We start from the raw sequence: 288,358 nt of genomic DNA, 5'->3' as shown, positions 1-288,358 counted from the left end.
TGATGGGCTGAGGGTCAATCTTCTTTTCAGCAGAGTCAAACTGTCATGACAGGGCATTTGCCATGGCATTTTTGGAGCCAGGTCAGTATGAGATGGTAAAGTTGAACTGCTCAAAGAAGAGGGCCCAGCAAGCCTGACATGGGTTGAATTGGTGGGTCTGTTTTATTGATTTGAGATTCTGGTGATCAGTCCAGATCAGGAAGGGCTTAGTGCTTCCCATTAGCCAATTTCTCCAGTCCTTTAAGACCCACTTTATGGTGACTAGCTCCCGATCTCTTACTCCCATGAGGAACAGCAATTTGTCTGTAGTTTCTAATGAAACGGCAGTAGAAGTTGGAGAAGAAGAAGAAGCAATGTTGCTGTTGAGGGAGTGCAGTTGGGCCATTCAATGATGACGTGTACTCTCAGGGTCCATGGTTATGCCTGAGGGAAAGAATGTAACTCCGGAAGTAAGTGACTGAGGTGTGGAACTGGCATTTTTCTAACTTGCAGTATAGTTGATTTTCAAGTAAACACTGAAGGACTAAACAGATGACAGACATAGCCTTGAGAGTCTTAGGAGAAGATGAAGATGTCATTATGATAGAAAATTATGTCCTGTTCCTGCATAGCATGCCTTGAAGGATCTTGTGAATGAAGTCTTGGAAGATGGATGGACTGTTGGAAAATCTGAATGACACCTCCAAATTCATAGTGGCCGGTGGATGTTATGACCACTGTCTTCCCTGGCATGCAGGTCAGGTTGTATGCACTCTGTAGATCCAGTATGGTGATGATCTGGGCCCTACAAAGTGTTTCGAATGCACTATCCATCAAGGGAGAGGATAGCAGTTCTAAATGGTGATTTTGTTGAGTCATCAACGCAGGGATGAAGATCCCCTGCATCCGCGTTTTGGACAAGAATCCTGCACTGGCTGGGGACTAGTATGCCCAAATGAAGCTGTGCTGTAACACTTCTGCAATGTAATCATTCATGGCCTGGGTCTCACCAACTTCTCAAAACACTTCATCACTATGGGTGTAAGTTCTTCTAGACGTTAGTTATTGAGGCAGGTTGCCATGTTCTTCTGAGGTATCAGTATAATTGAAGTCTGCTTGAAGCAGGCAGGTACTTTAGCCTGCAGCTGCATGAAGTTCAAAATCTCAGTGAACGCTCCAGCCATTTGATCAACACAGATCATTAGTACTTGTCCAGGTACTCTGATTGGGCTGGATGGTTTTTGTGCGTTCACCCTGTTGTTGCGTGAATGAAGTCACCAGAGAAAATTACTGGTAGATACAAAACAGCTTCTTTATTTGACAAAACAAGGTCCAGCTGGCATCAAATGGAGATGTTTTTGGTCAAAAGGTCTCACTGGCCCAACGTTGGGCTCGATACTTTATCTGCCAAACATCAAGGGACAACTCCATATTTACAATGTGGTTCTTTGGAACCACATACAACCTTCACACATCCCGATTCGTATCTACACCACAGACATCCAAATGAATTTTAATCAGCATTGTTTGAACTGGGACTCACAGCTTTTACAAACCCATTGTTCAAACTGCACTCCAAATGAAATCCACAATACACTTTCCAGGTGTGATGAAAGTCAATCGCTAAATGTAAATGTCCTAACCCCAAAAATCACTCTAACAATTCTCCTGAAGGATGCTTACATGTTGGCCTCAGAGACTGCAATCACAAGTTCACCAGGGGTTGTGGGAGTTCTTGATGGTTCCTCCATGTTTTGATGGTCAAAGTGAGCATAGAAGTCATTGAGCCAATCTGGAAGTGAAGCTCTGTTGTTGCCTATGTCACTTGCTTTTACTTTCTAAGAGGTGATAGCATTCAAGGCCTGCTACAACTGCTGAGCATCCTTCATTGATTCAAGTTTAGTTCAGAATTGCCACTTCACCTGTGCAATCGCTTTCTGGAGATTGTATCTAGACCTCTTGTAGCTTTCTTGGTCACCAGACTTGAATGCCTCTGATCTGGTACTCAGCCAATTGTGGATCTCATGGTTCATCCAGGGCTCCTAGTTGGGGAAGACTCTGATTTTGTGGGGACACACTCATCTACAACTGTTTTTATAAAGTCTGTACTCTCTACCCTGAGTAAACACTGCAGGAGAATTGGGATGATGAAGTGAATAACCATTTGCCTAGCCACAGAATTGACATGACTAATTCTAATATGCTTCCATTGAATTTCTAACAGCTTGAAATAAGGTTTTATATGGAAATACTAAATGGAAGTTCTCAAATCAAATCTCAGGTTTTAATGAAGTGGAAGGAAAGGCATAAATGTACATAATTCCAGAGAACGCGTGGCTGTCCCAACTATTATGAGTAAGTTAATCCTTTTACTTCAGGAGTTAGTATTTATCTATTTATGACTAGTTAAAATCACAAGCTAAAGCTATACATTGGCATGTTTATTTGTCTGTGATCTGATTGTAAATCCAATAGAAGCATTAAGAAAAGATCAATATGCCATATTCAAGTTTGCTGATGACACTTGTAGGCTGAATCAGAAGTGATGACAAATCAGCATATAGGAGGGAGATTGAAAATCTGGCTAGGTGGTGCCACAACAACAACAACCTCTCACTCAATATCAGCAAGACCAAGGAGCTAATTATTGACTTCAGGAAGAGGAAACCAGAGGCCCGTGAGCCAGTCCTCATCGGAGGATCAGAGGTGGAGCAGGTCAGCAGCATTAAATTCCTCACTGCTCTTATTTCGAAGGACCTGTTATAGGCCCAGCATGTAAGTGCAATGATGAAGAAAGCATGGCAACACCTCTACTTCCTTAGCAGCTTGCAAAGATTTGGCATGACATCTAAATCTTTGACAAACTTCTATAGATATATGGTGGAGTGTATATTGACTAGCTGCTTCATAGTCTGATATGGAAACACCAAAGTCATTGAATGGAAAATCCTACAAAAAGTAGTGGATATGGGCCAGTCCATCACGGATAAATCCCTCCTCACCATTTAGTGCATCTACATGAAGCACTGTCACAAGAAAGCAGCCTCCATTATTAGGGACCCCCATCACCTAGGACATACTCTCTTCTTGCTGCTGCCATCAGGAAGAAGGTACACAAACCTTAAGACTCACACAACCAGGTTCAGGAACAGTTATTACCTCTCAACCATCAGTTTCTTGAACTAAAGGAGATAAATGCACTCAACTTCACTTGCCCCATCATTGAAATGTTCCCACAACCTATGGACTCACTTTCAAGGACTCTTCATCTCATGATCTCAATATTTATTGTTTGTTTTTTAATTATTATTCTTTCTTCTTGCATTTGTACAGTTTGTTGTTTATTGCACACTGGTTGGACACCCATGTAGATGTGGTCCATTGATTATATTATGGTTATTATTCTATAATGGATAATTATTGAGTATGCCCACAAGAAAATAAATCTCAGGGTTGTATATGATGACATATGTGTACTTCGATAATAAATTTACTTTGATCTTTGAACTTTGAATTTTGCTAGTCAATGTAATACCACCTGAGGGCAGTGTAACAGAATAAATGACGAAATGCTGACTGTTCATTGTTAAAATTAAGTTTTAAGCCATTTAAAATGTTTTGTTAATTAATGCTTTATGTATGTTAACGGCCTCTGCTTTACTTTTTCATGAATCAAGAAAATTATTTACATTGGTCTTATTTTTAAGTCGTTACTGTTTGACCAAAATCCACCTCATTTTTAATATTTATATAAGTAAGGCAGAGTTGTGGTAAAATTTGACCTCTTGGGTGAACAACCAGTAACTATCATCAAGGAAAATTTAATTAAGGAACAACTTCTGGAACAATTTGTGACATGGGCCTTTTTAAGATGTACCATAAACTTATCTTTTGTCTGAGCCACATAACTTCTCATGTTAGAAGGAAAAGTACAAGAGCCAGCTGTTTCAGTAGGTACCTGCCATGCCAAACTTGTTTCCTTTCAGTGATATTTTCAGCCCAGTAGCTGCACAACTTACATCATGATTTCCTGTGTGGTTGATGCTGGCATGCCGTGACACAGCACAGGAGACCCCGTAGCAGAAGAATGGCATCCAGCATCTGGTGTCAACTGAATCTTCACTAATGTCATGCTCTCCTGTCAAGATTTGTCTTACACTGTATTTTCTAATGGTTTTTGATTTATTGCCAGTCTCTGTAAAATCAACCTGGACTGTTGTGGTCTCCATAATGAAGTGATGGCTCAAAATGAATCACGTTACCCATTCTGGGACAGAAGCTTATTGTAAATGGGTACTGCTAACCAAATATAACCTTGAGCTCTATGATCTGCACCTCATCACCAAACTTGTTGCTCAGCTTGGACAATCAGAATGATACATAATGCCACCCCCTTCCCTTAATTCCTTGTCTCTGCCACATCTGCTCTTAGTTTCATTCCAGAACTAAGGAGATGGCCTCATTCTTCAAAGAAAGGGGCTTCCCTTCCTCCACTATCAATGCTGCCCTCAACCACATCTCTTCCATTTTGCGCACATCTACCCTCATCCCATCCTACCGCCACCCCATCAGGGATAGGGTTCATTTTGTCCTCACCTACCACCCCAGCAGCCACCACATAATTCTCTGGAACTTCTGCCATCTCCAACAGGATACCACCCCCAAGCACACCTTTCCCTCCTAATTTTCTGCTTTCCGCAGGGATCACTCCCTATGTGACTCCCTTATCCATTCATCCCTCCCCATCGATCTCCCTCCTGGCACTTACCCTTGCAAGCAGAATAAGTGCTACACCTGCCCCTACACCTCCTCCCTCACTACCATTCAGAGCCCCAAACAGTCCTTCCAGGTGAGATGACACTTAACCTGTAAGTCTGTTGGAGTCAAATACTGTGGTGCTCCCAGTGTGGCCTCCTGTATATCGGTGAGATATGACACAGATTGGGAGACCGATTCACTGAGCACCTACACTCTGTCTGCCAGAAAAAGCAGGATCTCCCCGTTGCCATCCATTTTAATTCTACTTCCCATTCCCATTCCATCATGGTAGTATTGTCGCAATGAGGCTACACTCAGGTTGGAGGAACAACACCTCACATTCCATTTGGGTAGCCTCCAACCTGATGGCATGACCATTAATTTCTCAGACTTCCAGTAATGCCCCCAACTCCTTTACCGTTCTCCATCCCCTTTTCCCTCTCTCAACTTATCTCCTTACCTGCCCATTACTTCCCTCTGGTGAACCTCCCCCCTTTTGTTTCTTCCGTTGTCTTCTGTCCTCTCCTATCAGAATCCTCCTTCTCCAGCCCCATATCTCTTTCGCCAATCAACTTCCCAGCTCTTTACTTCACCCCTCCCCTTCCCAGTTTCACCTATCACCTTGTGTTTCTTCCTCCCTTCCCCCCTACTTTCTAACTCTGACTCCTCATCTTTTTCTCTCCAGTCCTGAGGGTCTTGGCCCAAAACATCGACAATATTCTTTTCCTAGATGCTGCCTGGCCTGCTGAGTTCCTCCAGCATTTTGTGTGTGTTGTTTGGATTTCCAGCATCTGCAGATTTTCTCTGGTTTGTGAAATATGAATAAATTAACTTTGAATGTCTTCTTTTCTATGCATAGGTGAACCTAATGGCAACTTCACCATGTTTCCTTCATCTTTGTGCTATTTATTTACAGCTGTGCTTCAGACATGCCATGCCAATTTGTCAAGTAGCTGCTGGGCATGTAACAATGTTTTCAGCATGAGGTTCCAAGAAGCAATATTCTCCAGAGGGATTGTTTTCACTAAAGGCATTTAAACATCCCTATTGGGAGAGAGATTACTGTATTTTGGGAACAAATGGATGCAAGTGATTCGGTTCTTTATGGATTCCCAGCATCAGCTAAAATGAAAATAAAATTCACTGAGTGTATTGATTTTCTTTCACTTTTTTCTTCTTCATATTTCCTCCAGTCATTTCACACAAAGGTACTGCTCCAAGTTAGCAGCTACACCTTTATGTGTAACTCTAGTTTATGTGGAAAGACTGCCCAATAGGGAAGCTGTAGTGACTAAATATGCCTTTACCCTTACTCAAATTTCAAAAATACATGTCGCTAAATAACAGCCAGAAATGAGAAATTGAGCAGAACATTTTCTGTAAAACCTTGGCCAAAAAAGACCGAGAAAGTTTGTATTTCCTCACAGCCACTTGGAGAAAATAAAGTAATTTACCTTAAATTTTGTTGGAATTTAGGCAAATTTGGCTTTTTTATGTAACACAAGGCATAGTGTAATGTGTTTGATGTGTAAGTGCAATTCAAAAGCACTCTGCTGGACTGAAATGCAGTGAGAAATTATATAACCCATTACTTTGGACACTAAAGAATCATTTTGGTCACTTGGCATTATGGAATTAAGTTATACAGAGAGGGTGTATCCAACCCAGTTCATTCTATAAAATGCTCTCCACAAGTATTCAAGGCCTTGAGCTAAAAGTGAGAGATCTAACCCGCAGACTTGGTACATAATTACCTGACATCATCTCACTGAATCATACCTTTCCTTCCATATCCCAAACTCCCCCATTACCATTCCTCATCTATATCCTGGAGCAACGCCAAGATCTTTGTCCCAAGAGAGCAGCCATAACGATGTTCATTCAAGGTGTGGCCTCCATAGCAATTTAAGATCTGTTGATCATGGGTTAGGAAGACAGTTAGTGAATTTCTTCAAGCTAATAAATTAGTATTCTTCAATGTTGAACACAACTTCAAAGAACATTGAGGGTGGGAAAAATACTCGGTGTAGTAATTTTTAATGTACATCACCAGTTAGAGTTCTACTACTGATTTCATGGATAGGTCCTTAAGAAGTAGCCTTGTAAGACCATATGACATAGGAGCAGAATTAGACCATTCAGCCTATCGCGCCTGCTCTGCCACTCCATCATGACTGATCCTGGATCCCATTTAACCTCATACACCTGCCTTCTTGCCATATCCTTTGATGCCCTGACCAATCAGGAAATAATCAATTTTTGCCTTAAATATACCCATGGACTTAGCCTCCACTGCAGTCCATGGCAGAGCATTCCACAGATTCACTACTCCCTGGCTAAAAAAATTCCTCCTTACCTCTGTTTTAAAAAGTTGCCCTGAACTTTGAGGCTGTGCCCTTTAGTTCTGGATACCCCCACCATAGGAAACATCCTCTCCACCTCCACCTTATCTAGTCGGTAGGTTTCAATGGAATTCCCCTGCATTCTTCTAAATTCCAGTGAGTACAGGCCCAAAACTGCCAAACGTTCTTCATATGTTAATCCGTTCACTTCTGGTATCATCTTTGTGAACCTCCTCTGGAATCTCTCTAATAACAACACATCCTTTCTGAGATATGGAGCCCAAAACTGTTGATAATACTCCAAGTGTGGCCTGACTAGTGTCTTTTAAAGCTTCAGCATTAGTGGATAGTAAAAGAATGAACACAAGGGGAAAAACTATTCATCCACTGTTAAAATGCACCTGCCCATGACAGAATAAATAAGAATGGCCAATGTATGCTCCGTTCAAGGTTTGTGACACAAAATGCTAATTGGAATGAGTGTCAACAGTTCTCGCAGCCCAAAATTGACACGTGTAAAGCACTGTGAACACTGAGCAGTAGTCAGATGGTACTTCACAATATACCTGTATGTATAATCTCATGAATCAACAAATTCCTCATTGTACCAGTGCTAAAGAGTTAGGAGGAAAACACTGGTTCATTTCAAAGTATAGAAGAAAACGCCAAGAACAGAAAAACCTTAAAATGAGATACCAACATTGTCACATTCCAACCTAGCACTGGGTTTAGACCAATCTGTGGAAATGATATCCCTCAACTAAGGGATTAAATTGGAAAGCTGAAGTCCTACTCATTCCAGTTGTAAATAGTATTTTGCAATTAAACAGCAAAGTAAGGTTGAACCTCCTTTGACAATGATGGTGAAGTTCAAGGAATGAGTGAACAAGATAAGGATAAAGTATGTCTAATCACATTTGATTGTAAGTGCTAAGTAGATGATTTATTTTAACCATCTGCTTCAGCAATAAAATAACTTGATTCCACTCAATTCAATTCATTGTAGTATCAAGATTTGGCTGAGAGCAAAAGTCCTTTCAAAGGCTGTCAGCTTGAAGAGCATCCCAGCTGCAGTATAAAAGCCTTGTGCCACAGAGATAGCTGTACCTCCATCTAAACTGTTCAACTCTAAGAAGTTCCAAAAGCTAAGTCCAGTGCACAGAAAGAAGGACAAATACAATTCAAACAATTGCTGTCTCATCTATTTGCTGTCATTCAACAGTAATACTAAGTTCTGAAACTCATTGAAGCCTTTGCACAATCACCAATAAAGGTTTGATTTCAGAAATAAGTTTGAAGTGACACCAAGGTAGTATTTAGTTGTGACGTTAAGCAGTCCTGATATAAGCAAATTCTTTGGAAATTGAACAACAGCCAGAGTAAAGCTCATGACCTTTTAAGTCATACTTACCACAGTAGAAGGCGGAAGTGGTGTTGGAGCCAATTTTCTCAGCCCAGTTGAAAAATCTTTTCAGGGCACTGTCTTTAGTCCATCTTCAGTTGTTTCATCAATGACTTTCTGACTGAAATGTCAGAAGTTGGATATCCTCGATCATGGTGTCTCAGTCTTATGTATATTCACTCATTAACATAGCAGTATGTGCTTACATGCAATGAGATCTGGACAATACCAGTTCAGGATTGTTAAATGGAAGCAATATTTGTGCATCTCAAGTGCAAGGAAATTACTATCTCTGACAAGAGTATAACCATGTCTGCTTAACACTCAGTGTTATTACATTGTGGAGTAAGCCATTGGTCAAGAAGTTAATGGGACAAACCACATTAATACAGTGGCCACAAGAGAAAGTCAGGGGCTAAGTTTTCTGTTGCTGACAAATCTCTTGACTTCCTAAAGCCTTTGAACCACTTACCACATACATATCAAGAGCCTGGTGGAGTTGTTTACATTTCCTGTAATGGGTGCAGCCTCAAAAATTTAAAATAGATTTTCAGCATCCAAAGCAGCCTGTCTGATTAAGAAAACAACCCTTCACTACTTTAGGTATATCACTCAGGCATAATTGGTACAAAAAGAAGCCCTGCAGCAATTTTCCAAAGATCTTTTGATAGCACTCTTAAAAGCAGAACCTTTATACTCAGCCAGAATGCCAATGATAACAGACAGATGCAAGTTCTCCCTCCAAGTTTTACTTCACCCTTGCCTAGAAATACCTGTCTTTTTTTATTTGGATTTTGTCAAAATCTTCACTCTCTCCTTCAAAAGCATTTCACTACATTCATCGACTTAGCACTTACAGTCATCAATTGTAAGACATTGCACAACGTTCATGAACACTGATTTTTGAGGTGGAGAATAAATGCTAGCTTTATCAAAATAGTTTGATTCTATCCTCCGCTCATGACCTAAAGGGAGCAGTCAAGCATATACTTCACAGATAAACAAGATGATTTCTTAATTATTTATTCAAGAAACAGTTTTGACTAAATTTTATTGGTAAGTTGTTTAAGCGCAATTAAAAGACCAATTGTTTTCTGGAATAATTGCTAAGCCTGAACTTATTTGCCTGGAATGAATCAGGACAGATCGTAGCCTGTTTATGGTGGACATACCTACACACAACATAATTCATCTATCTTTTTAAAGTAACATTGTGTAGAAAGTTCATCGCAGAGCATTTGTTGTGCTATATGATTTAAGGTTTCTGTTTTAATTTGTAAATAACAAAAATTCAGTCATTATACATAAATAGCTAGTGAAATTTGACCAGTATTTTTTATCATGTGGCATACCTATGCATATTAGACATTTTGATACTTTAAATGGACACAGAGTAATGTCATTCACAGTACAAGGCTGATTCAGAATGACATGGGGTGAATATTCAGTCATGCTTTTCAGGTTTGAATAAATATCGGCCAACAATAGGGATGCATATTTGCATGGCACTCCATTCACTTCCAACCATGCAATTTAAAGAATGGTCCTCTCTTTGGATATCTGCTGCTGGAGGCTGACTGTTCGTTCAAGAGCCTCCAGCTTTTTAACACATTGACTTTGATTGAGGTACCTACTGTTTCTGTACCTCTTATCTCCTTGCCATAGGCCCTTGAATCGTAGTCCTGCAGTATATACTGCTGGAACTGCAAACAGTAAAGGACTGAGAAAAATAAAATTTGGAGATAAATATGAGATAGAGGTTGACACAGAAAATGCAAAAACTTCACAGAATGAAATATTGGTTACACTTAAGAATTTAAAGTGCCTCATTTGAGGAACTGTAAATGCAGTCTAATAAAAATATGCAAAAACGTAACATTTTCAGGTTATTTTAGAGTGAAAATAGTTCATAAACATAAGGATTTCTTAAGTTTACTGGTTTGTGCAGATTTTACTTGAGAAAGCTGCAAATTGTACACCCTGTGGAGAGGCAGGGGATCATTAAAACAAACTTCGGGCCTTCTGTAATCATGTATGTGTATTCCAGAAATTGTTGCCAGATTTTCATCATTTTCATGCTGACCAATGTTAGCTCCATCATTATTCTCATCTCAAATTTATGGCCATTTTATAGAATATGGAACCTAGAACATAGAACAAAGTAAATTTTAACTCATAAGTTCATAGGAAATTTATTATCTAAGTACATATATGTCACCTTATACTACTCTGAGATAGATTTTCTTGTGGGCATTTGTAGTGAATACAAAGAAATACAATGGAATCAAGGAAACCTTCACAAAACAAAATGGACAATCAATGTGCAAAAAAGAACAAACTGCAAATACAAAAAGGAAAAAACAAACAAAATAACAATAATCAACTAAGCAATAAATATAGAGAATATGAGATGAAGAATCTTTGAAAGTGAGTCCATAAGTTGTGGGAACAGTTCACTGGTGGGGTGAGTTAAGTTTTCTCCTCTGGTTCAAGAGCCTGATGGTTGAGGGGTAATAACTGTTCCTGAACCTGGTTGCATGAGTATCGAGGCTCCTGTACCTCCTTCTTTTTTTATTATTTTTTTTAATTAGTTTTTCAAAACATTTTACAAAATTAAAAACCCCAAATCCCAATGAGGAGCATTAATACAGTGCAAGATTAAGCATACAATAACAATATGCTACAAAGGAAGAGAATTTAACAAAAAAGCACCTAAATTAAAGACAAGTGAGCTTAGTGTCCTCCCCAAGCCCCACAACACAAGAAAAAAACAACAACAACTCCAGACCAACCACCACACAATATAAAGAGTATAAGTCCGGACAGTCAAATTCCCAGACTGTGAACACACTTAGCAACAGAGGATAATAATGCCTACTACCAGAAAAAAAAGGGAGCTGAAAGCAAGGGACCGAAAAGAAGAGAAAAAAAAGAAAAAAAAACCCTAGTCAAGAGGAAGGTTATGAAAGTACTCGATAAAAGGTCCCCAGACATTATGGAACTTTAGATCCGAATTAAGAACTGAATAATGAATTTTTTTGAGGTCCAAGCAGGCCATAATGTCGTTAAGCCATTGCGCATGAGTGGGCGGGGCAACATCTCTCCATCTAAGGAGGATCAAGCGTCTCGCCAGGAGAGAGGCAAAGGATAGTATTCGGCATTTGGTCGGACCCAGACATAAATCTGTCTCGCCCCAAAAACCGAACAGAGCAATTAAGGGGTTAGGTTCTAGGTGCTGATTCAGAATACCCAATAATGTAGTGAAGACATCTTTCCAGAATTTCTCCAAGCTAGGACAGAACCAGTACATATGGATGAGAGAGGCCATGCCCCTCTTGCATTTATCACAGAGCGGACTAATGCCAGGGTAGAATCGAGATAGTTTAGATTTAGACATATGGGCTCTATGAACAATCTTAAACTGTAAGAGGCAATGACGAGCACAAAGAGAGGTTGAGTTAACCGATTTGAGAACTCAGTCCCAGCTCTCCTCAGATAAGGAGGTATTTAAATCCTGCTCCCAGGCCATTTTAATTTTATCCACAGGGGCCCGTCGTAAGGCTGCTAGTTTATCTCGGATAATTGATATTAAACCTTTACCTAGTGGATTAGTGGAAAGAAATAGGTCCATAGCATTTTTTGCAGGCATTTCAGGAAAGTTAGGAATTAAAGGAGTAGTAAAGTGTCAGATTTGGAGATATCTGAAAAAGTGAGCGTCAGGCAGGTTGAACCTAACAGAGAGCTGCTGAAAAGAAGCAAAGCGATTATCAATGAAGAGATCTTCAAAATGTCTAATGCCCTTCCTGTACCAAATATGGAATGCTGAATCGTACGTAGTAGGTAAAAAAAGGTGATTATGTGCGACAGGGCCAGAAACAGAAAACCCCTGGAAACCATAGCATTTCCTGAACTGAGCCCATATACGCAAAGTGTGTCTAACCAGAGGATTAGCTATTGATCTGGGCAGACTGCTAGGGAGTGCAGAGCCAAGAAGTGCAGATATAGATAATTCTTTAGTGGAGCTCAACTCCATTGCCACCCAGTTAGGGCACTCGGGTTGACCGTGGAAGAAAGACCAGAAGGCAGCACAACGTATATTAGCTGCCCAGTAATGTAAGCGAAAGTTAGGTAAAGCCATGCCACCCTCTTTTTTAGATTTTTGGAGGTGGATTTTATTATTTCTAGAGCGCTTATTCTGCCACAGATATGACAAAATAATAGTCTAAGGAATCAAAAAAAGATTTAGGAATAAAAATTGGGATAGATTGAAATAAGTATAAAAATTTGGGGAGAACATACATTTTAACAACATTAATACGACCTACCAAGGACATAGATAGAAGTGACCATTGTACCAGACTCTGTTTTATAGCATATGAAAGATTGACAAAGTTTTCACGAAAGAGAACTTTAAACTTCCTTGTGACTGTAATTCCAAGATAAGTAAATTGATTATGGACTACTTTAAAAGGGAGATCACGAAATATTAATTCTTGTGCTTCTTTATTAATTGGGAAAAGTTCACTCTTATGCTGTACCTCCTTCTTGATGACAGCAGTGAGAGGAAAGCATGGCCTGGATGTTGGATGTCCTTCATGATGGATGCTGCTTTCCTGCAGACACTGCACCATGTAGATAAGACCATAAGGCTATAAGATATAGGAGCAGAAGTCAGCCATTCAGCCCATCGAGTCTGCTCCGCTATTCAATCATAGGCTGATTGAATTATTCCAGTCATCCCCACTCCCCTGCCTTCTCCCCATGCCCTTTGATGCCCTGGCTAATCAAGGACCTATCTATCTCTCCCTTAAATACACCCAACGACTTGGCCTCCACAGCCGCTCGCAGCAACAAATTCCACAGATTTACCACCATCTAACTAAAGTAATTTCTCTTCATCTCTGTTCTAAATGGACATCTTTCAATCTTGCAGTTGTGCCCTCTTTTCCTAGACTCCCCTACCATGGGAAATAACTTTGCCATATCTAATCTGTTCAGGCCTTTTAACATTCAGAATGTTTCCATGAGATCCCCGTCATTCTACTGAAAAGGGAATACAGCCCAAGATCTGCCAGACGTTCCTTATATGGTAATGCTTTCATTCCTGGAATCATCCTTGTGAATCTTCTCTGAACCCTCTCCAAAGTCAGTATATCCTTTGTAAAGTAAGGAGCCCAAAACTGCACAAAATACTTCAAGTGTGGTCTCTTGAGTGTCTTATAGAGTCTCAACATCACATCCCTACTCTTATATTCTGTACCTCTAGAAATGAATGCCAACATTGCATTCACCTTCTTCACCACTGACTCAACCTGGAGGTTAACCTTTAAGGTATCCTGCACAAGGACTCCCAAGTCCCCTTGCATCTCTGCATTTTGAATTCTCTCCCCATTTAAATAATAGTCTTCCTGTTTATTTCTTCCACCAAAGTGCATGACCATGCACTTTCCAACATGGTATTTCATTTCCCATTTCTTTGCCCATTCTTCTAAATGATCTACAGTAAGTCTCTCTGCAGGCTCTCTGTTTCCTCAACACTACCTGCTCCCCCACCTATCTTGGTATCATCAGCAAATTTAGCCACAAATCCATTAATCCCATAGTCCAAATCATTGACACACATCGTAAAAAGCAGCGGTCCCAATACTGACCCCTTTGGAACTCCACTGGTAGCTGGCAGCCAGCCAGAATAGGATCCCTTTATTTCCACTCTCTGTTTTCTGCTGATCAGCCAATGCTCCACCCATGCTAGTAACTTCCCTGTAATTCCGTGGGCTCTTATCTTGACAAGCAGCCTCATGTGTGACATCTTGTCAAAGGCCTTCTGAAAATCCAAGTATATCACATCTACTATATCATCTTTGTCCACCCTGCTTGTAATTTCCTTAAAAAATTGCAGTAGGTTTGTCAAGCAGGATTTTCCTTTCAGGAAACCATGCTGGCTTTGGCCTATCTTGTCATGTGCCTCCAGGTACTCCATAATCTCATCCCTAACAATCGATTCCAACAATTTCCCAACCACTGATGTCGGGCTAACAGGTCTATAGTTTCCTTTCAGCTTCCTCCCACCCTTCTTAAATAGCAGAGTAACAGTTGCAATTTTCCAGTCATCTGGTACAACACTAGAATCTATGAATTCTTGAAAGATCATTGTTAATGCCTCCGCAATCTCTCCAGCTATTTCCTTCAGAACTCGAGGGTGCATTTCATCAGGCACAGGAGATTTATCCACCTCAGATCATTAAGCTTCCTGAGCACCTTCTCAGTCGTAATTTTCACTGCACATACTTCACTTCTCTGACACTCTTGAATGTCCGGTGTGCTCAGATGTCTTTCACAGTGAAGACTGATGCAAAATATGCATTCAGTTCCTCTGACATCTCTGCATCTCTCATTACAATATCTCCAGCGTCATTTTCTATTGCTCCTATATCTACCCTTAACTCTTTTACACCCTTTATATACTTAAAAAAGCTTTTAGTATCTTATTTGATATTAGTCGCCAACTTCCTTTCATAATTCATCTTTTCCTTCCTAATGACCTTTTTAGTTTCCTTCTGCACGTTTCTTAAAGCTTCCCAATCTTCTATCTTCCTACTAGCTTTGGCTTCCTTGTATGCCCTCTCTTTACTTTGGTTCTGACTTCACTTGTCAGCCACGGTAGTGTCCTTTTTCCAATTGAATATGTCTTCTTATTTCTGTCTTGACTTCCCTCATTTTTCGCAGAAACTCCAGTCATTGGTGCTCTGCTGTTCTTCCTATTAGTGTCCATTTCCAGTCAACTTTGGCCAGTTCCCCTGTCATGCTATTGTAATTTCCTTTATTTCTCTGAAATACCAACTCATTGGAATTTAGTTTCTCTTTCTCAAATTTCGAAGTGAACTCGTTCAAATTGTGATCACTGTTCCCTAAGGGTTCCTTAACCTTAAGCTCTCTTATCACCTCCGGATCATTGCACAACACCCAATCCAGCACAGCCGATCCCCTAGTGGGCTCAACAACAAGCTGTTAGACATTCTACAAATTCTCTCTCTTGAGGTCTAGTGCTGGCCTAGTTTTCCCAATCCACTTTCATGTTAAAATCCCCAACAATTATCATAAAATTGCCTTTCTGACATGCCTTTTCTATCTCCTGCTGTAATTTGTAATCCACATCCCGGCTGCTGTTTAGAGGTCTGTATACAACTGCTATTAGGGTCCTTTTACTCTTGCCATTTCTTAATTCAACCCATAGAGACTCTGCACCTTCTGATCCTATGTCATCCCTTTCTAATGATTTAATATTATTTTTTACACACAGGGCCACACCCCCCCCCCCCCCCCCACCTACTAAGCTATCTTTCTGGTACAGCGTATATCCTTGGACATTCAGCTCCGAATGGCAGCCATCCTTTTGCCAAGTTTCAGAGATGACCACAACGTCATACTTACCAATCAGTAGCTGAATGTCAAGATCATCCATTTTATTTCTTTTGCTGTGTGCATTCAAATATACCACTTTCAGTCCAGTATTTGTTGCTTTCTGTTTTAACTGCACCTCGCCTCTATTGTCCTGTAACTCATCCCACTGGCTGTGATTATGCCTCATCTCCTGCCTGTCCTTTCTATCATCTCTGTTGCATGCTACCTTTGATTTATTTCTGTTTTCCCCTTCCTCAGCCCTATCACTCCGGTTCCCATCCCCTTGCCAAATTAGGTTAAACCCTCCCTCACAACTCCATTAAACCTGTCTGCTAGGATATTGGACCTCTTTGGGTTCAGGTGTAACCCATCCTTTTTGTACAGGTTGTACCTCACACAGAAGAGGCCCCAATGATCCAGGAATCCAAAGCCCTGCACCTACACCAGTCTCTCAGCCACATATTAATATGCCTGGTCATGCTATTCTTATTAACGAGCGTAAGATGTCCTCAGTGGTTGAGAGGGCTTTCCCCAGGATGGGCTGGGCTTTTGTAGGTTTTTCCATTCAAGAGCATTGGCATTTCCATACTAGGCTGTGATGCAACCAGTCGGTGCACGCTCCACTACACCTCTAGAGAAGTTTGTCAAGGTTTTGGATGTCAATCCAAATGTTTGCAAACTTCTAAAATAAAAGCAGAGGTGCTGCCGTGCTTTCTTTGTAATGGCACTTACATGCTGGATCCAGGACAGATCCTCTGAAATGATAATGCCAAGGAATTTCAACACAAGAGATTCTGCAAATCCTTGAAATCCAGAACAACATAGACAAAATGCTGGAGGAACTCAATTGGGCAGGCAGCATCTATGGAAATGAATAGCAGTCAATGTTTCAGGCTGAGATCTTTCATTAGGCTGGCAAAGGAAGGGGAAGATGCCTAAATGATTGAATGAATGACATATTTAAAGTTGCTGACCTGTCCACATCAATTCCTCTGATGACGTTGGTTCGTGGACCTCCAATTTTGTTCGTCCTGTAGTCAATAATCAACTCTCTGGTTTTTCTAACATTGAGTGAAAGGCTGTTGTGTCGCCAATCAGCCAGATTTTCAATCTCTCTCCAAAATGCTGATTTGACACCAACATTGATTTGAACAATGACAGCAAATTTAAATATGGCATTAGAGCTGTGCTTAGCTACATAGTCATAAGCATAAAGTGAGCAGACTACAGTACAGTACAGATCAGTACAGACTATTTGGCCTACAATGTTTTGCCGCCTATTTTACTTACCTTAAGATCACTCTAAACCTTCCTTCCTCCATAGCATTCCATTTTTTTTTATCATCTATATGCCTAACTAAGTTTTTCTTAAATGTCCTCAATACATCTGGGGATATTTACCACTACTCTGCCTCCATTTCCTGCACTCACCACTCACTGTGTAAAAAACTAACCTCAGATATTTTCCCTCCGCCCCATACTTTTCTCCCATTATCTTAAAACTACATACTCTGGTATGAGCAATTTCCGCCCAAGGAAAAAGTCGCAAGTTAACTACTGAATCTATGCCTCTTATCATCTTGTACACCTCTTCAAGTTGCCTCTTACCCTCTTTCACTCCAAAGAAAAAAACCCTAGGTTTCCTTTCATTCAATTATTCTCCTTGTTTACTGGTCTCATCCTTGTGTACCATATATTTCAACTTAATGTCATATTTTATATTGTGTTTTATCTACTAGGTAAGCTTCTCTGAATTTCCCTGCTTTTTCATTAAAGTACTCATCCAATTAAGACATCAATATTCTAAATCTTATTTAAAGCTGACTCATTGCTTCTAGAGCCAGTTAATTGCTATTTATGACCGAGGTTTCATGAGTTGAACTAAGTAAGTTACCAGACAAATGAATTTTGATCTTGAAATTCTAGCATGTCTTAATGGACAAAAGTACTACCCTTTGTGTGATTCATTTTCTCATGTTCTAAAATATACAACCCAGAGTGGAGACCAGGTCCAGAGAATTAGGGAGAGCAAGGCCCAGTGGCTATGGACCAAATTGGGGAGCAGGATAGGATCAATACTTGGGAAGGACGTAGGAGGGTGAAAGGGGCATTGTTGATGTTCAAGATCGAGGCTAATGGTGGGTGGAAATTGTAAGCAAGGTTATGGTTGGAGTCAACTGAATGTAGCTATCAATAATTATGGGTGTTGGGGTCATGGAGAAAGGGGCTTTGGGGGAATTTTTGGTTCTGGGTTCTAGAAATTCTAGGATTCAGGGCAGATCATAAAATGTTGTTTCCATAATTACCTGTTTCGATTAACTAGATATGTTCATAAATTAATGTTGAATGCATCACCCTGTAGAAACTGTGACAAATATGCAAAGGTGAATCTCAATTAAAAGTGGTCATCTGTATTTCTGGAATATTGCAATTTGACCAAAAATAGTTGGAATTACAAGCTACTCCTGTTAAGCTGTAGCTTTCATAGAGTCAAGAATTCAGACCCTTTGGCCATTGAGTCCATATCGACCATCAAACATAGGTTTAGACTAATCCTACAATAATTTAATATCCACACTTGTGTTCCATTGAGAAGGTAGTGGTATAACATCAATACAAGTATCCATGTAACAATATTGCTGTTTGCTCATGTGTACTTATATAATTTTGTGGTTAGTGCATGAATGAGTATGAACTTGAAATAAGAGATTGCTGAAAGAAGAATGCACCTTCAGCATTGATGTTCAATTGATAATTTTGACAGCCTAAACTGTCATCCTTAGAATATAAAGAAAAACATGTTTTTAAATAGAGGAAATAGAGAAGCGAAAAGCTTTTGAAAGTTGAAGGACATATGAGGCACCAGAAGGCATTCCTCCCACATCTGCTACCTAATTCAATGTAGCTACACAGTTAGAACATTTCAGAATGAACCTTTTAAAGTTGTTTCTGGTGGAAATATTGTTAACATTTTTCCGTAGTTGTCACTGCAACTGTCAAGATGTCTTGGTGTTTTTTTTTCATCAAAACTCAGGTTCATCGTTGAACATAAAGTGCTTGATGTTTATAAAATTCTGTTTATACAAAATCTTCTAATTACTGAATCCTCCGGCCTTGTGATAAATACTGTATAGAAAAAAAAGAATGTATTTTAGGTAATAGCAAACAGCCTTTTTCATCTTGGCTGCTAACAATTTTTCCTCAAAAGTAATTTACTGTTTTCTCTTAAGTGAACAGTAATCACTTTGAAAGTTGATTGCCCTCTGTGGATCAAAAGATAACAATTAATAACTGTTGAGAAATATAAATTAGGGGAATAATACCTTTAATCTTTTCAACCAATGCTTTTAATAAATTGGTTACTTGTAATCTGATGCCACTGACATGAAATATTTTTCACTGAAACTGCCCTTTTATTTACTTTGCAACTGTGAAGTAACTTTTGCACCTGGCACAGATGTTATAATGAGGCCATATGGTGTGTAATCCCAATAAAACTGAAGTTTTAATTAACATCTCTGCCTTTTCATGCTACATCTAAGTCCTTTTGTAGTATTAATGTTTTCAACAACCTGCTTCTAAAATAGAATACAGCAGTGACTACCTTTTTTTGATTCATCAGCCGCATCAATCACATATCTAAGGCCATAGAATCATAGAAATAACAGCCTAGCTAGAAAAAGCTGATCCATCAAATCGGCTCTTCTGCTACTGACTCTGAAACTATTAAGCTAACTTTTCTGTTCCTTCTCTGAATACTTTTATATTCTTTGCCTCCCAATGGTTCTCAAGTTATTTTCTAAACAAGCATTGGGTCTTAATTTTTAATGTGACTCAGGCAACGATCAAGTATCTCAAAGAAGACATCCCCCTCAGTACTCTGAGCGTCACTGACATCTAATGATTTTAATAGTTTTGATGTAATGAACTTTTGTAATGTTTGGGAAGCCACACACAATGGCTTCCTAAACATTCTAAAAGTTAATTACCTCAAGACTGTGTAGGAATATGAAACGATGGTTGGTAAATCAGACTGAGGTCTGAATCAGATGATCAAATTGAATGGTCAAACAGGCTTGAGGGCAAAATTAACTACTCCTTTTTCTTCAGTTCCTAAATCCTGCTTTGTATATATAAAAGTGTGCTTATAAATTTGAGGTGTTCCAAGTTCTTGCATTTTAAGTAGGATAGTCATTCACATTCATAATAATTTAACCAGTTTTGTATCTTCTATATTAATTGTCCATTATTAGTAAGGAGTAACTGGACAAGCATTTAATTTTAAGCAGATTTAATGTGTAATTAAACAAGATGTTTGAAAAAGGAGAAGTCTCTTTTTTCGGTTACAAACACTATGCACATCCTGGAGCACATCTGGTAACAATTGAAAACTGTAATTTACTGAGCTCAGCTTGGGCTGGGCTACACCTGGACCATATTCCTTTGCATTGATTTGCAGTTTTAACTTAAAGACACTGTAGGCAATTAAAGCAAAACTTGGGGAAACTCTTTGTTTCTTTCCTGAACAGAAACCTTTTCTTACTTGTATTGTTTCTGTTGGATCTACACAAATGTGCTAGCATTATTTTCTTAACCAACTGACAGATCATTTCAGACTTTGATAAATTATTGCAACACATTTTTATATGTTTCACACATTTAGTTTCTTTGTGTAAGTTCATTCTACTTCTATCAACTGTCGAACATATATATTTTTCAACAGGATGGATCACATTCCCAGATCTTCACCAGTACTGCTCAATGTAACTTGCTGAGGAGGGGAACTCAATATAAATGGTCTTGATTTTGTAGCAAACTCGGACACTCAATTGCTGAGAAATAATGCGGCATGCAGATTGGAACACTGAGTATTTTCATGCATCTGACTTCCTGGAAGTTGTTTCTATAAAAATTGTCCTGTGTATTTTTCTGCATTTAGCTGTCAAAAAATAACCTATAGAACTTAGCATAGAAATACAACTCAATTTTCTGTACTTTCAAATTATTAAGTGAAGGCATTATTTTTCCATGCAGTTTCCTCTCGGTTGCTGAGATCTCCTTAAATAGTGGAAAATAATGATTGAGTTTTTTTTATCAGTCATGATCTGAGGCTAGTTAACTTACAATGCCGAAGTGGAACTTGAAGTGAAACCTACACCAAAATACCCCTTCCTGCTGGCTAAGCAGGGAACCTCTTCTCAGTCTTGTGTTTGAAACTTGCTAAGTTGGAGATATTTTCATTTCCAAATAGAGTCTAAGCACTTCTCTTTCAATGTTAATACCATTGCCATGTCCCTCCAAATCAATAACCAGGGTGCCACTAATAGCACAGGTCAGCAAAGATTTTGCTTCTTGAATACTTTTGGGTGTACCTTATAGATTTTGGGCTGCTGATCATGAAAATCACCATGAAATTTCCCTTTCACTTGTTTTTTTTGAAATTGTCTGTATTTGTTATTTCAATTCATTATTCAAGTCAGAATAACTGATGCCAAAATTAAGGAAGGTATTTCTGTGGGTCCAGAATTCAAACAGGTCATCAATGACAGACAATTCAGAGAACTTCCATGGGGACCGGAGAAAATCACGTGGAAGAAATTCAAAGATATTGTTGAAAAATTTCTTGGCAACAACAGAGCACCAAATTACATGCAGCTGGTTGACAACATACTTCAGGTATACAAAACCATGAAGTGCAACATGTCATTAAAGATTCATCTTCTGCATTCCCATTTAGACTCCTTCCTTGCAGATCTTAATGCTCTTAGTGATGAGCACGGTGAAAGGTTATCACCAGGATATTGCAGTCATGAGAAACAGTATCAGGTCAACTGGAATCCATCAATGTTGGCTGAATATTGTTGGACACTTAGTGAGAATCCTCAGACACTGAATACAAATGAAAATCATCAACAAAACACTTTTCGTTCACTTGAACTATTGCAAAGCAACAGCACCATTATTCAAAAAAAAGTTAATTTCTTGTTTCTCCAAATACCCACGTGATACAAGTAGTCTGAAATTATATTTGTGTTCAAGCTGTCTATCATAAACAAAAATAATTTTGAGGAACATAAGAACATAAGAAAGAGGAGCAGGAGTAGGCCATCTGGGCCATCGAGCCTGCCCCGCCATTCAACAAGATCATGGCTGATCTGTCCGTAACTCAGATCCATCTACCTGCCTTTTCCCCATAACCCTTAATCGCCCTACTATGTAAAAATCTAACTGTATCGTAAACATATTTAGTGAAGAAGCCGCAACGGCTTCCCTGGGCAGAGAATTCCACAGATTCACCACTCTCTGGGAAAAACAGTTTCTCCTCATCTCTGTCCTAAATCTTCTCCCCTGAATCTTGAGGCAATGTCCCCTAGTTCTAGTCTCACTTACCTATGGAAACAACTTTCCTACTTCTATCTTATCTATCCCTTTCAAAATTTTGTATGTTTCTGTAAGATCCCCTCTCATTCTTCTGAATTCCAGAGAGTATAGTCCCAGGCGACTCAATCACTCCTCATAGGTTAACCTCTTCATCTCTGGAATCAACCTGGTGAACCTCCTCTGCACTGCCTCCAAAGCCAGTATATCCTTCCTCAAGTATGGAGACCAGAACTGCACACAGTACTCCAGGTGCAGCCTCACCAGTACCCTGTATAGTTGCAGCATGACCTCCCTACTCTTGAATTCAATTCCTCTAGCAGTGAAGGCCAACATTTTGTTTGCCTTCTTAATAACCTATTGCACCTGCAAGCCAACTTTTTGCAATTCATGCACAAGCACTCCCAAGTCCCTCTGCACAACAGCATGCTGCAATCTTTCACCATTTAAATAATAATCTGCTTTTCTATTATTCTTTCCAAAGTGGATGATCTCGCATTTAACAATGTTGTATTCCATCTGCCAGCCCTTGCCCCACTCACTTAACCTATCTATATCCCTCTGCAGACTCTCCACATCCTCTGTACAATTTGCTTTTCCACTCAGTTTAGTGTCATCAGCAAATATTGCTATGCTATACTCAGTCCCCTCTTCCAAATCATCAATGTAAATGGTAAACAGCTGCGGGCCCAGCACCAACCCCTGCGGCACTCCACTCACCACTGGCTGCCAACTGGAGAAACACCCATTTATACCAACTCTCTGTGTTCTGTTCGTTAACCAATCCACTATCTATGCCAATACACTTCCTCCGACTCCATGAATCCATATATTATTTATAAGTCTCTTGTGCGGCACCTTATCAAACGCCTTCTGGAAATCCAAGTATATGACATCCACCTGTTCCCCTCTTTCCACTGCACTCATTATGTCCTCAAAGAACTCCAGGAAGAAACACTTTTGAAAAAGGTTGTTGTCCACTGTAACTGGAAACATAACGAGATTAACCATAGAGATATTGCAGGTTCACGGGCAGGTCAGGGTCTGGGTATCTGATGGTGAAGGACTCTTTCTAAGCACCATCAAGCTGTCCAGTATCTTCTTAGGCAGTCCCTCAAAATTGAGGATGACTTGCTTCCACTCTAGTTTATTGTGTTCTAAGGTGGCTAATTATATTAATATGGGAACCTTAGACTCTTCCACAGACGGGGCAGGTAATAACAAACTAGCTGCTGGGTAGATAGTTTGTCAGGTGGGGGCACTGGTACCTTAGGCATTTCATGCAGTGCTTCTCTGTGCATACCATCCCAAATGCTTTTCCTTCATCTTGAGCAGTCATGGGCAGAGTTCCCAGTGGTCCATGATGATTATTTAACGAAGCTTTAAGTATATACTTAAAACTCTTTTTCCACCTGCCAGGTAATATCCACCAATTGAACTCATAAAAGAGTAACTGTTTCAGAAGACTGCTGTAGAGCATGCAAATGGTACAGCCTTTACAATATAACTGACTGATTCAGGCCTCCATGCTCGATTTATTTTGAACTGGGAGAGTATGCGGATTGTGCAATTCAAGGATTTTGCCAAGTTCATGTTGCTGGAACTTTTCCAGGAGTTTCAGATGCCTGCCATTGATAGATCAGATCTTAAAAGTATATAAGAAGGCAGGGATGCCCAGTAAACTGAAACTGTTGTTCCAGCTCTGAATCCTTTATTATAAATCATCCTTTTCTCAATAAGCCAAAGGTGGGTGGTGAGTTTTATCATTAATGAGGTTTCAGCTAAGATAAGTATGTAATATGGCCCATGTTTTCCAGAGTCTCAAGGTGACTTTTTTAATTGTTGCAGGATTGTATGTTGTTGAGTGCAAGGCTTTCTCCTTACACAAGCTTTGGCAAATGGGTTGTTAATGGCTTAGAGCTTGGCCTCTGATGTGCCAGGCAAGAGGTCAATGGCAAAATCATATGGACAATGAGGCAGCAGGGAAGTGGCCCGGGACTAGCTGAACACAGCCTTGAGGTTCATGTATTCAGGAGGGATGGCACTAAAAGTCCAGAAATTCCTCAGGGAGATCTGGGTTTGGAGACAAGGGGATCTGAGCATGGTGGAGGCAGTGGGAGTGAGAATGGGCTCCCACCTACAATCTTGCGACTGAGCTAGTCAATGTGGGGTTGTAAACACAGAGTACACTGCAGATTCTATGGTCAAATAAACATATACAAACAAGCTGGATGAACTCAGCAGGTCAGGCAGCATCCATTGAAAGGAGCAGTCAACATTTCAGGCTGAGACCCTTAGTCAGATCTGTCCTTTCAATGGATGCTGCCTGACCTGCTGAGTTCATCCAGCTTGCTTGTACGTGTTTAATGTGGGGTTGTGTCTGACTAACCAGTGATGGCCCAGGACAATGGGACCTTGAGGAGAGTCAATAACATAAAGGGTTAACTGTTCACAATGGTTGCCGGATAAACTGAGACTCACTGGGGCTGTGACATGGGTGATGTTAGCCAGTCTCTGACCGTTCAAGGCATTGGCCATCAATGGCAACTGGAGAGCAGACATGGGTAACCCCCACTGGGCTGCCAAGCCAGAATCGATAAAACTCCTCTCCACATCAGAATCAACCAAGGCGGAGACTGCTCGCCATTGGACACCCCACTCCAGAGAAGCAGGTATGAGAGTGAGTGGTGTTGAGGAGGACAGGAGAGGGGTCACACTCACCAGAACTCCTTGTCTTACTGGTGAGGGCTGGTGGAGATGAAGTGGCCTGGTTGGCCACAGTACAGACAGGAATGAGTGCTGATTCTCCTTTGTCTTTCAGTCAGTGTCAGGCGGGTACAGTCAACCTGCATAGCTCTGGGCTCTGGAACAGGAATTGTAGATGAAGGCAAACAGCAGGGCAATATAGACTGATGAGGAGCTTGGAACTCACCCAGTGCCCCCAGGGACCCTCTGGAACTCCTCCCTCTGCGGCTCTGCTGCAGGCAAACATCAATACGATGGCCAAATCCACCAAGGCTTCAAAGGTGGCAGGAACATTCTGGGTGACCAGCCCATGTCTGATGTATTTGGAGAGGCCATTCAGGAAGGTGTCGTACTGTGCCTCCAAGTTTCAGCCGCTGGAGGTGGCGAGGGTCCGGAACTCTATGGCGTAATCTGACACAGATCTGCGCCCCAGTGCACGTGCAGCATTTCACAGGCAGACTCTCTCCAATGTTTGGAGGAATCAAACACTTTCCTCATCTCCTCAGAAAATAACTGAAAACTACTGCAGAAAGGGGAGCATGCCTCCCAGACGGCTGTTCCACTTTCTATCACCCGACCGGACAGTTGGGTGATGACATAGGCCACTTTGGCTCAAGCATTTGGAAATGTTGTTGGTTGTAATTCAAAAATGAGGGTGCACTGGGAAGAAAAAAGCGGCAGGTACCAGGTCCACCTGAGTATTTCTCTGGAGGAGACAGACAGGGCTCTTGGACAGGAGGAGCATGCGAGAACGCGGCGAGCAGGGTGGAAGATGCAGTCGCAGACTGTTGATGGGTGCTCTGGGACAGCTGGAGTGACTGAGTCTGGGCCACAAGATCAGTTACATTGTCAGAAAGCGACTCCACTGCCCTGAACACAGAGTCCAGCTGGTTCTGGTGTCTCCCCAGCATCATTCCCTGTTGTTCCAGGATAACTCTCAAACAACCAGGGTCTGCTGGATCCATTCGGGCCAGATTGCACTGTCAGGATGCTGGAGCAGGGATCCAATCGCAGACCTAGTACTGTGCACACAGTGATATTAATTGAGTAACAAAGCCCGAGCTGCAAACAAATTTGGCGTCAAAGTTCAGGCAGAGATCAAAACATCCAAAGAAATCCAAAAACCAGAACCAGGAAACAGGCAGAGTCAATATTCAGACAGACCGAATACAGATACGATGGAAAGGCTCAGGAAAATTGACTGGCACAATCTGGCAACAAACAGGTGAAAACACAGGACTGAAATACACTGAGCAATAAACAGAGAGGCAGGTGGAGCACAGTGAGACACAGGTGGCAGCAATACAGGTAATGATAAGTAACAGGTGAGAGGCAGAGTACTCAGTAATACAGGGCCCGAGTACAGCAGGAGCGGGGACAGGAGTACATGGCAATACGAAACCACAGACTGACAGCTGGGGAAACACAAAAAGACAGAGTTCAACTGGAGGTACTGACAAGGGGATGCAGTGGATGTTGTATATTTGGACTTTCAGGAGGCCTCTGAAAAGGTGCCACACATGAGGCTGCTTACCAAGTTAAGAGCCCATGGTATTACAGGAACGTTACTAACGTGGTTAGAACATTGGCTGATTGGTAGGAGGCAGCGAGTGGGAATAAAAGGATCCTTTCCTGGTTGACTGCCAGTGACTAGTGATGTTCTGCAGGGGTTGGTGTTGGGACCACTTCTTTTTATGCTATACAAAATGATTTAGATGATGAAGTAGAAAGTAGAAATATAGGAACATAGAAAACCTACAGCACAATACAGGCCCTTCGGCCCCTAATGCTGTGCCAAACATGTACTTACTTTAGAAATTACCTCTGGTTACCCACAGCCCTCTATTTTTCTGAGCTCCATGTACTTATCCAGGAGCCTCTTAAAAAACCCTATCATATCACTTTACACCGCACGCTGTCAGAGCAGTGCTGCCAGGGTAATCAAGATCACGACACTTTTTGTCCCTCTTCCCTCCAGGAGTAGGTTCAGGAGCATGAAGATTCATACAGCCAGATTTGGGTACAGCTTCTTTCCAACTGTAATAAGACTACTGAACAGATCCTGACCCGGATCTGGGCTGTACCTTCCAAATATCCGGACCTGACTTGTACTACCTTACTTTCCCTTTACTATTTTCTAATTATGATTTATAGTTTAAATTTTTATTATAGTTACTTCGATTTGTACTTCAGGGAGCACAAAGCGCAGAATCAAATATCGCTGTGATGATTGTACGCTCTAGTATCAATTGTTTAGTGACAATAAAGTAAAGTATCTGCCTCCACCACCATTGCTGGCAGTCCATTCCATGCACTCACCACTCTCTGTGTAAAAAACTTAACCCTGACTTCTCCTCTGTACCTACTTACAAGCATGTTAAAACTGTGTCCTGTCGTGTTAGCCATGATGGCTTTGTTGCCAAGTTTGCAGATGATATGAAGATTGGTGGAGGGGCAGGCAGTATTGAGGAAACAGGTAGGATGCAGAAGGACTTAGACAGATTAGGAGAATGGGCAAGGAAGTGGCAATGAAATACAATGTTGGAAAATGCATGGTCATGCACTTTGGTAGTAGAAATAAATGCATGGACTATTTCCTAAATGGGAAGAAAATCCAGGAATCTGGGATGCAGAGGGAATTGGAAGTTCTTGTGCAGAACATCCTAAAAGTTAACTTGCAGACTGAGTTGGTGGTGTGGAAGGCAAATGCCATGTTGACATTCATTTCAAGAGGTCTAGAATACAAGAGCAAGGATGTGATGCTGAGGCTTTATAAGGCCTCACCTTGAATATTGTGAACAGTTTCGGGCTCCTCATCTTAGAAAAGATATGCTGGCATTGGAGAGGGTCCAGAGGAGGATCACAAGAATGACTTCCAGGAATGATAGGGTTATCATACGAGGAACGTCTAATGACTGTGGGTCTGTACTCGCAGGAATTCAGAAGGATGAGGGGGGATCTCATTGAAACCTTTCAAATGTTGAAAGGCCTAGACAGAGTAGATGTGGAAAGGATGCTTCCCATGGTGGGAGAGTCTAGGACAAGAGGGCACAGCCTCAGGAGAGAGGGCCTCCCTTTCAACACAGAGAGTTGGAGATACTTCTTCAGCCAAAGGGTGGTGAATGTGAAATTTGTTGCCACATGCAGCTGTGGAGGCCAGGTGATTGTGTGTACTTAAGGCAGAGATTGATAGGTTCTTGATTGGACATGGCATCAAAGGTTATGGGGGAAAGACTGGGAACTGCAGTTGAGGAGGAGATAGAAAAAAGGATCAGCCATGATTGGGCCAGATGGCCTAATTCTGCTTCTATGTCTTATGGTCTTAACATCATCTGCTTACCAAAGCTCAGTTGCTGAAGTGCAGGCGTATCATTCTCATCTAAGAGGATGGGAGAGATACTAGAAGAACCCAGGAATACAGCAATCATGACCATCTTTGAGAAAGGAAACGATTTCAGAAGTGTCTCCCTGCGGTTTGTTGCATAGAAAGTCATCGCCAGGATCCTCTTCAATCACCTCATTGCAGAGGCTGAAGAACAATGCTCCAAATCATGGTATGGACTCCATCTATCCAGAGGCACAGTTGACATGATCTTCACTGAATGTCACTTCCAAGAAAAATGCAGCACTATGATCCTCTTAGACCTCACTGAATCTTGAGAGGGCCTGTGGATACCCCCTTCAAATGCAGTTGCACACAGAAATTGGTGCTCATCTTCCATGTGCTCAACAATGGTGTTCTAGTCACTGGCATCAAATATTAACTAATGAGTCTACAACAGAGCTAATCAAAATAAAGTCTATTGTCAAACCAAGTTGCATCATTGGCCCCAAAACTGTACACACCATTTCTTGCAGCAACTATTGCCTTTCACTTCCAAAATATTTTGCGTGACTGTGCTACTGATCTTCAGAACTAATGGAAAACTTTACAATGTGCAGTGACATGACCTTGAAAGATTTTAAGTCAGGACAATGATACTTTGAATACTTTCAACTAGCCTATTAACCATATAACCATATAACAATTACAGCACGGAAACAGGCCATCTCGGCCCTTCTAGTCAGTGCCGAACGCTTACTCTCACCTAGTCCCACTGACCTGCACACAGCCCATAACCCTCCATTCCTTTCCTGTCCATATACCTATCCAATTTTTTTAAAATGACAAAATCGAACCTGCCTCTACCACTTCTACTGGAAGCTTGTTCCACACAGCTACCACTCTCCGAGTAAAGAAGTTCCCCCTCGTGTTACCCCTAAACTTTTGCCCCTTAACTCTCAACTCATGCCCTCTTGTTTGAATCTCCCCTACTCTCAATGGAAAAAGCCTATCCACGTCAACTCTATCTATCCCCGATTCACGATTCACGTCAGTTTGAGTTTACCCGAAGTAAATTTTCAAAGTTCCAAGTAAATTTATTCTCAAAGAACATATATGTCACCATTGCAGGCATACACATTAAATCCAAAAAACTCAGTGGAATCAATGAAAGCCTGCACACAACAGGATGGACAAACAACCAATATGCAAAAGACAACAAACTGTGCAAAACAGAAGAAAGCATAACTATCAAGAATTTGTGATGAGAAGTGCTTGAAAGTGAGTCCGTAGTTTGTGTAAACAGTTCAGTGATGGTACGACTGAAGTCATTCCCGTCTGGTTCAAGAGACTGATGGTTGAGGGGTAATAACTGTTTCTGAACCTGGTGTTGTGAGTCCTGAGGTTCTTGCACCTTCTTCCTGATGGCAGCAGTGGGAAGAGAGCTTGGCCTGGCTGGTGAGGGTCTGGGGATAATGGATGCTGTTTTCCTGCAGCAGCACTCCACATAGGTGTATTCATTGATGGGGAGGGTTTTACCTGTGCTGCACTGGGCCATATCTAGTACATTTTGCCAGATTTTCCATTCAAGGGCATTGGTGTTTTCATAGCACACCATGATGCAACCAGCCAATATACTCTCCACCACACACATATAGAAGTTTGTCAAAGTCTTAGATGTCATGCCGTATCTTCGCAAACTCCTAAGGAAGTCGAGGTGCTGCTCTGCTTTCTTTGCAAAGGCACTTAAATGCTGGTATCAAGAACGACCCTCTGCAATGATAACATTGAGGAATGTAAATTTGTTTACCCTTTTCATCCCTGATGCCCTGATGAAGACTGCTTCATGGACCACTGGTTTCCTCATCCTGAAGTCAATAATCAGCTCCCTGGTCTTGCTGACATTGCGTGAGAGGTTGTTGTTGTGTCACCATTCAGGCAGATTTTGAATCTCTCTCCTATATGCTGATTTGTCACTACCTTAGATTCAACCAACAACAGTCGTGTCATCAGCAAACTTAAATATGGCATTGGAGGGGTGCTTAGTCTCACAGTCATTAAGTATGAAGTGAGTAGAGCAGGGGCTAAGCATGCAGACTTGTGGTGTACTTGTACTGATGGAGATTGTGAAGGAGATGTTGTCAATCAAAACTGACTGGGGTCTGCAAATGAATTGCACAAGGTCTTGCGGCTTTTTGATTAGTTTTGTAGGGATGATAGTATTGAATGCCGAGCTGTAGTTGCTGAAAAGCATCCTGCTGTATGCATCTTTGCTGTCCAGCTGTTCCAGAGTTGAGCAAAGAGCTAATGAAATGATATCTGTTGTGGACCTGTTGTGATGGTTGCAAAATTGGAGCAGATCCAAGTTGCTTCTCAGGCAGGAATTGGTATGTTTCATCACCAACCTCTCAAAACACGTCATCACACTGGATGTAAACACTACTGGATGATAGTCATTGAGGCACATTCTTTTTGGGCACCGGTATAACTGAAGCCTGCATGAAGTAGGTGGGTACCTCAGACTGCCAAAGCAAGAGGTTAAATATATCGGTGAGCCTTCCATCCAACTGATCAGCATAGATCTTTAGTACCTGGGCAGGTACCCCTCTGGGCCAGATGCTTTTCATGGGTTCACCCTCTTGAAGAATGCTCGCAAGCCTGCCTCAGAGATTGAGGCTGTGGAAGTCCGCAATGGTTCCTCCTTGTTTTGATGGTCAAAGCGAGCACAAAAGGTATTGAGTTCACCGTTTAGTTTCACTTTGTAAGAGGTGATAGCTTTCAAACCCTGCCTCAGCTGTCCAGCATCTTTCAGTGACTGAAGTTTGGTCTGGGATTACCAGCAGTTCATGTTAGGTGGCTTTCCGGAGATTGTACCTGGACCTCTTGTATCTTACTTGGTCGCCAGACCTGAATGCCACTGATTTGGTCCTTAGCAGATTGCAGATCTCATAGTTCATCCAGGACTTCCGGTTGAGGAAAGCTGAATGGTTTTGTGGGGACACACTCGTTTACGACCGTTTTTATTAAGTTTGTGCCAACCTTGGTGTGTTCATTCAGATCCTCTGATGAGTTCTTCAATATGGCCCAGTCCACTGACTTGAAGCTATCCCCTAGCCACTCCTCTGCTTCCTGTGATCATCTCTTTGTTGTCCTTACCTCTGGAGACGTGCTCTTTAGCCTCTGCCTGTCTGCAGGCAGGAGAAGGATAGCCAAGTGATCAGATTTCCCGAAATGTAGTCTAAGCATGGAACAGTAGCCATTCCTAATCATAGTCTAGGTGTGTTTGAGTATGTTGGGACCAATGGTGCTACAGGTTATATGCTGATGATAATTGGGCAGACATTTCTTCAAACAAACCTGACTGAAGTTCCTGACTATGATTTGAAATGCATCAGGTTGGGTCGTTTCTTGTTTGGTGATGGCTGCATTCAATATCTCAGATACCTGATTATCATTTGCTTTCAGCAGAGGAGAACTCTCTTAGTAAGTGAAGCAATTGGCACCTAATCATTAAATGTTCTAGGTCAGGAGAACTATAGTGTGACAAGACTGCTACATCCAAGCATAACAAAGAGTTTATCATGATACACAGACCCCCACCTTTAGCCTTCTCTGAATCAGCAGTCCAGTCCATCCTGTGTATCAAGAAGTCTCTGGGTCTTACTGGCATATCGGCATATCTGGAGCCAGCCATGTCTCCATGAGCAATTCCTCATTTCTCTCTGATTCAGCAATCTTGCCCTTCGGTCCTCAGTCTTGTTCTCCAGCAACTGGTCATTTTATAATGATGCTGGGTAGAGGAACTTGAATTTCTTGCCATTTCAGCCTGGCCTGCAGCCCTCCTTTCCTCCCTCTCTTCTGGCCATGGTGACGTACATTTGACTGCTTAAAGGTGTATTCCTTCATACTTGAGAGTTGTCCACTGAGCCCTTCATAAAGATCATGAAATCATTAAGATGGTTCAAAAGCACAAAAATTGAACAAAATGGATCAGGCACATTGACCCGCAAATCCCCTCCCCCCACACAAAACAAAACGAGAAGATTGGGCAAAAAACACAGGATATAAAGGGAAAATACAAGCTGCAGATTGCAGTGAGAGTCATTACAGAAGAGGTATATCTACAAGTTTTAAAAGCCACCTGCAACACGTCACTGTGGTTCATTGGTGCCATCCTGTAATTTCACATGTATGGGGGTACAATGAAAAACTTGCTTTCAGTAGCATGATAGGCATGTAAATTCAGACACTACACAGAACAAAAATTATACATAGATTCGACGAGAGAGTGAAGAGCAAGGCTGTACAAAACAAGGCATGAGTGCAATAAAAAACGTAATCTGGGACAAGTCTATACTCACACAAAAGATGGTCCATACTGTTCCATAGCATTGTTGCTTTATACTTAATATTTAGGAAACTTTGTGTCATGATAGACAAAGCAACCAACTTGATTAGCACTCCAATCACTCCCCTAAATATTTGCTTGCTTCACCGCTGACTCATCTGGGCAAAATATGCATCATCTACAATAAGTATTCTCCAAGGTTTCTTGAACACCTCTCCAACCTCAAATTCTACCATCAGAAGGACAAGGGCAGTAAGTACCAATGATGGCCCATCCAACATCAGTGTAAATATACCTTCACTAAAATATTTCAGTGGCACAAGGAGAAAGATCACTACTATCACCTTCTCCCGAGGGATTAAGGATGGGGGCAATAAATGCTGTACTGGACACTGACCTCAGTATCCCACATATGATTGAAAAATATATGCATTAATTGTGGCTCAGTTATGATTCTGAGTTACCTAATTTATTTTGCAACTCATCTAGACTCCTAATGACATGAATTTGTCAGAATCTTGATCAATTTGACCTCCGGTACAGATAAAACAAGTACTGCAACAACAGTTACATTGGATTGCTGAAGGGTTGTGTCTAAATGGTAAATTTCTTTGCATGAACACGCAGCAAACTAAAATATTTACAAATCAATAATTAGATAAACTGATTTTGAGATATTTTCAGAATACGTTTAAGGTGCTTGGAAGTAGCTACAGAGGAAATGTCAGGGGTAAGTTTTTTATGCAGAGTGGTGAGTGCATGGAATGGGCTGCTGGCAACAGTGGTGGAGGTGGATATGATAGGGTCTTTAAAGAGACTTCTGGATAGGTACATGGACCATAGAAAAATAGAGGGCTATGGGTATCCCTAGGTAGTTTCTATAGTAAAGGACATGGTCAGCAGAGCGTTGTGGCTGAAGGGCCTGTATTATGCTGTAGGCTTTCTATGTTCTATAGTCTAATATTAAAATAACATTTTTATTTAAAGAAGCACCCATTAAAGCTCCTTTTCTTATTCTAATTCAACACTGTAAAAATGGCATTTTTCTTTTTAGTAATCCCATGTAAGAAAGTTCAATGATAAACATTGCATTTTGCAGTAAATACCTTTTTAGATGAGAAAATGTTACAATAAATAGAGCCACTTTAACAAAGAACCTACATTCAATTTTACTCTGATACTGCCTTGACGTGCCATGCATGCTTAACGAATAAGGACACAATGCATGAATAGAATCAGAATCAGGTTTAATAACCCTTTAGCAATCCAATGTAACTGTTGTTGTCGTAATTGCTTTATCTGAACCGAAGGTAAAGTTGATCAAGATTCTGGCAAATTCGTGTCATTAGGAGTCTAAATGAGTTGCAAAATGAATTAGGCAACTGGCACTTGTTGTGAAATTTGTTCTTTTGCAGCAGCAGTGCATTGCAATGTATCACAAAAAAACTATAAATTACAAAAAAAAAATATACAGTATATTAAAAACAAAGTAAGTATTTAATTACATGCCGCTGCATGTAAGGAATTCGTATGTTCTCCCCATGACCATGTGGGTTTCCTCCGGGTGCTCTAGTTTCCTACCACAGTTCAAAAATGTAGCAGTTGTTAGATTAATTGGTTTTAGTAAATTGTCCTGTGATCAGGCGAGGATTAAATCAGGGGATTGCTGGGCAGCATGGCTCGAAGGGCTGAAAGGGGCTTTTTGGTGCTGTATCCTAATAAATAAATAAATAAATAAATAGTTAGATAGCAACTAGTGCAAAAAGAGAGCAAAATTAAATGCTGATGTAGTGTTCATTTAGAAATCTGATGGCAGAGGCAAAGAAGATGTTTCTGAAACATTGAGGGTGTGTCTTCAGGCTCCTCTGTCTCCCCCTTGATGGGAGCAATGAGTAGAGGGCATATCCTGGGTGACGGGGGTGCTTAATGATGGAAACCGCCTTCATGAGCCTTTTAAAGGTGTCCTTGATGCTGGGGAGACACGTGCCCAAGATGGAGGTGGCTGAGTTTTTCCAATCCTGTGCAGTAGTCCCTCCATACCAGACGGTGATCCAACCGATTAGAATGCTCTCCACGGTATACTTGTAGAAATTTGCGAGAGTCTTTGGTGACATACAAAGCCTCCTCAAACTTCTAATGAAATACAGCCACTGCGTGCCTTCTTTGTAATTGCAGCAATATGTTGGACCACCAGGAACTTGAAACTGTTCATCTTTTCCACTAACTGTATGATCCCTCTGTAACGATGGTGGGTGTATCATGTGGATAGTCAGAGGCTTTTTCCCAGGGCTGAAATGGTTGCCACAAGAGGACACAGGTTTAAGGTGCTGGGGAGTAGGTACAGAGGAGATGTCAGGGGTAAGTGTTTTACTCAGAGAGTGGTGAGTGTGTGGAATGGGCTGCCGGCAATGGTGGTGGAGGCGGATATGATAGGGTCTTTTAAAAGACTTTTGGATAGGTATATGGAGCTTTGTAAAATAGAGGGCTGTAGGTAAGCCTAGTAATTTCTAAGGTAGGGACATGTTCGGCACAACTTTGTGGGCCGAACGGCCTGTATTGTGCCGTAAGTTTTCTATCCTTGACTTCCCCTTCCTGAAGTCAGCCATCAATTCCTTGATCTTATTGATGTTGTGCAAGGTTGTTGTTGCAATACCACTCAACCAGCTGATTTATCTCACTCCCAAACACCTCCTCATCACCGTCTAACATTCTGCCAATAATAGTTGTGTCATCGGGAAAATTATAGATGATGCTCGAGCTGTGCCCAGCCACACGTCTGTGAATGTAGAGAGAGTAGAGCAGTGGGCGAAGCATGCATTCTTGAGGTGCATCAATGTAGACTGTCAGCAAACAGGAGTTGTCATTTCCAATCCCCACTGACTGTGGTCTCCCAGTGAGGATCTCAAGGATCCGGTTGCAGAGGGAGGTACAGAGGCTCAGGGTTTGGAGATTGTTGATTAGAACTAAGGGTATGATTGTGTTGAACACTGAGCTGTAATCAATAAACAGCAGCCTGATGTGCGTATTGCTATCTTCCAGGTGATCCAAGTCCGAGGGGAGAACCAGTGAGATTGCATCTGCTGTAGACCTATTGTGGTGACAGGTAAATAGCAGCCGGTATGGGTCCTTACCGAGGTAAGAACTGATTCTAGCTATGACCAACCTCTCAAACCACTTCATCACAGTAGTTGTGAGTGCAACTGGGTGATAGTTGTTGAGGCAGTTCACCCTGCTCTTCTTGTGTACTGGTATGGCTGTTATGCTTTTGAAGAGGTGGGAAGCTTCAACGGCAGCAGTGAGAGATTTAAGATGTTCTTGAACACTCCTGTCAGTTGGTTGGCACAGGTTTTCAGAGCCCTAACAGGTACACCATCAGGGTCTGAATCCTTGCAAGGGTTCATACTCTTGAAAGATGTTCTGACGTCGGCTTCTGAGAGAGGTCTCAGGGTCACTAGATGCTGCAGGGATTTGCACTGGTGGAGTTTTATTCTCCCTTTCAAAACATGTATAAAAGGCATTGAGCTCATCTGGGAGTAAAACATCACAGCCATCCATGATGTTAGGCTTCACCTTGTAGGAAGTAATGGCTTGCAAACCCTTCCAGAGCTGACATGCATTCAATTTTGTCTCTGACCTCACTCAGCATATTTTATCACTCTTAAAATAGCCTTCTGTTGGTTGTACCTGGCTTTCTTGTATAGCAGTAAATTACCCGTCTTGGATGCCACTGATCTAGTCTTCAGCAGACCTCAAACCTCCTGGTTCATCCATGGCTTCTGGTTTGGGTACGTCTGGTATGTTCTCAAAGGCACACTCTCACTCACACAGATCTTGATGAAGCTGGTGAAAATTGAGAAGTATTCATTCAGTTTCGAAAATGAATCCCTGAATATTGTCCAATCCACTGACTCAAAGGAGGGCAGTAAGCACCCCTCTGCCTCTCTTGAACTTACATTTAACAAGCCTAAACTTAACATGCAGGGACTGCTGGGTTAGTGTGCCGATTTTGGGTACATAATTAGAATTAAAAATTCAAGCATGTGATACATCTCAATCATCAGAATTGGAGGAGGATAGGGTTGGCAACTAATACTGTGTCATTTAGATATGTTGATGAAACTATACCATGCTTTTAACAATAAATGGATTCATAACCACAGTTAGGCAAATTTTCCTTGACTGGCTAAGTATAACAATAAGAATGATAAAGAAAAAATCTGAATCCATGAGTTAATAGCCTTTATAACACTGCTCATGGACAAGGAGAAGTGAAATTTGCTTCAGGCCCAGTCACCTTCCTAGGACTCATGCCCACCATCCATCCCATGTCTGCCACATTCATTTGCTCCAGCATTTGTTGTGGTCCAGTCTTGTTAAAAATAATGGATTCTGTCTTCATGGTCAATATCAAAAAACTGATTCTTACTTTCTCTACTGTGCATTGGAAGGCACTTTTGGCATACTGCATCTACTTATTTCAAGACCTACAGATTATAGTTGGGGCATTACTAATCTTAATTTCTTCTTTGAAAATGGTGTCATGCAGAGACACAATATTGTCCCTGGCTCCCAATAATAGAGCTAGTTTTAAATCCTTAGATAATGTTTCAAAGTTTCTAGCCAGGGATTTCAGTCAACCAAAGCTCAGCGAACCCAGCACTACTGGACTGTTAGACAAAGTTTCTTTTAATCTGCTGGTTAACAGTGGTCCTCAACAGACCAGGGAACAGGCCTGGCAGTAGTGACCTGGCCTAGGTGGTTCAGCCGAGGGAGCGGCAAGTGAGAGGAAGCAGAAACATGGGAATGGAGTTGGAGCACTAGCTAGGCTGAGAGCTAACCTGACCAGACCAGTTGTGCCATTACTTTTCCCGGCCAATATTCATTCGCTAGAAAATGAAATGGTCTCACTGAAACTGGCAATGAATGTACACAAAGAGATGAGAGGTTGCTAAAGTCTGGCTTTCACTGAAACTTGGCTAAACAAGCACATGTCCGACTCAATGTTTCAACTCGACAGGATGACTCTGTTCCACGTGGATAGGACCTCCCTGTTGGAGAAATCCAAAGGAGGTGGATTCCTTTCTTTCTCAATCTTTTTTATTGAGTTTTGAGTAGATAAACATAACAATGACAATGACACAAAGAGATTGGGATTACATTAATAATGGTTAACGTATACAGAAACAGACTCTGAGTAACATATGTAATCTAAGCTTCCCAATCTCTTAGTAACTAAACATGAAAAAGTTTCAAGGAGGTGGATTCCTTTGTGTACTTTAACAAAGGTTGGTGAATAAACTCATGTGTAGTTAGCAGTCACTGTTCTATGGCAATTGAACATCTTACAATTAAATGCCAGCGACATTCCTACTAATGAAGTTGACTGTTGCGTTCATTATCATTGCTTATACCCAGCGCCTCCCTCTGAGTGCTAATGCCAAGATCAAGCTTTACAGTCTCATCAGCTCTCTACCAAGCAAACATCCAGACAGTCTCTTCATAATTGAAGGAGACTTCAATCATGTTAACCTGCAGGACATTGTACCCTAATTCCTCCAATGCATTACCATGACTACTGGGGGAACAAACAGACTGGACCATGTTTATATGAACAGACAAGGTACTTACAAAGTCACCCCATGCTCTCATTTTGGCCTCTCCCTCTACATCTCCGTAATGTTCATCCCAGCATATGTCTGCTGCTGAAAAAAGAGAAGCCATTCAAGAGGACCATCATTGTATGGCCTAATGAGGCACGTTCTGTACTTCAGGACTGTTTTAAACTGAGTAACTGGCAGATTTTCAGGGAGGCTGCCACAAATGGAGAAGACACAGACCTCGAGGAATATGCCGCATCTGTCACCAGCTACATCTGTAAGTACATAGGTGACATTGGTTCCTCAAGTATGGCCATCTCACTGCCTAACCAGGAGCCCTGGCTGAATACAGAGATGCATTCCCTACTAAAAGCCGGAAAGCTTCCTTCAAGTCGGCTGGCAGAACAGCTCTCGGAGCAGCCAGGAGAACCCTCATCTTACGCATCAAGAGGGCAAAGGCCGCCTACACACAAAAAATTCAGGAACATCTGTCCGATAATGATCCCCGGAATACGTTATTGGGCATTAAAGGCATTACTGACTAGGCAAGGAAAAATAGTGTTTACAGTATCAGAGATGACTCCCTCCCCAACACGCTAAACAACTTTTATGCACGATTTGAAGCATGCAACACAATACCAGCCACCAAAGCTATTCTCCTTCCAGGTGAGTCACATCTGTAACAGCAGCAGACATGAGAAGGACTCTGCAGAGAGTCAACCCCTGTAAGACTGCTGGGCCAGACAAAATCCCAGGCTGAGTACTCAGGGAGTGTGCTCAGCTGACTGACATCTTCACAGACACTCATCCAGGCTACTGAACCTGCATGCTCCAAACCAGTCACTATCATCTCTGTACCAGCGAACTCTACACATTCAGAACTAATTGTTTCTGCCTGGTGACACTGACACCAATCACCATGAAGTACTTTGAATGGCTGATAATAACACATATCAAAAACTCCATTCCCACCACAGTGAATTTCACCAATATGCTTACTAACAGAACTGCTCTACAACAATCCCATAGCAACTTCCGTGCACCAGGCCCTGACACATCTAGAAAACAAGGACACTTATGTCAGAATGCTGTTTCTGGATTTCAGTTTGGTATTCAACACTATTGTCCCAGTGACCTTGGTGAACAAACTCCTACTCCTCGGTCTAAATACACCACTGTGCATCTGAATGTTGGCCTTCTTAACCAGTCTTCAGATAGTCAGGAAACACACCCGTTCCTCCCTCCCCATCAACCTCATATGGGTGCCCCCCCCACCCCAGGGCCGTGTGCAGAGCCCATTGCTCCACATTCTGCTCACACGTGACTGCACAGTCAAACACTCGAGTAATAACACCGACACAACAGTGGTGAGGCTCATCACCAACAGCAATGAGACGGCCTACAGAGAGGAGGTCGAAGAGCTCGAGGCTTGGTGCCAGGCAAATAGCATTTTCCTCAATGCCAACATGACAAAGGAGATGGTTAACAATTTCAGGGGAACTCCCTCTGTACATTTGCGGCAGTTTCAAACTCCCAGGACTGCACATCTTGCACAACCTCTTATGGTCTCAGAGTGCATCCTGCAAGAAGTTCACCAATGCCTCTACTTTCGGAAGTGGCTAAAGATAGCTGGACTATGTGCATCAGTACTCACAACCTTCCATAGATGTGCAGTAGAGAGCATCCTAATGTGATGCATCACTGCATGGTATAGAAGCTGCACTGCGATGTGCAGGAAGGCTCAACAACTGGTCATCAAACTGCCCAATACATCACTGGTAACAGCCTATCCACCGTTAAGGATATATATGCAGAAAGTGTGGGAAAAAGACCAGCAATATTAAAAAAGGATTCCACTCTCTCTTCTCATGGACTGTTTGTCTAGCTCCCATCAGGTATGAGGCTACAAAGCATACATGCCAGGACAACCAGACTCAAACACAGTTACTTTCACCAAGCAGTAAGGCTGATCAACAGCTCCACCCACTAATCCAACCCACCAAATCAATACTTTATCATTTCCTGTCAAAGTTACCTTATGTATAGACACTCTTGTACCCAGCATCACTTTATGTACATACAATCAATCTCCCTATATAAGAAATCTTATGTATTTTTATTTATTGTGTGTTTAATTCTGCTTTTTTTGGTGCTGCACCAGCTCAAAATAACAATTGTTTCGTCCTCCTTTACACTTATGTAATCCAAATGACATTAAACACTTTTGAATCTTGAATTTTTGAATCCTGAGCTCTAGAATTCCATTGTTATGTCTCTCCAATTTTCTCTCTGTCTCCCTTCTTTAAGATGCTTGCTTAAACAGAGCTTGTACTTTACAACTCCAGCGACTTGAGTTCAATTTTCATCTCCACTGCTGTCATTATGGATTTTGCTCAGTCTCCCTCTGAACCCAATGGATTTCCTCTGGGTGCTCTTGTTTCTGTAGGTTGTTACCTGAACTGTCGGCTGTAACTTTCCCCTAGAGTGTCAGTCAGTGATAGAATCTGAGGAGGTAGGGGCACGGGAAGAAGATAAGAATGAAATTGGGAATAGCGTAAATGAGTGCTTAGACATCTTGAGGCCAAGGGCCCGTTTCTATGCTGTATATGTCTATGTCCTCATGTACTTGTTCTCAGTTATCATTCCTTGCTTAGGGTCAAAATTTATTTAATAACTATCCCCTGCAGCACCTTGGGTTGGTACATAATATTGAAAGCACTATAAGAATGCAAATGTTCAATAATAAATTAATAATAGTCTGCCTAGAAAGAAGATTACACAGACAATTCAGAATTGCATTCCAACTATCCATTCTATTACTCTCCATGCTGCAGATCTTACCTGCCCTCTCTCATTCCACCTTTGAACCAGCCTACCTCTCCCTTGTTCCAGTATAGCATGGATATTCTCTCTTCATTTAACATACATGTGAAACTGCTTAAAATCGCTATTTTTTTTTTGCCAATAGTTTGTTAGTGCTGCAGGTCATTCGCTAACATCTTATTTTTCTTAAAGTGCAGTTATTTTACCCACAGGGATGAATTCCATGGAAACAGGAAGAACTATTCCAGGAAGTTGATTTGAAACTTCCTATATACAAGTTAAAACCAGCCTTTCAATTAATATTTAAGCCAGTAGTATGGCTCGTCGTAATAGTATGGCTCACAATAGTATGGCTCATCTTCAATATACTGATTACTGTTTTTAGTTTCAGTGTCCGCACTCACCAACGATCCTCTGCCTTTCTATCATGGTGAATCCATGGAGAGCATTCTAATTGGCTGCACTGTCATCTGGTATGGGGGCAGAGGGGGGCATTGCACAGGATCAAAATAAGCTGTAGAGAGTTGTAAACTCAGTCAGCTCCATCACAGGCACTAGCATCCCCAGCATCCAGTACATCTTCAAAGAGCAATGCCTCAAAAAGGTGTCATCCATCATTAAGGACCTCCATCACTCAGGGTATGCCCTCTTCTCGTTGGTACCATCAGGGAGGAGGTACAGAAGCCTGAAGACACTCACACAGTGATTCAAGAATAGCTTCTTTCCCTTAGCTGTTAGATTCCTAAATGGACCTATGAGGCACCACCTCACTATTTTTATTCTCTTTTTGAACTATTTACTTAATTTAATTTTTTACATATATATACTTCTTACTGTAATTTACAGATTTTATTATTATGGATTGCAATGTACTGCTGCCACAATCAGTAACAACAGATTTCATGACATATACCATTGATTCTGATTCAGTTATTCCTTAGATAAATAAAATAACAATGTTCAAAAACAATTCAGCTGAAGATTACTTATCAAAGAGCGGTAATTTAAAACAAATATGGAACAAGAGATTCCCCAGTCCAAATACTAGAGAAATACCTGGAGATAGAGCAAATGTGGTAGTTTGCTAATAGAGCTCATCCCCTAAGATTAGCACTTCTGCAGTTGTGTAATGCTGAACTTGTTAGCTTTTACACCAGGCAATGATAGCAATCTCTATGGAACTGCTAGCAAAGCTATGCAAAATTTAGATTAGTAACTTCATTCCATTTGATATTTGTCTTGGAACTTTGTATTGTTGGATTGGGCTGTAGAATTGTTATTTTTCTTGTAGTTTAACTTTGTTATGCTTGATTGTATTTTTATATAATTACCTATATCTATGTGATTTCTCAGTGAGATTTCCAGTAGTTGCAGTTGACTCTGTATTTTTCTGGAAACCTCTTGGTTTCAATGACAGGTGTTGCTGTACTTGAATCTGGGTATTTATAGACAATAGACAATAGATAATAGACAGTAGGTGCAGGAGTAGGCCATTCGACCCTGCTAGCCAGCACCGCCATTCACTGTGATCATGGCTGATCATACACAATCAGTACCTCGTTCCTGCCCTCTCTCCATATCCCTTGACCCCGCTATCTATAAGAGCTTTATCTAAATCTCTCTTGAATGCATCCAGAGACTTGGCCTCCACTGCCTTCTGGGGCAGAGCATTCCACATATCCACCACTCTCTGGGTGAAAAAGTTTTTCTGCATCTCTGTTCTAAATGGCCTACCCCTTATTCTTAAACTGTGGCCTCTAGTTCTGGACTCACCCATCAGCAGGAACATGCTTCCTGCCTCCAGTGTGTCCAATCCCTTAATAATCTTATATGTTTCAATCAGATCCCCTCTCATCCTTCTAAATTCCAGTGTATACAAGCTCAGTCGCTCCAATCTTTCAACATATGACAGTCTCGCCACTCTGGGAATTAACCTTGTGAACCAACGCTGCACTCCCTCAATAGCAAGAATGTCCTTCCTCAAATTTGGAGACCAAAACTGCAAACAATACTCCAGGTGGGGTCTCACCAGGGCCCTGTACAGCTGCAGAAGGACCTCTTCACTGCTATACTCAATTCCTCTTGTTATAAGAGCCAGCATGCCATTAGCCTTCTTCACTGCCTGCTGTACCTGCATACTTGCTTTCATTGACTGATGTACAAGAACACCTAGATCTTGTTGTACTTCCCCTTTTCCTAACTTGACTCCATTTAGATAGTAATCTGCCTTCCTGTTCTTGCCACCAAAGTGGATAACCTCACATTTATCCACATTAAACTGCATCTGCCATACATTTGCCCACTCACCCAACCTGTCCAAGTCACCCTGCATTCTCATAACATCCTCCTGACATTTCACACTGCCATCCAGCTTTGTGTCATCAGCAAACTTGCCAAAGTTACTTGTAATCCCTTCATCTAAATCATTAATGTATATTGTAAACAGCTGCGGTCCCAGCACCGAACCTTGCGGTACCCCACTGGTCACAGCCTGCCATTCCGAAAGGGACCTGTTAATCACTACTCTTTGTTTCCTGTCAGCCAGCCAATTTTCAATCCATGCCAGTACTCTGCCCTCAATACCATGTGCCCTAATTTTGCCCACTAATCTCCTATGTGGGACTTTATCAAAAGCTTTCTGCAAGTCCAGGTACACTACATCCACTGGCTCTCCCTTGTCCATTTTCATTGTTACATCCTCAAAAAACTCCAGAAGATTAGTTAAGCATGATTTTCCCTTCATAAATCCATGCTGACTTGGACTGATCCTTCTACTGCTATCCAAATGTGTCGTAATTTCCTCTTTTGTAATTGACTCCAGCATCTTTCCCACCACTGACGTCAGGCTAACCGGTCTATAATTCCCTGTTTTCTCTCTGCCTCCTTTCTTGAAAAGTGGGACAACATTAGCCACCCTCCAATCAGCGGGAACTGTTCCTGAATCTATAGAACATTGGAAAATGATTACCAATGCGTCCACGATTTCTAGAGCAACCTCTTTAAGTACCCTGGGATGCAGACCATCAGGTCCCAGGGACTTATCAGCCTTCAGACTCAACAGTCTCCAACACCGTTTCTTTAATTGGCTAATTGTTAACTGTTGGAATTTCAGTGGTATCACTAGTCTCACAGGGCCAGAATTTCATTACCTCCTACAAAACAAAACTAAGTGAGATAAACGACAATGTTTCACTTCCAGATGATCTCAATGACTTTTATGCTCACTTGGACTGACAAAACATAGAGGCACCTACACAAACTCCCAAAGCCCCTGATGACCCTGTAATTTCAGTCTCTGAGGCTGACAGCATCCTTCAAGAGGGTGTAACTTTCAGAAACATCTGACCCAAACAGTGTACCTGGCTGAATACCAAAGATGTGTGCTAATCAACTGGCAGGAGTGTTTACTGACATTTTTAACCTCTTGCTTCGGCAGTATGAGGTACCTATCTGCTTCAAGCAGGCTTCAATTATACCTGTGCTGTAAAAGAATGTGGTGTTCTCTTTCTATGACTATTGTCCACTGTGATGAAGTGCTTTGAGAGGCAGGTGATGAAACATATCAACTCCTGCCTGAGAAGTGATTTGGATCTGCTCCAATTTGTCTACCAGCACAACAGGTCAACAGCAGATGCCATTTCATTGGCTCTTCACTCAGTCCTGGAACATCTGGACAGTGAAGATGCATACATAAGGATGCTCTTCACTGAAGTTTGCACAGATTCAGTATGTCATCGAAAACTCTAACAAACTTCTATAGATGCATAGTGGAGAGTATCCTGACTGCTTGCACCTCAGTCTGGTAAAGAAACACCAGTGCCCAAAAACAGAAAAGCTGTCAGAAAGTTCATCACAGGAAAAACCCTCTCAACCATAGAGCTCATCTACAAAGAGCACTGTGACAAGAAAGCAGCATCCATCATCAAGGGACACCACCATCCTGGCCATGCTCTCTTCTCATTACTATCAGCAGGAAGAACGTATAAAAGCCCTAGTTCCCAGACTACCAGGTCTAAGAACAGTTATTACCCTTCAACCATCAGGCTCCTGAACCAGTGTGGCCATCTTCACTCACCACAGCACTGAACTACTTATTGAACATAACCTCTGGACTCACTTTCAAGGACTCTACTACACATGTTCTCAGATTTATTTTTCTACGTATATTTCTAGATATACACAGTCTCGTATGTATTTATTTAATTTTATTATTACTTGTATAATGTATCATACTCCTTGTGTAATTTTTCATTGATTTTATTGTACTTCTTTGTTCGACTGTGAATCCCTGAAAGAAAATGAATCTCCGGGTAGTATTTGGTGACATATATGGACTTTGATAACCATCTTACTTTGATATTTGGTATAAGAAAATCAATTGTTTGCTCTCTTTTTCCTTAGACGCTTTTCCTTCAGCTCTCTTCCTCTGCTCTTTCTCTGCTGGCTCTCTCGTTCCCTCTTTAATTCTCACCTTGCTTCTTCCTTCGTCTTTGTACTTGTAATGCTTAATAAAATGATTGTAAGCAACAAGTTTTATGACTTTTCTTAGCTTCCGAACAACCCTTGGATCACAAAAGAATCAGGATAAAGCAGTACCAATCTTTCCACTATTTCAAAATGACCTAACTTACAATGTGACTTGTACAATAAAAGAAAATAACTGCATTGCATATTGCTCTGTTATTGTGGGTCAGGATTTAAACCAGCTTCCCACTGAGCCTCATGGTAGTTCTGAACTTACCTCTTGTAGATCTATCGTTGTTTACTTGCTCTATTAAGCCAGGCAAGGCCTAATGTGATATAATAACACCACATGGACTGGAACAACTCTGCCCCAAAAGAGATGCAATGAGCTTTGACAGACATGTAACATGTAACCCACACCTCTGTAATCTAAGCCATCAAGCCCTTCAAAAATTCTGAATATTTCCCATGCCTCAAATACTCTAAAGCAAATATAAATCAATTAAAATATTTAATTAAACAACTAACTCAAAGCATTGTTTACTAGAACAACTTTTTTGAGACTTTAAAGCTGTTTATCTCTAAGTAAATGCTGGCATTGCTTTTCTTGTGTAGATGTGGGAATCACATTCCTCAGCCTAAGTATTGGTGAAAATTTGGTAAATTTGCACGCTCTCTCTCGACACTCGCAGGTATCCAATAGTTTTTTCTGAAAAACTTGATCCAACACTTTATGTCATGGAATTCCAATAACAGTTCATTCAGACAGAAATAGGGGCCCAATTGTAAAAGCAGCATCTTACTGGAGATGTTCTTCTTTTTTCTTAAGTTAACAATGAATATTTCCACTCCAGTTCTCTGGGTTCTGAGATAGCTGATGAGTCTGTGTAGAATCTGCAGATTCTGCTGTAGGTATTGTAGGTGCTGTTTTATGGGGCACATGGTGGTCTCTGATGTATGCTTCTATTGTGTAGAATTGAGGAGTTCACAGTAGTCCTTGTCCGTTGGCATTGACAAACTCCTATACATTGGCTAGTGACATAATGTGCTCTCATTGGGAAAGTAAATTCAAAGTTCAAAGGCAAGGTGTCCCGAGTTCGAATACAGCCAGCTCCTAGCATCCTTGCTGGGTTGAGCATAGAGCTAGCAACTTGACCTAATTAAAAACAGACACAAAATACGAAAGAAATGGCATGGTTGCTGCCCAATGCACCACAAGGCAGAAAGAGGAAAAATACCATATATGTTACCATATACAATGCTGAGATTCATTTTCTATGGGCATTCACTATAAGTACAAGAAACACAATAAATGAAAGACTTCACCCAACAGGACAGACAACAATAAATATACAAAAAGAAACAAAAACTGTGCAAACACAAAAAAGAGAGAAAAAATGTATAATAATAATAATAAATAAATATGCAATAAATATTGAGGACATGAAATGAAGAGTCCTTAAAGATGAGTGCATATGTTGTGGGAACACTTCAGTGATGAGGCAAATGAAGCTATCCCCTCTGATGGGTGAGGGATAATAACTGTTCCTGCAACTGGTGGTTTGGGCCCTGCGACTCCTGTACCTTCTACCTGATGGCAGCGTGATAAGAGATCACAGCCTGGATGGTGGAGGCCCTTTATGATGGATGCTGCTTTCTTGCGACTGTGCTCCATACAGATGCGTTCAATGGTGGAAAGGGCTTTACCCATGATGGACTGGACCATATTCACTACTTTTTGTTGGCTTCTCCATACAAGGGCATTGGTGTTTCCATACCAGGCTGTGATGCAACCAGTCAATATACTCTTCACCACACATCTATAGAAATTTGTCAAAGTTTTAGATGACATGCCAAATTTTCACAAACTTCTAAGGAAAAAGACTTCTATGAACTGCTACCATGCTTTCTTTATAATGGCACCTACATGCTGGACACAGAACAGATCCTCTGTAATGATAACCCTAAGGAATTCAAAGTTGCTGACCCTTCCACGTCTGATCCCCTGAAGAGGATGGGCTCAGGGATCTCTGGTTTCCTCCTCCTGAAGTCAATAATCACCTCCTTGGTCTTGCTGACATTAAGTGTAAGGTTTATTGCTGTGGCACCACTCATCCAAATAAATGCAAACAAGGCCCATTTGGCAAGCTAGTCAGCTGGTAAGCTGGTAAGATATTTTACTTCTTTCCATTATGATTTATTGGCAAAAATACTTTTCCCTTGGACCAAGAATGCTGTAATTTATCAACAATCTGTGGAAAGTGCTGAGGAGGTCCAAGTGCTCCCCATCTGGAGCTGCATGAGTATGCCCTAATATCTTAGTCAAGGGTGTTGGCCTGGGAAAGGAAACTGAATTAGGTTCACTCATCCTGCCTATCCTGTGATGTTCTTCTAGGATTGCTGTGTATTCAACTCTCTGTGACTCCAAAGTGCACAGGTGAGCAAAGATCACTGCAACTCTTTAGATCGTAAGTTTGGTGTCAGGTTGAAGTCCTGGTCTTTGAATACTTTTTGCTCAGTCAGCAGAACAGCTGGTGCACTGGGGATGCCAGTGAGTTTCGTCCTTGAAGTCTGCCACTACTGCGACATAGCTACTATTTAACTATTTAAAGTTTCCAGTCTCCAGCTCTGGATCTTTATTTTGAGGTGTTTGTGGTGGGTACATTTTCTCCTGGATGTTTAAATTGAAGCCCAGCCTTTTGTATATTTCAATGAAGGAATCAGTGATGATTCACCTCAGTGTCTAAGTGTGCACATATGCAGCTGCCACCTGTGTATTTCGGGGTGATCTTGTTTTGGAGTGGAAACATTAATTTTGTATAACTCAATTTCATCTGGAATCTTGTTTGAGTATTACTGAGGAAGACTGGAAAAGGATTGGTACTTTGACACAATCTTGCTTAAGCCCATTCAGCATTGGGATTTGGTCTATTTTGGACTAATTGATCAGGATTATGGTTTGTATTGTTCAGATAGCAGACAGGTAACAGTAATGAATTACATGGGAAAGCCAAATTTGAGAATGCTTCTCCACAATTCCTTATACTTAATGATGTCAAAGGCTCTTGTGGGAATGGAGAGGAAATGTATGATAGTGTTTCATTTTTAGATGCTGATGATCAGGTCTTCAATCCCTTTTAATGAATGGAATCTACATTTGGAATCTGAATGGACTATTTGGCCTCTGGGAGGAGATGCCTAGGGAAAATCCTTGTGATGATTTTCTCTCAAATATGTAGACTTCCTTGATGTTGGTCATGATCATACTGACTCTGTCATTCTCAGGCATGCTTCCTTCTTTTCAGAAGGAGATGAAATAAAGAATTCACCAGAATTAATGCTCCACCATATTTTAGTAGTTAGACATGAATTGCATCTGTTCCAGAATACTGTTGCCTTTCAACTGTTGTATGGTCTTCTTACCTTCTTGTCCAGCTCAAGTAATACCAAGTCTGTGAAAATTGGTACATTGTCAGATGATGAGATCTTCAAAATGCTCCTTCTTTCGAGTATTCACTGCTTTTCTATCTGTGGTCAGCTCATGGCTGTTCTTGGCTCCAGTTGTGATAGATCCTTGTATGCTTGGACAATTGTTGCTTTTGTTATTTCCATAGAATACAAGTGTGTGTGGTTACTGCATCTATGCATTCTTTGCACCCATCATCTGTTCTTTAGACTTTTGTTTGTTGGACTTCAGTTTATAAATGTGTGTAGATGTTTTAATGTCCTTGATAAATGACTGCCTTCTGAGTCTATGAATGCCTTGTAGACAGCTATGGATACCCTCACTAGAGGGAGGTAACTACCCAATCTTCAAAGACTAGTTCACTTCCCGGTTTATTCATCATGGGGAGTTCAGCTGCCAATACCCACTATTTGAGAGGTGGGTCCCCTCTCATTAGTAAGGAAAAGATACTTCCAGTTAACAAAGTAATTGAAACACAGTTCATTTATTTTTAGTGTTACATGTTTAAATTTAAACAACGTTCATACATTGTGGCTATGATTAAAGTCACCAGAGAGATATTGAAGCTGGTGATGTAAAAGTCTTTATTCATCACAAAAAAAAGATATTCTCCTGGAGACACTCTTGATAGAGTCTCACAAACAAAAAAATGTTTCACATTTATCAGATAAGATCTAAGTTAACAATAGGTGATGCAATACTATTTTGAGAGTTACAGAGATATTGCTTATTCAATACTTTCGGTTGACAAATGGTTCCTTTGAGGAACATATTCACCTCCTGCTGGCCGAATTCTACATGAGGACATGACTATGGCTGGGTATTCACTATGTGTGCATGTATTTCAGTACAAGGTGCGTCTGCAGTTTTAAATAAGCCTCCTGAAAAATATTCCTAATACATATGAAGGGCCTACATTCATATCTTACACATCTGTGTAGATTCAGAAACTGATTTGATTTATTGTGTGCAGATGTATCAGTGTATTTAATAGCCTGCCTTTAATTTTAATCTTTGGTTTGATTCCAATTTCTGCACTGAGAGATGGCTGAGCCACCTTGATTATAGACATGACTGTTGAGAAAATACTTCAAAGTCAATTTTTTTTATTAACATATGGTTTTGTGATAGACAAGGTATAAAGGTGGATTTGAAGAGAGAAGAAATTCTTGGGATAACATACTGTATTGCCTATAATAAGTTTATTTGAAATATGCAGTCTTTGCATCATATATGCAAATATGCAGTCACTATCTGACTATCTGCAGTCAGATAGTGCCCAAGGTTCATTATCTGGTCATAGCACTGAAATTTGGAAGCATTCGGATCTGTGACCTTTCATGACAGTTACTGGAAACATGAATGCCAAAGGAGGGGCATCAAGGAAAATCAATGTTACCGCAAGACAGCTACAGATGAAAACTGTACAAAGGATGATGGTAAAAATGAGTGATGGAACTAGGGTCATGGTGATATTGAGGGCAGGAATGAAATAACTGTCTTTGACTGAGAAGACTAAATGGATTGCAAGAGTATCAACCTTCATTGTATTCTCCGGTAGACGTATGGTTTCTTTCAAGAATTGAGTATCAAGGATTGGTGTTGGTGTCAGTTTAGAACAGTGACAAGACAACATGTCATAAAGAAAAGTATATTTAGTGAAGAAAAGCTCAATATTTGAGGTATAGCTGAGAGTTTTTTGAACTGAAAGAATCATTAAACTGTAACAAGTACAGAGATAATTTATGAAAATGCTGCCAGGACTTGAGGGCCCGAGTTACAGAGAGAAGTCGTGTAGGCTAGGACTTTATTCCTTGGAATGTAGGAAATTGAGAAGTGACTCCTTAAAATCATGAGAGGTATAAATAGGGTAAATGCATATAGTCTTTTTCCCAGGGAAGGTGAACTTAAAACTGAAGGATATAGGTTAAAGAGGTTTTCTTCACGCAAAACCTGGTGCATTTATGGAAATAAGTTACCAGAGGATGTGGTTGAGACAGGGTACAATAACAACATTTAAAAGACATCTAGATAAGTAAATCGATTGGAGGGTTTTATAAAGAGGCAAACACTGACAAAGGTGTTAACTCTACGACTTCCTCTGACAGCCAATCCAAATAACATCTATTTTTCTGTGTGAAAAGCTTACCCCTTAAATCTCCTTTAAATTTACCCCCTCACCTTAAAACTATATTTCAGTCTTAGACTCCCTTGCCCGAGGAAAAACACTCCATCTATCCTTTTTATACCCCTTGTAATTTCGTAAACCTCTATAAGATCATCACTCAACCTTCCACATTCCAGCGAGAATAAACACAACATATCTAGTCTCTCCTTCTAATTACAGATCCCCATTCCGGGCAGCATCCTGATGAATCTCTTCTGCAATCTTTCCATCGTCACGATAGGATCCTGCAGAGTGCTGCTTTCATTGAATTGAGAATTGGATTAGTTTCAATCACATTGTTGCATCAGAGTAAAATATATCCTTGTCTTAAATTAATGCAGTTCCTGCTTAAATACTCATTGAAGGAAAATAAAGCTACTTATTTTCAGTCTTCTCAGATGAGTTTTGTAGAGATCTCGAGCAAGTCGAATCTACCAAATGCATTTGTAAAGATTGCCCTCTAGAGTAAAAAAAGGGACAAATCTAACGAATATTAGTTAATTCGTATTTTTATTTTCTTTCTGTAAATAATGGTCGCCCTTGTGAAAACAAGTAAAATTTCTTCAATTTATCTTAACACATACCTCCACGTTAATAAAATTACTGTGCTGCAGTCGAAGAGAATAGCGGAATTCTAGCCAACGCGAAGGCCAAAAGTAAGGGACCATCTCTAAGATTGCAATTTAAAAAACTTGAGTTACTGAAAAATACTTGCATTTTTCAGGAATTCAAGTTATTATTTAAAATAAATCTCCAAACAGTATAATGTTGTATTTTAACATAATTACTGTAAAACGAAATTACTCTTTTAAGCCAAATAATTCTGTGCTTTTCATCAAGCAGGCAACATTGCACTTTGGACATGTTTAGCAATTAAACAAAAGTTCAACTTTGCCATGGTGAGATCCACTGTCTTGAATCTTCGTAATGTTGAAAAAAGTTATTGGCAAAAAAGTAACAATTTTAGTTGTGAACGGGTTTGGTTTTAACAGTTGCTTTTTGGCGCCCAGTAGGCAGAGCTGTCGGAGTTTAAGTGAGATTTTGGAGACGGTCCCTTTACGTGGTTTCTGAGCATGTGCCTGTTGTCTCATTGGCAAAAAGCGGAATCCTGCTGGACGGTAGCATTTGCTGCAGATTTTGGCAATTTGTAACTCAGTCCCATTCTCTTTATCTCAGCCTGTGTTATGGTGCTTGTTTTATTTTGGCCTTCTTCCTCTAGCTTTAAGTAAGTTCGGCAGAAGTTTGAGAACAAATGCGCTATAAGTCATCCGTTTCACGTTGCGAAGAGTCTTCTAACGGAGTTGTGACTTCTCCAAGGAGCCGTAAAACCGAACCCTTCAGTCTCGTATTATCGGATAGAACGGAATAGGGAAGCCAGCAAAATGCTAGTGGATCCGAACCAAATTGATTCTCAACTCTTTTAAAGAAGCCGCCTATTGTGAAGTGATAGAAATTTATCTTCACGTGTATTTTTTTGTTTTGCCTTTGAACTGTCTTGTTTACTTATAACAGCACAGGAACATGGACGAAGAAAGACACCAAGAAAATGGAGTGGAGAGTGGAAAAGACACCGATCGGCAGCTTCGCTTACGTGTGTGTGTGATGAATGAGATTTTAAAAACAGAGAGGGACTACGTGGGGTCCTTGAAATTTCTGAAGTCTGTAAGTTTTCTTTTCCCCTGCTAGAGTCTCTGTGTAGTTTGTTTTGTCTTTCTGGGATGTGAAATCACTCTCTCAGATCGATGTGTTAGCCCGTTGGATGCATCAACACAATGTTAGCAATGTGTAAATTTCACGTGGAAGGGCTTTGTGGTTCTTTTTTCGATCACTAGTCTGTTAGCTCCGAAAATACTGCACTCGTTGTCATTTGAAACTGTGTGTCGAGTCAGATTTCCCTTCTGGGGCCGAGGTGCACGTTGTTGGATCTAAGGTTCACACTAAGCGATTCTGTTTAAAGGGCTTCGAAAATGCAATTTGTGGAAGTTCTCGTTTGACTAATCTTACATTCGCGGTGGTGCACCAGTAGCCCGGTTAACTCGCACAATACGGGGAGTCGTTCTATCGGATTTATGGAGACTGAAATAATTGTGATAATGAATGCTCCTCTTTGTGGCTTTTCTCAATAAAACGTCCACGGAGATGGGTAAACCCCTCTTTTAGAAAGTACTGAACATGAATCATGCAAGAATGCTTCCAGTTTATTTTAAAACTGGTTTAACCGCCCCATTGATGTTTTTGTTTCTACTTGGTCCATGATTCTGAAATTAATTCGAGGCTTATTTTTTTGGGACAGTAATTAAGTTTGCTGTTTCGGTGGTTTCCTGTTGAGGCAGAAGGTTTGCTTGCTGCCGATAAGCCTTCTTGGGCTGAAAGGTGTGCCATATGGTTTGTGTAAAGTCAAATCCCCGTTTTCCAGACACAATGAGAGAGAGAGAGAAAGAGGAAAGGCTCAGTAAATCAGTTTGCCCTCTCCCCATTGAACATCTGAGCATTTGGCGGAAGCCCCTCGAGCGGTCCCATGGGACCTGAAACAACCTGCCATTATTTATAACATCTCTGAACAAACGGACAAGATCGACTAAGTCAGATCGAAAATGGTGATTATGTGTCAGGTAGAGCTAGGTTAAGGTTTCGGTTAGATTCTGGTTATTGTTGTGGAAGTCATCCAGTCAAAGATTTTCTCCCCATTTGTTGCTAGCCATCCACCCACTACACCAGACAGCATTTCGCACTAAAGGTTGTAATAAAGTACAGTATTTTTCTTGAAGATGGGGTCTTTGGCTTTTATTAATCTTGATTTCAATAATTGGTTAGACTGATGAGCGGGATTTGCACCACTCCATTGCTAAGCTACAGATGTTAACTGATTGATTTTGTATCGATGTACTGCTTCAGTGCCGAAAGGTTCACTGAATTTAGGAAGCGAGCTGAAGATGGGCTGCCCACTTTCTCTGTTTTCGTATCTTCACTGATGATGTTTTGAAGAATGGGCTTGTGAATACCAAATAATTTGCATTTGTTGGTGGGATCATTTGAAATTCGAATGTGCCTGAAATCTTGAACAGTGAAACATTTGGTATCGTCGGTCTAGTGCTGAGTATGGCGATTTGTGTTAAAGACTTTCTCCTGTCCTAGCAGGCTTTAAGAACCTTGGGAGGGAGAGGAGGGGCAGGGTGACACCTCACTCAGTTGCTGAGTGACTAAATGTACTTTCTAATTTCATCAAACACAGGTTGAGATTCTTGATTAGATAGTCAAATGGCTGTTCTTACTGCTTTTGAAGTTGGAAGCTATGCACTCAAGTAAGAGTTGCACGTGGCATGTGTGTCGAGTCCAAGCTCCAGAGGAGAAACCAATCATTACTGAGAAAGCTCTCCAGCCTTCCTGAGCTGATCACTTGGCATCCTTCAGGATGCAAAAGCCTCAAAGTTGGCATGTGACTTCAGCAAAGTTTGTTGTACAAGAACTTGTCTTTCACACTTGCATATTAGTAACTTGGCACATAACTTGATGCACTTGAGGATATCTTGAATATCAAAGTACTTGCATGTTATGATCACTTATCTTAACCATGTAATTTTGGGGATATAGGGCAGATCAAAGTTCTTACTGTATGTCACCATAGATTCATTTTCTTGTGGGCATTTGCAGTAAATACAAAGAAATACAATAGAATCGATCAAAAAACAGATACAAGAAGATGAATAAACAGCCAATGTGCAAAATACAACAAGCTGGAAATGCAAAAAGAAATAAAACAAACAAACAAACAATGTTCCCTCTAATTTTTTTTAAAGCTGCCTGAGCCAATTGTTGCTCTGAACAGGAATTTTTTTACCTGGCCTGAAAACTGCACGACCCTTTAATTTTTTTTGTAATATGGATATTGAGAGTGAAAATTGAAAAATCACATACTTTTTTATTTATTAATTGAAGGGTATAATGAAATCCAGTACATCAAAGAAAATTTTGCTTCGTAAACCTTTTCTCATCTTTATTACAAATCTGCTGTCTATAAACACCGTCTGGATGAATTTTGCATCCAGATGAAAGACATATCTTAATCCTCATTAGATCATCCAAATGTTTAATTCTGGTCTGTTTCTGGATTTACGTTTGATTGAATTCATAATATGTTCATAGTCAGCACTGGAACCTTGCAATGTTCCAATGATGTCAACAAGAATTGACAGTTCTTCAAATTATTTGTTTCTAAGCACATAGTTCAACATATCTGGACCAGCTGGAAAAATGGGCTGAAAAATGTCAGATGGAATTTCATGCAGACAAGTGTGAGGTGTTGCACTTTGGGAGGACCAACCAGGGCAGGTCTTACACAGTGAATGGTAGGGCAATGTAGCGTATGGTAGGACAAAAAGATCTGGGAATACATCTGTAATTCATTGAAAGTGGTGTTGCAGGTAGATAAGATAGTAAAGAAAGCTTTTGGCACATTGGCCTTCATAAATCAAAGGATTAAGTACATTTGATAGAAGTATACAGAATTATGAGGGTTATAGATAGGGTAAATGCAAGCAGCCCTTTTCCAATTGAGGTTAGGTGGGACTTGGACGAGGTCGTGGGTTAAGGGTGAAAGGTGAGATGTTTAAGGGGAACATGAGGGGAGACTTCTTCACGTAGAGGGTGACGAGAATATGAAATGAGCTGCCTGCACAAATGGTGGATGCAATTTTGATTTCATTGTTTAAGATAAGTTTGGATAGGTAAATGGAGGACTATGTTCCTGGTGCAGGTCGATGGGACTAGGCAGTTTAAATGGTTCGGCACAGACTAGATGGGCCAAAGGGCCTGTACCTTTACAGCAGTTTTCTATGACTTTACATCAGTGAATGTCCTAATTGAACCAGTCTTAACTTTCTCAGAAATGAAAAATTTGAAATCAGTATTGCTGCAGTATTTTTGAGGTGATGCTTTCACTGTAGTTATAATAGTAACTGAGTATTTTTTTGTCAGTCAAATAACATTCTCTTTTCCCAAGTCCAAATTGGCTGCGCTTGCATTAGCAGCAGGTTCAAAAGCTTAACATTCTCTTAACCCATCTTCGAAAAATCTATTATCCTAGTGATTACACACATATTGAAGGTGCAATATCCACATCAGACCTTACTGTTACAAGCAGATCTTTCACTTTGTCACTTCAATAAACGGTATTGCTAAGCACTACCGACTTCAATTTTTTGTTTATTGTTACCATTTGCAACAGTTTTGTAACTTGAAACACTGGCAATGTAAATACATTGAAGCTCCAAAATGTTTCAAATTAAAGGTGGCATGTTTATTTAGAAAATTTATTAATTATTACAGGGTCTTTCACAATTACATTAACAGATCTCAAAATTATATTAGCATAATTTCAAAATTATATTAACATTATGTTTTTAAATTCCAGCTGCATGGCAACAAAGGCTAAGTGTGTGGGAGCATTTCAGTTACTGCACAGCTTCTCACCCATGCAGCTTAGAAGGAACATTGTGCAGTAAATAAATAAGCAATAACTATTGAGAACATGAGATGGAGTCCTTGAAAGTGAGTCCATAGGCTGTGGGAACAGTTCAGTGTTTGAGTGAGTGAAGTTATACCCTCTGGTTCAATAGCCGGATAGATGAAGGGTAATAACTGGAGATGTGGGTTCAGGAAGCATCTACCTGACCTGATGAGTACTTCCTGTATTTTCTGTTATATTTCTAATTTCCAGCATCTGCAGAATATTCTGTGTCATAGAGCAAATGGGAAAATTCTAGGCAGTGATATAGCAGGTGCTCAATGATGCTCATTTGATTCATGGGGTTTGTATGTGAAGATTGGATTGTGGAAATGAACCACTTACGGTATGACTATTTGTATACTTGTGGTTTGAGGTATGCCTGAGAGTTCAATGAAATAAGCTATCTTTCAAATGGATCACTTAATCTCCTATACAGAATTTCTCTGTTGATGAACTGGTGAATACTTTGATGGGACACTTTGATGTTAGTTAATGGAATAGATGGCTTTGTTGCCAAGTTTCCAGGTGATACGAAGATTGGTGGAGTGGCAGGTAGTGTTGAGGAAACAGGTAGGCTGCAGAAGGACTTAGGTTAAGAGAGTAAGCAAGAGAGTGGGAAATGAAATACAATGTTGGAAAATGGATGGTCATGCACTTTGGTAGTAGAAATAAATGCAGAGCATTTTCTAAACTGGGAGGAAATCCAAAAATCTGAGATGCAAAGGGACTTAGGAATCCTTGTGCAGAACACCCTAAAGGTTAATTTGCAGGTGGATTTGGTGGTGAGGAAGGCAAATGCAATGTTAGCATTCATTTCAAGAGGTCTAGAATACAAGAGCAGGGATATGATGCTTAGGCTTGATAAGGCACTGGTGAGGCCTCATCTTGAGTATTGTGAATAGTTTTGAACTCCTCGTCTAAGAAAAGAAGTGCTGGCATTGGAGAGGGTTCAGAGGAGGTTCATAAAGATGGTTTCGGGAATGAAAGGGTTATCGTATGAGGAACATTTGATAGCTCTAGGTTTGTACTTGCTGGAATTTAGAAAGACAAGAAAGGATCTCTGTGAAACCTTTTGAATGTTGAAAGGCCAAGACACAGTAGATGTGGAAAGGATGTTTCCCATGGTGGGGAAGTCTAGAACAAGAGGGCACAGACTCGGAATAGTTGGGCATCCTTTTAAAACAGCATTGTGGAGAAATTTCTTTGAGGGTGGTGAATTTGTAGAATTTATTACCACACGCAGCTGTGGAGGCCAGTCATTGGGTGTATTTAAGGCAGAGCTTGATAGGTTCTTGATTGAACATGGCATCAAAGGTTAATGGGGAGAAGGCTGGGGAGTGGGGTTGAAGGGGGTGGGGGGAGAGAAGGATCAGTCATGATTAAATGGCAGAGCAGAATCAGTGGGCCAAATGGCCTAATTCTGCTCCTATATCTTATGGAATAATGAGAAAGATCATGAACTCCAAGCAGTGACATTGTTGGGTCTCTTTATAACCACTTTGCTTTTGTTGAATTACATTGAAAACTTGAAAGCAGATGCCAGAGGATGATTCAATATGCAATGTTGAAGCTGAGTTTATTGTCATATGTGCATATGTACAGGTGTAATGTAAAATTTATTGCATGTGCATCACAGAAATAGCATCATATTGCACCATATAATTAGCATTCACAACAAAATCATAAAGTAAATGTAAATCATACCTGTATTTTATAAGAAAGTCAACATTTAGAACAAAAAGTCCATTTTAGTGCAGTGATTGATATGCTTATAGTAACTGTGGTGATCAGGATTTTGCTCAAGAACAAACATTGAAGGGAAGTAGCTATACTTGATCCCAGAGGTCTGGGACTTAAGGCTTCTGTACCTTCTGCTTGACGGTCATGGCAAGAAGATTTCTTGGCCTGGATGGTTGGGCTCTATGGATGCTGTCTTAGACCATAAAACAAAGGAACAGAATTAGGCCATTTGGCCCATCAAGTCCGTTCCATCATTCCATCATGGCTGATTTATTATCCCTCAATTCCTTCCTGTAGTCTTTGAAACCCTTACTAATCAAAAACCTATCAACCTCCTCTTTAAATATACTGAATGACTTGGCCTCCACAACCACTTACGGCAATTAATTCCACAGATTCACCTCCTGCTGGCTGAAGAAATTCCTCCTCATTCCTGTTCAAAGCAGATATCCCTCTGTTTTGAGGCTGTGCACTGTGGTACCATTCTCCCCCACTATAGGAAACATCCTCTCCATGTCCACTCTGTCTAGGTTTTTCAATATTTGATAGGTTTTAAAGAGATCCAGTTCATTCTTCTACACTCCAGCAAGTACAAGTATGCAATCATCAAATGCTTCTCATACGTTAACTCTTTCATTCATGAATCATTTTTGTGAACCTGCTCTGGACACTCTCAGTGATAATGTCTCCTGTAGATACTAGCCGTTGTGAAGAGGGATGTGCTGGTGATAATTGGACACGTTCCTATCCACGTTTTTTAACACTAGAGCACATCTGATGAATGCTCAGAATGGAGCCACGTTTGATGGTCTGACCCAGAAAGGCTGATTTGACATGAGGGACAGATCTGCATGGGAATGCAAATGTAGGGATTGCTCGCTCCAATTGTATAGAGCTTAGATGCACAATACCTGGAATATTGTGCATCGGCCTAGACTTCCAAAGATAGGAAATGCATGTGGTAGTAGAAATATAGTTTAGCAGATTGATTCTGGGATTATGAGATCGTGACTTTGTGAGGTAGGAGATTGAAACATGATTCCATTGAAATGTTTAAAATCCTCAGGGATTGACAGGCTAGTTGTTGATTTCATGACTTCAAGATTCCTGTAACTAGTGTATCTAGAGTCTTGGTCTTAAAACGATGAGCCAGTGAGATTATAAATGCCTTTATTTTGGAGTAATGAGTTACTGAAATTGTCTGGCCAAGAGAATTCTGGCTGGTTGTGGGAATTGAAGAATGAGTCAGTTAAAAGGTGCTGAGGTAAAAGTTCAGTCAAGATCACCCTGAATTGCTGAATAATTCCTGGGGTTTTACTCCAGGTTTGACTTCTTTGTTCCTGAGTGTTTTTTTTAACTTATTGCCAGGACTATTTTGTAAGTATTAAGATCCCCAAGATTAGGCTACTTAACAACTTTGTCCAAGCACTGGAGTTGGTGTGACGGAGAGAGAATGGCATTGATGAATGGATCTGTAACTCTGAAAAAATTTTTAGGGTTTGGTATGGAGGATTTTAAGTACAAAATTTTGGTGTGTATTTGAATCCTACAGTGGGCTAAAAGTGAAGTTTTGTGTACAGGTACTAGTCTCCATTCTTCATCTGATATTTTGTCTAGTGTTTTGCAGTGTGTTGGATCTGAAACTCGTGACTAACTGGATGTAAAATTAGAAAGTGTCATTTATTTGACTTGTATAAATGAAGTTATTGATAGGGCAGAGCTTTGCTTCCAGTGTGCATTTTGTGCAAAAGCTGCAGGGGAAAGTTTGCTCTTGCAAAATTTCTTAAATTGGAGTACAGGGAAGACTTAATTTAGAATATATGCTGCTTGAAGTCAAAAGTAGTTTTTAAACTTGGCATATTGGATGTTGCCCAAGTGCAATTAAGATGAGTTTATATACATAGGTGATGTGCCCAGAATGCAAAGTGTCACTGGTGATTGTGCAATCACAGTAGAAAACAAACATAGAGTTGGTCAGAAAGTACAACAGCGGTTTTTGATTTAGTGAGATAAACTCATTTATAGTATCATGAAATGATGGGCTGGTTTAAGAAAACCTGTTGGCTATGTGCTTCTTGATTTCTGTTTGGACTCAATCAGCAAATGACAAGCTGTTTGAACTTATCTGGTGACTTACAATTGGCTATTACTTGTTTTCAAATTAGGGTTAAAAATACTGATTGTGTTTCTTTCAGCTTTTTGTTTTCTTCAGCAAATGCAAGATTCCTCCAATTCCTGAACTGTCTATAATCTGTATTTTTTTTGAAGGAGAAGTGGTAGTAGTTTAAAAAAAAAACAATTTCAGTATCAGAGCTGCAATTTGGTCACCTTGAAATTTCGCCATACTCGTTCCAAGGTTATGTTCATTTGATCTTTATATCTGCTGCTAAAAATTTATATCAGAAACACACCAGATGTCGTCCTCCTCATCTCATCTAATAGATCAAAAAATTCTTCAGATCCAAATCAATCATTCTTCTGATTTCACTGTCATTCTGTCTTTTCTGCTGAAGTGTTGAATAGGTCCATTTTTACCCTTTGTTTCCTTGGTTTTAAATGTCAATTGATTTTTTTTTGTTTGATAGCTTAACCATATATTATTTAGGAAGTTCTTAAATTAATTAAGAGCATGGCCATGGGCCAATATACTTTTGCCTCTAAGTGAATGATGACAAATATGTATCCTTATTTTCTTTACAGGGAGGTTTAATTCTAATAGAGATGTTGCAATTTAAACAGTTCTGAAGTTTGCTGCAGGCTCTTTGCAAGTGTTGTAGTTTATGTTTTCCAAATGTTACCAACATTGATACTGAAGGATGTGGTTGGTATGTAAAAGCCCTTTGAAATTCTAAATTCCAGTTAAAGGAAATTCATATTCTCCCCAAACAGCACTTAACCTATTACTCATTTCTGAATAGGTTTCAATAATGCAGATTTTCAGCATTCAAGGATTGAGATGGCAAAAGGTCAATATGAAATCTTCAGTAATAATATTTGATCCTGCGGCAAAAGTGATATGACATATTAAGTTGTTTTGTACCTAGTTTTTAAATTAGACACATTCTGATCTCTCAGTTCTTGAATGAATGATTGCTATTGTGGTGAGGCTTTGGATGGCTAAAATTGTTTGGAAAACATGCATCATTCATTATCATCAGCAGGTGTGTGTTACAGCTGAATGAATAAAGGGAACATTCGGTAAAGTGGCAAAGATGGTGATTTTTAAAAAATAGTTCATTTTCTTTGTGACTTTCTTTTTTAACTTCACATTTTAGTAAGCTCTCTGCAGTTTTGTTCAGTATTGACAGACTCAAACCGATTGAACTGTACAAGTCCGTGACATTGAGTAATGATCAAAAGCTGTTTTAAACATGCCCTCTTTATAAATGTCTTTTCCCATCATTTATGATTGGTGCTTTTTGCCGTAGTAAAACAGGCAATATTCAGAGCTCTTAACTATTGTACTTATCCCAGATTTTAAAATGTATTTAATTGACAGTTTGGCCAGTTTATCAAACTGCAAGTGAAAGGTTCAGAATACTTTTCTTCAGATTTACTTAACTATTGTTCAGTTACAGATAGGTATTAGTTGGACTCCGTAAATTTAGTGTGTCACAGGGTCTTTTTGGTACTTCATGACTCTACTTCTAATACTTGTAGATTTTAGACATGACTAGTGTGGTTGCCCATGTCAGTATTCATTCTTACAAGGTGTATGCTTTGAGGGAATTTCATTGAGGAATTTACCTCATAATTATTTGTGGGGAATATTCCACCATAATAATAATAAGTACCTTTTTGATCCCGAGTGGGAAATTGAAAGCATACTCTTAACTTTAGAATTGCAGATGGTGGGAAGTATTTGGGGATGCAGAAGCTGAGAAACTTGATGAGTAATGATCATTTATCTGTTCTTGCAACCACATTTATTCAACTGGGATTAGTTCAATACCCGCTTAATGGCACTTATTTCACTGTAATAAAGATTGGGGGCTGAGAGATGTTAAATGCCATTGACTATTTAGTGCAGTTGATTAGATTCCATCATTTTGAAGTGATCATTATCTGGTACTTGTGTGGTGGGAATGCTTTGTTTCCACAAATCAGCCAGTGCCTTAATGTTTATACAGGCAAGCACTGATTAATTTTTTGAGCTGAAAATGGAATGCTACACTATGTATGTATGCTCTTCGAACCTGATCTGGTGATGATTGATGAAGCACCTGAAGATTTCTGTATTTATGACTAAACGCGAGATGATTACTGTTCAACTATCATGCTTAAGGCATGATCCCAACCATTGAGTTCTTTTTCTTTGGCTTAAACTGCTTCTTGTTGCCAGATTCTTGTCAAATACTCCCTTGCTTTTAAGGATATTCACTTTTTACTTCAAGCCAACAATTTGGTTCTTTGGTTCATGTTGGGTTCAAGGTTGCTCTGAGATCTCAGATGAAGTCATCCTAGCGTGACCTGGCTGAGCTTTGTTAAAAAGGTTATTAAGTCAGAGCCACTTGATGGCATTGTTGATGATACTTTCCATTACTTTGAGAATAGAAGGATTAGTTAGTAACCAGATGGATTGGTTTTGTCCTCCTGTTGAGAAACCATTTTGTACATTGTTCACTAGATGACAGTGATGTAACAGCAATAGAATAACTTGACTAGAATTGCTCCTAATTCTGTAAAATAAGTCAATTGTGTCGCAGGAATGCCATCAAATCTCATTGCCTTTGTTGTATCAAGTGCTTTTAGCCATTATTTGGCATTGTGGTGTGAACCAAATTACCTGAAGATTGCCATGTTGTGAGGGTGCAACAATAATGGATTATTGAATTGACAATGCCCAGTGAGTATAATTTCGTAGTGTTTCTACTTGTGTGTGGTGCTTGCATGATGAGTCCCACCATGGAAGTCAACTTTTTGGAGCTAGCTCCTGTCATTAACTATTAAGTTGTTCACCACTGTTCATGAAAAGATATAGCAGGACTGCAGAGTGCTGATCAGATATGTTGGTTGTGGGAGTTCCCATCATTCTCAAATGTAGAACCTTTTTCCTTTGGCTGCTATAAAATACCCAGCAGAGGTTTGCTCTGAGCACTTGATGTTGTGCATTGGTTAACCTTTCTTGCTCAGCAGGTCAGTATTCATACAAAATAGCCCAACATTCATGTGCAAAGGCAGCAGAATGCTGACTTTTTGCAACAGTTCTGATCAGAGCCACTTTTGTTCAGCTGTTTTAGATGATAGTTATTGTGGACCTTGGCCGGGTCTCTATCGATCAGAACTCAGGGGTCTGCATGTTGAATCTGTCAGTTTGATCTGTAACTCCGCTCCTTTAGAGCCCTGTCTGAAAGGGATTTATTCCATTATGAAGGAAGGATCTGAGCCTCTGGTGATTTCACTGGAGTTAGCTCTGTGAATTTGGAAAAAAAGTTTCTTTAAATTATTTTGATTGTTTTAATATCATTTTTACTTCAATTTTTGATTTTAACTAAACTGTAAAATGTTGAAATATTTTACGAACAATGCATACCTTTTAAACTTTTTCCATTTTGTTATGATGTGGCAGCTGTTAATTTATGGCCCATCACTAATTGCTCTTGAGATAAGTTGACATCTTGAATGTGCACTTATTTTATGGTGAAGGGATGCCCATGATGTCATTAGGCAAGAAATCCCAGTGATATCGATGGAACAGGAAAACAACCAGTTCTAAGTTCTTTATTGTCCTTGTTGATGGTTAATTCTGTTGATTTCTGAATTGCTTTTGGAGCAGCCACAAGTCAGTCATATTTTAAAACAAATAATTCCTTAGCTAGCAGAGCTTCAACATGCTGGCAGTGCCTGTCACAGGTTGTCTTGGTGTTTGGGCTCATGCCAGAGGCCCACCTGGCATGTTCATCCTTTAGCTGGATTCCAGCACGTAACCCAACTAGGTGATGGGAACAGGCAGCAGACCCAGTCTGGCACAAAAGAATCACTCTTGGATGTTAAGATGAGTAATGCACAAAATGCTGGAGTAACTCAGCAAGTCAATCAGCATCTATGAAGCGGAATAAACAATGACATCGGGGCCATCTATTCCATCCTCTGTTCCCGAAGCGGCTTCCTCTACCAACTCAATGGTGGTACTGCTTTGTCGAGCTCCTTCACTCTGTCCGCTGTAAACAGGTAGAATCTCCCTGCGGCTGCCCATTTCAATTCAAATTCCTATGTTCATTTCAGTTTTTGACACGCCTTGTTTTGGGCCTGCTCTACTGTCATGAAGCAACCACACTCAGGTTGAAGAAGCATCACCTCAACTTCCATCTGGGTAGCCTCCAACCTAATGACATAAACATGGCTTTCTCTGACTTCTGCTAACTGATTCCCCTTCCTTCCTATTTTTCTATTCATAATTTCATGTTACCCTCTGATCCCCTCTTCTCATCTGCCCATCACCTCCCTTTGGTTTCTCCTTACCTTTCTTCCATTGTCCATTGTTATTTACTATCAGATTCCTCCAACCCTTTACCTGTCCCAGCTATCCCCTCTCTGCTTCTTTCTTCACCCCTTCCCCCACACCTGACCTCGCGTATCACCTACCAGTTTGTTTTCCGTCCCCTCCCTCATCTTATTTTTGGCTTCTTCTCCCTTTACGATCAAAGGGTCATGGCTCAAAACGTTGAGTCTTTATTCCTTCCTATTGATGTTGCCTAAGCTGATTTCCTCCAGTATTTTGTATGTTTTCTCAAGATTTTCAGCATCTGCTGAATGTCTTGTGATTTGAATGTAAAGCTTCACTGTTTGACTCTGGATGCACAGTTGATATTCAATAATAAAAAATGCCCCCTTTTCTCAGTCCAAGTTCACTTGCTTATTGGCAACTGTTTAATTAGATGGAAGGACATAAATTCACTGGGAAAAGTCATCAGGGCTGTTAACTTGAATCTTAAAATTTATTGTGAAGAATTTGGAGAGGAAACTTAATGAATGAACGTAATACAAGTTCGATTTGTAACAGGAAAACTATTTCAACCATGTGCCAGTTTAGGCTCAATCCACGTATTGAAGTTTGACAGTCGAATTAAATGGTTTATTGAAGCTGAGAGAATAAAGTCAATGACAAAATACATGTGATTTAAGTATGCACATGATCTGATATTACCCCTGGTTTAACCAGACCACCAAATAAACATAATTCTAATCAAAAGGTTCTCATTGCTTGGTTGAATCAGTCAGACTACAATTACCATGGGATATGCTGTAAAGCAATGTAAGTACAGTTTATGGCAGTTTGCTGAACAGAAATTCACAATTGGGAATTCACAATTCAGTAACAAAAATTCTGGGAAGTGGAATAAAAATTTGCTTAGGAAAATTATGAGGGAGAAAATATTATATTTTTTTCAACCTGCATTTCTTGACACCCTGCCACCCTGCCACCCATCTCCGAGAAATGTTAAGATCGCCTTGATGGAATTTGGGAAGTGTAAAAGAGGATAGCTATCATGCTTATTGAAGATCGAGCTAGGGGATGATGAGGCACACTGTTTATCGATGGAAGAATTAAGCACTAGTGTACAGCGTGAAATACCAATTAGACCACGAATGGATGAATAGGCACAGATGTGGTAGGACTGACGTCATTGCTTGGGAAGAGTACAAAAGAAATTTTTAAAATGTATTTTTGTGGTTGGTGATTACATTTAAGCAGAGACTGGCTGAACTTGGTATGAGGAGATAATGCAGTTAATGAGGGGAGGAAGCAGATATTGGTTGGGGAAACAAGGAAATTAGTGCTGGGATCTTGTGCTAGTATGTAATTGCAGAAAGCTAACATACAGGTTGATGGGTAGTTTGAAGGCCAATGATCTGTTGGCTTAGAGAGCAAGTGAATTGGAGGGCAAATATAAACATGTCACGAAGCACTTGCACCGGGCTTTGGGCAAACATCTGTAGTAGCTTAGAGACTGGATTTCTGTCCTGAAGGAAGGCTGTACCTCCTTCAGCAGTTTTCTAGATTGATTGTGTGATTGGGATGTAGTGCAAAAATGGTGTTGGTGGAATTGAGAAAAACAAGAGTTTAACTGGATGGATGCTGAAAGGTTGTGTGTTCAGGCTGGAGAACTGAGAATGTGGGACATAATCATTAAATTGTAACAGTTTGTGGGCATATAGGATGAACAGATATCTCTTTAAATAGGATGTTGTCATTCTTTGAATCTCTTTCAGAGGGACATGGAAACTTTGAATGCATTAAGGATATTTTTGACAAAGACAATTAAGTGTGATGGAGATTGGAAAGGAAAGGAGTGTTTTTAGTTGTGAATATAAAACACTGTACAAAAATAGCATTATATTTTCATTTACCATATCAGTTTAACATTAAATATTACTCAGTGAAATGCTAACTGTCTGGGGTATATTCAGCTTTTAAAACAATGAAAATTATGCCAATATCACATTAATCTTTCCAAATTTAGAACCATCTCATGAAGATAATGCTTTTACTTTGGAATTGGAGAGGACTCCATCCTTGTTTGAAGCCTCTCCGTGAAATAAATGTGTCATGCATCTCAATAAAGAAGTGCCACCTTATTTTTTCCACAGCACATTCATTTTCCCTCAAAAAGAGTAAAGTGTGTAACAACTTCTAACTGTTCAAAACCTGAGTCATGAATAAATACTGAGCTTTCCGGTATTTGCCAAGGAGCACTAGTTATGGGAGCGAAAAGGGTAAAGTTGGCTGTCATTCACAAACACCCTGCAGAAACTGTGCCTTTGTCTAAGAGCCCAGGCGAATAGGACAATGGGGGTTTTATTTCATTTCAGGCCAAAGAGCAGACAGACGTCTTTACAAGAGATGAGTTTCAGTAATGAGCCAAAAATGGACTCTGTGAAGATAATGATTTTATTGGTGGATGATTTTCTGACTGACTTGTTTAAATTGAATAGATTTAAATTTTGTGCATGCCTTCAAACGTGATGCCAAATACCCGTATAAAAATGGGACATTTTAATAAGCTGTTCTGAACAACATTTCAAATTATGAGTACTTCAATGATCCATGGCCTGGTTATTGAATTGTCAATTGCAAACATTTGAATCAGTGATGTGTGAAGAATCTGATAGGAGATGACAGTGAAGAAAGCGAAGGAGGAGGGGAACCAGATGGAAGTGATGGGCTGGGAAGGAGAAGAGAAGGGGTGTGAGGGTAACCAGAGTGGGAAATGGAAAAAAAAAGAGGGAAGGAAATTGTATGTTATTTAGTAACATAAATCTATTAAAAATTTCGTTGTCATCTCAGCACAGGCTGCCAATATGCATTTCTTAAAGAATTAAATTTTCTTGCCTTGAAGTATTCAACCCCTACAACTATTTTCACATTTTACCATCTCATTTTCTAAAATTAAGATACATTGAAGCAGGGATTTTTGTGCTAATCTACAAAACATTGTGCACCTTGTCAAATCAAAAGAAAAAATCCAAAACCTGTCAACAATTTACTGAAAATTAAAAACCAAAATTGAGGCTGGAAAAAGTATTCATCCCCTTTGTAATTATTACTCTAATATTCCTCATGTGCAATACTGTATTTTACCTTAACGCACCAATTCGTTGATGTAGGAAATTGGAGGATCACCTGTTTACAATGAATTCATAAGAATAAATACCCCCTTTCTCTGTAAGGTCCAACAGTATGGTAGATTTTCAACAGACCAAATCAAAATTATGCCTAAAGAGCATTCAAGACAAATCAGGGAAATGATAATAGGGGAGCACAAATCTGGGGAAGGTTACAAGACCATCTCAAGGCACTGAATATACCTTGGAGCTCAGTGCAGTCCTTTGTGGAAAAGTATGAAACCATAGCCATATTGCTTAGGTCAGGCCACCCCTCTAAACTTATACTTGTGCGTATGGGCTATGCTGCAGCCTACGCCGTAACCCTGATTTTCACTTCTGTGTCGCTCTACACTGTAGCGAGCAAGTGTTGGTGTGTGCCAAAATGATAGTTGACTGTGGGGTTTCTGTGCCACTGTGTTGAGTTTCTTCGTGAGAGACATGGACGAGGAAATGTATTTCAAACATTTTCACATGTTGGCAGGTAGTTTTGACAATTTGGTTATCTATTTCATGTCAGTGTACGCACAGCCTACAAATGTGGTGGAGAAGAAGCAACCGGAAATGCGTAGGAGCAAATGCGATGCTACCAAGCAGACCAATCACAGTTGTTGCGGGCTGTGATGCATGAGTAACTTTTCTGGAGAGGTGCACGTCACTCTACGGCATAGGCCATGGCATAGGTATGGTGTAGGGTATGCATTACCTATGGCATAGATGCGACACACAAGTGTAAAATCTTAGTTGTGGTCGAAAAATGGCGCTTCTAAGAGAGGCTACTGTGACACCAGCAGTCACTCTGAGTGAGCTGCACAAGTCAGTGGCTGAAACTAGAGATGAGGTTAATGGCTGCATGATCTCTAAGGCGTTGCACAAAAAGTAACACTATCCCTGCTGTGAAGTACGGTGGAGTTAGCGTCATGCTATATGGATGCTTTTCAGCAGCAGGGACTAGAAATCTGGTCAGGGTTGATGGGAAGATGTATGCTGCTAAATACAGAGAAAGTCTACATTTAAAAACTTCCTAGCCTCAGCCAAGAAGTTTAAACCTAGGAGGAAGTCCATCTTTCAGCAGGACAACAACCCAAAGCACATTTCCAGAACAACTATGAAGAAAATTGATGTCCTTGAGTGGCCCAGTCAGAGTCCTGACCTTAAGCCAACTGAACATCTCTGGCAAGACCTCAAGATTGCTGTCCACTGCTGCTCCCCAACAAAACTGGCACAGCTTGAGCAATCTTGCGAGGAGGAATGTCCAAATCTTGCTCCATCAGATTATGCAAAGCTAATAGAGACTTATCCAAAAAGACTACTGACTGTAATAGCTGCAAGAGGTGGTTCAACTAAGTACTGAGCAAAGGGGGATGAATACTTTTGAACTTTCATTTCTTGATTTAAAATTTTTTTTTCATTCTTTATAATTTTCCCTTTGGGGCTCTGCTTTGAAAAAAGGCGCATGTGATTAACAAATAACAATTCTTGTTATATTAATCAAAATCCATGGTTGTGATACTCATTTATCTGAACAAAGGATTGGGGACTGAATGCTTTTTCAAGGCATTGCGACAGGGAGATTCCAAAGCTGAATATTGCCTGCAAATTTAGATTTCAGGGGATTTTTGTGAATAGCAGATATGAAATGGGTTTTCCACTAAGATCTGGACATGACATCCCCACGTTTCTTCTCTGTAATCTTGTTAAAATAAACTTGACTCATAAATTTACATTTTAAATCTAACATTTGTAATTTAAATAAGGTCTAGCTCCCTTCATTTGGAGTCTGACTTAAATTGCTATCATTTTAGATTGAAATCTTAAGTAGTATGTGTATCTGGCATTGTCTTGCATATTTCCATGTGGTAACTCAACTCTCTGTTACATCTGTCCTTGATGTAATGGCAGAGATTAATTTGTGAAGTATCTTGATTCAAAGGGTGCGTAAGTGTATTTTGAATAATTCTGATTATGAAGCCTTTAAGATATTGGAATAATTTGTTTTGGCAAGGTTAGTATACAACTTTCTTGCTTTAAAGGGTAATTGAATACATTCTCAATAAACAGTTTAACATTATATTTTTATCTGTTGTTGCTCTTTGTTTTTGTTTTTTTAGTGTTGTGTAGCAAACTTGTTTTGTCCCTAACCATTTTAACTATACTTTTTAGTATTGAAAATAAAGAGCAGTACGTAATGTAGTTGGTCTGGACAACCAGAGGCAGCTGAATTTTATTCAGTTGGAAGGGTCTGACTGACAGCAATCTCATTATACTGAGTGCTCCTTTGTAGACCCTGCCGAATGTGCCCGGTAACAAAGGGGCCCCTCTGTTACTAATGTTTAGAAAAAATACTTTCAGCTGGTAAGATAAGACTCTACATGAAAGCAGAAAAATGTATGTTATTCACCAGTCTACTGGGAAAGTGATAAATTTGTCCAAATACAAGTCTGTCACCCCAAATTCATGCTTTTTTAAAGCCTTAATATCTATTAATTCAGGTTTTAAAAAAAGCCCAAATTTACTGTATGTATATCTAGATTCATCTTGAAATGACTACAATTATAGTTGAAGTAAATAACTACATGAAAGATTCATTGTTGACATGACCAAAAATTTTATTTAATATCTGCAATTCAGTCACTGTTTGCTTGATCAAATTTGTTGAAAGCCATGCAGATGCAATTCCCTATTTCAAGATAAGGTACAGCTAGCTGATGAATGTGATATTTACTTGATTGTAGTCATGTTGCTGGCTTTCCACCTGTTTCTTATTTCCTCCAATGGAGTTGTACCACGCACCCTTCATAATCAACAACAACACAATTGCTTATATCTGCACCATCAACATGCTGTTTAAAACACAGTGACTCCAAGAGTAGGTCAGGAATGGTGAATCTTTGCTGAGTTACTTCTGAAACCCAAAAACTTCCTGCACTTAGAATTAGAGCTAGTAATCCCATTGGCCATAAAACATTAATCTTATCAAAGTTTATCTTAATCTCTTTGCTCCATTGGGATGGCAAATATTGTGGTTTTTTTAAACCAACCCGACCTTCCACTGGAAAGCAATCCTATTTGTACCTATTAAATCCATTTGTCTTTGGTTCCTTTAAAATTTTGCAGTCTAGTTTACATTGCCTCTTTTTTTCCATAAAGATAAATAAATAACACCTACATTGCACAGTTTGTTATATTTAATCTGGCTATTCTTTCAGCCTGTCTATGTTTATTAAATCTATTACAAAACAATCCACTACACCTCTCAACTTCTGTAAACTGTATATGTTGTACTTGTGACCTGTTTATTGAAGACCAAGTAATATGGTTATTTTACTAAAGGGGATAACTTCACTCAATTTCATTTGCCACATTACTGAAATATTCCCACAGACTTTGGACTCTTCATCTCATGTTCTCGATATTTATGCTTATTTATTTATGTCGTTTCTTTCTTTTGGTATTTGCACAGTTTGTTGTCTTTTGCACACTGGTTGAACACCCAGTTGGTGTGGTCTTTCATTGATTCCATTATGGTTATTTTTGATTTAATGAGTATGCCCTCCAGAAAATGAATCTCAAGTTTGGATATAGTGACATACTGTATGTGTACCTTCATAATAAATTTACTTTGATCTTTCAGATATTGAACTACTTCTCCTTCCCATCTGGGGAAAAAAAATCACCATCTTTTCAAGACTATTCTGTTTTCTGTTGCCAGTTTTCTACCCATTCTGTGAAAATAACTTGCTTTTCATGGTCTTCAACCTTAGTATGTATCTGGTATCTATTAATCTGTTATCTGGTATTTTATAAAGAGGTTTTTAGAAGTTAACATTTATCACGTTAACTGCAACTACCAAAGTTGAACCAACAAGTTTGTAGTTACTAGATTTTCCCTAAGTTCTTGAGCAACAGTGTAAAATTAGGAATTATCCAGTCCCCAGGCTTCAACCATTTTTCCTAGCAATTTCCTACCTTTTTTAATAAATGTCTTATCTTCAGTGTTTATCCACTCTTAAATTGAGTTAGCCTTGCTCGTTATTTCCTTTTTTCCTAGCCTACACAAAATCTTAAATAACTGAGGATATGGACATTGTGTAGACATAAGGGATTAGTTTAGTTGGCCAGTTGATTACTATTGTGTTTGATTCAGCATGGCATTGTTGGTCAACAGGCCTGTTCTTGTGCTGTGTTGTACTATGTTCTATGTTCCATGTTTATGTCTTCATTGAAGGAAAATACTCATTCAGTATATCAGGGAAGTCTTCTGCCATCAGAATTAGATTCCTTCTTAGTTTCTGATTGAACCTACCCTTCTATTTGCAGTCGTTTATCTGCTCATATTCCTGTAGAATATTTTTATGTTTCCCTTTATTTTTGCTTCCAGTCTGTAATATTTCTATTTACTCTTCTCTTGTGTTACCTTCTTCGCTTGTTCCTTGAGCTTCTTATAAACAGCCTGTTTCTTACTAGTGTTAGCAACTTGGCATCTGTGAAATGCTGGTTCTTCTATTGCACTATCATTTCTTTTGGTTATCCAGAGAGCTCTGGATTTAGTTTCACTACATTTCTCTCTTTTGAAGTTTATCTAGACTGTAGCTGTCACCTTAATATCCTTCATTTGCTGTTGTAATTGCTAAGCTTTGATTTCAGCAAGATGGGCATCATCTGTGGGCAGAGAATCAGTTTTCTAAGTGTGGTTGTACATTTCCGTAACCGTATTGGCACTTCCTAACCACAGGATTTCACATATGTCCCTGTTACCTTCATAAACTGAACCTTTTTCCAGAAAATGGGTTATCCGATATTTTGCAATTTTCTTTTTTTCCCTTTCTGAGTAATAGCTAAATTTACATATGAAGTTCCTGTTTAAACCTTGCTTACAACTTTCAAGCTATATTTTTTGTATTCGTTGTTGCATTGGGAAAAAAGAAGTTTAAAACCTGTTCATTGATTCTCAAATTCTCATTCCTACCTTAGTGTTTCCAGAAATGGATGTATTTTTTTGGACAGATAGATGAGGTAATTTGAGTGATTAGAGGGTTTGATCTCTGAGAATACTGGTGAAAGTGGATGCACTGCACATTATCGATGTTGTTGTGCAAAAATTGGGTTCCTTCTGAATAAATGTAAGTATTGATAGCTGCAAAAGAGTGCAATGTAGGTCACATCATTCTGCTTGAAACTAAGAAAGGAAATAAAATATTTGAATAAACACAAGAAAATCTGCTGATTTTGGAAATCTAAAGCAACACATACAAAATATTGGAGGAACTCAGCAGGTGTAAACAGTCGACATTTCAGGCTGAGACACTTCATCAGGACTTGTAAATGCTGCCTGATCTGCTGAGTTCCTCCAGCATTTTGTGTGTGTTGCAGAGTATTTCAATAAATGGATATATTTAAAATACAAACATTGTGCTAATTTTTCCAGGTGATATACTGTATTTTGACTTTTATTGAAAGTTCTTCTGTGCTTAGGAGGAAGATTTTTCAGAGCTTAAGAATATTTGTATGTTTACAGAATCTACGAGGAAGTTGGTATGCAAGAAAAGCAGGTGATTAGGAGAACAAATAAGTCTAGTGGTCTTGTTCTGGAGAATTTAAGTACATGTGTAAAGACATATAAAATACATATCAAGAATTATTTTGTATCCCAGTGCATCAAAAGCTTGGAAGCCTGATGTCCCTCTGTAAGGAGTTCTTGCAGTGGAAGGACCGTAATAAGTGGACACCATATTGATTCCAGGAGTGGCAGATCTGTTGTACAGTATATGGAAAGGTTAAGTTGACTGAGCCAGTTTTCTCTTGGTTAAGGAATAAATGAAGCATCTGCAATTCATGACGTTCTTAACAGGGTGGATGTGGGGATGGCTTACCCATAACTACTATGTTAAAAACCAAAAGTTGAAGTCTTTTTTTAAAAAAAAAGTAGCTGGTCAGCTGTTCAGCAGAGAGTAGATAAAAATTCTACCTGAGAGTAAATCAGTCTTTGAACTTTTCTATCCATATGGACAATGTAGGCTCACTCATCTGGATATTCAAGATGGAGAATAATATATTTTAAGCATTGTGCGAAAACGTAAGAATAACTGGTTTGTTTACAAAATAATTGACCTGGAGTTGTGGGGTACTACAGTGATTTTGACGTTTTGGTTGAAATTATTTGAAAAATAAACTCACAGAATGCTGAGGAAATTAAATATTCTTTTACCGGTTGTTCAGATGACATAGATAAATCAGGACATGAGGAATGATGCAGATGAAAAGGTGCATTATGTGTATTGAGTTGAGCTCAGTGTGTTTGCAACAACATAAAAGATGAGACATAATGTGGACGGGTGTCAAGTTAGACACTTTTAAAGGGGAATAAATGCTGAATACCTCGATTAAATAAAGAGTATGAAATGTTGATGTTCAAAAGGACCTGGATGTCATTGGAAATAAATTGCTGAAAATCACAGCCTGGTATGGTAACACCAATGCACAGGAGTGGACAAAAGGTGGTGGATACATCTCAGTCCATCACAGGCAAAGCCCTTCCCATCATTGAGCACATTTACATGGAGTTAAACAGCATCCATCGTCGAGGACCCGCACCATCCAGGCCATGCTCTTTTCTCACGTACTACCATGGAGCAGGAGGTACAGGGGCCTCCCACACCACCAGGTTCAGGAACAGTTACTACCCTACAAACATCAGACTCTCGAATCAGCATGAATAATGTCACTCATCTCAGTTCTGAACTGACTCCACAACCTATAGATTCACTTTCAGGGACTCTGTGATTCAAGTTCTCAGTATTATTTATTTACTTTTTTAAAGCAATATCTGCACAATTTGTCATCTTTTGCACATTGATTGTTTGTCCATCAGCCTACGTACAGTTTTTCAAAAGTTCCATTCTATTTCTTTATTTTCCTGTAAGTGCCTGCAAGGAAATAAATCTCAGAGTACTATATGGTCACGTACGCACTTTGAAAATAAATTTACTTTAAACTTTGTACCTACATGTGAAATTTCCAGTGAGCAATCAGGAAGGCAAGTTTTACATCTGTCTCAATTGCTGGAGGATTTGCATACAAGTATAATGTTCAGCTGAAGTAAATAGGAACAAAGTGGGACCACATCCGGATTATGTGCTATTTTGATTTTCTTCCTTGAAACAGAATTTGCTTGTTATAGAACAGTGAAGTTTCACCATTCTGGCTCATGGGATGTTTGCCTTGTCACAGGAAGAGAGATCTGAGTATGTTGGGCCTGCTTTCTCTCCAGTTCAGAGTAATCGAGGATAATCTAGCTGAAATGTACAAAATCCTTCAAGGGCAAAACAGGTAGCTCTGGAGAGGACGTTTCCCCTAGCTGAAGAATTCAAAACTAGAGGTTACGGTTTCAAAAATCAGGATCAGGCAGTTTTGGGCAAAAAGCATAAAGGCATTTTGAATTTGGAGCAGCAGTTAATCTTAGTAATTGCCATCTGCAGAGGTCTGTAGCAGCTCAGTCACTGTGCTTTAAACATATAGATTGATTTCCAGATTATTGAGGAGTGTGGCTTTGTCAGAAAGTGGCATTGAAGCAGTTCAATTTTGATATAATTAAGCAGGCATGAGGGGATGAATAATCTATTTAAGCTTCTGTTTGTGTTATTTTTTACTGTTTTGTGTAATATTAGATATGCACTGCTTCAAAAATTATCATGTGCCCAACTGCTTTCTGTGCACATACTACACATGTTTAGAGATCGTTCCGGTAACTGTGCTTTCCTCTGGGAAGAAGCAGTCATCCTGTGCACCAACAGAGAAATGCTCTTTGCTATTTAGGTTTTGTTTCAGTAATTAAAGAACATTTTGTTCAACTAGCTGGCATTTCTCCAGTGGTTTTGTGAATGAGAGAGAAGAAATGAGAGGGCTTCTTTGAAGATGAGTTAAATTGAAGGTGTTCAATTAAACATGATTTTTTTTTTGGTTATTGCTGGGAAGTCAAATAGTAGTGTATTCATTCACACTGGCATCAATGTCATTTTACCTGATGATGCCAACAAGAATACATTTAATATTAAGGGTTATTAATAAGGCTATAATAATATCCTAGAATATAACCAAGTTCTTTGCTGGAATGGATAATTTGGAGGCGTATTAAATGGGCAATAAATTGAAATCCCAATGTCTGTTGTTTTTGATAGTGATGATCTCAATTTGCATTTAATTATCATGTGTAAACTAATTATGTAGAATCTTTTTCTTTCATGCTCTCAGTCAATGACCACATTTGGAATCTGGATAAATCAAATGATACTTCCAGTCCTTTATGCCTTTGCCATTCCTTCATCGTGCCAGGAGCTTCCTCGTTGCTTTCACTACTGTCAGCTGTGCAAGTGTGGTCCGGGTGGAGACTCAGGAATACCGTTGCACACAGATATAGAAGGATTTTTCATCGCTGTTTCCGTAACAGTTTTGTTTGACCAGTCAGGATTGGTGGACCACTCTTGGTCTGGCCTTTACCCTTTGACCTGTGTGGCATGGGTGACTTTAACAGGATTCAAGGCATAAGGCTCTGACTTCAGTGAGCATAGGTCTCCAGGTCTCCAAAAAAGATAAGGTTGTGATCTTCTGGGAGGAAATCATATGATAGTTTTGGGAAAACCGAATGATTTTGGAGGAAATTCTTTTGGAGGAACTCACATCATAGTTTGGGCAAAAAAGTTTCAAAAGACCAATTCACTTGCAGATTTAAATTATGAAATTCAGATCAATAAGATCCATCTAGTCTCATCTAGGAAATGAAGATCTAAATAGAAAAATTTCTTGGAAATCCTTATCTGTATATTTCCTTACTATTGTATCAGCAATAACAGTAGCACTTCTGAAAAAGAGCACTCAGCACTGACCAGGCAGATCAGTAACCTGGGAAAAGTAGCTGGAACCTGGTCAGAGGTGTGGGCTTTAAGGCGGGAACAAGGAAGAGAAAAAGAGGGAGCTGAAATGGAACTTCACAATGAGGATTTGGATGAGTGCTGCCAGGGGAAGTAGTGGGAGAGATACAATAGTAATGCTTAAGAAGTATTAAGATACAGAAGATAACTAAAAAGGCAATATGGGAAAAGATGAGGCACGAAGATAATGTAGCCAAGAATATAAAGGAGGATAGTAAAAGCTTCTTTAGGTATGTGAAGAGGCAAAAATTAGTTAAGACTGAAGTTGGGCCCTTTAAGACAGAAATGGGTGAATTTATTATGGGGAACAAGGAAATGGCAGACGAGTTGAACAGGTACTTTGGATCTGTCTTCACTAGGGAGGACACAGACAATCTCCCAGATGTAATAGTGACCAGAGGACCTAGGGTAATGGAGGAATTGAAGGAAATTCACATTCGGCAAAAAAATGGTGTTGGATAGACTGATGGGACTGAAGGCCGATAAATCCCCAGGGCCTGATGGTCTGCATCCCAGGGTACTTAAGGAGGTGGCTCTAGAAATCGTGGACGCATTGGTAATCATTTTCCAATGTTGTATAGATTCAGTATCAGTTCCCGAGGATTGGAGGGTAGCTAATGTTATCTCACTTTTTAAGAAAGGAGGGAGAGAGAAAACAGGGAATTATAGACCAGTTAGCCTGACATCAGTGGTGGGGAAGATGCTGGAGTCAATGATAAAAGATGAAATAGCGGCACATTTGGATAACAGTAACAGGATCGGTCCGAGTCAGCATGGATTTACGAAGGGGACATCATGCTTGACTAATATTCTGGAATTTTTTGAGGATGTAACTATGAAAATGGACAAGGGAGAGCCAATGGATGTAGTGTACCTGGACATTCAGAAAGCCTTTGATAAGGTCCCGCATAGGAGATTAGTGGGCAAAATTAGAGCACATGGTATTGGGGGTAGCATACTCACATTGATAGAAAATTGGTTTGCAGACAGGAAACAAAGAGTAGGGAGTAACGGGTCCTTTTCAGAATGGCAGGCAGTGACTAGTGGGGTACCACAAGGCTCGGTGCTGGGACTGCAGCTATTTACAATATACGTTAATGATTTAGATGAAGAGATTAAAAGTAACGTTAGCAAATTTGCCGATGACACAAAGCTGGGTGGCAGTGTGAAATATGAGGAGGATGTTAGGAGAATGCAGAGTGACTTGGACAGATTGGCTGAGTGGGCAGATGCATCACAGATGCAGTTTAATGTGGATAAATGTGAGGTTATTCACTTTGATGGCAAGAACAGGAAGGCAGATTACGATCTGAATAGTGTCAAGTTTGGAAAAGAGGAAGTACAACGAGATCTCTGTGTCCTTGTTCATCAGTCACTGAAAGTAAGCATGCAGATACAGCAGGCAGTGAAGAAAGCTAATGGCATGTTGGCCTTCATAACAAGGGGAGTTGAGTATAGGAGCAAAGAGGTCCTTCTCCAGTTGTACAGGGCCCTGGTGAGACCACACCTGGAGTATTGTGTTCAGTTTTGGTCTCCAAGTTTGAGGAAGGACATTCTTGCTATTGAGGGAGTGCAGCGTAGGTTCACGAGGTTAATTCCCAGGATGGCGGGACTGTCATATGTTGAAAGATTGGAGCGGCTGGGCTTGTATACACTTGAATTTAGAATTTAGAAGGATGAAAGGGGATCTGATTGAAACATATAAGATTATTAAGGGATTGGACACACTAGAGGCAGGAAACATATTCCCGATGTTAGGGGGTGGGGGGGTCCAGAACCAGAGGCCACAGTTTAAGAATAAGGGGTAGGCCATTTAGAATGGAGTTGAGGAAAAACTTTTTCACCCAGAGAGTTGTGGATCTATGGAATGCTCTGCCTCAGAAGGCAGTGGAGGTCAATTCTCTGGATGTTTTTAAGAAAGAGTTAGATAGAGCTCTTAAAGATAGCAGAGTCAAGGGATATGGGGAAGAACAGGAATAGAGTACTGATTGTGGATGATCAGCCATGATCACAGTGAATGGTGGTGCTGGCTTGAAGGGTCGAATGGCCTACTCCTGAACCTATTGTCTATTGTATTTGGACAGGCAGAGAATAAGGAATCATGTGCAGGCAGGGGAGATTATTTTGAATTTACATTGCCGTCATTGCAGAAAGTGGTGGAAACAGCCCAGTCCATGACAGGCAAAGCCCTTCCGCTGTTGAGCACGTTTACATGGAGCACTGCCACAAGAAAGCAGCATCCATCATCAAAGACCTCTACCATCCAGGCAATGCTCTCTTCTCGCTGCTGCCATCATACAGGAGATGTAGAAGTCTGAGGTCCCACATCACCAGGTTCAGGAATAATTATTACTCTACAACCCTCAGACTGCTGAACAGGCATGGATAACTTCACTCACTACGAGTCTGACCTACAGACTCACTCTCTTCCTCTGTTATGATTGGGCCACACCTTATACCTTCCAGGTCGCCTCCAACCTGATGGCATGAACATCGATTTCTCCAACTTCCAGCAATCCTCCTCCCCCTCCACATTCACCATTCCTTTTTTTCCCCGCACTCACTTTATCTCTATACCTGCCAATCACCTACTAGTGTTCCTCCCCCTTTTCTTTCTTACATGACCTGTTCTTTCCTGTCAATATCCCCTTCCCCAGCCCTCTATCTCTTTGACCAATCAACTTCCCAGCTTTTTACTTCATCCCTGACCCTCTCCTGGTTTCACCTATCACCTTGTGTTTCTCCCTTCCCCAGCTCCCCCTTCTAACTCTGACTCCTCATCTTTTTCTTCTCCTGACCTGGTGAAGCATTTTGTCCGGAACGTTGACTGTACTCTTTTTCATAGATGCTGCCTGGCCTTCTGAGTTCCTCAAGCATTATGTGTGCTGCTTGGATTTCCAGCATCTGCAGATTTTCTCTTGCTTGAGACTCACTTTCAAGGACACTTTACAAATCATTTTCTCAGTATTATTTTTTTGTTTGCACGAATTGTCTTCTTGTCATCATTACTTGTTTATCTTTGTGTGCAGTTTTTCAGAAAGAAGTACAATAGAATTTATTTTCCTGTTAATGCCTGCAATAAAATAAACCTCAAGGTAGTATATGGCAACTTGTATATACCTGGAGGATAAAATTTACTTTGAACTTTCACAGCCATTACCCAAGAACTCCTTCAGAAATACTGTACTAAGTTCTCTGCCCAAATAAAATGCTTAAAATTATACTATTGTGTGATTCCATATCATTTAACTGATTATCAAAGATGTTGATTAGCTAAAAATGAGCATGGTTCTACTTTTGGATATAATCAAAGACATTTCTTTGCTAGAGAGAACTTAATTATCACTTGAAACCTGACAGTACTTGCTTTCCCTTGATTGTAACAGAGAACCCATAAGCAGTCTGCCTTCAGTGATGCACAGAATTACTGGTGGTAATTTCTGTATTTACATTTGGTTATGCAAATTTGGAGATTCCAAAGTTTTTTCAGATTTGTGAAGTAATCATGACAAACAGCGAAAGCTTGATCATGGTCACAACTACAAAGCTCAAGGCAGAGATGATCAAGTCCTTATACAGGTATACTGATTGAGACATATATTTTGCTGAGGATTCTGGCTGGGTCATGTAATGCAATAATTTTGAACTATATTGGTGTTGAATTGTATGTACATTAAAATTCTTAAGTGTTTCAATTTTCTGTTGCATTTCCACTGAAACTTTATTGCCTGAAAAAGAGAATTCATGTTTGAAATTGAGGAATTAATATGGCATATTCAAGTGCATCATTATTTGTAGGGCTTCAAATCAAATTGAAGACATGAATTAAACTATGTGCTGCAAATGAAATGTCTTTTGTATTAAAACAATTTCCTGCGTCCTTTGTGGGCTCTCTATGTAGGTCACATTGATAGGAAGAAACTGCATCAAATGTCAAAAATGAGGTTAAGTTGCATATTATGAAAGAAACAGAACTGACATTTTCAACTATCAGTCAGTACCTTCATGTATTTTAATTATTAATGAGCCAAAAACAAACTGAGACTAAAATAAATTAATATCATTGCTTAAAAATTGAGAAATGTGAAAGGCAGCTGAATTTATGAGTTTAGAATTTCAAGTGCCAAATTTCCCACTCGTCTCCAAGTGTTGCTAAAACTACTGAAGTCTGTCTGAGAGATCAAACAAGTCATAACTGCAGTGTTTTTAAAGCAAGATTGAAATTTAAGTGCATCTTGATGAGTTTCGGGTAGTGACAGATGCTTGATTGAGCATTAAAACTGTTGAATAATTAGCCTTTCCTAAATAAAGCGTGCAGTTTATTAAACTGGTATTTTCTCAAAATGCAAAGTCAACCATAGCAGCTGATGTGTGTATAAAAGGGTGCTTACAGCAATATTTTTGAGTAGAAACACACTGAAGTCTTCTTGCCAGGATGATTCTAAACATTGTACAGCTATCAGAGGGTTATAATTGTTCTTTCTAGTTTTCTGTTGCTCTGCCTATTTTTAACAGCACGAAAGTGTTTGCTGAAGCCTGTTTCAGGTGGATGTTGTTTAACACATTTGTTAACCATTCTTTTCAGCAATTAAGTTGAGTTGATTAGTATGAGGAAAATTGTGTTTGAAGCTGGTTTGACATACAAGAATTACAGAAAGCAATTTTTGTAATATTAATTTTTCAAAGGTTCATTCCTCTATTGTTTCTTTATTAGTGTTGAAATAGTGTGATATTTTGCAAAAAGCTGATTTTTCTTCAGAAAAGTTTGATAAATCTGAAGAACAAAATGAAATATCTCTATTAGCTAAGTGTAGTTTTAAATATTTCTTGGGCATTTTTGCATCCTTAAGACAGATCAGTACATTTTCAGTGACGTATCAAAAGAACGGTATTTGGTGGCAGCAGTTAAAAAAACTCTGAGGTAATTTAAGACTTCTTATATGTGTCTCCTTCATTTGAGATAAGTATCTCCAGTGCGTTCATATTGCCCATTTCTTTCATTAAGAATTTTTGTCTTGGAAGTCAGATTATCTTCATGTTTTTGGACTGGTAGTTTTGTTAACTCTTGAATGTTACTGCTTCCCCAATCGTGGCTCTTGGACACAAGATTTTGTAGATGTTGGAAATCTTGAGCAACGTGCATAAAATGCTGGAGGAATTCAACTAGTCATGCAGCACCTATGGAAGGGAGTAAACAGCTGACTCGACACTTCATCAGGACAGGAAAGGAGGGGGGCAGAAGCCAGATTAAGAAGATGGGGGAAGTGTTGGGTAAAACCAGGTGGGGGAGTGGGGATGAAGTAAGAGGCTGGGAGGTAATAGTGTAAGAGGTAAAGGGCTGAAGAAGGAGAATTTAGTAGGGGAGGACAGTGGTAGGACGAGAAGGAGAAGTGACAGTAGAGGGAGGAGTTGGGCACGTGGGGAGAAGAGATAAGGTAGAAATAGTAGGTGATTTTTGATTTCCCACATAGTGACTGGAAAGTGCTGGGAAGAAGTTTGTCAAATGTGTTCAAGAAAGTTTCCTTAATTGGTACATAGAAGCCCCAGTTAGAGAGAGTGTGAAACAAGGTCTCCTATTAGAGAATAAGTTTGGGCAGGTGACACAAATTTGTTTAAGGAAACACTCTGCATCTAGTCATCATAGTGTCATTAGTTTTAAGGTAATTATGGTCTTCAGGTTGAGACTTCAAATTGGAAAATGGCCAGTTTTGATGGTATCAGGAAGTATCTGGCAAGTGTGGATTACAACAGGTTGTTTTCTGGAAAAGGTGTTCTTGGTTAGTGGGAGACCTTCAAACATGAAATTTTGAGAGTACAGAGTTTGTATGTTCTTGTCAGAATAAAAGGCAAGGATGATGGGTGTAGAGCTGTTTGGCTTCTGAGAGATAGGGGCCTTTATTAAGAAAAAGGAATAGGCAGGCAGGAACAAATGAGGTATTTAAGTAGAAAAAAAAATGCAAGAGAACACAACGAAGAAATCAGGAGGGTTCAAAAAAGACATGAGATTGCTTTAGCAGACAAGGTGAAGGAGAATCCTAAGGGCTTCTACAGATATGTAGAATGGACAAAAGGATTGCAAGGAGGGTGGGAACCAGAGTGATAGGGCTGAGGATGGGGTTATTAGTCTTCTGATGGTGGCAGTGTGGAGTAAGACTGCTAGCAAGGAGTGGCCACTAAGAGGCAAAATTGCAGACAATGAGATGAAAGGAGTGATGAATATAGGACTGAAGGTGTTAAATTTGAATGCATGCAGTATACAGAATAAGGACGATTAACTTGTAGCACAATTGCAGATTGGCATATATGGCGTTGTGGGCATCACTGTATTGTGGCTGAAAGAGGATTATAGCTGGGAGCTTAATATCCAAGGGTATGCATTGTATCCAAGGAACAGGCAGGGAGGCAGAGGGGATGGGCTAGCTCTGTTGGTTTAAAAAAAATCAAATCATTAGAAAGATGTGATATAGGATCAGAAAGTGTAGAATCGTTGTGGGTAGAGCTATGAAATTGCAAGGGTATATAGACCTTGCTGGGAGTTATATACAGACCTCTAAACAGTAGCAAAAATGTGTTGTCTCAATTTACAACAGGAGATAGAAAATCCATGTCAAAAAGGCAATGTTATGTTAGTCATGGGGATTTCAGTATGCAGGTCGATTGGGGAACACCAGGTTGGTGCTGCAGCCCAAAAAAAGTAATTTATAGAATTTTCTTTTCAGGGCAACTTGTAGATGAGTCACTACAAGATCAGCAATTTTGGATTGGGTGTTGTGCAATGAGCCAGGATTGATTAGAGAACTTAAGGTAATTAGAGGCTGTCCCTTAGGGGACGGTGATCATGGTATGATAGAATTCACCCTGCAATTTGGGAAGGAGAAGCTAAAGTCAGATATATCAGTATTACAGTGCAGTAAAATGAAGCATGAGAGAGGAGCTGGCAAAATTGATTGGAAGCAAACACTAGCAGGGATGATGGCAGAGCAGCAATGGCTAGAGTTTCTGGCAACAACTCCGAAGGTGCAGGATAAATACATCCCAAAGAAGTAGTATTCTGATGGCAGGCTAATGCAACCATGGCTGATGAGAAGTGAAAGCCAATAGAAAAGCCAGAGAGAGGGCATATAAAAAGAAAAATTAGTGAGAAGTTAGAAGATTGGGAAGCTTTTAAAACCAACAGAAGGCAACTAAAATAGCCTTTAAGAAGGAAAAGATGGAATATGAAGGTAAGCTAGCCAATACTATTAAAGAGGATACCAAAAGTTTCTTCAGATATATGAAGTGTAAAGGAGTGGCAAGAATAGATATTGGACTGCTGGAAAATGATGCTGAAGAGATTATAATGGTAGACAAGGAAATGGTGGACAAACTGAATGAGTATTTTGCATCAGTCTTCACTATGGAAGACACTAGCAGTATGCCAGAAGTTCGAGGGTGTCAGGAGGCAGAAGTGAGTGAAGTTGCCATTACTAGGGAGAAGGTGTTTGGGAAGTGGAATGTTTGAAGGTAGGTAAGTCATCTGGACTAGATGGTTTACACCCCAGGGCACTGAAGGAGGTGGCTGAAGAGATTGTAGAGTTGTTAGTAATGATCTTTCAAGAATAACTGGATTTTGGCATGGCTCTGGAGGACTGGAAAATTGCAAATGTCACTCCATTTTTCAAGAATGGAGAGAGGCAGAAGAAATTTGGTTAGTCTGGCCTCTGGTTGAGAAGATGTTGGGATAGATTGTTAAGGATGTGGTTTTAGGGTACTTGAAGCCATATGATGAAATAGACCTAAGTCAGCATGGTTTCCTTCAGGGAAAATCTTACCTGACACGTCTGTTGGAATTCTGTGAAGAAATAACAAGGAAAATAGACAAAATGATGTAAATAAGATCAAAAGAGAGCAGACACAATTGATGAGGCTGCTGCTGGGACTTGAGGACCTGAGTTATAGGGAAAGGTTGAATAGGTTAGGACTTTAATCCTTGACGTAGAAGATTGAGAGGAGATTTGATAGGGTTATACAAAATTGAGGAGCATAGATAGAGAAAATGCAAGCAAGCCTTTTCCACTGAGGTTGTGTGAGACTAGAAGTAGAGGTCATGAGTTAAGGATGAAAGATGAAGTGTTTAAGGGGAGCTTCTTTACTCAGAGGGGGTGGTGAGAATGTGGAACAAGCTGCCAGTTCATGTGGGTTGGATGCGATGTCGATTTCACAATTTAAGAGGAATTTGGATAAATACGTGGATGGGAGGAGGAGCATAGAGAGCTATGGTCTGGGTGCAGGTTGATGGGACTACGAGGCACATCAACAGTTTGGCATAGACTAGATGGGCCAAAGGGTCTGGTTCTATGACTAAGGGGATCTAGTGTGTAGTCTGCCTGTATAATTAAATTCTCACATCCTTGGTATGTATGATCCTTTTCCAAGCTGTCCTGAAATGTGTTTGGAACTGTCCTCAGCACCATTTGATTTTTTTTAACATATATAGGTTTGGCATAAAGTCATTGTCTGGTACTTGTAGTTGCCTGGACTCTTCTATTTAATTCAAATCTGAGCAAAGAGTACAATGAATTAGTAAAGAGACAAGGAGAGCTGCAAGAAAACATGCAGCTGGTTTATTCAGAGCTTGACTAATTCTGCCAATTTTAATTGCAAGTACAGTTTTAGCATTGCTGAATGATTTTCAATATAACTCATGCCAGCAATCAAATGAAAGAGTCTGTTCCCACATGTGCAGGGTATGATCCTGCCCATAACGCTACCAATCAGCTATGATGCAATCTTGAAGCCTTCACAAAAAAAGTCAGATTTGACATGTTTCTCTTTCTCCCCATACCCCTACTTTGTTTGTACTATCTTAATCTTTTCTTTACTCTGTCTGAAATGGTACTTCCTTGATATTGTTAGTGAATTAGTCTATTGACTTATCAAGGGACCATCATCACCTTGCGCTGTTTTGATAGGAGTTCTTGGTTAATCAGCAGTTTCACTCAAGCAATAAATTGAGGATTAGCATTTCCAAAGTGATTTGCGGACTAACTAGATATGAGGAATAAGGTTTCTACTTATCTATGGATAGCTAGACCACAGCATTTCAGAGTTCATTTCCTTCAGCTCACAGCCTCCCTTTGATTTTTTGTGAATGCCATGATGGAAATTTTGGGTCTTTTTTTTTGTCAGCATTGGTTTACTGGGAATTCAATGTGTTTGGACTTTGGCTGAGATTGCTATGTCTTTGCTGTTGCTTAAATCTTAGGTGTGCAATGCAGTTCGCATCTACTTGAATACAGTGTTTAAAAAATACTCTGGACAATTGCACATCTTTCCTTTGAGCTTTATATTCTGGCTAGTTAAACACTATTAATATTTGAAAAAAATTAGTGTTTGTTGGCACTAATGCAAAATTTAGGTTGCATGGTCATGATGATGCCTTTGAGTCTATAATAATTTGAAAGATCTTTGAAGATGATTTTTCACCATGAGTTAACACTGCCTGGAGGCTAACACTCTTGCATGCATTAATCATCAAACTTTGCACACTCTCCTTTTGTAGGTTCAACTTAGCATATCCGTATGCAGCATTTCGTTTAATGATATGAGTTCTTGATGACTCTGAGCATAAATCCTGTTCAGTTTTGTTTTGTGCAGGCAATTTCATTTCCCATTGTTACCTACAACAGGATATTTCCATGTTCTCCATGTATAAACGATCATGCTCATTAACAAATGTAAAGACTAAGCCTTTTACAATCTCATGTCCATTAATTACATTTTTTTTAAATGTCATTATCCATACATTAAAATCCTGATTGACACATCAGATGTTACGTGTTCTACACTCAACAGGCATCTCCTGAAATCAAAGAACTCCAAAACGACAAAACATGTGATTTGCCTTTAACAGATCTTAACTTCCATAAGTTCATATTTTTCATTAAAAAAAATCTGTTGTTATTTAATGATAATCTCGATTATTTGTCCTAGATTACTATATTGCAAAGAAATCCTTGACCATCATCATCAGGCTGACTGGCTAAAAGATGCTCTGATCATCCCTCTTCCAATAGAATACTTGGATTCTTCCAGTTTTATGTCATTATTCCACTCCCTCAGAACTCCACATTTTGTGGCCAGTGTCTGTGCAATTGCCCCCATTGGCTTGCTCAATTATTGCAATGACGTTCCATCTGCACCCAGTGTTTGGTTTGAGCAGATGTCTTTTTAGGGATTGGGAAACTGAAAAACCACGCTTGCATTTGAATAACTAACCTGGAGAAGTTGTCAAAATATTTTCACAATATTTGTTGCTATGAAAAATGACATTGCTTTGTGAGTAATGATTTTGTTTTTCTTGTATAACAATATGAGGAAATGGTACAAAAGCCAGCAATTGAGAGAATCTGTCTGGAACTTGGAGGTATTTCCTAAAAAGATGTTTCTGACTTAACATTGCTCTTTTACCAGTAAATATCAGCAAAATGTTTTATAGTTAGGTTTCAATGGCTATGTTTATCTAAATTTAGTCTTAACACTGGCTACTTGAAAACAATATCAAGGCAGTTTTATTTGCTGTCCTTTTTAAAAAAAAATGTGAGTCAGAACATTTCTTTGCAGAATAATTGTTCCATAAACATGGCATTGTGAAATCTTATTCACTGTTTTAAAAGACCAGAAGAGCTAATGCAGACCTTTTGTCTCATTGCAACATTCCGCCATTTGATAGGATCATGGATAATCTGTGATCATTTCAAATCCTGTTGGATCTATTAGTCAGCAAGGATGTATCCATTGCAGATACAGAATAACCAATTACCATTGTGCCATTCCTTATTTTCTCTGCAAAGTTGCAAACTTATTCCATCCTCTGCAAAAAGATGTCTCCTGATGTTGGTTATGATATTTCATGCTCTGACATTTTGAATTTCAACACTTTGACTCTCAAAAATCATATGAATCTTTTTCTCTTTTCTTCATTACTTCCCTACAAATTGAAAACTTAAATTAAACTTTGAATTTGAAGAAGTAAAATTAGTTGGTGGAAGCATTATTTGTCACCTGGTTTATAAGGATTAAATTGATATCTGATGAATCTATTCTGTAGTCCTAGAAGGCTGTAGTATACTTGGGTGTGGTGAAGATATTACTCAGATAATGTAGGTGTGGTTTAACCAAACCTTCAATACAGAACTTGGTTATGCTTTGTAACTTCAGAAACGAATCAAAAGACCACACAGGAGCCAAAATACTTGCCTTAGTTTTTCTGTAGTGAGGCGCTGACATATGACATGGTGCCATAATGGATATAAGCAAAGAATGCATAATCAAACAATATTTTTCCCTCCCCACCCCCATGGGTGGTGTTATGTGTATTTTCCCCTCAATCTTGGGTCCTCTGCCAGAAGCTTATGAATTTGAGGATTCAGTGCAGTATCCTTGCTGTTCCTACTACTCCGCTGTTCTGGACTGAGATCTCAGATGTCGTTCCTGGGATTTATTGGAACCACTGTCCCAGTCCAGATGTCACAGCTCCAAAAGCTCCTTTCACCACCGGGATTACTCTTTTCTATCAGCTCTTTCAAACCTTGGTATTTCTGCAGCTTCACGTATTCTTTCTTCCTGATGTTACTGTCATTTGGGATTGCCACATCTATTATTATTGCTTTCTTTTCTTCCTTGTTCGGTATTACTATATCTGATTGGTTAACCAGTACCTGCTTAACAGTCTGTATTTGGAAGTCTCACAGAATCTTGGCTCTGTCATTCTCCACTACCTTCTTGGGCATTTGCCATTTGTACTTGGGAGTGTCCAATCCATATTCAGCGCAGATCTACCTGTGCACAATTTCTGCAGCGTGGTTGTGCCGTTCAGTGTATGCTGTCCCTGCCTGCATCTTACACCCTGCTAGTACGTGCTGGATGGTTTCAGCAGATTCCTTGCACGGTCTGCGATTGGGTCTTGTCTGGTGTGATAGACCCTGCTTCTATTTTTCACATGCTCAGCACCTCTGTAGTGTCCCTCATCCTTGCCATTTCTAGCCATTGGTTGGGCTTTCTTATGTCAGCCACATCTGATATCTGGCGATGGTACATCCTGTGCAGTGGCTTGTCCTGCCACGGCCTCTGGTCCTCTCTGGTTCTCCTTCACCCATTTCCATTTCTATATTCACTGCCTGCTCTCTGAGGTATTCTCCTAGTAGGTTGTCCTTAAGGGCCACATTCCAGACGTTCTTATGGATGTTTCGCATTTCTACCGAGATTCTGCCCTTGACACTTCCAAAACCCCATCCTCTTTTATTCTGCTGGTTGTACAGTTGCTCGATGTTGGACTTTGGATGGAATCCTCCATGTATTGTTAGTAGTTTCTGGGTCTTGATGTCACTGGCTTCCAGTTTGTTTCTTGGTCAGCACACTATTGTGGCTGGGTATCCGGTGACTGGTAGGGCGAATGTGTCAATGGCTCTGATCTTGTTCTTCCCATTCAGCTGGCTTTTGAGGACCTGTCTCACGCATTGGATGTACTTGGATGTTGCAGCCTTCCTTGTGTCCTCATTGTGCCTCCTGTTTTCTGAGATTGGGTGTGAGGGGATCCAATCATGAGTGCAAGGGACAACCCAGGAATGGCTTAGCTGGTGAGTTGCTGGCTGTGGAGTGTGCTTGCATTGTGATATGCACAGAGGAAATTGGTGAGCTTCTGTCACTGTATTAGTGTAGTGTGTTTGCTGACCTTGCGTTCTTTAGGTTCTGGATTTTTCCTTCTGCTAAGCCATTTGAAGCAGGGTGGTATGGTACAGATGTAATATGTCTTATTGCATTCATTTTTAGGAATGACTGAAACTCTTTCATAACAAACTGTGGTCCATTGTCAGTGACTAAATTTTCTGGAACCCTTATCCAAAAGAAAAGGCTTCCCAACATATCAACAGTGTGTGAGGCTGTAGTGGAGGCTATTGGAAACACTTCTGGCCTCTTGTAGCTGTATCCATTACTACCAAAAAATTGTGCCCATGAATAGTCTGACAGAATCCACAAGCCTCCTCTGTCTGGGCAATGCAGGCCATTCCCAGGTATAGAGGGGCACAGCTCTTGATGTCATCTAGATGTGTTAGCATCTCTACTAGTGCAAGGGAGGCTCCTCGATCTGCTGGTCTATCCCAGGCACCAGAGAGAGGTTCATGCCAACAACGTCATTCTGACCACGCCTAAATGACTGACATGTAGGTCCTCCGACACGTTATCTGTTGGATGGTACAACAGCTGTCAATCCCTACCTACGGCAACCCCTGTCAAGGGCAAGTTCATCCTGATGCTGATAAAGATGGGGGAACTGGAATTTCTGCTGCACACTCCAGCCAGCCATTTTGCTTGGCCACGTAGACCTGAGAGAGTGTCGGGTCTTTTCTGGTTTCCTTTGGATCATCTCTGTAATAATAGGGAGACTTTTGACTTGCATTTTGGGGAATACATCAAGAGGAGTGTCCTCTTTTGTAAATTTTTCAGTTATTTTCTTTTCCAAGGGTAAACGGGATGATCCATCAGCATTTCCATGATTAGTTGTCCTCTTGAATTTGATCTGGTAATTGTGTCCTCCAAAAAACAGAACTAATTTCTGCACTCATGCTGTTGCTGTTAGTGGAACACTCTTCTGTTGATTGAAAATAAACACCAGTGGTTGATGACAGTAATGAGGGTAAATGCTCTCCCATACAGGTACTGGTTGAAACATTTTACACCCCAAACCAGACTGAAGGCCTCTCTGTCAATCTGTGCATAAGTTTTCTCTGCAGCAGTAAGGGAGTGTGAGGCAAAGGCAATGGGGCATTAACTTCCGTCACTCACAACATGACATGACTACTCCTATACCATAAATCAAGGCGTCACAGCTAAGCTTGACTGGATGAGGTGCATCTTAATGTGTGAGTACAGTGCCTGATGTCACCATTTCCTTTGCCTTTTGGAAAGCCACCTCACACTGCTTTTCACACTGTTCATTGCCATTTCTTCCCAATCTGTAGTCATGATTTCGAGCGTCATCCACCACTGCTTGAAATTTCTTAGCACGCTTGTGTAATACTTGTGCGTCAGTGGTGTGACCACAATAAGTGATGCTTGGTTTAAAGAATTCATATTGTTGCATGGTGCTCTGGGCCTATAATTTTCTAATCTTTTTAACTGTCTTGAGATTTTAGAGATGATCCTTGTCATCCTCACCGGTAACAAGGATGTCATCCTGTTAACACTGAGTGCCTGGGCAGCCTCGTACCACCTGGCCCTTCACTCTCTGCCAGAGTGCTTGTGCAGATGCTACTCATAAAAAAGCCTATTATAGTGATAAGGCCCTTTGTGAGTGATCATAATGAGAAACACTTTGGACTTTTCTTCTTCCTCCATCTGTAGGTAGACCTCAGCTAAGTCCACTTTGCTGAAGAGTTTCCTTCCATAAAGGTTTGCAAAGACATCCTCTATACTGGGCAGAGGGTATTGATCTATGTTCAGTACTAGGTTGGTGGTAACCTTAAAATCACTGCAAATCCTGACAGATCCATCCTCCTTAGTTACTGGGACCACTGGCATTGCTCATGGGCTCCGCTCAACTTTGGAAAGAATTCCTTCAACCTCCATATAATTTAGCTCACTGGCTACTTTGTCACGAATGGTATAAGGAACTGGACAGGCTTTGTAAAACTTGGATGTGGTATTTCACCCTTGATGTGTTTGAGTTTTCCAATGCTGTCTTTGAACACTGCTGTGGCAGCATCCAGTACCTTTCATAATTCGATTTCAGTTGGCTTAATTGTTGCGGATGTGGCATGCAGATTGTGGATAAATCTCCGATCAAGTTCTAGTTGTCTCAGACAATCATGGCTGGTTTGGTTGGAGCAGTTAAACTTCTAAGCAATCTATATTTTTCTACCCATTGCACTCGTTTTTCAATGGCTCTTTCACTTGCTTCAAAATGCTGCTCAGTTTGTTCTGTATATATATGTCATCCAGTTATCTGTTGTGCAATTGAACGCATCTATCTTTCTGATGTAGCGAACCATTTTTGCATTTTTTAAAACATTATTATTATTATTATTAGCACCCAGTACTTGCTGCTTATCAACCTGTGGCAAATGATGTCAATTTTTCTGTTTTCTACCTTTTTTTTGAAACTCAAACTTCTCTCTCCTGAAGAAAAACACACTGTGCTTCAACAGGTAGGTAGTCAACTCAAGGTTTGTTTTAAAACTACTTCATATCCTTGCAAAGTATTCACATCTTCAAAGCATCACCAGGGTTGGGCTGCTGGTTGGGCAGATGTAGACTTGCACGAGCATCCAGCGTTGTTGAATCTATTGAAAGGTACAATAAAATTCCAATAATCTGCCCTCCAACGTGGAAATGTGGATGGCTCCATATTGATTAGACCATACTTGGAATATTATGAGCATTTTTGGGCTGCCTATCTAAGAAAAGATATGCTGGCATTGGAGATGGTCCAGAGGAGGTTCATGGGAATGATTCTAGGAATTGAAGTGGTTAACATGTCAAGGGCGTTTGATGGCTCTGGTCCTGTGCTTGCTGGAGTTTGGAAGAATGATGGGGGTCTCGTTGAAACATATCAAATAATGAAAGGAGGTGGAGAGGATGCTTACAATAGTGGGAGAGTCTGGGAGCAGAAGGCACAGCTTCAGAATAGAGGGATGTCCATTTAGAACAGAGATGGGGAGGAGTTTCTTTAGCCAGAGGGTGGTGAATCTGTGGAATTCATTGCCACGGATGGCTGTGAAGGCCAAGTCATTGAGGATATTTAAAGTGGAGGTTGATGGGTTCTTGATTTAGTCCAGGTGTGAAAGGATATGGGGAAAAGGCAGGAGAACAGGGTTAGAAGGGATAATAAATTGGCTAGGATGGAATGGTAGAGCAGACTCAATGGGCTGTGTGGCCTAATTCTGCTCCTATGTCTTCTACTCACTATAATGTTTTGTATCTCCAGAAACTAATCGAAAGGAAAACCAGGAGCTAGGATACTTGTCTACTTAATTTTGTTTTAGTGAGGCACTCAGATGTGACATGGTGGCACAATGATGTATGCTATTCACATATTTACATATAATCCACAATCAATTATGTAAACAAACAAAGAATGCTTAATCAAACAATATTTACAGCATTACTCAAATATTACTGAAATATTGAATACACTACAAGCTCCTAACCTCCTTTACTCTTGATATGCTGTCAGATATATTGGCAAAAATTTAATTAAAGTTTGATGTCATGTCCATACACAAGTTTTATTAATACTTGTCTATGGGACCCTCCCTACACACCCTCCTCCTTGCCCTCATGCACTCTATTCTCCTTGGATCTCCACTGTTTTCATATTTTAACAGTTATTAATACTTGGTTCCATTTTGGAAAGAAAATGCAAACTCACGTTTGCCTTGATTGAATCCATTTGCTATATATATGGCCATGCCCCAATCTATTAATGTCTCATTATAATTAAATGCTTCTGTTTTGCACTCTGTGCATTGTACCATATCTTTTTGTTGCATTTGCAAACATAGATTGTAGTTATAAAAATCCAACTCACTTATAAATGCATTGAACAGATTTGTCTCCAGCATAAATTCTTTCAGGACACAACTTTTTCCACGTGCAGTCACTGTGTGTCCGTGTCAATTAGGCTGCCTGCCCATTGTCTTCAATATGTTTTGCAACCAATTGTTAAGTTGGTCAGTAAGCTCCATATATTGCACCTCAGTTATCGTTCACTCAGTAAGAATTCTTGACACTGCTGACTGTTGTATCCTTTTTACCCTGGGTTAACGTTTGATGCTTTAATGTTTATTTTTCTCTTGCTTTGGAACTGTGGCCCATTTCTCCTTAGTCCTTCAATATGTTCCACATACCTTGGTTAACCATAGTGAAGATAGATAGTTTCTGAGCAGGATGTTGTACATAAGTGTGTGCCCACAATTGCATGCTACTATAAATTTCTCTAAAGATAAGATGTACTGTATTATTGTAGCAACACACACAGAATGCTGGAGGATCACAGCAGGTTAGGAAGCATCTATGGAAAGAAGTACAGTAGATGTTTCAGTTTCAGCCTGAAATGTCGACTGTATTTTTTTTCCATAGATGCTGCCTGGTCTGCTAAGTTCCTCCAGCATTTTGTGTGTATTGGTTGGATTTCCAGCTTCTGTAGATTTTCTCATGTTTGTGCACTGTATTATCATATCGTTTCAACCTGGACTAGTCTTGTTGTAGTTAAGTCAACTTCAGTTGCTCTGCTGTCGGACAGTTTCCATTGTGTCTGTTGGGGAGAGGATCTGTTCAATCTGAATTCCTCTAATTATTGAGGTCTGATTTTGCTTCTGATGAACCGAGCTGTATCATGTTAAATTATTCTGGTCATGCTGCACATGATCATATGAAAAGATTAAATGGCTGCAGCAGAGGGTATTACTGGAAAGTCCAACAACTTGATTTGCAATAAATGTCCATAAGACCATTAGATATAGGAGCAGAATTAGGCCATTTGACCCATCAAGTCTGCTCTGCCATTTCGTCATGGCTGCTGACCCATTTTTTTCTCTCAGCCCCAATCTCCTGCCATCTTTCTGTATCCCTTCATGTCCTGACTAATCAAGAATCCATCTTCTGAAACCTCATCCTCTCACAGGTATCTGGGCTATATTTCGTCCTCTCACAGCTGCCTGGATTATACCTTGTCCTACACTGCTACTAGTAAAAACGCCATCCCCTACTCTCAATCTCTCAATTCCTTTGTCTCTGCCCCATCTGCTCTCAGGATGAGGCGTTTCATTCTAGAACGAAGGAGATGTCCCCCTTTTTCAAAGAAAGGGGCTTCCCTTCCTCCACCACCAACGCTGCCCTCGACTGCATCTCTTCCATTTCACCCGCATCTTCCTGCCACGCTACCAGTAATAGGGTTCCTCTTGTCCTCACCTACCACCCCACCAGCCTCCCACGTCCAGCACATAATTCTCCGAAACTTCCATCTCCAACTGTATTCCACCACCAAGCACATCTGTCCCTCCCCCACTTTCTGTTTTCCGTAGGGATAGCCCCCTGCGCAACTCCCTTGTCCATTCGTCCCTCCCCACTTAGCTCCATCTTGACACTTATCCTTGCAAGCAGAGCAGGTGCTTCACCTGCCGCTACACCTCCTACCTCACTACCATTCAGGGCCCCAAACAGTCCTTCCAGGTGAGGCAACACTTCACATGTGAGTCTTTTGAGGTCATATACTGTGTTTGGTGCTCTCGGTGTGGCCTCCTGTTTATCAGTGAGACCTGATGTAGATTGGGAGATCACTTCGCTGAGCATCTATGCTCCGTCCGCCAGAACAAGTGGTATCTCCCAGTGGCCAGCCATTTTTAATTCCACTTCCCATTCCCATTCCAATACATCCATCCATGGCCTCCTCCACTGTCGGGACAAGGTAGAAGGAAAAACTCCTTGTACTCTGTTTGGGTAGCCTCCAACCTGAACATCGCTTTCTCAAACTTCCAGTAATGCCCCCCGCCCCCTCCCCTTCACCATTTCCCATCCACTTGCCCCTCCCTCATGTTATCTCCTTGTCTGCCCATTGCCTCCCTCTGCTGTTTCTCCCCCCTCCACCTTCTTCTTTCTTTCATGGCCTTCTGTCCCTTTCACCAATCAACTTTCAAGCTCTTTGCTTCATCTCCACCCCTCCCCCCCCCCCCCCGAAGTTTCACCTCTCGCCTTGGTGTTTGTCTCTCCCCTCCCCCACCTTTCAAATCTACTTCTCAGCCTTTTTTCTACAGTCCTGCCGAAGGGTTTTGGCCGGAAATGTCAACTGTACTTTTTTCCGTAGATGTAGCCTGGCCTGCTGAGTTTCTCCAACACTTTGTGGGTGTTGCAAGAAACCTCTGCCTTAAATATGCACAAAGACTAGGCCTCCACAGCAGTCATTGGCAACAAATTCCACACATTCACCACTCTCTAGCTAAAGAAATTCCTCCTCCTCCTCCTCCTCCTCCTCCTCCTCCTCCTCCTCCTCCAAGTTGTAAAAGGAAGGCCTAGTATGCAGTGCTACCATTTCATTTTCAAAATTGAAAGTCCCTTGGGTAATCTGAATATTAAATCAAAATAAACTAAAAGACTAAAGGATTAAAAAGACTAAAAGACTGAGTTTCAGTGCCTCCACAATCCCTTAAATACAGGTATGCAATTTGTACTTCAGTTGTGTTATAGCTGTTAATTTGTTAAGTGCATTGTGATAACTTGCAGTTATAAACCACAAGAACAAATGGAATTGCTGGTTTTTCCCCTGCCCTAATGTTTGCTTTTAGTTATTGTTAGCTACATTGTTAGATATTTGAAAATGAGCATTTATGTAAAAAGCATTGAAGTATATTTGATCTACAAAGTTAAATTGGTATCATAATTAATGGTTTTTGGTACTGAAAATTAATCCATACTGGTTGAGATGTATTCGATAAATCCTGTACATCAATAGGAATTCAAGCTGTTATCCACTGAAATAATCAGCTCCTAAACAACAAGATTGAAGAGTCCTATCTGTTGACCCTTAATTTACTTGTATCTTTGCTATGATTAATGGTATGAATACTTTTTAATTAAAAATTAAAATAAAAAACTCTATCTAAATATACTTAATTTACCATGATCTCTGCAGTTTAATTTACACTATGTCTATAAGCATAATGCAGGGTTGACTGCTGATTCTCCTCCATAGATGCTGTCTGACTTACAGGGTTCCTCCAGCATTTTGTGTGTATTGCCGAAACTCGAGTTCGAGTAGCAACACCTCATAATCTGTCTGGGTCACTTCTAACCTGAGGCAACGAACATTGATTTCTTTTATTTTTGGTTATTACTCCCCTTCTCCCATTCCCTCTTCCATTCCCCATTCAGGTTACTCTCTGCTCCTCATCTGCCCTTCATCCCCCTCTTGTTCCCCTCTTCCTTCCCTTTCTTCCATTGTTCACCGTCCTCTCCTGTCAGATTTCTCCTTCAGCCCTTTACCTCTTCCATATATCACCTCACAGCATTTCACTTCATACCTCCTCCCCCCACCCATCCATTCTACTCCTCACCTATGAACTGCCATCTTGTACTCCTTCCCCTCTCCTAACCACCTTATTCTGGCTTGGACCTCTTTCTCTCCAGTGCTGATGAAGAGTCTTGACCTGAAATGTTGACTGTTTATTCCTCTCCATAGATGCTGATTGATTTGCTGAGTTGTTTTAGCACTTTATATGTTTTGGTCAAAATATCCAGCATCTACAGAATCTCAAAGTCAAAGGATCCTAGAAAAGCACAGCTCTGAAACAGGTCCTTTGGCCCAGTCTGTGCCGAACCATTTAGATTGCATACTTCCACCAATCAACCTGCACTGAGACCTCACCATCCATATATCTATCCAAATTTCTTGGGAACAAAGAAACAAAACAATAACTTGATTTTTTAGAATTTTAACCAGCATAATTTAATAAAATTGTACCACTGAACATTGTTTCATAGGTTCCATTTCTCAGCTAGCCAAATGATTGAGATGTCACTTGACAAGAGGATGTGAAAGTTGTGAAAGCCGTTTCAAACGTTGTCAGTATTGTGTGGTTTGTTCATGTTATTCCATTTTTTTTTTTTACAAATCCTGGACAATTGGAAGTAACTCTGATGACCAATGTTAGGTGTGATTAGGTTATGAAATCTGAAGAAACTTATAATGGGACTGAAGTTGAATAGTCTCTGTAAAATGTTGAAATGAAGTTATGTTGACCCACCAGTTAAGTTCTTTGGAGAAGCAATGGGAAGTATTGATTAGCTCATGGTTATAGGTACAATGTACACAGAAATTCCCAAGGCCTCCATAAGGTACAGCATTGTAGCTTATTCGCTGAATTAAGGTGGAATGGATTTGGAGGAAAAGTAGGAGGGCAGCTAGGAAGCAATAAATAGAATAGGTTTACAATTCTTTGATGATTGCAATATGAGGAATGCACCAGATGAAAAAAGCCTTTTAAAATCATTTTGCTAACTGTAGTGTTGGGGGATGATTTCAAAGTCTGCAGCAGTGCATAATTAGAGAGGTTATTTAATCCTGCAACAAAATGCAAGATGATGAAGGGCATGCAAATAGAAAGTAAAATATTCAGACAAGTGCATGGGGGGGTAGATACTAATGCTGGTTAGTTATTTAAAAGACTGTGTATTTATAAAGTCTAAAAACCACCAGAGTTTCCTTAGCAAGGAGAGAATCACCTAAATGCACAGTAATACTTAATTAGAAAGGAAGGTGCTTTTGATAGGTTAATGTGAGTACAGTTTTAGTCTGGACAAAACGAAAATGATTTTTGCTGTTTTTAATGCAAAACATGTAGAGAAAATTTGTAAGGACAACTAAAATCAAAAGAGATGATAAACATGAAGGAAGTTTGTTCAGACTGGGGATGCGCTGATCTCATAACAAGGCTGATGGTTTCATTATTACTACAGTGTTTCTCTGCATGAGTTTAAAAGAAGCATAATTGGGTGCGTGTGGAAATGTTATTTATATCTGTTGCTATACAGCAAAACAGGACAGCCAGTAGAAACCGCAGCAGAAATTTTACCAACTATAGTATAAAAGTTGATAGAGAAGAGTGCAGTTGACTTGAATCATTAGTGTTATCGACATATATTAAGTATGAAATAGAGTGGAAGGAGTTTAGTATCGAACATTAACATCAGGATAGTATTTGGTCAGTAGTTTGTTTGCTGTATATTCGATGTATTCCATTCATATACTGTTCATCAGCTGGCACTTTTTTTTTCCTTCCTGGAATCTTTGGACAGATGCAAAATACTGCCATTTATTCCAATGGAATGGTGCATTGTCAGCAATTGGAACTCGTAGTTTAACTATTTCCAGATAATTACCTTGCAAGCTTTGACTTATCAATACTGTTCGTTTTGAATTAAAATTGCTTGGACCCTGCAATGTGATGCACAAATTTGCTTCTGAGGGAATGATACATGTGTTCACTGTTTTACATTCATCCTTGTAATTTTTGAAAAGGGATCGCTAGCAACCCCTGTATGTGGTGGCCATCTCTAATTGTCCTTGAAGATGATGGTGGGCTGCTCCCTTAACCAATTTCAATTTGTCAGAAGGAAATAAGACAACTTCAGGATTTTGACTCTGATAATGAAGGAATGGGGAATTATTTGCAAGTCAGAATGCTGTGTGACTTGTCTGGGAACCTGAAGATGGCTGCTGTGCCACTGAGTTTTGTATCTCATATCTGTGCCATTGTAAGACTACCTAACTCCACCATCTTCACTTTGCTTGATCACTTCCCTGCTTCAGTTGACCTCGTAAATCTTCCACCCTACCTTAACTTTCTCCATTGCATTTCTGACTGGTTACCTGCTTTCACTCTCAGTTAACTCTACTTCCGGTGCCCAAGCTTGCATCAACTTTCTGCGGTCCAATACTCCGTGCTTGCTAACCTCTGACTCCTGACTAAGTGATGCCTCATTCAGCTGTATTTTCCCTCCATCATTCCTTTGAAATCTCTTCCAGCCCTGTTGGCTTTAAATATACCTGCACCAATATAAACTTCCAGCAAGCCCACATGCGATCATTACACTGCTGGTGTCTCTGCCTTCAGCTGCTAAAGACCCAGGTGTGAGCTTCCAACTCCTTTCCTCTTTCCTCCTTTTTAAAAGTCTTCCTTCTTGATCATAGTTCTGGTTATGCATTACAATATGTTCTGTGATTTGATGTCCGTTTTTTTGAATTGGTCATACTTCTGAGAAACACTTTGTTATCTTAAATGCATCATTTAAATTAAAGTTGTTTTCTATTTCATGTAAATGAAATTCCTGCTGTTGAATTTTAGAAACTTGAAAATTGGGAGAGTGCTGTACTGCTTCATTGCTGGATAAATTCCAAATTGTAGTCTCAATTTTTGATGTCAACAGCTCGATGTATGCAATCTGTTATCAATTTAAATTTAATATAGACGACAATGAACTGGCTCTCAAGAGATGAACTTATTGAATGTGAAATCAGAAGTGAATTTGTCAGTTTAAGACAAAGAATAGCATAAATGGGGTCAAAGTGGAGGCAGATTGGAATTGTTTCGATCCTGTTTCAAAATAGCAAGTTCAATTTGGTCTGTGATTCAGGTGATCCAGATTTGAATCACGTTTGGTAGCTCTTGTCCAGTAATGAAACTATTGTCAGCAGCTGAACATTAAATTTAGAATTTAGTGCAGTTAGGTAAGGCAATTCATTTGTCTAGTTCATCTCGTGTGTGTTATGTGCAGTGCAATTCTGCCCAAGATAGGCATCTGTTTACATGCTGTATTGTGTATACTAAATTGAGTACAGTAATTGCAAGGAAGTCGTGTAATATGAATGTAATTTTCCTTTTAAATGTTGAACAATAGCCATTGTTAATAGTTGTCTGCATCTAAAAATAAATTAGTCTGCCAAATGCTGAGCAGGCAAGGAAGCCCGCTATACAGGTCTGTGGCACTCAGTTACTCCCTTCAGCTGATTCTGTGGACAAAGTCTATGTTGTCAAACTGCCTTTTGAAGTGACTTTTGTCATTTTGTTGTTTTACTCAGACGGCATCAAATACATATTGTTTGCAGCTGTATTTTATCTCTGCCATGTGCTCAGATTTTTTCTTAAGCATTTCCTGCAGAATTTGTATCTGCAGTGTAAACAAATGCTATTCTGAATGAATTTTAAGTTGTTTTTAATAAATATTGTGCTGCAGCAGAAAGCTAAAAGTAAGAGCCGGAAGAGTGCTGTATTTCAATAAATAAATAATACCCATTGCATTTGCAAATGCAAAAACAAACATAAATTAGAGAAAACTATTTTATAGTTGTCACGCAACAGATAGATCATCAAATAATAATTAGTTGTGGGATTTATATTTAAATTATTCCCCTAACCCCACCACATTATTCTGGCTTCTTCCCTTTCCTTTCTAGTCCTGATGAAGGATCTTGGCTTGTTCATTCCTCTGGATGGATGCTGCCTGACCTGCTGAGTTCCTGCATTGTTTTGTGTTGGTTTCTGTGGATTTCTAGCATCTGCAGAATCCCTTGTGTTTCTGATCTGCTGCTTTATCTATGCCTTCCTGAGTTTTATGTTCATCTATCAGCTTGCCCCTCAAAAAAAATCTAAGTCAGTTTAACATTTCATTTTCTTGATTTGACCCAATGTGGACAACAATCTGGTGAATATCTTCTGAACCACCTTCAAAATAACTACATCCTTCCCATAATACAGCAAGCAAAACTACACCCAGTACTGCAAATGTAGCTTTCACCAAGTTTTATACATCTGCAAATAACTTAAATCTCAACCCCTGGCTTTGTCTCCCTCTGTTGCCTGTTACTGGAGTTGGAGACTTGTATCTTAAGATTCCTCTGAACTTCTTAATGTTACTGCCATTTATTGGATCATATCCTTATGCATTTAACCTCTTAAAGTGCAAGACCTTGCACTTGTCATATTCAACTCCACCTGCCATTTCTCTGCTCATATTCCCAGCTGGTCCATATCCTGCTGATCCTCTGTCATCCTTCCTCGTTGTCAGCAAATCTGTGCTATCTACAAACTTGGTCATCAGTCCACCTATATTTTCTCTCTTGGTACTTATGATTGTGAGGCTAAGTACAGCTCCAATGTCTTGTTCAGATTTGCTGATGACACCACTGTTAGCAGAATCAAAGGTGGTGATGAATTGGCATATTGGAGTGAGATTGAAAATCTATTTGAATAGTGCCACAACAACGACCTCTCACTCAACAAAAGCAAAGAGCTGATTATTGACTACAGGAGGAGAAAACTGGAGGTCTATGAGTCAATCCTCATTAGCAGATCAGAAGTTGAAAGAATTCCTTGGTGTTATCATATCAGAGCATTTGTCCTTGGACCAGCAGCTAAGTGCCATTACAAAGAAGGCACGTCAAGGCCTCTAGTTTAGAAGAAGTCTACGCAGATTTGGCATGCCATCTAAAATTTTGACAAAGATCAATGGATGCATGGTGGAGATAATCCTGATTGGTTATATCACGGCCTGGTTTGGAAAAGTCTTCGAAAAGCAAAGAATATCACTCAGTCTTATGACAGGAAAAGTCCATCCCACCATTGAGAACATCTACAAGCAACTCTGTCGCAGGAAAGCAGTATCCAACATCAAGCACCCCCACTATAGAAGCCATTCTCTCATCTCACAGCTGCCATCAGAAAGGAGGTTCAGGAGCCTTAGGTCCCACACCACTAGTTTCAGGAGCCATTATTACTCTTCAACCATCAGGCTTCTGAACCAGTATGGATGACTTGACTCATTTTAACACTGAGCTGTTTCACAGCCTATGGTCTCACTTTCAAGGACTCTAAAATTCATGCTTTCAATTTTATTTATGTATTATTTTTCTCTAATTGCACAGTTTGCCTTCTTGTGTCCATTGGTTGTTAATCTGTTATTGTGTGTAGATTTTCACTGATTCCGTTGTGCTTCTTTGCATCTATTGTGAGTGCCTGCAAGAAAACAAATCTCACGGTTGCATGTGGTGACATGTACGTACTTTGATAATAAATTGACTTTGAACTTTGAAAAATATAAACAATAGCGGTCCCAGTATTCATCCAGTAAATAACCACTGGTTTGAGACCTCTATTCATAACAGCACACCTCCTCCACTGGTTTCTGTCTTTGGCCAAGCCAGTTTTGAATCCAGTTTATAAGTTTTCCCATGTGGTTAATCTTCTTGATTATCTTCCCCAGTTAATACTCCACCAATCTCCTGATAGATCCAGGATATCTGGATCTAGGATAGATCTCATCAGACCCTTGGAACTTAATCACATAATGTTTTTCAAAAGTTACAAAGGCACTACTACTTGATATCAACATGCTTTCATCTTGCTCTCCTCCATCTCCTTCTCTTTGGTGATTATCGATGAAGAATCTTTAGATATGAAAGAGCGTTTTGTACCTGATATTCTGATGTAATTCCCAATAGCAGTTGTTGAGACGTTTTAGTTGCATTTTGAATTTGATGTTGGAATATGTTCATACTGTTTTCCTCAGTTGAAGAGATTTGAACAAACAGGATGTGGTAGAAATTGGGTGTCTTTGAATGCCTGTGTCTGCTTTAATATGTTGTATCACAGACCTTGTTACCCCATTGTGTGGCTTACTCTGATCATTGTGTTTTCTGCATCACAAAAGTTATCATCCTCCCTGTAACTGCAGGTATTTCACAACTACTATGATCCCATCCTGTTCACCAGAATTAGCTTCCTTCATTTCAAGTTGGCTGAAAAATAGGGTGGTAATTTAAAAATTATATCAATGTGGTTTAGCCTTGACACCAAAAAAATCTATACTGATGTGTACATAGTGGTATGCAAAAAGCAGAGGTATTGAACAACAAGATTCCTGTGCACTGTCAGTTGAGGTGCCTGATTAAAGATATTGCTAGGGCAATTCAAGTTGTTTCTCACCATGGAAATGATTTCATGTGCTTCGAGGGAAGATTAGTACAAAATATTTGCTAAACACATTTATATTGGTATGATGAATCAGAATATGAAAACACATTTTTTGGCCATGCTTGGCTTTTTGGTCCAATGATGTTATAAACAGGAGTTCATCATGAGTTTATGTTGATATTCTCTTTAAGAGCCAAGTTTTATTTTTAGCTTAAAAAAGGAATATTATTTTCAAAATTATATGATTGCTTTGGTTACAATTTGGTTTATTAAATCGAAAATCACTGGAATAGATTTAATATGTTAAGTCCTGAGGATTGACATGTGACAAGCCAGAAGATGCAAAGCTGTTTTTTTTTAAGAACTTCACTGCTATAATGTAGGAGATTAAGGATGGTATTCAGTCAATTGTTGAATCTTTATCTCCTGGGTGCATTTTCCCCCCACTTGCTTCCTTGACACCTCTGAAGCTTTCCACCAGTTTGATCATTTGCAGTTCTCTAGTCATAACTCCATGTTTACCATGGGGACAAGAGACTGCAGATGCTGGAATCTGGAACAACACACAAGAAGCTGAAGGAACTCGATATTTCTGGCAGCAGAGTAATGGATAGTCGACCCTTCATGTGCATTTCTGCAGCTTAGCTGTCAAAGAGTTGGCGCAACTGGCAAGGATAATATTGCAGTTTGTCAAAGGAGTAAATGTCTGTAAAATTACAGTTGTTTCTTTTATGTTCAATTGAACAGGCAATTGTGTTTTTTTTTCAGAGTGCATACAAAACTGACTGAGGTGGACCCAGATGCACTTATTTTACTCTTTCTGGTTTCCATTCCTGAATTTGATCACTTGCCTGTTTCCTCTGGTAAATGGGCAAAGATGAGTATTAGTCAATGGACTTAACTGAAGTTGCCCTTTGAGAAAGGAAATTCCAAGCAAAGTAAAAATAATACATTTAAAATAACCAGTATCTAAAGTAGAAACAATTTGGGCGCACACACACACACACATGCGCGCGCTAAGAAATTGAGCAACAAATGTATCTCCAAAATAAGTAACTTCTTCAAACCATTCATGCTCCATTTAAATGTAACAAATTATAGATAATTTCAGAAAAGCAACTTAATTTCCGTTGTGAAGTAGAATTACCTTTTTAACCCCTGCTGCTTGTTTTTCCTTGTCAAAATATTAAATGGCTTAAAATGCAGTGCAGATATGCCCTAAAATTGCTGATGCTGAAAATGTTTACTAGCATATGCTATCACTTCAACTGAGAAGCTAAAATATATATCTTCAGATTTATTGATCTCCTGGAGGTAGCTGATGGACCATCCCATTTGAAAATTTTGCTGAAAAGTATTATTCCAACTAAGAGCCATAATCAATCACATTTGCGTGCTCCCACGCCAATCGCATGTACTGATACTTGCAAAATCTAGTTGTTGACAAGTGAACAATTGGACATTGAATACTTAAGAAGGGACCTGAGAAATAAATGGAAGAAAAGGAAGAAGTTAACAGTACTCCAAAATTCAAATCCGAGTCCAAGGATTTCAATTACGTAGTTCACAGGGCAATCTGTGGTTTATGATGTTTTGTGATCAACATAAATTAGTTTTCAGAGATGTCACTGTGGCTTTTGATGTAATGGTCCACTTCTCCATTTCTCTGTTTCATGATTATTGTGTAACATCCTTTGCCAGGTGGTGGTTATTGAGTCTGTCTTGCTTTCCTTCTTATTCAAGTTGTTTATGCACTTTTTAAGTTCCTGTCCATCTGATAGAAATCAAGTTCCAGTAGAATCCTGGCTAAGTATGCTACAGTTGTTACCAACTTCATTAAAACCTGTGTGGATGAGTGTTACCTACAAAGACTTACTATACATTCCCAAACCAAAATCTGTGGTGGAACCAAGAGATACGTCATCTGCTGAAGGATAGATCTGTGGCATTCAAGTCTGGCTACCCAGGCCTGTACCAGAAACCCAGGAGGGTTTGTGGAGGGCTATTTCAAGGGCGAAGAGATAATTTTGAACGAGGTTGAAGGTGACATTAGATGTATAACAACTCTGGCAGGGTTTGGAAGACATTACTTCTTACAAAGCGAAACCCAATAACATGAATGGCAGCAATGCTTCACTACCAGATGAACTCAACGCCTTCTATGCACGCTTTGAAAGGGAGAACACAGCTACAGCTGTGAAGATCCCTGCTGCACCTGATGACCCTGTGATCTCTGTCTCAGAGGCAGATGCTAGCCTGTCTTTAAAGAGAGTGAACCCTCACCAGGCAGAAGGTCCAGATGGAGTACCTGGTAAGGCTCTGAAAACCTGTGCCAGCCAACTGGCGGAAGTATTCAAGGATATTTTCAACCTCTCACTGCTGCAGGTGGAAGTTCCCACTTGCTTCAAAAAGGCAACAATTATACCAGTGCTGAAGAAGAATAAAGTGAGCTGCCTTAATGATTATCACCCAGTAGTACTTACATCTACAGTGATGAAATGCTTTGAGAGGTTGGTCATGACTAGACTAAACTCCTGCCTCAGCAAGAAGCTGGACCCATTGTAACTTGCCTATCACCACAACAGGTCAATGGCAGATGCAATTGCAGTGGCTCTCCACACTGCTTTAAACTACTTGGACAACACGAACACCTACCTGTACGTCAGGATGCTGTTCATCAGCTATAGCTCAGCATTTAATACCATCATTCCCACAGCCCTGATTGAGAAGTTACAGAACCTGGGCCTCTGTACCTCCCTCTGCAATTGGATCCTTGACTTCCTAACTGGAAGACCACAATCTGTGCGAATTGGTGCTAACTTATCCTCCTTGCTGACAATCAACTTAGCTAACTGCTCTACTCTGTGTATACACATGACTGTGTGGCTAAGCATAGCTCAAATACCGTCTATAAATTTGCTGACGATACAAGTATTGTTGGTAGAATCTCAGGTGGTGACGAGTGGGCGTACAGGAGTGAGATATACCAACCTGGCGCTCAATGTCAGTAAGACAAAAGAGCTGATTGTGGACTTTCAGGAAGGGCAAGATGAAGGAGCTCATACCAATCCTTATAGAGGGAGCAAAAGTGGAAAGAGTCAGCAGTGGAAAGTTCTTGGGTGTGAAGATCTCTGAAGATATAATTTGGTCCCAACATATCATAAAGAAGGCAAGACAGCAGCTATACTTTATTAGGAGTTTGAAGAGGTTTGGTATGTCAACAAATACACTCAAAAACTTCTATAGATGTACTGTAGAGAGCTTTCTGACAGGTTGCATCACTGTCTAGTATCGGGGGTGGGGGCTACTGCACAGGACCGAAAGAAGCTGCAGAAGGTTGTAAGTCTAGTCAGCTCCATCTTGAGCACTAGCCTACAAAGTACCCTGGTTGTCTTTAGGGAGTGGTGTCTCAGAAAGGCAGCGACCATTATTAAAGACCTCCAGCACCCAGGGCATGCCCTTTTCTCACTGTTACCATCAGGTAGGAGGTACAGAAGCCTGAAGGCACACACTCTGATTCAGGAACAGCTTCTTCCCCTCTGCCATCCAATTCCTAAATGAACATTGAACCCTTGGACACTACCTCACTTTTTAAAATAATACAGTATTTCTGCTTTTTGCATGTTTTTATTCCATATATGTATACTGTAATTGATTTACTTATTATTATTATTTTTATTTTTTTCTTCCTCTTCTATATGAGGTATTGCATTGAACTGCTGCTGCTAAATTAATAAATTTCACATCACATGCCGGTGATAATAAACCTGATTCCGATTCTGATTACTAAGTTAAATTCTACCTTGACTACATGGGTATTGCTGCATACTTCAGCTTTCGGTTGTGGCTATAGGGGTTGCACATAATTCCAATATTGGCAAAACACAGCAAATCTCTTCTATTCCTTTCAAGAATATTCTATTCCTGCTGCTATCTGTAAGGAGTTTGCATGTTCTTCCTATGACCACGCGGGTTTGCTTCAGTAGCTCTGGTTTCCTCCCACTGTCCAAAGATGTACCGGTTGGTAGATTAATCAGTAATTGTAATTTGTCCTGTGTTTAGGCTAGGGTTAAATTGAGAGTTGCTGGGTGGCACAGCGTGAAGGTTTGGAAGGTCCTATTTCACGTTGCAGCTCAGTAAATAAATCGCCTTTCATTCAAATTTATGCTTGTACTGAAGATGAAATCAAATGGCCATCTCAGAGTTCCCTGAAAACTCATGCATACTTAAAGATTTTAAGTTTGTCCTGTCAAAATGTAGCAATCGTGGTGCCATTGATTCTGCTACAAATCCAAATAAATAAAAGAACGCTTTTCAGCTTCTGCCCACCCTGTCATTCACTAAGATTATTGCAGCTCATTTACTTCAGTGACACCTGCTATATTAAATTAATATCCATTGATTTGTTTAATATCCAAAAAAAGTATTGAGCTCTGATATATAGCAATTGAACTTCTCAAATCCTTGACTGGAAAACTGCCCAAATTACCGGTACACTGTTGTTGGGATGAAGCAAGTTTTTCTTTTTTCTTTTTATTCTGAGACTGTGACCACTGGCTACAGAGGACCCCGGCCAGGGGAAATATCATCCTGCATCTATCACGTCAAGCCCAATTTCTGATGATTCGATGAGAAGCTTCTCATTCTTCTCAACTGATCAGCATGTAAAGCCAGTCAGCTCATTCAGACAACCCTTATTCCAGAAATCAATCCACAGATAGTTTGCTGTATTCCCTCCATCATTGGCAAATCTTTTCTTTGATAAGCAAACAAGACCTCCTTCTTCAGATTCCAGCTGTAGTATCACCATAGTCTTTTAAAGGGTGCCTATTAGTAGGTCCTGACAGCTTACCATTTTGCAATCAGTTCTATTAATTTATCCAGCGTCAATGTTTGACAAATAATAATTATTTGAGTTTATGAAATAAAATTAATTTGGAATGTTATCAATAGCATTGCATATATCAGAGGAAGTGACTCTCCCATGGAAGTGCTGATGTTTCATGCAACAATGTATCACTTCGTACAATGTAATGCACAAAGTTCTTAAGTCTGTTTAAACTTATTTATACAGGCCATCCCCGATAACAAATTAATTCCAATTTTGTAGTAGCCTGTAGGTTGATTTTTGTCTTTAAGCTAGAAAATAAACAAGAATCACACAATATGGTACAGTACAGTACTGCAATGAATGCCATTAAAATCACACAAGACTGGTAGAGAGAAGTCTTTCATTCAAAAAGTGATGAGAAAGGGAAGAAACTAGTTCTATCTTTCATAGGACAAATATATGTGCATGTTAGACTTCTGAATTAAATTAAGGCTGTAAGGAAAGAGTTAAATTTGACTCCTTGGTATACCTAACAAGATGGAAGTTTGTAGGACAAAATGGTATTAGTCTGGGATGTGGGAATGTTTTGAATAAGTACAGCCATGTTTTGAGAACTTAATGTGAGTTTGAGCCTGCAGCCTTGAGAGTAGATAATGGTGAAAAATAGTATTGTCTGGGAAAATATTAGAGTAAGGTGTCTTGAATGGGTTATATAAAAAAAAAATTCTTTGTGCTTGGAGGGTTATCTTCTGTTTGGCTGGGACACAACTAGCACTAAGACTTGGAGGTAGAGACAAAGATATTGAGAGAGAGACTGGAAAAGCTGTTGGACATTTGAGGTATATTGTGTAGTGTGGTTTAGTGCCTGGTATTATTTTGAATCTTTTAGCATTTTATTAATTATTTTTGTTCTTTCTGTATTTTATTCTTTATATTATTCTAGAGCAATTTCTTACAACGTTAACCTGTGTACACGATCTCCCGTGTTTGTGGATACCTTTTGCTGCTGAATTAGAAAGAAAAAGTAACAAATTTTAATATTTTCATGACAGGGGCATTATCTTGTCCCATGAAGCATGGACTGATTTGGAATGATTGACCACTTTTAAACCTAGATCTTGATTATCCAATAAAGTTCTATCCATTGAAGCAGTATGTGTTGATGTTCCCTGGTTACACTTGGTGTCCAAAACTCTCAGGCGGATTTGTTCTCTGAACTGATTTCAGGTACTTGTGGAGCTACTTCAGTTATTCTTAGCAATGCTTAATAGCCAAGAATTTGCCAAATTGATGGACAGAACAGGATCAAATGCTCACAAAAAGTTGAGCTTTTACGTACTTAAAGTATATTTTTTCTTTGTCAGTAAACGAAAGGATAAATGTATGCAAGGGAATTATTTAGGACTTTTGAATCTGACATTTTCAATTAAATGGTGATGTGATTCAGCTAGTTCATGGACTTTACATTTAATGTCTTAGAATCACAATGCTGTTTGCAATCTCTAAGCATAAACTTAACATGGGGGTCACACCTAATATTTTGGTTTTAGAAATCTGGCTATTCTCTTTTTTTTTCAGAATCAGGTTTATTATTCCCGGTACATGTTGTGAAATTTATTAACTTAAGCAGCAGTATCAGCAGTACAATAATAATATAGAAAGGGAAAAATAAATAAATCAATTACAGTAAGTATATATATGTATATTGAATAGATTTAAAACAGTGTAAAAGTATAAATAATATATAAAATAAAATGAGGTAGTGTTTATGGGTTCAATGTCCATTTAGAAATCATATGATAGAGGGGAAGAGGCTGTTCCTGAATTACTGAGTTTAGCCCTTCAGGTTTCTGTACCTGCTTCCTGACAGTAACAATGAGAAAGAGGCATGTCCGCGGTGATGTGGGTCCTCAGTAATGGATGTTGCCATTATTTTGTTGGAGTAAGTAAACAATGAAGTACATCTGTAAGTTCTAAGATATCCTTAATGATTTAGTTTAGAACTGAGGTTAGTGTTGTTTTGACACTGGAGCAGAATTTTGTGAAACGCTCTGAACTGGGTCAGCTCAGGATTACAGTATGAGCTACGTTTGTTAAATCCTGAAAGTTTCTGTTGATAGTTGGGTTGGCCTAAGTGAGTGCCCATGGCTACATGTTTGCTTTGGAGAAAGAAATTGTTGTAGAAAAGAACCAAGTCCTCCAGCCGCAAGAGAGTGTGGTGGAGGCAAACTGGCAAGGTTTATTGTCCAAAAAGAAGCAGAGAGCGTTAAGGCTTTGCGGGTGGGGGGGGGGGGGGGTGGGTTGGGATGGAAGTGTCTCAGGACTGGCTGTTGATTGTGAAAATAAGTGATTTAAGTGAAGAGAATGATTTTTTTGTTATTCCTTGAAAGATTTTTTTCTGTTAGTTTGCTCAGAATTGATTCTCACCCCCTTCCCCCCACCTGCTGTTCTGACTTTTGCACACTATTACTTAAGGAAAGAAGCAGTAATCAATTGCTAATTGTAAGAGGACTGGAGTTATTTTTCTCTTGGAATCTCTGCATTCTGAACATCATTGACTATAAAGAACCTTTTCATGTTCATTCACCTTGATCACTCCTTCCAGTACACGGGAGAAGCAATCTGTGTTATCCCTTATAAGAATTTAATTAAAATGATATTCTGCATCAAGACATGTTCAAAAGGTGATGCCTCAAAAATGCAGTATCCATTATCAAGGGCCCCCTTCACCCTGGATATATCCTCTTCTCATTGCTACCATCAAGGAGGAGATACAGGAACTGAAGACACACATCCAATGTTTTATGTACAGCTTCTTCCCCTCTGCCATCAGATTTCTGAATGGATGATGAATTGACAAACACTGCCTCACTTTTTGTTTGGTCTCTCTTTGCACAAATTTAATGTAAATTTTTAATAATACTTATTGTAATATGTAGGTTTTTAAATGATTGTACTGTAATGTACTGCCGCTGTAATACAACAAATTTCATGATGTGCTAGCGATATTTAACCTGATTCTGATTCCTGCCGGTAGAAAAATGTTGACAAAATAATTTTTGCTTCAGGTGAGACTGTGTACATATGAAATTTGAGATATTTTGCTAAAATACAATTAAACTCATTTGTTTTCAACAAACTCCTGGTCTGAATGGAAGTTAGAATGCAGAGAAAAACAATGAGGGAGGGGCCAGGTCTCAGTGATTACAAGAGTTGCAAAAGCTTTTCTATTTGCTTTGGTGTTTGGTCTTTCAGTTAGACAGGCGTGGTTGAAACCGCAGTCAAGACTGATTCTGGAGTATGTGATTTTGAGATTAAATGCAACGAAGGTCATGTTTTTACTTAGTAATTATGGAGCTGTTTTTAAATCCAAGTTATTTTGGGCACTATCTTTGAAATTTAAATTGACAGTTTTAAACCCCTAAGCATTCTTCTCAGAACACTGTTGAAATTTCCCAGTATTGAAATTGTGAAGTAAAAAAGTGAATTGGTATCAAAGAAATTGGCGAAGTACTTTAAACGCAGTGATTTTTGACTTGTGAAGAAATGATATTCCTTTCTGGGCTGCTTTAACTATTTGGGCTCTTGAAATCCTAAATATTGGATGAGCTAAAATCATAATTGGGACTATTATGGAGATCAGTCTTTTTGATGGAATTAATAAGCATTTGACCTTTTTGGTATTGGAAGTTCACTTTGCACTGATGTCATGCCAAATATTGCCACCAGATGTTTCAAAAAGTACTTGATGTGCATTTGCCCATTCAATATACAATATGTGGTGGGGGGGGGGGGTGTGAGGAAAGACAAAATAGCATTTTGCTTGTAATCTTTTCTCATTTCTGTAACAGGTCATGTATTTTGCACTTCTGAAGTGAAAGAACTGTGCATATTGGCTTTTTAGCGTGTATTTTTCTGTTTCCTTTTTGTTTTGAAAAAATAACTATAATGGATGTTAATCACTAGTTTACGAATGAAGCATCTTTCAAAACCTTTGGGCTCCACCTGAAGCCTGTGGTTGCTAAGCAATCCCAGCAAGGGAATGTCTTTATATGCTTAAAAAAATTGGTGATGGAAGTTGTGATTCTATTGTAATAGGTATACGTAAATGGGGTGTAAATACTGTGGAGATTAGCCTTTTGCAGCAATACTGTACATTGCAAATCTGAGGGCATAAATTAAATTATGCATTCATGTGCCTAAAAATAAACAATGCTAACATCTGTTGAACTTTTAAGTGTGCATCTTCGGACACCCTGCACCTCTTGCCTGATGGCATCATTGAAAGGAGGGCATAGTCCAGGAGGTGTGGACACTGATGACAGACATTACTTTCCTGAGACGTTGACTCTTGTAGATCTCTGGTACACGCTTGTGGGTTCTGTTGACTTTACAGGAAATTGCATAAGAATAAATTCAGACAGCAATGTTTCTAAACTCCTATGCCTCAGTAACTGAACTTCAGTTGATACCTTTGATTGTCAAATCTCTTAATCCTGTGCTTTCTGATTGTCAGTACTTCATTAAAAAATTGGTTGGTGGAGATAAAGCCTTTAATAGTTTGACTTAAATTGCACAAAGAACAAATTACCATTGTTCCTAGAATACAGTAGTATCTATAGACAGTAAAAAATAAGTTTGATGCAAATTATTTTAAATTTACAAACTTAATTGTTTAGGTGCAGAAATGCTCTCAAGTAATGCAGCCAAGGAAGGTGGTGCCCCTGCATGTAATTCTGTCAAGCCTTCTAAACAGTTACTATGTAATTAAACTTGTATTGGTCTTTAATTTGCATCTCAGTCTGTTAATACTCAGCTGGTCAGAGCCAAACTTTGTCAGGTCAAGTCTTCAAAGTCAAAGTAAATGTATTATCAAAGTACCTATTTATCACCATATGCTACCTTGTGATTCATTTTCTTGCAGGCATTTATAGGAAAATAAAGAAATACAATAACATTTATGAAAAAATATAAATAACAGACTGACAAACAATGTGCAAAACAAGACAAATCATGCAAATAATAAAAAAAATTCTATTGAGAACATGAATTGTGGAGTCATTGAAAGTGGGTCTATAGATTGTAGAGTCAGTTCAGTTTTGAAGTAAGTTATCCATGCTGATTCAGGAGCCCGATAGTTGTAGGTTAATAACTGTTACTGAACCTGATGGTTTGGGACCTAAGGCTCTTGTACCTCTTGTTACTAATAGCAATCTGTCCAAATGATTGCTGTCCACTGGAAGGCAATATGGAGATAGTGCAGCAGAGAAGCACTTGTGTTTGTTCTCCAATAAGCTTGGTAGTTTAATTGTAATTTTCACATGCATGTTGTTCTATATTACCAATTACAAAATTAATAATATAAGAAATAGGAGCAAAACAAATATTGTGACAAACCTCAAGCAATTTGCCTCTGCAATCAACTTCTGCTGCACCTTGCTAGTTATTGTTGTTTTTATTCTGCTTGTCTCTTGATTGTCTTGCTACCTGTGGCATTTGTATTGCATGTCATCGTCTCTGTGCAAACTGCGGTAGGGAATTCCGAAAACTCAGCTTTGCACGTGAAGAGGTTTCTTCCCGTGAGCCATAAACTGCAATTATTATTTTGAGGCACCATCCCCTCAATTTGTATTGTTGAGTGTGAGGATCTAGCCACCTACTGATAATTACATATTTAAGTAGGATCACTGAGAATGTACTGAAAGTATTAACCTTCTAAATTCAAATATCGATGGATTCTGCTTGATAAAGGATGCATTTATACCTGGAATTAATTAAATGCATCTCGGCTAAGTGGGCAAATTTGTCCTTGGCTATGGCGATCAAAGATTTGGCTGTGCACCATCTGCATCTAACAGGCTCAGAGTGAACATATTGATTAGGATGATGGCTTGTGTGGTCCTCGCATAGTGATTTCTTGTCCTTGAGATGCAAGAAATCTCAAGGTTTTTGAGAGGTTGCTGGAAACCAATTCATGGTGGTTGGTGCTGCCTTGTACAATTTTTCCACCTTACAAGAGTCATGACTACTATTGATAGACTGAGTTTACATAGTTTTTTGTATTGAACTGTATCAATAGAAATTGCAATCAAACTATATAAACAGAATATAAATCAGTAAGCCCTTTAACTGATATTATCATTGCCATCTGGGTAGGATTAAATTTGAAAGCAGTCACTGAAAACATTTTATCTTCAAAGCTTGCACTTCCTGTTTTTCCTTGAACGCTGATCCTTGGTGATAACAAATTCGGTGAATTTTAAAAAGTGTGAAGTGCAAGGTATTTTTGAAGTGTTTTGTGACAGTTTTTTTAAAATGTAAATTTCCATAAATCTACACCTTGCACAAATATAATTAATCTTTTCTCCCTCCTTGTGTTTAGTCATTCCTACATAGAAATCATCAGAACGATGGAGGGAAGTCAGAGAAACAGATCACTGATGAAGATCTCAAGGTAAGACTTCAATATGGATAAATTTTAGTATTAACTAGTAATTGCCCTTTGGACTTAGTCTGGAATAATTAACAAAAGAACACATTTATTATTTATTGAATACTTTAATATTACATTTCAAAGCTGGTATGTATTTAAAAGTATTCAGCCAGTGGTTTTCACCTTTTTCCTTTGCCTCATTACACTTTCAAGTTGCCAATGGGAGCTGGAGACCTGCTTGAATTTTTAAAAAAGCTCAGACCAATGCTTGACCTGACCACCATCATACTGGGATGAATGAGGTTATTCCTTAGCAGTCCTGGGCTTGCTGTTTGCCTGTATTGATGCTGGGTGTGTCAAAGTCGTGAATAGCAAGTTCAGTGAGTTGGCCACACCGCAGGTAAAGGCTACACAGGCAGAAAGGGAAGGGGTGGCCATTAGACAGTGTAGCAGTAGGCAGGTAGTGCAGGAGTCCCCTGAGGTCATCTCCCTCCTAAACAGATATACTGTTTTGGATACTGTTGGGGGAGATGTCTCATCAGGGGAAGGTAGCAGCAGCCGAGTTCATTGTACCATGGGTGGCTCTGTGGCACAGGAGGGAAGGAAAAGGAGTGGGAGAGCTATAGTGATAGGGGATTCGATTGTAAGGGGAATAGATAGGCGTTTCTGCGGCCGCAAATGAGACTCCAGGATGGTATGTTGCCTCCCTGGTGCAAGGGTCAAGGATGTCTCTGAGCGGCTGCAGGACATTCTGGAATGGGAGGGTGAACAGCCAGTGGTCGTGGTGCACGTAGGTACCAACGATGTAGGTAAAAAAACGGGATGAGGTCCTACAAGGTGAATTTAGGGAGTTAGGAGATAAACTAAAAGTAGGACCACAAAGGTAATAATCTCTGGATTACTGCCAGTGCCATGTGCTAGAGTAGAAATAGGAGGATATTTCAGATGAATATGTGGCTTGAAAAATGGTGCAAGGGGGAGGGATTCAAATTTCTGGGGCATTGGAACCAGTTCTGGCGGAGGTAGGACCGGTATAAACAGGACGGTCTGCACCTGGGCTGGACTGGAACCAATGTCCTAGGGGGAGCGTTTGCTACTGCTGTTCAGGAGGCTTTTAACTAATGTGGCAGGGGGATGGGAACAAGTGCAGAGAGACAGGGGTGTAAAATGAGGGTAGAAGCAAAAAGTAGTAAGGTGAAAAGTAAAAGTGGCAGGCAGACAAATCCAGGGCAAAAAGCAAAATGAGCCACTTTTCAACATAATTGTATAAGGGCTAAGAGTGTTGTGAAAACAAGCCTGAAGGCTTTGTGTGTCAATGCGAGGAGCATTTGTAACAAGGTGGATGAATTGAATGTGCAGATAGTTATTAATGAATATGATATAGTTGGGATCACAGAGACATGGCTCCAGGGTGACCAAGGATGGGAGCTCAACATCCAGGGATATTCAGTATTCAGGAGGGATAGACAGGAAAGAAAAGGAGGTGGGGTAGCATTGCTGGTTAGAGAGGAGATTAACGCAATAGAAAGGAAGGACATTAGCCTGGAGGATGTGGAATCGATATGGGTAGAGCTGCATCCTCTAAGGGGCAGAAAACGCTGGTGGGAGTTGTGTACAGGCCACCTAACAGTAGTAGTGAGGTTGGGGCTGGCATTAAACAGGAAATTAGAAATGCGTGCAATAAAGGAACAGTAGTTATAATGTGTGACTTCAATCTACATATAGATTGGGTGAACCAAATTGGTAAGGGTGTTGAGGAAGAGGATTTCTTGGTTCCTCGACATGTTGGTTCAGAAAACCATCCCGCATACATTCCAACTAGAGAGCAGGCCATTCTAGATTGGGTATTGAGCAATGAGGAAGGGTTAGTTAGCAATCTTGTCGTGCGAGGCCCCTTGGGTAAGAGTGACAATAATATGGTGGAATTCTTCATTAAGATGGAGAGTGACATAGTTAATTCAGAAACAGAGGTTCTGAACTTAAAGAAGGGTAACTTTGAAGGTATGAGATGTGAATTAGCTAAGATAGACTGGCAAATGATACTTAAAGGGTTGACGGTAGATATGCAATGGCAAGCATTTAAAGATCACATGGATGAACTACAACAATTGTTCACCCCAGTTTGGCAAAAGAATAAACCAGGGAAGGTAGTGCACCCGTGGCTGACAAGGGAAATTAGGGATAGTATCAAGTCCAAAGAAGAAACATATAAATTAGCAAAAAAAGGTGGCACACCTGAGGACTGGGAGAAATTCAGAGACCAGCAGAGGAGGACAAAGGGCTTAATTAGGAAAGGGAAAAAAGATTATGAGAGAAAGCTGGCAGGGAACATAAAAACTGACTGTAAAAGCTTTTATAGATACGTGAAAAGAAAAAGATTGGTCAAGACAAGTGTAGGTCCCTTACAGTCAGAAACAGGTGAATTGATCATAGGGAACAAAGACATGGCAGACCAATTGAATAACTACTTTGGCTCTGTCTTCACTAAAGAGGACATAAATAATCTTCCGGAAATAGTAAGGGACCGAGGGTCTAGTGAGATGGAGGAACTGAGGGAAATACATGTTAGTAGGGAAGTGGTGTTGGGTAAATTGAAGGGATTAAAGGCAGATAAATCCCCAGGGCCAGATGGTCTGCATCCCAGAGTGCCTAAGGAAGAAGCCCAAGAAATAGTGGATGCATTAGTGATAATTTTTCAGAACTCCTTAGATTCTGGATTAGTTCCTGAGGATTGGAGGGTGGCTAATGTAACCCCACTTTTTAAAAAAGGAGGGAGAGAGCAACCGGGGAAAGTTAGTCTGACATCGGTGGTGGGGAAAATGCTAGAGTTGGTTATCAAAGATGTGATAACAGCACATTTGGAAAGAGGTGAAATCATCGGACAAAGTCAGCATGGATTTGTGAAAGGAAAATCATGTCTAACGAATCTTATAGAATTTTTTGAAGGTGTAACTAGTAGAGTGGATAGGGGAGAGCCAGTGGATGTGGTATATTTAGATTTTCAAAAGGCTTTTGACAAGGTCCCACACAGGAGATTAGTGTGCAAACTTAAAGCACACGGTATTGGGGGTATGGTATTGATGTGGATAGAGAATTGGTTGGCAGACAGGAAGCAAAGGGGACCTTTTCAGAATGGCAGGCAGTGACTAGTGGGGTACCACAAGGCTCAGTGCTGGGACCCCAGTTGTTTACAATATATATTAATGGTTTAGACGAGGGAATTAAATGCAGCATTTCCAAGTTTGCGGATGACACAAAGCTGGGCGGCAGTGTTAGCTGTGAGGAGGATGCTAAGAGGATGCAGGGTGACTTGGATGGGTTAGGTGAGTGGGCAAATTCATGGCAGATGCAATGTAATGTGGATAATGTGGATAAACTCGGAGTCCTGCCATGTGCAGAAGTTCGCTGATGACACGGCCATAGTGGGGTGTGTCAGGAATGGACAGGAGGAGGAGTATAGGAAACTGATACAGGACTTTGTGATATGGTGCAACTCAAACTACCTGCGTCTCAATATCACCAAGACCAAGGAGATGGTGGTGGACTTTAGGAGATCTAGGTCTCCTATGGAGCCAGTGATCATTAATGGAGAATGTGTGGAGCAGGTTAAGACCTACAAGTATCTGGGAGTACAGTTAGACGAGAAGCTAGACTGGACTGCCAACACAGATGCCTTGTGCAGGAAGGCACAGAGTCGACTGTACTTCCTAAGAAGGTTGGTGTCATTCAATGTCTGTAGTGAGATGCTGAAGATGTTCTGTAGGTCAGTTGTGGAGAGCGCCCTCTTCTTTGTGGTGGCGTGTTGGGGAGGAAGCATTAAGAAGAGGGACGCCTCACGTCTTAATAAGCTGGTAAGGAAGGCGGGCTCTGTCGTGGGCAAAGTACTGGAGAGTTTAACATCGGTAGCTGAGCAAAGGGCGCTGAGTAGGTTACGGTCAATTATGGATAACTCTGAACATCCTCTACATAGCACCATCCAGAGACAGAGAAGCAGTTTCAGCGACAGGTTACTATCGATGCAATGCTCCTCAGACAGGATGAAGAGGTCAATACTCCCCAATGCCATTAGGCTTTACAATTCTACCGCCAGGACTTAAGAACTTTTTAAAAGCTATTATTAATGCTTTTTGAGATAGTGATTTAGATGCATATCATATTTTTTACTGAGTTAAGTATTGTATGTAATTAGTTTTGCTACAACAAGTGTATGGGACATTGGAAAAAAGTTGAATTTCCCCATGGGGATGAATAAAGTATCTATCTATCTATCAAATGTGAGGTTATCCACTTTGGTTGCAAGAACAGGAAAACAGATTATTATCTGAACGGTGGCTGATTAGGAAAAGGGGAGATGCAACGAGACCTGGGTGTCATTGTAGGTGGGCATGCAGGTACAGCAGGCGGTGAAAAAGGCAAATGGTATGTTGGCATTCATAGCAAAAGGATTTGAGTACAGGAGCAGGGAGGTTCTACTGCAGTTGTACAAGGCCTTGGTGAGACTGCACCTAGAGTAGTGTGTGCAGTTTTGGTCCCCTAATCTGAGGAAAGACATTCTTGCCATAGAGGGAGTACAGAGAAGGTTCACCAGATTGATTCCTGGGATGGCAGGACTTTCATATGAAGAAAGACTGGATCGACTAGGCTTATACTCACTGGAATTTAGAACATTGAGGGGGGATCTTATTGAAACGTATAAAATTCTAAAGGGATTGGACAGGCTAGATGCAGGAAGATTGTTTCCGATGTTGGGGAAGTCCAGAACGAGGGGTCACAGTTTAAGGATAAAGGGGAAGCCTTTTTGGACCGAGATGAGGAAAAACTTCTTCATGCAGAGAGTGGTGAATCTGTGGAATTCTCTGCCACAGGAAACAGTTGAGGCCAGTTCATTGGCTATATTTAAGAGGAAGTTAGATATGGCTCTTGTGGCTAAAGGGATCAGGGGGTATGGAGAGAAAGCAGTTACAGGGTTCTGAGTTGGATGATCAGCCATGATCATACTGAATGGTGGTGCAGGCTCGAAGGGCTGAAGGGCCTACTCCTGCACCTATTTTCTATGTTTCTATTCTGACCTTATTCAAGGCCCAGGCTGACCCTGGCACGTGGATGTTCTCTGAACAATCAGCAACGTCCTGAATTCTTGATAAACAAAAGGGTGAAAGGTTACCTGGTGTAGGCAGGAATGCAGCATTAGAGTTACAGACAATTCTGCTGTGAGTTTATTCGGTGACAAAGCAAGTCTGCCTACAGATTGCAATGCAGAAGGTCCCTGGGTCATGGAAGAACTGACTTGTGAAGAACTGACCACACAATTCTACCAAATTCTGCTCTTAGGTAATGCTTTTGACCAGTAAGCAATTCAGAGAACACATACGGAAAAAGCCAATGTTCTCGTGAAACTCTCCTGCAGATAAATTAAAACATTACCAAACCCAGCCACTTCTCATTAACATACAACCTTATTTTAGTAATTTACGGATCCTTTTCACTTCCCTCCACAACCCCCCCCCCCCACCCCCAACCACCACTGTTGCACTTGAATTGCACTCAAACATTTTTCACAGTTTTTTTTTGCTGGTATAACTCCTGTCGCCTATGCTGATATTTTTTTCCCCCCAGTGTACTCTTTGTAAATCATTCCTTGAGAACTGTCAAGGCTTTATATAATGATTGTGGGCAAAATTGCTCATTTTCAACTTAAATAAAATTCTGTCTCCAGGAACCGGACACTAAGGTAACTTTGTGACCCCCTTGTATTTGGTGCATATTATGTCTTGCTTTTTTTTGCTTCAGTGTTCAGTTAAAGGAATTATCAGTTATTCTCCCCATGCCTATCTCTGTCTTTCCCTCTTTGCTCCCCATGGAGGGGTGTGAAATTTCCTGAGACATTTGCCAGAGTGGTTGGAGGTAATATTGATTACATGCAACCAATGTTGTCATGAGCTCTTCTTTAGTACAATATTAAAGTTCCAATTATAATGAAATGTGACAATGATGATAGGTTTTTTCTTACAAAAAAAATCATATTTTGTATCCTTTGGAGCAGACTTGAATTATGGTTGTAGCTGCTTCATCGCTCAGTGTGATGAGGGTTTCCCCCAGTATATGCAGCAGTTTCCAATGGTCGTCTAATATAGAAAGTGGGATGGACACTGTACTTTGATGCTTTTCTCATGGAAATAAACCCTCCTGAATGATCCTGAGAGCAGATTGATAAGTTTAATGTGAAGATTTATATTCTGGATGTGGTTCTGCTGTTTTTTTTTTTAGGTTTTGTTTTCTAATATTGAGGAGATACTTGATGTCCACATGTTGTTCCTTGAAGCTCTTGAATGCCGTTTACAACCAGAACCACAACCTCAACATGAACTTGGGAATATCTTCCTTCAGTTTGTGAGTAGAGTTTGTCAGTGTTTTATCTTTTTTCCTTTAATTTAATCAGTTCTATAGATGTGGCAGCTCTTAATTCTTGCTCTCAGTTTAGAATTTGGGATATGCAAATGGTGAAAATGAAAGGTCTCTGCCATTTCAACATAAATGTTGTAACATCTTGAAAATCCAAGATGTTACAGAACATCTACCAAGCATTCAAGATGCCTGAGACTGCAACCATCTGCAGCCTTTTCTGATCTTCTGCATTGGTGCTTCCATAGCAGTTGGTGATACAGTCACTTAGAATATTTTTTATGGTAATCTGTGGAAATTTGTGAGCCTTTGGTGCCATACCAAATTTCCTCAAACTCCTAATGAATATAGCTCTTGGTGTGCCTTCTTTTTAATTGGAACAGTATGTTGGGACCAAGGTAGATCTTCCAGAAATGTTAATACCCAAGAACTCGAAAGCTGCTCACCCTTTCCACTGCCAACCCCTCGATGATAACTGTGTTTTTTCTATTTCCACTCCCTGAGTCCATAATCAATTCTTTGTACTTACTGACGTTGAATGCAAGGTTGTTGTCGCGACTCCATTTAACCAGCTGATCTGTCTCACACCTGTATGCTTCCTTTGCACCTTCTGAGATTCTGCTGACAACAGTTATGTCATCGGCAAATTAAAAGATGAATTTTGAGCTGTGCTTAGCCACATAGTATTGAGTGTAGAGAGAACAGATCCTAGCCAGCCTCCAGTAACCATACCAAACCATGATACTTAATCAACATTCACATTATTAGTTTGAACCAGGACTCCAGTAACTAATTTCGTGAGATTATGCCTTCCCTAAAGAGGAAATGCATTAAAACGGAAGCCCTTTCAAGTGTTTGTTAATGATCCCATAGATGTGTTCAACTAATAGTTGTTCTCCATTAATTCAGCCAATATGTACCTTTTTTTTGGAAGCTAGTTTGTGTACTTTCCATTTGTGACTTGAACTGCAAATTGCTTTGAAATATTTTGATTTTACAAAAGCCTAACGTGCAAGCTACGAGTTGTTTCTGAAATGCTGTCACTTTTGTTGAGTCAGTTGCACAAAGCAATGAGCTAAGTGTTGGTGGTTGGTCCACGGGTGGGATGAGTAATAAGAAAACAGCTGCTTTTTATATTGATTTTGTGGATCATTCTGAAGTCACCTGAAAAGGCATATCTTGCCTTTAGCAGTTTATCTCAAAGATTGAGCCTCAAGCAGTGAATCTTTTCCTACCAAATAGATTGAAATTTCAGCATATTTGTGCTCTGATCTCCAGAGTGGGGCAAGTCCCTGTAGTCCTCTTGACACAGAGACTACAAACCAATGGTGCTGTCCCAGAAACACCTAGTTTCATCATGCTTTGCTGGGATCAATTGAGATGGTTACCAGTCATTTAGTAATTGAGTGGAATATTGTTTTGAAGAGTAAATGCTTGAGTGCGAAAAAGGCTGAAAAACTAAACAATATTTCCCATTTATCCCTGATGTGAAATGTGTTAGTGGTCTATCTGATACCATCTCTCAGACTTGTCAAGTTATCTAACTGAAGTATTATTTTAACTTCACACACGGAAGTGCATGGTGACAATATTCTGCAGTTTACATTGAAAATGTTTGTTGAGGAGTTAGACGCCTACATGTAATGTTAGATGTTACAGGTTGGGAAAACTAGAGTGCTTCAAGACCAAAACTGCTGTGTACAAGCACCACAGAAAGTTTATCAGGAAACGCAGACCCCCACATTTTGCCTTCCCTGAATCAGCTGTTTGGTCCATCCTGTGTATCAAGAAACCCTCTGACCTGATCGCCAAATCTACCATGTTCGAAGTGAGCCATATCTTCGTGAAACACAGAACACAGCAATTCCTCATTTCCCTCCAATACAGCAATCTACCCCTTGCATCCTCAGTCTTGTTCTCCAGTGACCGTACATTTGCTAACAGAATGCTGGGTAGAGAAACTTTCAGTGCTTGGTGTTTCAGCCTGGCTTGGTCTTCTCCCCTCCTCCCTCTCTTTCTGCAATGGCAAAATACTTCGCCCACTTAAAAGGTGCTGTTCCTTCATACTTGAGAGTTAAGTCGACTGAGTCCTTCAGAAGATTGGGAAATCGCTAGTTCATTAAGATGGTTCACAAGTATGTTGCTTAAAGGGAAATTACAGGCTCCAGATTGCAGTGAGTAATTCAGTAGAGGCATATTTAGAAGTTTTGTAAGCAACCCACAACACATCGCCGTGGTTAATTGTGGTCATCTTGCTGAGATGGTTATCCAGGTTATCCCTCCTGCCTTTCTTGAATAAAGGAACCACATTTATGGTTTACCATTTTTGTAGCACCTCACTTGTGGCCAGTTAAGATGTAAATATCTATCCAAATTATCTCCAGCAATTTTCTCCCCTGCCTTTTATAGCAGGCTAGGATAAGTATAATTCAGCACTGAGAATTTATTTACTTCTATTGTTGCTAAGACATCTCATAATTTTTAGGCTTAATATGAATGAAAAAAATTAGACATCATTATCATTAGGTTGATTACTGGTGGGTCCATCCACTTGTTTTTGCACATGAACTACTAATACCTTTACAGCTAATTTGCAAGTAGGCTTGGATATCCTGAGGAAAGGAGTTACAATTAAATCCTTTCTATGTGAAGCTCAGCCAAGAATGTAAGGAACACACTTTGCATTTTTTTGCATTAGTTGTTTGTATTAATGCTTAGTTCCCAACCTTGCCCCCATTTTAAACTGCTTGAAAGATTGTCTGTCTTATTACAATATTCTGATCTATTTTAGTTTCAATGTACTTCAGGTTTTGAGGAAGATTTTTGACTTGCTTGCCATTGATAAATAATTTATTAACCCCCTCCCCCCATTCCAGTGCAAGGTAAAAATATTTCTTGTAATAGTGTTATAATGCAAAATAATTGAAATTGAATTGGTAGAAATGTTTATTTATTCTCATAAAAATTAAGTTAATATTAATTCTGGATAAGAACTGACACCTTTTTTTTCCCTGTGTTCAATACCTTTTCTCATGCAGATAGAAATTCATTTCATGGCCTTACCAAGAATAATCAATGATAGCAATTGATTTGTCATTGAGAAACCTCTAGGATTTAATGGAGAAGTTGAAAAGTGAAATTCATTTAAAAATTGAGATGTTAAAGTAGGCTCGGATCCATTCACATGGTTGTTTTTCATAAAATCATATTTTCCTTGGCCAGGGAGTCAAGGATTTAGCTTTGTGAATTTTGAAAGCTCTGAAGTACAAGTAATACTGGTACTTCAAAAGCTATGGTCGCTCAGTAGGCGAAGATAATTACTTTGCCTCCAAGAAAGAGTTGGCTAATTGAGCCAATTGTAAATTGAACAAGGTTTTAAAATTGCTTTATTGCACACAAGGCTTTTTTTTTCTTTTTCACTAACTTTGATCGTATTTGCTTACTTAATATTTTCTTTGGAGGGAAAATACATTCAATGAGTTCAAATGTTTGTTGAAATTATGAAACCGATTCTTAACTAATACAGATTCCCAATACTAAGTCACAGGTAGACATGTACTTTGAGGTTATGCTTTTAAGCATACAATTCATGTTATCTTGAATATTGACAAAACTTTTGTGTAACTTGGGTTACAGTTCCATGTTAAATCTTGATTACACAGATTTATTCTTATTGTTGCACTATGAATTTCCTACAGAAAACCTAATAGATTTTGACTGTATAACTGTGTCATGTAAAGAAAATTCAGGGGCTCCGCACCCACTAAGCCCACTATTTTGTATGAAAAATAGGAGTCAAATTTGATCCACATTTTCTAGGTGCACCCAAGTAATACATAGAAACATAGAAAACCTACAGCACAATATAGCCCCTTTGGCTCACAAAGCTGTGCTGAACATGTTCTTACGTTAGAAATTACCTAGGGTTAGCCATAGCCCTCTATTTTTCTGAGCTGCATATATCTATCCAGGAGTCTCTTAAAAGACCTTATTGTATCCGCCTCCACCACCGTCACCGGCAGCCCATTCCACGCACTCACCACTCTCTGCGTTTTAAAAAAAAACAAAAAAAAACTTATCCCTGACATTTCCTCTGTGCCTACTTCCAAGCACCTTAAAACTGTGCTCGCCATTTCAGCCATATCTGACTGTCCACGTGATCAATGCCTCTCATCATCTTATATACATCTATCAGGTCACCTCTGATCCTCCATCACTCCAAGGAGAAAAGGCTGAGTTCACTCAACCTATTCTCATAAGGCATGCACCCCAATCCAGGCAACATCCTTGTAAATCTCCTCTGCACCCTGTTTATGGTTTCCACATCCTCCTTGTAGTGAGACAACCAGAACTGAGCACAGTACTCCAAGTAAGGTCTGACCAGGGTCCTATATAGCTGCAACATTACCTATCAGCTCCTAAACTCAATCCCATGATTGATGAAGGCCAATGCATTGCATGTCTTCTTAACCACATAGTTAACCTGCGTAGCAACTTTGAGTATACTATGGACTCTGATGCCAAGATCCCTCTGATCGTTCACACTGCCAAGAGTCTTACCATTAATACTATATTCTGCCATCATATTTGACCTACCAAAATGAACCACCTCACACTTATCTGGGTTGAACTCCATCTACCACTTCTTAGCCCAGTTTTGCATCCTATCAATATCCCACTAATAGGAGAATACTTTTTAGGCTCCAGAACAGAGCAGCAATACAAGCAAAAAAATTCCTTCATTTAAAAAAAAATTCAATGTGAGATACTTAAAATAGAACCCAAAGTGTATGGATAAAAAGTCCGTGTATATTTTGTCAGTTGCCAAATATGAGTTGAATTTAAAGATATTGTTATTTAACTAAACTCTCTTAATCCTTGATCAATGGTCTCGTTAACTGCCCATTGTCTTTACTTGTTAAATAATTGCTTCCGCATATGTTTGTCTTCCACCAAATCTACTTCAACCAAAGCTAACCTTAACATAATGCAGTACTTATGTATGTTTATTATCATTGTAACATCAGTAATATCTTTGTATTGTAGAAAGATCGATTTTGTGTCTATCAAGAATATTGTAGCAACCATGAAAAGGCTTTGAGACTTCTAATGGAATTGAACAAAATACCTGAAGTGCGGACTATGATTTTGGTAAGCATGTGTGGTCACACTAGAATTAAGCTGTATGTGTTTGTTGAAAAATATTTGCAATGTGTGGTCAAGTAGACTGGTTTTGATTCTATTGCCTTTCCAGTAGATCTCATTAAGTTGATAAATTAAATTAGCAAGTAAAATTGAAATTGCTACCTTTATTTTACTACAGATTTTTGAAAACTTGGTTAAAGGCATTATTAAAAAATATATTTTATGTAGTTCTTCAATTGTATGTCCAAGGCCAGTATTTGATTAATAATAACTTTAAATAAAGTCACCTTTATTAAGCAAATAAAGATTTTCTGTAACCAAGAGATTTACTTCCTTTCTTTAAGGGAGTTTGATTTAAATGCTTGCAAATGAAGATGGTGTAATCAATACATGTTAATTGAGATCTTTTCTATAGTCTTTTGAAATGCTATTTATAGAAAATGTATTAGTCCTAACAATTTTTCTTTGTTTTAGAATTGCATGGTATTGGGAGGAATGAAGACCACTGATATTCCACTGGAAGGCTACTTGCTCACTCCAATACAGAGAATCTGTAAATATCCTCTACTGCTGAAGGTACAAAACCTATGGAATTCAACAAAATTAATGAACTCTTCATTACCTTATTATTTGTCCACATATTGGTTAATATGTGAAGTCAGATCTGCCTTATCTGCAGTTTATTCTGGTTGGATTAATAGAAGAAAATAGAGTAAATTGAATAATATTGTATAATAATTATTATTCAGAGGCTTATCTTTGATTTTTTTTAAGACTGTCAGTCATTTGGATGAAACTCATTTTTTTTTAACTACCATGATTCTGTTGGTTCATCAGAATTTCTGGTGTAAATGAACCCATGTTTATCAAGTTAGGCTGACTGTATCTTTTCATTATCTTTTGTCTTAAGCCAAAAACGCCCAGAGGTTAAAAAAAAGCATTCATTGCTTGATCTTCCATAGCCTTGCTGGGGCCTCAGAGCTAAGTATGGTATTTGAGTTGAGCACACTTAGAAGGCAGTGGTAAAATTGGATTTGGACGGGGAATGAGGTGAATCAAACAGTAGAAAATAAATGAAATGAATAAGGAGTGGATTGAGTTTTCTCCTTTTATTTTATTGTGCTTTGTGGTGATTATTTGATGATCATATCTTCTTCCCCTGAGTAGGGGAATTTAAAAACTAGAGAACATAGATTTAAAGCGAGAGGGAAAGATTTAAAAGGGATCTGAGGAACAAAACTTTTACACAGGATGGTGGGTATATGGAAGGAACTGCAGAGAAAAATGTGGAAGTACCAACTTTTTGTAATTGTACCAACAATTACAGTGTTTGGTGATATAGCTAGACAGAGTGGTGAAGAAGGTCTTGGGTTTGCTTGCCTTAATCAGTCAGGATCTTAAGTACAGGGGTAGACCAGCATGTTACAGCTGTACTAGACATTGGTCGGGCCTCCTTTAAAAGTGGGAGGGAAGAGATTTAAACTGGACCTGAGAGGCAATGTTTTCCTTCAGAGGGTGGACGCACTGTCAACGTTCATAGTAGAGGCAGGGACAATTAAGACTTTCAAGAGACATTTGGGTAGGCACATAGATAGGGAAAATTTAGTGGGCTATGAGACTAATTCAGTTAGCAGCATGGACAAATTTTGCCAAAGGGCTTGTTTCTATGATCCAGACATTTTTCCTTTCCCTCATCTTGAAGTTGGTGTGATGAGCAAGTAAAATTGAAATTACTACCTTTATTTTACTGCAGATTTTTTGAAAACTTGGTTAAAGGCATAATTAAAAAATATATTTTATGTAGTTCTTCACTTGTATGTCCAAGGCCAGTATTTGATTAATAATAACTTTAAACAAAGTCACCTTTATGAAGCGAATATAGTTTCAGCATGACCTCTTCTGATTTGGCAATAAAATGTGGCACTTCAATTTAATCTTATTAGATGTATAGTTCCATTAATAGATAGGTTATTAGTAAATAATATCCAGAAAGCATTTTCAATATTTTTTTCTGCAATTTCTCTTGGATAAGAATACATGGTAGATGGTTAGATAAAATTAATCTGGCATTACTGAATTTCACAGTTCCTGTGGATTATAAACCACTTTTAAAGCAGAGTTCTTTCTTATTTGACTTTCTGCGCAAAGGTGAGTATTTATACTTGATCTGTAATTTGGCCATGATTTACCATTGTTGCTGGAATCTGTTACCCATGGTTGCTTGCATTTTACTTTCCAGGTAACTTGCAACAATTCAGAACTTAAAGTTAATGACAAATTTCACCTCTCAGAGAGAATGAGAAAGTCTGTTTTATAAATTAGTGCATTTTTCCCACCAGAGAACAACTTTTTCTTTGTCACCAAAAATGTACATTTCCTGTAGCAATTAAATTAAATGGAGATACTTCATGTCATAATGAGGAGGGGGAAATGGAAATGATCGTGTGATAATAATCTGATACAATGCTGACTGTATATTTTTCCTCTTTCCCCAAGAGGATTATTATATGGATGGATATCTGGTCCATAGGTAACAATTGGTGCAGTTAATGCAACAATAGATCCTTGCTCCAAGAAATTAGCATTAAATGCTTCCATTATATTACAGTGTTTGAAAGTTACCTTGTCATATGCTACATTTTACTAGAAAGTTTCTGTTGACATTGAAAATGTTCTTCTCCCTGAATCGAGAATCATGCCATAAAAATAAAACAAAAATTGACAAATTTGATCTCATCTCCCCTCCTGGCCTTACAGAGACAGCTTATTCACTTCTCTGCGTGTTTGTGAAATGTTAAATACTTAATGAGGCATTTATTTATAACCTTCACCTTCAATGTGATGCTCTTGGAAGGTCAAATTGTTTTATGAGGCTCTCAATGATATGTAGACAACTTTATGCTATGCACCAAGCATTTCTATAATTCATTGTTAATGCTGCCTGTGCATTTTTGTTTCATTATTAAGTGCAAAAATCATGTTTCAAATGGGAATTCTAATTCACCAAATAGCAACCATCTGTTTATTTTGATGAGGTTATCAGCTTTCTATGGTATTTCTTCATGCAGAAACATTTGGGGATTATGTTCAAATTAAGCTTGGTTTCATTCAGCTGAACTATACAAAGTGCTAATGTCCAGGAAGTGGATATGTCTTCAGAAAGTAGCTTTACTTAACTAACTGGTTTGATTTTCTCCTCCCCTGATTGGATGACTAGTCAGTATCGGTCTTGATAACAATGTCTTACTAATGCAAAATAATGTTACAGTGCATAGAAAAGTACTTGCAGGAAAAGGCTCTTTGGCCCACAATATTTCCTAAGACCATCACCCTTACTGGGGCGTAGACCACTATCTTATTCGATCCTTACTCTCTCAGTGATGAGGTCTTTGGAGCATCTGTTAGCACTCCACTTCTCTAGCTCTGGGTTTTTACGGGATGGTTTTGCTAGCCCCATGCCCATCCCTCCTCCTTTTTGCAGCCTGGCTTGGGACTGTCCATGGTGGAGTTCCTCAACGTTTATGTCAACCTTGATGACAATCTAGCCTAATGCCATTTGCCTGTGCAAGGTTTTGTGTTTGCCTTGGTGTTTCATAATAGTTGTTATTTATCTTCCACCTCTCTCTTGAAAGTGTGTTTCTGACACCTACCAAGTTCTATGAGTGTTTAATAAAAAAACAAAAAGATGTACATCTTCTGTGTCCTCAACTAAAACTCTCTTATAGTTGACATTTGTATCCTGAGAAAAGAAGACTCTGACCGACTATACTATCTATGTATTAATTTTACATTATTCTGTCAGGTTTTCAAGCTGCACTTGAGGGAAAGCTATCTATGTCTGTCTAAAGATTAGATTTGTCACATGTGCATTGAAACATACGTGAAATGCGTCATTTGCATCAAATCAAATCAGTGAGAAATGTGCTGGGCAGCCCACAAGTGATGCTACACTTCTGGCACCAACATAACGTGCCCACAGGTCACTCACTCTAGCTGTACATTTTTTGGAATGTGGGAGGAAACAGAAGCACCCAGAGGAAACCCATGCTCTTATATGGAGAAAGTACAAATTCCTTACAGACAGCGGCAAGAATTGAACTCCAATCTTGCAGCTGACACTGGTGCTAACTACTTTGCTGCCATGTTGCCATAAACTCTCCTTATAGTTACTGCTCTCTATTCTAGGCAACAAATGATGTATCTCTTCGGCATTCTCTGCAAAGCTTCCAAATCTTTCTTGTAATGCAGTGGCCAGAACTACAGACTTTCTCCAAATGTAGCCAAGCAGAAGTTTTTGTTTATATATAAACTGCAGCATTAATTTTTAAATTTGATATTCAGAGCTCTGACCAATGAAGTGTATCATACTCATTAATTTACAAACATTGAAGAATGAAATATTTGGAAACATTTCTTCAAAATGTTTGATGCTCGATAGTTGTGGCAGGGTTTGAGTACTATCACCTCTTATAAAGTTAAATCAAATGAGACAACAACAGGACTTCATTTCCTGGTAAGCTCAATGCCTTCTATGATCGCATTGACCATTAAAACATGGAGGAATCATCACAAACTCCACAACCCCTGATGATCCTGTTATCTCTATCTCTGTGAGCAGCCTTCAGGAGGGTGAACCCATGAAAAGCATCTGGCCCAGACAGCTTACGTGGCCAAGTACTAAAAACCTGTGCTGATCAACTGTCTGGGGAGTTCATGGAGGTCTTTAACCTCCTGCTTTGGCAGTCTGCGGTACCCAACTGCTTAAACAGGCTTTAGTTATACTGGTGCCTAGGAAGAACATGGTAATGTGACTGTCATCCAGCAACACTTCGATCCACAGTGAAGAAATGTTTTCAGAGGTTGCTGATGAAGCATATCAAGTCCTGCCTGAGAAATGACTTGGGTCCACTCAAAATTGCTTACTGGACCAACAGGTCCACAGCAGATGGCTCTACATTCAACCTTGGAACATCTCGACAGCAAAGATGCATAGGTCAAAATGTTCTCTATCAACTACAGCTAGGCATTCAATGCCATCATCTGCTCAAAACTAGTCAAAAGCTTCAAGAACTTGACCTCAATGCTTTCTTCTATAATAGGATCCTCGATTTCCTCACTTGCAGACTCGGGTCAGTTCAGATTGGCAAGAGCATCTCCTCCAATGTCTCCATCAGCAAGGGTGCACCCAAAGCTGTGTGCTTCGCCCCTGCTCTACTTGCTTTACACTTATGACTGTGGCTAAACATGGCTCCAATGCCATATTCAAATTTGCAGACAACACCACTGTCGTAGGCCAAATTAAAGGTGGTGATGAATCAGCATATAGGAGAGAGATTGAAAATCTGGCTGAGTGGTGCCACAACAAGTACTTCATAATTTGACAAGATGAAGGACCTAATTATTGACTTAGGAGGAGGAAACCAGAGGTCCATGAACTTGTCCTCATTGGAGGATCAAAGGTGGAAAGGTCAGCAACTTTAAATAATTCGGTGTTAACATGTTGGAGGACCTGTCCTGTGCCCATCACGTCAGTGCAATTATGAAGAAGGCACTGCAGCCCCTCTACTTCCTTAGGAGTTTGTGATGATTTGGCATGACATCTAAAACTTTGACAGATACTGTTAGATGTGTAGGGAGAGTGTATTGGCCAGGTGCATCACAGCCTAGCATGGAAACACCAAAGCCCTTGAAAGGAAAGTCCTACGGCCTAGTCCATCATGGATAAAGCCATCCCCACCATTGAGCACATTGGCACCAAATGTTGTTGCAGGAAAGCAGCATCCATCATTGGGACCCTCACCATCCAGAACATGCTCTCCTCTCTCTCCTGCCATCAGGAAGAAGGTACAGGACTTACACCACCACGTTCAGGTATAGTTATTGCCTATCAAGCATCATCAAGCTCTTGAACCTAAGGGGATAACTTCACACAGCTTCACTTTCCCCATTGTTGAAATGTTCTCACAACATATGGACTCATTTTTAAGGACACATCATCCCAGGTTCTCGATTTTTATTATTTATTTATTATTATTGTTTTTTCTTTTCGTATTTGCAGATTGTTGTCTTTTGTACACAAGTTGAATACCCAAAATGGTGCTGACATTCAGTGAGTTGGTTGTTGCTCTGTTAAGGATTTATGAGTATGCTCACAAGAAAATGAATCTCAGGGTTGTATATGGTGACGTTTATGTACTCTTACTTTCAACTTTGTTACTATTGAAGAAGGTATATGATACCAGCACCTACCTTATATTTATTGAAATATCAGAATTAGAATCAGGTTTATTATCACCGGCATATGACGCGAAATTTGTTAACTTAGCAGCAGCAGTTCAATGCAATACATAATCTAGAAGAGAGAAAAAATAATAATAAATAAAATAAAACATAATAAATAAACAAGTAAATCAATTACATATAATTGAATAGATTTTTTTAAATGTATAAAAATAGAAATACTGTATATATTTTTTAAAAATGAGAGTGTCCAAGGCTTCAATGTCCATTTAGGAATAGGGTGGCAGAGGGGAAGAAGCTGTTTCTGAATTGCTGAGTGTGTGCCTTCAGGCTTCTGTATCTCCTACCTGATGGTTACCGTGAGAAAAGGTCATGCCCTGGGTGCTGGAGGTCCTTAATAATAGACGCTGCCTTTCTGAGACACTGCTCACTAAAGATGTCCTGGGTACTTTGTAGGCTAGTGCCCAAGATGGAGCTGACTAAATTTACAACCTCCTGCAGCTTCTTTCAGCCCTATGCAGTTGCCCCTCCATACCAGACAGTGATGCAGTCTGTCAGAATACTCTGCACGGTACAACTTTAGAAGTTCTTGAATGTATTTGTGATATGCCAAATCTCTTCAAACTCTTAATAAATTATAGCCGCTGTCTTGCTTTCTTTATAACTACATCGATATGTTGGGACCAGGTCAGATCCTCAGAGATCTTGACACTGAGAAACTTGAAGTAGTTCACTCTCTCCACTTCTGATCCCTCTATGAGGACTGGTATGTGTTCCTTCGTCTTAACCTTCCTGAAGTCCACAATCAGCTCTTTTGTCTTACTGACATTGAGTGCCAGGTTGCTGCTGTGGCACCACTCCACTAGTTGGCATATCTCACTCCTGTATGCCCTCTCGTCACCACCCAAGATTCTACCAACAATGCCAGCAAATTTATAGATGGTATTTGAGCTATGCCTAGCCACACAGTCATGTGTGTCTAGAGAGTCAAACAGTGGGCTAAGCACACACCCTTGAGGTGTGCCAGTGTTGATCGTCAGTGAGGAGGATATGTTATAACCAATCCACACAGACTGTGGTCTTCCAGTTAGGAAGTCGAGGATCCAATTGCAGAGGGAGGTACAGAGGCCCAGGTGTTGCAACTTCTCAATCAGGATTGTGGGAATGATGGTATTAAATGCTGAGTAATAGTCGATGAACTGCATTCTGACGTAGGTGTTTGTGTTGTCCAGGTGGTCTAAAGCCGTGTGGAGAGCCATTGAGATTGTGTCTGCCGTTGACCTATTGTGGCGATAGGCAAATTGCAATGGGTCCAGATCCTTGCTGAGGCAGGAGTTCAATCTAGTCATAACCAACCTCTCAAAGCATTTATAGTTTACAGTTTATCTTTTAAACTTGCAGCATCTGTACTGGAGCGTGATACTTGCATGCTACGAGAGGCCTGAAGCAGGCACAGTTATTATGCATTAACTTGGACTGAGTTTCAAGTTAGTTGCTACTGAGAATATGGTATTAATCCTTGTGGTTTGTTCTTCTGTCTTGTGCAGTACTGTAAGTAGTGTTAGCATAATGGAAATGAACCACTTGACTGCTTGAAAATGAACTAATATTAATTATGTAATACTTTCAAGTTGCGAACATTAGTAGGAACAGTAAAATATAATTTTGTGCTAAGCTTTGTCTCCATCATCAAACACCCAGACCCCGTTTGGGGTACTAATGCAGTCTTTGTTTAATTGAAATATCCAAAGAAAGCTGCTGATCAGTATTCATTTGAAGCCTTTGGATTACTTGCCAGTTAGCTCTCATTTCTAATGGGTTAAGCAATATTTTTCCCTCTTTGAAGTCTTTGTGCATTCAGTGCAACTTATTAAGAAAACTAAGGCAGAAATGTAATTCTCAAAGTGTAACAAATCTCTTTCAGAAGCTTCATGGTATTATGTTTATAATTGTAAGAGTATCTATTGTTTCTGCAAACATTTTAAGTGTTGTACAAATAAAACAACTCCCTGGCTTTAATATTGTGTTTGAATTCAGTTGTTGCTGAGTTCCTTTAACTGTAGTTAAGCGTAATACCTTGAGTTTGATTTGGAACTGGGAAGAGGCACTCCGTTGATGATGATGACAGCATTCATTAGCTTCCCAAAATAAGATGTCCCAGGGCCAGCAATAGCTGGCTCCTTTTAAATACTTAACCCTGTACTGCAGTGCCAGGTTTTGCTGAATGTTATATGATTAGTCTTTAGTAATTTTCACAGAAGAGAGAATGCTTTCATTTCACAGCTGGTGGCCATTAAAATCTACAGAGCTATTGTAAGCTCTACTGGACATAATTAATACTTTAATGTTCATAAACTAACATTTTACTGAAAAAAATAATTGCCAAAGCTGTTGAGTTGGTTCCAGTGTTGTGTGTTTTTTTTTGACAACTCTGCTTCCCCGTCCTCAAATATAGACATCTGCATCTGAAGCATTGCCCCAGTTTTGTACTGAATGTTTCTGCTGATCTGTATTTACCTCTATTTTGAAAATTCTGAATTCAAGTTTATTGTCATTTACCGTAACTATATACATATATATAATGTATATAGAAATGAGACAACATTTCTCTGAAACAGGGCGTAAAGTACACATAACACACGATAACCTCTGAAATGTAAGGATGAAATCTACAGATGAATCATGCATAAATAACAACTGAAAGTGCCTAAATTAAATATCGTAATGTACCGATTGGCTTAACCAGTGACACTTTGAATGTGATGTGGCAGGGAGTTCAGAAGCCTAATGGCCTGAGAGAAGAAACTGTTTCCCATCCTGACTGCTTTTTTTAATGGATTGGAGTCTCCTGCCTGATGGTAGAAAGTCTAAAAGGATGGTGGATGACGAGTGGGATCCTAGCTCTAGGATGAAGGAACTTCAGACAGGTCGAGGGAAAGCTTTCAGTGTGGTAGCTCTCAAACCATCGTTCATGCACATCATCTTTTAACACGTAGATCTAGTTTCCCTTTGTCTCAAGGGGTAGTAGTTAATATTGAGTGTGCATTCAATCCTCTGATTACTGTTTCAGGAATGCAGATGGTTCAATTTTTCCCTGATCAATTGAACAAATAGGTGGCAACTAAATTCAGGAATATAAATACTGGAGAGCTGTTTGATTTGTACATAAAATTTATGAAAGTCCCTAGAGTGTATCTATTCTGAGATAATCTCTGCCCACCCTATTGATTTTTGCTTTGTTTTGTTTGGAAAAACGTTTCTGTACATTGCTACGATGCATTCCACGAAAAGTATCACAGTGGAATGTGCAAATTCTTGCCCATGTCCCCCAACCCATGATCTAAATCTGGAATTTATTTTGAGATTACTAATTTAGGATTATCTGTCTGATTACCTGAACTGTCATCCATTAACATCTCAAAAGACCATGGAGATGATTGTTTGTTCCTTCCAATATGAGGGCACATTGAGAAATTTGCATTGCCTCTTCCAAGCATGGCTTGCTTTTTCTAGAAGGATCCTAAAGTTATTCTGTGTTAGTTGTTTTGAACTTGGAAATTTAAGAATTTTGAGGCTGGGGTCAGAATGTCAACTATAAATTTAATACCAAAGAAAAACAAAACTTGAATGAAAAATAAAATTGCAAAGCAGAGGCAGAACAAAAAGGACCAACTGCGAATGTGACATGATCAGTGGGTGACACCTAATTACAACAAATGGAAGCTAATAATTGGAGGAACAAGGTGTTTAGCTAAAAGGCAGAAAGTTGATGTATGTTGGTGAACATTTGAAGCCTAGACGAGAGGGGTATAACCAATCACAATCAAATTGAATGAAGGAGGCTTAAAGAATTCAGGTGGCCCATTTGTGTTCTGATTTTTCTTGTGTGTTCTTGACCATCTGTAAAACCTTGTCCTTATTTGTGGACACAATATCATGAGAAGCCTATCAAGCTTTATATTAAAAGAAAATAAGCAGAGATGCCAAATGAAGCTTCTAAATGGTAACAATGTAAAACTGAAGAACCTTATGTTTGATGACTTTGGAGAAGAAACAGCTGGTCTAAACATTGAGTGTTCTTGGATTATTGAAAAATGAGCCCTGAAAATTGTTTCAAATTCCAAAGATACTCGAACCTGTTTATGTAAACTACTTCCTGCAAAATATGAGGGGGAAACAGAAGGAGGAGGTAAAAAATGTTAATGACACTTATATTGTTGCAAGTGGATGTTGCTTTAGGACTGAACAATTAACTGCACGACTTTATATATGATTCTACATTCTTCATCAAGACAATGTACAAGGAATCTCACAATAGAAATAGATGTAGCAATCCAGATTGTGAGATTGTCTTGATCAGGGACTTCCATGTTGATGCCTGGATGATTACTCTGCAGGCTAGTTTTTACTTTGTACTCTGTCTAAATTGTAAATTTTGATAGAATGTTCTTTGATCTTGGTGACTGTAAGCATATGGGAATGTGCTAAAATATATATTTCTTAACAAACAGACCTCAAGTTGATCTGATTGGGAAGAAAAGAAATAGGGAATTGTTGGAACCTGTGGGAAATGTGGCTCTTGATCAAAATTGTTAATGAAATTGACTTTTGTCTTTTAAGCCAACAATGATCTATCAAAATGTATCTTTCTCCAAAGCAGTTGTCAATATTTTTTTTTAAGATCTGATGGTTGAGACTCTTGGTCTATGATTGAAGTATGATTTATATTTTTGTAGGAGCTGTTGAAAAGGACTCCCAAAAAACATGGTGATAGCGCAGCAGTAGCGGAGGCCTTGCAGGCAATGAAGACGGTGTGTACAAATATTAACGAAACAAAGAGGCAGATGGAGAAGCTTGAAGCTTTGGAGCACTTGCAGTCGTCAATTGAAGGATGGGAGGTATGATCTGCAAGGCCGAGGATATAACAGTACCTTTTTAATGGATTTAACGCCATTTTCCAAGTTGTCCTTATGTGCAGAATGAAATGTCTACTTCTTGGAATTGTAAAGACATATTCACATATGTAGTAATTTTAGAAATTACTGGGTACCCCACTTGAAGGGCGAGATGGATGGGCATATTCTGCGCTGTATCTCAATAAAATAAAAAAAAATAAGCAAATTGCTAGAGGAACCCAATGGGTTAGGTAGCATCTGTGGAGAAAAGGAATGGTTGACATTTTAGTTTGAGATCCTGTATTAGGATCTGAAATGTTGACTCTTCCTTTGCCTCCACAGATGCTGCCTGACACATTGAATTCGAAGATTCAAAGGTTCAGAGGGTTAATTTATTATCGAAGTATACAACCCTGAAATTCTTCTTCTCCGGTTAGCCATGAAACCAGAGAAAGAAAACAACGGCAGCACAATCATCAACCCCCGACTACTACCTCCCCACTCAAAAATGGAACAAAAAGAGAATAGACACATCAATCCCCAAATCTCCTCCCCGCACAAATAAAATGTGAAAGAGCAGGAGAAAAACACAGAATTGGGTAAAAAAAAACTATAAGACTAAAGAAAAGTCTATAGTCGAAGGCCATATCCAAAATGCAGAAAATCTGGGTAACATTCTCCGGGCATAGAAGCAGGCTCTCCCCTGTCTGGTAGCAGAGCGATCTCCAGCAATCAAACGGCAGGCAGCTGACGCTCATCTTCCACATTCGCCTTGATATTTCAATCTTCCTCATTGCTGTAATCAGTGCACAATGAAAGATTTAATTGGTGAAATGGAGTGAAACATTGGCTCATGCCCTGTGCCACAACCTACCCGCCATGAAGTTCGCACACACTGCCTTTACCTTCTGGAATCCTCTTGGAGACTGCAGAGCACTGAAACACACGAACAATCTCCAAACTGCAAATCACAGGCTCCAGCGGTTCCAGAATCACATCCAAGATGAAAAATAAGTATAAAAGGCATAAAAAAGAAGTGAAATGTATGGTTTCATGATCTATCCTGAAGATATCAACTGAAGGAGCATTGTACCTAGATGTCATCTTAACTGGCAGTTGGCCTTTGAGCAGTTTTCATTAATGCTGTAGGTTAGAGCATCTGCAGTCTTTGAAGTCTCTGTAGGGTTCATGTCAGCTCCCCTATGTCTAACTGGACACCATCCACTACCCCTGGCCAATGTCTTTTTAATTCAAATGATCTTTGGAAACAAATAATTTGCAGCACATTGATTTTGTGTTATATATTAAGATTTATGAACTTGGCTATATATTACTGTCAATTTAATAATCAATTCAGTTATTCTCTATCATCCTGAGACGCAGCTCTGTCATAGGCTAATGTGGTGTTAATATTTAGTCTTAAAATAGCAAGGTGCAAGGTGAGTGCACTTGTATCTCTTTGCAAAGGTTATTTCTGAAAAGCTGTTAATGCTTTTTATGGCCTATTGTTAACAAAAAAATGAAATCCTTTGTTTCAACTTATTCCTTTACTTGGCAGCATCTGGAGAGATGATGTAATTGTCTGCCAGGAAGAAGTATCTCCTGTCTTGAAAAAAATAGGCTGCTGAGTGTTTTAAGGCTGACCAGATTCACATAGTCATGCATTGAAATGTATCTAAACAGGGAGCTTATTTCTCAAGAAAAATGATGTATAAGGAAATGGAGAAGTGATGAGATGTATTAATCAAGATAACATTGACACATGCTTATCATAAAACACTTCAGAGTCCCTTGTGCATTGTCATCTCTGTGAAGCATATGGTAATGAAGAGGTACTAAGAGAGGGGTTTCAGGTATTATTTTAAAGATGTAGAGCAAGTTGGGGAAGTGGTGTTTGTAGGACAGGGCATTAAGCTTAGGTGTCAGGAACACCAGTAATTTGCCTGTCACGGAGTGGCATAGACCAGAAGCCGGTCCTTTGACTCATCAGCTGAACTGTCCTTCAAGTTACATTTTATTTTTCCCATGTTCCTGCCAGCTCTTCCCAGAATCCTTCACTTGCATACTAGGTGCAATTTACTGAGGCTAATTAATGCACAAATCTGCATGGTTTTGAAATGTGGGAGGGAACCAGAGCAGCTTGAGGAAATTCTGCGCATTTCATAGTACATGCAAACTTGAGAGCACTAGCTGGAACCCACCTTTTTAGCAAGTTTATAATGTCATTAGCTTGATGTTTCACGATTGAAAATTGGAAGTTAGCAAGACAAATGGAAAATGATACAACCTGATGGTTTATATGTTAATGCAGACCACTCACAGCATGCTGCATGGTTTAATAGATCATGTATGATCTATGCATTCAGGCTATTGTCATTATCTTAAACACATATGGTATGCAATATGGCCCTGTGATTCTTTATGTTCCTGTGGAACTGGAGAATACAATGTTGTCTTGGCCATCTGTTTATCTTTTTCTCCAGAAAGATTTCAGGTTTGATAACAAGATTATTTGAAGGGGTACATGTTTTGTTAATTCTGCAATTAGTTGTACCATTTGCAGGGTTTACATAGAGGAATTGAAGGTTTTGCAACTTACATTCTTCCCTATCTTTCAATTATAAAAATTGTAACCTGGTGTCTAGATGAGGATTATGTTTGAAAAAATTCAACTGTAAACTTCCTCTTAAAAATTTCTTTCAGTTGCCATTAACATAAGAAAAGCAAACAAGTCAATGAGGCAATTCTATTTCCTCCAGTTTTTTTCCACAATGTAGATATTGATAACTGCACATAAGCTGTTGTGAGATGAATATCATTAGGTTTTCCTCATTTTATTTTTGGCCAGGGTTCAAATCTGACGGATATTTGTACTGAACTACTGCAACAAGGTCCATTGTTGAAAATCTCAGCTGGAAATATTCAGGAGCGTGTTTTCTTTTTGTTTGATAACTTACTAGTGTACTGCAAAAGGAAGTCCAGGTAAGGTATGATTAGGAACTGTCAAATGACAACCTGAAATGCACCAGAAATTGCTAACTTTTGACCTCGGGATGAAATTAATTCTGTTCACCTTTCATAATCAGAAACACAATTCTATAGTTTGGGTTTCATTATTTTGTACATTTGCTGTCCTATTTGAGAGTGACATCCATCTGTGCAGCCCCTCAGCCCCGGTCAGTTCATAACTGGAAATTAGGGAACTGAATGAACCCTGGAAGGATTTATCAGCCTGGTGAAATGCAAAATACACTTGAAGTGATGCTAGGACTCCACATATTGAGGGAAGATTACGCGAATTGCATCTATATATCTTGAAATTTAGCTGATTTGTTTTTCTCATTGTCATGTATTTTGAATCAAATCTCAGTAAAGTGTCTCACTGTTTTAAGTATTTTGACCAAGGTTTTAGGCTGGGAATCACTTGAATGTGTAAAGGGTTACAGGAGCTTGGGACCCTTTACTCCAATGACAATTGATGGCAATTCCATTAATTTTAAATCCCTTTTAGATGTATATTAAGTAAATTTATGTGACAAAGGTGAGTGTAGTTCATCCACTATATAAATAAATAATACAGGCTTGAGGATATAAATAATTCATTTTTCCAAGGTACTAATGGTGACATATGATCATGAATGTGTCCTTCACTGAATGTCATCACTGAAATTGTTGTTTGCCTCCAGTCTGGGGATGCTGATTCTGGGGATAGAACTCCAGTTGTGGGATAAGTTACCACAAATTGCATTTGTTTAGGTAAATTAACGGATTTGTCCAGTGAAAGGTAGTTGTACTTTTGTTTCTGGTGAAGGCACTGTGAGTCATAACAGGAGGAAGGAAACGTAGTTTCAAATTGCATCAGCATTTACAGGATTTGGAAATGAAAATTGGTAACTTCCCTACATTTTCAGCTGTGTTGATGTGGCTTTTGTTTCTAAATCTATGCAGGATCAGCTGATCATTCCATATTTCTTCATGACATATTGCCAGCAGAAATCATTGATGCCTCAAGCTGAAGTCCACGTTATTTATTGAAATGTTTGATACTTCTGAGCAGTTTTTTTTCGGAAGTGCTTGAGCATTGTCCAGTTGTTAAATTAACAATTTTATTTAATTATGTGTTTGAAGTCATAAAATTGTAAAGAACCACACATTTTCCGAGCTCTGCTTTAAAATTGCACCTGCATGCCCTATAATAAGAAATGGTGATACAGGTGTGTTAGAAAATTGTAGGTGAGCATCAAAGTACAATTTATGAGCAAGATCTGCATACTCTAGTTAAGATTTTTTTATGCACAAATATCAGGGAGGTGGTGCTTGAATGACTTTATATCGTCAAATTCTAGACTTGATGGTAATGCCATTCAATGATATTTTTGTTTGAGCCTTAACGGAGATGAGAAATCATGCTTGTGAACTGGAACACTTGCATGAAGTCTGAGTTCTGATTTCCATTTGCTTAACTTGTGGTATAACTTCAAGCTACTTGGAAACAACATCAAAGTAGGCGGTTTGCCAGCTGAAGCTCTGTATCCTTCCTGTCCCTCATGCTGAAGCACTTCAGTTCACCACATATTTATTTAATTTCAGGCCTGTTGATTGAAATGAATTATTATTTCTGGAAATGCACATTTCTTTTCTTGTTTTAGAGTTTCTGGTAAAAAATCAACTAAGCGCACCAAATCTATGAATGGAGCCCAATATATTTTTCGTGGAAGAATCAATACAGAGGTTATGGAAGTGGAGCATGTTGAAGATGGAACAGGTATCATTGTGTCTTGTAGTTGACTGTTGAGTTACCCCTTTCTCTTCACAATCCTGTTTAAAGTGATCAGTGCTTGCTTGAATTTCCTCCCTGTCACTTACTGAATCTTTTATTAAATGCAAGCCTTCACAGAATGCCTTCTGATGACCTCCAATTCTATACAATTCAGTTGAGCTTGAGCAAGGGACTGTAATATCTACTGGATGCAGAAAATTGAACAACAAAATTGGTTGTTGTCTCATTGACCACCATTGATGCTGCCCTTACCAACATCTCCTTTATTTCCTGAGATGCTCACCCGATCTTTCCGCTGTCTTAACAGTGAGAGAGTTCCTCTTGCCCTTACCTACCACCCCGTGAGCCTCCACATCACTCTCTTCAACTTCTGCCATCTCCAAAGGGATCATATGGCTAGCCATATCTTTACCTCTGCCCCCCCCCCCACTTTCCACAGGGATCACTCCCCCCATAATTCCCTTGTCCATTCACCCCACTAATCTCCCTCCCAGCACTTATCCCTGCAAGTGGCCAAAGTGCTATACCTGCCTATTCACCTCCTCACTCACTTCCAGTCAGGGCCCAAACAGTCCTTCCAGGTGAATCAGTACTCCACCTGCAAATCTGCTGTGCCCAGTGCTCCTGATACATTGATGAGACCTGTCATAAATTGGGGGCCTGCTTTGTCGAGCATTTCCACTCCATCTGCCAAAACCGGAACTTTCTGTTGGCCAAGCATTTTAATTCTGATTCCTATTCCTGTTCCAACATGTCGGTCCATGGCCTCCTCTTGTGCCACGGTGAGGCTACCCTTGGAGTGAAGCAGCAACATCTTGTATTCCATTTGGGTAACCTCCAAACTCGTGGCATGAATATTGATTTCTCTTTCTGGTTTAAAAAAAAATCCCTCCCCCTCTTCTATTCCCCAATCTGGACCCTTACTCTTCTCACCTGCCTATCACCTCCCCCCTCAGACGCATCCTCCTTCCCTTTCTTTTGTGGTCCACCCTCCCCTCCTTTCAGATTCTATCTTTCCAGCCCTTGACCTTTCCCACCCACCTGACTTCATCTATCCCCTTCCAGCTAGCCTATTTTTCCTCCATCCACCTTTTTATTCCGGCATCGTTCCTCGTCTTTCATAGTCCTGAGGAAGGGTCTCAGCCCAAAACATCAATTGTTTATTCATTTCCCTAGATGCTGCCTGATTTGCTGAGTTCCTCTAGCATTTTGTGTGTGTTGTTTTGGATTTCCAGAATCTGCAAAATTTCTTGTGTTTATTGATTAGATTTTTTTCACACAGTGATTAATAAAAGGGATATAGCTGGTGGAATTTTCTTTTGCTATTGATTACTTTCAAGCTTTTAACCTGCATTGAGCCTTCAGATCACTAGCTGTCAAAGTTAATAAAGTTGCAACTTTCCATACAGCATTAATGCATCAAAATTTCCAACCATGAAAGGTTCTGTAATTTAAAGTCCTGTGCCAATGTGCGGAATTTCTTCGGCACATCAGCATTTAGTTCAGTAACATCTAAGTATTGGCAGAATGAAATGATACTCTTAAGATAATGCAATTTGCAGGCGTTAATGATCCCTTTTTTAAACAAAAATTTCTGCTCATATTTGGAGGAAGGTGGACAAAGTTGTCATCAATTTCAAGTTTAAAGGTTTATTTTGAATCATTTTCTTGGTATGTTCTGCCTTGAATACTTGAATCCCTATGAATATAATGTTTAATAGCAGTGCTAAAATTACTGCTAATATAATTTGGATTATTTCTATTATTCTACCTTTTTCACAGATACTCTGCTCCAAGGAGCAAGAAACTTCATTACCATCTGAACATAAACGACTGAACTATTTTAATTATCACTGTGCTGATGGATGAAGCAAATTTTAGAAACTTAGAGAGTTAAGAAATTGAGGAAGTTTTAGTTTGTGCAATTTTACTGTCTACCCTTTAAAGGTTTCCTGTTCTCTAAACAATGTTGGCTACTGAGAATCTAATCTTTCTATTGTGCAGCTTTTAAGACCTTTGTGTGTTGGCTTATTTCCTGCTTAACAGGCAGCTCTGCTGTGTGGCTGATCAAAGCATTACATCTTATGAACTTACTGTCTGCATCCATTAATCACAGTGATTTAAGGATCTAAATACTGCACTCTTTATATCCCACTGAATTGGACTGCAATGTTTGTGTTTATGTGATATCATACTGGAGAAACATTGTATCATTTCTTAATGCATGCATTACTAAATGACAATAAACGAGGACTGAGTGTCCTCACAATCTAAACTAATCTAATCTAATGTCAAAATTGGGGCTCAGTACAGTCTAAGTCGAGGTGTGAAATATGATCAGTTGAATTTGTACTGGAGATTGTATCTTTTATTTGATTCATTTGCCAGATAATTAATTGCAGGTTGTTTCTCTGCTTGTACCTAGTACTGTTTACTTAGAAAATAATTTAAGTTCTGATGGTTATCTTCATAACTTATCCCAACTTTGCATTAAACCTGAAGCAAAAAATGGTTTGGATTTTGCTCAGCTTGGATGGTAGTTCCATGTGGATTGCTGAAGTGCCAGTAGGTTCAGGACTTCAGCCCATACCCGTAATTTCCTTACTAGCCAAATATTCCTACAGACGTGGAGCCTAATGGTGGTGCAAAAATCTGTTAAGGGTTATTCACTGTATACACCAAGACAACTTGCTTATGTACTGAAGCAGGATCCACAAGACAAGTAATGTCCTTGGCTGTGAAAGAAAGAAAATGTATGAGATGAGAGGGTATGTTATAAGTGAGAGAAGAGGATTGCATATTTGAACAGGAGGAATAGGATGCAAGGCCTCACTCATTGAAACCTGAGATAATTGGGATTTTTCTGCCTCAGTCACATGTGCCTTAGAAAATATGGAATTTTTTACCTGCTTAGCCACATTCTGCTCACAAGAAAACACCATGAGCTCAAGTTGTTCCTCCTTTTGCTTTATGGAGAACGAGATCAGTCAAAATGGCTAGAGCAAATTGTCGTTATTGCAAAAGTCTATCACAGTGCCGCATTATACGTGTGCACTTTCATGTCTCTTGAGAGTCCCAATCCATTGACCAATGTCACTCACTGCCCTGCTGTTTGTGTAATATAATAAACATCCACAACAACGAGTAAAATCAAGTTTATTGTCATAAGCGCAAGTACATGTATTCATAGATACAGTGAAAAAAACTTACTGGTGGCAGTATCACAGGCAAATGCTGTGTATAACCCTATAACTATCAAAGTTCAAAGTAAATGTTACTATCAAAGTATATCTATGTCACCATCTATTACCCTGAGAATCATTTTCTTGTGGACATTGATATACAAAGAAACATGATAGGATCAATGAAAAGCTGCATGCAAACACGGACAAACAACTAATGTGCAAAATACAACAAATTGTGCAAATATAAAAGAAAAAAAACAAAATAGTGGTAATAAGTAAGTAATAAATATTGAGCACCTGAGTTGTAGATGCTCCTGAACTGGGGTGGGGGATAACTTTATTCTCCTCAGTTCTGAGCTAACTCCGTACCCTACTGTATAGACTCATTTGCAAGGACTCTACAAGTCATTATTTACTTTTTAAAAATTATTATTTGCACAATTTATCCTCTTCTGCACATTGGATGTTTGTTAGTCTTTGTTAAGTATGATCATTTTTTCCTATAAATTTTACCGTTTATTTACTGTCCTCTAAATGTCTGAGAGAAAATGAATCTTGAGGTAGAATATGGTGATATAAATTAACTTGGATAATAAATTTATTTTGAGTGTTGAACTTTGAGATAGCATCATTAGCAATAGGAAGATCACACCATTACACGTGGTTAGGGCCTGGCATATGGCTGCTTCAGTAAATCTAGATAATTGGCAAGAAAATCAGTGTGTGTTAAATTTTAGTTCGCGAGCACATTTTAACATTCCTAACTTGCCTGTGTTGTATTTATAGCTGATTACCACAGCAATGGCTATACTGTGACAAATGGCTGGAAGATCCACAACACGGCCAAAAACAAGTGGTTTGTTTTAATGGCCAAAACGGCTGATGAGAAACAGAAGTGGCTGGATGCAATTCTGAAGGAACGGGAACAGAGGGAGAGTGAGTAATTTGTAATCAGTGTTATTATATTTTATTAAAGTAAAAGGTCTTTTAACAATTCTTATGGTTAATAACATGCAAAAGCAGTTTTACTTCGTTGTCTTTCGCTGCTTTCAAAGTTTATGCAACAAGGTTGCAATTAGTTCAAGTATCGAAGGCCATTGCAAAGAAAGTCCCTCAAATTATTTTCAATCTATGTATTTCAGGATTTGCAGTGTAACTGAAAATAAAGTTGCTGTATGTGGATACTAACTTGCATGTTGTGACAAAGCAAAGTCTATTAATATGCCAGCGGTTGGCCCAAATATCGAAGGCTAGAATCACTTTGGAGCAGCAGCTCATCAGGTGTAAAGAAAACTAAGCAGTCCTACTCAAGAAAATCTTCTAATTTTTAAGGATGAGTGTATAAAATTATGAAGGGTATAGGTAAGGTGGACGATCACAGTCTTGTCCCCGGGAAGTCTAAAATGAGAGGATATAAATTTACGGTGATAGGTGGAAGGCTTTAAAAGGGACTGGATCGGCAAGTTTTTCACATAAGCAGTGTCGGCTATGTGGGTTGAACTGTCAGAGGAAGCTGTAGTCAAACGTTTACATGGTTAAAAGCCATTTGGATTGCTACATGGATATCTTGGTATGCATGGGTGAGTGAACTGAAGGCCCTGTTTCCTGTATAATGTTATGGCTCTTTGCCTTTTGAAATTCCTCTAGAGCACTTCTGTAATCTCTTTGAAGCCCACACTGACATCTGGAATTGCATTGTTGTATATATTGCATCTGCTCCCACCATCAAAATGAGTTTCGTAATATTTATTTATTATTTAGATTTACAGAGGGAGCAGGCCCTTCTGGCCCGATGAGCTGCACGCCCAGCAACCCACATATTTAACACTAGCCTAATCACAGGACAATTTGCAATAACCAATTAACCTGCTAACCAGTACGTCTTTAGACTGTGAGAGGAGAGCAGAGCAGGGCACACACTCCTGGGAAGAAACATAGAAACTCCTTACTGATAGCGTAATAGTGTTGCTTATGTTTGAAGAGCTTGGGAATAGCTGTGCCCCTTCAACTGGTGAAAAGCCTTATAGATTTATTGAAAATATTAATAATCTTTGTTCTATTTTATTTGGTCAACAGTTGAATGCTTTTAGGCAGTGCATTTTAGACCTGAGTGGCGTCCAGAGTCTATTGACAACAAATTGATGCAATATATTATTTCAGGGATTGTAATGAATATATTCACTTTGCAAGATCCTGAAGGAAAACAAGGTTACGATACAAATACCTTGTTTTGGTATTCACTAAACATTGATCATTTTCTTTACAAGATTATGAAGGGAAAGGGGCAACTAAACAGTTAACTGCATTATTGCTGTTTTAAAGAGAATTGGGTTGAGCACAGAGAAATCAAAAGTAAAACTGGAGTCTCCTTCACTTGGTTGTAACCTTAGAGAAACTGCACCTGCATGTTTAACAATTTACATATTACTCCAATAAATTTCAATCAAAACCATTATAATATATATATATCTCCTTAATATTTTTTATTTTAATTTTCAAGCATGCTATATGCCGTAGTGAATATTTGTTGAATTGTGTAATGAGGAAACAAATGACAGTGAATGGTCCGCAGGTACTTCAGAACTATTGGAACCAGATGGAGATGTGAATGTACGGTATTTGCCATGTAATCTATTTCTTTATCTTACCATTACCGTCAGCACCCTCAGTGCACTCAGTCCCCCCAACTTCACTGAGTACTTGCAAATTTAAAAGACATGCAAATTTTCAAAGCTAAACCATGAAATTGGTAATGTAGATTATGTATTGTCCTGACATTAGGCATTAGTTTACCAACTTGATATGGTCAGAGGTAGAAAATAATACCCAGGAAAATTAAGTCAAAAGTTTGATGTGTATTACATCAGGGACTATTTTTGATACAGGGGAACTATCCTGATAGAAGTTAACCTTAGTAGAGAGTGTCTGAAATTCTGCATTTATAAGTGGACGAAGTACAGTGCATTGCAAATTTGTCAATAGTTCCTGAAATAGTTGAGCTTACACAGCTTTCCATTTGAGTAATGTGTGAACCTTAGTTGATTTTTCAAAATGAAGTTGCATTTTCTTGATAGCCTTGTATTTTATTTTGCATCAGTGACTGCTTAAATGTATTTAGAGTTGTGAATATGTTATCGGACTACCTAGCTGGGCATGTGTATGTTGAAAGAAAATAAGCTTGGTGAAGTTATCAATAATGTATTAACAGGAAGTAACAGGTTTTGTGAACATGCACCAAATGGTAACTTGGATTTAATTTGCAACTTTTTCAATATAATGGAGATCTTGAGCTGCTGCATGTGGCAGTGAATAAAGCCTTCATAAGACATAGGAGCAGAATTAGGCCACCCTGTCTGTCTACTTTCCTACCCTCCAATGTAATGTGTAACCTTGGACATTCAGCTACCAACTACAACCATCCTTCAGCCATCATTCACTGATGCCACAACATCATACCTGACATCTGTAATAGTGCAACTAGATCATCCACCTTATTTCTTATACTTCATGCATTGAAATATATCGTTTTGAGTAGTGTATTTGCTACCCCTTTTGATTCTGCATCCCCACTGCACTGGTACTCACCCTGCTGGCTACAATTTTATCTTACCATCAGCCTACCCTTCCTGACAGTCTGACTGCATGCTGACTTTTTTTTTTACCATCCATCTTACCTTGAGTCCCTTCATTCTGGTTCCTACCCCCCTGCCAAATTAGTTCAAATCCTTCCCAACAGATTTAACAAACCTGCCCACGAGAATATTGGTCCCCTTGTGTTCAGGTGCAACCAGTCCCTTTTGTATTGGTCATATCTCCCCCTGAAAAGATCCCAATGATCCAACAGCCTGAAGCCCTGCCCCCTGCACCAGCTTCTCAGCCATGCATTAATCTGGAATATCATCCTGTTTCTACCCTCACTGGTGTGTGGCATAGGCAGCAGTCCAGAAATTACTACCCTGGAAGTCTGCTTCTCAGCTTTCTGCCTAGCTCTCTAAATTCTGTTTTCAGGACCTTTTTGCTTTTCCTTCCTGTGTCATTGGTAACAATATGTGCCAAGACATCTGGCTGCTCTCCCTTTCCTTCTAAAATGCTGTGGACATGAACCGAGACATCCCTGACCTTGGCAATGATGGGTCACTGATGGCTCAGTGTGAACAAGACAACTGAGAAATGAAATTCTGGAGAAGCTGTCCAAATCCAGGAGGAATGTGGGAAGTTGGAAATCAAAGATGGATTCATGAAGCAGAGGTTTTTATCGCAGTGATTTACAGGTATTGGGACAAAATCAGAAGCTTAATGCTCACAGCTTTGCTGAAAGCCTTTTTAAGTTTGCAGAAATGTAATGAGTGTGAAATGATATACAAGACTGAACACAGAGTTAAGGATAAACACGAGTTCCTGCAAATGCTGGTAATCCAGAGTAACGTAGAATGCTGGAGCAAGTCAGCAGGTCAGGCAGCATCTATGTAAAGGAAAAGGGTTGATATTTTGGGCTGAGGCCTTTTATCAAGACAGGTCTTGGTCCAAAATAACTTTATTCCTTTCCATAGTTGCTGCCTGACCTGCTGAGTTCTTCCAGGATTTTGTTTGTCTTAGTACAGAGTTGAGGAGTAGGGATGGCATTGAGAAAGACATCTACAAAATGCTTCAGTGAATATTCAATCTGATGCCAGTGCAATAGTTCATATCAGCTTAAAGTTTGCTGCAATATCTGAAGATTTACCAGAAGCTTGGGGTGAGGTTCACTGAAATTTATTCAGCAATAGTGAGTTGGGGACTAAGACTGGCTGCTAGCATGGACTTTCCGGCAAAATTGTCCCTGCTGTGTTGTAATAAGTTCCAAAGTGATGTGTTGCAAAGTAATGTGTGAAGTGTGGCAACCTTACTTCTGCAAAGCTAGTTGGTACTTTGCTAAGTCAAATATAATTCAGAGTTGCACTCTCAGGATCAGCCTACAGAAGCAATAGGACAGTTAAGCTCGTGTCCTCATTGGGAAGCTGCTGAATTCCATTGTTCAGACGATAACAGTAAGACCTACACAAAATCAGTAGACAATTAAGCAGAGTCAACATGGTTTTGGGGAAGAAAATATTGTTTGACAATTTTTTTTGTTCTTTTGAAAATATACCCACATGTATAAAAGTGAATCAGTAGGTGTACTAGGATTTCTGTAAGGCATAAAAAGTAATTTCACAAAATAAAAGAATGGGATAATCTATTAACTTGGATAGAGGAATGATGAATGGACACCAACCAGAAAATCAGGACAAATGGATTATTTTTGGTTGACAATTGGCGACTAGTTTGGCTCCACAGTGTTCAGTGCTTGGCTCTGAACTATTTATTATTTTCATAAATGACTTGAATGAAGGGCACAAGTGTACTGCAGCAAAGCTGGTGAATGATACAAGCCAAATCAGGTTTAATATCACTGGCATATATTGTGAAATGTGTTGTTTTGTTGTAGCAGTACATTGCAATACATAATGATTAAAAACTATACTACAATAAGAATTATGTTTTTAAAAATTGTGGTGCAGAAAGAGAGAAAAAGCATATAGTGTACATGAGTTCATTGACTCTTCAGAAATCTGATTCTGGAGGTTAAGAGGCTGTTCCTAAGGTATTGAGTATGTGTCCTCAGGCTCCCATACCTCCTTCATGGTAGCAATGAGAACAGGGCATGTCCTGGGTGATGGGGGTCCTTAATGAAGGATGCCAACTTATTGAGGCATTGTATTTTGAAGATACCCTCTATGATGGGGAGGCTCGTGCCAATGATGGAGCTGGGTGAAGTTCTGGTTGAGGGGAAAGAATGTGGCATGTTGCAGGAAGGAGTGGTCAGGTGGAGTATCAAGTGGGAAAATCTACTTTGGAAGGAAAAAGGAAAGAGCAACTGTTATGAATATGTAGTGAGACTACAGTTTAAAGGGATGTGGGGTCCTGGTTCTTAAAAAGCAAAAGCTTGGCAAAAATTAATTAGAACTACAAATGGTATATTGACCTAATGCAAAATGTTAATAAGACCATAAAACAGAGGAGTATTATTAGATCACTCAACCCGCTGACTCTGCTGCACCATCATGGCTGATATATTATCCTCTCACTCCATTTTCTTGCCTTCTCCCCTTAACCTTTTGATGTCCTGACTAACCAAAAATCTATCAATCTCCAGACTATCAATAATCTGTGAATTTCCATTTTAAATATGCTCAGTGATGACCTCCACAACCATCCGTGGCAGTGACTTCCACGGTTCCACAACCCACTGGCTAAAGAAAATTCCTTCTCACCTATGTTTCAGATGGACACTCCTCTACTCTGAAGCTGTTTGTCTGGTCTTAGACTCACCCACTATAGGAAACATTCTCTCCACATCCACTCTGTGTAGGCCTTTCAATATTTGATAGGATTGAATATGATCCTTCCTCATTCTTCTAAACTTCAGAGAGTACAGGCCCAGAGCCATTAAGCACTCCTCATACCCTAACCCTTTCATTCCCATGATAATTCTTGTGGACCTCCTGTGGACCCTCTCCAATGCCAGCACGTTTTTTTCCGATAAGGGGCCCAATGCTACTGACGATGCTCGAAGTGCGGTTTGACCAACACCTCATAAAGCCTGAGCATCATATCCTTGGTCTTGTAATCTAGTCTTCTCACAATGAATGTTAACATTGCATTTGCCTTCCTTACACTGATTCAAACAGCAAGTTAACCTTTGGGGAATCCTGCACAAGGACTCCTTTGCACCTTTGATTTTTGAATTTTCTCCCTGTTTAGAAAATAGTCTACGCCTTTTTTCCTTCTATCAAAGTGCATGACATACACTTCCCTCCCCTTCCAAGTCCTCCTGCAGACTCCCTGCTTCCTCAGCACTACCTGCTTCTCCATCTAACTTTGCATCATCTGCAAACTCGACCACATAGCCATTAATTCCATCATCCAAATCATTGACGTATAAGATGAAAAGAAGTGGTCTTAGTACCGATCAGTGTGGAATACCACTTGTCACTGGCAGCCGATCAGAATAGGTCCCCATTATTCTGACTCTTCTATCCATGCTTTCCTGTAATAGCATGGGTTCTTATCTTGTTAAGCAGCCTCATGTACTGCATCTTGACAAAGACCTTCTTAAATTCCAAGTAAATAACATCCACTGACACTCCTTTGCCTATCCTATCTGCTATTTCCTCAAAGAATTCCAACAAATTTATCAAGCACGATTTCTCTTGATGGAAACCAGCCTGACTTTAGCCTGCTTTATCATGCACCTTCAAGTACCCTGCAACCTCATCCTTAATAATGGACACCAAAATCTTCCCAACCATTGAGGTCAGGCTAATTGGCATATGAATTCCTTTCGTCTACCTCACTCCCTTCTTGAACAGTGGAGTGACATTTGCAATTTTCCAGCCCTCTGGACCATTCCTGAAAGATCATTGCTAATGCTTCCACTATCTCTTCAGCTACCTCTTTCAGAACCCTGGGTTATAATCTGTCTGGCCCAGTTAATTACCTATCTTCAGACTTTTCAGCTTCCCAAGCACCTCCTCCTTAGTAATAGCAATTACACTCACTTCTGTCCCCTGATATTCTCAAATTCTGGTACACTGCTGTGTCTTCCACAGTGAAGACTGATGCAAAATACTTACTGAGTTCGAATAAACTCTTCTCTGCTTTCAAGCTGGTACAGGTATCAATTATAACTGAAGTGAAGAAGATAGCTGAGTTTGTCATCAAAATGTTGATTATAATTGATGCCTGTACCTGGATTGAAGCCCAGAAAGAGTTTATCCATCATATGTGCCGGGCAAGCATTAGATCCTTTGTCACTTATTAAGCTCATCTGCCATTTCTTTATCCTGATTTAGACCATAAGACATTGGGAGCAGAATTAGACTATTTGGCCCATTGATTCTGCTCTGCCATTCAATCATGGCTGATCTTTTTCTTTACTCCTCCTCAACCTCATTCCCTAGTCTCCCACCCCACTCCCATAACCTTTGATGCCAAATCAAAAATCTATTAATCTCTGCCTTAAATAAACCCAACGACCTGGCCTCCACAGCTGCATGTGGTAACAAATTCCATAAATTCACCGCCCCCTGGCTAAAGAAATTTCTGCACTTGTTCTAGACTCCCCCACCATGGGAAACATCCTTTCGACATCTACTCTTTCTCAGCCTTTCAACATTTGAAAGGTTTCATAGAGATTCCCCCCCCCCCCCCATCCAGCAAGTACAGACCCGGAGCCAACAAATGTTCCTTCTATGATAACCCTTTCATTTCCAGAATCATCTGTGTGAACCTTGTCTGGACCCTCTCCAATGCCAGCAGATATCTTAGATGAGGAACCCAAAACTTCACAATACTCAAGGTGAGGCCTCACCAGTGCCTTATAAAGCCTCCACATCAAATTCCTGCTTTTGTATTCTATACCTCTCGAAATGAATGCTAACATTGCATTTGCCTTCCTCACCATGACTACCTGCAAGTTAACCTTTAGGGTATTCTGCACAAGGACTCTGAAGTCCCTTTGCATCTTAAATTTTTGGATTTTCTCTCAGTTTAGAAAATAGTCTGCACATTTATTTCTATTAACAAAGTGCAGGGCCATGTATTTTCCAATATTGTATTTCATTTGCCACTTTCTTGCCCGTTCTCCTAACCTGTCTAAGTCCTTCTACTTCCTACCTGTTTCCTCAACACTACCTGTCTCCCCATCATTCTTTGTATCATCTGCAAACTTGGCAACACATCCATCTATTCCATCATCTAAATCATTGATATATAGCATAAAAAGATGCAGTTCCAATATAGATCCCTGCAGAACACCACTATTCACTTCAGCCAACCAGACAAGGATCCTTGTATTCCCACTCACAGCCTCCCACCAATCAGCCAATCCTCTAACCATGTTAGTAATTTTCCTATAATACCATGGGCTCTAAACTTGGTAAGCAGTCTTGTGTGTGGGACCTTGTCAAAGTCCCAATATACAACATCCACTGCACCCACTTTATTTGTCCTATCTACTACCTCTCTAGCATCATTTTTAGTGGCCATATCCACTCTGGGCTCCCTTTTACCCTCTATATACCTGGGGAAAAAATAGCTTTTAGTATCTTGTTTGATATTTTTGGCGAGCTAATTTTCATATTTCATCTTTTCTCTCCTTATGTTTTTTTTTAATGAAACTTGTCAAGGTATTGGCAAGAGTGCCACTGAAGCATCTTGTCTAATTTTGGCCTTCACTCTGCAGGAAAACTGTGCTTACATGGCGGGCAATGCAGAGAAGGTTCACTTTGTTAATTCCTGTGATGATGAGTTTGATTCTATGAAGAAATATTGAGTTTCTTGGGTCAGGAATTCTTGGACTTGGCAACAGACCCTTTGGCCCACTGAGTCCATGCTAACCATTAATGACAATTCGGTCAATGCACACATTCCATTTACACTAACCCCATTTCTTATTCTTCCCATATTCCCAGAATCTCCTCCTAGAGTTTAATACTCACCTACACACCAGGGCAATTTGCAGTGACTGATTATACCACTAAATCACACATCTTAGAATCTGACCAAGAAACCAGACCACCAGGAGGAAACCCACATGAATAGTTTATGGTGATGTTGTGATTTGTATGATTGTCAAATGAGCAAATTTCCTTTTGTTACCTTAGTATATTAGATGATGTTTGAGTAATGGGTGTAAGTTGTAATTGACCTTCCCAGGGTCTTCAGCTTGATCAGATGAGGTATTGCATAGCTGACCACCACATGAATTCTGGCCCACTGTCAATGCAAAATAGTTTGAATGAATTCACACTAGGATCAATCTTTTTAAGTTGCATGATAAATTTGGCTTGCCATGTGATGTAATGGCGTTTGACTGTAATGATGACATTTGGAAAAGTAATTTGTTTTGCCAATTAAGTATCAGTCAAGAAATATTAATAGATAGTTATATAGTAAGGGGATAAGTCATGAGCAGTGACTGTGTGAGTTTCAACAGGCATAAACTAGAATGAATGCATAGTCACTGGCTAGTCAAGTAGTTGAAAGATGTACATTGCAATAAATGGCTTGCATTTGACTGTGAGCCTCTTCCAGTTTAGCATCTTGTGGAATAAATTTCATCTCTTAATTTGCCTGAGAACCTATATGTGGTATACAAGGGTATAGAATGGAGAAACCCACCTTTCTCAAAAGAATGCAGCTCTGGTGAATTGCCTATAGTGTTCAAAGATCTAAAAAACCTGACTCATTTCTTATCTTTCGGAATCTTTTTTTTAAAAAGTACAATAAAAAAGCTAATCCAACAGACCATATCTGAGTATAAGGGCAATGAGGGGAAAAATTTACTGTCTTAAACTCTTTTAAGAATTTGGATTGAATAAAGGAAGAGTTAGAAATTCATTCATGGCCTCCACCTTGACTGTCAAATTACAATATGGGATTTTTTAATAACCTGGCAGAATTAACTAGACACACCATTGATTACCATTTACTGGAATAAACAATGAAATATATATATATATATTACTTTTACTTGGAATTATAATTACTTAGAAGTGGACCATAAAATTTCATCGACATTGGCGACGATGATGGAAGAGCAAAATGGGAATACAAGAAAACCTAACAAGAGATGGGCCGAAATTAATCAAGATATCATGCGTACGCCCTTCTCTAAAGAGAAATGCCCATTCGATGCCCAGTTGAGCTGTGTCCGGACATTTTATTTCAATTTCTTTATATATATAATCATTCCAGTATTGATAAAATGTGACAACATCTTTTCAAATTTGTCTTGTGAACGAGCATTTGCTGTAATTAAATCAGACTTCAATTCTTATGATTTTAATTGGACCATGGAGAATGAAATGCCCAAAATACAAACTTGTGAGCTTTGCTGCCATGACTGGGTCCCAGCTATTTCTAAGCCATGGATACAGAATCTTACTTCTACCGTGGAACTCATTTGAAGGGGATGTTACAGGTTTCTGGGTTATACAGTGTTAAACATGGCATTCGTGATTGCAGAAACAGGACACTAATATACTGCTTTTTATTTTAGTCTTTCTCTACCTCATTTTAATGTGTTTTTCTTCCTGAAGACAAACATTGAATTGATATTGAAACTTGAGTATTTCGCATTTATGGAAATGGTCAATAACTGCAGACTCAGAAGTTATTTTGCATAGCGGGCATAGCTTTTAGATTTCCAGTATATGAAGATTTTGTGGCTTTCACTTTTCCTGTCATCCCAGGCAAGGGGTGGTACAGTAGTGTAGCGGTGAGCAAAATGCTATTACAATGCCTGCCAGCCAGGTTCTATTCTGCCGCTGTGTGGAAGGAATTGCTGTGACTGCACAGGTTTCCTCCAGGTGCTCCTGTTTCCTCTCACATTCCAATGACACATGCAATAGTAGGTTTATTGGTCACATGGGTGTAATTAGGCAGCAGGATCTTGTTGGGATGGAAGGATCTGTTAATGTGCTGTTTCTCTAAGTTAAAATAAATGAAGTTGAATATTGCAGTAGGCCTTCATCCCCTGGCCTTTTTTTTATTTTGTGATTTCAATAGCTTCAGAGGCTGATTCATCAGCAACCTTCTCTCTCTCATTAGGTCAGAAAAAAGTTTGTGGACAATACACAGTGATTCTTTATATTCATAGTTCGTCAAGAAATGAAGTTGCTTTCACTTGCATGAGGAATGACCTGGTAATGCATTGAAACTCAATTGGGTGATCCATGTAAATACCATGGCAACAATAGAAATTCTAAGGCTGGGATCCTATTGTGGTTACAATCACTTTCATGTGACCAGTAAATTGGTATTGTGTGACGACTGCCATATTGAGTAATTTAACATCAGCTTTGTTTCGGAAGATTAACTTATTTTTACTGGGATGCTCAAAATTTGAGCCATTGTAGCTTAGTGGTTAGTGCAACTCTATTAAAGCTCGGGGCATCTGAGTTTGGGGTTCATTTCTAGTGCCCTCTGTAAGCAAGTTTGTACGCCCTTTCCCTTGTGCTTGTGGGTTTCCTCCAAGTGCTCCAGTTTCTTCCCCCAGTCCCAAGATGCACCAGTTAGTAGGTTAGTTTGTCACTGTAAATTGCCCCATGATTAGGCTAGGGTTAAATTGGTGGGTTTCTGGGCAGCATGTCTCAAAGGGCAAAATATGATTCCTTGGTTATTATTGCCAGTTTTAGTTGGATTGTACTTGGATCCTGATTCAAAAAAGTGCACACCTTGATATTATGGATAGTTAAATTCCTTGCTCCATATCAAAATTAGTTGATAGCAAAAAAGCTTACTCCACATTCTGCTGAACATTTTCAACTTAAAGGTTCAGGTTCCTGGACATCATTATTGTGCAGGACCTCATATAGAAGAACCGTATCTCCTTTATTGACAAAAGGGCTTGGCAGAGAATGTACTTGTGCCCATTGGTAAAATACTATCTTCTCCAGAACATACCGGTGCATAGAGAGCATCTTCACATCAGCCATTGCTGTCTGGTTTGGTACGCCTTCCTCTTACAATAGAGGAAAGGCTACAACAAACTGTTAGTTCAGTTGGAAAAAGTCACTGGCTGCAGTCTGCTTTAACTGTGGACTTGTATGTGTCCAGTACAAAAAGGATGACAGGAAAATCATTGCAGACACCATGACCCAGCAAACTACCTTCTCCATAAGCTGCCTTCTGGAAAGTGCTATAGGAAAATTAAAATAAAAGAAAATCAAGCCATCTTAAAAGTTTCTTCCCTGAGGGTAGTTAATCTGATTAACCATTCTCCATAGACCCCCACCCCCAATTACTGCACTGCATTGGCAACACTTTAAACCACTTTTTCAAATGCTGTTTACATTGTAAATACATGCTGGTGTTTACGCACATGTTATTCCATCTCCATACTTGCAGCATTATTTTTATGTAATTCTTTATTATTTTTAATTATTGAATGTAGTTTTCTTGTTGCATGCTGAGATAACAACACCCCACAGCAAATTCCTAATGCAGGCGAGTGAAGATGATCTTCCAACTTCTTTTTGAGCGGCCCTTGTATTTTCTGATGTTTGATCCTTTACAAAATTCAAAATTAGAAGAAAACCCTAGCTTCTTATTCATTGTAGGGCACAGTCATGAAGTGGAACTGCCTGGGAATGTTTGAAATATCACATGCAAATTTAATCTTTTTGTGTCAAAGCTCAAAAGTTCAAAGTTATTATTGAAATACCTTAGACAACCCTGGGATTCATTTTCTCATGGGTATTCACAGTAAATACAAGAAACACAATAGAATCAATGAATGACCACCCCATGTGCAAAAGACAACAAACTGTGCAAACATAAAAAAGAAAAAAGAAACAACAACAACAATAATAAATAAACAAACAACAACAAAAATAGATAGATAGACAGATAAATAAATAAATAAATAGATCAATAGATAGATAAATAAAATTGAGAACATGAGACGAAGCGTCCTTGAAAATGAGTCCATAGGTTGTGGGGACATTTCAATGATGGGGTGAGTGAAATTGAGTGAAGTAATCATCTTTGGTTCAGAAGCCTGATTGCTGAGGGGTAATAACTGGTTCTGAACCTGGGGTGTGGGTCTGGAGGCTTTAGTACCACCTTCCTGATGGCAGCAGCGAGAAGAGAGCATGGAGTGAATGGTGGGTGTCCTTGATGATGGATGCTGCTTTCCTGTGAAAGCTCTCTATCTAGATGTGCTCAGTAGTGGGGAGGGCTATACCCATGATGGACTGGGCCATATTCACTTCGTTTTGTAGGCTCTTCCATTCAATGGCATTGTTGTTTCTATACGAGACCGTGATGCAGCCAGTCAGCATACCCTTCACCACAGGTGGAGCTGTGTTTAGCTTCACAGTCAAGAGCATACAGTGAGTAGTGTAGGGGCTAAACACACAGCTTGTGCTGATGGAGATTGTGGAAGAGATGCCTTTGCCAATCCAAACTGACTGAGGTTTGCAAGTGAGGAAATTGAGGATCCGGTTGCACAAGGAGGTTTTGAGCCTGAAGTCCTGAAGCTTATTGATTAGTTTTGAGGGGATATTTGTTTTGAATTCCGAGCTCTAGTCAACGAAGAGCTTCCTGATGCGTTTATCTTCGCTGTCCAGATGTTCGAGTTGAAAGAAGAGCCAATGGAACAGCATGTGCTGTTGGCCTGTTGTGGCGATAGGCAAGTTGGGGCAATTCCAAGTCTCTCGTCAGGCAGGAGTTGATATGTTTTATCACACGTCATCACAGTGGATGCAAGCACTGCTGGACAATAGTCACTGAGACAAGTTACCATGTTCTTCTTAGGCACTGATATAATTGAAGCCAGCTTGATGCGAGTGGGTATCTCAGACTGCCAAAGCGAAAGGTTAAAAATATCGGTGAACACCCAGACATTTGATTAGCACAGTCCTTTAGTAGTCGACCAGGTACCCTGTCTGGGTCAGATGCTTTTCATGGGTTCACCCTTCTGAAGGATGCTCTCACGTCAGCCTTAGAGACTAAAATCACAGGGTAATCGTGGGCTGTGGATGTTCGTGAACATTCCTCCATGTTTTGACAGTCAAAATGAGCATTGAAATCATTGAGCTCATCTAGGAGTGAAACCTTGTTGTCACCTATGTCGCTTGGTTTCATTTTGTAGAAGGTGATACCGTTCAAAATCTGTTGAGTATCCTTTTGTAATTCAAGCTTTATCTGGAATTGCCATTTCGCAAGGTTTTCCGGAGATTGTACTTGGACCTCTTGTGTTTTTCTTGGTAGCCGGACCTGAATGCCATTGATTTGGCCTTTAGTAGATTTCTTGGCTCATGGTTCATCCGCGGCTTCTGGTTGACAAGGTCTCTGAATGATTTTGGGAGGATACAGTTGTCTACGACTGTTTTTATAAAATCTGTGATGAGTGTCCACCGACTTGAAGCAATCCTGTAGCTGCTCCTCTGACTCCTATGACCATCATTCTGTTGTTCTCATCTCTGGAGCCTTGCTCTTTAGCCTCTGCCTGTATGCATTTAGGAGGAAGACAGTCTAGTGAGTGGATTTTCCAAAATGCAGTCTAGGGCATGGAATATTAGGCATTCCTAATGGTTGTATAGTAGTGACTGAGTGTGTTGGGATCCCTGGTACTGCAGGTTCTTTGTTGATCATAAATAGGATGAAATTTCATTAAACAAACCTGATTGAGGTGCCTGACAATGATTTGAAAGGTGTCAGGAATTGCTGATGGTATCACTCAGTGCCTCAATGGCCTGCTTAACATTGGCCTTTGGTGATATATAAACTACTGTCAGGAACATGTAGGGGAACTCTCTTGGTAAATAGAATGGTCAGCAATTAATCATTAGATGTTCCAGGTTGGGGGAGGTGTGGTGTTGAGATTGTGACAAGACTGCTGTGAATGAGCACCACAAAGAGTTTATTGTGGAATGCAGATTCTCATCTTTTGCCTTCTTGGAATCAGTTGTTTGGTCCATCCTGTGTATCAAGAAACACTTGGGTCTTTCCAACATGTCTGGCATGTCCAGAGTGAGCCATGTCTCCATAAAACAGCAGAACATAGCAAATCCTTATTTTTCTCCGATAGAGCAATCTTGTCCTTAACTCCCCATCTTGCTCTCCAGCGACTGTACATTTGATAACAAGATGTTGCATAGAGAAGGTTTCATACCTTGGCATTTCAGTCAGGCTCGGAGACCTGCCCTCCTCCATCATGGCAATGGCAATGTACTTTCATCTGCTTAAAGGTGCTGTTGCTGAATGCATGAGAGTTAAGTCCACTGAGTCCTTCAGTAGATTATGAAATCACTACTTTGTTAAGACAGTTCAAAAGTCAGGCTGCAGATTCCAGTGAGAGTAGTTCAGAAGAAGTATATTTAGAAGTTTTGTAAGCTGCCTGCAACACATCACTGTGGTTCGTCAGAGCCATCTTACAACTGTGCGTATGAGTATATAGTATATAAACTATATGAGTATAGTTTGTTATTTGAAGGAAAAACTTGAAAATGTCGAAGGATCTCTGCCCTATATTTCGCTTGTGTTTTTTCACCTAACCCCTGTGAGACAATGCTCAGTGCCTTCACTGACAACCTAAAACAATGCAGCACAGGAACAGACCCTTCGGTCCACAATATTGTGCTGAGGTGAGTCAATGAAATTAGTAATCAATGTCCAATAAGCTAATCCCTTCTGCCTCTGCAATGTCCGTAACGTAACATTTCACGCGTATTCACGGACCACTCTGAGAACCTCTTGAACACCCTTACAGTGTTAGCTCCACCACAAACCCATCACCAAACATGCTCAACACATCTCCTTTGAACTTGCCCCCTCACTTTGAATGCACGCTCTTTGCTGTCAGATATTTCAACCCTGGGGTAAAGACACTGCATTCTCTCTCTGTGCCTTATATCGTATAAATTTATCAGATCTTCCCTCAGCCCCCAGAGTTCCAGAGAAAACAATCCAAGTTTGTCCAGCCACTCACTCGTCATAGCACGTGTCCTCTATTCATCAACAAAACAGCTCCAGGCAGCTTCATTGATTCTGATAGCTGTGCTTTTAGTTTTAAGCAATACATGCAGTGGAATGCTTCCATAAACGTTCAATTTTTATTTTGTATGTCTCTCAACTTTGTTTCCTAGGTCTGAAACTGGGCATGGAGCGAGATGCATATGTCATGATCTCGGAGAAAGGAGAGAAATTCTACCACATGATGATGAACAAAAAAACAAATCTTATAAAGGACAGGAGGAGAAAGTTGTCTATAGTCCCTAAGTGCTTTTTTGGCAAGTAAGGCCTCATTAATTTTCATGCTCTATTCATGTAACTAGAATAGCTAAATACTGGATTTCCTGTCAACCTTAATATAATTTGCCAAATCAGATACACTTTCTGAGTGTAATTGCACAGACATTACCTAATGCAAGAGTAATTAAACAATTTTTTGTTTTAAATGGATGCTGAATACATTTTTTAAAAAAAATTGAAATGAGCTCAAATGTAAGTTGAATATTTTTATTGAATGCTATGTGCAGGATTTGTCTGTTACCTTAACTTTTATTAATCACACTATGTTCCATTGTAAATTAGGATACTTGTACAATGGTTATAAACAGATGATATCATAAATTCCACTTGCTTTTGAATGCATGTGTTCTGCTGAATATGTTAATTTGTTTTTGTTATTTGCTTTCAAAAGTCCATGTTGCATAGAGAGTATCTTGGCAATAGCTCTTGGATTCAATGTATGAATGATCCCTTGTAGTCACTGTAAATAACAAGTTATAGTTGTCTTTTGCTCAAGTCAAAAATACTCTTGGAATTTCATCAACAATGTCTAATTAGTTTGCCGGAACTTCAACTGCGTGTTCAGATACTGTATGCTTTTATTATAGTACTGCTAGTTAAGGCCTGTCTTTAAATTTTATTTTATAAAATGTTCAAAGAATAAGTTAGCCAATACTACTAAAGCAAATTAGTAGTGTTATGTAGCTGATATCCTTGCATATTGATAAATTTATAATCTCTTGCATAAGAGCGATGAAAATATAGATATGGGTTTCAGTTCTTCACCTACACAAGAATGCAAGCTGCTCCTCCTTCCAAAAGTAACAGCAGTATGTTAAACAATCCGCAAAGTCAAAATTGTACTTCTTGTCTATGCCAATTGCATGTATGCACAGATGCAATGAAAAACATGCGTACAGCTGTACTATAGGCAAATAGCATAAAATAAGCAGCATTCACAAGAAGGAATAAGATTAGAACAAAAAGTCAATTTTGTTACTGAATTCTTGTTGATTCCTGGCAGCTGGGTATATTTGCATGATATTTGAGTAAATTAAATACTAATTTCGTTCTTGTTTTTGAAAAGGCTGTTGCCTGGCTTCTAATAAAATTCAGTCTTGAAGAAGTCTGGTTTGAGAATTAGGCTCTTATTGGAGCTTATGAACTGTGCCAAAGTAACTCTTGGATTTGTGTTCTTTAGATGACAACGAGTACTAGGGAATGAGCATGCATCTTAATACAAAAATCTTGCTTCATATATTTATAACAGTTTGCCATTTAGTTAAGGATACTTTATTTTAAAGAATAATAAATTATCATTTGATGTTTTAATTGGTTGATGGATATTTGTTATGTGTTTGAGCTTTCTGAAGGTATTTTTTTCTGTGCTGGTTCTATTCAGATTAAGATTCAGACTAAATTTTTGCACTTTAAAAATCTCAAACAATGCTAATTAGACTATTAATTATCACCGCTTTGTGGTGTATCCTGAATGATATTTCTGCGTAATGTTCTGTTTGCAGTGAGTTTGTTTCCTGGCTGATGGAGATAGGGGAGATCAGTAAAGCTGAGGAAGGAGTGAATCTGGGTCAAGCTTTGCTTGAGAATGGCATTATTCATCATGGTGAGTATATTCAGGCGATCCCAGAACTGCACCATAGAGGGAATCATTTCTTTCTTCCTTCTAGGTCTGAAGCAGCTGTCAATATGATGAACCATGAATGAATATATTTTCTGGCAACTGTCACGAACAGTGCTCCACCTAAAGATGAAGCCAGTTGTCAACTTCTCTTAGTTTGTTATAGAATACTTATAGATTATGTTCTGCATGATTTGCAAGTCAGAACTGTGATGAGGAGCTTCTTTAGCCAGAGAGTGGTAGATCTGTGGAATTTAATGGCACAGAGAGATTTGGAGGCAAAGTCATTGGGTATATTAAAGTGGAGGTTGATAGGTTCTTGATTAGTAAGGGTGTCAAAGCTTCAGGAGAGAAGACAGGAGAATGGGGTTGAGAGGGATAATAAAATCAAGAATGATAGAATGGCGGAGCAGACTTGATGGGCCGAGTGGCCTAATTTGTTGTTATGCCTTATGGTCTTACGACCATGCACTGTATTGCAGAGAGGTAACTCTGGTCACAATGCATTGACTTGTGGAGTGTAATTCTGGTGTTTGTGCCATGTAGAACACCATTTATTCCTCAGTGCAGAAAACAGCGACTTGCATGTTGTGCATATGGAATATTGAAATTATCCTTCTCTTCCCTCAGTGATTATCTTTATGTATTGCAGGATCACATGACAGGAGCACTTTGGCAATATGGTATCATTTTTAACTTGCTAGAAAATTAACTTGTATAATTGCCCATCTATTTTACACTCTTCTTCCCACTTAATATTATTTCCCATTGATTTGAAAAGCTATTTAAAAGCCAATGACTCTGAGATTTGAAACAGAATCTGATTGGTACATCATACACATGTAGCTATTTTTGAGCAGCAAGTGCATATTTTGCAGGTAGCAATGTGAAGATTGAAAAATTAAACTAGGTTAGTCAAGGAGTATCGAGGATTTCTCACCTATACTCATGATCAGTCATCACATTTCTAATTTGTGAAATGTCAGCTTTATTTTAACCATTTAGTTTACAGTTTCATGGAGTGATATTGTCCAACAATTGCTAATAAGCATGGTAGCCTTGTTAAAAGTAGTTCTCTGCTTTAAATTTTGAAGTGATGCGTTTTACGTTTTGCTGGAGACTCATATTGGAAATGGAAATGCAATTTTCAGGTTGAAATTGTTGATGAATTACTTGAAAGAGATTTTCAAAATTGCAAAAGAAATGGGCACTGAAACAACAGTTTTCACAAACTCAGGACATTCCGCAGTGCTTACCAAAAAGTGAGATATTTGTGCCAAATAATCACTGTTAGACAAACAACTGTCAATTCGTGCTGAGCAAACTCTTATAAATAGAAATGTAATCATTATTATGACCAGAAAGTTTTGTTCAGAAATATTGCTTGAAGGTCATCAACAATAACAGCTATAACAGACACCTTTTCGGAAAGTTGTGTACAAATTCATTTACAGAGCATCAGCACCACACTGGAGTAAGTAAGTAGGTAGTTTTGTACTGCTCATATTATTGGATCTGTTTTTGGATGACCTCTATTTAAAAGCAATGATTAGTTCTGTCTCAAATGTTATTGATGTGATTACTATGAATGAGCTAAATATTTTTTTTTTAAATTTGGAAGCTGGTTGTCTGATTTGTGCTAAAATCCACAGTGGAAACATTATTTCTGGTGCAGATACATTCAGATCACATGAGCCAAAAATGGAGCTCGCTGAGTTGCTCCCACTTTCTTTTCTTGGGCTCTGGTGGTCTTGTTGGTTTGGGCTGTTCAGATGCTCATTGAAACACAGTGTCTGCTTCTGCCACCATTTGAAACGGTCCCCTCCAGATATCCACAACTCTTCTATGATTTTCTTTACCTCCCCTCTCAAGTATCTCATATATTCCAACCGATTTGACCTTTTCTTTTCAGCCATTGTTAATCTATCTTCCCACGCTTGTGTACGAAATGACTGCCTTCTGAACCGAGTTTTAATGATCTCTTTTCTAAAACTGTAGCGTTGGTAATTATGTGCTGTTCAAATGAGTTTAAACCTTCATTCTCCCTAAATGTCAAACTGTGTAGCAAAAAAAAAAATTCATTTGGATCTTCAATTGTGGACAAGAGTCTGGTGAGATTGAGCCAGCTCAAATCCCACAGACTGATGGAACGGGTGAGTGTTGATCCAGTTGAGATATTAACAGTAACTTGGAGCTTAGTTTAATGCGGAGAAGAGTTACAAGTTGAATATTTTGCCATGGCCATCTCCCAGATGTTCTGAATTATTACACACTCGTCTCCTTCAGATATTGAATTTCTGCAGCAGCAGAAACAAAGGACAAGTTAATAATACATGATGGTAATAATTTATTAATGGAGCTGCTGGGACAAACTTAAAGCCTGAACTTGGCAGTAAAAGTGTGCAATAGTGGAGCCCACTCAAAAGTATTGAAATTAGACTTTAGTTCCAGAACCCATGATAAAATAATAGAATTAAATCAACTGCAAACTAAACATTGGTGTCAAGGTAAGCATTTGTTTCTAGATCTAAAATTCCCTTATAAATGAGGTGGTGCATGCCTAAGAAAGGGATTACTTTAAATGCAGTTCTGTTGAGCTGCCTGTGTTGGGATTCCATTCATCTGACAATTGTAGATAAGTCCTTTGCATTCCCGACTTGTGGGTGTTCGCATGTGGATGTTGGATACCAACTCTGCTTGCTTGTGCAGTCATATTTAAGTGGCTTTCCAATACTGCATACATTGGGAACTTGTTTCTGGAGGAACTAGATACTCTTTTGAAGAGCTGGTCATTTTGTCACCTATGTTACAGGCCACTTAACCATCCACACAAAAGCATGGTCCACATCTTGCAGCATGCAGTCAGTGACTGCTTTTTTTCCTGAGAATAAGACATTGTGCATTCATCAGTGAGAATTTTCATTTCTGGCCTTGGGAGCATGAAACTTTAGAGTATCATGAGTCGGTCAGTCATCTGCTCAAGCCAACTCTACTACTCAATAAGATAATAGTTCATCTTTTATACTAGTGTCAATTTTCTGTGTTGACACCAACTTTAGACTCAAGTGATATCAAAGTCTTCAGATTTGCACTTTGGGTATGCTTGGTGGGTGAGCCTCTGAGCTGCCTCGGGCAGATCACTTCCAAGGTTCAAGTGCCTGTGGCTGAGGTTATTTCTTCCTGCCTCTGTCCTGAATGGTGGGCCTTTTGTTTTCATTGAACGAGTACAGCACAGAAAAGAGCTATTTGGCTCTGGCTGTCTTCTAGTGGCATTTTCAGAGTCTAGATACCTTAATCAGGGGAATATCCCTGCATCCACTCTGTAAAGCTGTTAAGGATTTTGAATGCCTTGAAAGTTCTATACTTGTTTTTTGAAATTTGGGAGAATAGGTTTGTGTATTCTCTCCTTGTATGACAAACAGAAGTTAATCTACTGAACCTTCACTGTATGCATCACTGGGGAGGTAGATGTGATCTCACCAGGCCCTGTATAATTGGGGCTATATACTTCTACTTTGTATCTCAATACTCCTTAAACTTAAAGGCCAAGGTATTATTTGCCTTCCCGACTCCTTACTATGCCAGTATATTAACTCTGAGTCGTTTTGTGTAAAATTCCACCAGGTCCTTCTGAACACAACACTTTAAACTCCATTTTAAACTTTGTAAGTTTTGTAACTTAAGTGGATAATATTAACATATTTTTGAAAATTCCACCTGCAATGCACTCATTAATTCACTTAGCCTCCTGTAACTACTTCACAGTCTACACTATCATTGATTTCGTAATATCAGGAAACTTGGATCCCTTAGCCTAATCTTTTCATCAAATTTCATTGAAGTAGATTGTGAATTTCAGGGCTTGGCACAAATCTCTTTGGCACTCTACTTGTCAGAGTCTTCCAACTTGAAAACGACCCATCTTTTCCAACTGCTTCTTGATTGTTAATCCACTCTAGTAGTTTATATCCAAAGCAGTATGTTGCAAATTGGTTCTGTAATCTCTATGTGGCATCTCATTAAAGACCTCTTTAATCCTAAATAAACCAAATAACTGGTTTCTCTTTATCCATTCTACTAGTTGCAAGCTTGAAATCAAAAATAAAAAGATCCGTTTAACTTTCATGAAGACTGCACAAGACATGTTTAATTTCTCTGCAATGCTTTATCAGTATAATTTCTCCAGTGTAAGGGATCTACATTAACTTACCTTCTACCTTATATGTAGTCTCAGAAGCTCTGCACCTCCTTTGCATCTAGCCTCTGCTCTTCAATTTTGCTTTCCTTATCTTTATGCCTTTAGAGTAGTGAAAAAATTTCCAAACTTTTACACTATTCTCTTTTATTTTCTAAGTCTTTATCTTTAACTTCTCTACCTTTTCTGTTTTTGTTTTTGTCCTTAGGTGTATGTATTTGCTGTAAACTTTAATAAAGCTTTAAATGTTAGCAACTTGTTGATTGTCATATCTTTCACTGTAGTTTTCCAATCAACAACAATTTGGAGTTAGCCACCTTGAAATTTAATTGGATTTAACAATATAAAATCGTCCTTGAAAGCAGATAAATAGGAGCTCATAGTCTTGTGCATTCTCCTTATATTAAGTGTGTAGATTTTTGTCAAAAATGTTACTTGATTCAGCAATTTAATTCTTCGAACATTTCAGCAACTCTTTTGTTTTCTGTATCTTCTTCAGGCATCTTGTGGTAGATTTGACATACTTCTTCCATTCCAGCTTTCAACATAACACTACAGCATACATTTCATATTTTGCTTATTTTGATCTAAATTGCAAAGAATTGACACAAAGGGGGTAGAGGTAGCCCAGGAAATTATAGACCATCGAGTCTTACTTCAGTGGTTAGTAAGTTGATGGAGAAGATCCTGAGAGACAGGATTTATGAACATCTGGAGAGGCATAATGTGATTAGGAACAGTCAGCATGGCTTTGTCAAAGGCAGGTTGTGCCTTACGACCCTGATTGAACTTTTTGAGGATGTGACTAAACACATTGATAAAGGCAGAGTAGTAGATGTAGTTTATATGGATTTCAGCAAGGTATTTGATAAGGTACCCCATGCAAGGCTTATTGAGAAAGTAAGAAAGCATGGGATCCAAGGGGACATTGTTCTGTGGATCCAGAAATGGCTTGCTCACAGAAGGCAAAGAGTAGTTGTAGACGTGTCATATTCTTCATGGAGGTCAGTCACCAATGGTGTGCCTCAGGGATCTGTTCTGTGACCCCTTCTGTTTGTGACTTGGAAGAGGAAGTGGAGGGATGGGTTAGTAAATTAACTGATGACACAAAGGTGTTGAGGGTATTGTGGATAGTGTGGAGGGCTGTCAGAGTTTACAGCGAAACATTGATAGGATGCAAAACAGGGCTGAGAAATGGCAGATGGAGTTCAACCCAGATAAATGTGAGGTGGTTCATTTTGGTAGGTCAAATATGATGGCAGAATATATCATTAATGGTAAGACTCTTGGCAGTGTGGGGGATCAGAGGGATCTTGGGGTCCGGGTCCATAGGACACTCAAGACTGCTGCACAGGTTGACCCTGTGGTTAAGAAGGCATGCGGTGCATTGGCTTTCATCGATCGTGAGATTGAGTTCAAGAGCTTAGAGGTAATGTTGCAGCTATATAGGACTCTGGTCAGACCCACTTGGAGCACTGTGCTCAGTTCTGGTCACCTCACTACAGGAAGGATATGGAAACTATAGAAAGGGCGCAGAGGAGATTTACAAGGATGTTGCCTGGATTGGGGAGCATGCCTTATGAGAATAGGTTGAGTGAACTTGGCCTTTTCTCCTTGGAGGTTGAGAGGTGACTTAATAGAGGTGTATAAGATGATGAGAAGCATTGATCATGTGGATAGTCAGAGGCTTTTTCCCAGGGCTAAAATGGCTAACACGAGGGAATGCGGTTTTAAGGTGCTTGGAAGTAGTTAGAGGAGATGTTGGGTAAATTTTTTATGCAGAGAGTGGTGAGTGCATGGAATGGGCTGCCGGCGACGGTGGTGGAGGTGGATACAATAGGGTCTTTTAAGAGGCTCCTGAATAGCTACATGGAGCTTAGAAAGATAAGGGGCTATGGTAACCCGAGGTAATTTCTAAAGTACATTTTTGGCACAGCATTGTGGACTGATGAGGCCAACCTCTAATGTCATTAGTGAAGTTGAAGTGGTTTGAGCTGGGTCTGGAAGTGTATTCATGAATCAGCAGCTTGAACAGCAGTGGGATGAGTACAGATCCCTGGGGAACACCATATCTCAGCATGTTGGAACTGGTGATGTTGCTGCCAAATGGAATTGACTGGGGTCTTTCTGCCAAGATGCTCACGATCCAGTTACGGAAAGGGGTGTTGAGTCCCAATGAGGGCAATTTATGCTCCAGTCTCTGATGGATGATCATGTTAAATGCCGAGCTGAAGTTGATGAACAACATCCTGGCGTATGAGACATCATTTTCTAAGTGAGACTGGGTGGAGTGGAAAGCTTAGGCTATGACATGATCAGTGGACCGGTTTGAACAATAGGTGAGCTGGAAAGGGTCCGATGTAGCTGGAAGGAGGGATTTTATACAATCCATTGCCAGCTGCTGAAAGCACTTTCTGATTGTTGAAGTCAGTGCCACTGGATGGTAATTGTTTAGGCCAGTTACCATCATGCTCTTGATGGTGTCTGCCTGAAGCCTGCAGGGACAGTGGACTGCTTCAAAGAGATATTAGGGATGTCTGTTAAGACTTCTGTTAGCTGGGCCGCACAGTCCCTCAGTACTTTACCAGGTAGGTTGTCCAGCCCCACAGCTTTGCATGATTTATCCTGGATCGTCCTTACCCCGGCTGCGGCCTGAGAGGGCATCTGTTCCTCAGAGGGCTTTCCTCGATGCTACATCATTCAGTCAGCCAAATCGTGCATGGAAGGCATTCAGCCTATGAGGAAGGGGGGCATTGCTGTCATTGATGTGTAGGATGGATTTGTAATTGGATCCGGTTGGTAGACCTTGTCACATTGCACCATGTGTTCCTGGTGTCACAAAGGTGTTTGTGAATTTTCTGTGTATACACCTTTGGTGCCTTTGTCTATATTTGGGCCCTAAAACCGAGTTTCAAAGCAGTGCAGTTGTGCTAGCCTTCCTTCGCATGTGTTTCTGCTTGGTAATGGTTCGTGTGATGGTTTTCAATGATTGTGCTCCTGATGTATTTTCCTCTGCTCCTTATTGAGTCATGTTCCTGGCTTGATTTTAACAGTAGAATGAGAGATGAACGCCCACAGATTGCAGATTATGAAGTGCAATTTTAATTGGGTTTTTTTAGCCTGCAGCTCCTTATGAATCTCCAGGTTACAGTTGCAAAATGCTGTAATATATCCGAGTTAATTTGGGATCGTGCATCTCTGCGTGAAGGAAGATCTTTATTCATGTGGTTGTAAGCGAACAGGAGTCAGCTGTTTTGTCCTAAAAGCCTAATGTGGTCTTCATTGAGGTCAGGCTGATTTGTGAGCTGAACCTGAACAAGCATGGATCGTGGATGCACCTAATACTTCCAGTTAACAATTATCTACCAAACTCAGATTTAAAATTGGGAGTTAATGCTGGATCAAATGTTAATGTGAAGGACTGAGCTGCAAATTTCTATTGCCTTAGTCCCATAAAACTGCTGTATATCTTAAAGGCTTTTAAAGGCTATTACACAGATGCTAGTTGCAGTCTTTCAGTATTCTCTGAATGTTTAAGATTGTGACAAAATTACAACAGATGACATTTTAATGTTAAATTAGGGGGATGAATTAATCTTATGAAAATGTTGGTGTAACTATTCTGGGTGATATGCTTCTGAATATGGAGCATATTTTGAAATAACATCGAGATAAACTGGTCATTTCAGGATTTTAGGTTTGACGCAAACTATATCTAACACAGTCAAAACCAAACCAGCACCAAGTCCCATTATTTCATATGCTTTCTTTGCTCCTACTTTGTGTATATGCTTTTCTCCTCAATTGCTCATGGGGCAATGTGAAAAATACTGTTTTCACTCCTCGAATGAGTAGTTTTTCCTGAGTTCCCATTGGATTTATCAATATCTACCTCTTGAGTTAATGATCACTCATTTTGGACCCCCCCCCCCCCATAAATGGCAAAATTATCTTCTTTATCATTTTCAACCCTTTCCATAATATTTCAGAAATCTTGAACAGTTCAGCACCAGTCTTCTGCTTTTCAGAGTGAAAAATCTCAGCCTGAGTCAGTTCTCTGTTTTATACTTCTGCTTTTTTTTTTGAAGGCTTACTGCACCACCTAGTTCTTCTAAATCTTGCACCTTATATGCTGACCAGCATTTTACACAATGTTCCAAATGTGGTTTAACCAAGCTTCCATAGAAGTTTAACAAACTTCTGCTTTTAACCCTGTTCCTCTAGAAATGAAACATTGTGCTTGGCCGGTTCATTTTAATCTGTGGGTGCATGTATCCTTGGCTCATAGAAACATTGAAAACCTACAGCACAAGACAGGCCCTTCGGCCCACAAAGTTTTGCCGAGCATGTCCTTACATTAGAAATTACTAGGCTTACGCATAACCCTCTATTTTTCTAAGTTCCATGTACCTATCCAAAAGTCTCTTAAAAGACCCTATCGTATCTGCCACCACCACCATTGCTGGCAGCCCATTCCATGCACTCAGCACTCAAGGGTAAAAATTTACCCTTGACATCTCCTCTGTACCTGCTCCCCAGCACCTTTAACCTGGGTCCTCTTGTGGCAACCATTTAAGCCCTGGGAAAAAGCCTCTGACTATCCACACGATCAATGCCTCTCATCATCTTATACACCTCTAACAGGTCGCCTCTCATTCTCCAAGGAGTAAAGGCCGAGTTCATTAATCCTAGTCTCATAATGGATGCTCCCCAATCTAGGCAACATCCTTGTAAATTTCCTTTGCACTCTTTCTATGGTTTCCACATCCTTCCTGTAGTGAGGCGACCAGAACTGAGCACAGTACTCCAAGTGGGGACTGACCAGGATCCTATATGGCTGCAACATTACCTCTTGGCTCCTAAATTCAATTCCACGATTGATGAAGGCCAATACACCGTATGCCTTCTTAACCACAGAGTCAACCTGCGCAGTTGCTTTGAGCATCCTTCATTAATCTCTTAGAACTCCAATTACCTGTGTGGTAAGCAGCCTCCTTATTGGTCCAGTTAAAAAACCATCACCTCTCACCTCAGCATGTTGTCAAGTTAGAATTTCTAGACGTTTACTTGGGAATGGCAAAGTTTGCATTGGTCAGGTCTGTTTAGTACTTCCAAGAACTTAGGAGTCTTAGTAAAATTGAAAGCTATTTTGGGATGAATAAGTTGAAGACAGTATCCTAGTCCTGGCTTCTCTAATGGATACTTTTATGCTTCAGTTTCAGATAAACACCATTTCAAAAATGAAATGGTGCTCTACAGGTTTCGGTATGACGACGGAACCTACAAAGCCCGAAGTGAGATGGAAGATATTTTATCTAAGGTACTGTTCTTCATTACACAGAAAGCATTCTGTTCAGTTTGATTTTCTTAGCCAATTCTGATTGCACGCGAGATGAAGAGTGACACAAGGAATTGGCTGACTGGCTTAACTTGAATGAAGGGTACGGACTAAAGTGTTTCATGATTCTTGTTTTCCTCTTGACAGGGCATAAGGTTGTACTGTCGATTACACTGTCTCTTCACGCCAGTGGTAAAGTGAGTTGTATTTTTAAAAATTTGGTAGAGGGATAAGGTTGAGTAAACAATAAGGCCATCTTTATAAAGGAATGGCTTTCCAACATCTGGCTGACAAAGCATTTCAAATAGAGTTTTTAGGATCTTGTTTTTTTCCCCAATTTCATAAATCTGTTTAAATCTATTGCAAAATAACTTGTCCCATTTCTTTATGACATCTACATTAATTTCCAATTTTGACAGTTTTCATGTAGCTTCATGATGCATTGTCACACATGAGATTGCACACACTGGAATTTGCAGGGAAAAAATGAGCTGGATGAGGAACTCGACACTTCAGGCAGCATCTTTTTCTGGATTGAAGGAATAGAGGGGAGATGGCCAATATACAGAGGTTGAGAGGTGGGTTGGAAAAGTGCTGACAAGCTATATGTGGGTCCAAGTGAGGAGGGTATGATCTGTCCTGTCAATCAGTTCCTATGCACCCCGGACCCACTTATGACTTCCCAGGTTTTGTCTCACCCTTCCCTCTCACCTCTGATTATTCTGGCTGACTCTGCTCTGTTCTTTCAGTCCAGGCGAAGATTATCAACTGGAAGAGTCAACTATCCACTTCCTTCTACAGATACTGTCTGACTCTTTGGTGCTTTGCAAGCAGTCATACATTATTTGAGCTACTTAATACACTGTGCTATCTATCTTTCTTGTTAAAATTGCACTACTTAGTGTTCTTCTGCAGTTTATAAAACTAATTTTGCTCACGATTTTATCTAAAGCAGTGTATCAAATTTCCTATCCAATTTACACCTGAAGTTTGATTCTTTATTAAGCATTCATTTTAAAATACTTTGTTCAAAGTGTTGGAGCAGTTTTGGAGAACACATCTGTTATTAATCCTAATTAAAGTAATGGCATAATTAATCAGGACTGAGTGGAGAAGGGGCACCCAAGACCAAGTAATGTGCACTGTCTGTTTACATTTAAAGCATTATAGGTTGTGAACACTCTTCACCAATTGTTGAAGATGGAAGAGATGTCTATTACTGGTGCATTATTGGCCATTACCTCTTTAACTTTCTTTCCATTAAAAGCAAACTTTTATTTTGACCTTTTGGGAAATTGGGAGATTTAACAGTGATGGCTCTGCACTTTGAGTACTGTTCAAGTTCCCAGAAAGGTTCTTGTAGATTAGATCTAATGCTTAGGGTAGGTTAGGATAGACCTTTTTGCAAGCATGAAAACCACATAGAGATTTACAGGACTGAGGATTTTGGGTCACTTGTGAACTTGATCTTTTATTGACAGAGCAACCCATTCAATTAGTATATTTAGTGATATTTGCTATTAAGTTCTGAAGTGCTTGTTTTGTTATGTTGATATGAAGTGTATAGTTGTACCCTGTACAAAATGAGTTCTTAAACTTTTGAATTAATTTTAATGATTTCAACTGCATTGCCAATGTTTGCAAATAAAATTGTGTTATTAAATGTAGAGACAGAGATCACCATTTGAAAACATACAAATCTGTGGTGCCGGCAAGCAAGTTGATTGATTGGCTTCTAGTACAGGTAAGAAATAGTTCAGATAACAATAAGTGTTTTATTCACACTTGTCATAATCTTTTTCTTTCTACTTTAAAATCTTGAAATAAATACCAGCTGCTGAAAGATGAGAGATCACCCCTGCACTGGAAATACAGTGAAGAAGTCTGAAAATATTTTGAGCTGTGTATGAATTTGAAACTGGATTCAAATCCCAATTTCAAATTCATGGCTAATTAAGTTTCTGTCTCCCTCTGGTAACCTTTGTCCCCTTTGCATATCAAAGAACTTATCCTGGCCATGAAAATATTCAAAGTCTGTTCTCACTGTCCTTTGAGAGTCCAAAGATGTGTAACCCTCAAGAAAAAAAATTGTCTCATCCCTGTTTTATATAGTTGACCATGTTTTTAAACAGTTAACACTGACTTAAGCTCCCTAACACCACAGAAGCAAGCTCTCCCTGCCCATACTGTTAAGAACCCTCAGGGTCCTTTGCTTCCATGCACTCCACTAAACTCCAGCAGGCACGATCCTCGGCTGCTCAGGCTTTCCAAATTGAAAGAAGGAAATTCAGTGATTACCAATGCAGTTTTTTACTGCTAATGTAAGTTTAAAGACACTTGCCCTTATTCCTGTATAAGCAGTTTTGCTGTTTACACTGAGGTAGAGGCATTGTTGTTTGTTGGAGGAATTAATTTTGTTCTTCCGTTTGCTGTCAAGTGGCAGCTCCTCTGCAAAGCTTCTGTCAATGTTCCGATGCAATAACTTGATGGTTAGCAGCTGGCTAACATCATTGTGGTAGGGCGGAGGCAAATACTGGATAGATGCAAGGAAATTACCTCCAAAAATGACCCGATGAACTGCCTGTTTCCTTGCATTTTTGTGGCATCATAATTCCCTATAATTTAGTGATCCGTCCTACATGTGAATGTATTCTGAAAACCGCCAGTATGCAATACTTTCAGGACAGTTCATGGCTCTAACTTGGTGCCACTACTTCACTTTGCTAGAAGTAGGAAAAGTTCAAGGCTGGTGTACGTTTACTTTTCCTGTTACCAGTCTGACCTCAGAGCTTTATTTATTAACTTATCCATCCACCCGTAGGCCCTTCCTGCCCTTTGAGCCATGTAGCCCCAGCAACTCCCAATTAACTCTAACCTAATCACGGGACAATTTACCAATTATTCTACCCAACACATCTTTGGACTGTAGGAGGAAACCAGAGATCCTGGAGAAAACCCACGCATTCCATGAGGAAGACATACAGAGACTACTTTAGGAATTGGTCTCCGAACTCTGGAGTGCCCTGAGCTGTAATAGTGTTGCGCTAACTGCTGTACCACCATGGCGTCCTTAGAGTGCCTACTGGTAGTTATATGTGTTAGAAATCTTTATCTTTCAAACTTCACACAGGTTGGTCATTTGGTTGCTCCATAAAGAATGGGAAAGTAGAGCCATTATTATAAACTGAATTAAAGTTTCTGGGGAGTCCAGAATAACTGGACATTTTCATCTCGTCTCTTCTGGTCAGGAGCTGCCAGTGGAATGACTTGCATCTGGAAACGTGAAACAACATCGCAAGCCCTTGCTAACATGTTTCTGCATTTAAATTTCTTTCAATAGGCTATTAACTTTTACTTAGTCCTAGATGAGCCGAAGCATCTGCACACATGAAGGCTTCACCACATACTGTCTACTTGGGGAATAAGTGAACTTTAGCTTAACCACATAGCAGCACACTCAGTTGTATTTTTGGCTGCTGTTTTACAGAGTATTTATGTTATTTGTAATCGTTGTGCAAAAGAGATGGTGTCAGATATAATCTAGTTCTGCACTATCTTTTAGAAGGTATGTCACAACTGAAGCAGCAATCTAAAAACACCATCTTTTGTGACATTCTCAAGTTATAGGAATCCTGTGAAGTTCATTGCTCAAAGTTAATGATCAGTTTTTAGAAGCTTTGGGATATCTTAGTGATTTCAATTACTCAGCCAGAACGTATTCTTGGACTTCATTCTACAATTAACCTGTAAACTGCCAGTGTATCTTTCATTTCATACAATTTCGTAATGACCTTGTGTCCAAGAGAAGGACTACTTGTGGATAATTCTAGGTACTACTGTTCAAAAATAAACTTTGCATCAGCATCCAAAATGTAAGTCAGCTGTTTGAAATCATTTGTTTATGGCAAGTATCATGGTTGTATTTGAACTTTAGATAATTGCTTCCAGATGCATTTCTTTGTCCTTCTGCCTTCTACTGTATGTAAGCATAGTCTGAGTACTGTTTCAACAGAACAGTCACAATAAACACTAACAAAGTACTGCATTTACTGTTTCAACGCAACAGCACAGATCTTTGTAATCTTGTAAGATTATTCTTTACAATGAAGCGAGTGCACTTGTTCAACTTAGATTTGCAGTTGCAAACTGTTGGTTTAAAAAGAAATCTCTTTGGATATAAAAATGTCATTTTGTTGCTAGGGCGACTGCCAGACTAGAGAGGAAGCGGTCACGCTCGGTGTTGGATTGTGTAATAATGGCTTCATGCATCACGGTAATCAATCAAAGAAACAAAGGAATTTTTCAACAAATGTGTTTTCAGTGTGAATGAGAGTTCATCATAATTAACTTGACAGTCATGTGTCGGAGTGTCTCACAGTTCTCTTTGTTCTTTTTGGGGACTTTATATTTTATAATTAACACCATCCCTCCCCCTACTCCCCATCAAATACTTGGATCACGTCACTTCAATGTAGAGTTCTCTATTTGTTGCCTGTGAGTACGGTGGGATGTGGGCAAAGTGGTTTGTGTCATATCCTTATGCTCTTCCACTTAAAAGTGGCTAGCAAACCTGTTTAATTTAAGCATTTAGCTAGGAACACATGAGAAATTGTGCTTTGAGAAGTTGCACTGAAATCCTCTTCCCTGGTTTAGTTGAGAATTCAAAACCACGATAAATAATAAATATTGATAATTCTTTGTAATAATATTTTCATTTAAGAGATAATGAGTTTTGCAGCAAGGCTAGCATTTATTACTCATTCCTCATGGTTTTTGAAAAGGTGATGACAAACTGCTTTCACTTTGACAGTTTGTAGCTAAATGGAAAATATCCTATCATTGATTATCCTAGGTTTTAGACCTGTGACTAAAGGATGACAATTCTTAGTTTGGGTCAATCCTCATGGGATAGAACTGTGTACTTCAAACCCTTCTCAAGATAATGTTGCCTAGTTAATTGATGCTTCCATCAGCAAGTATCTTTACATTTTTTTTGTTGAAATCTTATTTCATATTTGATAGTTGTCCATATAGGGATTAGTTCAGACATTGAGTCAGGGGAGAATATTATTTTCATGTTTTGAACTGGACTAAAAGACTTGTGTCCTCTGTTTAACTTATAGTTAGTTTTTTTTTAATCAAAGTATAATTTTATTGCTGTTCTTGATTATATACAGACAAAACTTGTTAAGGTGAATTTTTGAGTTTTATTAAAATCTGAATTGGAATTTTAAGCTTTGTAGTGATAATTTGAAGTGCTGAAGTCTGCTAATTATTTCCACTGCATTATTAATATTCAGTTTTAATTTTTCATTCCAATAGTGTTAGAGAAAAGTGAATTTAAGGATGAGTCCCAGTTTTTTCGCTTTTATCCTGATGAAGAAATGGAAGGGACCAGCTCCAAAAACAAACAGCTGCGCAATGACTTCAGATTGGTTGAAAACATACTTGCTAAATCCCTTCTGGTAAGAAGATAAATGATTGTTTTTGATTATATGTGGGAGAATTTTCCATTCTGCTATCCAAATATTGCAGATGATGGATTGGAAACAATTGAACAAAATTCTTTGCATAGATTGATTAAGTGATTGTTTAGGAGGTTAACCTGTAAATACTTCCTGCTTTATTTGTGGTTGTATGAACTTTACAAGTTCATACAACTTTGGACACTACTTCACTTTTTTTTTAATATACAGTGTTTGTTTTTTTGCACATTTAAAAAAAATCTGTTCAATATATGTAATTGATTTATTTATTATTATGTTTTTTTTCTCTCTGCTAGATTGTGTATTGCATTGAACTGCTACTAAGTTAACAAATTTCACGTCACATGCTGGTGATAATAAACCTGATTCTGATCACTTTCTACAATTATGGGAATGGCTCGCAAGGTTTAGCCTGCTTATCTGATTTTTTGTTTCAAACCTTTTCCAATTCATCTTGAGTTTTAATTTAGTATGCATCATGAATTATTTCTTTTCTCTTGCATATTTTTGATTATTTGTTTGACCTGTAACACCCTACCCCTGACCCTAAAACATCCAATGCTGCTTTGGCACCAAAGCCACAAGGAGAAGTATTACTTGTGCCCCCTTAGATTCAAATGTTGGGAGTTATGCAAGAAGAATTTGATTTCCCCACCCCAACTATCATCTACATTTTGCCCTAAAGCAATGGATTTTCTTATATTTAACTCTTCCATTTGGTTAGCTCCTTGGAATGATTTTAGCTATTTGTAATCGTGAATCCAATTATAGCAAATTGCTTTATCTAGGTGGATTTGAAAGTATAAGAAACTTTGCATTATATGAGGGTAAAGATTTGGTGCCTTCAGGATAAGATGATGCAAAGAAGGCTAATAAAATCAGTGCAGATAAGCTGTGTTTGACAGGATTTGTGGTCTTTTGTGAAACTGAGACTACTGCAAAAAGCAACATTGGAACCGTTCCCTGTCGGATCAGTCTTAGTTTGTTGTAAGGTAACTGGTGGTATGTCAGCCAGCTTTACCACCGCTGCATTGGGAAATACGCTTTGTTGCCAGACTGCATTGCTTAGTGGAATTAGTTTTCTTGGCTGAGTCGGAGATAATCACAGAAACATAGAAAACCTACAGCATAGTACTTCAGCCCACAAAGCTGTGCCAAACATGTCCTTGCCTTAGAATTACTGGGGTTCCCCATAGCCCTCTGTTTTTCTGAGCTCCATGTACCTATCCAGGAGTCTCTTAAAAAAAACCCTATCATTTCCGCCTCCACCACCGTTGCCAGCAGCCCATTCCACGCACTCACCACTCTGCATTAAAAAAAACAGCAACTTATCCCTGACATCTCCTCGTATCTACTTGCAAGCACCTTAACCTGTGCCCTCTTGTGCTAGCCATTTCAGCCCTGGGAAAAAGCCTCTGACTATCCACACGATCAATGCCTTTCATCATCTTATACACCTCTATGTTTATATTCCAATGTTTGTTGTTATTTCAACAATAATGTTTGCCTTTTGGATTAGCCATGGATTGCTGGTGCTTCATAATGCATTAGTCCTCAGATAGAACCTGGAGCGACATACTTAAAAGTAGTTGTGCAAAAGTGAACGGATGTTCTTAAAAACAGCACAAAGTATTAGCATGTCAATGACAGCTAATGTTAGAATAAAATTCAACAAGATGGTCTTCATCCTATGGATGGAAATATTTAAGTCAGTTGACCAAATTATAAATATAGAAATTTGATTGTAGCTTGCTGATTTATAAATTAATTTGAAGAGTGTGGAAATAATTGTGAGCTAAAAGTGTTAAGCTAGTAGATGTTAAATTAAAAAATACAACTGGTCTCCTAGTAATAACTTGATAGGTAAGGGTGAAATTGAGTTCTTTCTTTCCTCTCTATAAGTGTATACTTCAGATAAATATTATGTGGAGATTTGTGGCTTATATGACTATGTGATATATATGTACAATATCTGAAATACATCTTATGGAAATGTTTGTTTGATGATGAACTTCAATAAAAAAATTACAAAAAAAAATGAAAGTGGAACACAGGCTAGAGAGAGGTCTGGTTTATCCCTGCTCTGTACTAAAGGAACCATTTTCAACTTAGATGATTGTATGGATATAACCATTTGTTCTTTTTGTGTCAAGGGTGGGAAATTTTGGATGGCCCTCTGCTCCTGTTCACTTTGTGGTAAATCAGTTGATTTTTTTGTTTATTAGGATCAGGCTGAGAAATGAAACCCTTCGTTCATGAACCAACATGGTAATACAGTTTAAGTTTGGATAGTAAAGGACTGGCAGATATTTGATGCTGATGAAAATGCCATTTTGCGCTTTTGACGAGGGAAAGTGAAATGTTCTAATATCATGCTTGTATTAATGTAATTGATGGCATACTTTTAAGAATTACATTTTAATTTCTCATTTTCTTATCGGCCAGTTTATTATTTATTTATAATTCTTTACAAATTCTGGAGATCCTTAAAACAGTTTCAATGAAAATTTCATACAGGTGCTCGTCCTGATATTGTTTTGATCCTTTATCATCCAGTGCCAGAAGGTTTCCCCTTATAACCTTACAAAGCTTTTTCTCATTGTTCAGCTGCAATGTTACATTCAACAGATTATGTGTGGATTGGAGTGGCCTAGAAAAGGCCATTTTGTTTTCACATTTGTTGGCCTTCACATCAAGTGTACAGCATTAAGACTTACTTTGCAGGGTGGCCAAATTTGAAATTGTTCAAAGCTATTGAAAATATAAACATGTATATCCAGTTGGTAATATAATTAGTTACCTGAAGTGTTTTGAATTTCAATATGAAAAGCACATCCGATTTGAAATGTTATCTGCATTTCTGGAGCAGATACACTATCCTCACTTACATATGACAGTGATATATTCCAACTATTTCCATTAATTCAAAGGCAGCATGAGTGAATCTGCAGATGCTGGAAATAAATAAAAAACACGAAATGCTGGCAGAACTCAGCAGGCCAGACAGCATCTATGGGAGGAGGTAATAACGATGTTTCAGGCCGAAACCCTTCATCAGGAGTGAAGTAACATGGGATGGTCGATGGGGGATAAGAAGTGGGGGGAGGGATAAAGTAGAGAGCTGGGAAGTGATAGGCTGGAGGGAAATGGGCTGGGGGAAGGTGGAGAATTATGGGAAATAAAAGAGAAAGAAAGGTAGGGCTGGGGGGGAGAGATTATAGTGAGGGGGGAAAAAGAGAGAGAAAGAGAACCAGACTAAAATAATAGATAGGGATGGGGGTAAGTGGGGGCAGGGGTATCAACGGAGGTCAGTGAGTTGGATGTTCATGCCGGCAGGAAGGAGGCTACCCAGGCGGGAGATAAGGTATTGCTCCATCGACCTGCGTGTGGCCTCATCTTGACGGTAGAGGAGGCCATGGACAGACATGTCGGAGTGGGAGTGGTCTGTGGAATTGAAGTGTGTGGCCACAGGGAGACCCCACCACTGCTGGAGGACCGAGCGCCGGTGTTCGGCGAAACGGTCTCCCAGTCTGCGGCGGGTCTCCCCAATGTATAAATGGCCATATCGGGAGCACCGGATACAGTATATCACCCCAGTTGACTCGCAGGTGAAGTGGTGCCTCACCTGAAAGGACTGTCTGGGGCCTGGGATGGTGGTGAGGGAAGAAGTGTGGGGGCAGGTGTAGCACTTCTTCTGTTTGCAGGGATGAGTGCCCGGAGGGAGGTCCGTGGGGAGGGATGGGGGGATGAATGGACAAGGGAGCCGCGTAGGGAGCGATCCCTGCGGAAAGCCGAGAGTGGGGGGGGGGAAGGGGAAGATGTGGTTGGTGGTGGGATCACGTAGGAGGTGGCGGAAGTTACGGAGGATTATGCGTTGGATCTGTAGGCTGGTAGGGTGATAGGTGAGGACCAGGGGGACTCTATCCCTGGTGGATCCCTGGTATCCTCACCCCATCCCCCCGCCAGCCCACATGGGATATGCAAGGGCCAACACAGTTTAGTTGCCCATATATTTTTTTCATTGTCAGTTATATTAAAACAAGGAAAATTAAAATTGCAAAATGTCATATTGTAGGAATTTTTATTAAAATTACATGACTTGTTCTGTTCAATTTGGATGCTGCTTTTCCATCATGTTCTTCAGTCAGTTTGTCTGGCTATTGAATGAATGTTTTAAGTTCTGAAATGGACAAAGAAGGACTTTCATATATGAAAATATTATAGTCTCTCAAGAAGCTTAATAAACATGGTCAGCATTGAGAAAGGTCTTGCAAATAAGTATGAAGTAACTTTTTTTTTACAAAAAGTAGACATTTATCAGGATTACCCTGGACTGTAGGGTTAAACAGATAATGGCAGGTTTAGTACTTTTCAAAGGTTGAGCATCACATAGTGTACCAGACTTAAAATTATCTATCATTTGTATATTAATGGTTTAAACTGTATAGAAGGGAGTTAATAATTTTCAAGTGTTATGAGATTTTGCCCTGTGCTTGACTTGTGCAATTGTTGTCTGCTTTAGGCTTTTTATCTTGGAAGGTGCAGTATTTTTGGAATTTGGAAGTAGTTCTGTCAGAGATATTAAAAATTTGCAATGGGTAGAATTTTTTCATGGACATCAAAAGTTTGCAAAGTTTGTCATTGGTTGTTAATAGTATCAAAACAATGGATTATTTAATCATGAGCCACCCTGGTTGGTTTGTCTTTTCCATTCATTTCTAAAGACTCTTTTTCATCTTTCCCAGCTCAAAGGTGCAGCAGAAAATGTATTTAAGCTCAGTTTCAAGATGAATTGGATCTGATTGATAATTATTATTTTTGTATATAAACCAGAGAGTAATCTTCTCCTTGGCATTTAACATGATTACAAATATAAATGCTAAAATTTTCTAGTTTGATTGTAGAGTTCTACATGTTGTCCTCTTGTTTAAAGGCATTTTATTTGTCTTTGAATGATGGATTAGCATGTTGTGAATAATAAAGTGATCTGTATAGATTGCATGCAAAACCCATTCTCACTGCAGCTTGTTGCATGTGCCAATTAATAAGCCAATGACCAAGAATTAATACTGGAAGTTTCTTGGCTATCTAATTTTAATTTATGTTTTTGTTTTCATATAGAAAACCTGTTATTTTATCTTCCACAGATCTTTCCTGAAGAAGATGACTATGGGTTTGAAATTGAGGAGAAAAATAAGACCATTGTTGTGAAATCTGTGCAAAATGATTCTTCTGCTGAGGTAATTACTCATCTTTCGACAGCCATTTTGGAATTTAAGAATAATAAGTTATATATGTCAGTTATTTGCTGTATAACAGAAAGGTGAATGAAATACTTGAGTTCAATCTTTCTAGTGCAGCTTTTGTTAAAATATTGTCATCTTAAAAAAAAAGATGCAGGGCTTGGGTTCCACTGAACTGAGCTCATGGCCACAGGTTGAAGCAAAATTGGTATGTATTAATACTAAGAAACTGGGTTTTTGGGTGATTGTAAGGCTTAGAGTTTGGAAGAAATTGAGTAATCAAATCAGAAGATTGACAGAAGGATAGTGGTGATCAATTTAGGTCAGTCAGCATCAATGCTTTGAGTAAAGTAATAGCTCGGGTAAGGGTGTGGGAACCAGAATAATGGATTGTTCAAGTTCATGGACGATAGAATCTGACTACAGGAGCACTGAAGTTATCAGGTCTGGAAATAGTGCAATTGTGGATAAGGTTTTCAGCATCTGATGAAATGGATAAGACATCAGATATCAAAGTAGGTGATTTTAAGACCATAAAGTATAAGAGCAGAATTAGACCACTTGGCCCATTGAATCAGTCTGCAAGTCCATCATGGCTGATTTATTATCTCTCTCAATCCAATTCTCCACATTGGCCTCCAAAGCCATCCACAGCAATGAATTCGATTCACCATCCTCTGGCTGAAGAAATTCCTTCTCATCTTTGTTCTAATTGGAAGTCCCTCTATTCTGAGGCTGTGTCCTCTGGTCCTGGACTCACCCATGATAAAAAATATCCTCTGCATTCACTCTGTCTTGGCCTTTTAATATTTAATAGGTTTCAGTGAGATACCCCACCGCCCCACAATCTACATCCACTGTCACTAAATTCATAATTCCCTTACTCTGCATGGCTTGTTTCTACTTTCTATCCAAGATCCATCAACCTGATCGCCTGTCTGTGTAGGCTCAATGTCTCAGCTTCCTTCTGCCTCACTGAACTTGTCCTTAAACCTCGACTCCATTCTATCCCCCTTTGTTCAGTCCTTTCCTGCCTACATCCACGACATTTCTCACACTCTCGATCTCCTCAGTAACTTTCAATTCCCTGGCCTTCACTGCCTCATTTTCACCATGGATGTTCTACATATTTCTGTCCCCCCATCAAGACAATCTTAAAAGTTCTTTGCTTCTTTCTAATAAAAGAACTAATCAGTTCTGCTCCATCACCATTCTCCTTCGTTTGGCAGAACTGGTCCTTACCCTCAACAATTTTGCCTTCGGCTCTTCCACTTTATCCAGAGTTGAGGTGTAGCCAAGGGCAATTGCGTGGGCCCCAGCTATGCATGCCATTTCCTTGGCTAAGCAGAGCAGTCCATGTTCCAAGACTTCCCCAATAATGCTCCTAACTCTTCCTCCACTATATAGAATATAGAAATCTACAGCACATTACAGGCCCTTCAGCCCACAATGTTGTGCTGAGCATGTAACCTGCTCTAGAATCTGCTGAGAATTTCCCTGGTGCATAGCCCTCTATTTTTCTAAGCTCCATGTACCTATCTAAGAGGCTCTTAAAAGACCCTATTGTATCTGCTTCCACCACCGCCACCGGCAGTGCATTCCACGCATCCACCACACTCTGTGAAAAACTTACCCTTGACATCCCCTCGGTACCTATTTCCAAGCACCTTAAAACTATGCCCCCTCATGTTAACCATTTCAGCCCTGGGAAAATCCTCTGGCTGTTCCCATGATCAATGGCGCTCATCATCTTATACACCTCTATTAGGTCACCTCTCATTCTCCGTCGCTCCAAGGAGAAAAGGCCGAGTTCACTCAACCTATTCTCATAAGGCATGCTCTCCAATCCAGGCAACATCCTTGTAAATCTCCTCTGCACCCTTTCTATGGTTTCCACATCCTTCCTGTAGTGAGGTGACCAGAACTGAACACAGTACTCCAAGTGGGGTCTGACCAAGGTCTTGTATAACGGTAATATTAACTCACAGCTCTTGAACTCAGTCCCACAGCAGATGAATGCCAACACAACATATGCCTTCTTAACAGCAGTGTCGACCTGTGTAGTAGCTTTGAGTGTCCTATGTCCTACGTTGATGACTGCATTGGTGCTGCTTCGTGCATCTATGCTGAGCTTGTCAATTTCTTCAGCTTTGCCTCCAACTTCCACTCTGCCCTTACATTCACTTGGTCCATTTCTCACAGCTTGCTCCTCTTTTTTGATCTCTCTATCTCCATCTCTGACTGACATCTTTTATAAACCTACTGATTCCCATGGCTATCTCCGTTATACATTGTCCCACCCTGACTCCTGTAAAATGCTATTCCCTTCTCTCAGTTCCCTTGTCTCTGCTCCATCTGTTCACAGATGAGGCTTTCCTTTCCAGGATATTAGAGATAACCTCCCCCTTCAAAGAGCAGGATTTCTTTCTCTACCATTGTTGCTGCTTTCATCTGCATTTCCTCCACTTCCCAGACATCCATCCTCACCCCATCTTCCTCATGTCCTTATCTACTACTGCATGAGGCTCCACTTCCAACACATCATTCTCCTCAACTTCCACCATTTCCAAAGGGATCCTACCACTAATCACATGTTTACCTCCACCCCCCTGTCCACTTCCTGCAGAAATTGCTCCCTGATTCCCACTTGTCTCACCCTACTAATACCCCTCCCAGCACTTATCCCTGCAAGCGGCCAAAGTGCTACACTTGCCCACTCACCTCCTCACTCACTTCCATTCAGGGCCCTAATCAATCCTTTCCTGTGAGGCAACATCTCATGCGAATCTGCTGAGGTCGGCCATTGTATCTGGTGCTGCTAATGCAGACTCCTCTGCATTGGTGAGGCCCGATGTAAATTAAATTGCTTTGTCGAGCACCTCCACCCCATCTGCCAAAAGCAGAACCTTTCAGTCCATGGTGTCCTCTTGTGCCACGATGTGGCCACCCACAGGTGGAGGAGCAACACAATATTCCAGCTGGGTACCCTACAACCTAGTGGTATGAATATTGATTTCTCCTGGTTCAGAAAAAAATCCCTCCCCCTCCTCTCTTCTTTTATTCCTCTCTCTGGCCTCTTACCTCTTCCCACCTGCCTATAACTCCCCCTGGTGTCCCCCCTCCTTTCTTTTCTCCTATGGTTCACTGTCCTCTCCTTTCATATTCCTTCATCTCCAGCCTTTCAGCCTTTTACCTTTCCCACCCACCTAGTTTCACCTATCACCTTCTACCTATCCTTCTTCCCCTTCCCCCATCTTTCTATTCTGACATTTTCCAACTTCCTTTCCAGTCCTGAAGAAGGGTCTCAGCCCGTGACATTTACTGTTTGTTCATTTTAATGGATGCTGCCTTACCTGCTGAGTTTGCTCAGTACTTTGTGTGTGTGTGTGTGTGTGTGTGTGTGTTGCTTTGGATTTCCAGCATCTGCAGAATTTCTTGTTATATTGGGATCCAAAGGGGTATATATGTTGCTGAAGGGAATGTCTTCAGGGGAGCTCTGCACTGACTGGTTCTCTTTGAGGTCACCCATCTACCATCTCTGTGTGACCACCTCAGTGGAAGACTCCGCTATGAATTTCTCAGCCGCTACCATTGTTGCTGCTTTCGCCTGCATCGCCTCCACTTCCCAGACATCCATGCTCACCCCGTCTTCTAAATAGTCCAAATGCACCAATTCCTTGACCTTATCAGTCAGGAGTTGAAGTTGTGTGCACATCCTGCAGATGTAGTCATTAGGGAGACCATTGTGTACCCTGTAGTCATTAGGGAGACCATTGTGTACCACGTCTCACAGGGAGAGCATTCAACTGTCTGAACTACCATCCTGCCTACACTTGTTACACCTGTAACTTCTCAAACTTAAGTTCTAGCCTGCACCTGTTGAGCCAAAGCATGACCACTCTAACATTGTCATTGACACAATAGCCATTCCAACAATGGCTGCTAACTTTTTACTAGTCTTGCTTATTAACCCTAGTCAGAATTCACTCAAGCATTCTCCTGCTACACAGACATGCCCTGACAGGCCCCACTCGCTTTTTAAAATTGGCGCGTAAAGTCCGCAAAGCACTGTGTCCAACTCTGTTGTGCAGATTTAATTGTATTTGTCTCATCATGTGTTCTCTTGGCCTTTTAATTGGGCGGCTTCCGTTATGTTCCTGGCTTGTGCTAGTATGAGAATAGATTTCTTTAAATCTTTACATTAAATCAAGATCTTATTGTACAGAATACGTGCAACAAAATGATTATTAAAGAGTTATCATCAAAAGCACTACATTAAAGAGCAAAATGCTCATTTAATTTTCTTTTTAAAAAAAATAAGCATCATTACCTTGAATCTTTTCGAAACTTCAGTTAATTACCCTTACAGTTTATATGCACACCCTTGTTGGTTTGTTATTTTTTAGGTAATAAGTACTATTGACAAAATATGGTAGTGGTTTTAAATATCTTGGTGTTAACATAACATTACAACGCCTCTACTTTCTTAGAAGTTTGTGTAGATTTGGCATGTTACCAAACACTATGACGAAGTTCTTTAGATGGACAGTAGAGAGTATCCTAACTGCTGCATCAGAGATGGGTCTGGAGGTAGCAATTGCTTAGAAATAGAAAAAACTAAAGAAAGTGGTGGGTACAACCCAGCCCATTACAGCAAAGCCTTCCCAAGCATCCATCATCAAAGACCCCCAATGTTCATGTCTAGCCCTCTGCCCACTGCTACTATCAGGCAGGAGATATGGAAGCCTTGGGTCCCACCGCATCAGGTTCAGGAGTAGTTTTTATAGTACAACCATCAGGCTCCTGAAGCTGCGCAGATAGCTTCATTCACCACTTCTCTGAACTGATTCTACGATCTTCAGACTCATTTTCAAGGACCCTACAACTTGTATATTCACTAGAGTTTGGAAGAATGGAGCGGGATGTTATTGAAATGTACCAACTATTGAAAGGCCTCAGTAGAGTTGACTTGGAGAAGATGTTTCCAATAGTGGGGGAGTCTAGGATCAGAGGGCTCAGCCTCAGAATAGAAGAACATCCCTTTAGAACAGAGATGAGACGGATTTCTTAAGCCAGCTGATGGTGAATCTGTGGAATTCTTGGCCACAGATGACTGTGGAGGCCAAGTGATAGGGTATATTTAAAGCAGAGGTTGGTAAGTTTTTGATTAGTAAGAATGTCAAAGGCTATGGGGAGGAAGCAGGAGAATGAGATTGAGAGGGAAAATTAATGGAAAGCAGACTTGATGGTTTGGCTGAACAGACTAATTCTGCTCCCATGTCTTATGTTCGCAGTGTTATTTTTTATTTGAACGGCTCGTCTTGTTTCACATATTGGTCCTTTCTCAGTCTTTGCTTATGTTTAGCTTTTCATAAAATTCTATTGCATTTCTTTATTTTCCTGCAAATGCTTGCAAGAAAATGAATCTCAAGGTAGTATATAGTGATGTGTGTACTTTGATAATAATTTTTTTTAATTTAAAAATTCAGTAATATTGAAAGGTTGTTATTTGCTTAACAATTTTTAAAGTATATCAACCACTGTTTTGTAATTCATGTTATTTAAAAGAAATTGTGGTTGCATAAACATGTTTGATAACCCATCTGACATAATTCTTCAAATATAATGTTGCTTGAATTTCAAATTGCTCTGTGCAACCTTTGCACAAAATTAACTGTTTTTCAGTTAAACATTCCGCATCCTACTTAGTGGTTGTTATGGTTTCAGAGATTATGATGACCCCTTGGAAGCAAAATAGTGTGTCAACTGTCAATGAAGTCTACACAAGAGTTCATGGTTAAACCTTGCAAAATCTTTTTCAAATGCAGAAATGCCAGAGTCCAACAATTTCATTCTCATTCTTTTGAACAATGGAATTGCATAATACCAGCACAGTATGAGTATTTAGACAGCAAAACATCAATTAGTTTAAAAGCTCTGCTTGTGCACTCTCCTATAATCCAGAAGAAGCTGTTTGAGATTTTACTTTCATCTTAATATACGCATTTCCTGGAACATACTGCATTTCTTATTTAAATGTAGAGCTGGTGCCTTTTTTCCCTTAATAGTAATAACATACAATTTTTAATTTTTATGCATGACAAATGAAAAATAATTTCATTGTAGGTTCACCCTGATAAGTACATTATGAGCACTTCAAAAGTGTTCCCTCTACTAATTTGTGTTAACATATTTTTGTGACTGTGATGCTTCTTGTGATTTCCATTTCATTGGCAGTCATGGTTGGAATCAAACAGTAATTATTTTATGCTGGTTACTTCTCCTCACACTTCACCTTGTTTTCATGCTAATTTTAAAGCAACTCTTGCAAATTTGCATTTTAGATACCATCTTCACTAATATTTTACAGATCACTGAGTATTTGATCAAAAATTTTCAGTTTTGTGTGAATATAAAGGCTGTTTGCATACATGCATCCTGAAGTAACAAATGCTAAAACTGCATGTAGAAAAGCATTCTGAAAATTTTTGTTTCCTTTTCTTAATTTATTTTCAGTTCTAAAAAATCTTTGAGAAATTAGTTTTTGTTAGTTTGCTTTCAAAGCAGCTCTGGTAACAGTGGTGAATGCAGTGGGTTAGAGACTTGAATACTAAATACAGATTGGCAATCTGGTAATAAATGATGGAATTGTTCAAGATGCTGATCACAGTGCCTTGCTACACTGTTATGCAACAGTCTTGTTGTTTAAAAGCTGAGCAGATGTACTTGATGTAAGCCAGGATATTAGTTAATTAAAAACGAAATGGGTGGGGAAATGGTGAGAAGCTTAATTAAGATGTTTGCTGTAAAAGCCTTCACCAATGAATTGTCCATTATTCAATAAAAAGGCTTGCTTTGATTTGAGGCATGAATATGTGTGCTGTGTAATTTGGCTTTCACCTAACTTATTATTTGATTTCAACTTTTTTCCCCCCTCATGGACTGGAACTCGTCTGCAAAATCTTTTTCATATATAAAAATGTATATATGCCACTATATAAAAAGTGGTAGCATATAAAATCCTGTTGTATTGGTGTTCTGCTGTGGAAAAAATTGATCATACTGAAATATGTGCACAAGTTGCTACTTTCGTTTAGTTAAAAATAGTAGACCTTGCCTATTTTTCCATTTTTAATTTTTTTATATCACAAATGTAGGTTGGTGTTAGTTGGCCAGTTTAAGAATATTTATCTTGGATTGGTTTGAAATATTTGGCGCTTCATTTCTGTTACAGGTGGCAGGTCTTCAGGTTGGAAGGAAGATTTACTCCATTAATGAAGATTTGGTTTTCCTGCGGCCAGTTGTGGAAGTAGAGACTATCCTACATCAGCTGCATTGTAGTCAAAGGCCACTGAGGGTGCTGGTTGCAACGAAACCCAAAGAGTGAGTCATGTCATATGACCAGCCAAAGTTTGCTCAAACAGTACTGTTAGTCATTTTCCCTTTTCCACAGATGAGAATTAAAATAGTAATTGCATAATTATTTTGCAAAAAATGGATGTGTTAAGATAGGCATGAAATACTGCCTTTGTAGGCAATGCATTTGAACTGTTTCCTCACTGATTGTTTCAATCATAAATTGGCATATATCAGGGTGTTGGTTTTGCATATTGAAATATTTGCTATTGGCATTGGCTGTTTGATCATTTGCCTAGAGTAAAGCTGTCTCTGTACCGCCACACCATTAAAATTAACTTCTTGAACTGCACCATTGATTGCAGTAGAGTAACACTTTTCAATACTTTCATTTATTTACCGGTGTTATTGTCTTTTATAGCATCAAAATTTTCAAACTCCTCTTTGCTTTACAACCATACCAAGAACAATTTCATTCCATCAGCTTAATTCAGGATATGAAGCAAGATTTTAAAAGTTCGAGGAGCTGTAACTCATTGTACCTAGAATCAAATTTTTTTTGGTAATTTTTAACTTCTTTCTACCCATAGATAGCAGGATGATGTTCTGTTGTCCAGTATGCTATTCTTCCAAAAATACAATGAGCTAATTCCTTTACGTCTTGACATAGTTGTGAAATTACCTATTTTACTCGTGCATCAAATCTCTGCTCTTCCAAGAAAGGATTGCCTTTTCATGGAACTGTTATTTGCATTAATAAGAAAAGAAGCAGCATTACAGAAATTAAGATCAAACTGCCACCTTCACTGAATTCCTTGTTAATAGGAATCTCTGCATTGAAACATTTGTGACATGTTATTCATGGGTTATTAATTGGAGTAATAGGTAACGGAGAGTTCAGAATTATAGAAGTTGACAACACATCTTAGAAAATTAGAGGGCTATGCAGTTGGGAAATTCTAGCCAGTCTCTAGAGTAGGTTACATAGTCGGCATGATGTTGTGGGCCGAAGGGCCTGTAATGTGCTGCAGATTTCTGTGTTCAGTCCAATGCATCCTTGATCGACAGTTTTTTTAAATATATAAACACATGTTGATTGTGCTCTTTGCTTTGTGACATTGTCAGTTTCTTTTATATTCCAGTGCTTCTGTTTGTCTTCTGTCTGCCACAGGGGACCTTAGCAAATGTCTTTCTGAACTCCATGTGAATTTCATTAAACTTGCTACCGTCCTCAATCCTAGTTACCTCAGAAAGTTAATCAAGTTTGTCAGGCATGAAGACTATAAGGCATAAGCGCAAAATTAGGCCATTTGACCCATCGATTCTCTGCCATTCCATCATGGCTGATTTATTATCCCTCTCAACCCCCTTCTCCTGTCTTCTCTTATTTAAGTCCATGCTTACTACCATGGATTAAGTCATTCCTTTCCACAGGAAGACCTGAAGAAATATATTTAAGTTGGTATTTCAGGAGCATAGCTTATTGGAAAGGCGTGCATTTCAGTCATTCAGCTTTAGACTTTAGTAGGCTTTCAAGATGGAGCCACCGGCCAATGCGACCACTGGCGATATTCTGCAGGCAGGTCACAAAACTACGACTTCTTTTTCTTATAGATATGCTTCTTTTCCTGAACTGCGATCAATTGCAGTCTGTAATTTCCATTTTCATGATGTACTTTTGGGCCTGACAGTGATCTGGTGCTTTTGCTGTCTCCGGAGGAATCTGGCGAGAACGAGAGCGGAGTGTGCGGCTATTGTTACCTAATGGCAGAATGTGAACCTATGGTTGGCTCCATTACTCCTTACTGATTAAAACGTCGAAGAAGATTAAAATCGACGTGGACAGGAGCAAAAGCGAGTGGGTGTTCAGTGCCGTCTGCCCTCCTTTGACTGGTCTCCCTCTTGCTGCTGACGGAGGGTTGCAGGGGTCTTGGTTTTGTTTGCCTCGCAGGGGCCTCTTGGCTGCGGGGCTCTTTTCCGGGGGATTCAGTGGTTTGACCTTTAGTGTTCTCAGTGCTGACCGCGCTCCGTGGACTCACTTTTGGAAGACTCTTCGGTTCATGTTCCATGTGTTTCTGGTTACTCTTTTTTGCTATTTGCACGATTAGATCGAGGCACTTTGATGCGGAACTGGTTCTGCAGCTGTGGCCTGCAGTCATTGAACTGAAACTGAACTGACTCAGTGGCTGACACTCCTGGACCATTTTCGGGGACTCTGCGGTTTGATGTTTAACATTCTGTGTGTTAGTTGCTCTCTTTTTGCTGTTTGTGTGATTTGTTTTTTTCTGTGCATTGGGTGTTTGATGTTTTCTTTTAACGGGTTTCATGATGTTTCTTTGTTTCGTGGCTGCCTGCAGGAGGATGAATCTCAGGATTGTATATTGTATACATACTTGGATAATAAATGTACTTTGAAATTTTGAATCTTTGCTGCATTCAATTTAGATAAGTAAGTTGGAAACAATGAGCTAAATGTTTTTGTTAAGTTGTGGTTTTTGTTTTTACGCATATCTTGACAATGCAACTATGCAATCTTTTATGCAAGAATATTTGTGTCGAACATCCTTTTGACACCTGAAAGGTGAAATTAGATCTTAATCATTTAACACTTCTATCACGATTACTTAGAAATGAAGTGTTAACTTACTAATAAAACTGTCATTGCCAGAATATCTAATTGAATGAAATACAGTATTTTTAAAACCCCAATAAATTTTTGATGTTATGCACCAACTTAGTAAAAGCTAAATATATTGTCCACATTAGTTCAAATGTATTATAAAATCTAGTTTTAAGTCTTAAAATACAAATGTTTAGCTGGTGTTCAGCTATGCAGCAATAATTGTTGTTAATGGATTTTCTATTGTGAAATATATCAAAGTTCTACACTAAATAATCTTGGCAAATATTGCTAAAATTGAAGTAGAGAGAAATTTTGTTTCTTCTTGAGATATTCTGGATTTGATTATATCAAGCTCGAATCTTTTTAAAAGCTGTCCAAATTTCATCCTTGCAGTCACTTCGGCTAAAAGGAAACGCTGCTGGTTGGTGGTAAATCATTCTGGTCTTGTCTGTGAATTTATGTTCAAGAAAGCCTTCTGTAAATGCAAGGAGATTTTTTCCAATATGCATTAAAAACTGGAACAAGGGGTTTTGATACAGTATGTTTCCTTGCATTTGATTTGTTGATATTTTTTATTCTTTTGAAATTATGATCAATTTTAAATGCCTTAGTTTTAATATTCTTGCTTTCCTCATTTCATTTTGTAGTAAGTATCATAATTTAACTGTTGTAGTTGATGCATTTTTACACACTGTGAAGTCCTACTTTTTTCACTAAGACTTCTGAGAGCTAAAATATTGAAACCTTGTGCCTTGGCACAGCTTAAGGCATTAAAAGCTTTCATTTGCTGTTAATCGCTCAGATCCTTGGATCGATGCAAGTCTAATAACAACTTATCTTCCTGTTTGAATTTTCAGGGCAATTGGTTATATAGTGATAAGGTGCATCAAAAATTATAACCTGCCTGGGAGTGTTGTAAATTTCCATTAACAAAATATGTATTTGAAATCAGCTAGCTTTCCAATGTTTGTGTTGTTGATCTAGGATAATCAAAATTCCTGACTCCGAAGGACTGAATTTAGAGATCCGTGGCACTGCTCCACCATTTGTTCATGCAGTTCTGAAAGGTAAGATATGCTGACATCAAGATGTGGTTTGGATTAGATTGCATGATGTGAGCATTATGCTAACTGTGGTATTGCTTTAGAAATATCCACAGATTTCATGTGTTATCTGTTATATGTCAGGTATGAAATGCACAATTGTTTCATGCCAAATCCCTTTTGAATCTTTAGAACTATCAATTCGTGAAAAGTAGCTAATTATGACGTTTAGCTCATCACATTTCAACTCTCTTTTGAGCCTTACTTTGCAGATTCATTCATCTTTCTCTCATTCAAGAGTATGACAGCTTCCCATTAATCAGATTCATTTCTGAATAGACATTAAGCAACAGTTAATAAAAGGCCATATAATGTTAATTTTGTTTTTGTTTCTACTGCCTGTCTTGCTGATTATTTCCAGCATCTGCAGTTTTTATTTTAGTCTCAGGTTAAGCAACAGTTGCAAAACCAGTCTTTGTGTGCCTCTTTTTTTCACTCTTGCTCTATCTGTATGTCAATCCCATCTATATCCAATTTATCGTAGGCCAGCCCTTCGAGCTATGTTGTCCCAGCACCCCCCAACAAACTTGATTAACCCTAACCTAATCACAGGACAATTTACAATGACCCATTAACCTACCTGGTTAGTGGGCTGTGGGAGGAAACCAGGAGACCTGGAGAAAAACCACACAATCCACAAGGAGGATGTACAGAGATACCTGACCAAACGGTGCCGGATTTAATCTCCGAAATGCTCTGAGCTGTGATAGCATCATGCTAACTGTTACCATGGCTACTCCAGTTTCTATACTGAAAACTTGTGGGTTGCCCTCAGTCCATCTTCAGACTGTATTGGTTGTTAATGCAAACAACACATTTCACTCTGTTTTGATGTACATGTGCCAATTTAACTGTAAGAGAAGAATCTGTGCGTGCATCACAATGTATTTCTTTTGTGGAACATTTATATTCATCCTTGCTCTCCATATTGGCACATGGATTTTTTTTTACCCAAATCCTGTGCTTATCTAACATTGCTTGGAGTATCTACTTGCTTTTCTTTTTGAAGTTGTTGCATTTTGAAATATTTACTGAATTTTACTTTTATTTGCTCTTTTGCTTTCTCAAACATGGGATTGATTTTATCTAAGGAAATCGGCAGACTGATCTTTTATCATCTTTACTTTGACTGCCTTTAATCATCTGCTAAGAAATGCACAAGCACATGTCACAAACTCACTTCCCCAGTAGTGATCATTTATCTTATCTACTTCCTCAGTTATTTTGGGGGTTGAGGGTGTTTGTCAGTTAGACAATTATAGATCATGTCGTGGATAATGGGACAAACCAAGTTTAACAAGAGTTGTGAGACAGTATCTGGGAGGCAGGGATCATTACACAAGGTTTAGAATCCGATGGAAAGAAATTGGACAAATCCAAGGTAAAAATATTCAATTAAAGAGAGACTCTTCACAAGGCTGAGAAGAAATCTAGTCTGGATATTTGGAATTGATGTTTGGCAGCCAAAATTATTATTAAACAAAGGCAACCATTTGAAGTTGGAAATACTTCGGCCACATTCTCGATAGATTCCGATGAAGGAGAATGATAAAGAAATGTGACCAGAGCACAATGGCTGACCACCATGGAACTTGAAAAAGGCCCCAAGACAAATGCTAGTTGTTTAGGCAAGTGAGAGTCAGTCTGATTACAGTAAGTTGAAAGGGAAGTTTAGAAAAAAGCAGAAATGAGAGGGACATAGAGAAAATCAGCAAAGGCTTTAGAGCAAATATAAGAGGGAATCAAAACATTCAGTAGACGTCTGAACAGCCACAGTTTTAAGTGGAGAGATGAGGGTCATTTGGAATTTAAAAAAAAGGAAATGTAGCTAAAACGTAGAGGCCACAGCTGAGTAATTAAATATGAACTTTGCATCAGTCTTCAACCAACCAAGAAGATACTGTCGAACTCTTGGCAAATAAAATGTAGTTATGATGTATGATGGACTAAATATATTAGTACTAATAAGACCAACTGATGAATCACTTAGTCCAAATAGGATGAAAGTGAGGGAAGTGAAAGAGATATTGCAGAGAAATTGGCGATATTATCCAGACATCTGTAGATTTGAATGTGATGTTTAAACAACTGGAAATGCCAAATGCTATACCTTTGTCTAAAAAAAGGATGAAGGTATAAATAAAGTAACGACAGAACAGTCAGGCAGTGCTCATTGCTGAGTAGACCTTGAGAAACATGAACTGGGACAGAACTAGTAGACATTTGCACATTTGGATTGGTTTGAGAAGGCCAAGCAAGTCATGTCTAACTAAGTTGGTAGAGGCACTTCAGTGAAGTTGTAGAGGATCAGTGAGGAGGCTGAAGATGTTGTGGTAGATGGCAACTTTTAAGGGGTTTGATTACTAGATGTGTCATCAAGGTTGAAGATCATTAAATAAAAGGGGCTGTAATAGAATGCATAGAAAATTGTCTAAGTAATAGAATATGAATTAAGTTTTTCAGACTGAAGGGAATTAGACATGTAGTAATGACTCGGGCTTGGGCATGTAACAAGTATTTACAAACTTGGTGGTGAATCTGGAAGCAGGAACTTAATCTGCATATCTGTTTCACCGTTCAATAGATTGTACCTGATCCTTCAGCTCCATGTGACTTGGCTTCTTTGAACACATATACCTTGATTCCCTTAGTACCTAAAAACATGTACGTGTCTTATTTAAAAATATCATTAGTGATAGAGTCTCTGCAACCACCTAGAGAATTCCAATGATCCATCACCCTCTACGTTAAGAAAATTCTTCTGTTAATCTTCAACCCTTTGAGACTTTGGCCCCAGTTCTACTCACAGCAGCCACAACAAAGATTATTTCACATTTAACTCTTTTTTAGTAGGAGGACTATGATACACAAACTACAATTTGGAAATGTACATAGTTCGGTGTGTGTAAAATCAAGTACAGAAGCTTTGTCTTGGAAGATCAAAAACTAAAGGATTTAAAAGAACTGAGCAACACACACCAAATGCTAGAGGAACTCAGCAGGGCAGGCAGCATCTATGGAAAAGAGTATAATCGATGTTTCAGGCCAAGACCCTTCATAGGACTGGAGGAAAAAAAGATGAGGATCCTGCAAAGTAGAAGATTGGGAGGGGAGGGAGAAAGAAACACAAGGTGATAGGTCAAATTGGGAGGGGGGAGGATGAAGTGAAGAGCTGGTATGTTGATTGGTGAAAGACATACAGGGCTGGAGAAGGGGGAATCTAATAGGAGAGGACAGAAAGCTATGGAAGAAAGAAAAAGGGGGAGGAGCATCAGAGGGATGCAATGAGGCCACATTGAGGTTGGAGGAACAACACCTTATGTTTCATCTGGGTAGTCTCCAACCTGATGATGGAATGAACATTGATTTCTCAAACTTCCAGTAATGAAAACCCTTCCATCCCCTTTTCCCTCTCTCACCATTTCTCCTTGCTTGTCTGTCACCTCCCTCTGGTGCTTCTCCCCCTTTTCCTTTCTTCCATGGCTTTCTGCCCTCTCCTATTAGATTCGCCCTTCGCCAGCCCTGTATCGCTTTAAACAATCAACATCGCAGCTCTTTGCTTCAGCCTCCCCCCCCCCCCCCCCTTCCTGGTTTCACCTATCACCTTTTGTTTCTTCCTCCTCTCCCCCCACCTTCTTACTCTGACTCCCATTTTTTAAAAAATCCAGTTCTGCTGAAGGGCCTTGGCCTAAAACATGACTGTACTCTTTTCCATAGATGCTGCCTGGCTGCTGAGTTCCTCCCGCATTTTGTGTGCCTTGCTTGGATTTCCAGCATCTGCAGATTTTTTTCTTGTTTATAAAAGAACTGAGAGTGGCTTGATTTTTTTTCTTAAAAATAGGAAGTGTTTAGGGCCTGGAATATGATTCCAAAAGTTACAGTGAAGGGGATTCAAATGTAGTTTTAAAATGGGAGTTGGATAAGTATCTGAAAGGAAAGACTCTTCAGGGTTAATATGGAGAAGGACAAGTGGATTGCCTTTTGTTAGACCTAGTACAGTCTTGATTAACCAAAAGGCCTTTTGTGCTGTGACCAATTTGTGATATGTTCAGAATACAATGTTAATATATCAACATGCTGAACTGTGTTTTCAAATTCATATTAGATACTAGCTTTTCAGTATTGGCTCTACATTCAGAACATCAATAAAGATCTCAGCATGATGCTTTTACAGTTCTACAATTACAGTAACCTAAAGTTTCAAATGCTTTCTTGGTGACCTGTAATTTAATTTTATTTCAACAAGGAGGGAAAGAAGCTCGAACTGGCAAAGAAATAGCCTAATTGAAAGCAAGAGAGTAGGATTTTATTACTGGGAAAGTGAAAGACTGGTCTCGAGAAGCAGAAATGTTTAGTGGGGTTGCAAAATTATTTGAGGGAGAAACGTTGTGGATCTTTTTTGAGTTTGAATAAATTATTGATTTAAGATTTCCTGACAATTATAAGCTAAACCCTACACTTTTTATCGCCCACACAGTTCAACACTTTGCTACTATCTTTAGATGCATTTTCTATTGAAAGGAAGAATTGTAGAAAGAACAATATTCAAATGAGTTTGAGCATTAAATTTATTCATGTAGTTTCTTAATACATATTTTTGAAACCAAGAAAAACAAGCTTGCCTTCACTTGTTGACCATCATGGAAGCTTCTAATGTTATTAATTTTGAGATTAATATATTCTGATTATCAAGATAATTTAAAAAACATGGTTATCCTCAATATGGTTCTTCATTGTTGAAGCGACGAAATTGAAGTGAATAGGTGAGAGAGTTGAAACTAGTTTCATGTCCAAACACTCCAGCAAGATTTCAAATTCATCAGAGGAGTCTGCTCTCCAGACACAAGTGCTTGGTTGGGTTAATACTTAAAATTTTTAAGGTGCCCATTTATTGCATTTACTCTTCTCGCAATTATCCAGACAGTTCTGATGTAAAGAGAAGCACCTCTTCGAGTTATCGATTTCTCCCATGGAAAGATTTTGTGTAGCTAGGAACATAGTACTGGTTTGTTTAAGAAAAACCTAGAGTTTCATGGTAGTGGTATAATTATGTGGCAAGTTAATGAAGGTGATATGAGGAAGTATGAGTTTTTGTGAGGACCTTAAGAAGCAGGAATAATGCACTGATGGGAAAATGTAAATAGGCTAGACATTTAAAATTAAAAAAAAGTAAATGCTAGAATTGGTCAGCAGGCCAGGTGTTACCTGTAGAAAAGAAAACAGAGACCAAATGATTCCAAACGAAGACCCTTTGCAGTGGTAGGAGGCACCCTTGATGTATTCTTTGCCTCTGTTTGATTTACTTCTGATTATATTTTCACTTTGTACATTGCTGAAGATAACAGTATGAATAAACAAGAATTTTGGTGGTTCAAAACCAATTGTGTAGAAGAGCAGGTAGTTTGGTCTGAAGGGATAGAAGATTGAACATAAATCCAAGGCCACTTGAGACCATTTACTCAGTCCACTGCTCAGGTTGACTTGTTTCTTTTACCATTCCTTCTGTCCCATCTCCTATAAAAGCAATCATCTGGGCTATCACTGTGCCATTCATCCAGTGTTATATTATTCCACTTCCATGGATTGCAGATTATCTATGATTGCTTTGTATATTTCACAAATTCGCATCATTCCACTTCTCATCAGGTTAGATCAGCTTTGTTTGTCTAAATGACTCATCTTCAAAACCTTGTTTGATAGATTTTGTTTTTTTTAAAACACCAAATAGTTCATTAACTATATTTGATATGTATTTAAGAGTTGCTATTCTATTCTGTTGAAAGGCTGAGGTAAAGAGTATCCGCGGTCATTCGTGTCTTCAAAAGTGTCCGCTAGCCACTTATGAGATTGTCTTGTCACTTTCCACAGCAAATCTCCTGAGGGCTACCCTCCCCCCCCCCCCCCCCCACCCCCACACTGTGAAACAGCAATTGCAATATTTATTATTACTGTTGAGAGAAAACGTACCATAAGAACACATGGGATTCAATGGGATCTAGGGTTTTGCTTTACACAAAATCATGATACACAGTTTTTTAAGGAACACAGCAGGGCTCACCTGTAGATCTCTGTGCAATTAAATACTACGGGAAACTGCTATACTGACTTAGAAACAACTATCTGCAGTGATTAGGTTAAGAGCTATTTAAATCAAAGTATGTGAACTTCGGGATTCGAAGTTCAACTGATTATAAACCATATGTATCAAGGCTTTTTTTTCCAGCCAAAATGTGAAGCATTCACTTCAAAGAAAATAATTGAGGAAATATGTAGCATAATACCATACTGACACTTGATTTGAGTCTAGCTGAAGAGAGTTCAAAATGGGTTTCTATTCCTTTCCTTGCCAAACAGTTTTGTTCTATAGTTTTATAAAATAAGTATGTAGGTAGCCTATAGAATAAGCCATTTGTCCTTAAAAGATTTGCACAAGCTAAAGAGGTTAACAATCATGAAGTAATTCATCATGTTGGCTTGTCAGAAATTGCAGATGTTTATTCTACACTCTTTCCGTTCACTTCTGTCTTTCTCTATTTTACTGACTAATGGACTTAAATAAGCCGTCTTTATGAATGAATGTAACATAATCCAGGCAAATCAAGGAGGAGGAGTATAGTGAAAACAGGATTTGTTGACATATTTGGATGTACTGTACTGTATTTTAAGTTCATATGCTTTCTTAATTTTGTGTCTATGTGTACTGGTATACAAAGCTCTTCCGGGTGTGAAATAAGTTTCATTTGTGGATTAAATCCTCCCTGCAGTTCTGTACATTCAATTCCTGAAGTGTTTACTTGTTAACAGCTGGGTCAAGTTTGTTCATGCTACTCAATGATTTAAGTGGATACGGTGGATTCTTGTTAATTGGGCCATTGTTTAATTGGGGCAGCCACTTATTTGGGACAACTCTTAAAGAACAAAGACTAACCGAGAAAATTGCCAGGATTCATTTAGGACACTATGCCTCTAAATTAGGACAGGAGACTATCACCAAACAGTTTCTAACTAGTGTTAGTCACACGCACTTTCGTGGCCATTAGACACTGTACTTTCCTTAAAGCAAACAGATTTTTAAATAGTGTCAGTTGCATGTGTTTGTGTCCAAAGAGCAGTGATTTTTGTCACTGATAGTTGATGAGAAGTAAGCAGTAAGGCTACCCAGAAGTTTTTTGCTTACTAGGTTTCAAATATTTGGGCTTGCAGATGCCAGGAACGGCTGGCAGTGAAAATGAAACTATTTCACTACTTCAACAAGTTAGGAACTACAAAGAATTTGAAGGTGTCGACAATTATTTTGAATGTTACAATGAAAGTGAAGATTTTGGGGATGCAGTATCAAAAGCATCGTATGAAGGCAGACCATCATATGTACTCGGTGTCTGTGCTGAATTGTTAATTTTCAGTCAATCCAAAGAACTCTACAGTGTACACGATGAATTCCTCTGTTGATGAGCTTTAGGAGCTAATACAAAGTTTTATAGATCTGTAGTCATATTGGTTGTGTTCTACTTTATTCTGTATTTCATTTAAATACATAATTTATCATTCAGTTAAACTGTAGTATATCTTTATATCTTTTTACCCATTTCCATGAAACTTAGCTAATTGGGGTTAATTGGGCTAAAATGTACTGAGGTGTTCCAATTAACCAGAATCTACTGTATTTATTTCAGAGTCCTTGGACAGTTCCTCCATTTTCAACATATTTTCTGTAATTTGTGTCACTATGGCTGTCCTCAACCCCTCATATTCCACTTCAGCATACGGCTGCCCCAGTCCCCCATCCCACTAAAATAAACCGATTTACTTCACAATACGCCCAACGGTGAGAGCTGGCACTTTGATTGGTAAAACTATGGAACCATCTGGGTTCTTGCCGAATTTGTAGCATAAACTAAGTTAATCAAATGTTTTTACATTTAATGTGGAGTTTTGTTGTTTTGAGAAATTTGAATTGCAAATAGTTTCCACAATGTGAATCTGATTATCTTGCAGGCTCTGGGGCTGCTGCAGCTGGCCTTCTCCCTGGCCAGTGTATTTTGAAAGTAAATGGTGGTAATGTTAGTAAAGAGAACTATACTGCAGTACTTGAATACTTTACAACACACAAAAAAAGTCTGCAGCATTTAAAGGTAAGTAACACAAGACAACATAATCCTAACTGGTCATGAAATGGTCTTGTTATTGCGCACCACCTTTAGTCATTTGAGAATTTTTTAGTATCTCAATCACTTGCATTACTGAGGCAGATCTTGATTTTGTATCTCACTATCGTTTAATTGAGTGCCTGAGGGTATTTATTAAGTTACTTTTCCCAATCCCTATTTTGTTTGAAGGAGCACATGCACCAAAATGGAAACCACCTGAATTTGCTTGTCTCTGGAGAACATATAATTATCAAAGCTTAGTTTGTGTAGTACCTTTAACAGAATACCAAACTTATGGCATTATGTCACTTATGTGGGTATCTACTACATCTGATGGAATGTTAATACATTCTGTCTCTCACTAATTATTTTCATTTACTATTGGTTGCTTCAGCATATATCAATTGCTTTTAATCTCATTATATAGGACACTGTGCTATTAGACCACCAGGCACTTTAGCATTACTCCTTAGTAAATGAGTTAGTTTGTATTGATCATGATAAGTAGTTTATATCTATTTTCCACCATTACCATTGTGCAGTAGAGGAATCCTAATGTGCTGCAGCACTGCATGGTATGGAAACTGCACTGCGGCGGTCAGGTAAAAAAACAACCCAACAAGTCACTGACAGCAGTCAACAAGGACATATAGATAGAAAGGTGCCGGGAAAATACTCCACACAGCCTATTTATAGGCTGCCCATGCCCGTCAGGGAGGAGGCTATGTAGCATCTGCACCAGACTCAAAAACAGTTACTTTCCCTAAACAGTAAAACTGATCAACACCTCCACCCACCAACCCACCCCACCACAGCTGCTTTATCATTTCCTGTCAGAGCCACCTTATGTACAGACACTCCTGTATCTTGTGTCATTTTATGTACATACAATTTATCTATATATATAAGCTATCATTTGCATTTATATTTATTATGTTTTTTAATTTTTGTGTTCTTTATCTTGGTGTATTTTTATATGCTGCATCAGATCTGGAGTAACAATTATTTCATTCTCCTTTACACCTGTGTGCTGGAAATGGCATTAAGCAATACTGAGTTAAACTGCAAGAAAATGAGTTTTGTTTTGGAATAAAGAATGATACTTAATCCTTTGCACAAAGCAGCTGTTAATATTATTAAAATATTTTAATTTTGTTTCATTCTCCTGTGTCTCTGGTACAGTGAAGAAAACTGCCAAGCTATTCAATGAGCAATGCAGTAAAATTTTGAAGGAACTCATGAAGTCAGGCAGCATCTAAGGGAGGGGAATAAACAGTTAATGTCTTCAGCAAAAATCCTTCATCAGGACAGGATAGTAAGGGGCCAGAAGCAGAATGAGAGGTGGAGGAGGGAAGGTGCACACATTGGCAGGTGATGGGTAAGACCAGGGCAGAGGGTGGGTGGCTGGTTGGGAGGGAGGGGATGACTGATGAAGTAAGAAGCAGGGAGATGATAGGTGGAAGAGCTAAAGGGCTGAAGCAGGAGGAATCTAATAGGTGAACCATGGAAGAAAGGGAAGGAGGTGGGGAACCAGAGGGAGGTGCTGGGCAGATGAGAAGTGATGAGCTGAGAGGGTTATCAAAATAGGGAATGGAAAAAGAAAGAGGAAGGGAGGAGAAGTTACTGTAAGCTAGACAAATTGATGTTCATGCCATCGGGTTGGAGGCAACCCATCAAGTTTGGCCTCATCGTGGCAGAAGAGGAGGCCAAGGGCAGATTTATCAGAGTGGGTACAGGAAGTAGAATTGAAATAGTTAGCCACCAGGAGATCCTGCCTTTTGCAAAGGATAGAGCGAAGGAGCTTGATAAAGTTGTCACCCAATCTGCACCACGTCTGACCGATGTAGAGCAGGCTGCACCGGATACAGTAGGTGACCCTGACACTCACAGATGAAATGTCACCTCACCTGGAAAGATCATTTGGGTCTGTGAGTGGCAGTGAGGGAAGAGTTATAGGGGCAGTGTAACAGTCGTCATGGGGATAAGTGCTAAGTGGGAGATCAGTGAAGAGGAACGAGTGGACAAAGGAGTCGAGTAGAGAGCTATCCCTTATGGAAAGTACAGTGAGGGGGTGGTAGGAGGGATGTGTTTTGTGGTATGATCTCTTTGGAGATAGCAGTAGTTACTGTGCATGATGTACTGGGTACAGAGGCATGTCGGGTGGTAGATCAGGACAAGGACAACTCTTACAGCAGGAGGATAGGGTGAGGGCAGATGTGCGGGATGTCGAGGAAATATGGCTCAGGACAGCAACAATGGGTGGTGGAAAAGAAACCCCATCCTTCAAAGAAAGAGGCACCTTAGATATTTTAAAATGGAAAGCCTCATCTGAGAACAGACCAACTCACACAAAGTGCTGGAGGAACTCAGCAAGCCAGGCAGCATCTATAAAAAAAAAGTGCAGTCAACATTTCAGGCTGAAACCCTTAGAAACATCAACTGTACTTTTTTCCGTCGCTGCTGCCTGGCTTGCTGAGTTCCTTCATCATTTTGTGTGCATGGCTCGGATTTCCAGCATCTGCAAATTTTTCTTGTTTCTAACAACAGATGTTGCATAGATGGAAGAACTGAGAAGGGAATAGCATCTTTACAAATGGCAGGTGGGAAAAGGTATAGACAGAACAACTGAGAGTCAGTAGGTTTGTAAATTTATCAGCAGATAGTCTGTCTCCAGACATAGATACAAAGAGATTGAGAAAGGTGTCAGAGATGGACCAAGTGAATTTGAGGGCACAGTGGAAGTAGGCCGGTTGATGAAATTGATGAGCCCAGTATGGGTGCAGGAAGCAACACCAACTTAGTTGTAAGTGTAGTGGATGAAAAGTTGGGGAGCATTGCTAGTGTAGGCTAGGGTCATGGAAGAGGCAGGCATTGCTAGGGCCCATGTGAATAACCATAGCTACATCTTTAGTTTGGAAAAACTGTGAGGATAAGGACCAGTTCTGCGAGATGGAAGAGGATGATGGTAGAGGGGAGCTGGTTTGGTTTGTGTCCAAAAAGAAGCCAAGCCTTAAGACCTTCATGATGGGCAATGGAAGTGCATAGGACTGGATGACCATAGTGAAAATAAGGCGATTTGGACCAGGGAAATTAGTGATGAAGTGCATGTGAAGTGTCACACTGGACCAAGGGTGTAAAATGGTGTGGAGATATCTGGAGATGTGTTTAGTGGGGCAGGAGCACGCAGAAACAATGGGCCTAACAAGAACACTTACAAGAATCTCATTATTCAAAATATGAATACAAGTAAATACAGACTTCATTAACTCATGAAAATGAAAACTTCTTTTGTTTTAAATTAGTTTGCCTGTTTTTAAAAAAAGATTCGCTCAGACAGAAGTGGCTCAACAGTCCTAATGCATTTTTGCTCTTTCAAGGGAAAAAGATCAGGAACCTGGATTTATCGAACAGTTGAAGATGTGGATGAAGAGGCAGCACAGACCAAGCCCAAAAGTGAATGCCTATTCAGCATTTCTGATTTATCACTGCATGATAAGCTGTTAAATGACTCAACTAATCAAACAAAAGTATTTGATCACGTTGGTGAGAGTGGACAGGAGGCAGGTATGCAGTGGTTAATTGCAAGTTAATTTGACTAAGGTTTATGTTATCAATTACCCAGTCTGTTGGGCTTAAAGTTCTTGATTTGTCAACTTAACATGAATTAAGTTATTTCTTGCCTATTTCCTTTAATTTCAAGTAATACTTGTACAACCAAGAATTGGGGTGGTGGGAGAGGGGAGGTCAGCTAATGTATTTTAATTTTGTCTTATTTACACGAATAGTATGGTGTTAACCTGTAAGTCACACTGTGTAGAGGTCTGTATTTCAAGCTGGTAGAAATTCACCAACACAGTGTTCAGTTACCCAGGTATTACAATTTTGTGGCCTGAACTACTGTTTTCAGTGTGAAAACATCAAACCACTTTAAAGTGGCTTTTGAGCTTTTTTGGCCTTTAAAACCTGTAAAGGAAGATGGAAAACAGTTTCATTTTCATCTGCACCAATGCAAGAACTAAGTTTGCATTTGTGGCTGCATGTTTAGTGTGGCTCTTGCTCTGGCTGCCAGTGGCCACAAATTGGTTAAACTCAGAGGGATGAAAAAATGCATTTTAGGCATGCTTACTGTATTGGGTTGCGAGGGTGGGTTATAGATAGGTTGTGCCCACTGCCTTGAATTAAAAAAAATGCTGAATTTGTGTGTGTCTTTCATCCACATGGTGTGAAGTTTACTTTGTTTCTTTGAATAGGTGTGCTTTTGGGAGGCCATTCACTTAATCTGGCTGGCAGATTTTATTGTAACTTTCACAAATCCAAGTTGGTTTTGTTTTTAAGGATCGTGTTTTTCACCAGAATTTTCCTTTCAGGATACCTTTAAAATTAGTTCATACAGTGCAGACAGACTAGAATGAAGGAGGAGAAGTCTGAACATCCTAAAACTGAGGATTTTGATGTTGTTTGCTCTAGTATGGGGCATATTTCCATAGTAATTTATAATTGTTTACAGTTAAGCATATTCCAGTTCATTCAGAATAGGCCTTTTTTTTCTATCTGTTAAGAAATTTTTTTTTTGCAATAGCTTAAATCTATGTGGGGGAAGTGGTGGTGGAGGGAGAGAGGAGGGTATAGAACAATACATCACAGAAAAAGGTCATTTAGCCCACCAAGTTCTTCTGTTAACCATGTACTTACATTAATCCAACAATATTCCCATTTCTAATTCCCATCAACCTTACCTGAATTTGAACATTCAGCTATACACTAGGAACAACTTACAGTGGCTCATTAACCCTCCAGCTCTTAAGTCTTTGTGATATATGAGGAAACTGGAGCATCCCAAGGAAATCTTCATGGTCAAAGGAAGAACATGAAAACTCCACAAAAACAGCATTGGAAGTTGGGATTGAAGCTGAGTTCCTCGAGCTGCACCATTATGCCACTCTGAATTCCATTCCATCCCCATTACTTAATTGCCAAAGTCTAGTCACACACACACACACACACACACACACACACACACACACACACACACACACACACACACACACACACACACACACACACACACACACACACACACACTGCAATTTTTCCTCATTTTTTCAATTCTTGCTAAAACATCGTTTACATTTACATCATTTATTATTATATTGTAATTTGCCCTTTACTGTGCCTATTGTCGTGTTTATTAATTATTGTACTGTCTTGCACTGTTTTGAACACCTTATGTAGTGCCATGTAGGTCTGAAGTCTAATGTGGTTAAGTGTTGTTTCAGGTAGTGTAGTGTAGTTTTGTGTTGTTTCATGTAGCATCATGGTCCTGGAGGAACGTTGTTTCGTTTTTACTATGTACTGTACTAGCAGTTATGGTTGAACTGACAATAAAAGCGACTTGACTTGACTTACAAGGTTCGAAATTCTAGAAGACATTGTTTTCAAGCTTTCATTGATCTTGCTATGAACATGTTATGTAGTTTGTCCTCCAATATATTTAACGTTTGATAATGCCATTCACTATCTCAGAATTTGAGAATATTCTTAACAGTAAGCAGTGGAATAGATTAAAAGAAGGGTTTCTAAGTACAGGGAAGTGAACTTTTATTGCCCATTTTCATTGTTAGCATTAACTGTGTTTCTGACAGTAATGCACAATCTCTGGATATTTTCAATTGTAATATTCCGAAATGATTGTCTCAAAAATGTGCTGGTGATCAGCGAAAGGGAGTTTATGGGAAAAGGGATGGACAGCTTGCTGTCATGGACATGTTCACTGGTTCAGTTAGGCAATGGCTGGTCCACATCACCACTATTTATGATTGTTGAGTATTTGCCGTGAGCCCAAGTTTGGTGTTGACTTCTGAGTGAACTCTGTCCTTACCGGGGTGCTCTGAGTAGCTGTACCATTCTGGAGAAGAGTCAGATGGGTTGCTCTAGACAAGGCTCTGCACGGTGGCAAAGCTTTTCCTGCTGTGTTGCAATCTTGAGGGTGGGTCAAAACAAACCTGCCTTTTCAAAGAAAAACCTTGCCATTTTTAAGTAGAAACAGAATGGGTTAATTGAATTACCATCCCTCACCCCACCCCAGACCTTCCACCAGTAGGAGCAGAGCTGAAATGGTTAAAACTGATAAATTTTAGACATTCAAAGCTGTTTAAAGTAAATGTAAAACACCTAAAAGCACACTGAATTACTTAATTATTTTGAATTTGTTTGTTAACTAAGGCTTATTATTGTAGCACTCTCATGGCTATTCTTTACTAATCAAATAAATGGCAGAGCACATGCTCTACCAGGTCCAACCTGATGCTGGATATTCGTATAGAACACAGTGTTAAATCACGGTCAAAGAACTGTGGCTCAAACTGTGGCACTTAAACACTTGCATGCACAAAAATATAAAATAGTGCAGAGCTGCCTGAGAAATGTAATGGATTTGCAAATGCTTCTGAGCAAAACCAGAGCAATGCCTTGTTCTGTGTTAGAACCCAGAACACCACAACACAGTACAGACCCTTTGGCTCAGTTTATGCTGACCTTTTAATCTACTAAGGGCAATTTAGCCCATAGACCTCCATTTTTCTATCATTCATGAGCCTGTTTAAGAGTTTCTTAAATGCCTTTTAATGTACCAGCCTCTACCACCACCTCTGGCTGGGTGTTCCATGTGCTCCTCACTCTCTGAGTCAAGAACTTGCTTCTGACACCCCCCCCACCCCCCATACTTTCCACCAATTACCTTAAAATTATACTCTCTGGCATTAGCATTTTCCATCCTGGGGGCAACAACTCTTTGGGTATGCACTCAATCCATGCCTCTTATCATCTTGTACAACTCTATCAAGTCTCCTTTCTTCCTCCCTCCAAAGAAAAAAGTCCTTGCTGACTCAACCAATCCTCATAAGTATGCTCTCTAATCCAAGCTGCATCCTGGTAAATCTCTTATGCATCCTCTGTAAAACTTTTAGATCACCCCTGTAATGAGATGGGCAGAGCTGAACACTATTCTAAGTGTTCTTGATCTTGTGTGTTCCTAGTCCTTGATAACATTACCTGGCCAAAAAAAAAATCTTGCTTGTAGATTAGCCTAGTGTGCAAAGGGAGTCTGAAGTTTATCCTGTCTGAGTGTGAAGTCACTGCTTCGCTATTCTAATTCTAAATATGTTGTTTCTAATTTGCCATCTTGATTTCCATACTTCCTTACTGAATCTTATCTCCATGACACACTTTTTAGCCATGACGCCCTTCCAACTAGCCACCTGTATTGTACCAACTTCTGGTACACCTCAATAATTTTAGTGTGTATTCATCATTCTATCTTCTGTTTCCTCACCCTTCCACTACCCCCACCCTATCCTTTAGAGTTTAGGTTACTCGAAAAGTGGTTAATGGTCTTATCACATCACAAGTTCAAGTATGCTTCAAAAACAAGTCTCTGTATATCCATGTGTTTGAGAAATTTTTCAGATAAAATTCTTGGATTAATTGTTTCCAGGTTGTCTGGCTTGTTTTCAAATCCTTTTAAATGCATTACGGTATGATGCAGACTTGGCATGTGTAAGAAATCTCCTATAAACAATCAACAAACTAAATACAGATCAGAAGTTGGCCTGACTAATTCCATAATTTATCTGTCCTTCTGGTTGACACAGTAAATACTGACCTCTGTCAGAGAAGTGACAAAAATAATAAAAGACTTTATTATGCATAATTAAATCTAGCAAGTGAATAACTGAGGCTAATTTGAATTGCACCTTTGAGGAGTAATCATTTTTCAAACCTTGCAGACTTGAATTTGAGTACTGATGGAGCTACCTCTCAAGTCAGCATGACTGTGGATAATGTGCATTTGGAGCATGGCGTTATCTATGAATACGTCAGCACTACGGGAATCAAGTGTCACGTCAAGGAAAAAATGCTGGAGCCCAAGGGATGCTTCAGTTTAACTGCAAAGGTACAGATTATTCAATTAACCCTTAAAATTCTATTTCTTGTGTATATTATAAAATACTGAATTATTTTCCAATTATTAACCAAGGCGGATTATAAATAATTTCACTGCTATCTTCGTGAGATGTGCTGAGAAACTCATCTCCAATAGGTAGTGCCAGATACTATATTTGCTGGTGGCAGTGAATTCTATTCCACCTCCAGAATTCATGAGGAGTCATTGACAGTACTGAAACAGGTCATTAATTCAGTCCATTGAATGCACACCAACTGTCAATCATCTACTTCCACCAATCTTAATTTCTTATTTCCATATTCTTAACATTTTGCCCCAGATCCTACCACTGGCTTGCATATTAGGGGCAATTTTATTTGGCCAGTTAGCCTCCTAATCTCTGTCATTGGGATGTGGGAGGAAACTGGAACATTCAGAAGAAAGCCACACAGTCATAGGGAGAACATGTAATCTCTATATAAATACCACTGAAGGTCAGTTTTAACCTAGGCTACTGATGCTTTGAAAAAGCATTTCTACTAACAATGCCTCTGTCTTTGATTTCAAAGGCTGTGCACAACACCGTGTTACCAAATTATAGCATATTTTGTACAGTGTGCAAGGGGTTGGTTTCATTTCTGTGGTGCTGAGAAAAGAATTGTGTTTGGAAAATATGCCAGTTTTATTATTGATTGCAGTCTAATACTCAGAAGGATCAATACAAGTCAAACTGCATTGGGCTAGTGATAAATGATGTTACCAAAGAAATGCTACTGTTTCTTAAATAGATAAACCATTTACAATTGAGGAAGGTCAGAGTCTGCCATTTTATAGGACAGAGCAGACCTCAGTGGAAGAAGAGGCAAGTGATGGCGAAACAACTGGGAGCTTGGTGGAGGGAGGGTATGAGACACAATCAGGTTCAGGTTACTGTAAGCCAAACCAGTTTTTAAACATTCTGTTGTAAATCCATATCAGTGGTTCAGATATGTTGGTGCCAAAATAAATTGAGGAGAATGCGCCCGTTGACGAGCACATTGAGCCCTTGTTTATTGTAGGCTGGATTTTGGCTGCAGTTTCAGAATCAATCAGTGAGTCATAGAATTAACATTAGTTGTGGGTTATGATAGCAGAATGTTGCACTAAACGTTATCAGCAACACAGAAACTGATGGTAATGATGTTGATTAATGAGGATAATTTGACTGAATACATTATGACTATTATGACCATTAACCTGGAATTAGAATGTAAATTAAAGTGTCTTTAACAACACACACAAAATGCTGGTGGAACACAGCAGGCCAGGCAGCATCTATAAGGAGAAGCACTGTCGACATTTTGGACGAGACCCTTCATCAGGTTAAAGTTTCTTTAACCTCTTCTCTCTCTGAAATCCCTTTGAATCTTTTTTTCTTCACCGCTTGCAGCTGTTTTCCTCACTTCATTTGTAGCTGTTGGTGCCAAATAATGACTAGAAATACTGAACAGCATCAGGCTCAACCCTTAACACAATTAACATGGCCTATTTGGCTAGCTTGCCACTTCATCAAATTTTGCTCTGATAATGGATAGGGAAATGGATATACTGGATAGGTTTGTCAGAGTTTTGTATTTTATGTAACTGCTTATATCTCATTGAGGTTCCCATCTCATTACCTTTGAGATTACAGTGAAAACTATGGTAATCTGCCTCAACAAGTATCGTCCAATTGCATTTACATCCACTGTGATGAAGTGTTCTGAGTGGTTGCTTATGAAGTATATCAGTTCCCACCTAGGATCCACTCCAATTTGCCTAACGTCACAACAAGTCAACAGCAGGTGCCATTTCATTGGCTCATCACTCAGCTCTGGAAAATGAAAATGCATAAATCAGGATGCTCTTCATTGATTAAAGCTCAGCATTCAACACTATGATCCCTTCAAAACTAATCAATAAGTCCCATGACCTTGGCCTTTATCTCCTTGTGCAATTAGATCATCCATTTCTTCACTTGCAGACCCCAGTCAGTATGGATTAGTAACATCATCTCCACAGCTGGTCTTTTTTTTTTTACATGGGTCTTTGTGTGTAGTTTTTCATTGATTCTGTATATTTCTTTGTCCTAATGTGAATGCCTGCAAGAAAATGAATCTCAGGATTGTACGTATATTGTGACATATAAGTCCTTTTATAATAAATTTCCTTTGAACTTATTTCATCAAGAGCCATAGATCTCTTAATTGTGAATGCAAGTATGATTTTTCATAGTGTATGAAATGGAGCCTCAGTTGTGTACTAACTTAAAATTTGCAGAAACATACAGCACAAGAGGTGGCCATTTGACCTATTTGTCAACATCAATGGGGTGGGAGGAAACTGGTGGGGGAAGAATTAAACTGTGTGATCTCATTTTCCAGGGCTCAGTCTGTTGTACTGCAGGTCATGTCTTTTCAAATAGATATGAAATGGCTGTTTAATTGTGTTAAGGTACAGGTTTATTATGTAGTCAGAGTTCATGGAGGCATAGCTGTTTCCCATGATGTGTTAGGCATTGTCCACAAAATTCTGCAGCTTCTTGTGGTTACAGACAGTGCAGTTGCCATACCAAGCTATTGTGCATCCAGACAACATACTTTTCATAGCGAATCTATAAAGTTGGTAAGGGTCAACGGGGGCATTTATTTAGTAGAGACATAGGTGAGCTTTCTTGGCTGTGACATCAAAGTGGTTGGACCAGGACAGCCTATTGGAACTTGAATCTGTCAAATCTCTCAATCTTAACGCACTTATAGTAGACAGGAACATGTGCACCAACACCCTTTCTGATGTCAGTTTAGTTGACATTGATGGAAAAGTTTTTGTCATGACACCATGTCACTACACTCTCCATCTCCTTCCTGTACTCATCATCGATGAAGAGCCCTCCACAGTGCTATCAGCTACAAACACTGATGGAGTTAGAGGAGAATGTGGCCACACAACCACAGAAGTACAGGAGTAGAGTTGAAGGCTGCAGACACAACCTTGCGGAGAACCAGTGTGCTTGTATCTGCAATCTTTTTAAGCCAGGGAGTTCAATGCCCCAATTCATATTCTGAGTGAAATATAATGGTCTTTTGTCATTTTCTTCTCCTAATCCTTCCAACAATTACTTTAAATTTCTAGCAGCACGTCAAAAACTGGGAGATAAGGGAAATAACTTTTTCATGGTTCCTTAAAATTTTCTACAGCATAGTTACATCTTCCTCTATCCCCTCGGTTCTAAAGAAAACCAACCTAGTTTATACAGTTCCTTCACCCCCACTGTTAAAATATTCACATCATAGCAATGTTCTCATGAACCTCTTCTGTATCAATTGCGCTTTTCCTTGCTATGGTGACTATAACAACCACATTTTGCATGTGGTCTGCAGAGGTTGTTTTGTACCATACTTGTATTTTGTATCATAGTTATAGAATCATAGTTTTACACTGAAGTGGACCCTTTACCCACCGTGTCTATGCCGACCTTTTGCCCTACATTAATTCCATCTACCTGCATTAGGTCTGTATTCTTTTGTCTATTTAGGTGACTAGTTGTTAAGGGAAATCTAAATGTAATTTTCTCCATTATCTATCTTGCTAACCTTTTCTCTTTGTATTTATGCATCTACGGACATGCACGCCAGTGTTCCTATAATGTTCCACACCACTCAGTGCCCTACTAACTCTTGTATGTTCCCTTTACTTGTTATGCCTCCCCGAAGACATTAGCTCACCTTCCTCAATCTCTTAATTTGTAAATGCCACTTGTCTGCCCTGCTGACCAGATTATATTTTTCTTGCACCAGGCAGCAGTTATAAGGCAGAAACAATCTTTTGAGTTGAACACTTGGTTATTTGCTTTGTACAGGATAAGCTTGAAAATGATCGTTTCCTCTGAACAAGCTGTAATAAAATAATGCTGATATTTTAACCAATTTTCTTATATTAAATTTACTGATTCAGCCTTCATACAAAAACATTGCCTCTTTCATCAGATTTTAGAAGCTCTAGCAGCAGATGATGATCAGTTTGTAAGAAACTGCAGAGGATTGATGACTTCCAGAAATTCCATGATCTTTAAACCTCAGTTTGAATTCCGGCATCTTTGTGAAAGCAAGCTCAACACCATCGGCATGCGGATTGCCAAATACTCAAAGGTACAAGTCTGCTGTATAGTTATGGAGTCTAATTTAATCAGACTCGTGAGAATTCTCTGATGATTTCTGTAGGTTCATGCAAACTAAAAAATTTTGTATTATTAAAATAATATTAAGCAGTGTTAAACAGCTTTTATTTAAAATTTCTGTCTTTGATCAAGGGTATTGATTTGTTAGGGATCCAGTACCTGATAGTTTCCTATATCAATGCTTCTCATACTAGCTTGCAGTCTTCATTAAGTGATCCAGATGACAGTTTTATGTATTCACTCGGATAGAGTTATACATTGACTTGGCTTCCAGCTCAGCTCAATAATGGATTGAGATTTGGCTCGTCTTCCACAATAGTGCACAACATGACAAGGGTCTCAGTCTTCTGGTGTGATTATGATATTTGACTACGTTGTGTGCTGTCTGCCCACATATGGCTCACAGTCCTCTAAGCCTTTCCTATAAATCTACTTACCTAGGTGGCTTTTAAATGTTGCTAATCTGCCTGCCTCAGCAACTATTTCTGGGAGCTCATTCCAAACATGTACCACCCTTTGCGTGAAGAAGTCTATCCTAAATTCTTCACCTCACCTCTGATCTTCAACTTATGCCATTGTTTTTGGCACCCCCTCCTGGGAAAAAGATTGTCTATGCTCTTCATGATTTTGTATATATCTATCAAGTAACCCTCAATCTCTACATTCCAGAAAATAAGGTTCTAGTTTGCACTGCCTCTCCTTGTAACTCATTTTATTATGAGCATGTATCAGGTCCTATCCTGGTAAATCTTCTCTGTACTTTTTTCAAGTTTAATAACATCTGTCCTATAACAGGTTGACCAAAACTGTACACAGGACTTCAAGTGTAGCCTTATCAATATCTTGTATAACTGCATCATAATTTCCCAGCTCATATGTAGTGTCCTGACTGATAATGGCCAGCGTGTCAAAAGCCACCTTCATCATCGTATCTACCTTTGACATCACTTTCAGGGAACTTTGAACTCCAAGGTCACTCTGTTCCATAACACTCCCCAGGGCTCTAGCAGTCACTATAAATCCTACCCTGGTCTGATCTTCCAAAATGCAATACCTCATTTATTTGGATTAAAATCAATTTATCACCCCTCAGCAATACCACCTATTTTAGTATCATCTGCAAACTTACCAACTGTGGCTTGTACATTCATATTCAAATTGTTTATGTAACTTTCAAACAACAAAGTTCCAAGCAGTGATCCCTGTGACTCACCACTAGACATAGTCCTTCAGTCTGAAAAAAAACCCTTGAACATCACCCTCTACCTTCCATCACCGAGCTGATTATGAAGTCACTACCTCCGCTGGATCACATGCAATCTAACCTCCCAGACTAGCCTGCCATGAGGGACCTTGTCAAAGGCCTTGCTAAAGTCCATATAGACAATGTCTACTACTGTACCCTCATTAACCCTCTTCCTTGAAGAAGATAGTGTAATAGATATTTTTGTTGTCACTTCCAATAAAATGGTAAAGATATCTGTGAATTTAGCTGAAAAGATCTTCACAAGTAATCAAAACTATTGCTACATGTACAGTAGTTATTATGCTCATAAGAAGATGAACTGTGGCCAGTCCAGTATGCTGTCTTTCACTGTGAAACAACGGTTAAAAACTGTGCTTTATATGCAAACACAAGGACGAAGGGTCTCGGCCCGAAATGTCAACTGTATTTCTTCCTATAGATGCTGCTTGGCCTGCTGCGTTCCACCAGCATTTTGTGTGTGGTGCTTTATATGCCTTGGTTTGCTGTTTGTGATCACATTCCGTTGTTGAGCTTGCTTGTTGACGCCTCCGTTGCCAAACTTGTAAGGTCCTATGACTTAGCAGAATGAAGTTAGCTTTGAGGAAAGGGAAATCCATGCTATGGTTAGTAAGATTCTGCCTGACCTTCTAGACATTTCCAGCACTTCCTTTTTTTTTTCCTTGGATAGCTAGATTCTTTCTTACAGGTTCGCCTGCCACATGGCTGCTGATGACAAAATCCAGACCAATAGTTCCATTTCTTACCACTTCATCTTCCCCACTTTATCCCATGAGTTCCCTGCATTGCATTAGTTTAAAATGTCATTGTAAAAATATGTACAAAGATATTTCTCAGAGTGGAAGTATGTCTTTAGAGTGGAAGCATTTAACACTGTAACTTAACCTCCTCTTTAAGTTTTGTAAGCAGCTGAATCCTGAGAAGTTTCTTGGATATATTTATTAAATTGCATATAATTGTGGTTATCTCTAGTTTGCCCAGGAATTGAAAAGCAGAGCATGGCCTTCCTTCAAGCAAGCTTCAACTGAGTTACACCTGTTAAATGGAATGGATTTTTGTCCATCCAACTGTCATGTCAATGTAATGGAAGTGTCCTGTCCAAAAAATACTACCTCTTTTGGAAGATCTTTTAGTATACGTTTTGGTCGAAAAAATTCTTTCCTTGGCTTGGAGCAAGATCAAGGTATTTAAAAGTGACTGACTGAAATTTGAAGTTCAGTGTCAATTTATTCAGTTCTTGCTTACTTCCAAGAATTTGATTCAATAAGGAATAATGGGAGGACAGAAGAGAAAATAAATCTGGAAAAAAGTTTTGATTTTTATCTCAACTATAATTTCCTCAGTGGATAAAGTTACCCATTTTTAAAAGTAATTTTTCAGAGCCATCATGTCTCAGTGATGATCATTTGCTGCACAGACTTAGATAAGTTAATTTTAAAAAGTCCTTTCTTTTTCTTTGGCTTGAGGGTAAAGTACACTTACTATAAATTTCAACCATTATGGTGATCATCAGAATCAGGTTTATTATCACTGGCATATGATGTGAAATTTGTTAACTTAGCAGCAGCAGTTCAGTGCGATACATAATCTAGCAGAGAGAGAGAAAAAATTATAAATAAAAAAAGCATAATAGTAAATAAACAAGTAAATCAATTATGTATATTGAATAGATTATTAAAAATGTGCAAACACAGAAATACTGTATATTAAAAAAGTGAGGTTGTGTCCAAAGCTTCAAAGGCCATTTAGGAATCAGATGGCAGAGGGGAAGAAGCTGTTCCTGAATCGCTGAGTGTGTGCCTTCAGGCTTCTGTACCTCCTACCTGATGGTAACAGTGAGAAAAGTGCTTGCCCTGGCTGCTGGAGGTCTTTAATAATGGACACTGCCTTTCTGAGACACCGCTCCCTAAAGATGTCCTGGGTATTTTGTAGGCTAGTACCCAAGATGGAGCTGACTAGATTTACAACCATCTACAGCTTCTTTCAGTCCTGTGCAGTAGCCCCTTCATACCAGACAGTGATGCAGCCTGTCAGAATGCTCTCCACAGTACAACTATAGAAGTTTTTGAGTGTATTTGTTAACATGCCAAATCTCTTCAAGCTGCTAATAAAGTATAGCCACTGTCCTGCCTTCTTTATGACTACACCAATATGTTGGAAACAGGTTAGATCCTCAGAGATCTTGACACCAAGGAACTTGAAGCTGTTCACTCTCTCCACTTCTGATCCCTCTATGAGGATTGGTATGTGTTCCTTCATCTTACCCTTCCTGAAGTCCACATTCAGCCCTTTTGTCTTACTGACTGAGTGCAAGGTTGTTGCTGCAGCACCACTCCGCTAGTTGGCATATCTCATTCCTGTACACCCTTTTGTCACCACCGGTAACAGCTAACTGTTGGTAACAATGAGTTTAGCCTTCTTTCACTCATTTCTTCAACATCTCAGAGATATGTAACGTTCAGTACTTTCATTTGTTATCAAAGTCATTGGTGTACAACACTAAAATGTCAGTTTTGTTTACAGGCATTGTAAATCTCATGAACTACACTCGGCATGTCACCACCACGATGGCAGCACCACATTGGAACTGTTACATTGGGGAAGATGGAGAAACTCATCAACTGCAGGATCTGGATGAATTATCAAATCAACAAAATGGAGGGTTGATCCAAGAAAGTGGAGGCTTGAGCAATCTATTGAAGCAGGAGGACATGGAGATTCAGGATTCTTTCTTCCAACTCTTTAATAAACTGGAAATCTCTCTGAAGGAAATGAAGCAATATGTAATGCAGATAAATGAGTAAGTGGTTTGTAGCTTAGAAATGAGTATCAGTTCCGACCCATTTAAAAATATTCTGCTTTAGCTAACTGGGTTTTTAATTTATTGACAGTTTTTCTTTAATGGTCCAGCTTAACTGTGAAATTATTGGTTTTGGACCTGTATTTGTTTTGAATCCTGCACATGAAAAGTTGTTAATTTAGTTTAGACTTGGTGTGCTCTTGTGGTTATACCTCTGTTGCATCTTTTTGGACTTCGAAGCTGTTCTGCTGGAAGATGGTTCCAAATTATTGTTTTCTTTGGTGGACTACGAACTTGTGTGGGGTGTGCAGTTGGCAAGTTTGTGACACCAGACTGGGAACCTCAGAGAAGCTGGAGGATAAGCACCCAATGAGATTCAAACTCTTTGCTTTCTCAGCTGTTCCATTGACAGGCTATGAAGTACTGTTTCCATGGCAGCACCCATGACCTAGAATTAGTCACCTTTGGACATTTTCTGCAATATGGCCTAACTATAAATTGAATCAGTCTGTTTGGATTGAATTGCAGTTTTCACCTCTAAATTGAGTTATGTGTTCAGCAAATGCAAGATGTGGTACCCACTCCATTTGAAGTACAAGTGATTATTTCCAGGTGGTTTGTTTTTTTAAAAAAAAGAGAAAATTATTTCCAGCCACAAAAATATCAGAAACTAACATTGCTCCTATTGTGTCTGCAGTCTGCTGTCCTCAATAACTGAACCTGCTCCTTCTGAGGCTTCAGAGCACAATTCAATGGAGCTTACACTTCCCCAGTCAATGGAAGAAAATGATATTGATAAAGCTGAACATTGTGGAACAAAGAGAGTCTGCTTTGTGGTAAAGGAAGAGGAGCAGGATGATTCGGGACATGACACAACAAGTTACAGGGATTCCTATAGGTATGATTTTTAATTCTCTTATTGGGTCACTAGCACTTTATGGATCTTGAAGGTTAACAATAATACACTGTGTTGTTTGCTCATAGAATGTTTGACACTGAATAATTCTGTTAAGTTTGCTCCAGTTTTCTTCTCTCACAGATGTCACTTCCATTAATTCTATTTACCTGCTCACTTGTTGCACCCTCTGTTAGCCTTCTGGTTGAAAGTCTATTAGATTTTTTTTTAGCTAATTGCTTGTTTCATTACCCTGATGGGTTTTGTGGTGGACTTGACATTAGCACTCCATGTAGAAATCCTAGAGACAGTAGTGGTGTATAGCCCTTTGCTGTAGTCTGAAAATGACTTACAAACCTATTTATGTGGACCTTTCAGATCTTTAATTTCTTATACACTGCCTTTCCGGTATTCTAAGAAGCTATCCAACAAAAGATTGGTTTCTCACAAGAAGGATTGAAAGTATGATGAAGTCAAAGTCCTTGGTTACTTTTGAATTTATGTGTAGATGTAAATTGTGGATTGAGATTTGATTAGTGCAAGTAATTAAACAGGATGATTGGGCAAGTTGAATATTTGGATTTTTAAAAAAATCATTGAATAATGAAAAATGTGCATCAGAGCAGATTACTCAAAGAATGCTACATTCTGTAACAAGGCGATGCATTTCAAGCCTAACCACCAATTAAGTTTTGACTTTTGAACTAGGCTGTGTTGGCTACAGCCACCAGTACACATTTTCTTCAGCAATATCTGATGCTTTTATTCCAGCACAATAAGATGAATTCAACCAGCCTTGGTTTGCTTTTGTTGGTTTGCTGCAGCAAGAAATTTTTTTTATGTTTGTCTTTGTTAACTGCTCTGAAATCTCAGCACATTTTTTTTAATGTGCCAACCTCTTCCTCAGGAGTATTTACTGAATTAGTGAAGATTTTCATATTTTTATGGATGCATGTATTGAGTACAAATCAGATGACTGTGAAGCAACACACACAAAATGCTGGTGGAATGCAGCAGGCCAGGCAGCATCTATAGGAAGAAGCACTGTTGACGTTTCGGGCCGAGTCCCTTCGTCCTGACAGGCCCGAAACGTCGACAGTGCTTCTTCCTATAGATGCTGCCTGGCCTGCTGCATTCCACCAGCATTTTGTGTGTGTTACTTCAATTTCCAGCATCTGCAGATTTCCTCGAGATGACTATGAAACAATTTAGGTGACCACATAGCTGTAGTTACTTCATACACCTTCCCCCACCTCACTTTTCTGAAGAAATTAACCAAATGTTTTTTGTAAGAAGTTGCTGCATTTTCTTTTCCTACTGCTGTTTAAATAAAGCCTTCTGAACAAATTGATTTGTTTTCTGTTGTACTCCTGGCCTTACTCACAACCAATTGGCTGATGAGTCAAGAAATACTCAGGTCTTACTTAAGAGACTAGGAAAAGTCCCATCATAAATTACCTTTCATTTGGATGGTTCTCAAAGTGCATAGTGCTGTGGGTGAGAAGTCATGTTGTAGGCTATACTGAGTGAGGATGATACATTTAATCCTTTGAAGGATATTCATTAAACAGGTGGGGTTTTACTGACAGTTTTAAAAATGGTGAAACTTTCAGATGATCTTTTCAATTCCAGTTAACTGAGTATAGGAATTGTTTGAAATACTCAGCTTCTGTAGAAAGATAACAAAATCAATGTTTCAATGTTTGACTTGAAACATTAATTCTATTTCCAGCTTTTCCTTTCTTTTCCAGATTAAAAAAAACAATTTCATGGATTTAAATTCCCTTTATTTTTCATGATGAGAATTCTTTATCCTTTGTACAAAGTTATGGGTTACTTGTCCTGTAATCCAGCCTCTGTGCTGTAGTTTTGAGTGATGCTATAGCCTTTCTGGCCTAAGTTACATTTCTTTGATTTTTTGATTCCTTCTTAATAGTTAAAGTCAAAACTGTTATAACTGAGATAATATTCTGACCTTCCCTTTCCCTTCCAATGACTAATGGCTAATTATCTTCTCTTGACTTAAATTAGCAATAATAAGTTTAAGTAGCTGTGCTGCATTCAATTACTGCAAGAATGTGTACATCTTTTCTGGAAGTATTCAGAATTTAAGTAGTGGAAATATTACTTTTGTTTGTATAAATTGACTTGTGTACAGGATGCAAGTGAATGATGTCATCTGCCAGTTTTCAAACAAAATCCATAAAATTAATCCAAGAGTTTTGCAATCTGTTCTTTATGTGGTCTATAAGAACTTAAAAATGAAGCATTAAATAGTAGTTATAAGTGTGTTTTCTTCTTTTCAGAATGCGGATGCTTAAGCTGAACAAATCAATTGTTTCATTGTGCACTGATTTGAAACAGATTTGCTTCTTGTAACTTGTTCATGGTTGGTGTAGGTTTGAAATACCAGCTGTTTTAAAGACTTTTTTTCACTGGTCTCTGAACAATTTTCTCACGAGTTCAGTTGCAAACATAGAAATTTTTTTTCTCTCCTTTTCATGTTGGAGTCTTGCAGGTGAAGAGGTGGGGAAGAAAAATTGTTTGTTCAGGTGTCATTTAGAAATAACTTGTTAAAAAAAACTTCAGAACCGTTTCCAGCAGATTTTAAAATTTTGGCTGCAAAACTATTCTGAAATTATTTTTCAATTCCATAACAAGGATCATTAAGCATTCTTGGAATTTTTCTTTTAAGTGTGTGGACTTAAAAATCCGTGTTGGCTCATTTAAGAGATCAGAAAGTTGATAGTGGTTTTCATAAATTGTTTCCGAGCTGCTAAATAATGCAATTTGATTAATGCCTCTTTTGTAAAGGAGGATGCACTCACAATAAATCTATTTGTTTCACCAAAATTCATTGAGAATTTCCAAGGAAGTTTTTGACATTACAGAAAGCTTCTCTTGCTATAAGCACCCAATTCCAAATTATGAATGGAAATTCTGGTTGGGCTATTTATGAGAGGCACTCTTCAGCCGATCTGACTGAACAATGCTGTTTTCTATTGGGTTACTTGTAGCAGTATAATGTGGACTACTGACTACCCTGTATTTCCATATCCAACAAGGATATGAAATACTATCGTGTGTCTGTTTCCCAGACCCCTGTAGAGAGTATTATATTGAATAGAAATCTCTTTCAAATGTGAAATCCTGTAGAAAGTCATTGGGTATGTACAGCTGGTATGACAGCAAAGTACACAGCAGTCACCTAGAAAATGGTGCTTATTCTTGTCACTAATTTTGGATTTATACAAACCAATCCACACAACTTGTAGTTTTGATCCTCTGAAGTGAGGATCTGCTCAGTGATGGGACTTTACAGTGCATAATGTGGTGGTGGAAAGATGTTGGCACAGCAGTCTTCACCTACGGTAAAAGGAATTGCCTTTTCAGGATTGCTGCCAGATGAATGTTTCTAACTTTTCAACAAATGCTAAAATTGTTTTTATAAGTAGACCTTTGTCAAAGGTTTTAAAAAGTTTTTAAAAGTCAAAAGGAAAAAAATCTGAAAATATATTAAAAAATCAATAAATTCAGTTACACAACAATTGTTCCTTCTCGGTTGCGAAGTAAACAAAATACTAGAATCTTATGTAGATTTTCCACTGCAGTACTGTTGTTTTGTGCTTCCATGCTGGATTGAGTCAATGTTTCAATGTAAAGTCTCAGTTGTCTCATAGTTCAGTTTCCAAAAATTGATCAGTTTGATTTTCAAGTTTGCATTTCATGAATGCTGCCTATAATCAGACTTCACCTGAGCTTATTTTTATGGACTTAAGCTATTTTATATTAATTTAGTATTAATGCACTAAATAAAATCTGAGCTGCTTGAAACCCCAAAGGAATAATGGAATATGGAATACTTCAGTTTCTGTTCATTTTTTGTACTTTGCTTGTTGTTTTTCACTTGGGGCAGACCTTATCTAACTTTAAGCTTTTAGCAACACACACAGAATTTTGGAGGAACTCAGCAGGTCAGGCAGCAGCTATGGAAATGAGTAAACAGTTGAGTTGACCCTTCTTCCGGACTGGAAAGGAAAGGGGAAGACAGCAGAATTAAAAGTTGAGGGGAGAGGTGGAGGAGAGCTAGAAGGTGATAGGTGAAGCCAGGTGGGTGGGAAAGACAAAGAGCTGGAGAAGAAGGAATTTGACAGGAGAGGAGAGAGTGAAGAAAGAGGGGCATCAGGTGGAGATAATAGGTAGGTGAGGAGAAGGGGTGAGCAGCCAAAATGGGGAAAGAAGATGGAAGGTAAAAATTACCGGAAGGAGAATTCAATGTTACTGCGATCAGGTGTTGCTCCTCCACCCTGACAGTGGCCTCATCATGGCAAAAGAGGAGGTTATGGACTGACATTTTGGAATGGGGATAGGAATTCAAGTCAAGTCAAGTCACTTTTATTGTCATTTCAACCATAACTGTTGGTACAGTACATAGTAAAAATGAGAGAATGTTTTTTCAGGACCATGGTGTAACATGACACAATACAAAAACTAGACTGAACTACGTAAAAAAAAACACAGAAAAAAAACTACACTAGACTACAGACCTACCCAGGACTGCATAAAGTGCACAAAACAGTGCAGGCATTACAATAAATAATAAACAAGACAGTAGGGCAGTAAGGTGTCAGTCCAGGCTCTGGGTATTGAGGAATCTGATAGCTTGGGGGAAGATACTGTTACATAGTCTGGTCGTGAGAGCCCGAATGCTTTGGTGCCTTTTCCCAGATGGCAGGAGGGAGAAGAGTTTGTATGAGGGGTGCGTGGGGTCCTTCATAATGCTGTTTGCTTTGCGGAGGCAGTGTGTAGTGTAAATGTCCGTAATGGCGGGAAGAGAGACCCCGATGATCTTCTCAGCTGACCTCACTATCCGCTGCAGGGTCTTGCGATCCGAGATGGTGCAATTTCCGAACCAGGCAGTGATGCAGCTGCTCAGGATGCTCTCAATACAATCCCTGTAGAATGTGATGAGGATGGGGGTGTGGGAGATGGACTTTCCTTAGCCCGCAGAAAGTAGAGACACTGCTGGGCTTTCTTTGCTATGGAGCTGGTGTTGAGGGACCAGGTGAGAGTCTCTGCCAGCTGAACACGAAGGAGTGGTTGTCCATCAGGAAATTCTGCTTTTGGCAGATGGAGTGGAGGTTCTCAATAAAGCAGTCCCCCAATTTGCATTAAGTCTCACGACGCCGTTGAGGCCTCATCGAGGGCACCAGCTACAATAGACAGCCCCAACAGATTTGCAGGTAAAGTATGTTTGGGGCCCTGAATAGAGGTGAGGGTGGAGGTGAATAGGCAGTTGTCGCTTGCAGAGATGAGTGTGAAGAGGCAGATTAGTGGGGAGAGACCTATAGAACAAGGGAGTCATAGAGGGAGGGATCCCTGCAGGAATCAGAAAGTGGGGGGTGGGGATTTGGGGAAGGAAAAGATGTGTTTAATAGTTGGATCCTGTTGAACGTGGCAGAAGTTGTGGCACCTGTCCTGCTTGTAGGGATAAGTGCCAGGAGGGAGATCAATGAGGAGGACCAGGTGGACAAACGTATCACATGGAGATTGATCTCTATGGAAAGTGGGGAGGAGGGGGAGGGCAAGATGTGCTTCGGGGTAGGATACAATTGAAGTGGAAATGTGTAAATTATTTCCTTTCCTAGTACTTCTGCTATTTAAACAGGTGCAACTAGGATGTGTAAGCTATTGGTTACCAATTTGAGTTATTATATTCAGATACAAGGTGAATTGTTTAATAAAATACTGCTTCAAATATGTACGTGAGTGGGAGAGTGACTATGGTGTATTGAAATAATAATAACAGAAATAAATATAAAAGGTGAGCAAGCTGTACATCGACATGTACAACGAAAAGCATCATTTGTGGCAATGACCAACACAGTCTGAGAACGTGATTATTTATTCGCTTCTGTCTGGTACAGAACCAGGTTTTAAACATGCGCAATTTTCTGTGCATGTAAGCTTTAATGTTTTGAAAAAGTTTTGACTTTTAGCAAAAAAAAAGTAGAAGCTTGATAAACTGCCAGAATTTTATGAAGTTTCAGCAAAAGTTCATTCAAGATAATTGATTGGGTACTGGCCTTTGAGTTACAGACTACTTTATGAATGGGAAGTGCATAAGTGGAAATATGGTGAAGAACTTTATTACAGGAAGTTCCACTTGTTTTTTTTGGTATTTTGCAGTGAGTGCAACAGCAACAGAGACTCGGTACTTTCCTATGCCAGTGACCGCAGCAGGAGCTCTTATCTAGGAAGTGATGAAATGGGATCAGGTGAAAATTTTCCTTAAGTATAATACTATGAAACTACTTAAACTCTTTTTTCTAAGACTGCCCGAAATTTAACTAACTTATTGTATGGTTTAGCTTTGATCACAAATCTCAGGTCAGTACAATGGTGTAATGTGTTTGGGATAAGAAATCTGCCAATATTTGATTTTTGTAACTAATATTAACATCAGCACATGTTCGTAAATTCAGTTCATCCTGTCTTAATTATGTAATTGTCTGAAATGAAACTTCTGGATTCTGATTTTTTTAAAAACGTAGAACTGCGAGGATGTATTCCACAGTTAGCATCATCTACATTTTTCTGCATAGATTTTGATATTAGCCAATTTTTTCCTTAATCACAAAAGCTATTTCTGCCATGCATGCCTTGTTGACATTACCATTTGTTCTCCTTTAAGCTTAAGAATAGGGCAAGCCTGCTCAATCTTGTATGATAAAATTTAATGTATCAGGAATCATTGCTGAGCCCTTTATGTCACAAGTTGGCAGATCTAACCCATACATATCCCTAATGTGGACACCATCAGAGCCATATCTGATTACAGCAAAGTCGTCCTATTCTTGCAAAAAAAAAGGGACACCATAAAATTTGCCTCTTTAATTCCTTGTTACTTCTGCATGTTAACTCTAAATGCTTTTTGTGCAGGGAAACAGGTTCTCCTGGACACTAATAGCTTGTAATCTCTCACCATTTTAAAAAAAAACATTCTGCTTTTTATTTTTGTATTAAATTGGATAACTTCATATTTTTCCATCTGCAATATCCTTCATTCATTTAACTAATGTGTTTTTTCCCCCGAAGCCTTGCTGCATCCTCCTCACAGCCCACACTGTGTATCAACAGCAAAACCGCATGCAAGTTTATGAAATTTACAACTTGGGTGTATTTTAATCACCTTCCAGTATATGATTTGAAGATTGATCAGATGCAAGAATGTTGTACCTTCACCTCCTTGTATTTTTAGCAAACTGATGTTTTGTTCTCATTTTAAAAAGGAGATGAACTGCCTTGTGACATGAGAATTCCTCTTGATAAACAGGACAAATTGCATGGCTGTCTCGAGCACCTCTTCAATCAGGTACTGATACCTTAAGCATTAATGTGCAAATTGTGCCCAATAATGCCTGGCATACCAAGTTTTCATCTTTAAGGCTCTTTGCTTGTCTGCATTTCTTTTTGTGTCTGAATTGGAAATGCTGTTTCCATTTTGAAATTTGAAAGCAACGTAAAGTTTCAATTTTATAGTTGGGAATATTACCATCAGAATTAGAAAATCTGGCAATAGAGGAACTACTGTGAAGCTATCTAATTCAGAATAATTCCGATTAACAGTGAAATTGCACTGTTATCAAAAATTTATAATTTCATAATTGTATTTCCTGCAATCAAAATGTGTTTACAACACTATAGGATTACATCATGTACCAGCTTGAAGTCAAAAGATTTGTGCTCTTGTGGGTTCTTTAATCATGCCATCACTAGTTGATGACATTCCACAAGTCAGTAGCACAGAGTTCCACTTCTGTACATTTCTATAAATGAATAATCACAGACCTTAACATTCAAAGTGCTGGCAAACATCCTAGCCTAATGTTAAATTTAAAACTTAGGATAAGACCACATTTTTAAATTAATTCATATTTTGCTATCTTCATAACCTGGGTCCAAAGACACCTTGCTTAATGGTATTGGTCCATGGTATAAAAATGATTGGGAACCCTGCCATTGATGAAAATGTGGGAGTGGTGTGTAGATAACTGAAATGGTCACTTGTTTCTGCAATTGATATGAGCTCTATTTTACATTAACTGTGATCAGAAAGAATATTAGACACAAGGTGTCCTTTTGGCAACTACATTTGACATTTTGAATGAACTAAATACACTTGTAGGAAGAATTAAGGAAAGAATGGAGAGGAGTAATTATTTTGTGACGTGTTTGAATAGTTTGCTTTGCTCTGATGTTTAATGGATACACTGAGTTCTGGCAAGTACTAGAACATTATTAAAGTGATCTTGTTTTAACTGTTTTCAAACCTTTGATAATAGCGTATTGTTTGCTAACATTGGTGAAGAATGCAAAATGTGCATGGATTTAAACAAGAGCTTTGTGTTAATTTTCAAATTTTTAAAATCTTTTAGCTTTTACTTTAATCAGTACACTAACCTACAATAAAGAGCCATTTAGCGATACTGTTAATGGAGATATTTGTTTTTGAGGGCTTTGTGAAGAGAGAAACATTATTTTCCAGAAAAATGCTTGCTTCTCATCCTATTAGTTAGCTCTTTAAATCTTGCTGCTGTGTTTACCCACTCTAACATCCTCTTCCTTTTTTATGAATCATTTTCTCACCAGAGTCTTTCATTATGATTCTCAAACACTTGTGAAATAAAGAATCCAAACTAAGTTTCATGAACATATAAGAGATGTAAGCAAATTGTGACCCTTCTAAATATTTGAATTCTTCTAGGTGGATTCAATTGATGCACTTCTCAAGGGGTCAGTTATGGTCAAGGCATTTGAAGAGACAAATGGCATTAATACAGAATACAATGTACAAGGTAGCACTAGCATTCAAATTATGACTTATTATTTCTATCTTCTAGCTTGAAATGTTCAATCTGTTGAATACTTTTGAAGCTCTCTTTTCACTGCTATTGCAAATTGGTGTTCAAATGTTTAAAAAATTGTCTTACAGGTGTCCCCCCTCCCCCTTTACAAAGGTAGAGTGTTCCAATGAAATCTTTCTTAAGCCGAAATGGCGTAAAGCGAATAACCATTAATTTATATGGGAAAAATTTTAGTAAAAGTGAAAATCCTCTTTGTAATGCGAAAACAGGTTACTAATGTAGGTCTTTTGTAAAATCGAAGTGCCGTAAAGCGAACATTTGTAAACCCAGGGTACACCTGTATATTTAAAAAAGTCTTTAGGTCTGATCTCTTGAAATATTGTTTAAATCATATTTCTAACTTGTTTACTCAATGTAAAATGAATTTACACTCATTTGTAATGTTCTTGTGTAAGTATGGGCAATTACTAATTTGGGGAAAGGAAAGCACTACTCCATGGGTAAGCAATCTGAAATAAAGACCAGGTTTTGCCCTAGTGGCCAACAAGATGAATTTTTACAACAATCCATTTGCCATTTCATAGGCAGCATCACTGATGTAGAGATAAATGTTTGGACTTAAACAGATTATGAAAGTTATTGCAGAAATGTAGGTCACGGACTTCTTGAATCTTTCAGAATTTCAGCAGAAAGTTGACCGGAATATAAAATGTCGCAGTATTATTCAGACCAATGTGCAGGAAGACCCGTGGAACTTGCCTTGTTCAATCAATGCATTGGTGGACAATGTACAGGAGTATGTGGAAGGTTAGTGATGTATTTTCTATTAATTACAGGTCCAGATATTCTTGCAGTTGCCTTCCAGAATTTGTTGATAACAAATTTAATGAACAGTTCTTAATTAAGTAAATTAAAATAATTTTTAGATACCTTTACCTTATTTGTTACAGCTAGGCCAAAATCCTGAATGTGCATTCATCATGGGATGTCTAGATGCAGAGTCTGACATGAGTCAAAACCAAATTGAAATAATTTCTCATAGAAGTGCCTGCGTTCTTGGTTCTTTACTGTCATGTACATTTTGTATTTTAAATAACTTATTTCCTAATATTCAGCAGGCAGGATTTACAGATAACACACAATAAGCCCTTCAACCCATGGTGTTTATGCTGAAAATAATGCCTAAAAAGGCTCGGTCTCATCTGCCTGTACGTGACCCATATCTTCACATTCTCTGAATATTCATGTGAATACCTGAAAACTTTTTAAATGACAGTTTATATGATTTAACCACTACTTGTGGCAGGCCCTTTTCAATCACTTACTCTCTATGTGTAAAAAACATAAAAGAAGTCACCCCATTCATCTCCCTTAAACATTACTCCCTCACCATAATTGCATATCTTCTGGTCTTTGGCAAGTCTCCCCGGACAAAAATGATGACAGTTTGCCCTTAACCCATTTATGCTGTCATAATTTTATAAACGTCTATCAGGCTTCTCCTCAGCCTCTGATGCTCAGAGAAAACAACTCAACTTTGTCCACTTTTATAACCCACACCCTGCAATGTGGGCAGAATCCAAGTAAACCTCTTCTGTCTCCTTTCCAAAGCTTCCACATCTTTCTGTGATGGGATGACCAGAATTCCACACACTGCTCCCAAGTGTGGCCTAACCAAAGATTTGGTTGACTTACTCATAGTTTTTAATACAGGACCACTGACTACTCGATCATTTGGGATTCCGCTATTGGGAGGAGCAGGGGTGATATCCTAAGTTAAGAACTGAGTTAAGTTGATGTTATTAGCTGTAATACAAAGTCCTTAATACAATCACAGGAATTGGAGGGGAGGAATACTCCATTTGCCCCTTCCCTTGTATCATTTTGCCTTTCAATAAGGTTTTAGACTATAAGACCATCAAATATGGTAGCAGAATTAGGCCACTTGGCCCATAAAGTCTGCTCTGCCTTTTAGCTGTCACTCTCCTGCACCAGTCATCTGACACATCATTTCCTTAACATCTGAAAATCTACTGATTTCCATCTTGAGTTTTCTTAGTGAAAGAGCTTTCTCAGACCTCTTATTTGGGAATTTTCTAGGATTTACTGTTCGCAGAGCAAGATATTTTTTCCATCCGTTCTGAATATCTGACCCCTGAGATTGAGATTCCTGCACCATGCAAGAGAGACATCATCCTTGACAAAGCTCAAGAATTTTGTACATTTCAATGAAGTCACCACTCATATTCCTGAACTTGAGGGAGTATAAATCCAGTCTACTGAATTTCTCCTTTTATGTGAAATTTCCTTTCCCTGAAATCCATCAAGTTATCATTTTCTGAAGTTCCACTATTGGAAGTAGGCCTGTTCCTTGGTTGGGAAATCAGACCTGTGTTCACTAATTCAGATAGAGTCTCACTAGGCCCCATATATAATCAGAGCAAGTTATATCTATTCTTGTATAAAAATTCTCTCACAATAATTACCAACATTCCTTTTGTCTTTCTAATTGCCTGCTGTTAATATTCAGTGATTGGTGTACAAGGACCTCCAGCTCCCTTGAGAATCAATATCTTTCATGCTCTTCCCAGTAAAATATAAAGTGATCTGTTTCTATATTGTGTATTCTTGCATTCTTTATGAGCCAGTGAAGAGCAAAAATATTGTCCAATTATTTGTTACTATTTCATTAACATTTTAAAAATTCACTTGTAACAACTGTGACAATTGATAGACAAGTGAATATCCATTTCCATGTAACTGTGCTTGCAGCTAACGTCACTGAAATAATAGCGAGGGTGGAAGAAAGAAACTCGAGTGAGCCATAGTGCATCATTGAACATGATCATAGCTTCTATTCCACCCACATACACTTGAGTCACATTATCGTTTACTTCCCCAGTCGAAAGATAATTTCTAACACAAAAATATATTTCATTACCATGATCTATAGATAGTAAATTTCATTACACTTCTGCATTCATTCACTGAAACAGGAGATTGCTTCTCTTTGGGATCTGTATATCTTAAAATACTCAGATATCGAGTAACTAATCATCTGCATTTATGTAATGGGCATATGCCTGGGGTTAACACAGGGCTCAAGATTTCTTCCAACTGTGTGGAAGTTTATACAGTAAATAAGTTGGTTTAGTTGGCAGGATAAATTTATGTTTAAAAAAATTGTAGCTCAGCTTGTATGCTAACTCTGCTATTGGACAGGAAGGTAACAGATGATGAGGACTTACACAGATTAGGAGAAAGGGCGTACAGGTGGTAAATGAAATGCACTTTGGCAGTAGAAATAAATTTTCTAAACGGAGAAAATCTAAAAATCTGAGATGCACAGGGACTTGAGAATCCTTGTGCAGAACACCCTAAACGTTAACTTGCAAGTAGAGTCGGTGGTGAGGAAGGCAAATGCAATGTTAGCATTCATTTCAAGAGGTCTAGAATATAAGAACAGGGATGTGATGCTGAGGCTTCATAAGTACTGGCGAGGCCTCACCCTGAGTATTGTGAACATTTTCGGACTCCTCATCTAAGAAAAGATCTGCTGGCATTGGAGAGACAATAGACAGTAGGTGCAGGAGTAGGCCATTTGGCCCTTCTAGCCAGCACCGCCATTCACTGTGATCATGGCTGATCATACACAGTCAGTACCCCGTTCCTGCCCTCTCCCCATATCCCTTGATCCCACTATCTATAAGAGCTCTATCTAACTCTCTCTTGAATGCATCCAGAGACTTGGCCTCCACTGCCTTCTGGGGCAGAGCATTCCACATATCCACCACTCTCTGGGTGAAAAAGTTTTTTCGCATCTCTGTTCTAAATGGCCTACCCCTTATTCTTAAACTGTGGCCTTTAGTTCTGGACTCACCCATCAGCGGGAACATGCTTCCTGCCTCCAGTGTGTCCAATCCCTTAATAATCTTATCTGTTTCAATCAGATCCCCTCTCATCCTTCTAAATTCCAGTGTATAGAGGGTGCAGAGAAGGTTCACAAGGCTGATTCTGGGAATGAAAGGGTTATCATATAAGGAACATTTGATTTCTCTGAGTCTGTACTTGCTGGAATTCAGAAGGATGAGGGGGTGAGCTCACTGAAACCTTTCAAATTTTGGAAGTCCTAGGCAGAGTAGATGTGGAAAGGGTGTTCCCCATCGTGGGGGAGTCTAGGACAAGAGGGCACAGCCTCAGGTTAGAGGGGCGTCCATGTAAAACAGATATGCGGAGAAATCTCTTTAGCCAGATGGTGGTGAATTTGTGGAATTTGTTACCACAGGTAGCTGTGGAGGCCAGGTTGTTGGATGTATTTAAGGCAGAGATTGATAGGTTCTTGATTGGCCACGGTATCAAAGGTTATGGGGAGAAGACCAAGGAGTAGGTCCGAAGAGGGGAAAGAAGGATCAGCCAGGATTGAATGGCAGAATAGACTTGATGACCAATGGCCTAATTCTGCTCCTCTGTCTTATGGTCTAATATTTCCTATGTGACATCAACAGTTTTCAATGCAGCCTGAAAGTGAAGCAAATCTCACTTGCCCTAATCATTCCATCCCCCGTCTTTTTGCCTTATTATTACCTCTCTGACCCACCCCACCTTCTCCTGTCTACATTGTTTTCTTTTGCTTTTTCAGTCCTCCCCTCTTCCCCAGTAGCATTTACCCTTGCCTACTTTATCCCATTTAAAGTATGTCTTCCCACATACTGCTGCAACAATTTTCTTTGGTATCTTTTAATTTGTTTTGACTTGATCATTATGCTTAATCTTTCCACACCATGATAGACACCATTAAAAACAAATGTTTTAATATTGCTGAACAAACTTTGCAATAAAGAGTAATTTTCAAAATATTTAACTATTGGCATTTCAATAATCATATAATTCTTTCCACAGATGGAAAGAATCAATTACTTTTAGCTCTACTCCACTGCACAGGTAAGAAATGTTACATTTAGCAATTATGTTAAAACAGATGAACATCTGGTGCAGGTGAAAGGCCAGAACCAGCAAATAAGATGAGAAGATGAGGCCACAGGCAGGTTGATGGAGCAATACCTTATCTCCCGCCTAGGTAGCTTCCTACCTGCCGGCGTGAACATTCAACTCACAGACCTCCATTGGTACCCCTGCCCCCCCCCCCCCCCCCCCCTTACCCCATCCCTATCTATAATTTTAGTCTGGTTCTCTTTCTCTCTCTTTTTCCCCCCTCACTATAATCTCTCCCCCCAGCCCTACCTTTCTTTCTCTTTTATTTCCCATAATTCTCCACCTTCCCCCTAGCCCATTTCCCATCATCCCTATCACTTCCCAGCTCTCTATTTCATCCCTCCCCCCACTTCTTATCCCCCCTCGACCATCCCAGGTTACTTCACTCCTGATGAAGGGTTTCGGCCTGAAACGTCGTCACTACTTCCTCCCATAGATGCTGTCTGACCTGCTAAGTTCTGCCAGCACTTTGTGTTTTTATTTAAATAAGATCTTGCTTTACTTTGTAAATCATTTTTGATTTAATCACCTTCTGCAGCAAAGATTGTTTTCAAAAGAGCCCTGGACCTTAATGTTAGAATATAGACTAGTCTAATGTACGGTAATAATGTGCACTTGATGGTTGCTAATTACGTTATTGTCATTTTCAAATTATAGTTCATTGTAAATCAAAGAAAAATGTAACTCCAATATAAAGCATTGTCTTATAGGGGAGTGCTCTGAAAGGAACTCCCTTTCAAGTTAATAAAATTTCATTGTATTTTGTGGTAATGTCAAATTACCAAATTTCAACAATATTTGCAAGTTGTCATGCATTTTAGCTGAACTGCCAATTTAGTTATTAAATAAAACCTTTCTGGTTGACACCTATTATTTTTCTAGTTTCAGTTAAGTACAGTATCTTTTTCTGAGGTGGTATAGTTTCCTTATTCTTCATTTAAATTCTGTGTATTAGATTAGGCACCCTTTATCAATATATATATATATATATATATATATACACACATAAAATTTATGTTGGCTTGAAGAACAATTTATTGTTGATGACTTTACGCCATCCACAAATTCTGGTACATTTCTCCCTGCATCAGTTTGCCCTTTCCTTGAATATACCATAATCATTATACTAGAAAATAGCCCTAGTTCTGTCACAAACATTCTTTCACAACTTGGCACTCAGAAAGTGGGTCCTTGTATAAATCTTTCATTTACAATTCATTAGAGTTTATTTGGATAATTTAGAGTATGCTTTAGTTTTACTTATTTCTTTGGTCAAGGTGAGATTGCATTATACTTCTCAACTATTTAGAATTCTCCACTTTCTTACTAAGTATGAAAAGAGTGTGCTTGTTACGATTTAGCAAGGCAGCGATTCAGTAGTTTATTTGCTTAGTCTAGTTCCAAACATTTTTGTGGCAAAAACTGTATATACTGTACATTTTGAAACATTTCCAAACCTTGTTATAAACAAATGTCCTTCAACCGTCCTGCTAGCCGTTCATTCACCTGACTCAAGCTTTCTGCACTTCTTTAAATATGCATAGCTTCAAGAGCAATTTGTGGAGCTCTATGGGGCAGTTGTCCCTTGGTTATGCAGTACACAGTTGAGTTTGTATGCCCATCTACTAATGAATAATTTCAGTTTTGGTTATGTTAGATTCTTTGGAGCCAAGGAAAGCTTACTAGTAACACTTCAAAATTAATTACTGGAAAACTGTCTGCACTAATTTTGACTACAATTCCTGATTCCATTCCAATCCCTGATTCACTACAGACCTGGATTTGCAGTTACGACGGGATGTCCTCTTTTGTCAAAGTCTTGTAGCAGCCATCTGTAGCTTTTCTGAACAGCTGTTGGCTGCTTTGAATCACCGATATAACAACAATGGAGAATATGAAGAGGAGGGTAAAGAGGCCAGTAAGAAGTGGCTTGAGCAGATAGCTGTTACTGGTGTCCTTCTCAACTTTCAATCTTTGCTCTCCCCCATTGTGGTAAGTAATTGAAAGATTACAGATCACCATTCTCTGTACACGTTGTTAAACAACATGAAAATCATGGTCCATAACATTTTTCATTGATATTGTGGCTTGCATTTTTAGAACAGAAATTGAAAACATATTAGTAAAACCTTTAATTATTCAAGTTGGCATTTCAAATAAGAATTTGAATTTTCAGTTCCACTTTGTCTTTAGATGTGTTATGGGTGAAATTCCTGTTCTCTTTCACTTCAGTGATTAAAATTTCACTTATTCTTGTTAGCAACCTTAACTATTCTAATAAAATTAGTGAAAAGGGGAATTTCTCATTCCTGCTTTGACATATCAGCTGCTTTTTTTGGCTTTTATTTAGAGCATTCAACCAATACTCCTGAAACACTGCTACTGGCATGCTTGACTTAATGCAATCTCTGTTGGCTCTGTTTTCTTGAAGTGTTGTAAGGTTGTTGGGTTTCAAAGAATTTCCAGATGGGCAGTAGTAAATATCAAGCTACAACAGTTTGAAAGTCTCACAAATGTAATTGATAGGCAAGCAAGGTTGAAAGTAAGATTAGAGAGAACATGGGGCCTTTCACTACCATCCTCTTTGTGACTCTTCACTCATTCAAGACTAAAGCAACCTGCAGGCAACCTTATGAATTAACCTATTATCCTTTTTTCTTTGTATTCTCTATAAACAATAAATGTTTTATTTGAGTTATGTTAAAATAAGTTAATGTAAAGTACTGATACGGGTTGAAGTAGTTGGTATGCGAGTTACTTGAACAATTGGGGTTTTTTTGCATCTGGTGTTTGGATTCTGTAAACTAATTATTGCCATTTTCATTCTGCACAGAAGGATGAACGCATTATGCTGGAAGACACCAAGGTTGCACTATCTGATTTGGACAATGTAACTTTCCATTTTAGACATCAGGAGCAGGGATATCCAGTAGCAAGTAAGCAATTCATACATCTGCTACTTAATTTATGGTGATTTTACTAAACATTTTCAAAGGAAAGTGAAATATTATGGTAGTAGTTATGGGGAGGTGTTGGTTATAAGAACTTTTTATTGCTGGCTGTTTATCTTTTTTAGTCAGCTGTTTACCATAAGCATCAAATAATTTAGCAGTAGTGTGCGGTAGAAGGTTAGGTGCTTCTGCTGATGCTTATCAAATGTGTTCAAACTTGCTTTGTTTAGGTTGGGAAATACTTAATTCAGTGGAGGGAGAAATTATAGCTAAACTTCAGTATCTCAGTTGAGAGTACTTAATTTTAACTGAGGGAGCTCAGGAAAATTGATATAGAATAGTTGGGATTAAGCAAGTTCTATAAATACAGTTGTGTGAGTATGTTAGGATAGGGGAAAGGGGTAGTGGAGTGTTAGAAACTATTGAGATGCATTCTTATTATTGATGAACGAATGGATGGGCCAAGATGGTTCCCTAATCTAATAGCATCATGAGGTGAGATGCTAATTAGGTGCCTCCAGCATTGTTTATTTTATGTTTCTGTGAATTTTTCTGAACAAAAATTAGATTTTTGGAGATTTTCAACTTTTGGAAGTTTGAGCTTGTCATCAAGAAACAAACTTGTTGGTTGATCTGTACAGGAAATATTGTGCTTGTTGGTATATTGCTTGGGCCTTAAGCAAGATGAGTTCATTGGCTTATTTTCTGCTGTGTAATGAAAGAGATTTAAATTTTTCCAGACCTATTATCTTTTACATGTTACAACAAGGTGCTAGCTCAGCTCTGACCTACACCTGTAAATTATACAAGTACGTGGTTTGTATTGTCATGCCAAAGCCTTATTTGCACTGTATGAAATATAACTCCAGTGCTTGCAGAATAAAAAAAAAAGCACTGGGAGTGGTTTGGTTATAGTCTAACTGTAAAATATGTAATTTCAGTAAATAAAGGGAAGTTTGTCAAAGCTTTAAAGCTGTAATTTTTCCATTTATGTCTGTATGGCATATCTTCCATATTATTGTACATTTTAATTTGCTGTTTGTTCTTAGGCTGGAAGTTTCAAATAAGAGGAGCAATGTTATTTAGAGCAGGTCACCTTTTTAAGGGATTTAAAAGACTTGATAATATCTACTTATAGGAGATACTCCCCACTTATCCTTTGAATATCCTCATTTAAATAAAGGCCTCTAACTCACCAACAAAATTGTCTGGTTCAGTGAAATCTGGTATCTAGAGTACATGTTTATTTCTTCTGTTCACTCACCTGGCCTTCTATTAACTTTTGATATTCACAATATATAATGTTAATTAATCCTGCTTTAAAAATAATGTACATCTTGAGGTCAAATGCTTCTATTAAAGAAAACACGATTGTAAACTCTGTATGCATTTCTGTAATATCCTCAAGCTTATTGATTTTGTGAAAAACCTTGAGGTTTTTCCTACATCTGGATGCAGTCCTTCACTGTGTGACTGATGTTTTCGGCCTGTAATTTAACCAGAGAGATGAATGTTTCAAGATAGTATGGTGACTCTGAATGGACCTATTACTTGTGTATTGCATTGAATGGTCACATTTTGTGCTAATAAATTCACTGATTCTCATTTCTCTTTACCCACATTCTGGACATTGACCCATTCCAGATATTGTAAGGAAAAATCTCATCTGCATTCTAACAGCTAGAAACTGCTATTGATGCAGAGGACTCCAGTTTGAGGTCAACCCAAGGCTCCTTTGTCTTATTAGCAATTACATTTGGAGCCTCTGTGAACTAAAAGACTTGTAAGAACTTGTCTTCAGTGTGAAATATTTTGCAGTCCAGTTGCCAAGTATTTCGGTCTATAGTTGTGTTTAACAAAAGAGCAGGAGATGAGAAGAGAAACACTTAATAGAGCTTAATTATATGGAATAATTGCTTGAATAGACGGTGGATTCCAATACCTTTCTAAAAGTACTTGATAGTACTTGAAGATGAAAAATTACTATTATAGAGAAAGAACCAAGTGGAGTGGGACTAATTTGGAAAGATTTTACAGGAGTTGTGAGAAGGGTAAACGGAACCAAATGTCTTCCTGAATCTGACATCTCTGTTGAGCTAACCTCCAGTTTGAATTAGCAGAGTTTTGGTATTAAGTTTCTGACTCACTGCATATTGCTTTTCATTTTTTCTTCTCTCTCAGACTTTGGAGAATATCTATTTCTTTCTCTTGTTATTTGCTGAAATGAACTGAAGCCTTTAAGATATACCTGAGTTTTTGAAAGGTGTGGACCCGAGGTTTTTAATGATCACGAAGTGTTTGTGATTATTAAGTATTTGAAACTTAAAGTGCAGGTTATTCTTCACACGTATTTTGCTTCTGAAAAATTGCTTAGCAGTAATCCCACCCACCCTATGTTGTGTATAGAGACATGACAGGTAATCAGGTTTTGGTTATATGAAATCAAAATATGTCTACACTGATGGTCTTGATTTTATTGTTACAGACAACAACATTACTTATCAGGTGGATGGAAGCCGGCAAGCACTGAAAGTTATTTTTTACCTCTATAGTCACAACTTTACAGAGTTGCCTTCCAAGTTTCAGAATGGTGGAAGCTTAAAATTGCAGACAGTACTATTTACTCAAGGTATTATATTTTCCTGTTAATATTTCAGCTTTCCTTTTGAGTATGTATTAACAATCCCACAAACTCTGAATTCTCCTGAATGCTTAATTTAAGGAATGCTTTAAATTATTGGGGTTTTTTGTTGGTGTATTTTTTTCTTTAAGCAGTAGTTGGACTCATAAGGAGTCACAGCACTTGTAGCTTCTTCCTTATAAGCCATTTGCTTTATGCTATGATATAAACTTGTATATAAGATCACTGTAATTTAATTGACCTGTTTCCTGATTATAGTTCATAATATATTTTGGTCAAAATGGTGCTTTGTAATAAAATGCATTTTATGGCGACACAGTCCAAATTAAACTAATTACAATTAAAGAAAAATAAATCGGATAAAATCATTCATGTGCTTCAGTTAAGTTATTTAGGAAGCTGTGTGTTGAATAGATGCTCTTTCTTCTTATTCCTGAAGGAGTTGATTGTTCATAATCAGTAGTTTTGTGTGATGACCAGCCAGCCACAGTAGGCTACATCAAGGCTTTTTTTCCCTTTTCAATTTTATTTTCTAATATTTTCCCTTAGCTCTTGAGGGTCAATGTTATGCAGAAAATACAACAGCAGAAGAACTTCAACAGCAAATCAATTCAGCATCTCTTGATAAAGTTAAATATTATCACCGAAAACTCAGGTAAGATTTGGGGGGGGGGGGGGAAAGAACAAATTTACCTTCTGGAAGATCAGCTGTTGTGCAAGTATTCTTAAATCTATTCAGGATCTTGTGAACAGGCTAGATGTATATATGAATTCTCTGTGCATCAAGATTTCTGAAAAATTTACATTGGATTAAGATTACTTTGCACTTTAAAATATAAAAAAAATTTTGAAATTAGATTTAAAAAAATACATATTCGATCTGCTTAGAATTGGTATTTGGTTAATAGGTAGTTTGTTCACTAGGCTTATCTGCTGGATCTGTCCTAATTTAAGTTTGAATTCCATTCTCAGTAGGTGAATTTTGGATCGGTCAATTTAAGTAATAGCCAAAATTGTGCAGCAAAAGTTGGGTTCATAGTGGGTGTTAATATTTACCAGGACAGAGTTATTGGGTAGCTTAATTTTACTTTTAGGAATCAACACTGCCACTACCATCCTTTATGTTCAAAAGAGCAACACGTCCTGAGAGGAATGGGAAGAAAAATGATGCTCACGTCTCTAGTCAAGTTTTAGATCTGATGCAAGCTGAATATTGCAATTACATTTGGGGTATTTCTAAATGTGTCTTCATTGAATGATCAAATGGACTTCTAAAGTTTTGATCTTTCTGCAGGGCTTTCTATCTTGAAAGGTCTAATTTGCCTTCTGATTCTTCTGCTACAGCCGTAAAGATAAATAGGGTGAGTTGCATGGGAAGAGTAGACAAACTGAATGAAGTGTGTTTTTGATATCCTCTATTAAATCATCAATTTGGTTAATTAACATTGTCAAATAAAGTGTTCCAGTTTTTAAATCCTACAGTTTTTCTAATAAATTGGTTCTTAGTGTGGCAAAATATAGCAACCTGTCTATAGCTTTCTTTTTTATTTTATTGAATTGTCACTTAAAACATAAATTTAGCTTGCATTTCTCATTTTGTGTATTGTCAACTTAGCCATTGTTGCTTAGAGCAAACATGCGAGGGAATGGAATGAAAGTACATTATGATTGGTGGGAGGAGGTTTTAGTGAAGCAGAAATACAAGCACAGAACAATTGTGTTGGATGCCTTTTCTGTTTGATGGTACAAATATAGTTCAGTTTTATGAAATCAACATGTTAAACTTTATTTGATCCCGTAAAGATCCTGTGCAGCAACATCTAAACTTAGTCTTTAGTTGGGGGAGGGCTGGTGAACTGAGAAAGAGCAAACATTAAACTATGGTGCCATTCATGGTTTTTTAAAATAAAGTAAGATTTACTAACTTTTTAAATTCATAGTTGCTGCGTCCACTGAATGCACTAGAGGAACTACAGCGGCTTATGGAGTTGTACATCGGTCCCAAACATTCGACGTCTGTGACAAACCCGAGTAGTAATCTTTCCGGAATTGCAGTCTTGCCAATATCCTCTGAACTGTGCAACCGGCTTGGAGCCTGTCAGATTGTTATGTGCAGCACTGGCATTCAGAGGTAATTGATATCTTTTCAGTTAGCCTCAGCTTGTATTTTAAATCTGTGCAGTGTCTTTGTTGGAATGCATAAAAATAATCTTAATCCTGAAATATCAGTGGTGTCTGGTTTGGTTGAGTGTTTACATTTGTGAAATAGATCTTCTTTTGCTCACTTGCACTTCATTAATAATGCTGCAATCCTGACCTCATGGTTGGTGTTATAAACCCAGGGACCCACAGCACTGCCTGAGTTCATGTTAATTTGCAGTACATAGGCATATCAGGAGCTGTAATCAAATCACGAACAACAGAAAATCTGCAGATGCTGGAAATCTGAGCAGGAACACCAGGCAATAGGTGAAAGTTGAAGGGGGAGAGATGAAGCAAAGAGCTAGGAAGTTGATTGGTGAACGAGACAGAAGGCCATGGAAGGAAGGAAAAAAGCTGGGGAGAGGAAGGCGATGGGCAGGCAAGAAGATAATATGAGAGAGGGACAAAGGGATGGGGAATGGTGAAGGGGAGCATTACTGGATATTCATGCCATCAGGTTGGAGGCTACCCAGACAGAATATAAGGTGCTTTTCCTCCAACCTAAGAGTGGCCTTATCCCAACAGTGGAGTTTCACCTACCGCCTCTCTCTCTCTCCCCTCTCCCCACCTTTCAAATCTACTCCTCAGCATTTTTTCTCCAGTCCTGCCGAAGGGTTTTGGCCCGAAGCATCAACTGTACTTTTTCCATAGACGCTGCCCGGCCTGCTGAGTTCTTCCAGCATTTTGTGTGTTAGCAGCTGTAAACTGGGCTGATAGTTTTCTTTGGTTTACTGGTAAGGTTACTGGACCTGCAGCCAATGTTCGGGACCATTGCTGCAGAGACACAAGTTTGACTTCCACCAATTCACTTGGGGAATTTCAATTCAAATAATTAAATCAATCTGGAAGTAAAGCTGGTCTCAACTGTAACCAGGAGACTACCAGATTGTCATAAAAAGAATTCATCTGTTTCACTTGCAGGAAGTTGGGAATGGATGATAAAATGCCCAGATTTCCAGCAGGATTTTTTAATGAACAAATGAACAACAAAATATATAGCTTTTGAAGTGGTTTTTATAGTTCTCTGCAATTTGAAGAGAAATATGGTCGACAGTCCTCCAGCCATATAAGGTGATGGATGCAGCTTTCCGAGATTGTTTGAACACTGTGCTTCTGATTGTGTGATGTGTGACACAGATGCTGTGATCCAGAGTGTTAATGGGTGGTTCTGTGGTTATCGTTGAAGCATAGAAACTGCTAGTGAAGCCACTGTTGATCATGGTAGCAAATCCCTGCTCAAGCAAATGTGCAAATAACACAGATCAGCGGTGTTGTCAATAGGGAAGATGGTTGTGTGAGACTTCAGTAAGGTATAGATCTGTTAGAAAGTTGGGTGGAGCATCATTAGATGGAATTTAATCCTGAGTGACACATTTTGGGAGGATAAGTAAGAGCAGGACCAATTTCAGTGAACAGCAGGGTGTCAAGCAATATTGATTAAGAGGAAGACCTATGTTTTCAAGTTCGTAATTCCTTGAAATTAGCAAACAGGTCAATAGGGTGGTGAAAAAGGCATATGGCAAGTTGACTTGACAGACTGAAACATAGAATGCAAGAGTTGGGTAATTATGTTGCAACTTTACAAAACACTAGTCCGTAACACAAGGGGGTATTATGTGCATTTCTGGTTGCCATTATATGGAAGGATATGGTTGTGCAGAGGAGATTCGCCACAATGTTATCTGTAGAGGCTGGCTTTGTTTTCCCTGAAATGAAGGAACTGATGGATGACCTGATAGAAATATGTAAGATTATGAGAGGCATAAATAAGATAGAAAATGCTTTTCTTATGGTTAGGGGATTAAAATCAGGAGGGTATAGGTTTGAGGTGAAAGATAGGGGCTATAAAGAGTTATTGCGGGGTTAAGTATTTTTTTCAGAGAGATTGGTTGATATCTGGAATTTTCTGTTTGGAGAAATGACAATTGCTACATTTAAATGGCACTTAGACCCTTTTTATTAGGCAAGAGACAGAAAGATGCGGCCCTAATGCTGGCAATTGGGATTAGTGTAGATGGACGCAGTGGGCCATTTCCATGTTTTGTTAGTCAGTCTTACACATTCCTATCACCAGATACTGAATGCCAAAAGCTTTCGTATCCTTTTTCTGCATTCTTAAACCAGAACTTTGAACACACTATTGGCTGAGGCCACCTCTCATTCTAGCGTATCCCCAGGGATATGGCCACCTCTCATCTTGTGACAATGCCTAAGTCAGCAAAGTCTAAATAGTATAAATTTCAATTTGCCAGCAGTCTCAAAACAACAGAGTAGGGTTTTACTGCAGTTCTGGGAACTGCGGAAATGACACCCATGTTCTGCATTATTATAAAAGCTACAAAGCTTTAGAATGTCCCAGTACCACAAATTAGCATGAATATAATGGACACCATAGGCCACTTGCAGATTAAAGCTGATCATCAAATGCCAGCTCTTGTTTGCACCGGATACAGTGAACTTGGCACTGAGTTTGGTGCAGCAATTTTAGTGGAAGAAGCAATTGTGAAACTTCAATTGGAACACTTTGTGTGTGTTTTTTTTTTTGAAGAGTAATTTTGGCTATTAGTCTGGTCCCATGTATACCTGATCAAGGTGTTCTGAAAAGAAACAGAAGTCCTGTTTCCTTGTTAGCATTTATCCTTTACCAAAACTATTTAAAGAAATAAAAATTGACTATTTCTTAACCTATTCTGTTTGTATAATGATGCTTTTTGGAAATTGAACCTTTTATGTCTAAATAGATGGCCAATTAATTAGTTATGAAGCATTTGTGAAATCACAATTTCATGGCTGTTGTATATAAGTATAGATTGTTCTTTGGTACGGAGGAAGTTCGTGAAACCTGCCTTTCCACCTGACATTTGAATTGTCAATAACATGTGCCTTTGTTTCTAATTGTGTAGAGGAAGAGTGAAGCCAGGAAGTGACATTCTGAGATTGTTACAGCAGAGCCTATACTTTTAAACTGAACTCAAATACTTGATTGTATGCACTGCAACAATTATATGCTTTACAGTTAGTCCCAGTTTCATTTGTAATTTCTTATTCCATTCCTAACAGTTACTTACATCAAAATATACTTGTGCAGAGCTTGTTTATCTTTTGGGTTTGTTTTCCTTTTGATAATTGTACAAAGAAAGCAATTTTTGTTTTACTGTATTGAATGTTTGTCTTTGACATACTGAAGTGCACAGAATAAAATTTAGAACTTGTATATCCTCAGTAGTCACTGTTCCAGTGACTGTTAAGTATATTTATGTACCTTCATGGTGTTCTGCTGCTGTAGCCCATCCCCTTTAAGGTTCAATACGTTGTACGTTCGGAGATACTGTTCTGCACGCTACTGTTGTAACACATGGTTATTTGAGTTACTGGCACCTTCTTGTCAGCATGAACCAGTCTGGCCATTCTCCTGTGACCTCCCTCAATAACAAGGTGTTTTCACCCACGGAAGTGCAGCTTACTGAAAATTTGTTTTGTTTTTCACACTAGTCTCTGTAAACTTGAGAGACTTTTGTGTGTGAAAATCCCAGGAGATCAGTAGTATCCCTGCCTCGCACCAACAATCATACCATAGTCGATGTCACTGAGATCCCATTTCTTCCCCATTCTGATGGTTGGTCTGAACAGCAATTAGAGGCTCTTGGCCATGTCTGCATGATTTTATACATTGAATTGCTGTCACGTGATTGGCTGATTAGATATTTGCATTAATGAGTAGGTGCACAAGTGTACTTAATAAAGTGGCTACTGAGTTGTATGCTTCAGCTTAGAACTTACCAAAACAGCAATGTGAGGTTGGGTAGCTGTTTATTTGTAAAATAAATTTTGCCATATCTAGGTTAACCAGGTTCTGGACCCAGACCATCCATCTGGTGCCTGACCTGCTTAGTTCCACCAGGAGTTTGTTGCTAACCAACGTTCTGTTAATAAAGATTGTTTTCTGTAGTTTCATGTACTCTGTGTGATCGTACAACGCAGAAATTGTTTGAATATGGAGATATTTCCCAACAAAGGTTAAAAAATGTTAGCATTATAAAACCGTTGTAAATTCCTCTTGTTTTCAACCAAACCAGAACTCTCCAGATGCATATTTAATTATTTAGATTATTGGAAAGATAATGGTAGAATTTTATACTTTATAATCTTTGGACAAAATGCTAACCTTGTAAAATTCATCTTTGCCTGTGGAAAAGCATTATCAAACAGCAGATATTGGAAATCTTAAATAAAAGAATGCTGGAAATACTTTGCCAGTCAGTCAGCATCTATGGAGAGAGTTGATTACCTTTTCATCCAGGTCAGGGAACATTAGAAAGCAAACATATTCTGGCTGCAGAGGAGAGGAAGGAAGAGATCATACACAGAAAAGTGGGGAGTCAAGAAGGCTGAATGACATAGATGGTGTTTGTGCTGGTTGAAAGAGTGTTGAAGGTGCATCTGATTTATTTGAGGAGGTGTAAAAATACAGAGGTGTATGAGACCGATGCTGAAACAGAGAAAAACATAGCAGTTCTTAAAAAAAAGTTGAAATGATTGGGAATGTTGGAAATATTCCACTAGTTAGGCAACATTTCTGGGAGAAGTAAAACAGTTAATGTTGACTTTGCATCTAATTGGGTCTGACATAAACTTGAAAGGCTGGGTGTGTGAAATAGTGGAATTCACAACTAAGTTCTGAGGGATCCTTGAAAGATCAGTTGATGTTCGTTGTACTTGCATTGTTGAAGCCATATGAAGGCCCAAAATCAGAGAGCAGATTGAGATAGAAAGTGTAAGTGGCAGTCTACCAGAAGCTTAATGTGATTCCTGTGGACTGTTCTTGTACATTTGAGAATTTGTTCAAGGGAAATATAAAATGGATCTCTGTAGTGGAGTTTATTGTGTAATGCACTATATTTTCTCAGGCTCTTCTACATAAATCTCGTGAATGGACTCTAGATGTTGGTTTAATAGTTCTATAATTTTATGCAGGAGTACTTTAAGTGTGACCCTGGAGCAAGCAGTCATTTTGGCTCGTAGCCATGGACTTTTACCTAGATGCATTATGCAGGCCACAGACATTATGAGGAAACAGGTAAGACCTTCAAATACCAATTAATTAGACCCATGACCTAAGCCTTAAGTTCCTTAAGTATACAATGAAGTTACTATAATTTGAGCACATGGAATTGTTCTTTTTTTCATTTTTCAGGGTGCAAGAGTTGAGAACTCTGCCAAAAATTTAAAAGTAATGGATAAGATGCCACAGTCTGTACCAAGGTAAGTTATAAATTTTTTGCTGCTCTATTTATGTGTGAGGTTTAATAGTTACATCAGTGATTGCTTTTATTTCAGAAAGGAATAACAAAACTTGTATTTCAGCATGTTTTCATCAGTTTAGTTATTGGAAGTGTCAAATATTTCAAGAGGCAGAGAGGATTTTAAATATTTTAAGGTGTTGTTTCCAGTCAAGTGTCTTTGATTCTTTGATCAACTTCAATCACATTGCCGTAGCATTGCAATCCCCCGTAACAAAGGTGAGCACAATAAACTATCCCTCCTCATCTCTCTCAATCTGTCAGTAGGCTTTGCCACAGTTGAGGATATTACTGTCCTTATCTGTTCCATATTCTGTTCTTACTTACCTAGCCTTGGCCAGGCAATAACCCGAAATGCTTGTTTTCTAGTTCTAGTGTAGTTAGTAGTGCAAACTTGAAGAATGGATCTTTTGCTCCTTTTTACTTTTGACAAGCTGTCAATTAACATCATTCATAGAGAAGCCTCAGGTGCCTTTTTCTAAAGTTGATTTTGACCTCTGCCTCTTCACCTCTTTCATAATCTTTGCTGTTACTGATTTGTCACACATTGTCTTTTAGAAAACAGTGGTTTTCTTCATTTAAGCACTGGGGAGACAACTGTTGTTTCAGTTCCTTGGATAAGTTTAGTTCTTGGGTGAGCATTTGTTTACCTCCCATTACTTGCGACCTGAAACAGAACTAGATCATTCGCAAATTTCTTGATACCATGAAGAGCTTTTGACCATGTGTGTGTTCCATGTCTGCAACATTGGATACCTCTTAGATCATTTACTGCCTAACACTCATCCATTCCCATAATCTCAAATTTTCCAGGTCACTCATGGTAGACAATTCTGTCTAAGCTTGAACCTATCTAAAGCTCTACAGCCTATGTTCTGTCTTTTATCCAACCCACTGTCCTCAAAGGTCTACTCGGCCAATGCGTTATTTTAATCCTTGGTCTGTTCCATCGCTTTGCTTCTCTAAGCTTCTGCAACTTGGTCCAGACCTAAAGCCTGATATTTCTTTTCTGTTTTGCACACTGAGTTTCATAATTTGAGAATCTTCTATCAGCAGCCTGGACTCAAAAAAAAAAATTTCCCAACCCACTCATTTCTTTTGAGTAAAGATGCTCTCTATCTCTCTGAAATATTTTTAGTCCCACTATCACCTTGTGTAGCTTTAGTTACCGATGCAGTGAGTTGTCATGCTTAAATTGACTCAATGAATAATAATCAGAAATGACAACTTAAGACTTGGAATGGAAAGTAAAAAAATTATTTTAAACAAAATCGACTTCTCGGAATGTAACTAAGCCAGTATATAATAGGTGCATTTATCTTTTATTCCAGTATGGAATTTGGCATGATTAGTTCAAGAACCAGCCCAGAACTATTTCTGTAAAAGTGCAAAGATGAGGAGTTGGCATTTTAGTAGTCTGATCTGCTTAAAAATAACTTTGACTTGGTGCTCTACTCAGCTAATATTGATGTGCCAGTAGCCAGGGTGATCTAGAAAGAAGTACTATTAACAGACAGACAGACATACTTAATTGATCCTGCGGGAAATTGGGTTTCGTTACAGCTGCACCAACCAAGAATAGTGAAGAAATATAGCAATATAAAACTATAAATAATCAAATAATAATAAGTTAATCATGCCAAGTGGAAATAAGTCCAGGACCAGCCTATTGGCTCAGGGTGTCTGATACTCCGAGGGAGGGGTTGTAAAGTTTGATGGCCACAGGCAGGAATGACTTCCTATGACGTTCAGGGTTACATCTCGGTGGAATGAGTCTCTGGCTGAATGTACTCCTGTGCCTAACCAGTACATTATGGAGTGGATAGGAGTCATTGTCCAAGATGGCATACAACTTGGACAGCATCCTCTTTTCAGACACCACCGTCAGAGAGTCCAGTTCCACCCCTACAACATCACTGGCCTTACGAATGAGTTTGTTGATTCTGTTGGTGTCTGCTGCCCTCAGCCTGCTGCCCCAGCGCACAACAGCAAACATGATAGCACTGTCCACCACAGCCTCGTAGAACATCCTCAGCATCGTCTGGCAGATTTTAAAGGACCTCAGTCTCCTCAGGAAATAGAGATGGCTCTGACCCTTCTTGTAGACAGCCTCCATGTTCTTTGACCAGTCCAGTTTATTGTCCATTCGTATCCCCAGGTATTTGTAATCCTCCACTATGTCCACACTGACCCCTTGGATGGAAACAGGGGTCACCGGTACCTTAGCCCTCCTCAGGTCCACCACCAGCTCCTTAGTCTTTTCCACATTAAGCTGCAGATGATTCTGCTCGCACCATGTGACAAAGTGACAAACAATCTGGGGATATAGATTATTATCAAAAGTGAGCTTTACAGATATTTGCAAAGGATTTTGTTAATATTATTTTAACTGGGTTTGCTTGCATATTTAAGGAGCATGTCCATTTCTTCAGAGAACTTAGAAATTGCAAGCCTAACTTCTTCTCATTCCAGTATTAGATGAGGGAGGATTTGTTGGGAAAGCCGTAAAAGTTTTTTCTGGAAAATTTGGAATGCAAGAGGTGAAATTGTCCACTTGCAAAATGGGTGATCACACGTTAGCAGCCAAAGGAAATAGAAAACTGAATGTGAAATAGATTCTTGATTCAGTTGTTTACTTCTGTTACCTCAGCAATTTTCCCTTCATCTGCTCAGTGTGCTTTGTTAATAATCTAGAGGACAGGTCATGTCTTGAAATTCCAAGACTTTTTCCTCTCATAAAGAATATGCTTGTTATTTTTCTTCACAGGACAAAATAGATATTAAATTTGTAATTCCTTTAAATTTTTTCTCTAGGCTCTACCGCCTTTGTCAACCACCTTCTGATGGAGACCTATGAAAGTTGCTTCGTAACAGCTTCCTGATTCCGCAAAGAATTAGAGCTGCTGGAACATCTTGAATTTGTGGCATCTATATTCTGTTAAACTATGGAATGTCTACATATGCACAGTAATACAATGGCAGTGTCATAACGTGCACACGGACAGTCGTCTCTGCAGATTTTCATTTATATCGAAGTGGTAGTCGACTGTTTGATTTCCCTCCCCCCCCCCCCCCCCCCCCCCCCGCCCTGGTTCCTGGATACATGTAGCTAAGTGAACCAATATTGCAACTATTGAAAAGACCATCTAATCCTAATGCATGAGACTTGCAGATTTTGCTAGCTAACATCAATAGTGTACTAACGTGTAAGCACAGATTCCCACTGTCACCTGTCATTTCCCTACTCCCCCCCCCCCCCCATGTGTTGGAATTCTGCCAACTGCATCTCAAAAGATGACATTCGTTTTAGAATACCAAAAACAATTCAATGAAATAAAAGCAGAATGTTATATAAATAGGTTGCTAAATTAGCCAGACTGAGCTCCAGCTACTCTTTAACAAGTACCAACTACAAAAAATGTACATATGTATACATCCAAGATATTGTTCACAGAGCTATATATTGTGTAGCTGCAGCAATTAACATTCTGGTTTACTTGAGTACTGATGTGTCCTGTTATTGATTCCTATTTTAATCAAGCAATTTAACATTTTCTTCACTGTAATTACATCCCTTGTTTTAAGTCTTTTCAATGCAGGGGCTCTGAATATCAGCAATCTGGAAATGCTTAAATTATATTCATCTGCTGAATCAATGCTTTAATTCTCCATTTACTTTCCAAAAGCAAACAATAACAGTACAATTTAAGAATTCAAATGCAATGTTACAGTTAATTTGTTAACATTTTTTGCATACAATTGCAACTAAATTTTAAAACCAAACCTCTCAGATTTATACAATATTTAAAAAAACATTCAATAGTGTTTCACACATTTTGCTTAAAGTCTGAAGAATTCCACTTGCAAGTTTATAGATGATGGCACTGAGCACTGGTACTTCTGACAGTCTTGTTGAATGGAGCTTTTTTGTCTTGACTGAAAATGGCATCCATTTTTACTTTGAATAATAGTGGAAAACCCACCAATATTAAATTATTCACATTTTTATTTTGTGACAAAAGATGACATTCCTTGAAAATACAGTAGTGTATCTTGTGTTTACAGCCGAGGACAGATCTTCAATATTTCTTAATCAATACATTTTTACACAATACTTGTCAGGTGTTGAATTGCTAAGGGAAGATTTGGAGTTATGCCCTTGAGAGGGGGAGAACAGATTATATGCCAGTATATGTCAGTTTTTCATTGGAATATGCTGATATTTGGGGTAGAATTGTATAAAACAAACTGTCTATTTGTTCTAAATGTTTTGTTACAAATGAGTCAGATGACTTGTAAGAATTTTGGTTTTAGTACTAACTTTTTAAAATTGCTGTGGTATATTTGCACATTGGATACATGTTGAAGCAGTTTTCTCAGGGCAAAGTTCTGTTTTGAAGCCCTTTAATAGTGCCTTAAAATATAGAATAGGCTCTTAAAATTTGGTCATTTTTGCTTTGGAATACAATTTTGTTCAGTGTTAACGCAGTAAATATATTATCACACTTACTCTATTTTTTTACAATGTAAAGTATCTTCAGTTGCATTTATTTTAGAAGTACCCTAACGATTTTTACTGTTTGGTGGATGCTGAATTAGTATAGTTTGTTTGTAGATGTTTTAAATTGTGAATTCGAGAACATTACTTTAGAATCATGTGATTACGTGAGGGAAGTGCAGTAACTACATTTAATTCTGGTACAGAGTTATCGTTTTCTAATTTTATTTGATTTCCAATCCATTTATATCTTGAACATCCATAGATCTAGAAAATGGATAATTGTTTCATACCAATTAGTCTTTACTGAAGCAGTTTGTTGTAATTGAGTAATACCCAGCTGACCTAAATGCATTGACCAAAATGTGTGGTTCAGTTGAGCTGTACTTGTGAAAAATCTTGAATACTGTACTAGTTTCTCTGAAAAAAATCTCAGTCCACTTTTTATATATATATATATGTATGTATGTATAAGATTTATATTTAAGTAGCTATATGTCTTCAGTGCTGTTCCAGTGCAGGCTTTTGGTAACTTGGTTCTGTGTAGTGTAAACTCTGGAAATTTGCTAAGAAAGCTTAGTGAGACTCTAAATGCTGTATGTCATAGTGCAATATTTCGTTTCTTTTCTTCCTTGATCTTCTCCTCCTATTTTCCTTCCTGGAGGTACCTGTTGTGTGCCATTAGGTGCCAGCAGCCTTTTTGCCTGATTCAGGAGGTTTTTATTTGGATTTTTTTTGGGTGTGAACTAAATGGGGATTGCTGCCAGATTGTTTTACCTTTGGGCCATTAAGATTTCTATTCTGGTGCAGGAATTTTCATCAGGCTACTGGACAGAAATCAATGTTGAATTACACAAAACCTTTTGTAGATCTGGGTTGGACTCTACATTTTGGAATTTTTCTACACCAATTAAAAAATAACAAGAATTCTAGCTCTGATATCTTTTCTTCTTACATTTTCCCCTTTGTTTACTGTGTACCCAGACTAAAATTCAAAATTTGTTAAGCAAAGACTTGAAATTGGACAACTTAAAATCTCCTTTTGATACTGATAGATATTTTAGCAGTCTTGCATCCCAAGTCTGTAACTCTTGACAATTTGTATGCAGAGAGTCATACAGTGAGTTTGAATACCAAGTCGTAATCTACTGATTAATAAAATGACTCTTAAATAACAAAATTATACATTTAATTGCAGACCCAATTTTAAAATACTCAATACTGCTCAGAAAGTGGTGTAGTTCTGAGTCTTGTCTAATCCTTGTTTATCAGGATGCTGCAGTTGTGTTAAACATTCAGGATCATTAATGGAATTCTGTTTCACTTGAAATCTTGGGTAGAGCTAAATAGATTGCACCTCTGACGTGGACATTGTCAATTCACAGACAATCATTCTGCTTGATTTAGGTAAAGGATAGTGCAAAGCCCTTAACAGTTACTGTCATTACCAGTGCAATACTTTTTGTCAAGTGCCGCAAGGAAGTTGTGCACTTTCATGAAGTGACTTAATAAAATTTGACACAAAGCCATTGTTGTGTATAACGCTAGTAACCATTGTTTTGCTAATGTAAATAAGTTAGGTTTATGATGTAGTTTTTCTTTAATTTTCCATTGTACAGAAAGTATGATTAATGTTATTTTATTGAAATAGTAGATTTAACCTGATAGGCAATAAATGTTTATTTACGTTTTGGGAATTGTCTGCCTTATTCTTTCATTTAGTGATTGAACTACAAATTGAGGCTCAAGCTTTCTATCCTAAACATGGTGGTCTGTAGGAGCTTAATGGTTGGCCACTGCAATCTACTGTCTCCTGAAGGACTGAGAGTATAGGTGTCCAGAGGCCAGAGGTGAGATGGGAGTGCTTGCAGTGTCTCAGTCCATTAACCTAACACAGCATAAAACTCACTCAGTCACTTAGTTCCAGATCTCATTGCATTTTTGGAATTGCATGATCACAACTGGTCAACATAATTTAACCATTTTCTTTAAAAGAAGTGATCAGAGGAGGATGGATTGTTATCTCCAGAAGGGAGAAAGGGTCTACCAAGATATCAATTTCTCAGAACATTAGACAAAACACATTCTGCAAAATGGTGAAATAGAATATTAATGCTATGTAATTCACTGACTTGATTTAGTTTCAGAATGCTGTAACTGAGTTATTTTATTTTAATTATCATTCTGATGTAAAAGTCTGGAGGCTGGACAACATCATGAATCATTTGTAGATGAATTATGGGGTATTTATTTAGCCACACTAAAAAAAAGTATTAAAGTCCTTGTGTGCAGGGGTGTGGGTGGGATGCTGGTGTCTGTGCAGGAGAGGGGAACTGCAAAACAAATTTCATGTGGATGGTATGTGTTTTGTCCTCAATTGACTGTTCACTAACAGGCTCAAATACTTGCCACAAATTTATACTTTGAATGCTGTTGCCATTTCTGTACTTACATATTTTCAGTGGAGCATAACCTTGTGTTTGGCTGTCAGTGATTCTCCCCTTGTCCCTGTTGTTGGTATGATCAACCCACCTATCAGGCTAAAATACCACAGAAAATAATGGTATGATAAGTCGTATGGTTTATTTGAAGAATATTACTGAGAGAATCATTTATAGCTCTAATAAAGATGTACTGAAGATTATACTTTGCATTTTGCAAATTTTCTGACCTATTTAATAATTCAACTATGAAATGAAAGCACTCAAAGTATTGGGAAGATTTTTTTTCATAATTTTAGAAAGAGGCAGAGGAATGGTGCTCTCAACTGATCGTATTAGCTGCAGTGCCGTAGTTTCCCTCTATTGTGATGTAACTTTGAATTTGGCACCATCTACAGGAGATCTTGTACTGTATCAACTATAAAATTATCTCGACTGCAGATACTGGGATCAGGAACAAAAAGCAGAGCTCTGGAGGATCTCAGCAGATCAAGCAGCATCTGTGTGGGATAAAGGTGTGCATTAATGTTCTGGGTTGAGACCCTGCATGAGGACTGAGAGGGACAAGCAAAATTTGCCAATATATGAAATGGGTGGGACAAGAGTCTGGTGGGTGAAAGGTGGAAACAGATGAAAAGGCAGGGATGAGGGTACAGTACTGTGGGATGAAGGTTGGAATGAGTCGGGTGTATCAGGCGCGCTGTTCAGCCTACCAAATAGCAACACACGAAATAGAAAGCACGGATTGTAATTCACTTTTATTTTGCAGAAATAAAAATTAGGTAATAGATATAAGATTAAAGCTTAAGTAACAATATACATGAAACATTACAAAAAATAGTCTGACTATATATTCATGAGAGAATGAGACTCTACACTTGTTAGAATTGTTTTCTGGACCAAAGATGAGGTACTTAGGACATACATTATAAAGATCTTAAATATATTTCATTTAACAAAGATTCAAATTTCAAAGTAAATTTATTATAAAAGTACAGTGGTGCTAGGAAGTTTATGAACCCTGTAGAATTTTCTCTACTTCTGCATACATCTGACCTAAAATGTGATCAGATCTTCATGCAAGTCCTTAAACTAGACAGAACCCAATTACATAAATAACAGAAAAAGCTTTATACTTGTTGTTTATTGAGGAAAAATGAACTGGTGTGACCCCCCACCCCGTACAGCAATTGTTTCAACCAAATGGTTTGGAAACTGTTGCTCAGTGCTGCACATCGGTTTGGAGGAATTTTAGGCCATTCCTCTTTACAAAACTGCTTCAACTCTGGCTTACTGGTGGGCTTCCTTGCAAGAACTACTTGCTTCAGGTCCTTCCACAACATTTCAGTAGGATTACGTTCAGGACTTTGACTCGGCCATTGCAAAACACAAATATTATTTTTAAACCATTCTGTTGTTGATTTACTGTTGTCTTTCAGATAATTGTCTTGTATTAACCAACTTGTATTAAGCTTCACATAACAGACTGCTACCTTGACATTCACTTGTAAAATATCTCGATATAGTTTTGAATTCATTGTTCCCTCAATGATTGCAAACTGTCCAGGCCTGGAGGCAGCAAAGCAGCCACAACCCATGATCTCCTTCCACCATGCTTCACAGATGGGATGAGTTTTTGGTGTTGGTGTGCAGTGCCCTTTTCCCTCCAAACATAGCAATTTTTGGCCAAAAAGTTCAACTTTTGTTTCATCTGTCTACAGAACATTGTCCCGGAAGCAACAGAGAACATCCAGGTAGTCTTTAGCAAACTTGGGATGTGCAGCAATTTTGTTTTGGAGAGCAGTAGTTTCAGTGAACACCATTCTTGTTCAGTGCTTTTCTTGTAATGGACACATGTACAGAGACTTTGGCAAGTTCTAGAGAATTCTGCAGGTCTTTTGCTGTTACTCTTGGGTTCTTTTTACCTCCTTCAGCATTGCGCAATGTGCTCTTGGTGTGATCTTTGCAGGATGCCCACTTCCAGGGAAAGTAGCAAAAGTACTGAGATTCTTCTATTTGTAGACAGTTTCCCTTACTGTGGACTGATGAACACTCAGGTCTTTAGAAATACTTTTGTATCCTTTTCCATCTTCATGCTTCTCCACAATTCTTCTAAGGTCCTCTAAAAGTTGTTTTGATTGAGGCATGGTGCACAAATACAGATCTTCCTTGAGAAGAGCAGGCTCTGCCTGTAACCTGACTTTGTCATTTTTACAGGGCAGGGCACCTCGACAACCCACACCTCCAATCTCAGCTCAGTGATTGGAACACCTGACTCCAAATAGATTTTGTGGAAGGCATTACCTCAGAGGTTCACATACTTTTCTAACAAATACATGAAATATTGGATCAATTTTCTCAAATAAATGAAAAAGTATAATTTTTTGTGTTATTTATTTCATTGGATTCTCTTTTAAGACTTGCATGAAGATTTATTCACATTTCCAGTCATATTTATGCAGAAATAGAGAAAATTCTACAGGGTTCACTAACTTTCTAGCACCACTGCACACATGTTATATACTATTGCGATTCATTTCTTGCAGGCAGTTACAGGGGAGAAAAAGAAATGCAACAGAATTTACCAAAAGAACTATACATAATCATTCAAAGGCCGGCAAACAGCCAGTGTGCAAAAGAAGACAAAGTGCACTCTATAAAGGAGCAGATATCACAGCCGTGACTTTTAAGATTTTCATGTTTAACTGTATTTTTGCAAAGATTAGAGCTGTCAGTTTTTCACACTATTGGCAATTTATCATAATTTACTCTTGCCAAATCCTCCTTCCCAATAATCCAGAAACTTACTGAAGCAATCACGTAAATGCTTTGTTACCAGAGTCCATCTGAAAAAGTGGTTGGGCAGAAACACTCATTGTATTTTGACATGTAATTGAACCTGTGCTTTTGCAAAAGCTGTGGATGAACCAGGAGTTCCGTAGTGGGCTGAGGGCTAGACCTGTGGCATTCAAGTCTGGTGACCCAGGTCTGTACAAAAGAAAACAGGTATGACTTGCAGAGGGCTATTTCAAGAGCTAAGGAACAATTCCGAACAAGGTAGGAGACAAAATCAGATGCACGTCAACCCTGACAGGGTTTTCAGGTCAGTAGTTTCTACAAGGCAACACCCAACATCATGAATGGCAGTGATGCTTCATTCCCAGATGAACTCTATGCAATTTATGCCCACTTTGAAAGGGGGAATTAAAACTACAGCTATGTGGTTCCCCACAGCACCTGATGACCCTGTGACCTCTGTCTCAGAGGCTGACGTCGGGCTGCCTTTCAAGAGGGTAATCCCTCGCAAGGCAACAGGCTCCAGTGCAGTACCTGGTAGGACTCTGAAAACCTGCAGGGTGTTCAAAGACATCTTCAATTTCCTTCCTGCTTTAAAGGGGCAACAATTATATCGGTGCCCAAGAAGAGCAAGGTGAGCACCCTTAATGTCTATCATCTAGTAGTGCTTACATCTATGGTGATGAAATGCTTTGAGATGTTACTTATGGCTAGATTTAACTCCTATCTCAGCAAGGACCTGGACCCACTGCAATTTGATTATTGTCACAAAAGATCTACGGTGGACATGATCTCATTGGCTCTTCATGCAGTCTTGGACCACCTGGATAATACATATATCTATGTTAGGATGCAGTTTATTGATTACAGCTCAACATATAATACAATCATTCCTAAAGTTCTGATCAAAAAGCTCTGAACTTGGCTCCTGTACTTCCCTTTGTAACAGGATCCTTGACTTCTTGACCAGAAGACCACAATCCATGCAGATCAGAGACAACATCTCCACCTCACTGACAATCAACACCTGCACATCTCAGCATTGCTCTATTCTCTCTACACCAATGACTCTGGGGCTAGGCAAATTTGCTGATGATGAAACCATTGTTGGTAGAATTTCAGATGGTGATGAGAGGGCATACAGGAGCAAGATATATCAGCTGGTTGAGTGGTGTCACAGCAACAACCTTGCACTCGACCAGTAAAATCAAAGAACTGATTGTGGACTTCAAAAAAGGTAGGATGAGTGAACACACACCAGTCCTCGTAGAGGGATTAGAAGGCACAACAGTGGCTATATTTCATTAGGTGTTTGGGAAGATTTGGTATGTCACCAAAAACACACATTTCTACAGGTGTATCATGCAGAGCATTCTAACTAGCTGCATCATCATCTGTTATGGGAGGGGTGGTGGTTATTGCACAGGATCGAAGTAAGCTGCACAGAGTTGTAATCTTAATCAGCTCCATCATAAGCACTAGCCTCCATAAGATCCAGGCATCTTAAAGGAGCGATGTCTCAAAAAGGCAGTGTCCATCATTAAGGACCCCCAACATCCAGGCCATGCCTTGTTGTCATTGGAAGGAGGTACAGAAGCCTGAAGGTTCATTCTCAAAGATTCTGGAACAGCTTCTTCCCCTCTGCCATCTGATGACTGAATGGACATTAAACCCATGAACACTACCTCACTACTTTTTAAAATTTCTATTTTTTGCACACTAATGTAACTATTTAATATACTGTGTGTGTGTGTATATATATATATATATATATATATAATTATTTACTAGAATTCAGTTTTTTCTCTATTATGCATTGCATTGTCTGCTGCAATGAAGACACCAAATCTCACGACACATGCTGGAGATATTGAACCTGATTCTGATTCTAAGACTAAAAGTTGGCAAATTAAATTGCACTAAACTGGTATTTTTGACACACAGGATGTTCTAAATAATCTTACAATGTGTGCACTGCTCAACAGCAGCTCATCAGTGCTGCTTCCATTGTATTTCCCAACCCATAACAGAGGTGTCATAGCCCTTGTTACATGTACCCACAAAAGATGTCCCCTGACTTATATGAAGTGAAGGAATGGTGGGGGGGGGGGGTGGAACTGAGTAATGATGGTTTATTGTACTTTTTACTCTGTGCACATACAGTATAGAGAAATGTAGAGTAAGATTTATTTTTGTAGAGCAGTCTCTTCAGGAAACTTGCTGTACATTCTAATTATGTTCTGGAAGCAGGACCCTTCATTGGGTTAGTTAGTGCTGAGGTTCAGACTGATTAAGGATAAAGATTTAGTACCTACTTTGCCACAGATCAGTCAATCAGATCCCTGTATGTTGTTTGAATAGGCACAGTTCTCACCAAGGTCTCCAACTTCCAGCCCTTGTTTTATCTTGAGAAGAGCTTGGAAAATGTACACACAGTGATTTGTACTTCCTCTTTCTCATGAAGGAAGAAACTAGACTTGTCTCGTACACGAGCACATGGGAAAAGTATAGTGCGAGTGTTACTTTGTATCCAGTTTTCTAAAGAAGAGTTATCTTTTAATTTACAAAAATATCCTGCTGAGGGTTATTTGAATCATATTTTAAGTGTTATTGCAGAAGGTGTATGATTTGTTTCTAGCTGGTGTTTACTACTGTTTAGTTATAGAACTTCCACACATAAAAATTATGAAGCCTTTTACAACATCAGTTCTTTGCTATTCAGAGTTCCTTTGTGGGTTTGATATTAAACCCAACAGTAGTAAAAGTGCACTCCAGGAACGGGAGAAACAAATGCAGTGTCTAAAACTAATGAGGTCCCCTGGTGATGAATGGGCATCCAGTGAGTAGTTAGGCTGATCAACCAACGACGTTCCAAGCATGATGCTCAAGTAATGTTGGCTAATTAAAGTGTGGCATTGGGGAAAGTGCTCATGACCTCATCAACATTGATTAGAGAGGAAACAAAGGTAAACCATCCCTCAAACAGCTGAAAAGAAATGTCACGCTATTTCCAGGTTGATGAGCAGAAAATATTGGGACAGTTTAAGCAATTATCCAGTACCATTATATAAAAATAAGAATTAGAGAATTAAATTATAAAACATCCTGGTGGGGTTTGCAACTGGATTCTGAAACTGGAAAGGCATATGTACTAAATGTTGGTAAACCTCACAATATCCAGAATATGAAAATATCGCCATTTGTGATTTCCCTATCTTAATGAGGAAGTGTATCACAGTTCCATCATTATTAATGTGTCAGGACTCTGGAGCACCCTAGAAGCAACATTGTAGGTGTAATTGCTCCAACAGAACTGCAATCCTTTGAGAAAGTGCCACATCATTGTTTTCTCAGAGATCATTAAACCGTAAGACTCGACTTCCGCATCATTTGAGAAAATTAATTCAAGTTTCCATCCCAGACAATTGAATTAATGGCATTCTTTAAAGGCTGTGGGACATATCCAGTGAGGAGCTGGTGCAGGCAAGCCAGGTAAGCCTACACCAATGAAATTGAAACACAACAGTTGATCCGATAAGAAAGGAGATAAAGTATTGAAGAGTTCAGGTGGAAAAGCTGTGAAAACCCTAGCTATCAATCATAATGAAAGCGGATGACCCCATATCAGAAACGTGGAGATTACTTTGGGATTGGAAGGAATGTCTGGCTAGAGTAAACTCCCATTCCTGGTTATTACCATGCTTTGACTGTTTAAGGAGGCTCAGGGAAGTCTAGTGTGTAGATACACAGAAATTTAGTTTTATATGACTTGCATATTCAATTAAAACAGAAGCAATGAAGATAATTGTCAATTAATGCAGTTTCTCTTTGTGCCAAATCAATTATTGTCTCTGAGGGTGAATACTTGCAAAAATAGTCTCTACAGTGTCGGGATGCATTTATGGTTTCTAAGAATTAAAGCAGACTTTTTTATATAAAGTCCATTTAACCATTGTGCTGCACCTGCATTAGCTCTTGTGGTTTACCAAATGTTTACAGCCACATGGCATTCAATTTATTACTTCATCATGGCCTCTGGATGACATATGGTACGAACAGAGGATCTTCCCTCAGAACTCACACCATCGCTGTTTTCAATTGTCCCTGAAGATCCAAGATATTTGCAAACAAAAAAAGAATTCAACATAATTAAAACAATAAATTCTAAATGCATTTAACTTCACAACTGCCATTAATTAACTGAAACATATATACTTCAAAATAAAAATGAATAAAATCTTACCTTTTAACTTTTGAACTGAACGGACTGGTGCAGAGCCAACAACCTGTCTCTTAATGTGAACAAAACAAAAGAGATGGTTGTTGACTTCAGGAGGGCATGAAGTGACCACTCCCCGCTGAACATCGACAGCTCCTCGGTAGAGATCGTAAAGAGCACCAAATTTCTTGGTGTTCACCTGACGGAGAATCTCACCAGGTCCTTCAACACCAGCTCCATAGCAAAAAAAGCGCAGCAGCGTCTCTACTTTTTGCGAAGGCTGAGTAAAGTCCATCTCCCACTCCCCATCCTCATCACATTCTACAGGGGTTGTATTGAGAGCATCCTGAGCAGCTGCATCACTGCCGGAATCGGAAATTGCACCACCTCGGATCACAAGACCCTGCAGTGGATAGTGAGGTCAGCTGAAAAGATCATCCGGGTCTCTCTTCCCGCCATCACGGACATTTACACTACACATTGCATCCGCAAAGGAAACAGCATTATGAAGGACCCCATGCACCCCTCATACAATCTCTTTTCCCTCCTGCCGTCTGGGAAAAGGCTCCAAAGCATTCGGGCTCTCACGACCAGACTATGTAACAGTTTCTTCCCCCAAGCTATCAGACTCCTCAATACATGAAACCTGGACTGACACCTTGCCCTACTGTCCTGTTTATTATTTATTGTAATGCCTGCACTGTTTTTGTGCACTTTATGCAGTCCAGTGTAGGTCTGTAGTCTAGTGTAGCTTTCTTTGTGTTGTTTTTTTTTATTACATAGTTCAGTCTAGCTTTTTGTACTGTGTCATGTAAACCATGGTCCTGAAAAACGTTGTTTCATTTTTACTATGCACTGTACCAGCAGTTATGGTCAAAATGACAATAAAAGTTGACTTGACTTGACTTGAAGATTAGCTGCTGGGACCATATTGTAGCCGGTACACATCCAGTAGAGCTGCAGTCTCTCAGTGCCAGAGGGTTCAGTTATGACCTTGGGTCTGTACATTCTCCCTGTCACCACATGTGCTGCATCTGCTTGCTCTGGTTTTGGTTTCCCCAGACAGTGCAAAGATGTCCAGATGGATTGGTGAATTGGCCTCTATAAATCACCCCTAGTGTAGAATCTAGGAGAAATTGACAAGAATGTTTGGGATTTAAAAATAATAGACACTAACTTTGGATTAAAGTAAATAATAGTTAATGGTTTGTGCTGGTATCTTTTTATATGAAAGCATGGGAGGGGATGGCTATAAGCAGGCCGCTTTGGATAACTTGAGGTGTCTAGAATAATAAGACAATAATACAAAATTCAAATAAAAAGAAATTTAGAATAAAAGACAAAACAATCTTTTATGCAACATATAGTGCAGAATCAAAATATGGACTTGGTCATGGAAATTGTGAATTTAGAATTGTGTTGGATGGATAAATAGAAATGGGATGAAGGATTAGAGAGCAGAACAGGTAAATATAATGAGGGCTCCTTGATCATTTTATAGGTGACGAATATCAGCATACTTGGTTGGAGGAAAGGAGCTTGAAATGAGCTATTTAAACATTTACTAGAAGGTGGAGCAAACGGAAGAGTGCTAGAAAAGCTCAGTAGGCCAAAGAGCATCCTGGAGGCAAAAGGATGGCTGATGTTTTAGTCATCCCTGCATCAGGCGGAGGTGGAACCTGGTTGAGGTGGTGTTTTATGGACTGGTGAGGGAAGGGGAGGGTAGACTGAATTGAATTGACTTTATTTTTTACATCCTTCACATACATGAGGAGTAAAAATCTTTGCGTTATGTCTCCGTCTAAATGCGGAATGTGCAATCATAGTCATTTATGATAATTTATGATTAACAGAAAAGTCAATGTAACATAGAAATCCAATTAAATCAGCGTGAGTTAATCAGTCTGATGGCCTGGTGGAAGAAACTCTCCTGGAGCCTGTTTGTCCTCGTTTTTATGCTGCGGTACTGTTTCCTGGATGGTGGCAGCTGGAATAGATTGTGGTTGGGGAGACTCGTGTCCCCACTGATCCTTCGGGCCCTTGTTTCGCACCTGTCTTTGTAAATGTCCTGAATCACGGGAAGTTCATAATTACACATGTGCTGGGCATTCGGCATCACTCTCTGCAGAATCCTGCGATTAAGGGAAGTACAGTTCACATGCAGGCTGTGATGCAGCCAGTCAGGATGCTCTCAATTGTGTCCCTGTAGAAAGGATTTGAGGGCCCAGACCAAACTTCCACAACTGTCTGAGGTGAAAGAAGCACTGCTGTGCCTTTTTCACCACACAGCTGATGTGAGGTCCTCCGTGATGTGAATGCCGAGGAACTTAAAGCTGTTTTACCCTCTCAACCTCAGATCCATTGATGTCAATAGGGATTAGCCTGTCTCCATTCCTCCTGCAGTCCACAACCAGCTCCTTTGTTTTTGCAACATTGAGGGAGAGGTTGTTTTTCTTGACACCACTGTGACAGAGATATGACTTTTCCCCTGTAGGCCTCTTCGTTATTGTTTGAGATAAGGCCAATCAATGCAATCGTCAGCAAATTTAATTAGCAGATTAGAGTTGTGGGTGGCAACACAGTCTTGGGTATGCAGGGAGTAAAGGAGGGGCTTGGTACACAGCACTGAAGGGCTCCTGTGTTGAGAGTCAGAGGGGTGGAGGTGAGGGAGCCCACTCTTATCACCTGCCGGTGATCGGACAAAAGGTCCAGGGTCCAGCTGCACAAGGCAACATCAAGGCTGAGTTCTCTGAGCTTCCTGTCAAGCCTGGATGAAACTATGGTGTTGAATGCTGAATTGTAGTCCAAGAACAGCATTCTCACATAAACATCATTCTTCTCCAGATGTGTAAGGACGGCTTTACAATTCAACTGCCAGGACTTAAGAACTTTTTAAAAGCTATTATTAATGCTTTTTGAGATAGTGATTTAGATGCATATCATATTTTTTACTGAGTTAAGTATTGTATATAATTAGTTTTGCTACAACAAGTGTATGGGACATTGGAAAAAAGTTGAATTTCCCCATGGGGATGAATAAAGTATCTATCTATCTATCTATCTATCTATCTATGTAGAGCAGTGGCTATTGCGTCATCTGTCGATTGGGTGTGTAAATAGGTGAATTGTAGGAGGTCCAGTTTGGGTGGTAGCAAGCTGCAGATGTAATCCTTTACCAGCATCTCAAAGCACTTGCTTATTATTGAGGTGAGTATGACAGGACGTCAGTCGTTCAGGCATTGAAAACCTTGGTGTTTTTTGGTACAGGGACAATGGTGGATGTTTTGAAGCAGGAGAGCACTCGACACTGGGAGAGGAGAGATTAAAAATGTCTGTAAACACACCTGCCAGTTGTGCTGTGCACATCCTAAGAACACGCCCTGGGATGCCGTCCGGTCCCACAGCCTTGCGATTGTCCACTCGATGGAAACATCTGCGCACCTCAGCCTCAGGGATGACCAGATTACAGGCTGTAGTGGTGGCTTTCCTCGGAGGCTCAGATTGAGGCTGGTAGGTGATAGATGGAACCCAGGGAGGGAGGTATAATGGGCAGATGAAACCAAGAAGGGGAAGGGAATAGTTAAGGTAAACCACATCATCTTTTGCTACTTCCACTAACTGCAACAATTCCCAACACCCGCCATATTTTCCCTTCTTTCCCATTTCTGCTTTCTGCAGTGACCCCTCCCCTTAACCAAGTCGATGTACAGAGGGATCTTGGTGTCCAAGTCCATTGTTCCCTTGAAGAGGCTACATAAGATGATATATAGAAAGCAAATGGCATTCTTGTTTTTATTGGTCAGGCATTGAGTTCAAGAGTTGTGAAGTTATGTTGCAGCTTTATAAAACTAGTTGGGCTGTATCTGGAGTAGTGCATTCAATTCTGGCCACCCCATTATAGGAAGGATGTGATGGCTTTGGAGAAGATGCAGAAAAGGTCTGCTAGGCTACTGGATCAGAGGGCGCCTGCTATTACAAGAGCTTCGACAGATGTGGGTTGTTTGATCTGGAGCAGTGGAGGCTGAGGGGAGACTGATAGATGATTATAAAATGATGCAAGGCAGAGAGAGACAGCTGATATCTTTTTCCCAGGATTGAAATATCCAACCCCTGAGGGCATGCGTTTAAGGTGGAAAGGGGTATGTGCAAAGTGTTTTTTATGCAGAATAGTGGCTGGAGTGCATTGCCAGGGGTAGTGGTGGAGGCAGGTATGATAGAGGCATTTAAGAAGCTCCTAGATTTGCACGTGAATGTGCAGGGAATGAATGGAACTGTTTAGGCAGAAGGGGTTACTTTGGTTTGGCATTTCATTACCGAATTAATTATTTTGGCACAATATTGTGCTCCAAAGGATCTGTTCCTATGTTCTATATCTTCTGTGATTCTGAGTTCTGCTCATCCCTTCCTGTCTGTCTTTCCCTGTTGCCTGGCATTTTGCCCTGCAACCATAGGAGATGCACACATGTCCCTACACCTCCTTCACCACCATCCAGACATAGAAGCAGTCTTTCTAAGTGAGGCAGAGATACACATGTACCTCCTCTAACCTGAGCATCTGCATTCAGTGCTCTTAATGAAACCCCCTTTACATTGGTGAGACTGAGTGTAGGCCAGACTACTATGATGCAGATCCACGAGAGATACAGCAGATGCTGGAAGTCTTGGTCAACACACCTCCACTGTCTGTAATGGTCATCTGCTTGCACGTCATTTCAACATCCCATTCACTCTGCACATCAACCTGTTTGTCTCAGCCTTCCCCACTGCCAAGGTGAGGCCAAACACAAACTGGGAGAACAACATTTCATGTTCCGCCTGCAGTAATTTGGAACAAGCACTGAATTTTTTAATTTCATGTAACCCTTGTTCCTTTTTCACTCCCATTGATTCAACTAGGATGTGTCTCTTTTGACCTTTTCTATCTCTGTCCCCTCATAACCTACACACATCCTCCTCACCTCCCAGTTCCATCTACTATCACCAGCATACTTACCTGGTTGAGTTTCTTCTCCCTTGGTTTAGCTGTCCTGCCCCATTCAGTTCCATGTGCTCTCCCTTATCTGTTTCCACCTATTACCTACCCACCTCTGTCTCCCTCCTTCCTCTCACTTGTCTAAAACACCTAACTTCCCTTTGTACTTTCTGTCCTGAAGCTGGGTCTCAACCCAAAATGTTGGCAATCCCTTTGCCTCCACAGATAATGCTGAGTTCCTCCAATAGTTTATTTTCATTTGCTCCAGGTTCCAGTATCTGCAGCCTTTTGTGTCTCCATTCTCTGGAAGGTACCTGTAGAGCGGGCTGCGACAGCATATTTCAAATTATTCACACAATATCTGCTCTCACAGAAGTGCTTTATTTACATCTTTTAGAAGTAATTCAACGAGGAAGGCAGTTCTGGTTGGACTCTGTCTCTATGTCTGTGGGGGAAAGGAAAACTTTCTGAATTCTACTTGGATTCCTGTTGTAGTCAACTTGTTTCCTGAGAGATTATGCTATCCTGGTGAAATTTTAGGAAATTACTACAGGATTGAATTCTTGTTTTAAAAAAAGGGATTTGCCATATTTGTCATTCATTGCCCTATGCAAATCTCCTCATTAGACTCCTGTAATCTACTGTATATAGCTTATAAATATGTGGACTTAAGGAACAGAAGTGGTAAACTTATTCTTCTTGAAAACATATTCCCCAGTAAATGTTATTACATACTGAATGTCCTTTAGTTCCCATTTACTCCACATGATGGCAGTAGTGAGACCAAACTGTCCCTGTAAGAAGCTAAATGATGTTCTAATATCAAAAAAATGTATCTTGTCTCCCTCTTGAGGTTGAACAATCAATGGTAACAGAAATCCTTAAGTTTATTAAGGAGCAGCTTATTAACTCCAGGTGCAGAAAACCAGAGGTCCATCAGCCAGACCTCATTGGGAGATCAGAGGTGGAGAGGGTTAGTAACTTTACATTCCTTGGTGTTTATTATTTCAGAGGACCTGTTCTGACCCAGCATGTAAATGCCTTTACAAAGAAAGCATGGCAGTGCCTCTAATTTCTTAGAAGTTGGTGAAGATTTGACATGGCATCTAAAATTTTGAGAAACTTGTATATATGCGTGGTGCAAAGTATTTTGACTAGTTGCAACAAGTCAAGTCAAGTTGCTTTTTATTGTAATTTCGACCATAAACTGCTGGTACAGTACACAGTAAAAACAAAACAATGTTCCTCCAGGACCATGGTGCTACATGAAACAACACAAAACTACACTAGACTACAGAACTACACAGAACTATATAAAATGCACAAAACGGTGAGGGGTAGTACAATAATGAATTATTAATTAATTAATTAACAAGACAATAGGCACCGTAGAGGACAAATTTCAATACCATAATGAATGATGTAGATGTCAGTCTAGACTCTGGGTATTGAGGAGTCTGATGGCTTGGGGGAAGAAACTGTTGCACAGTCTGGTCGTGAGAGCCCGAATGCTTCGGTACCTTTTGCCAGATGGCAGGAGGGAGAAGAGTTTGTGTGAGGGGTGCATGGGGTCCTTTACAATGCTGTTAGCTTTGTGGGTGCAGCGTGTGGTGTAAACGTCTGTAATGGCAGGAAGACAGACCCTGGTGATCTTCTCAGCTGACCTCACTATCCGCTGTAGGGTCTTGTGATCCGAGATGGTGCAATTTCCGAACCAGGCAGTGATGCAGCTGCTCAGGATGCTCTCAATACAACCCCTGTAGAATGTGATGAGGAGGTGGGAGATGGATCGTAGCCTAGTATGGAAACACCAATGTCCTTGAAAGGAAATGCCTACAAAATGTAGTGGATACATTTTAGTCCATCATGGGTAAAACCCTCCCCATCATTGAACAGGAGTAGATGTCACAGGAAAGCTATATCCATCATTATGGACCTCCACTATCTAGGAAATGCTCTCTTCTTACTGCTGCCTTCAGGAAGATAAAGGAGCCTCAGGACCCACAGCACCGGGTTCAAGAATTAACCCCTCAACCATCAGGTTCATGTACCAAAGGGAATAACTTCACTCAACTTTACTGGCCCCATCACTGAACTAATCCCACGACCTATGGACTCAATTTCAAAGACCCTTCATCTCATATTCTCGATATTTGTTCTTTATTTATTTATTACTATTATGAATTTCTTTTTTTGTATATACACAGTTTGTTGTCTTTTGCACACCAGTTGACTGCTCAGTAGGTGTGGTCTTTCATTGATTCTTTTATGGTTATTATCTATTATTCATTTATTGAGTATACTTGCAAGAAAATTAATCTCAGGGTTGTATATAGTGACATAAGACCATAAAACATGGGAGTAGAAGAAGGGTCTACAAGAAGGGTCAGAGCCGTCTCTACTTCCTGAGGAGACTGAGGTCCTTTAACATCTGTCGGATGATGCTGAGGATGATCTACGAGGCTGTGGTGGCCAGTGCTATCATGTTTGCTGTTGTGTGCTGGGGCAGCAGGCTGAGGGTAGCAGACCACTGACAGAATCCACAAACTCATTCACAAGGCCAGTGATGTTGTTGGGGTGGAACTGGACTCTCTGACGGTGGTGTCTGAAAAGAGGATGCTGTCCAAGTTGCATGCCATCTTGGACAATGTCTCCCATCCACTCCATAATGTACTGGTTAGGCACAGGAGTACATTCAGCCAGAGACTCATTCCACCGAGATGCAACACTGAGCGTTCTGCCTGTGGCCATCAAACTTTACAACTCCTCCTTCGGAGTGTCAGACACCCTGAGCCAATAGGCTGGTCCTGGACTTATTTCCACTTGGCATTATTTAGTTATTATTATTTAATTATTTATAGTTTTATATTGCTATATTCCTACACTATTCTTGGTGTGACAGTAACGAAGCCCAATTTCCCTCAGGATCAATAAAGTATGTCTGTCTGTCTGAATTAGGCCATTTGGCCTATCAAGTCTGCTTCACCATTCCATCATGGCTGATCCATTTTTCCTCTCAGCCCCAAACTCCTGCCTTCCCCCCACCCCTCATATCCTTTCATGCCCTAACTGATCAAGAGTCTATCAACCTCCTCATAAATATACATACAGACTTGGTCTCCACAGTTGCCCGTGGCAATGAATTCCACAGATTCACCACTCCAGCTAAAGAAAATCATCCTCATTTCCAGTCTAAAAGGACGCCTCTCTATTCTGAGGCTGTGTCCTCTAGTCTTAGACTCACCCACCATAAGAAATATCCTCTCCACATCCGCTCTATCAAAGCATTTCATCATTCATTAAGTTTCAATGAGATTACCCCTCATTCTTCTGAATTCCAGTGAATGCAAGCCCAGAGCCATCAAACACTCTTCATATGACAAGTCATTCAAACCTGGAATCATTTTCGTGAAACTTCTTTAAACCTTCTCCAGTTTCAGCACATTCTTTCTACAATCAGGGGTCCAAAACTGTTCACAACACTCCAAGTGAGACTTGACCAGTGCTTTATAAAGTCTCAACATTACATCCTTGCTTTTATATTTTATTTCTTTTGAAGTGAATGCTAACGTTACATTTGCCTTCCTCACCACAGACTCAACCTGCAAATTAACCTTTAGGGAATCCTGCAAAGTACTCTCAAGTCCCTTTGCACCTGAGTATTTTTATATTTTCTTCCCATTCTGAAAATTGTCAACCCTTTTATTTCTTCTAGCGAAGTGCATCACTTCCCAACACTGTATTCCATCCGCCATTTCTTTGCCCATGATGTGGTTAACCACGATGCTGCCTGGATTAGAGGGTACGATCTATAAGGAGAGGCGAGACAAACTTGGATATTTTTTTTGGAGCACCAGCTGGAAGATCGGACATAAATTTGCAAAATTATGAGAGACATAAATAGGGTGGCCAGAATCTTTTTCCAAGAGCAGAAATGTCAAGCACCAGAGGACTTGGTTTTAAGGTGAGAGGGTAAATATTTAAAGGAGAGCTCTGGGGAAAATTTTACACAGTGTAGTTGCCTGGAGTGGGTTGCCAGTGGTGGGACAGAGCTGACCATAGTATTTAAGAAGCTTTTAGATAGGCAAGTGAAAATGCACGCACTTAACAAATTCTGCCCCACCTAAACCCTTTGCAATCCCTAAGGCAATCCCAGTTAATATTATGAAATCTGACATCCCCCACTGCTATGCCCTTATTGTTCTGACACCAAACAGTGAGTTAGTTACATATCTAAACCTTTACGTCCCACTGACTATTGGACGTCCTATAGTCAGTCAGAATTAGATTATTGGATTACCTGTTCCTTTATTTCCAAATTTTACCCATATGCCTCCAGGATATCCTGCTGTAATGTTCTCCCTAATCACTAGAGCAACTTCCCCTCCTCTTTTGTATTGGCTTCTGTCGTGCCTGAACCTTCTGTACCTAGGAACACTAATTGTCAGTCCTACCCTTCCCTCACACACATTTCTGTGGCTTGTTTAACATCATAATTCCCAGTGCTGATCTAAGCTCATCTGATTTCACTGTGAGACAGCCTGAATGAAAAGAAATGCAGTTGAGTTAGTCAGCACATCCCCACTGAGGCTAAGCTGCCTCAGTCCGATCTGCTCTGGACTTACCTGATTTATACTCTACATTTTTCTCCACACCTACTGCATTATTTGAAGTTTGATCTCAATAATCCAAACGGCCAAAACCCTCACCCCATGTACCAACTCTTTAGACACGCTTTCATTTGTCTTTTCCTGCTTTTACCCTCGCTAGATTGTGACACAAGTGTAATCCTAACATTATGACTTTGGAAGTCTTGGCTTTAAACCTTATACTTAACTCCTTAAACTCACTGTGCAGAACGTTATTCCCCTTTCTAGCTATGATGGTAGCACCACTGTATGCCGTGACGTCTGGTTGTTCTCCCTCCCCCTTTAGAGTGTTCTGCATCTGATCTGGAACATACCGAGGGATGATGAGAATGCCAGGCGTAACAGGTTACAGGAAAGTACATGAGGGAGTGGGACTGATGGATTTGCATTGTTGGGCTGAATAGCCTCCTTCTACATCACAAGAAAATAGCCTGAAATATATAAACCTGCAAAACGGAAACACTCAGGGCAAGAGAGATGTGAAAATGTGAGCAGTGCCAGTATTTTTGTTTCACATGAGCATCTTGCAACTATTTCACTCTGATGATCAGTTGATCTGGTTGTTTATGATCTGTTTGGTGTGAGATTTTCAAAGATGCTCTTTGGTTCCGCAGGCCTGAAGGATGTCTGACCTTTGCAAATTCATTGTCATTTTATATTCCAAACTGCAGACATGGTTTATCTTCTCTTGGGTCTGAATGTTTTTTTTTCTGATCTTGTATTTTGTTGGGGATTCTGCCTATCGGAAGACAGTGTCATAGAGTTATACAGCCTAGAAACAGCCCTTCAGCTCAACACATCTGGGCTGACCATCATGTCTATCTGCATTACTCCATACCCCTGCATGGTCTGCTCATTCAAGTACCTGTCCAGAATGCCTAAATGTTGTTAATATTCATGCCTTCGCACCTCCTCTGGCAGCTCATTTTTCTGTGGAAAAATTATTCGCCAGACTTCCTCCCTTGGATATTAAACCTATGCCTTCTGGATTTCAACACTGTTGCCATGGGAAACAGACTCTGGCTCTCCACCTTTTCTAATCCTATATTCTTCTATCATATCACCCCTCAGTCTTTTTCACTGCAGGGAAAACATGCCTAGTCTATCCAATCTCCCCTAAAAACTCAGATCCTCCAATCCAGGTGACGTCCCTGTGAATCTTTTCTGCTTCCTCTCTTGAGTAACCACATCCATCCTAGAGCATAAAGACGAGAACTCTACAGAGACACTAACTGTGGCCTAACCAACATTCTGTACGAATGTATCACAACATCCCAGCTCTTGTACATGTAATGTGAATCAACGAAGGATGTTTCACAGTTGTGACAGGGCTCTTAAAAAGTTAAATCAAGCGACATAGACGGGCCTTCATTTCCAGATGAGCTCAATGCCTTCTACACTTGCTTTGACCATAAAACATGGAGGAACCATCACAAACTCCCACAGCCCCTGATGATCCTATGATTTCAATCTCTGAGGCTGACGTACCTTCAGAAGGGTGAACCTACAAGAAGCATCCAGCCCTGACGGATTACCTGGCCAAGTACTAAAAGCCTATGCTGATCAACCGGCTGGAGTGTTCACTGAAATCTTTAACCTCTTACTTTGGCAATCTGAGGTACCCACTTGCTTCAAGCAGGCCTCAGTTATACTGGTGCCTAAGAAGATTGTGGTAACCTGCTTGAATTGTCTAGAAGTACTTACATCCACAGTGATGAAGTGTTTTGAGAGGTTAGTGATGAAACATATCAACTCCTGGCTGAGAAGCGATTTGGATCTGCTCCATTTTGCCGTTGGGAGCAACAGCTCCACGGCAGATAGCATCTCATTGTCTCTTCACTCAACCCCAGAACATCTGGACAGCAAAGCTGCATACATCAGGATGTTCTTTATCAACTACAACTTAGCATTCAATGCCACAATCCTCTCAAAGCTAATCAATAAGCCTCTATGTTATATATGTAAGACCATGGCCTCAATGCCTCATTGTGCAATTGGATCCTTGAATTCCTCAATTGTAGACCCCCCAGTCAGATTGGACTGGCAACACCATCTGCTTCATGATCTTCAGCAGCACAGGTGCACCACAAGGCTGTGTGCTTAGCCCCCGATCTACTCATTTTACACTTATAACAGTGTGGCTAAGCACATCTCAAATGCCATATTCAAGTTTGCTGTTGACACCACTATCATAAGCAGACTCAAAGGTGGTGATGAATCGGCATATAGGAGGGAGATGAAAATCTGGTTGAATGGTGCATAACAACAATCTTTTACTGAATGTCAGCGAGATCAAGGAGTTGATTATTGACTTCAGGAGCAGGAAACCAGAGGTTCATGAGCCAGTCTTCATCGGAGGATCATAGGTGGAGTGGGTGAGCAACTTTAACTTCTTCTGTGTTATTATATCAGAGGGCCTGTCATGGGCCCTGCACGTAAGTGTAATTACAAAAAAAAACATGGCAGTGCCTCTAATTCCTTAGCAGTTTGCAAAGATCTGACACGATATCTAAAATTTTGACAAACTTCCGTACAGAGTATATTGACCAGTTGCATCACAGCCTGGTATGGAAACATCAATAGACTTGAACAGAAAAGTAGGGGATATGGCCCACTATATATCATGGGTAAGATCTTCCCCATCATTGAGCATGTCTACATGGCGTATTTGCAGGAAAGCATCATCCATTATCAGGGACCCCCATCACCCAGGACATGCTCTCTTCTCACCGTTGTCATCAAGAAGAAGGCACAGGAGCTTCAGAACAGCATTCAGGAACAGTTATTCCCCCTCAACCATCAGGCTCTTGAACCAAAGGGGATAACCTCACTCAACTTCATTTACCCCATCACTGAAATGTTCCCACAAGCTATGGAATCATTTTCAAGGCTTCATGTCATGTTCTCGATATTTATAGCTTATTTATTTATACTTATTTTATTTCCTTCATGTACTTGCACAGTTTGTGTATTCTGTACACTGGTTGAGCACCCAAGATGGTGCAGTATTTCATTGATTCTATTATGGTTATTATTCTATTATTGATTGATTGAGTATGCCTGCAAGAAAATGAACTCAGGGTTGTATATGGTGACACACATGTACGAACGTTTGTATTTTGATAATAAATTTACTTTGAACTTTATACTCAATACACAGCAGATCACGAGGAAGGAAATTTCAGAGTCCATCAAAGCTCCGTTTAAGATGCTTCCTCATCTCAAAAAGCTCTAAAACTGGTACACAATAGGGAAAAGTGATTTAAAAAGTGCTCAGTTTGTCTCACTTAAGGCATGTCCATGTGCACTGTATACTATTTGTAAGAACTAAATTATTCAGATATGTATCTTGCATTTCTTTATTTCAATCTCATCTCACAATTGTCCTTTTTCTTATGTCAAGCCATACAACTGGCTGTTACAGAGTGATGATGCGTCTGCAAAATTTTCACCACATGAGGGAGACATTTAATAAGGTGAAAGACTTGTGTTAGTATTTTCAAAGCTGACTGCTCCACAAGATGGTAGGCAGAGGAGCTTAACATTTTGTGTTATAGTTGTCCACAGAAGCATGGCCATATAATTGGACATGAAGATGAATGTACGTGCATCAAATGTGGTTGATGCAAATAGCTCTCTATGCTGTGATGAAGATCTATTTAACTAGTTCAATGCAAACAACCTTTTACAAAGCTTAATGTACACAGGAAAGGGAAAGCAAACAAGAAAATATGGAGAAATAGCACAGATGGGCTTTGGAAGCTGGTAATGTCTGTCTTGTGGATGTGTATGTGTGTGGTCCAAGAAGACTGGTTTGTGGGAGTGGTATTTTGCATGGTGGGGGTGGGAGGGGGAATGTGTATGTTTGAGTGGTTTGGATTAGAGGTATATAGGGGCAATCCCCATGGGAAGGAGTGTGTGGAGCAAGGGTTACGAGTTGTACAGTGTGGGATGAAAGTCTGGGGTCAGAGTGAGAACTGGGCCAAAGTGGAGTGACTGGGGTGGGTGCGGTCCATGACTCAAGGGTGAGTCGGAAATGGCACCCATGGGCTAGATGTGGTGAGTATATGGATAATTGTGCGTGAATAAACTTAAGGTAGCGAAAGGGTAGGCAGATGTGCGATCACCATGGGCTGGGATAAAGTGGTGTGGCATGAAGATAGGATGGATGAACCAGGCATACAGTGTACTTCTTGTCCAGGGCCACATTGTACGCAACTGGTGTTTATTTGCAGGTTGGTGTTAAGTTTGACATTGGCTTCAATGGGCTTTGCGAACAGTGAAGAGTCAGGAATGAGTGAACAAGATGGGGATGGGCTTGGGAAGTGTGGGGAAAATGGGAATTTGAATTGGGGGTAGGAATTGTATGTAATAGTCTCAGGTTGATGGATGGCCTGGACAGAATGGATGAACCAGAGCCAGTCCATGTCCATTGATCACTTAAAGTTGCCACGCAAGTTGATAGGGTGGTTAAAAAGGCATAACGTGTGTTGGTCTTGGGACTGAGTTAAAAAGCTATGTCATAATGTTGCAGCTTCATAAAACTGGTTGTACCACATTTCAAGTATCATATTGAGTTTTGATTGCCTCTTTGTATGGAGAAGCTTTAGAGAGAGCAGATGAGATTTACTAGAAATAGAAAGCACGTACCTGTATTATGAGGATGGGTTAAGTGAACTAGGGCTATTCTCTTTGGAGCAAAGGAAGTTGATAGGTGACTTGGTAGAGGTATAAAAGATGATAAAAGGCAAAGATTGAGTAGATGGCCAGAAACTTCTTTCCAGGACAGAAATTCGATAATACAAGGCAGGATAATTTTAATGTGCCCTGAGGGAAAGCATGGGGGAAGTCAGAGGTAAGATCTTTACAAAGGGCGTGGTAGCTGTGTGGAACTTCCTGCCAGGGTGGTGGTAGAGATGGAGAAAATTAGGGGCATTTAAGAAACTCTTAGATGGCTCATAGATTATAGAAAAATTGAGAACTAAGTAGGAGGGAAGCTCTAGATTGATTTCAGAGAAGGTTAAAAGGTTGGCACAATATAGTGGGTCAGTGCTGTGCTGTAATCTTTTATGTTCATTGGCAACTTGGGAGGATGGATGCATTGGTAACAAGTACACAGAAACACACAGTGAGTCTGTATGGTGTTGTATGTTTATTAATCCTTGCATAACTTTTGGATTCCCCTTTGTTGTCTTTGTTGCAGTCTAAAAGAAAGATTTATTTACATGCTTTCTTGGGCTACACTGACATTTAATTTTTATAAATTTCAAATTTTATACATATATATATATAGTGCCAATCATCTATTCTCAGAGATTGCACTTGCTGGCGAGGAGCTTAACAGTCTTCACAAAATTATTATGTTGTTTATCTTTCAAACTGGGACATCTGGATTGTTCAGGATTTTGTCTGTGGGTGTCCAAAACGATGTTTTCACTTTCTGACAGAACCAGAGAACCAATAGGTGGTCCGACAGCTTTGGATTCCAAAGTCCACCCAGCAGAATTGGCAAACCTCTGGACTCTCCAGAAATGAAGACCTCTCTCCATGATTTTCCCAGGAGCAACTCAGCTGTTATGTTTATTTTGGACTTTTGCCAGATATTGCAAAGTGGCGTGTGCTATGGCATTATGTAGTAGATATACATAGCACTTGGATGTGGTCTTATTCCACTTGTTTACTCTCTTTGCAATGTAGCCTATGTTTTCAATTTTTAAAAAAAATGCCCAAGCATTGAAAATCTTTTACAGAGTGAAAATTGGCAATTACCATTTGGACTTGTTACTTCAAATTTCCTATTCTCATGGGTCTATTGAAGAGAACTAGTTTGGCAATGGTACCACTAGAAAGATGAGATGTGAATATTACTTCCAGAGTTATTTTCAGCTCCCTCACCACATAGTTTCCAAAGACTTGAGCGGTGCCAGCTGCCACTTTATTCTATGTGAACAATATGTTTCTACTTGTGTTTTGAAATTTAAAAAGCAATGGATTCCATGGCACTAGCAATTACAGAATTGATTTTTGAAGTGAACTGTAATACATACATTTTGCTGTTAATGGTACAAGTTTAGAAAAGCTGCAGTTGACTTGCATGCTTCAATATTATTTAATTTTGTATTAAAGAAACACTTGTACATTGTGCAAATTAAGTTCAGACTCTCACATCAGGTTTTAGAGAAAGGGAAAAAACTAAGCAAACAGCCTCCCTTTGTAAGGAAAGTCAGAAAACCTGTTCAAATAAATGAACTACGTGGGACACAGCAGTCGTACCATGTGTATATTATGTGTCCAACCTCTTCATACTGTGACTGAATGGCAATCGGCATGACATCTGATCTCCAGCCTGATCCTCATCTCTGTGTGTAGACACTCAAATCCAGAACACAGTTTGAATTCTGGCAGCTAAAAGTCAGCGTGGTCCAGTCTGTTTTATAATCAGCAATGCCTATTGTAATGCTTCATTTTATTATGCAGGTATGCTCATTGACAATGAAACTGGAGATTAGGACTAGGATATGACTGGACTCCAGCAAGCATTCAGAATCAGGTTTAATATCATCGGCAAATATCGTGGAAAAACTTCATGGCAGCAGTACAATGAAATAAATGATAAATAAACGTAGAGAAAAATACTGAATTATTGTAGGTATATACATGCCCATTACACAGTTAAGTTAAAAATAAGTAGAGCAAAAAAAAAAGAAATTAAAAAAAAGTAGTGAGGTAGTATTCATGGGTTGAATGCCTATTTAGAAATCATGGCAAAGAGGAAGAAGCTGTTCCCGAGTTGCTGAGTGTGTTCCTTCCTGATAGTAACAATGAGAGGAGGGCATGTCCTGGGTGGTGGGGGGTACTTAATGATGGATGTCACCTTCCTAACATACCGCTCCTTGAAGATGTCTAGTACCCATGATGGATTTAACCAATGTTACAAGTTTCTGCAACTTAGATCGATCTTGTGTAGTGGCTTCCCCCCATGCCTCAGAGATCTTGACACCCAGGAACTTGAAATTGCTCACTCTCTCCACTTCTGATCCCTCTATGAAGATTGGTTTGTGTTCCCTCGTCTTACCCTTTCTGAAGTCCATAATCAGCTCTTTGGTGTGGAGTCATATTTAATACTATGGTCTATCATAGTGGACCCTAATATGAAATACCAGACAATTTTCATCTTGCTCTCCAGTTCCCACAAATTATTATTGCCATGCCAAGTTTAATTGTTATTTTTGTTTTATTTAGAGGTGCAGTACTGTAATAAATCTTTCAGCCCAATGAACCTGTGCAGCCCAATTATACTCACATGACAAATTAACCTCCTAAACCATTGTTATTGTGGGCAATCACTCACACCTTGCCTCTTAAACCCAACCAATTGTTCATATTTGTGTCACGCCTACATTGATGTCCCGACGGAATGACGAGTAGGTAGAATCTAAATTAAATATTGGTGAGTAGATTATGAATAACTGCCTCTTGGTGATGATGTTGACCTCCCATCTCTTAAGAAGTTTGATAGGCTGTAAATGAGTAGATCTAATCAATGCTTTTTGTGGACAAGATATATTTAGTAAAAGACGCAGTATCAGAGGGTGGTACAGAGGCTTGATTATTAATATTGAGGGGATGATGGCATTCAACACTTAGCTATAATCATTAAGTAGTAGTTGAAGTATGTCTTGTGCTTTCTAGGTGCTTCAAAACAGAATGGAAAGCCATCAAGATTACATCAGCTCTAGACTTCTTGTGACAGTAGGTGAACTCGAGCAGGTCAATATCATTACTCTAGTCATGACTGACTTCTCGAAGCATATCATTAAGGCAGTTAGGAGTGCTGTTGGGTGATAGTCATTGAAACAGTTCACCCTGTTCTTCTGGGGCACCGGAATGATTACTGCCCTTCTGAAGTAGGTGGAAACCTCAGAAGCGAGAGGTTGAAGATGTCCTTGAAATTTCTAGCAGTTGGTCGGCACAGATTTTCAATACCCAGCCAGTACACTGTCAAGGCCTCATGAAGGATGTTTGAACATTGACGTCTGAGACAGAGATCACAGGGTCACTAGATGCTGGGGATTTGCACAGCTGTAAATGGACATTCAAAATGTGCATGAAAGGTTTGGAGCTTACTGGGGTGATTGATATGTTCGTGGCCTACAGTGGAAGGAGATGAGTTATTAACTTCAAACTTCCTGTATAATCACTCAAAGAGTTGACCTGCATATGCATGTAACAAGAGCTGTATAATTCATCTCCTTCTACCTTAGGCCACGAACTTATCAATCACACATCTGTGGACACTTTCTGGAGGTCCAAGATCCGTATGCTCCACGACCGCTGGACTAAGTGTGTAAATGTAGGAGGGGACTGTGTTGAAAAATAAATGTGCTATGTTTTCTAAAATTGACTCCTTCTACCCTAGGCCATGAACATATCAACCACCCCTCGTATGTTCAAAAACTTTACTGTTCATATGCCTATCTGTTAATTCAAACTCCACTGAAACTGAGGTTCATCATTCTTCATATATCAAACATAAAACTATTCTACCATTTCAGATATTGCCCTTGCCTTACAAATGCTAGGTGTTCGTGTAGATTCTTGAATTCGTGGAGACTATTGGTTTTTTGCTCGGACATCTTCAGCCAATGGAACTTTTGCACATTAACCACACTAGTCAATCTATTCAATTGATTTTGGCTCTCTTAGACCAACTACTCTCATTGATTCTGCTGGACAAGTCTCATGCAAAACCACTCTTCCTGTTCTCCCCAGATATTGCTTATATTTCCTTGGAGAGAGAGAAAACATTTCATTCAGCCATGATGAACCCTGACTTGAATTTTGTTGCAGGAGTTTGGGTCAACTTAAATGTAAATTGACAGAATGTACGGGGAAAAAAGAGTAAGAACAATTAAAAAAAACTTACTACCAAAGGAAACAAAATCCTGACATCATTTTACCATTGCTTTTCTGAATCTTTGAGGTGCATTGTTCATTGCCTGGTATATTTGTAACCATTATTAATCAGTTTCTTACTAAGCTCCTTTTGGACAAGTGTAACATTACTGTAGTTGTGCTTTGTCCACACAATCACATGTGAAAGACAATGAAAGCCTGCATTAACTGATGCTCCAGAGACAAATTTCAATCATAGTATGCACTCAATGCCTCATTTCTTTGATTAAAGCCTTAGGAATCATGTTTCTAAAAATGATTGATAATTTTCCAATGTGAGTTACGTCAAATTACATACTGTATATTCAGCTAATCACAATGTTTTGTTCTATCCATTAATTACTGCTTGTAGAATAATGAGGGACTATATATCAATGGTTTATTCTGTGGTAACAAGTTTCATACCTACAAAACCTGCTACTTTTAGTTGGATATTTGTTCGGAATAATATAGATTAATTGGGGGAATCTTGCACTGAGGATGTCAAATGATTTAAAGGTCAAAAGTTAGCTCTTTTGAGCAATCTTGCAGAAACAGACCTTGATAAAGACCTGCCTTTCAATGTTCTGTGATGAGAGAAAATGATCAGTAAACATTGCTTTAATCAGAATGTGGAGAAACTGAGATTATTGGTATTACATTATTGGAGCCTGGCTATGCACAACACCAGAATCTATAATGAGTGGTGTTAATTAGCAAGAAACGCTATCAGAGGGTAATTCTTGTAAGAAAGCGGGAAATGCTACTGAGTCAGAAGACCAGGCATGAACAAGCTCAAAGATCTGAATGCTGTAACATCCCCTCTTTCTATAACACTTGATATGTTTTGGATCTTCCGTGATTTCAGTTTCTAATTTTTAATTGACCTGTACATCAAAAGTCAATATTTCTGAAGAGAAACATATTTTTCAAAACATTGAATGAAGCACCAATATTTAACTCACATCCAAAGTATAACTGTCAGTTTATGCTATTTCTATGCTGCCCCAGTTTCAAGATGAAACAAGCTATTTCTAAAGTTGTGTGGTTTTTTTCTAATTAGAGGGAACATGGTCAATGTCGCTGTGGAATACACAATGACTCACTGGGTCAACCTTTGCAGCCCTGAATAAAAAGGCTGCGAAATGTGAAGGAGATATCAAGACTGAGGTTTCAATATCCTAAACATTAAAACCTGAGACTGGCAGATAATATATACAAAACATCAATGTCACAGTTTAGACCAGGAGCTCCAAACCCGGGGTCCCTGAACACCTCGGTTACTGGTAAGGGTCCAAGGTATAAAAATGGTTGGGAGCCCGTGATTTAGACCCTCTAACTGATATCTCATTGCTGACCCCTGCATCATGTGTATTCAACAACAGTCATAGATTGCGCACAACAACTCTCTCTTATGAACAAATTATCATGTTAATAGTTCCATGACTGATATTGAGACAGCACATGCTACACTAAGGTGACTTGGCTGCAGCATTGTCTGGGTTAACTTGATGATGGTTGTAATTTTACCCACAAATTATTAACGTAGTGTAACCTGGATAAAATTGCTCTTACCCACAATTTGTACATGTAAGATGGGTGACAATGAATCCAATTGCTATTTCTTGTTTTATAAGAGTGGAGCGATTTTATAAGAGTGGCGTGTCATGAAAAATATCACAAAAGAAACAATGGGTCTTTTGCTCCTCTTTACAAGTTTGTTTGTATCTGAAGCAAAAGAGTGACTACTGATTTTTTTTTAACTAGGAGATTGCACTTATGCTTTTAAGAACCATTGAACCAACAGAAATTAAATGCAGTCAGGCAACAACAGTGGAAATGTGTGCCTCTTTGAAAAGAAATAAGGTGAAAGATAATAGTGAATGAAGAACGTTTAGTTTGTTGATCGCAATAAAATGATAGGTTTGCTTCTTTGGAGACAATAATCTATCATTTTAGGATTTTTATGACAAGTTGCACAGCCATGTCTAAAGTGGATGGATAATAGTGAAAAGAAAATTCAATTTCAACATGTTAGTTTGGAGGTGGCCTATTGTAACAATCCTGAGTGGTTCATATTGCATCGGGCCCTCACACAATGGGCAGCAAAAAAAAAGCTTTACAAATGAATAGCTGACAATGTTTTTTTTCAACCTGTAACCTTAATTCTATTCATTCCACAAATGCTGTCTGATTAACTGAGTGTTTCCAGCATTTGCCATTTAGGAACAAAAGCTAGAAGTGAAGGACACCACACTCCATCCCACCTGCACTTATTGGGCAATTTGATATTGATAAGGGTATGGATGTATATATAGGGTAATCCATCAAACATTGATTATGGAATACTTGTAAAATACATTAAAAAGTTCAATATGAAGCTGCTAGTACAGCTGATATCCCAAAAGCTACTTGCCTCTCTCATTTGGATATGTCTACCATTTTATTAATATATGCTCTCATTTCATTTATGAGTCTGAAGAACAAATCATTAGTTTGAAGAGCAGGTTAATCAGGAATCTCTTACCTAGTAACTGGATGGTGTAACTGATTATCAGCAGCAAATCTGCAAAGTAGGTATGATTCCATAGGAGGAAAGAAGGCGGATCAAAATGAGCTGGAGATTCCTCCCAATGTTCTGCAAGAACAAAGTCAATAAAGAAGCAGTATTTTATGGACACTTAGAATTTATAATCTTTTTCAGCAGTTCTTATGTTGATAGTTCAGTGGTAATTTCCATAAACAAGATGGAGATTTTGGAATTAGGATTCCTGTATGGTTACTGAAACAAGATATTCTTAACTTCCTGCCACAATTTTCAGTCTCCCCATCATCTTTCTCAATCCCTCCCGTGCCCATGAAATTTGTCAGATGTTTTGACTAATACTCAGTGGTAGATGAGGTGGAGGCATTGCCTTTGATTCTGCTTAGAATTCCATACCTTCGTTACAAGTTCCATCCTGCTTAGAAGGAGACAATGGTGCCTAATGGTGACTCTTTTGCTTGCATCTTCGGAAACAGCTTTAATTCCATCTTTAATATTTCTGTTTTTCCTTTCAGGGTTCCTTTGAAGACCCTGAGCTGGAGTTACACACTGACGTTGGTTCTTTGTGGGAATGGGATCTGCTCTCGGGGTTTCATGACTGGCTGTTATTCAATATACCAAGGATGCGGCCTAAGGAATTAGCTCGCCTTCAGAGTTCTGGGATCTCATGGTTCTGGAGACAGGCAGACAGAAGGCTGGGGTCCCGGCAGGAAATCGGTGTGTCATGGGAGACGGAAGGTCTCTGGCTGTGTGCCCGGAGACCCGAGATCTTTGGGCACAGAGCTCGGAAAAAGTGACGCAATGGACTTTTAACATCATAAACCAGTGAGTTGTTTGTTATGTCTCTCCTCTCACTGTGAAACGGAGACATCTCTTTCTCCCTTTTTTGGGGGGGGGCAGGGGGGAGAGAGAGAGAGAGGCTGTGGATGTGTCGAATACTGGACGAACAAGTAGTCTTTGGGGCACTGCAAGTCTGTGTCTTTGCTGTTGCTTTGCTGCTCGCTTGAGTGCTCGTTGGTGGGTGCCGATGCTTTTTTTTTTGCTGGTGGGGGGGAATCGTTGCTTTGCTGCTGCTTACGTTTCGGGGGAGGGAGCTGGGGTGGACTTTGGGGTTCTGACACTTAACTGTCATTCATTCTTTGGGGGCACTCCTCTGTTTTCACAGATGGTTGTGATGAAAAAGCATTTCAGGATGTATATAGTATACATTTCTCTGACATTAAATGTACCTTTGAAACCACTGTCTGAGGATGAAACAGGTAGTCAATAACCTTCGTATAAGACATTGTTCTAATGACATTTAGCTGCTGCGATGTCACAGAGGTCTTGCCTTGTGTGCCAGTAACTGGGACACCGAGCAAGGAACTGCTGGAATGGACATAGTAGAGAAGTGTTACAGCTGTGGCCTGTCAGGGCATAGTTGGAGGTAGTGTTCTAAAATGGAAGGAAGGTGTGAGAATCACTCACCAAAACAGATAGAAATCACAGCAGTGCCCTCTCTGTCCAATTTGACTGCCGACCAGATTATAGGGCAAATGATGACAGCATCTAGGTCCAGACAAATGGTAGGCTGCAGTCTCCATTGCCAGCACTGGTCATCCATAGATGTACACAGAAGGTTTATTAAGGGGCTGGCAATGTGCGATGTTAGTGGACAAGGGATCTTCAGAGTTGATTACTGATCTACCCCTTGACTTTGACTGTAGAGGTTATTTACATTACCATTGCCAGGGGTGAAACACTGAGGGCAGAGGGAAATGAGACTCAGGCTCCTGAGACTGAGGGAGTGCGGATGTTTGGACGTGCCTGAACAATGACGGAACTATCCTGAGCATAGACACACTAGGTAAGGCAGGTGCTATCCTAGACTCAGGAAAGGGAGAAATAACATGGACGAACCAGGCGCGTATGATCCCCAGAACAGACATGACTCGGATACAGACAGCAGCTCCGAGCAGGGACAGGAGACAGTACCAAGTGTGTGAATTTTGTCAGGAGGTCCCAGGCAGAGGGGCGAACCACAGACAAGAAGTGTTGAAAGCGGTGCAGCTGCCTGCAGAGTTAGCAGCAATCAAAGTGAAGTCATATCAGAAAGGGGAGATTAGGGAACAGAAAGGGAATGAGTCTGCAAATCCCGGTGTAGAGTGAGAAATGGAAAATGAGTTGACAGAAATTACAAGGGTGGAAGAAGACACCACTGGAGCCAGTTTAGTAAGATCATATGGAGATGGACCATTGTAACCAGGTTATCATGATGAGGGACCGAGCAAAACAACAGCAACATGTCGCTGATAAGAGAGAGCCGGAGAAAAAGAAGATAGTCGACCCACAGCCAGATGAGCCGGTCACGGTAAGGGAGCTGCCTGAAAAGGTAGGGTTTGCTCCCAGGTGGATAGGACCACAGGTGGTGCTTCTGACAAATAACAGCTATGTTTGTGTGCAGTCTCAGTGAGCCTGCCACTGGTTAAATTCAGGTTAAATGTATGAGTCACCTTCTTGTCACCCTCACAGACAGAACAAGCGATCAAGTCCACCCAGTCAGGAAGTTATTACAGGGAACCTAAGTGATAAAGCACCGGTCTACTGTGGTACATCTGAGCACTCCTGATGGAAGCAGACCCACAGAAAAGAAATGGCAATGTGACTGCAGAAGACAGAGAATGCACGTTGGCAAACTGTAAATAAAGAGTTAAACTAAAACAGTAACTATACCTTGAAATGAAAGCTGGTTCTGGGAGGTAGATGATTAGTTGGACAGATCAGAATAGAAGGATATTGGGGAAAATAGCAGGGGAAAATGTTACAGCAGAGACAGACTGAAATTGCACACAGCCTCAGAAGGCAGTCATGCCAGTCTTAATGGGGAATGAACACAAATGAGCTGGACCCTTTCAGTGGAGCAGAAAGGACAGCAGAGCAGTCCAGAAGTTGATGTCATTGGGGTGAGGTCCTTGCAGCCATTCAAATGGAGACTACCCCAATCCCTCCTGTAGATCGATCAAAGGGACTGAGAGACTTGTCAGCCTATCGTGACAATCCGCTGTCACAGCATGGAATGTGGACGGTTGCCTGTGAACCTGATGCAGTTACCCTGCTGGTGCCCCACCCACATGGTAACCACTGACAGACACTTCCAATAGCTTTCGCCATCAGAGAATAAAGGAATGAAAATGAGGATGTGATAAACTGCAATGGGTCAGCAGGGAAGGAGGCAAAAAGCACATGAATGACAAATCTGCATTTTAAAGACTGATTGACATTGAGGGGACAAAAGTATCTAAGTAGAGGATGTGATCAATTTTCTAGAATGTTTTATTGCCATCTCTGCTTAGACTTGTAGGTAGCCAGTTGGAGATGAATATGTAGGGACGTGATAGGTTCGTAATTTGTGAAGGGATTCAAAGTGAAGGGCATTTTTGCTGCCTTGCTTGATTAGTTCCTCCTTGTTAAAGTTTGGCTGACCTGGGACAGATCTCTGTCCAGGAGCCAAGGGGAAGGTATGTTAGGGAGTATTCTGGAGTTTTATGACTATATAATATTTCAACACACTACACTACATGAATAGGAATTTGGCAAGCTTTGTTGAGCATCTTGGGCTGTTCTTGTCAAAAACTTTCTAATATTTTAATAGCAGACAGACAGACAGATATTAATTCAAACAAGAACCTATCTTCAGTTGTTAATGTGGATTGCAAATTGCAAGCAGTAAATTGAAGTTAAAAGAATGCCTTTGCACTGTCTGTGGAGCATGGGCTAGCCAGCAGACTAAGAGATATGCTTTGCAAAAAGGTATCATGAGACGTCCACATATGCATCAGCCAAACCTTAAGACAAAGGGTTTGTGTTAACTGGCTTGCGTCAAAACCAGACAATGTGCTCAGTTATTTGCACCATTGTGACATGAGTTCAAGCTGGCAGACCAGGCTGATATTTTCATTTAACATTTCAAAGATGGTCACAGTTGCAATCAATAGCTGTTCTTTTGTGCAGTCAGAGAGTCAGTTTTCACAGTCTGCCTCTCTGACTTCATAAGTTTTCAGAATACCCGAGTCAATTAGTTTATCCCAGCAGGGGTGATTGAACATACAGAGGTGTCTCCCACTGTATATATGTAATTCAAAGGAAGCATCTGTGGAAACGAGCAGTCAACATTTCAGGATGAAGGGTCTCGGCCCGAAACGTTGACTGCTCTTTTCCACGGATGCTGCCTGACCTGCTGAGTTCAACCTGCATAGCAGCTTTGAGTGTCCTATGGACTCGGACCCCAAGATCCCTCTGATCCTCCACACTGCCAAGAATCTTACCATTAATGCTATATCCTGCCATCATATTTGACCTACCAAAATGAACTACCTCCCACTTTCCTGGGATGAACTCCATCTGCCACTTCTCAGCCCAGTTTTGCATCCTATCAATGTCCCACTGTAAACTCTGACAGCCCTCCAAACTATCCACAACACACCCAACCTTTGTGTCATCAGCAAAGTTACTAACCCATCCCTCCACTTCCTCATCCAGGTCATTTACAAAAATCACAAAGAGTAGGGGGTCCCAGAACAGATCCCTGAGGCACACCACTGGTCACCAGCCTCCATGCAGAATATGACCTTAAGAGTATAAAAATATGATGTACTTCTATGTTTGTGAGACCCTACCACAAGTGTCTCCATGAGAATGCCTGCTTGCTGTGTTGAATAAAGGCTTCTATATCACCAGCTTCAGTGTCACAACAGAGTTATTACTTTCAGGAAAAAAAAACTGTACATATTTACCGTTCACTGTGTAATTCACTGACAACATTTTGTAACAAAAAAACCTCAGTGATCAGCTACACAAATTATGAAATAGAGCAGTAAAGTTCCAGCAACTATTTCAAGGTCTTGTATTGAGAATGATGAAGAGTTTGAATGCTTCCTGTTGCAGACAGAAGACAGATAGCTCTCGAAAGAAACTGCCTGAGATGTTTTTATGTACTTTTTCAAGTTGTGATAACATTTTTTGAAGAATCAAATGCTTCATTTAATAATCAACTCAAGAATATTAGGAATGGCATTGCTTATTTGTCAGAATTATTCAAGAAGTTTAATGAAATCAATCTTCAATTGCAAGGAAACAATGTGAATCTTATTAAAGTCAAATCAGTCATCTCCACATTTCTGTCCAAGTTAACCCTATTTAAGTGTAATGTTGGCTATCACAACTTTTTCCAATTTTTGAGCCTCCCTGGATTGGAAGAGGAAAATAGAATACCAGGTGATGATCTCCAAGTATACTGTGTCCACCTGGGTGAGCTGCATAAAGACAAGTCAGAGAAATTTCAGGATCTTCTCTCGATCCAAATTCCAGATTGGGTAATAAACCTATTCCTGAACACTCGTAAGGAGGAGTTAACAGGAAGGATGGAGGAGGAACTGATCTCACTACAAAATGACTTTGAGCTGAAGCCGAGGTTCAAAAAATCCTATCAAGACTTTTGGTTCCAGAAAGAAATCTCTGAATGCTATCCTGCACTGTGGAAAAAGGTCAAGATGTTCTTTATTGCCTTTCCAACATCATATTTAGTGGAGCAGAGTTTCTGTGCAGTCATCCAACTTCTTTCAAAGTGAAGAAACAGATTTCAAATTGCTGAATGTGGGGAGCTGACATTCCTTCTGAGTGACATTCAGCCTGATGTTGAGAAGCTGATCTCACTGCACCAAGCCCATCCATCTCACCGAAAGGTGAAAAAGCAATGAAGTAGTGAATAGCTTGACTACTAATGTATGCTCTAAAACTGTTGATGAAAATCGTTTTACCTGTAATTAAGTGAAGAAATAATTTTATTTAAAAAAACACAAAAAGCTGGCAGAACTCAGCAGCCCAGACAGGATCTATGGGAGGAGGTAATAACGATGTTTCGGGCCGAAACCCTTCATCAGGAG

General features: G+C 39.4%; 1 protein-coding gene across 1 annotated transcript; it reads left to right on the top strand.

The window, feature by feature from the left end:
• The first annotated feature begins 52,114 nt into the window (after positions 1–52,114).
• Positions 52,115–253,572, top strand: prex1 (phosphatidylinositol-3,4,5-trisphosphate-dependent Rac exchange factor 1). Its single transcript, XM_073061760.1, has 41 exons — positions 52,115–52,417; positions 52,705–52,854; positions 114,686–114,757; positions 121,004–121,126; positions 126,185–126,289; positions 126,758–126,859; positions 137,260–137,421; positions 140,267–140,400; positions 142,068–142,183; positions 146,170–146,319; positions 162,060–162,207; positions 163,728–163,828; positions 173,255–173,358; positions 173,524–173,573; positions 175,045–175,120; positions 177,577–177,649; positions 178,699–178,841; positions 184,010–184,102; positions 191,340–191,488; positions 195,069–195,151; positions 203,183–203,319; positions 206,712–206,898; positions 211,119–211,285; positions 215,281–215,442; positions 217,708–217,918; positions 219,259–219,535; positions 220,233–220,433; positions 226,620–226,708; positions 227,723–227,805; positions 229,198–229,288; positions 229,976–230,104; positions 234,197–234,238; positions 236,064–236,281; positions 237,123–237,225; positions 239,726–239,869; positions 240,431–240,536; positions 241,176–241,242; positions 241,822–242,012; positions 247,058–247,160; positions 247,278–247,345; positions 250,198–253,572. The coding sequence occupies exons 2-41, from the start codon at positions 52,714–52,716 to the stop codon at positions 250,238–250,240; spliced, it is 4,944 nt and encodes a 1,647-aa protein (XP_072917861.1). The 5' UTR covers positions 52,115–52,417; positions 52,705–52,713; the 3' UTR covers positions 250,241–253,572.
• The last annotated feature ends 34,786 nt before the right edge of the window (positions 253,573–288,358 follow it).

This window comes from Hemitrygon akajei, chromosome 11 (assembly GCF_048418815.1).
Source record: "Hemitrygon akajei chromosome 11, sHemAka1.3, whole genome shotgun sequence".
Taxonomy (NCBI): domain Eukaryota; kingdom Metazoa; phylum Chordata; class Chondrichthyes; order Myliobatiformes; family Dasyatidae; genus Hemitrygon; species Hemitrygon akajei.
This window is presented reverse-complemented; position numbering and strand designations above follow the sequence as displayed.

Bases quoted from the DNA above. Each gene is read 5' to 3' on its own strand.
- prex1 (XM_073061760.1), top strand. From the start codon at position 52,714: ATGGACGAAGAAAGACACCAAGAAAATGGAGTGGAGAGTGGAAAAGAC. The intron at 114,758-121,003 runs GTAAGACTTCAA...TTTTTTTTTTAG, and splicing joins TCACTGATGAAGATCTCAAG to GTTTTGTTTTCTAATATTGA. The intron at 177,650-178,698 runs GTAATCAATCAA...TCATTCCAATAG, and splicing joins TAATGGCTTCATGCATCACG to TGTTAGAGAAAAGTGAATTT.